Raw genomic sequence first — 271,732 nt, 5'->3', positions numbered from 1 at the left:
AATTTCTTTTGCCAGTGCTAAAGGCAGGAAAGTACATATCAAGTAAGGCTCCTCATCAAACATTCTATTCAATAGTTTACCATTCTAGCACATTCAGTATTATATGTCGCTCGAGGGGCTTCGGTCGCCCCATTCTCTGATTGGGGTTTTCTCGTCTTAACCAGTATCCCATGCCTGTGGTATGTGCTGTCCTGTCTACGGGAAAGTGCATATAAAATATCCCTTGCTGCTAATGAGAAAAGTAGAGGATTTCCTCTTACTCTTTGTCACAATGACCAAATGTCTGACATCCAACATCCAGTAGCCGGCGATTAATAACTAAATACGCATTAGTAGTGTTGTTAAAGTTACATTCTCTGGTTACCATATTATAACATCATGTACAAATAGGAAATACAAGCTCAAATGCACTTTTAAAATACTCGTGTGTGTTCGCTATGAACGGAGATCGTTAAAAGTATACGCTTGATTCGTCGCATGTGCCGCCATAGCTCGGCAAAGCACAAACGACAGTCTGTTGTCAGTTTCAGTTATCAAATTGTAAGGTTCGTCTCAAAAAAATTAAAAGAGAAATCTTGAGCTGTACGAAGAACGTTCGGTTGAGGATACGATACTAGAGTCTTTCGTTAAAACCTGTTTGATCTTGACAATATCGACAATCGTACCTTCCTATTTCAGAATTAATATTTTATTAGTAGAACTTTTAAAGTTTAGTTTGTATAACACATTGATCATGTATATATTTTAAAAATAAAATATACTAAAGTAGACAATGAACGTTTTCACTTTTTAATTTTACGTGTTAAAATCGACAAATTCAAATAAATATTATTTCGTTTGGAAAGGGTAAAGTTAGTGTGTTCGTGGGGGGGGGGGGGGGGGGGGGTGTTTAACGAACTTCAAAGTTAGAGCATATTGATTTAATAATCATCCGACGCCATACAACCGTAAATAAAATGTGTTGAGTGCGTCGTTAAATAAAACATATCCTATCCTTCCTTCCATCTGCTGTTGGATGTCTAACATTTGGTAATTTTGACATATAATCTTAGAGAGGAATCGGGTGCATGTGCAAGGGGAGGGTACTGGAGGTCGAAACCCTTATTTGCCCAAGCTTAAAAAATTTGAAATGTATTTTCTGGGGGACCATGGCCCCATATAAACTTCGCTCAACACAGTCTATAACCCCAACCCCGCTGAAATCCCTGCACACGCGCCTTGGAAACCTGCTACATTTTGTTTTTAGCAAGGGATCGTTTATATGTACCATCCCACAGACAGGATATCACATACCATGGTCTTTTATATACCCGCCGATGGGGATCGATCCTAGACTGACCGCGCATTAAAAAAAAAAAACCTTTTTAGGTCTAAGTAATTAATAAAAATAACATATAGTCTTGAAAAATGTTACGTAAATCGAACACAGTACCCTCTTCCTCTACCCCTAGAGCGTTACGTAATTAGTAACACCCCCTTACATGTAACGCGTATGCCAACAATTGGCCACTGAAAATTTCAAGGCAAATCCCCCACCCACCGACCTCTGGAAAGGCGTTGTACCATACCTCTATGGATATAAATATGTTTTGGAGATATGAGACGACCCCTCAATCAAGACAGTTAAATTTGTTCAAAAATTGCGAAATCTCACGTGATCTCTTGTTGGGGAATTCCACACTTGTGATAAGCCAATGAAAACCGAGATCGGTAGGAGCCCGTCAAAAGGGTCCCACTTTTAAAATACTGGCTTTGTTTTTGACCTGGATAAGCCAGCGTAGTGAAACCAATGCGGAGTGCAGCGTCATATATGCACCAAACGTAATTGGATTTTCTGTTCTATATGCTTAAATAATAAAAATATTCCGGACATTGCCGCTTTAAACAAAACAGTTTCAGTATTTTACACAATGACAACGTCTCAGGGGTTACGGTTAGCGTCAAACACATGACCACGCTGTGTCTTTTCAGTACGTCTCTTTCAGAACGAGCATCTGAGATGAACGGGACTTCGATAACCCGCCGTTGTGTGGATATATCGATACTCCACTTGTGTTTGTAAAAAAAAAAAAGCATGTCTCCTTGTGTCAAATACACCGATACTTTGTTATGTATGAAATGCCGATACTTCATCGTATGTGAAAAATAGCAATACTTCATTGTATGTGAAATATGTCGATACGTCATCGTTTGTGAAATATACCAATACTTCATTGTATGTGAAATATGCCGATACTTCATCGTATGTGAAATCTACCAATACTTCATTGTATGTGAAATATGCCGATACTTTATTGTATGTCAAATATGCCAATACTTCATCGTATGTGAAATATACCAATACTTCATTGCATGTGAAATATGCCGATACGTCATCGTTTGTGAAATATACCAATACTTCATTGTATGTGAAATATGCCGATACTTTATCGTTTGTGAAATATACCAATACTTCATTGTACGTGAAATATGCCGATACGTCATTGTATGTGAAATATGCCGATACGTCATCGTATGTGAAATATACCAATACTTCATTGTATGTGAAATATGCCGATACGTCATCGTTTCTGAAATATACAATACTTCATTGTATGTGAAATATGCCGATACGTCATCGTTTGTGAAAAATATCAATACTTCATTGTATGTGAAATATGCCTATACTTTATCGTTTGTGAAATATACAATACTTCATTGTATGTGAAATATGCCAATACGTCATCGTTTGTGAAAAATACCAATACTTCATTGTATGTGAAATATGCCGATACTTCATTGTATATGTACTGATAGTTCGTCATATCTGAAATACATCGATACTTCATTGTGTGTGAAATACACTGATATTATATCGTACGTGAAATACGCCAAAACTTCATCATATGTGAAACACACGAGTATGTGAAATATAGCGATACGTCAAAGTATGTGAAATACACCGATACTTCATTATACGTGAAATACACCGATACTTCCTCACATGTGAAATACTTCAATACTTCATCGTATGTGAAATACATAAGTATGTGAAATATAGCGATACTTCATCCTATCTGAAACACACTGATACTTCATCGTATCTGAAACACACCGATACTTCATTGTATGTGAAATACGCCGATACTTCACCGTATTTGAAATACATCGATACTTCACCGTATGTGAAACACACCGATACTTTATCATATGTCATATATATATGTATACTTCATTGTATGTAAAATACATCGATACTTCATCATATGTAAAATATACTGATACTTCATCATACATGAAATACACCGATACGTCGTTGTATATGAACCACACCAATACTTCACTTGTTTGTTCAGGGAAACATGTCATAACTTCCCCATATCACTATAACCAATAAATAAAGCGAGTCAGATGCCGGACGATAAACAGTCGGAAAGAGCCGACAGAGTTATTTTTGAAAACAGTTTGTCTCATTACATCTCTTTTGTTATCTCTCGGCAATATTTACGTGTGTGGTGTTTCCTAAAAGCATACTTGAGAAGTGAAATATTCCGTAATTTTAACAATATACTTTGATAACGGTCGTCAGTTGGTGATTTGGCGGAAACTGAAATAGTCTCCGCTCCGGGCCCCCGCTCGTTTGTTAGACCTGACGTGTCATATGGAAACTAAAATTAGCACGGTTATGATGATTCTATCTGTCGTAACTTAGAACACTAAAATACAGAAAGTTTGATGTAAGAAAAAATGCAGGCCAATCCTATTTGAGTTTGTGATAAGACTTATTTTCAATTATTTCCTGTTGGCCAGATGTGTGTGGGAAGGGGGTGGGGGGCCACATGTGTTGGGGTTGGGTTTCTTTTTTTTCTTTTTTCTTTTTCTTTCCTTTTCCCTTTCTTTTATCTTTTTGATCTTTCTTTTTGTGCATGTGTGTGCGTGCATGTGTGTTTTCTTGGGTTTGTTTTTAATGAACTCTGCTGACAACAGATAATCATTTCTTTCTTTCTTTTTTAAAAATATTTTTTGACCGCAAATCTTTGAAATTGCGTATGATCAATGGATAACGTATTAAGGGTGTATATTACCAAATCAAATCCCATAGACGACAATAGTAACATATGTGGCTAAAACTCCTACCTGCAACGTATCAACCGACATAAACGCCACGGATATAAATACTACGACCCCTTACACTTAAAATGATAACGGGTAGCGTCTATGACTACCCTAGTTTCGCACAAAATTCTAGTACTTTTTTTTACAGGTACCCCATACATGTTTCAAGCACAAGGCTACTTGACACATTGGTACTAGATGAAATAAAATTGCAATTTTTTTTTACCCAGATGAAACTATTATTTTTTACAACCAACACACTCACATTTATAACCAATCACAGGACTTGTGGTGTTCACTTCTCTATCAAAAGTTCGGTGCACCTCGCACTTTGACCCAGCCGGAAGTTATTTGGTTTAGTACTACCTTAAACACCATGGAATAAATATTTGAACTGGCCATTCCATCTCCCTAATATAGTAGAATAAAATAACCCAGTTTATTAACTAACCAATAGAACTACCCAGATCCTACGTTAATAAGGGAACATAACCTGAAGGCATGTCTGATCATTCTGGCACGATTATCCCGCTCTTTATCGTGTAAGTGACAATGCCGATAGTGCTTCTGTTCAAGAACTGCTTTCGTTCTACCGACAGTGAACTCTTTCACCGTGCTCTTCGTGTGGCGATAACGTACCACACCGGTAGCGTATTTCATGTTCCTCTGTTCCAAAATGTTTGACATAATTATTAAAAAATATGCTTCATATTTTTAGAGTCAATATGGCCAGGACACGCAGACACCTCTAGCTCCAAATCCCAAATGATTTGTGTGGCTACTAGTAACTGAGAAATCCGAATAACGTTTCACGCACCATTAACTGGGTCATTCTTATCTTAATAGTCAACATTGCTTAAAAAGACTATTGATCAACAGACTTTAACGACTGTAATTACATATTAAATATATTTTTCTGCATAAAATATCAGTGATTATATATTAAACGTACATCTGATCGTCCTAGTATTTGCACTAGGTCAAATTTCATTTTAATTTGCATTTTTTTGCAATGTTTTCGTACGTACAAAATTATTGGGATGCCAAATCGTTTGGGCTACTGAAAAATATTACGATGATCAGAAACACTCTGAATATAAAAACACTGATATTCTAAACTATATTTAATATGCAATACTAGTCGTTACAAAATTTTATTGGTCAAAAACAAATTACAATGCAGTAACTCAGAATAATTCCTTTAACATCAGAAAAAACATCGAATCATTTGCAAATAAGCTTTTCAATACTATCCAAAGAATTAACTTCATCGTTGACATAGCAACTGTATGACAAGAAAACAAGTTATACAGACAACGTACTATATGTTGTTTTTAGGGGAAAGTAAGTTTGATAGCAAATAAGATCATTTTAATAAATATTACAAGAACAAATTGTAAAATGTGCTAAAAATGTTGGTTAGAGGAGTATTGCATAAAATCGAATATACACGTTCGCGAATTTATTAAAAACCATGCTTCTGTTTATTTTACATTGGTAAAAGATATTATATCTTAAGGAGTCGAGATTGCGTCTTTATATAATGTGACACATATTCTTAGATAAATGTGTAATTTTGTTAATGGTTTGTTACATATAGTTTTAAACAAATCATTCGTATGTTTTGCGAGAACTCTTGTAAGCAATGGTTTAGGGATACGCAGCATCAACATCAGGCAGTGGTGGTTTAAAAAAACCCCAACATATTTTAAATAAGTAATTCATTAATTAATACATTAAAATTAATAAATAAGTAAATATCATACTTCACAGTAATGATGTAAGAATATTGCTGCAAACGTGATGTTAATTCTGACAAAGCAAACCTATAGTGAACACCTACGAGACTGACAGCACGTAGAAAGCACGAGAAACAAGACGGAATTATTTAATCTGCTTTCTCCGAGATATGACATGCGTATGTAGTCGTCTGATGTGCGCTTCACCACGAACGCTGCCGCCCAGTCTAGTCACGTGACATACTCTCGCGCACAGCAGCGACAACGTGTGGCACGTCTCATCCACGAGCAACACCCTCGATGGCAGCTCATTAAAAAGTGACCCTTGTTGCTCGCTTTTACAATAAACAAGAAGGAGTAACAAATGAAACTGAGCGGTATCTCGGAGGGTGTCATTTTAGCGATAATAAGGCGCTGATTTAGTATCGGAGGACTTCCGTGCGGTGTGTGCGCCAATATGATTTTGTCACCACCCATGTTATCAGACATTGAACATGTGGTTCTGTAGTGATAGCGTTCACACCGTGCACGACGTATCACACGTGTAGTCAGGGGGAAATTATGATGTAGGAATTTGCACGTGTTCGCGTCTTTAATATTAAAGTAGCACTATTGACGAAATGAACATGAAAGTAACACTATCGACGACATGTACATGGAAGTAACACTATCGACGACATGGACATGAAAGTAACACTATCGACGACATGATAATTAAAGTAACATCATCGACGACATTAACATTAAAGTATTTAATATTACAGTTGCACTATGATGCTATTAACGTAGGCCTAATTATTTAACAGTAAAGTAGAACTATCGACGTAATTATTTAACAGTAAAATGTGACATCCAATAGCCGATGATTAATTAATCAATGTGCTCTTGTGGTGTCGTTAAACAAAACAAACTTTAACAGTAAAATAGCACTGTCTACGTAATTAACAGTAAAGTAGCACTATCGACGTAATTATTTAACAGTAAAGTAGTACTATCAACGTAATTATTTAACAGTAAACTAGCAATATCGACGTAATTATTTAACAGTAAAGTAGCACTAACGACGTAATTATTTCACAGTAAAGTAGCACTGTCGACGTAATTATTTAACAGTAAAATAGCACTATCGACGTAATTATTTAACAGTAAAGTAGCACTATCGACATTATTATTTAACAGTACAATAACACTATCGACATTATTATTTTAAGTGTAAAGTAGCACTATCGACGTTATTATTTTAACAGTAAAGTAGCACTGTCGATGTAATTATTTAACAGTAAAGTAGCATTATCGACATAATTATTTTAACAGTAAAGTAGCACTATCGACGTAATTATTTAACAATAAAGTAGCACTGTCGACGTAATTATTTAACAATAAAGTAGCACTATCGACGTTACTATTTTAACAGTAAAGTAGCACTGTCGACGTAATTATTTAACAGTAAACTAGCACTATCAACGTAATTATTTAACAGTAAAGTAGCACTATCGACATTATTATTTAACAGTACAATAACACTATCGACATTATTATTTTAAGAGTAAAGTAGCACTATCGACGTTATTATTTTAACAGTAAAGTAGCACTGTCGATGTAATTATTTAACAGTAAAGTAGCATTATCGACATAATTATTTTAACAGTAAAGTAGCACTATCGACGTAATTATTTACAGTAAAGTAGCACCATCGACGTAATTTTTTAACAATAAAGTAGCACTATCGACGTTACTATTTTAACAGTAAAGTAGCACTGTCGACGTAATTATTTAACAGTAAACTAGCACTATCAACGTAATTATTTAACAGTAAAGTAGCACTATCGACGTAATTATTTAACAATAAAGTAGCACTGTCGACGTAATTATTTAAAAGTAAAGTAGCATTATCGACGTAATTATTTAACAGTAAAATAGCACTATCGACGTAATTATTTAACAGTAAAATAGTAGTATCAACGTCATTATTTAACAGAAAAGTAGCACTATCGACGTAATTATTTAATACTAAAATAGCACTATCGACGTAATTATTTAATACTAAAGTAGCACTGTCGACGTAATTGAATGAATGAATGAATGAATGTTTAACGACACCCCAGCACGAAAAATACATCGGCTATTGGGTGTCAAACTATGGTAATGCAAATAAATAAAGTGATGATCAACATCAATATAAAAATTCAAGACTTAAACAAAAACAGTGTAAAAACAGTGTAAAGAACTGTACAAAAACACAAATATCACAGAATTTTATGGATACTGAATTTTACTCAAAACTTCAATTTTGTGCTGTATTGGCCATTCTCCAAGAGAATGTTACACCCCTGCACCACGGTGAGGTTACAGCACATGCAGGGGTCGTCGACGTAATTATTTAATACTAAAGTAGCACTGTCGACGTAATTATTTAATACTAAAGTAGCACTGTCGATGTAATTATTTAATACTAAAATAGCACTGTCGATGTAATTATTTAATGTTAAAGTGGCATTATCAACGTAATTATTTATTTTTTAAGCAGCACTATTGACGTCATTATTTAGTCTGGCTCAATATATTTCATTTGTCCTCAGACGGAACTATTTGTCTCATTATTTCTTCTAAAAGTGTTCCAAACGAATAAACCGATATCATAATGAAAGGAAAAAATGAAATGTTTGTAAAACGACGCTATGGAGGTTGTTTGTTTATTTGTTTGTTGGGGGGGGGGGGATTGTTGGAGGGTGGGTGTGTGAGTGTATGTTGTTGTTTTTTTTTTTTTTTATTATTATTATTATTTTTTTTTTTTTTTTTTTGGGGGGGTGGGTTTGTCGCTGTTTTGTTCGTTTGGGTTTGTTTGTTTGTTGTTGTTTTGTTGTTGTTGGGTTTTTTTGGGGGGTTGGGTGGGTATAACGAAGAAGTCTATAAAGTTTACGTAAACCTGGGGTTTTTTGTAACCCCGAATCATCAAATCGAAACCGGCAAAACGTGTTCGAACCATTTTAATATAAGCTTTATCATTATCATCATACCGGCCTCGGTGGCGTCGTGGTTAGGCCATCGGTCTACAGGCTGGTAGGTACTAGGTTCGGATCCCAGTCGAGGCATGGGATTTTTAATCCAGATACCGACTCCAAACCCTGAGTGAGTGCTCCGCAAGGTTCAATGGGTAGGTGTAAACCACTTGCACCGACCAGTGATCCATAACTGGTTCAACAAAGGCCATGGTTTGTGCTATCCTGCCTGTGGGAAGCGCAAATAAAAGATCCCTTGCTGCTAATCGGAAAGAGTAGCCCATGTAGTGGCGACAGCGGGTTTCCTCTCAAAATCTGTGTGGTCCTTAACCATATGTCTGACGCCATATAACCGTAAATAAAATGTGTTGAGTGCGTCGTTAAATAAAACATTTCTTTCATTATCATCATCATCATCATCATTACCACCATCATCATCATCACTATCACCATCGCTATCATCATTAGCATCATCATCGTCATCATCACCACTGCCATAATCAACATCATCATTTGATAGGATATTAAAGGCACTGACCTTAGTTATTAGAGAAGTGTATAATATTTTCGGTTGTTAGTTTTTCTTACCTTTAAATTACATATAACTTCTTGCTTAAATTATCAAGTTTAGCAAATCCAATTTGCTTCCGGTCGCCATGGTGTGTGTAGTGGCCAAAATGCATTTTAGAAAGGTACGTACTTCGAAAATGTGGGTCAATGACAAATACAAGATTACATTTTAAAATATGAGCACAAACACTTGATACTGCTAAAAAAAAAAAAGGTAGCAAAAAGAATTATTGCGAAAAACTAGGACTGCCTCAGAGCGACCAACTGTGGTCGTTGCTCTATAAACAATCAATTTATCAAACGTGTTAAATACCTGTGTCTACAAACGTCCGTGTCAGCATCCTCTTCGGCGATTGGCTGGTTAGGGAAATTGTAATGATGAAGCGCAAAAGTTCGCGTTTTATCATGAATGAAATAGCTCACAATAAAACGGATAGGAGAGAGAGATTTGATATAACGCGTGTGTAACGAAAACCGTGCAAAGTAGTTGGCCTTTGGTCTTTTCTCTACCATATGCCATGCTGGCCAGATTATCACGAGGCAGTTCTGATTCTACAGGAATAAGTCTTGAGGGATGGTCCATGCAAAACTTTCTCTAATCTGCCACAACAGTCCCAGTGTATTATTACCGTTATAAAACGCCGCCTTAAGAAATAATGCGCTTGATTTTTAGCTCGTCATCATCACAAGTTTTCGAAAGCCGACATATCAGTCTGATTTGATTTCGTTGAATGTCATGTACATTCAGGATGTTTTTGTCTGTTCGTCTGCATAAATTAACTCTCGAATGGGCGTCATAACGAAATAATATAGATGGAACTAAACACCTGTACAGTAAACAACAACCCACCCTACTGAACTTCACACTATTGTCAGAAGCCCGACAAAATTGTTTGGCGCCAAAATAAATGATTAAGAAATGCACTGTCGTCTGCAAGTACTCGGAGCAGCAGTTATCCCGCTCCTACTGAACGTCTGCGCCGCACGCCCACAAATTAACTTCACTTTACAAGCAGTGAACTGGACAGACGATGCTGAGACAATTAATGATGGGAGAGTGGAGCCGCTACAGACGTTTGATAAGGAACCCACTACCTCTTTTGACGTGGATTACCAGTACGAATCGTTCTACGACGAGGAGGATGAGGCAGCAGACGAGGACGAGGATGATGATGATGATGATACTGAGTGGGACGAGGTGAACAACGCCGTTAGGCCGCCAGATTTGTTTTCTGAAGGCTCTGTGGTGCTAGGCTCGCGGCCCCTGTCCAACACTCAGCTAGGGAACCCCTCCAGGCAAGCCCCCGAGTACATGCTGGACCTTTATAACCGCTTTTCTCAAGGTCATTTTGTTCCACCTACCTCGAACATCGTGCGCAGTTTTATTAACGTCAACAAAGAAGGTAAGACTAAATACTTAGTAGAGTTATCTTGTATTACCTGTGCTTCCTTCGTTGTTTCCTATTTTGTACTCTAGCCATACGATTGGTTTTTTTAATTACATAATATTGCAAAATAATTTATATTTAAATTTTGATGAACTTCCAGAGGTTATTTGACTGTCAACTGCTTTTAAAGAAATACGTATCCAAAAGACAAAGTATTACATCTTTGTACCAGACATCCAAACGTCTTTGAATATTTATTTTTTTATCGGAATTCAAAGACCATTTTACGATGTAACATACTACTAGCAAACATGACGCTGAATGTAGTGCCTTATTCACTTTCATTATATTGCGAAAACAACGGACTAATCTAAATCTGTCTTCTTTCCTTTTCGCTTTTTCTGTCATAAACTTCCTTTTTCTATAAAACTATGTTTTACCAGATTCCAAATATCTTTGAATCTGTAGAATAGTAAACAATCTTATGCGTAAACTGGAACAAACGATATTAAGAAAAAGGTGCTGCTTTGTTTATCAGTCAAAATGTTAAAATAATTTTGCTAAGTCAAAGAGAAAATTTTGTCCAAGAGCATTACGTTAATGATCTGTTATATTGGTGTTGTTATAGCATTTACAACAGAGCAATGAAACGAAAGACAAGATGGATTTCAAATATTGATATTGGAACAGAGATCCAAATCACCATACTCTACAAAATTCAATTTCTCTTTAAAGTCGAGGAATAGGTCTTCTGCTCTAGAACATTTCACTGTGACTGATGTTACATTTAAAGTAAATTATTTAAATAAAAATACCTATAGTTTGATGAGTACGGATTTGTTATGTTAGATACAAATTAATAAATCATAAACTACTCAAATGCTGGGGAAAAACTCACCAGACTCTTTAAAGTAGTCTTTGGTGACCATTTGAGTAACATCAACTTACGTTACAAAACAAATGGACATGATAATGTTCTGTTTATAAAACGTTGGCTTAAATTTATCTTCTACCCCTAAGCAGAAATAATATAATCTATGCCGTATCAGCTACTAACGAAATAAGGTGCATACATATATAAATGAAATCTGTTAAACACTATTAGAAATAAAGTTAATTGTTAAGAATTGTGCATAGGAACGTAAAACCTTTTCATTAAATAATATATTTAATGAAAATCACGATTTTGTAGATTTAAAATTCATTGAAATTATAGCAGTGCCTGGAAAGAACAGAAATTGTTAGTTCCAACTTATTAATCTTGTGGATTTTTTTTACTTTGAACATATGGAATATTATCTCCTAAAGCATGCAGCACACGCTGCGACAAGTGGAGATTTTTGTCGCCGGAGACAGAAATCTCCGCTTGTCTCAAAACCCCGCACACTAGGAGACCAGTGTGCACACTTGGCGACGACAGGATATTTTTATCGCCGACTATCGCACATTTAACCCTTATATTTAACCCTTCCTTTTCCTTGCTGAGGTCTAATAGTGATCTTTTCCCTACATACATTGTTGTTGAAAGGCCATTTAGACGCAATTCTGATACCAACGCAGTTGCTTGCAAGTGATGGTGCTTTCGTGACGTTTCCAGCTTTCGTGACGTCACTCAACTGCACCTGAAAAAGAAATGGCGGCGGCGTTCAACCAACGCAAAAAAGTTAGGCTTATTTAACAAGGACGGTCGTTCCGCCCACAATTCAACAATGATATCCTCATTATCGTGTGTCCAACTAAATGCTTCCATGGCGGCTGCCATTTTGAAGTCATGTGCCACGACAGCCAGCGTTGATTGGTCAATCGAAGAAACTAGTCTCGCGTCTCCGTCGCAAAACCCCTCACACGCTGCGACAAGTGGAGACGAGTGGAGACAAGTGGAAACAAATATCAAACATGTTTGATTTTTGGAAACAGTCTCATGCGACTGTTTTCACTTGTCACCGTACCCTAGCACACGTCGAGACTTGTTGAGATTTCTGTTTCAAGTCCCTAGCACACGCTGAGATGAGTGGAGATTTCTGTCTCCTGCGATAAAAAAATCTCCACTTGTCGCAGCGTGTGCTGCATGCTTAAGGCAAGCCTTGTCCAAGATTTCTAGTTTTAAGCATCACTTGTTAAAATTAAAATCATCATACCTATTCTATCAAACTGAAACCTGGCTGCGATACCCAATCCTGAGTTTGCAACCATTGTACCATGTTTCCAAAAATAAATCCTTTTTAACTAAAGTTACATTTTGAATACAATTTATTTGTTATAATATCAATATCTGAAAATATCTAATGTGTTTTTGGTAGTCCTAATGTTCGTAATACTAGTAGCTCAAATTTCATTTTACCTCCTAATATATATATATATATATATATATATATAGAGAGAGAGAGAGAGAGAGAGAGAGAGAGAGAGAGAGAGAGAGAGAGAGAGAGAGAGAGAGAGAGAGAGAGAGAGAGAGAGAGAGAGAGAGAGAGAGAGGGGTTATTACCAGTGTTTTTCGGTATCGTCAATATCATATGTTAGGAATAAAAATTGTATTATGCGAGCCTCTGGCGGTGTATTTTTGAATGGAAATGACGTCAAACTCGAATGACGTCATTTTGGATGTCCTTACATCAAAATAAAATTATGCCTAACTTTTTTTGTTTTCTGAACGCTGGACAGCTTTCAGTGTCAAATTGCCATTGAAATGTTTTTATTTGATGACTATGAATGCATACGTCAATCATGGGGTGTCAGCCAAGTACGTTTGCTTAAATGTCAATAAACCTAGTGCCGAGACCTCGACTAATTTACATCTATTGTCCGAACCAAATTGTTAACAACTACGAAAAATTACTCTCCTACCTTTAATTGCCGTTAAATTTCCTCCAAAGTTTGTCCAGACACAAATCTTGAAAAAACCATTACAATGACACAGATTCCACATACCAGATGATAACTATGTCACCTATATCGACTTCGCTGTGAGTGCATAGGGAAAAAAGCATGTAATTTTGTATCAGCTGCCATTTTGACTTTTTATGGAATATTCTTCAAGAGGAGTGAAAGGATAGGACTTAATCTAACAACGTCATAACATGTTATGATATAAAAGCAAACGTGATGACGTCATATTATTATTATTTTTTATTATTATTACTATTATTATTATTATTATTTTAATGATACCACTAGAGATCATCGATTTCATAGTAATTGTGTCACATACTTTGGAGGCTTTCACCCCTCTTGAAGAGTATTCCATAAACAAGCAACATGGCAGACGGCAGAAAACTGCATGTATTTTTCCCTATGCAATATCAGCAAAGACAATATCGGCGACATCGTTGCAGTCTCGTGTGTGGAATCTTTATATTTGTAGTGGGTTTTTTCAAGATTTGTGTCTGGACAAACTTTGGAGGAAATCTAACGGCAATTAAAGGTAGGAGAGTAATTTTTCGTAGTTTGCAAAGTTATCAAATTCTTAAAGTATGTGATCTGAAAAATATCACATACTTTGATTGCACTGAAAATGTAAGATATATGATAAAATGATTTACTATTTCTATTTGTTTTTCAAATAGTGATATCAAATGTGTTACCTTTTTTTAAAATAGTGATATCAAATCATTTACTCTTTCTAATTTTTTTTATTTAAATAGTGATATTAAATTATTTACTCTTTTTATTTGTTATTTAAATATTGATATAACATATTTTACTATTTAAATTTTTTTTAACAGAGATATCAAATAATTTACTCATTTTATTTGTTATTTAAAGATTGATATCAAATGGTTTACACCAAACTTAAATATATCTGATGGACTTGTCTCAGTAAAAAAAGGTGAGTTTAAGGCTGATAGGGGCTGGGTTCGCCCCTCAATACCGGCTTCAGTCCAGAGTGATTTCATAACTCAGATGGGAAGTACAAGGGAACCCATTCTCTGATTGTTATATTTTCTGTCACAACCAGTACCCCACGACTGGTATATCAAAAGTCGTATGTGATGCCCTGTCTGTAAGAAGTACATATAAAAGATCCCTTGCTACTAATGGAAAAATGTAGCGGGTTTCGAGTAAGACTACATATAAAACTTTACCAAATGTCTGACATCCAATAGCCGATTTTTTTTTGTTTATGTGTTCTAGTATCGTTAAACAAAACAAACTTTACACCAACTTCTCTTTCATTCACCACTAACAAATAACCATTAGTCCCTGTCCTGCCGACGCCATATAACCGTAAATAAAAATGTGTTGAGTGCGTCGTTAAATAAAACATTTCCTGTCCTGAAAAGATATAGTTAAGTGGTGTTCAGGACTGTATGCCTGAATCTTAATTTGAATATTAACATGGGAATATAGTTTAAATTGAATGTTTTGAACTGTCAACAAATTCACGCCGTTCGTATTTTTTGTTTAGAACACATCTACCCAGAAACCAGCAACGGTCAACTTCCTGGCGGGAAGACGCGTGTACACACTCTTGTCTTCAACATCACCAGCATCAGCATGGACGAGGTGATCGACCACGCCCAGCTGAGACTGTACACCCTCGTCCAGCGGGACCGCAGCACCTACGTGGGCGTCGACAGGAAGGTGTCGGTCCTCGAGATGCTCTCGCAGCGCCGCGACGTTCCGGAAAACACCAAGTACAGACAACTCTCGTCCAGACACGTGTACGGCCAAAACAGTGGCTGGGAGGCGTTTGACGTCACTTCCGCTGTTAAGCGGTGGGTTTCGAATTTCACGCATGTTCAGATTTTGGAAGTAAGGATCGAGAGTGTCTTTCATGGCGGTAGCCATGGCAACATGGACATTGACACTGACCCGACCCATAAGAACGAGCCGCTGCTGGTCGTGTTCTCTAATGACCTTCAGAAGGAGAGGTTGCACGACACGGAGATTCACGAACTCATTAGACACGAATCGGACATTAAGGAGAGCAAGGAAGTTTTGAATAGGAATATAAAATTACCCATGGTCCAGCACGCAGCATCTGGGTCTTCCCGCGTGAGCGGCGATTCGTCTGCTTCCCACAGTATCGTGAAGCGGAGCAAGAAGAATCGCAGAAACAGCTGCAGACGCAAGCCGATGTACGTGAACTTCCAGGACATCAACTGGCACGAGTGGATCCTCATCCCAACTGGCTATCAGGTAGGCCCATCAAATATCATGTAGGCCCGTCACAATGCAGGTAGCTCCATCATGATGGAAGGCCAAGTAGTGGCAGTGATATTGGTAGGTCAAGTAGTGGCAGGTCAAGTAGTGGTAGTGATACTGGTAGGTCAAGTCCCAGCATTGATATTGGTAGGTCAAGTAGCGGCAGTGATATTTGTAGGTCAAGTCATAGCAGTGATATTGGTAGGTCAAGTCCCAGCATTGATATTGGTAGGTCAAGTAGTGGTAGTGATATTGGTAGGTCAAGTCTCAGCATTGATATTGGTAGGTCAAGTCCTAGCATTGATATTGGTAGGTCAAGTCATAGCAGTGATGAGGGAAATCAAACAGCAGGCAGGTAAACTCCTACACGTTCCTACTCATTCGAACACGTCTATATATTTATGGTGTCAAGTGTCCAGTGGCATCTCGTTTGGTCAAAGTTCGAACTTCGAATGTTGCATTGATTAAGACCATGCCTACTATAAACTTGGTGCTATATATGACAGGACTTGTTATCATAAAGTGTCGTTTCATCTGGCCAGTACATTTTTGTAATTTAATTTTAACTGCTATCGGTTACTGTAGAAATGTGTAGGGTGCTACTAAATTTAAGATGACAATTGTTATGCTGAACTAGGGTAGTCAAAGACGTACCCCGTTATATCAGAAACCAGCAGCTTAAACACCACCACCCATTTTGTCTGATTTACTTTAAAAGTGGTGAATGTTAATTGAATTTCTGCGTGGGGTAGATTTAGGATTTGATTTTCATGGTATTTACAATATCAATAAAAGTTTGTTTTTTGTACAATTCAGAGTAATTACTAATTATGTTGGTAGCTCATATTGAGTCATTCCATTTCACAGTAATCTTGATGTTGACATTTACAGTAGTACACTACTGACAATTGAATTATAATAAAAGTCAGTATTCAGGAAAAGGATATTTTGGCCAATAAAATAGTGTGAATGATCTCTGTATGCATGGTAATTGAAATGTTAAAGACAACATATCTTAAATATATATGATAACACACCTAGGCAACCTCGAAGGAGATATTAATAGCTATTTATTTATATATTAGAACTAACACACGTCAAAATTAGGTTAATGACTTGGATGTTCTATAAAAATGTTTGTACAGCATTTATAAGACTCTAAAGGCATTATATACAAATATTAAATACCTTAATATTTATTATATTTTGACATATTATTAGATTTGTGAATTATGTTTTAAAGAAATCAGAACTTTACACAAAACAAAATATGATTTGAAGAAAAAACCGTTACAAAAGACATATTTGGGTGTTTGTACAACCCGTTTCTAATCCTATATTATTTGTACATAACTATAAGCTTGTTTAATACAGCTTTGAATTTCTAGATCATTGTAAAAAATAAAATAATAATCACCGAGTTATTTTAGTGAAGTGTGTTTTAAGTATATATTAGTATAAGAACCTTTTCTCCAGATTTCATAATCTGTCTATTAGTGAGATGACCATGTTTCTTATTGTTAAAGTTATATTTGTCAATATTACTATGTAAATAATATACTGGATTACAAATTGTTGGACTACATCATATATACATATTTATCGTGTTCAGTTCAAATGCACTACTAGTGATTCATGGAATCATCCACTATTTTGCAAAATTCCCATTCGTTTCTACATTGTACCGAGATACGACCCTGATCATGTATTACGGTTTTGTTGTTCAATTTTTTTTAATCGCATAATTATGTCGCTTTAAAAATAGTTTCTAGCCATCGGTCTACAGGCTGGTAGGTACTGGGTTCGGATCCCAGTCGAGGCATGGGGTTTTTAATCCAGATACCGACTCCAAACCATGAGTGAGTGCTCCGCAAGGCTCAATGGGTAGGTGTAAACCACTTGCACCGACCAGTGATCCATAACTGGTTCAACAAAGGCCATGGTTTGTGCTATCCTGCCTGTGGGAAGCGCAAATAAAAGATCCTTGCTGCCTGTCGTAAAAGAGTAGCCTATGTGGCGACAGCGGGTTTCCTCTCAAAATCTGTGTGGTCCTTGACCATATGTCTGACGACATATAACCGTAAGTAAAATGTGTTGAGTACGTCGTTAAATAAAACATTTCTTTCTTTTTCCAAAATCATTAGTTTTTTTCTGATTGTCATTTTAAGGTATATCCCACTTTTAACAACTAAATTTACATATTAAATTTAGTTTCTTGTATAGAATACCAGTGTCTGTATATTCAGTATCTTTCTTGGCGTCTTAATCTTTGTTAGTATCCCAAATAAAAATAAAACTGGATTTGGTCTCACAATAAAATAAAATGAAGTCTGACCTAGTACAAAGACTGGGACGATCAAATCTGAACGACAAAATCGTTTTCCATTATCAACATCGTAATTGCACAAGACAGAGTCGAAAGGACATTGGGCAAAGTCATGAATGCTTCTATGATTTACGATCAGGTACCCGTCCTTAGGACTTCCACTCCCCTTGGAAATCCGTCTAATGTACAGCCTCGGAATGTATTTAACGTGTAATGTTAGTCATTAAAACGTGTTTATTAGTCGACAACATCGTAAAAATTACAACAGACTCAGGACCGTCCATTTAAGTTGGTTGTAATATTTACATCAGTGATGTATACTAAAATACAATTAGAAGAATCATATTAGTTACATATGTCCTCTTAATGTTTGCCTTAGTATTTAAAGTGTTATTGCGAGTTTTAATGTGCGAACGTTTGTGGGCGTCTGGGCGTGAGTTCGTGCGTACGTGCGTGCGTGTGTAACGACACACCGTCAATGAAATGCCTCGAGTATATCTGCTCCCACTTGTTACCTTTGATATTCTTCAGTGACTTACGTAAACTATCTTCCAGACATAGCGCTGTTGTAATAATCAGGTACCATGTTATGGTCTATCGTCCAGACATAGCGCTGTTGTAATAATCAGGTACCATGTTGTGCTCTGTCTAATTTCACACAAACAATCACAAGGTCGTACCCCGGCCACGTGTATAACGTCGATCGCAGACACAGGTCGGCTAATGATTACCGATTCTTTCCTCGCGTACAGAGGGCAAGATCTATCTCAGTCGGGTTGCGCCAGGGACGTGGGATCAAACACCATCGGTGATTTGATTCCTCTTTTGTCTCAATCAGTACTCCACCACTGCTATAAACTGTTGCATTTGAAACAAAATCATTTTGCATGATGAAGTGACGGACTTGACTGCTGTGGTGGCAGTACTCTTGACGGACTTGACTGCTGTGGTGGCAATACTCGTGACGGACTTGACTGCTGTGGTGTGATGGCAGTATTCGTGACGGTCTTGATTGATGTGGTGGCAGTACTCGTGACGGTCTTGACTGCTATGGTGTGATGGCAGTACTCGTGACGGACTTGACTGCTGTGGTGTGATGGCAGTATTCGTGACGGTCTTGATTGATGTGGTGGCAGTACTCGTGACGGTCTTGACTGCTATGGTGTGATGGCAGTACTCGTGACGGACTTGACTGCTGTGGTGTGATGGCAGTATTCGTGACGGTCTTGATTGATGTGGTGGCAGTAACCGTGACGGTCTTGACTGCTATGGTGTGATGGCAGTACTCGTGACGGACTTGACTGCTGTGGTGTGATGGCAGTATTCGTGACGGTCTTGATTGCTGTGGTGGCAGTACTCGTGACGGTCTTGACTGCTATGGTGTGATGGCAGTATTCGTGACGGACTTGACTGCTGTGGTGGCAGTACTCGTGACGGTCTTGACTGCTCTGGTGGCAGTACTCGTGACGGACTTGACTGCTGTGGTGTGATGGCAGTATTCGTGACGGACTTTACTGCTGTGGTGTCAGTACTCGTGACGGACTTGACTGCTATGGTGGCAGTACTCGTGACGGACTTGACTGCTGTGGTGTGATGGCAGTATTCGTGACGGACTTTACTGCTGTGGTGGCAGTACTCGTGACGGACTTGACTGCTGTGGTGGCAATACTCGTGACGGACTTGACTGCTGTGGTGTGATGGCAGTATTCGTGACGGTCTTGATTGATGTGGTGGCAGTACTCGTGACGGTCTTGACTGCTATGGTGTGATGGCAGTACTCGTGACGGACTTGACTGCTGTGGTGTGATGGCAGTATTCGTGACGGTCTTGATTGATGTGGTGGCAGTACTCGTGACGGTCTTGACTGCTATGGTGTGATGGCAGTACTCGTGACGGACTTGACTGCTGTGGTGTGATGGCAGTATTCGTGACGGTCTTGATTGATGTGGTGGCAGTAACCGTGACGGTCTTGACTGCTATGGTGTGATGGCAATACTCGTGACGGACTTGACTGCTGTGGTGTGATGGCAGTATTCGTGACGGTCTTGATTGCTGTGGTGGCAGTACTCGTGACGGTCTTGACTGCTATGGTGTGATGGCAGTATTCGTGACGGACTTGACTGCTGTGGTGGCAGTACTCGTGACGGTCTTGACTGCTATGGTGGCAGTACTCGTGACGGACTTGACTGCTGTGGTGTGATGGCAGTATTCGTGACGGACTTTACTGCTGTGGTGGCAGTACTCGTGACGGACTTGACTGCTATGGTGGCAGTACTCGTGACGGACTTGACTGCTGTGGTGTGATGGCAGTATTCGTGACGGACTTTACTGCTGTGGTGGCAGTACTCGTGACGGACTTGACTGCTATGGTGGCAGTACTCGTGACGGACTTGACTGCTGTGGTGTGATGGCAGTATTCGTGACGGACTTTACTGCTATGGTGGCAGTACTCGTGACGGTCTTGACTGCTATGGTGTGATAGTAGTATCCGTGACGGTCTTGGCTGCTGTGGTGTGCTGACAGTATTCGTGACGGACTTGACTGCTCTGGTGTGGTGGCAGTACTCGTGACGGTCTTGACTACTGTGGTGTGATAGCAGTATTCGTGACGGTCTTGACTGATGTGGTGTGCTGGCAGTATTCGTGACGGTCTTGACTGCTGTGGTGTGGTGGTAGTATTCGTGACGGTCTTGACTGATGTGGTGGCAGTACTCGTGACGGACTTGACTGCTCTAGTGGCAGTACTCGTGACGGACTTGACTGCTCTAGTGGCAGTATTCGTGATGGACTTGACTGTTGTGGTGGCAGTACTCGTGACAGACTTGACTGCTGTGCTGGTAGTCCTCGTAACAGACTTGACTAGGTATGGTGGCAGTACTTGTAACGGATGCCACCTGCGAGGTAGGATATGATAAAACTTTTGCGAACACCTGATATTTTGATAGTGATTCATGAGTGAATGTCATCGCAACTATATTTATTCCGACTTGCTTTGGCCTGTGTTAGTTTTCATTTAGTGAACTGGTTTCGGAGTGGTAGTCCTCGTTGTGGCAGTTCAAGAATGATATATTGTCCATTAAAAGATCTCCTCAGGAGTGGCTGTCCTCCTGTAGACGAGACACTAGATACACATTCATGGAATCAACCATTATTTTCTCAAAAACCCATTCAATTCTGCATTGTGTAGCGATACGGTCTTTATCGCTGTTAACGGTTTTGTCGTTAAGGTATATCAGAAACTGTGGGAAAGTGCATGTAAAAGATGTTTTACTGCTGACTTCCTCTGAAGACTATTGAATTATCAAATGTTTGACATAAAAAGAAACTCAGGTAAAATTCGTTGTTATTTGGTAATTTTGTAATTTAGTGAAATCGGTTATCTTTTTTATTGTCGGGGTAATGCCACTTCATCTATTTTCATATCACTACAGTAGACTGTAAATATCAAGGTCATGATCCTAATATTATATCATCCTCGTAGAACGCTGTCCTGCCAAAAACATCGTAATTTCCTGATACACTGTACAGTGATTTTCGGAGGATCCGAAACGATAAGCTTGTCCTTGGCTAGGCAACAACACTCCGAGACGTGTCTAAATCATGACAGGAAGTATCTGTCTCCCCAGTTATAGTGAAATAATCATTATTGGTCAAAAAGTAAAACATGATAAAGTATAGAATTGCAGTTTAATTTTGAATCATATGAAGTAAGCAAAAACTTCGTTTCGATTAGCTCCACTTCACCCTATCATTAAGCATGTCGCGAAGTCGATGATGCTTTGTACAAACAGTGACCGCTTGCATTGTACACAGTCGCGAGTGAATGGTGAAGACCAACTAGTCATAGATAATAATTACGTGTTGAGTATCTGACAGTTTGCTACGACACTCTGTCGCCACTTAATCATGCGACAGTCTCAGAGGTTTGGAAGTGGCAGTGCGAGAGAAATGAAATATCTAGTAAATTATCTCCTTGAGAGTGTCTGTCCTCCTGCAGACGAAGAACTAGTTGAGATTCATGGAACCAACCACTCTATTGTCAAATGTCTATTCAACTATGCTTTGTGCAGAGACGGCCTTGGTTAAGTATTATGGTTATGTCGTTCACATCAGACCAGAGCCCGTGCTTATAAACATTTTAGAGTCCAGATTCAATCTCAAATTACGTCACACGTATACAATTTGTATGGCGTTGCCATGATGTTACTGACTCTATTTAGTCTCGAGTCTAGACTTTAAACGTTTTATAAGCACCAGGCCAGGGCTGAGTTCAGCCAGACCGAACAGAAAAACCACGTCGGAAACCAGTCAAATAGTTCGCGAACGTTAGCATGCCTGGATTAACAGTCAAATGATATTATCCTTTGTTTCATAATTAAATTGCAATCCCACATGTTATCATAAGATCCTTATATGAAATGAGCTCAGTATACATAAATATATACAAGTATTGTACAAAACTTTGTTCTATTTGTTTACATGGCGCGTTGTTCACTTGCAGGCGTTTGAGTGCGTGGGTCGGTGCTACATCCCGATGAATCACCACCTGACTCCGACCAAACACGCCATCATTCAGACGCTGATGCACACCACGAAAATAGGCAGGACCGGAAGAGCGTGCTGCGTGCCCACCAAGCTGGACCCCATTTCCGTTCTGTACTTGGACGAGAATGACGTCATCACCTACAAGTATCGCTATGATGAGATGATCGTGGCGGAATGCGGCTGCAGGTGACTTCCCAGTGCGCATGACGAGTTTCCGTATTTCCATTTCTCATATGGGGAGAATTTCTTGTTTAAGAAATAGCTCAGAAAATAATAGCATGGTGCTACTGTTGCTATCTTGTTTAAAAGGAAGAACATTAATAGGGCATTTATGTAGATGTCACTTGTGGAATTTTTGTAAAATAATATTTGTGAAATTAAGACCAAAAACAAATTGTAGGTTACCCACGACTGTGTTTATATCCTTGGACTTCCATTATGTGAAAAGATATTATTTTGTTAAAACGAAGGAATTTTATTTATTTATTTATTTATATTACTAAAAATGTTCAAGCATGTCCGTTGTGGCCTTACTAGATCCATGAAAAGGAGTGTTCGTACTTTTCTGAGAAGTGCTGGGGTAATAAAAGTGAGTTATATTCCCCTATGATCACAGACTGTGTGGGGGTGACTAATGTGATTCATTATATTATCAGTTGTGTGGATAACACTATCGGAACTGTCTCAAAGCAAGAACTGCGGAAATCTATTGGCGGTAGAATATCATCTGAGTGGTTTTAAATAGACAGGCATTTCATGCCTTACGTATGTTAAATCAACCGGAAGTCACGGGTCACGTGCAGCTAGATGGCAACACCCTCTGCAGCAACTACACGTGCCGGGGCAATATCTTCGTGGGGTGTGGGGTCAGTGAAGCCCGCATACCAGCATGGCGGAACTGCCGAGAAAACCTCGCTTGTCTTGACAAGGAGAACTTAAAATAGACGAATATCAAATGAGCATTTTATTTATTTTCGTCATTAGGGTCATGTTGGTGCATCATATGACGAAATTGACTATAAAAAGTAAATCGAAAAAGTGTGTTCAACTATAGCAGTGCGATAGTATTTTACGCCGTACGAATCTGTGCAATGTCATGTATACTTAAAGTTTGTCAGAAAATGTGTTTTGCGGTGTTTATAAACAAAATGTAAATTTTACTTCAAAACATATTTGAATTGTTATACATGTAGTCCTATTATTGTACTGTAAATGCATATATTTTCAAATTTCGTCTTCAGTTGTTATGTACTTATTTGTTTGATAGTTTGATAGTCTACAATATAACATGCTTATTGAAAATGACATTCAAAATGGCTAATCGTTGTATAGTCTGTGTTTTTAAACTAACAGTGTAATAACTAAAACATTTTAAACACGAGTATATTGTACGAACGGGTTTACGAATTATTTTATTTTAAGAACAAGATTCATAAAATGTGCACAGAACACGTCTGCGACCGTATATTTCAAACAGAACAAATGTGTAATTTATTTTCATAAATACGAGCCTTTAATTTAGTAAACTATTCTGGGAGTGGCCGTCCTCTTTGAGCAGTGTGGGAAGGAGTGGCTGTCCTCTTATATACGAGGCACTAGTTAGAGATTCATTACCAATATTTTGCAGTGATACGTTTTTGACTATGAATAATGGTTTTGTCGTTCAAAGGTTTTATATGTATTATTTAGAGTGGTGCGTCTAGTTAAGGCGTCTAATTAATACTGGTTAATTATTTATTATATAGAAAGTAGCGTGAGTGCTGTAATTGGTTATATTTTATTTTAAAAAACTAACGGGTTTTTTCCTTGTCTTTAAAGCCGGTTTAGCATGTTACGGACACACACACACACACACACACACACACACACACACACACACACAGGTATATATATATTTTTTTACAATACTTCATTTTGTTTTCTGTTACATATTGTTTCGTATGTGCGAACCTATTGGGAAGTAAAATCAAATTTGGTCTACAACAAACGACCAGAAATACATTGAATATCCCGACACTGATATTCTAAACGAGAATATAATATACGTAATGGCAGTAGTTTAAAGAGGCTATGTTGATCGGAAAAGTATTACAATGGCAGCGAACTCAGGACAGGTTTTAGTTTTACGAAACAATCTTAGCGCTAAGATCACCTTAAGTCGCATACCCAAGTTTCACCCCGTGAAAATGGAAATTAGATTTGATTAATCTTCAAACCTGTAACACATCGGTATAAAATTAACAATAAAGTGAACCAAGAGAGTGTGGCGTTGAAACGGGGAAATACTCTCTAAAAATAGACTAGAGCTCGTCTATATAACTATTATTTTTCAGAGGTATGTGCGTTTTTAGAATTAAGCAAAAATGCATTTCTCTGTGTTACAAACACTAGGATGACCAAAAACACTCGGATGTACAGAAATAGATAATCTTAACAATAAAATGTAAGTAATGTCTGATTTCAGTTATTAAAAACGGATCGAATAGTGAAAAATACGCGGTGGTATTTAAACACTAGGGTCTGTTACTTCAATCTGTTTCTAGACAACTATTGTATAGTAAAACAGCATTAGGTAGGCTAGTAAATAAACGTTTAGCATTAACTATTCACTGAGGATATAATATTTTATACTATTGTAGTGATAATCTTGTATTATTATATTCATGCTGCTTTATAAAGCGTTTCACATATGCACATCCACAGTAACTATTGTATTTATTTATTCCTGTTGAATTTGTATGTGAGATAGATTGGAAATAACAGCCAACATAAACTAAAGAATTGCGCGTCAGAGTAAGAAGCATAAATTGGAAAATGTATTACAAGTACATGTTGTACTTGAATATTAAAATAAAGTCGACATTGCAGCTTTAAATAGCTTGATGTTTCTACAACAAAATTTCCTTATTATAGCTTCTGACTTATGTTGTGCACTTAAAGGAAGGGACAATCAAGGCATTTGACCTGGTGTGCATATTCAACGATATATAATGCACATTATTGCTTAATATCAACAAGTATAATCGTATAGTTAATTAATAAAACGGTTAAATGTAACGGCTATTATATATAACGGGCGCAGCCATTTTGTACCATCCCAGTGGATGGCGAGCTGTTGGTTACGTAATACCTAACGTGTCACGTCAGGAATTAGTCTTCGAACTGAAGAAACAAAACATATCTAATTTTTGCGGATGCATCGCAATATTCTGTAATAATAGTCATCCCAGTAAGCCAGCAACAATTATATATTACTTTTAATACAAAATAAACCACCATTGTCAAAGTGTTGAAATAACTGTATTATGGTTTGTACAAAAATTAACCCACGTACTGAAATAAGAATCGGAGTGTTTTCTTAGTTAATTGGTCTTTTTCTTTCCGTGGCCTGTACCTGTGGTTCCTGACTGGCAGGTGTATATTTAGACGGTCCCCAGACACTGTGTCTAGACACACTAAAAAGACGTGCCTCTTTTATTAAGATCACAGGGTATTGTGTGTTAACCGCACGGACATCCCTCTAATCGTAATCGATCAGCCGTTTGCTTTATTACTGTAAGTAATTCTGTAAAACCCTTGATTAAGTAGACTTTCCCATCTAAAATCACAAAACTGACCAATTACGTAGTCCCAAAGACAAGAAAATTATCACTTGGGTATCCTGAGTGGTAGTTTTTGCTCGAACGTAGCATACCAATAGGCTTAATAATATACATTTTTTTCTTTGGATTTTTAAAAAAAAGAAAAATACTCCATTTCGTTCTATTGATGCAAATTGAAATATATTTAGTTAAATAGTATATTATACTATCAAGTCATTTATGTTGTTTTACAAGTCAGGTTGATGAAAGCGAAGCACCTTGTCGTAAATTAGAGCGTTTGTTTACACTGTGCATAGAGCAGATGGACGGAGCTGACGTCACTTCGCCCTAAGCTATACCACCGGACGTCACAAAAACGAAACAAAATGGCTGCCCCCAGTTAGCATGAATAATCATGGGTTTTTTATTGACTCTAAAATTACGCGTTCTTCATTTGTTAAAGTGTCAGTATGTGTTGGTGGACCGGGTATGCATCTTTCGAACACATAAATCTCATGTTTGAGTTTACTCTACCTTTAAGTATTTTGATTCAATTAGAAGAGGTATTTACCAACATATTTTAAAGGGACTATCGTAAGTTTTCAACCCTAACAAAATTTCCATTTGTTTTCCCCAACAAACTAAACACACATCCTGCGTTTTTTTGTTTGTTAAATCACTATTTTACTTTACAGGCCGACCAACTTTCCGAAATTTTCCGAAAAATCCGGAATGTTCATCACGTACTCGGAATTCCGAAATTGATGCCAAATATCCAGATTTACATCGTATTACATTCTTAAAATTAAATGTCTTTATCACTCGTTTCAACCTGAGCTCCCTTTTGTCTAGGCTTGTGCCATGACCAAAACCGCGGGCGTAAACAGCCGACCAATCAAAATGTCGAGTAAACTGAAGCCATATACAAAAAAAATCTTTCTTATTTTTTTAATACTCGAATAGTTTATGTATTCATTTTAAGTATCATAGAATTATGTTCCTACGGGGCAGGCATCGGTTCTATGGCGATGTATGCAATTTTGTCACCGAGGATGAAAGTATGAATATATAACAGAAGAACGCTACGATCGTACAAAAACAAACAAACCTGAAACGACAATTATTGGCTTCTTTCCATTGGTTTTCACATGCAACATTTGACTAAATAATATTTAGCCACCACTAATCTATTATATGACGCACTACCGATATTATTTTATTCAAGTAAGATAAATAATAACGCGACTTTTTTTTTGTACGCTCGCTTCCCAAAAGTGTTACTGTAGTAGTAATGTAATTTAAACGTAGTGCAAAACGGCAGCCAGTCTTAAATTTTCGTCCCCGAACCAGTTCGCCATAAATCAGTTCGACCCAACTACATGCATATGATGAAATAGTGCATATGTGGCAATGTACCTACACAAAAATAACACTGGTCACAAGTTTTTCACTTTATCGATAATCTGTAGGTGGGAGTCTTAAACTGTAATACAATATTTGCTAATAAAGTGGGCTTTTGTGTGAAGTTCTCGATGATTTTTGGTGTGCGTGTGGGTGTTTTTATATGAGGAAGTTCCAATTCGCATATAAATAATGATATACTTATTTGTATTGTCATTTTGCAAATATATGCCACACATGACATTTTTCGTACTGTTTAAAATTACTTTTATGAAAATGACATTTTCGCACGCTTTAAATTATTGTTTTGAAAAGGGCGTTTGCGCGCATAAAAATGGAAATATCAGAAAATTCCGGGAAAATATTTCCATTAGGTTGGTCGCCCTGACTTTAACATGATCGTTTTAAATAAAAAGCAATATACGGATAAATACATTTGGAAGTATCTTTGGCCGGATTATTTCAAATTTCGTTTGGCCGTTGAAAAAAATAAATTCGTACGTACGAAATTGTTTTGGACAAAACCATATATTGAGATTTAACAACATTACGATGTCCTGACATCAACTGGTTATAGAGATATTCATACCTAAACAAGAAAATGTAAATAAATTATAATTTTGATAATGTCCAAAATATTTTATTTGTCGAAAACCCTTTAAAATGACTACAAACTTAGGACAGTCCCTTTAAAATATCTTGTTGGTGGGTTCAGTGTAGAGAAAACATGGTTTTTGTTCATTACAATCAATTGTTTTGTCTCTGTATGCATATTTTACTATATGAACAGTGTGTTGTGATTCTATATTAGTGAAGAAGGTAGAATCATTTAAATGAAACTGTCCCTTCTTCAACACTGTACAGCTTTATCTAACTTAAAATAATCTTACATTTCTTGCTTGGTACTTATCCGGTGTTGTTTAATTTTGTTAATATTACCATGCTGATGTTTGGTACTAAGAGAACTTTCCACGTGCACATGTGTCAGCATTATGTCCGCAGAGCACTGTATACCAAACATGTACTAGATGTGAGATTTATCCATAGCGTGTTCAGGAGAGCGAGTGTTTACGAATCTTTCCATTACAATTATTAAACGTTAGACGGAAAACGAAATCTGCAAGTTCTCGACCTCCGGAACATGCTCCACATTTTGAGTTTGTACGTCTTTGAGACTTCTGCAGGGTATTTAGATAAAGAACGTGTACCTTTATTTCAAATAGAACAAATGGCTGCTATTAACCTCATTAGTATATTAGTATGCTGATAGGGTATTCGAGACCAAATTTAATTCACTACTAGAGTGGGTTATGCGTATGTAAAAATTAAAATACCGAGATGTAACGAATGTCAGTAACACAGTTAACTTTCTGATACTGTGGATGAGGCTTTTAGTTGCTAGTACTATTTACGTGTTCCCTTATTTATTTCTACCAGTATATAATTATTAATGTTTACTTTTAATAAAATATTCTGTATAATTTTAAAAAAGGTTTCGTGTTTGTTTGTTTCAAATATATAACATAGTGCTAAAATTAACAAAGTATTCTTATTACTGTACTATTAGTAAAATATTGTGTATGAAAACGGTTATGTGTTTTTCTGTTTCAAATACATGTAAAAATTAACATTAAGCATAATTATTACTGGTTACTTTTAGTAAAAGACTTTGTGTATTGTGTAAAAAAAACGTTTTGTGTTTTCTATTTCAAATAGAACATGTTACTAAAATTAACCTTAAGTGTACTTTTTACTTTTAGTAAATAGTATATATATAGTGTAAAACAATAAATGTTTGCGAAAGATAAATATAAAAACTGATATTATATTTGTTATTGAATTTATCAGTTGCTTTTTGCATGTACATGTATTGAAACAAAAAAGGGCTGGAAAATTGAAGAAGAGACAAATGAATGCAAGAGAAGAAATATTTGTGTTAACGACGAAACCCACTAGCGTCACATAGGTTACTCCTAGCAATAAATGTTTATGTTCATTTCACACAGACAGGATAGTACATATCATTGCCGTTAATATACCAGTGGTGGGCACGGGCGTAGGAAGGTGCCAAAAAGTGAGGGCATACTTTTATATTTACACACTTTTACACTATTATAAAGCAAATATAAAGCCAAATATCTGAAAATTGGGGGGCACATGCCCCCCCTGCTCCCCCCCCCCCCCCATTTCCTACGTCAGTGGTGGGGCAGTTACTTCACGAGAAAAAAGTAACGGGTCCATCAAAAGAAAGCTACTTTAGGATCCATCCCACCTACGGCTAACACTTTATCGCTTTAGCTACTTTTTAGGATCCATCCCACCTACGGCTAACACTTTATCGCTTTAGCTACTTTTTAGGATCCATCCCACCTACGGCTAACACTTTATCGCTTTAGCTACTTTTTAGGATCCATCCCACCTACGACTAACACTTTATCGCTTTAGCTACTTTTTAGGATCCATCCCACCTACGGCTAACACGTTATCGCTTTAGCTACTTTTTCCCAGAACATTTCAGACAAGCGCAGTAATGATGTAAAATGTACCTGATAGAAAATAATTTATATTTCACTTTTTTATTTGAAATAAAATTGAAACAAGGAAGGAAATGTTTTATTTAACGACGCACTCAACACATTTTATTTACGGCTATATGATTAAGGACCACACATATATAGAGAGAGGAAACCCGCCGTCGTCACTTCATGGGCTACTCTTTTCGATTAGCAGCAAGGAATATTTTATATGTACCATCCCACAGACAGGATATCACATACCACGGCCTTTGATATACCAGTCGTGGTGCACTGGCTGGAGTGAAAAATAGCCCACTGACAGGGATCGTTCCCAAACCGACAGAGCATAAAGCGAATGCTTTACCACTGTGCTACGTCCCGCCCTCTAAAATTGAAACAAACAAAAAATAATTTCACTGCAAATACATCGAGCTTCCTCTGATGACTTCATGTCAGAATTACCAAATGTTTGCATTACCAATAGCCGATGATTAATTAATCTATGTGCTCTAGTGGTATCGTTAAACAAAACAAATGTTACTTTTTGCATTTGAAACAATGACAAGGAAGTCCTTGATTTAGGGTGAGGCAACTTTAAAAGTAATATTTGATCATCAAGGGGAGATAATACGTGTTAGCCGTTATACTAGTATTATCTTGTTTATTTCCCCTAGCATCTTCGTCCTTAGTAACGCCTTAAATATGATGGAAAAATTTATGTTTTCTCAAACATGAGTCTACTGACTAATAAAAAAAATGAAATAATTATGGCAATGTTGAATATTTTAACTGCGTTAATAACACAGTTCTGACAGTACTGTATTTGAGACAAAATGGGTGAACAATAAAATTTGATCTGGAAAGTCCGACGATCAGTATTTGACCATTTATGCAGACCCGTGGAAACAATGTCTGAGTGGGGGCACAACCTTTAGTTGAAGACACAAGCCATATTTTTACCTTTATTTATACATAGTAGAACCCCCAAAACAACGTATTGTTTTCATAGCCGCCACCACCACTACGGTTCGTACAAGCCTGTCATTTCAGACAACGTTCAATGCAATCTCATAAAAACAACACCATTGTTAGTAGCGAGTGGAACCGCCACGTGCCAATATGTCAGCCTCTACCTTTTTAATTATTTAGTTTCTGTGTGTATTGAACACAGTACATTACACGTAGGCTACAAAACAAATGCTAACAATACACATTATACGTACTTTAGAAGACGAATGTGAACAAACATGGTGCACGTATTTTGCTAGATAAATGTGAACATACTCTTTACACATATTTTACAACACAAAATATTAACATAGCTTACACGTTACACGTATTTTACAAAAAACAACCAAAACAAACAACATAAGGAACATACACAATACACATATATGTACTTTATAAGATATGAACATACACAGTATACAGACAAGACAAATGTAAACATGCATATAAGCCACAACAGATAAACATCTGTCTGGGTTGCATAGCTAAGAACTGGAATGTGGAGGTAGACAGTAAAACAAGCTGCCGTATATGATCTTCCAGAACACGAAGAAATGAACTCAAAAGGAAACAAAAACGAAACGTGGAATAGAAATAAATTACAGTAGTTATAAATATGATAAAAGAATACCAAGTCCGTACAAAAGAAGTGTGAATGGTTATTAGGAGGCTTTTTTGTATCACGATATATCGCTACCCTGTATCACGATACATCGCTACCCTGTGTCACGATATATCGCCACCCTGTATCACGATATATCGCTACCCTGTATCACAATACATCGCTACCCTGTGTCACGATATATCGCCACCCTGTATTACGATATATCGCTACCCTGTATCACGATACTTACATAATGATATTATTTACAACAATGTCGACAGAGTTTCTTAAAGATTAGTTCTGCGGAAGATGTTTTTTTAATAAGCCTAACTTTAAGAATTCTCTGAACAATAGGGTAGCACAAGGAAAGGACTCTTTTTTTCAGGATAGAAGTGAGGTGGGGGTATTGTTGAAGGTTGGTTAGTAATTGTCACTATACGTATGTGAATGGTGAAGGTTGGTTCAGTAATTGTCACTATACGTATATGAATGTTGAAGGTTGGTTAAGTAATTGTCACTATACGTATGTGAATGTTGAAGGTTGGTTCAGTAATTGTCACTATACGTATGTGAATGTTGAAGGTTGGTTAAGTAATTGTCACTACACGTATGTGCATGTTGAAGGTTGGTTAAGTAATTGTCACTATACGTATGTGAATGTTGAAGGTTGGTTAAGTAATTGTCACTATACGTATGTGAATGTTGAAGGTTGGGTAAGTAATTGTCACTATACGTATGTGAACGTTGAAGGTTGGTTCAGTAATTGTCACTATACGTATGTGAATGTTGAAGGTTGGTTCAGTAATTGTCACTATACGTATGTGAATGTTGAAGGTTGGTTAAGTAATTGTCACTACACGTATGTGCATGTTGAAGGTTGGTTAAGTAATTGTCACTATACGTATGTGAATGTTGAAGGTTGGTTAAGTAATTGTCACTATACGTATGTGAATGGTTCCTCTTGGTTTTTATAGTTTTGCTATGAGAGTGCTTATATGCGGAAATGAGGGCAAATATTTCAGATTTAGATTTGTTCCGCCCCACTCTTCAGCAAAGTGCTACCTATGTTCAGATATAAGGCAGAATGTCCAGCTGTGTGTCTGATCTGAACAGATCAGGCCCTTTTAAGGGCCCCTATGGGCAACCTAGGGAGACACTTCAACACCTATTAGGTCCTCTTAACTAGCTACTCTCGGCATACTAAATTCAAAAACTATTTGTAGCTCCCTTTTATTTTTCACGGACCGTTCAAAATTGAGCCTAACTTCCTTCATAGAAATGCGCACCATTTTCTTTTGGCTATTAATCCTACGGGACCTTCCAAATTTCATAGCACCAAAACCACCCTCCGCCTGTTACCGACCCCGGTCGGACTACTGGTGCCCCCTTGCACCTGTCAGTGCAGGCTGTCCCCCTTCCAACCCACCCCTTTTCTGTCCTGGATGGCGTGCGCTACAGCAGCTTGTTCTCTGTGTGTGTGTGTGTGTGTGTGTGTGTGATAAAACAACTTCCAGCAAAAACAGAGAGAAAATCGGTAACAACCCCCAGCCCCCTCCAACCCCCAGCCCTCCTCAATCTTCACTCAGTGATAATTTCTAGACCAGCCCTTACTAAGTCAAGATCACAGATCAAATAAATAAAACCTTCCCGTGGTATTCACGCTGAGTGCCACGCACAGAAAGCCACCAGCCCAGGTTATCAATATAGCCTGAATGCTTCTTATTTTCTATTTCATTATTGCACTCCGCCTTATCGACTGACTTGGAACGCGTCCAAATCCGTAATCTCGTAGTCTAGTTTTCTATGGCAGTCATTACAAAACGTCTGGCTGCTTGTTTTACCTGTCACGTGAAACACAGTGTTTGTCTCACCTCGTCAGGTAAAAATATCCACAGTGATAAATTGTTTAAAGCACGGGCGCCTTCGATATGTTTGTTAACATGTCAAAAATAATTAATCTGGGTTGCGAGGGGGGGGGGGGGGGTTGTTTGGAGGTTGTTTTTTTAGGGGGCGGTCTCTCTTTCTTTTTAGGGAGGGGGTGTTAGTGGGTTTTTTTGTTTTTTTGTTTTTTTTGTGTGTGTTGTTGTTGGATGTTTTTTGTTAGTAAGTGAATTAATTTGTTTAGATGTCCATGAGTCTATATGTGTGTTATTAAGAACTCACGAAAAGCCAAACACATACATATTGAAATGCCCCTTCTCTGTGGAAAAAGTGTACTATAAATTAAAACAAAACTCTAATGCGTAAAAAAACCCGTCCAACAATGATTTTTAGTTGTGGACAGATCTGTACTAGTTTATTACAAAAAAACTTCAGTTGACGCCCATGGTTCAACAGGTAACTGAACAGTTGTTGGCCTACCTGGAACGGGAATAAATTACGCTAATAAAATTTTGCATATAATAAGTTCAACACTTTAGAAAGTTATCTCGTGTATCTGTACTAAATGCACTAGCGATTCATTTATTTTTCAATGAAACCAGTATTTTTTAAATCCCACTGCCCTCTTTCTTTTCTCTCCTTTGAATTCCATTGCCAATATGATTATATTCAATGTGCTGTAGTGGTATTGTTAAACAAAACAAACTGTAGCTTCCTAGTTGGACTAGAACTTTTCATTCACCCCCACGCATGTCAGTTTGTCTTCTGTACAATGCAATTTACAATACAATCTGATACCTTGGCTTTCATAATGGCTCTCGGTCTAATCTGGTACAATCTAACTGTTGGGACTTCATATATTGGTCCAATATGTAGAGATGATATTCGTCAACGTCGTGACGTTGCTGGACTATAAATATTCAGCTGACTTGTTAGTGCTGTGATACACGTGCAAGTTAACACAAAACAAAGTTTAAAAAGTTAAAGTGTGTTTTGTTTAACGACACGGGGTCACACCACTAGAGCACACTGATGTATTAATCATCGGATATTGGATGTCAAACATTTTGGTAATTTTGACACGTAGTCATAGAGAGGAACAATCTAATTAAAATTAGCTCCACTATTACATGTGGATCTAACACCAGCCAGTTGGAGCTCATGTCCACCAATCAAAACCTTACTTGCAGAATCCTGCCAGTGATTTAAAAATAATTTGAAAAAATTCCGAATTATACTGAGGGTATACGATATGTTTCATGTGAATTACGAATGCCTTATTTAGACCAGTAGAACTAATTTTAATCGGATTGCTAACAACACTGCGTAGTCCCCAATGTCCAGGTAACATTTCGTCTGTAAATAATAATTTAAATATTGACCAATCACACTTCGCCTTTTATAACTTTATTTTGGCGCATACAAATTCTAAAAATATCGGGTGAGTCTATTTTAGTGGCCGCAGTACAGCGAACCATACCAATACATACGGGGTGGGTTATCAGTCTTAAATTTTACATTAAAAATTATTTATTTATTTATAAAAAAACCTAACTAAATCAGTCTTCAGTTTTACATTACAAATTATTTATTTTATAAAATAAAACATGTTTTAAGGCATTCGTAATTCACACGAAACATGTCGTATACCCTCAGGATAATTCGGAATGTTTTTAAATTATTTTTAAATCACTGGCAGGATTCTGCAAGTAAGGTTTTGATTGGTGGACATGAGCTCCAACTGGCTGGTGTTAGATCCACATGTAATAGTGGAGCTAATTTTAATTAGATTGAGAGAGGAAAATCATTACATTTTTTCCATTAGTAGCAAGGAATATGCTATATGCATCATCCCATACACAGGAAAGCACATACCACAGCCTTTGATATACCAGTCGAGATGCACTGGCTAAAATAAGAAAAAGCCCAAATGGGCCCACCGACGGGGATTGATCCTCGGTTATTATTGTACACGGCTGGTAATATTACCACGCATAACATAAAGTTATATAATAATGAGGTGGTCTTCTGGCGATGATTGTTGGGATTCAGTTATTTCATCTCCCCCACGTCATGCTCAATTCTAAATAATAGCACCACCACTTTCACATTCTCTTAAACAGGTATGTCTATATCGTAAATGATCAGTGTGTTAGGCAGGTATCTGAACAACAAAATCATTAACATTTTCAAAATGGTATCTCCGCACAAAAGCAGAGCCAACGGATGTTTTGACAATATCATGACCGCTCCCATGGCGCACCGTCAGGTGTATTGCCATCAGGAGGACTGCCACTTCCATGGCGCACCGTCAGGTGTATTGCCATGAGGAGGAATGCCACTCCCATGGCTCACCGTCAGGTGTATTGCCATCAGGACTGCCACTCCCATGGCTCACCGTCAGGTGAATTGCCATCAGGAGGACTGCTACTCCCATGGCTCACCGTCAGGTGTATTGCCATCAGGAGGACTGCTACTCCCATGGCTCACCGTCAGGTGTATTGCCATCAGGAGGACTGCCACTCCCATGGCTCACCGTCAGGTGTATTGCCATCAGGAGGACAGCCACTCCTATGACTCACCGTCAGGTGTATTGCCATCAGGAGGAATGCCACTCCCATGACTCACCGTCAGGTGTATTGCCATCAGGAGGACTGCCACTCCCATGAATCACCGTCATGTGTATTGCCATCAGGAGGACTGCCATTAATTATGGCTCACCGTCATGTGTACTGCCTTCAGGAGGACTGCCACTCTCATAACGATATCTCTTACTTCGCCTGTAAGAGGACTGCACTATCTCGGGTGAGAGTAGTGCCACTCGCAATGACCTCTCCTGTCTCATTTGTTGGAGGACTGCCAATATAAGACTGGTTAGACAAATGTATTCAGAGCTCGATGCCAATTTAAATATTTGTGTTGACATGTACTCATGAATCATTGTCCCAATAGTTATGATAGCAGGTGTTCGCGAAAGGTGAGTATATTCTGATACATGTCTGCTATTATTTGCTGTTTCTCATCCTACTTGTTCTTTTTTTTCTTCTCTTCGTATTATTATTCTTCCCTTCCCTCTCCTCTTCCCTTGCACGTCTTTTTTCTCGGATCTTAATTTGTTGCTGTCTATATAATTAGCAACAAAACGAATTTTAATAACAAGCCATTCTTTCCTTTCTCAAACAAGCCATTCTTTCCTTTCTCAAACAAGAGTTACCATTCCATTCCAATATTTATTTACATGCTCATATACCACGAAGGTTTCAAGCATGTCTGTCCTGGGCATAATCTCTGGCCTTTGCCAGTGACTAAGTCCAGGACAGAAAAGGGTGGGGGATAAGTTTGAAGTGGGCAGATTTTGGAATAAGAATTTAGTAGTGTCCAGCGACTGCGCGGACCGACTAGTAGACACCGAAAATGGGCCGTGTTCTGACAGGCTAAATTTCGATTCCTTCGGGTCTAACTAGAAAAAGCTAAAGTCTACGGAGAATACCTGCTCCTAACATCATGTCCGGACTAAGAATTTAAACCCAAAATTAAGTTAGACTGCTCGGCCGAAAAGGTTTTAAGGTGATTTGAGCAATTGAACGGGCGCCAAAATAAATTGCGTTGGACTATTTATAAAAAAATAAACATAAGAATTTTGAAGCTCGATCGAAAAAGTTTAAAGTCCAACTAAGCCCAAAAAGGAGGATACCTGTCCTAGGTAAGGTTGTACTACTTCGGGGAGCCTGGAGTGTCTCGGAGCGACGGCAGCTTTTCCCTGATCTGGTGTAGTTGTTGTACCACCTTGGAATAGTCGGGGCCGCAGACCGCTTGTAACATCCTGTGGATCGATCTGTTGTCGAGTTCAGCAAACATGATGCACTGTCTGTAGGTCTGGTCCCTTCGGTGCGTAACGACTATTCCCTTGGTTTCATTGAAGATCTTGGAATGTAGCTCGTAGTTGCTGCCGTCCTCCATGGTCTTCCAGTGGTGTTGGTTCAAAAAACCTCCCCGAAGTAGTTCTGGTTTCTGCGTGTCCCCCTGTATGTATTGATGGAGATGACGGCGAAGTCCACTGATGGCAATGGTCCATTCGTCGTCAACAGGGGGAGCGGATTCCGGCGGCGGCTTGGTCTTGGCTGGCTGGGTGGTCGGTGATGTTGCCTTCCTTTTTGTCGCCGGAACAACAAGTCCAAGTGGCGTCTCGACGGGAGCGGTCGTTGTTGACCGCTTCACCGGAGTCGTCGTCTTTGGGGTGGAGGTTGAAGTAGGTGGTGGCACACTCGTCCGTTTGAATCTTACGATCTCCTGGGTGGTGTACGGCCGTTCCGGGGATGCAGGCTCCACAAGTGGTTGCTTCCTCTCCGGAGGACTCGGTGGGGGCGGTATCACAGGAGGGAGCGCCACTGGCGGTTGAGCCGCCAGCTTTGTCCCCCCCCCCCCTGTGCCTTCCCTGGCACCGGTTTCTTCCTTCTTCTTCCTCTTCCAGTCCCCCCTTTCCGTTTCTGTGGAGGCGGGTCACCATACACCGAAGTCACGGTCGCCCGTGACCCGGTATACGTGACCCGGAACTCCAACATCGGGCCGAAGCTGGCAATCAGTCCCCCCAGGGGGGGGGGGGGGGGGGGGCAACTCGAGAGCGCACGTTGACACGTCCACCTTCATCGAAGGACAGCTGGAGAAAAAAAAGAAGAGTTACCAATCATTACTCAACAACGAAAATTACCTCCCTTTGTTAACGATATTTACTTGCTTTACCAGATTAGTCCATATTATGAAGCCAAATATATCTGTACAAACGCATATATCAGACTTATCTACACTTACCCAGGTAATAAAGATTTGTATATTTACTCAGATACCAGAGTTATATACACTTAATCACATTCCAGACTTATATGCACTCAATCAGATACCAGACTTACTTATACTTACTCAGATACTAGACTTACGTATACTTATCCAGATATCAAAGTTACTTATACTTGCTCAGATACCAGATTTACTTATACTTACTCTGACACCAGACTTATCTTCACTTACTCAGATACCAGACTAAACGTATTTAGATACCATATTGAACTCTTCTTACTTAGATAATACACTTGACTCCGCTTACTGAGCTTATTAGACTTATCTACACTTAGATATCAAGCCTAACTTAACTTACTCAGATACCATACTTATCTACACTTACTTAGATACCAGACCTATCTACACTTGCTCGTATGTCAAACTTGTCTATACTTACATATATATTTATATATCAGTCTTATCAATACACACTCTGAAACCAGATACAGCTGTATATACTCGAATACCATATATGTATCTGCACTTACTCAAAGAGGTTATTTACAAATGTCATAACAGCTAACTGTGGTCAAAATCAGCAGAAGACAAATACCATTCTGACAGGATAGATATTACCTTGAATGAAGTTTTAGAATTTGTTGAAAAATCAATCGTCATTGTGTTGAAATAGAGTATTAAACGTATACATATAATTTCAATTATAGAATTACGTGCGTGCAAGACCGTGTACACTCAACTAGACAACTAAAACATACTGAAAGCGTTCTTTATAGCCAGCAACTATGTTTCTTTTGAACAAATGAAATCTTTTGAAAGAAATCTCTGCACAGACGTATTGAAAATATGGCACGTTAGTCGCACAGGACCTGCTGTACTTGAAAAGTTCCGTGTAGTGAAAGAACCCGTGTATTCCACAACACACACAGCCGTGTCACCAGGTCAGCTGGGGTTCTATCAAAAATCAAATATCGATCTCAACGTGACGGTAAATATTTACTGATTGCGCGTAATCAATATTCCCTGATTGCTCCGTGTTCCCCTGCATTTTTCAGTAGCCAGCCAGCCACGGGCGGAGAGTTTTAAAACTCGCAATTCACAGTCAAAGAAGTACAGCGCTCAGAGGTAAGGGCAATATATCAGTTCAATATTTTTTGTTTGTTTGTTATTTTGTTTGTTAGGGGTTTTTTTATTGTTGTTTTTTGTTAATAATTTCAATAAAGAAATATACTATACATTCAGTACAATATTGCTTCACTAATTTCAGTACAAGTATCTTACTAATGTCATTACAACACTGTTTTACTCATTTCAGTACAATGTTGTTTTACTAATTTTAGTACAATATTGTTTAATTAATTACAGTAAAATATTGTTTTACTAAATCCGTTATAACATTGTTTTACTATATTCAATACAATATTCTACTAATTCCAGTAGAATATTGTTTTACTAATTCAATACAATATTCTACTAATTTCAATAGAATATTGTTTTACTAATTCAATACAATATTCTACTAATTTCAGTACAATATTGCTTCTTTAATGTAATACCATATTGCTTTATTAATTTCAATACAACATTGTTTAAGTAATTTCAGTACAATATTGTTTTGCTATCTTCAGTAGAATATTGTTTTGCTAATTTCAAGACAATATTCTACTAATTTTAGTAAATATTGTTTCACTAATTTAGTTAAATGTTCGTACAGCGCTCAGAGGTAAGGGGAATATATCAGTTCAATATTTGTTGTTTGTTTGTTTGTTATTTTGTTTGTTAAGGGTTTTATGTTGTTGTTTTTGTTACTAATTTCAATACAGAAGTATACTATACATTCAGTACAATATTGCTTCCCTAATTTCAGTACAAGTATCTTACTAATGTCATTACAACAAAGTTTTACTAATTTCAGTACAATATTCTATTAATTTCAGTACAATATTGTTTCTCTAATTTAGTACAATATTATTTTACTGATTTCAATAGAACATTGTTTTTGTAATTCCAGAACAATATTGTTTCCAATATAATATTCTACTAATGTCAGTATTATATTGTTTCTCTAATTCAGTACAATATTGTTTTACTAATTTCAGCACAACATTGTTTTACTAATTTAAATACACGGCTTTTTTACAATAAAGGGACCAAATCATGATTCAGTATGTTATGCTATCCTACAGTGAAATATTGTGGCCCAACACATCACTGTTTGGTTTGTGTTGATGCATATGGGTCACACCGAACTGCATGGAGTATTTCAGGTCTCTCATTTCAATAACAATTGCACACTGAGTTTCTGAATTTTCTCACAAATAATTAGTATTTATGATTTAGAAATAAAAAGTGCATTATGTTTTAATATTTAAAAAATCTAACAAAATTAAGGCAACTTATAGGTTTGTCACAAAAAATCTGTAGTGTCCGTAACCATCTAATAATTTTTTTACTTGATCAAAAGAATTCTACATCCAATTGAGGTTTACAAGTCAGATGTATGGAGAAACTCTGCAAAGTAATAGATATGTCAAGTAGCTGAAGGATTTGAAAATAATACACACTGAATGTGGATTTGTAGTGTCCGTTATTGTAACTTTTCAAAAAGCATCATTATAAATTTAGATACTTTATTAAAAAAAATACCAAAATATGGACTTTGATTTTGTTGTATTTTATTTTGTAAGGCTACAACATGTTAAAATAAGAACAAACATAAATAATATAGCTGAATTGGAAATTGTTATTTCATCCAGCATTCACTCCTAAAAGTAACAAAATTATGATTAGCAGGATATTCCTCATGTTGAAAATATTTTTAGCTAATTTTTAACTTGTATAACCAATTTGTTTTTTAATTTCTTTTTTTACTGTCCCCAGATCACTGGCAATGTCAAGGTAGGGGTGCCTTGAATCATTGTCTTACATTTCATAATATTTACATATAGTTATACATACGTAGTGCATACATACATACATACATACATGCATACACACCTACATACATACATACATACATACATACATACATACATACATATGTACACTCATATTACATATACCAATACTTCATATATACTTTCAAAATATAGTCATACCCTGTTAATGTATATGTACACTCATTTGTATAACCAATTAAGTTCACAATAAGACATAACATTGAAGATAGAATCCTACCAATAACATACTCCTAAGAGTGCTTTACGTTCAGTCAGGATTCTCTGTAGTGTCCGTAACCAAACAAGTAATATAGAAACTTTGTGGTAAAATGTAACTTGCCCACAACTAAGTGATTAAATGTCAACAGTAATACCAATAAGATACAGATTTCATATGAATATGATATATGTTTGCAAATTACCATTTCATTACTCCTGCGCGTGCTGTAACCTCATCGTGGTGCAAGGGTGTAACATTCTCTTCGAGATACATTTGAAATTTTTGAGTAAAAGTCAGTATCTATCTGTGATATTTGTATTTTTGCACAGTTCTTTACACTGTTTTTTATTTAAATCTTGAATTTTTATATTGATGTTGATCATCACTTTATTTGTTTGCATTACCAGTTTGCACCCAATAGCCGATGCATTTTTCGTGCTGGGGTGTCGTTAAACATACATTCAATCATTCAATCATTGGAGAAAATTGCTTTTTTAGTCAAATAATTCCTAAAATTAACTTTTACATAGTCATATGTAGTAAACAAATTAAGTTACACTGAAACATAATACAAGTAGCCAGCTTGATACTCGCATCTGAAATGTTAATATTCTGAAAATAAATTGTTCAGTTGATTGGTTATGGACTACCAACCAATTGTCGCATCCAGCTGTGAACAGTAGATTTGCAGCTGATCAATGGAAACCATAAATAATCATCTCTAACATTTTAAAACAGTTACTGTATTTTTTCAAATATGAGAAATGTTATTTGTTTTGTTTCAAACCTTTTATAGTTATATTCAAAGTTGAATGATTTTGTTCAAATTTATGATTACCATTTGGGTTTTAACAAAGCTACTAGTTATTTGGTATTAACAAAAATTACATTTATTTTCTGACCATTTGATGAACATTTTAAACTAAATAATGCACATTGTTAGTTTTTTGACAGTATATATGTTTACATACTGTGTATGTACATTTTGACTTTATATCTAAAAGCCAGGTTTTGTTTGGTATTATCCATAACCAAATATTTTACCGTCTTTACTATTTTATGTTTTTTGCTGTCTACGTTGAGTGTAAATCAGTATATTGTGCCTTAAAGTAGCCTTATTACAAATAGTTGGAAATGGAATTATAATTTTCAGATATCTCAGCACAACTGGCAGTTTTATTTTATCTCTTACATTCATATTTAGTAGTCATGTGATGCATAAAAGCTGAATTTATGACTACTAAATATGATTTAACTGAATAAATATTATGTTTATAATTGTTAACGAATCAGACATTCTGGAAAATAAATACCACAATATTAGTTTGATGAAGTGCATTTATGTCTTTATGTTCGTAACCTTAATATGAAAACGAAAGAAGCTACTGCCATAAGCATAAACTTGGATTTATAAATCCAATTAGTACATTTCCCAATAGTGAAGTGGGCATACTTTTATTGAAATAAACTTTAGTTAGATCTACCATGAACTGTTAATACAAACAATTTATGGCAAAAATAAAATATTTAAGTATTACAACAATAATTACACCATTAATTTGTTGGAATACATTAAAAGAAGTAAATAGACATTCATTTGGTTTGTGTTTTTGTAGGGGTTTTTTTATATTTTGTCATGAATTTATAGTACCAGTGTAATGTTTGTAACCACCCTTTGTTGGCGGATGAAAAAGCGTCATAACGTTTTTGTCAGTAATATTTGCTGAACAAAAGTTTGGATTTACAAATTTTAAACATTCTACATCAGAAAAATATAAGTTTTGAGTACCACAATTAAACTTTATTTTTGGACCCATGTGGAAGTGAATGGTGCCTTTTATTGTAAACAAAAAGCCAACAATATTGTATTAATAATTTCAGTATAATATGTTTTTACTAATTTCAGTACAATTTTCTACTAAAAAAAAATGTTTTTCATTAATTTAAGTACAATATTGTTTTACTAATTTAGGTACAATCTTGTTTCAGTAATTTCAGTAGGATATTGTTTTATTAATTTCAATTCAATATTCATCTTATTTTAGTAAAATCTTGTTTCACTAATTTCACATTGTGTCACTAATTTCAATATAGTATTGTTTTGCTAATTTTAGTACAAACTTGTTTTATTCATCTCAGTACAATATTATTTGATAATTTCAGTACAATATTCTAATTTCAATACAGTATTCTACTAATTTTAGTAAATTATTGTTTATTGTCACAAAATTTGGTACATTAATTCATGAAATTCCTTTCGCCCAGCCCATGGTCTTTGATTATAGGATGAAATACACTTCTTTATTTCAAAGAGAGTTTCTTAAGAGTGTTATTTTTGCCCCCAAAATGTCGAGATTTCCTTTTGAAGCTCTTGTATAGTTGGGCTCATACTGGAACAAATTTTGGTTTAGCTAATTTTGAGATATTTTGAGTATTGAACAGTAGTTCGAGGATATAAACAGGAAACTTCAAAACGTTGGGGGCAAATTTAACACTCAAAGGAATAAAGAAGTGTGTGTGTGTGTGGGGGGGGGGGTTATGTTAGAAAAAAAGTATGGCTTGTGTGAAAAGAACATGGTTGATAGTATGTACGGTAGATGTTGAGTAGGTTTTCATTGATATATAGCATTTGTTTCAACTTACCTGTTGCATCGCACGCCGTAGTAAGTCTTGTATTGAAGTGGAAATTTTACAAAATATAACAAACGGCTTTTTATGTAAAATTTCACTGTTCTGTTTTTTAAAGCTTTGTCCTCTATTCCACTTTAAAAAGTTAAAAAGTGGGTATTTGTTGTTTGTTTGTGTGTGTGTGTGTGGTGGTGGTGTTTTTCGGCATGTTGTTATTGCTGTTGTTGTTGTTGTTGTTGTTGTTTAGGGTTTTTATAGGGGGGTTGGTGAGGAGTTATAGGGTGTAGGTGTGTGGCGATTTTTTTGTGGGTGAGGGTTAATCACCTGCTATATATATTACACTAATTCCATTTAATTACAATATTGTTCCACTAATTTCGTTAGAATATTATTTGATTAATCTTGGTGAACAATTAAATGAGCAAATTATTTTTGTGTTCTTAGACTTAATACTATGTTGCCAACGTTCGGTGCGCTGTCAGTGTTGTTTTAGTGTACGGCCGAATATTTATTATGTTACAGAGCATTTTTATTTATTAATTATACAATCACAATTTTTAAAATATCATTGAAACTTATTATCTACTTTAAATGGACACAAATGTAATTTTTATTCAAAAAATATTTCGTAAACAGATATGGTATGATACAAGCACGTATGCGGGTGTTTTAGACTGTGGCGACCGAAGTTTATTGGGGTGGGGTTCGATCCATGCTCCTCGGAAGAGATATTGAGAAAAAAAAACTTGCTTGGACGGCGGGGGAGGGGGTTCTATCCCTTGAAACTCTACGCTTTAAACTGAGGTTGGGTGTACGAGAGTAACGCATAACTGTTACGCTTTTAAGCGTTTCCCGCTGTGTTGTATGCGTGAGTAACGTATGGCTGTTTACCCTTAAAAATATTTCTTGGCTACGTCATCTATTGGTGGTGGCGGAGTAAACATGAATAACGTATGGCAGTTTACTTTTAAAAAGGTTTACTCGTTACGTTCTTTACGTGGGTAACGTATGTCTGTTCTCCATTGTTGTGGGGTATACGTGAGTAATGTGTGGCTATTCTCAGTTGTTGTGGGCTATACGTGAGTAATGTGTAGCTGTTCTTTGTTGTTGTGGGCTATACGTGAGTAATGTGTAGCTGTTCTCAGTTGTTGTGGGCTATACGTGAGTAATGTGTGGCTGTTATCTGTTGTGAGGTATACCTGAGTAATATTTGGCTATTATCTGTTGTTGTGGGCTATACGTGAGTAACGTATGGCTGTTATCTGTATTGGTGTATACATGAGTTACGTATGACTGTACTCTGTTGTGAGGTATACATGAATAACGTATGGCTGTTCTCTGTTGTGGGGTATACATGAATAATGTATGGCTGTTCTCTGTTGTGGGGTATACATGAATAACGTATGGCTGTTCTCTGTTGTGGGGTATACATGAATAACGTATCGCTGTTCTCTGTTGTTGTGGTGTACATACGCGAGTAACGCATGGCTGTTGTGTGTTTTTTGCTGTTGGGTATACATGAATAACGTATGGATGCTATCTGCTGTGGGTATACATGAGTAACGTATGGATGTTATCTGCTGTGGGTATACATGAGTAACGTATGGCTGTTCTGTTATTGTGGTGTACATACGTAAGTAACGCATGGCTGTCGTTGGTTTTTTGGCTGTGGATTATATGTGAGTAACGTATGGATGTTCTCTGTTGTTGTGGGGTATACGTGTGTAATGTCAGTACCATGTATGAAATGGTACTTAACTGCACTGAAGATGTCGTGTCGACGTCGTGTTAAAATGTAATTAGTACGAATGGTGTTGTTTTTGTGACGCTGTACTACGTGTAATCACCAACTGACCTATCATTATAGATTTCATATTCGTCAGTTTGTGAAAGACAATCACGTTATGCTCAATACATTGCACGCTGATAATCGAGCACGATACAACATGCCACTGTGGAATGGCTGAGGAAATATATATAAATAAAACAACTTGTATATCTGCGGCGATATCTTAAAGATATTCTTTTGAAAGCTTTGTAATCAACACAACACGAAAACAAGACTGAACGCGACCATTACGTGTCTAAGAATTAATCCAACCTCCCCTGCGTGTGCTGTAACCTGATGTGATGGACACGGTTTTCTGATCAGAACGCCAAGTGATCAAACCTCACAGTCCATAAAGTTCAAACGCTGACCTTGTTACCGATTTCAGACTTAATTAGACTAGTGCTTGCGAACCCTTAAAATCTAAAATAAAAAATCGTAGTAATTATTTGTTATGTTTTTATCACGATGGCCATGTTAGAGTCCTCAAAGTTTTCAGAAGTATTTCCTTGTGTTGGAAAGAACTCCCTGGTTATGACAGAGGTTGTGTCCATGCCAGGCGTGTTTGAACAGTTATCTGATGGAAGCATACCCACACCCACCCATATGATTGTTGCGTTGATAATATTCGTCGTGGATTGTTTTTGTTTTGGGTTTGGTTTTGGTTTGGGGGTTTTGGGGGGGGTTGGGGGGGGGCAGTTTAATGGTTCTAGTGGTGGTGGTAATCGCCAACGACTTTTCATGCTAATTCCGTTGTGTCTTTCTCTCCAAGATGGCATTGGTAGTAGTCGTGGTGTTGGTCGTGGGCTTCCAGTGATCGTTATGTTATTGCTAATAGTCGTTGTGATTTCAAGAGACGTTTTTCTTTATCTATATTTTGGGGGGTTTTTTTATGGTTTTATTTTGTGCATGTGTGCGTGTGTGTGTGTGTGTGTGTGTGTGTGTGTGTGTGTGTGTCTCTCTGTGTCTCTCTCTCTCTCTCTCTCTCTGTGTGTGTGTGTGTGTGTGTGTGTGTGTTTGTGCTTTTGTGTGTGCCTGTGTGTTTGTGTGTGTGCTTTTGTGTTTCTCTCTCTCTCTCTCTCTCTCTCTCTCTCTCTCTCTCTCTCTCTCTCTCTCTCTCTCTCTGTTTGTGCTTTTGTGTGCGTGTGTTTGTGCGTGCGTGCGTGCGTGTCTATGTGTGTGTGCGTTTCTTCTTATTTCTTATTTTAACTAATGACCATTATACACTTTTAAAGGACTCGTCTAGTCCTCATTAATCGCATGCTCTGCCACAAACCGCCACAGAGCAGTCACCAATGGCTGACTAATTTCATTTCGTATCAACGTTACATACAATCGACCGTTTCTTGGCGCATCGCGACCACAAAGGCTGGCCGCTGCCTGGCCATACGAGTATGATATTTATTACACGTAATGAGTCAAGTTTATTACACGCTTTTAGAAATTACTATTTGCTTACCATATTGACATTATACGAGGAATAAAGGTAAACTGAATCATCACGCAAGACATTTAAGTGCCGTTCCGGATTTAATCCGGTGAGCATTCATAGTACTGAGTCTGGTGTTTGCAGTACCACAGCTGTAAGGAGGGGTGCACGGAACCCCGTTCACCCACTCCAGTAAAATGTTCTTGTGGGCATCCTATAGAAGATACAGATCATTTCATTCTCTACTGTCACCTGTATAATGAACAAACAAACAATTTCATGTCAAACTATTTACATCTAAATTATAAAATGACATTGGCAAATCCAGAATTTAGTGGGAGAAAATGAAGAAATGATTGAAACTACTTTAAAATGCATAACTGCTACTAAACGATTTTGCTAAAAGCTAACACACATAATATTTATGTGTACAAGATCTGCAGTTTCCTACTCACCATTCACCCCCCCCCCCCCCTTTTTTTGTTTAACTTCATGTCATGTCATAGGGTTTTACGTGCAAATTCAGAACAAGCTGTTGTAGCGCACGCCTGTCATGGGCACAAGAGCCGGCCTTGGCCGGCTCCTCCGTCCATGACAGGAAAGGTGTGTGTGTGGGGGGGGGGGGGGCGCCTTGAGCACAACAAGGGAGCACCAGCAGCCCGACTCTTTTATATCCTCTTTGTTTAACTTCATGTATGTATGTTCATGTTCTTAAAATGGACCCACTTGTAAAATGTAGGGAGAGCTCACGGTTTTAATATAAGCTAAGTCTGTTGACCAGTTCCATTATGTTTTGCAAAATAAATATTGTTTAAACCAAAATAATACAAAGTTCCCTTTTGGCGGAGAAATGCATATGTCCATTTTGTTTAGCTAGAGCGCCATTGAGGTGTATTTATGGTGTGCTTTGGTGATTGAGGTCCTCTTTGACATTGACATTTATTTATAAGTATCAACGATTTTGAGGCGTTAGATATGAAATCGGACATGGTGTCCAGTGATGACCGCGGTGTCCTCGGTCTGAATATTGTGATCTGTTGGTGTCTTCCGCAGATCATGGGTTGAGTGTCTGAATATTGTGATCTGTTGGCGTCTTCCCAGGTCGTGGATTGAGTGTCTGAATATTGTGATCTGTTGGCGTCTTCCCAGGTCGTGGACTGAGTGTCTGAATATTGTGATCTGTTGGCGTCTTCCCAGGTCGTGGACTGAGTGTCTGAATATTGTGATCTGTTGGTGTCTTCCCAGGTCGTGGACTGAGTGTCTGAATATTGTGATCTGTTGGTGTCTTCCCAGGTCGTGGACTGAGTGTCTGAATATTGTGATCTGTTGGTGTCTTCCCAGGTCGTGGACTGAGTGTCTGAATATTGTGATCTGTTGGTGTCTTCCCAGGTCGTGGGTTGAGTGTTTTAATATTGTGATCTGTTGGTGTCTTCCCAGGTCGTGGACTCAGTGTCTGAATATCGTGATCTGTTGGTGTCTTCCTAGGTCATGGGTTGAGTGTCTGAATATTGTGATCTGTTGGTGTCTTACCAGGTCGTGGACTAAATATTGTGATCTGTTGGTGTCTTCCCAGGTCGTGGACTGAATATTGTGATCTGTTGGTGTCTTCCCAGGTCGTGGGTTGAGTGTCTGAATATTGTGATCTGTTGGTATCTTCCCAGGTCGTGGACTTAGTGTCTGAATATCGTGATCTGTTGGTGTCTTCCCAGGCCGTGCATTGAGTGTCTGAATATTATGATCTGTTGGTGTCTTCCTAGGTCATGGGTTGAGTGTCTGAATATTGTGATCTGTTGGTGTCTTACCAGGTCGTGGACTAAATATTGTGATCTGTTGGTGTCTTCCCAGGTCGTGGACTGAATATTGTGATCTGTTGGTGTCTTCCCAGGTCGTGGGTTGAGTGTCTGAATATTGTGATCTGTTGGTATCTTCCCAGGTCGTGGACTTAGTGTCTGAATATCGTGATCTGTTGGTGTCTTCCCAGGCCGTGCATTGAGTGTCTGAATATTATGATCTGTTGGTGTCTTACCAGGTCGTGGACTAAATATTGTGATCTGTTGGTGTCTTCCCAGGTCGTGGACTGAATATTGTGATCTGTTGGTGTCTTCCCAGGTCGTGGGTTGAGTGTCTGAATATTGTGATCTGTTGGTATCTTCCCAGGTCGTGGACTTAGTGTCTGAATATCGTGATCTGTTGGTGTCTTCCCAGGCCGTGCATTGAGTGTCTGAATATTATGATCTGTTGGTGTCTTCCCCGGCCGTGGGTTGAGTATCTGAATATTGTCATCTGTTGGTGTCTTCCCAGGCCGTGGGTTGAGTGTCTGAATATTGTGATCTGTTGGTGTCTTCCCAGGTCGTGGAATGAGTGTCTGAATATTGTGATCTGTTGGTGTCTCCCCGGGCCGTGGATTGAGTGTCTGAATATTGTGATCTGTTGGTGTCTTCCCAGGTCGTGAGTTGAGTGTCTGAATATTGTGATCTGTTGGTGTCTTCCCAGGTCGTGGACTGAGTGTCTGAATATTGTGATCTGTTGGTGTCTTCCCAGGCCGTGGGTTGAGTATCTGAATGTCTTCAAAGGTCGTGGGTTGAGTGTCTGAATAGTGTGATCTGTTGGTGTCTTCCCAGGTCGTGGATTGAGTTCAGGGCTGTAGTGGTGGTGTAGCGGAACCTTCTCTTCATTATAAAACTATTATAAGTGTAATTATACTAGAAAGAAAAAACTGAAACAGGTAAAACAGATGAACTTTAGTGCTTCTTATCATCGATCCGTGTGCCAGCATAATTAAGTCAGTAGCGAATCTAAGATCCTGGGGGTGCACCCTCTTATGTGCAATAAATCTTATCATAGCCTCACGGACATTCAGCAGCCAACCATTGGTGAAGGAAGGAAATGTCTTATTTAACACACTCAACACATTTTTATTTACGGTTATATGGCGTCGGACATATATGGTTAAGGACCACACAGATATTGAGAGAGGAAACCCGCTGTCGCTACTTCATGGGCTACTCTTTCCGATTAGCAGCAAGGGATTATTTTATATCCACCATCCCACAAACAGGGTAGTACATACCACGGCCTGTGATATGCCAGTCGTGGTGCACTGGCTGGAACTAGAAATAGCCCAATGGCCTCACCGACGGGGATCGATCCCAGACCGACCGAGCGCTTTTCCACTGGGCTACGCTCCGCCCCGCCACTGATGGACCCGCGGCATTCGCACCATAAAGCCGTTTAACATTAACCAGTTATTCTATATACTAGTATATGCAAGCATATAGGCACCAATGGACATAAGACCAGTTAATGCAAACTTGACAGATGAAGATGTTGATAATTACTAACTGCGAATGCCAAACTGGAGGGCATGTGCCCCATCCTACCCCCACCCCGGATGTACACCTTAATTACATTTTTTTTTACATATATTCAACAGTTAGAATATGTTAGCTTTACATATTTTAATATTTAAAATATTGGAATTTAGAAACATTCGCCATGATTAATTTACTTGTAGAACTATGTAGACTACGGTGTACAGTTTATCTGTACTGATAAGCATAATGCACAGTTCTTACAAACACTCATAATCAACACTTGTTACCAGTTCAAACGTAAGGTATATAGATATCTAGGTACGTGCGCAGTAATAAGCAATCTGAATTTTTATTTCAATCTCTACTTGTACAATCGTGCTGACATTCCCAAAAAGGCGTCATTCGTATCCTAGCAACCCCATTGACAAGACCGCTTTTTCCTTCAACTTCCAGCGACAATGACACGTGGTCACGTGACCAAGCCGTAACGAGTAATGAACGAACGGAATGTAGGTTACCGTTAGACAGAAATCATGTCGGGTGTACACACCCTTACCTTCTGGCGTTACAGCACCCACCCGTAATCAGATGTTCTGTGTAAGTATCTAGTTTGTAAATATGAACGATTGATGACAGTTATTATATTTAATGATGGTGATACATAAATACATAAACCAGTCATTTGCGCTATTTGTTGTCAGTAGTAACGTGTAGTTTTCTCATGGTATGTAATACCGTGATATTGATATACTAGTGATGGTATATTAATGATCTCAGTGTTATGAGTAATTTAAAGAATTGATTGTAACAACGAAGTAGATATTGGGGGTCAAACATGTACTCACAGTTTTACTTTTACTACATAGGTGGACGACGAATTTTTGTAGGGGGATCTACACTGGTGAGCGAAGGTTATAATATGGAAAGGGGGGGGGGGGGAGGGGTCGAGTAATGCTACCCCAAACAATATATAGAAAAAAAGAAAAATTGCTGGAGCGAGGGGGGCAGGCGTCGACCCTGAACCCCCCTCCCACCTGCTCACATGTCTAAGTTTGATTTGTTTAAATTATTATTCAAGTACTAGCCTACTTAAAATGTTACTGTTAGCCTTTCAGTTACCCTGCATGCTTATTTTAAACATTAATTGCATATGCATAGCCAGAATTTTATATTGATGGGGGGACCCATTTTTGGGGTGTGGGGACCCACACTGTATGTATGTATGTATGTATGATTTTATAAAATTTAATACATATTTATCTGCATGTAAATGGACACCCCCCCCCCCCCCCCCAAAAGAAAAGCAGTGCTTTTGTTTTTGTATGATTGTGGTGTTGGATTTTTTTCACTTGCCATCTGGATAGCCCAAAGTAATTTATTTGGTAGCCAAAGTGTAAAACCTACTGGCCTGGGCATCGGGCCACCATATTATAGAACCCCTTTGCATATACAACCCTCCCCCTCCCCCTCGTTCTTACAGACTTGTATATTCATTCATGTATGCTATATACATACATACATACACACATAGATATGCATACATAATTATGCAGGTCACAGTTAAAAATATGGCATCAAACTTGTTGCGGGGTGGGGGTGGGGGGGTTGGTCATGTTCCCATATAACATTTTTTTTAAAGAAATTTGAATGGAACAGGGGTTTTGACACCCAACCTACCCCACTGCATACATAAGGGTCCCCCCCCCCCAAAAGCATGGCAAATTTAATGTGTAAAATCACTTAATACTGTCTACTTTACAGGTGCTGAACTGATGAACTGAATACTGAAGTATTGAAGTATGCTGGTGCAGACACCTACAGACGCACTGCGAGACGGAACAGTGTCTGTATGTCTGACCAGTCCCTGCGGAGCATGCTGACACGCCCATCAGACCCACCCACAAAGTGTAATGGCACTTCCTTCCCTTGGTTTATCATCCTAGCTGTGACTGGATTACTGCTGGTGTCACTCCCTGGTTGCCATGGCGCTGACAGTGGTTCGGAGTGCCTCGACCTTGTCAAGATCGGCTGTCGTTGTTCACTTCGTGTCGTGTCATGTGTCGGACTCGGTCTCACCAGTGTGCCACCCGCGTCCACCTTCCCAAGAGAAATCCAAAAACTGTGAGTACTTACCAGTGTTTGTCACGTGCAGCACAGGACTCTGAACATCACGAGAACAATCGTTTCATTCATGTCACTCGTGTAGCACAGGGCTCTGAACATCACGAGAACAATCGTTTCATTTGCATGTCACTTGTGTAGCACAGGGCTCTGAACATTCCGAGAACAATCGTTTCATTCGCGTTTCACTCGTGTAGCACAGGGCTCTGAACATTCCGAGAACAATCGTTTCATTCGCATGTCACTCATGTAGCACAGGGCTCTGAACGTTCCGAGAACAATCGTTTCATTCGCATGTCACTCGTGTAGCACAGGGCTCTGAACGTTACGAGAACAATCGTTTCATTCGCGTTTCACTCGTGTAGCACAGGGCTCTGAACGTTACGAGAACAATCGTTTCATTCGCATGTCACTCGTGTAGCACAGGGCTCTGAACATTATGAGAACAATCGTTTCATTGATGTCACTCGTTTAGCACAGGGCTCTGAACATTATGAGAACAATCATTTCATTCATGTCACTCATGTAGCACAGGACTCTGAACATTATGAGAACAATCGTTTCATTCATGTCACTCGTGTAGCACAGGGCTCTGAACATTCCGAGAACAATTGTTTGATTCGCATGTCACTCGTTTAGCACAGGGCTCTGAACATTGCGAGAACAATCGTTTCATTCGCATGTCACTCATGTAGCACAGGGCTCTGAACATTGCGAGAACAATCGTTTCATTCGCATGTCACTCGTGTAGCACAGGGCTCTGAACATTATGAGAACAATCGTTTCATTGATGTCACTCGTGTAGCACAGGGCTCTGAACATTATGAGAACAATCGTTTCATTCATGTCACTCGTGTAGCACAGGGCTCTGAACATTCCGAGAACAATCGTTTCATTCGCATGTCACTCGTTTAGCACAGGGCTCTGAACATTCCGAGGACAATCGTTTCATTCGCATGTCACTCGTGTAGCACAGGGCTCTGAACATTGCGAGAACAATCGTTTCATTCGCATGTCACTCGTGTAGCACAGGGCTCTGAACATTACGAGAACAATCGTTTCATTTGCATGTCACTCGTGTAGCACAGGGCTCTGAACATTCCAGGAACAATCGTTTCATTTGCATGTCACATGTGTAGCACAGGGCTCTGAACATTATGAGAACAGTCGTTTCATTCATGTCACTCGTGTAGCACAGGGCTCTGAACATTACGAGAACAATCGTTTCATTTGCATGTCACTCGTGTAGCACAGGGCTCTGAACATTGCGAGAACAATCATTTCATTCGCATGTCACTCGTTTAGCACAGGGCTCTGAACATTACGAGAACAATCGTTTCATTCATGTCACTCGTGTAGCACAGGGCTCTGAACATTACGAGAACAATCGTTTCATTCATGTCACTCGTGTAGCACAGGGCTCTGAACGTTACGAGAACAATCGTTTCATTCATGTCACTCGTGTAGCACAGGGCTCTGAACATTGCGAGAACAATCGTTTCATTCATGTCACTCGTGCAAATATAATTTTGCGTAACCTATTTTTCGTGACATCATTTTCATGGACATAATGTGTGAAGAAAAATGGAAATTGGTTGCCTGAATTTGTTTTTGCATAACCAATAAACAATTCTCATATGACTACAGTAAGGTTTAAACTGTTGTTTGGCTATTTGCCAAATCAGGGCACAATATTTCACGAGAACTGTCATTCTGTTCACGTGTCAGTTATGCAACTTTAAAATCACATGAACCACCAATTGGTTAAGTGGTGAACAATTAATTTCTAAAGTTAAAAGTACCCTATTAGAAGTTAAAATGAAAATCAGTTTATTTTTTTTTATACATTTGAACCACCAATGTAGTATAGAACCGTAATTCAAGTGTTTTACAATTAGGTAGGCCTAACTCATCAGTTACTAGAACTATATTTACATAACCAAACAATCGGTTACCTAAGTAAAACTCACATGAACCGACTTTTGGTTACCTAAGATTTTTAAATATTGTCTCCTGCAAATTCAGATTAAAATTGATTTTATATTTCATTACTGATTTACAAAAATTAAAATCAAAATGTCTGCCTTTTGTTGATCTACTGCAGGTCTACTGCAGGTCTGACTGATTCAAACCTTGATGTGGCTACACATTTCTTCACCTAATTCATCAAATTGCTAATCATTTTTAAAGTTCAGTTAATTACCTGAGAATGGTGTCATTAAAATGTAATTATTTTAAAGAAGTTAAACAAAGAGTGGTTTCAGTAAAATGTAATTATTTTAAAGAAGTTAAACAAAGAGTGGTTTCAGTAAAATGTAATTATTTTAAAGAAGTTAAACAAAGAGTGGTTTCAGTAAAATGTAATTATTTTAAAGAAGTTAAACAAAGAGTGGTTTTAGTAAAATGTAATTTAACAAAGAATGGTAAACATTACAATATACAGTGACCAAGACAAGTGTCACGTTTTAACAGGGATTCAGTTTAGAGAGGTTAAGTTTTGTCCTGGTTTTTAAAAAGGGACTCTGTAAACTGTCCGGTTTACATGGACTTCTGTTTTACTGAGGGTCCAGTCTTGAGAGGTTTCACTGTAATTACAGTAAGATAATCTGGAATTGTGTTATTAAAATGTAATTACAGTAAGATAATATGGAATTGTGTTATTAAAATGTAATTACAGTAAGATAATCTGGAATTGTGTTATTAAAATGTAATTACAGTTAAACTAACAAAGTATGGAGTTATTAAAATGTAATTACAGTTAAACTAACAAAGTATGGAGTTATTAAAATGTAATTACAGTTAAACTAACAAAGTATGGAGTTATTAAAATGTAATTACAAAGTACTAACAAAGTATAGAGTTATTAAAATGTAATTACAGTTAAACTAACAAAGTATGGAGTTATTAAAATGTAATTACAGTTAAACTAACAAAGTATGGAGTTATTAAAATGTAATTACAAAGTACTAACAAAGTATTGTGTCATTAAAATATATATATGGTAAAGTGTTTTTATAAAGACTGATTTTTTATTAAAATGAAGTTACAGTAAAACTACAAAGAATGGTGTCATTAGAATGTAATTACAGTACACAAATAATGAAAAGTATCAATAATATGTAATTACATCAAAGTAAAATAATAAAGACTGACATCTTTAAAACATTATTACAGAAAACTAATAAAGAATAGTGTCATTAAAATGTAATCACAGTAAACTAACCAAAAATAGTGTTATTAAATTGTAATCACAGTAAAATAACCAAAAATAGTGTTATTAAAATGTAATCAGAGTAAATTAACCAAAAATAGTGTTATTAAAATGTAATCACAGTAAACTAACCAAAAATAGTGTTATTAAAATGTAACAACAGTACATTAACAAAGAATGGTGCCATGAAAATGTAATCACAGTAAACTAACAACAAATGGTGTCATTAAAATGTAATGACATTAAACTGTTTGATTAAGACTAACACTATCCTTGCATGTTTGTTACTAATTGGAATGCTTCACTTGTGTTAAGAGAATGAATAATATATAATACTGTGTGTAATTTGCTATATATTGATCCATCATGCAGAGATCACTAATTCACTGGGTATCTGTCATTTACACATATTGCGCATTATTGGCATTGTGTACATTCACTTATCCACTTGGCCAAATGTTAAATGTTGCCCAACCCGTCTGTGTGTAAACAGTGTAAAGAAAGTTATGTGATGAATATTGATTTGCAAACTGCTGGCACATTGTACAAAATGACCTGAAATTTTGATGTTTGGATCTGTCAATAGTTATAGCTAGAGTTAGGGATTCAGTTAAGGTTAGAGTATGGGGTCTAGTTTGAACAGGGTTTTATTTAGGGTTAGCGGTGAGTCTAGTGTTTTAATTTGGACTTGGAGTATATATGTGGTAATCATAAGTTTCATCTCCCATTTTCAGATTTTGTAGCTCAAATATTGAAATAACCATATGTCAAAGTTTGTTGTTTGGTTAATGACATCATCAGCTAGATTGAATGTCAAACATTTGATACATCTGACATGTAGTCTTCAGGGTAAACCTGCTACATTTTTCCATTTTCCCATAGACAGGACAGCACATACCATAGCTTTTGAAAAGTACAGAGGTGTCATTACACAAATGTTACCTTCCTTTCTTTTCAGAATTAGGGTCTAGTTGTGACAGTGTTTCATTTTAGTCAATGTTTTACTAATCACATCAGTTTTCATTCTTTTATCTTTTCTCTTTTAGTATCATATAGCTGTCTTATATTAAATTTCATTTCTCTTCTTTTTCAGCGTACTCACAAATAATAAAATTTCCACCATAGACTTTAGAAATGTCAAGTTCACACATCTTAAAGTTTTGTAAGTATTACTGGTCATAGGTCAGCTGTAGTTTTCAGGGCCTGCTGAACAGGGTGGATGTCCTCCTCCCCCATTTCCCTGTTACTCTGCTCTTGGGGGGAGAATGTCACTGAACCCACCTAATAGGTTCGGGCTCTCAAATAAATGTATTTGCATACCCCAAACCATCACATTGATAGTCACACATGTGCGCGCACACACACAGGCACATGCATACGCACTCTCACACAAACACACACTTGTGCACACACATTCACACACACACACACACACACACACAAACACACACGCATACACACAAACACACACACACAAACACACATACAAACACACAAACACACACACACACACACAATAACAGACACACATACAAACACAAACACACACACACAAACACACATACAAACACACACACACACACACAAACACACACACATACACAAACACACACAAACACACACACAAACAAACACACACACACATACATAAACGCACACATACACAAACGCACAAACACACACATAAACACACACACACATAAACACACACACACATACACAAACACACACATAAACACACACATACACAAACACACACACATAAACACACACATAAACAAACACACACATAAACACACACATAAACGCAGACAAACACACACACATTGCAGACCCTGATTTTATAACATCACACTTGTCATGTTCAGTTGGATCGAACCAAGCATTTATATAAATAACAAATGTGTTTACAGATTGAAATTATTTCTCTGACTTGTAAAGAAGCGCTGTCATGTTAAATGTAATACGTGAATCTGTACAAATGCAGGACTGATTTTGTTTTCAGAAACCTTGCCTCTAACAGAATCACTGGTAGATCTGGGCTGGGAAATGCTATTCAAACACTGACGAAGCTGGAGGAATTGTGAGTATTGTAGAACAGACATTATCTTATACATGTGTATTAAACACTGAAAATCAGTTATATACTTGTAAGTTGTCGTTAATATGCAGAGTAACATTTTATTATTATCCAAGGTGATATTACACACAGTAATGTACTACAAGGTGATAATACACATGGATATTTTGTAACGGTGGTATTATCCAAGGTGATATCACACAAAGTAATGTACTACAAGGTGATAATACACATGGATATTTGTAACGGTGGTATTATCCAAGGTGATATCACACACAGTAATGTACTACAAGGTGATAATACACATGGATATTTTGTAACGGTGGTATTATCCAAGGTGATATCACACACAGTAATGTACTACAAGGTGATAATACACATGGATATTTTGTAACGGTGGTATTATCCAAGGTGATATCACACACAGTAATGTACTACAAGGTGATAATACACATGGATATTTTTTTAACGGTGGTATTATCCAAGGTGATATCACACACAGTAATGTACTACAAGGTGATAATACACATGGATATTTTGTAACGGTGGTATTATCCAAGGTGATATCACACACAGTAATGTACTACAAGGTGATAATACACATGGATATTTTGTAATGGTGGTATTATCCAAGGTGATATCACACACAATAATGTACTACAAGGTGATAATACACATGGATATTTGTAACGGTGGTATTATCCACAGTAATGTACACACAGTCATATTATACAAGGTGGTATTATCCAAGGTGATATCACACAAAATATCCATGTGTATTATCACCTTGTAGTACATTTACTACAAGGTGATAATACACATGGATATTTTGTAACGGTGGTATTATCCAAGGTGATATCACACACAGTAATGTACTACAAGGTGATAATACACATGGATATTTTGTAACGGTGGTATTATCCAAGGTGATATCACACACAGTAATGTACTACAAGGTGATAATACACATGGATATTTTGTAACGGTGGTATTATCCAAGGTGATATCACACACAGTAATGTACTGCAAGGTGTCATACACACAGTCATATTATACAAGGTGGTATTATCCAAGGTGATATCACACAAAGTAATGTACTACAAGGTGATAATACACATGGATATTTTGTAACGGTGGTATTATCCAAGGTGATATCACACACAGTAATGTACTACAAGGTGATAATACACATGGATATTTTGTAACGGTGGTATTATCCAAGGTGATATCACACAAAGTAATGTACTACAAGGTGATAATACACATGGATATTTTGTAATGGTGGTATTATCCAAGGTGATATCACACACAATAATGTACTACAAGGTGATAATACACATGGATATTTGTAACGGTGGTATTATCCAAGGTGATATCACACAAAGTAATGTACTACAAGGTGATAATACACATGGATATTTGTAACGGTGGTATTATCCAAGGTGATATCACACACAGTAATGTACTACAAGGTGATAATACACATGGATATTTTGTAACGGTGGTATTATCCAAGGTGATATCACACACAGTAATGTACTACAAGGTGATAATACACATGGATATTTTGTAATGGTGGTATTATCCAAGGTGATATCACACACAATAATGTACTACAAGGTGATAATACACATGGATATTTGTAACGGTGGTATTATCCAAGGTGATATCACACAAAGTAATGTACTACAAGGTGATAATACACATGGATATTTGTAACGGTGGTATTATCCAAGGTGATATCACACACAGTAATGTACTGCAAGGTGTCATACACATGGATATTTTGTAATGGTGGTATTATCCAAGGTGATATCACACAAAGTAATGTACTACAAGGTGATAATACACATGGATATTTTGTAACGGTGGTATTATCCAAGGTGATATTATACAAGGTGTTGTTTACAAGGTGGTGGTAAACAAGGTGGTGTTATACAAAGTAATGTTCTACAAGGTGATAATACACACAGTCATATTATACAAGGTGGTATTATCCAAGGTGATATCACACACAGTAATGTACTACAAGGTGATAATACACATGGATATTTTGTAACGGTGGTATTATCCAAGGTGATATCACACACAGTAATGTACTACAAGGTGATAATACACATGGATATTTTGTAATGGTGGTATTATCCAAGGTGATATCACACACAGTAATGTACTACACGGTGATAATACACATGGATATTTTGTAACGGTGGTATTATCCAAGGTGATATTATACAAGGTGTTGTTTAACAAGGTGGTGGTAAACAAGGTGGTGTTATACAAAGTAATGTTCTACAAGGTGATAATACACACAGTCATATTATACAAGGTGGTATTATCCAAGGTTATATCACACACAGTAATGTACTACAAGGTGATAATACACATGGATATTTTGTAACGGTGGTATTATCCAAGGTGATATTATACAAGGTGGTGGTAAACAAGGTGGTGTTATACAAAGTAATGTTCTACAAGGTGATAATACACACAGTCATATTATACAAGGTGGTATTATCCAAGGTGATATCACACACAGTAATGTACTACAAGGTGATAATACACATGGATATTTTGTAACGGTGGTATTATCCAAGGTGATATCACACACAGTAATGTACTACAAGGTGATAATACACATGGATATTTTGTAATGGTGGTATTATCCAAGGTGATATCACACACAGTAATGTACTACAAGGTGATAATACACATGGATATTTTGTAACGGTGGTATTATCCAAGGTGATATTATACAAGGTGCTGTTTAACAAGGTGGTGGTAAACAAGGTGGTGTTATACAAAGTAATGTTCTACAAGGTGATAATACACACAGTCATATTATACAAGGTGGTATTATCCAAGGTTATATCACACACAGTAATGTACTACAAGGTGATAATACACATGGATATTTTGTAACGGTGGTATTATCCAAGGTGATATTATACAAGGTGGTGTTATACAAAGTAATGTTCTACAAGGTGATAATACACACAGTCATATTATACAAGGTGGTATTATCCAAGGTGATATCACACACAGTAATGTACTACAAGGTGATAATACACATGGATATTTTGTAACGGTGGTATTATCCAAGGTGATATTATACAAGGTGTTGTTTAACAAGGTGGTGGTAAACAAGGTGGTGTTATACAAAGTAATGTTCTACAAGGTGATAATACACACAGTCATATTATACAAGGTGGTATTATCCAAGGTGATATCACACACAGTAATGTACTACAAGGTGATAATACACATGGATATTTTGTAACGGTGGTATTATCCAAGGTGATATTATACAAGGTGTTGTTTAACAAGGTGGTGGTAAACAAGGTGGTGTTATACAAAGTAATGTTCTACAAGGTGATAATACACACAGTCATATTATACAAGGTGGTATTATCCATTGTGATCAGCAACTGGTGTAACAAAGGCTGTGGTATGTACTATCCTGTCTGTGGGATGGTGCATATAAAAGATCCTTTGCCAATCGAAAAGAGTAGCCCATGAAGTGGTGACAGCGGATTTCCTCTCTCTATATCTGTATGGTTCCTAACCATATGTCTGACGCCATATATCCATAAATAAAATGTGTTGAGCGCGTCATTAAATAAAACATTTCCTTCCAATGTGATTATATAAAAATTAATGTTATACACAGTGATATTATACAAGATGGTGTTATATAAGGTGATATTATACAAGATGGTGTTAAACAAGGTGGTGTTATACAAGGTGATATTATACAAGGTGGTGTTATACAAGGTGGTGTTATACAAGGTGATATTATACAAGACGATATTATACAAAGTGGTATTATACAACATGATATTATACAAGGCAATGCTATACAAGGTGGTGTTATACAAGGTGATGTTATGTTTTACTAGGTGGGTGCACTTTTCAACTTTAACAATACATTTTGTGTTTATAGATATCTCCAGCGGAATAGAATATCTGTTGTCAACATGACTTACCTCAGTGGCACCAGGCTGAAGATTCTGTAAGTACCTGCTACTTGTCCCCATTATGTGAAGTGTTGTTTACAGACAAACTCAGTTTTCATGTTGGCTCAATGTTAATTTGGTTAGTTTTCATGTTCTAGGGCAATGGTAAAAGTATTATAAATATGAAAATGTTAAATCATTATTTTAATTGCTGAAACATTAAATTCTTTACGTGACCTAGCATTTGTTTGTATAATTTGATTTTTGTTTTTAAACTAATCATGATTATTGTAACTTTTGTAAAGTTATTTTGATCTTTCTGACATCGTTGACAAGGTGATGCTCTACTTGTAGAGATATTTCCCACAACCCAGTGGCATACTTCTTTGTTGGTCCCAATGATGACATAGTTCTTGAAAAACTGTAAGTGCCTTCTTCAGTTTAGTTTTAGTTTAAGGATTGTCTGTTATGTGTCTTTTGGGTTCACCAGGGTATGAACAAAAAAGCATGTGCAAAATGTGTAAATTGGCGAAGCCGTTCACACAAAAGTTTGCCATGCTTTTTTAGGTTTATATCCTGATGAACCTAACAAAAACATCAGAAAATCCTTCTGATTCAATTTGAAACATTTATTTTAAAACCCCACAAAAATGATCATATTTTATTTTGAATTCTTTTTTGATTCTTGAACAATATTGCTCAATAAGTACCAATATAAAATGACATCATCTTATGTGATGTTCCCTGACAACATCATTTTTACAATAATAGAAAAATAAAGAAATTTGTGTTGCTACGTTTGTGGGCCAATTGGATGGCGTTAAATTGTAGTGAATTTAACAGACATTTTATTATTTAATATGTAAAAGGAACCAATAATGGATCAAGAACTGAGTTAAAAAGGAAATGTGTGTTTTGTGAAATCAGTATTGGATAGAATTGGTGATCAAAGTTGATGTTTAAGGTGTTTGAAATATTTTCTGTTCTCTTTTTGTTATAGCTGACAACTTTTGTGGTTGACCTATGCATGTTATTTCATCACATTGCTATGTAAAGTTATCGTACAGATTTATATAATGTGTGTTAAAGAAAGTTAATGATAGTTTATAATCTAGATATTCCCACATGTTGCTTCTAGTTCAGTTGGTAAAGTGCTGGCCTTAGGTATTTGGATTGAAGGATTGAACCTCCCTAGTGGATTAATTCTCTGATTGGGGGTTTTACCATCCCAGCCAGTGTCCCACAACAGCACATACCACAGCCTTTGGTATATCAGTTGTGAGTTACTGCATGGGACAGGCGGAATTCAATGGGTCTGCCATGGAGGTTAGATCCTACAACTCAAGCACCTCAGGTGAGCACTCTACCCACTGAGCTAGATCCCAGGTCAAAATCTGATATTGCTGGAGATCTGTTGCCATCAACCTTTTTCTAGTTTTATCCTTTTTTTCAGGAACATGAAAGATATTAATTTAAACAAAATGCCTGTCAATGCTTGGAATTCATTCACCCAGTTGAAAATACTGTAAGTCAAACATTGCTTTTAATCTTTTTCATTTCTTTATAAATAAATTTTGTTGTGACTTGTAACTTCTAACAGCATATTGTTATACACATTTTTTTATTTTGTTAGATGAAAAGTATCCGTCGTGTTAGTAAACACTTGATGATGGTGGCTGTATTGATCTGCTTTTTGTTAATGTTATTTTGCATGAGTGTGTCTAGTGAATGGAGCTAATTTCAATATGAGCATCATCAGTAAATCAATAAATCAATGTTTTTGGCTGCATCCAACTTACCTTGACAGATTTCAGTCCAAGACACAGCAGGGAATGACTGGACATACTGTACCATTTTAGATGTAAATACTGAGTAATAAACACAGACTTTGACAGATTTCAGTGCGGGACACAGCAGGGAAGGACTGTGGACATACTGTACTGCTGTAGTTGTAAATACTGACTAATAAACACAGACTTTGACAGATTGCAGTGTGGGACACAGCAGGGAAGGACTGTGGACATATCAGTACTGTTGTAGATGTAAATACTGACTAATAAACACAGACTTTGACAGATTGCAGTGCGGGACACAGCAGGGAAGGACTGTGGACATATCAGTACTGTTGTAGATGTAAATACTGACTAATAAACACAGACTTTGACAGATTGCAGTGCGGGACACAGCAGGGAAGGACTGTGGACATATCAGTACTGTTGTAGATGTAAATACTGACTAATAAACACAGACTTTGACAGATTGCAGTGCGGGACACAGCAGGGAAGGACTGTGGACATATCAGTACTGTTGTAGATGTAAATACTGACTAATAAACACAGACTTTGACAGATTGCAGTGCGGGACACAGCAGGGAAGGACTGTGGACATACTGTACTGTTTTAGATGTAAATACTGACTAATAAATACAGACTGTGACAGATTTAAGTGCGGGACACAGCAGGGAAGGACTGTGGACATACTGTACTGTTGTAGATGTAAATACTGACTAATAAATACAGACTGTGACAGATTTCAGTGCGGGACACAGCAGGGAAGGACTGTGGACATACTGTACTGTTGTAGATGTAAATACTGACTAATAAATACAGACTGTGACAGATTTCAGTGCGGGACACAGCAAGGAAGGACTGTGGACATACTGTACTGTTGTAGATGTAAATACTGACTAATAAATACAGACTGTGACAGATTTCAGTGCGGGACACAGCAGGGAAGGACTGTGGACATACTGTACTGTTGTAGATGTAAATACTGACTAATAAACACAGACTTTGACAGATTGCAGTGCGGGACACAGCAGGGAAGGACTGTGGACATATCAGTACTGTTTTAGATGTAAATACTGACTAATAAACACAGACTTTGACAGATTGCAGTGCGGGACACAGCAGGGAAGGACTGTGGACATATCAGTACTGTTGTAGATGTAAATACTGACTAATAAACACAGACTTTGACAGATTGCAGTGCGGGACACAGCAGGGAAGGACTGTGGACATACTGTACTGTTGTAGATGTAAATACTGACTAATAAACACAGACTTTGACAGATTGCAGTGCGGGACACAGCAGGGAAGGACTGTGGACATATCAGTACTGTTGTAGATGTAAATACTGACTAATAAACACAGACTTTGACAGATTGCAGTGCGGGACACAGCAGGGAAGGACTGTGGACATATCAGTACTGTTGTAGATGTAAATACTGACTAATAAACACAGACTGTGACAGATTGCAGTGCGGGACACAGCAGGGAAGGACTGTGGACATATCAGTACTGTTGTAGATGTAAATACTGACTAATAAACACAGACTGTGACAGATTGCAGTGCGGGACACAGCAGGGAAGGACTGTGGACATATCAGTACTGTTGTAGATGTAAATACTGACTAATAAACACAGACTTTGACAGATTGCAGTGCGGGACACAGCAGGGAAGGACTGTGGACATATCAGTACTGTTGTAGATGTAAATACTGACTAATAAACACAGACTGTGACAGATTGCAGTGCGGGACACAGCAGGGAAGGACTGTGGACATATCAGTACTGTTGTAGATGTAAATACTGACTAATAAACACAGACTGTGACAGATTGCAGTGCGGGACACAGCAGGGAAGGACTGTGGACATATCAGTACTGTTGTAGATGTAAATACTGACTAATAAACACAGACTTTGACAGATTGCAGTGCGGGACACAGCAGGGAAGGACTGTGGACATATCAGTACTGTTGTAGATGTAAATACTGACTAATAAACACAGACTGTGACAGATTGCAGTGCGGGACACAGCAGGGAAGGACTGTGGACATATCAGTACTGTTGTAGATGTAAATACTGACTAATAAACACAGACTGTGACAGATTGCAGTGCGGGACACAGCAGGGAAGGACTGTGGACATATCAGTACTGTTGTAGATGTAAATACTGACTAATAAACACAGACTTTGACAGATTGCAGTGCGGGACACAGCAGGGAAGGACTGTGGACATACTGTACTGTTTTAGATGTAAATACTGACTAATATTGATCACAGATGGCTGTGTGCTCTTTGTATAATTACAAACTTTCCGCTGTTGTGCCATTTACTATCTTCTGCTTGGATGATGTCACTAAAAAGTGAATGTTAGGGTTCGATAAACATAAAAAAAATGATGTCATTATGTAAAGGAAAGGAAAGGATGATAGAAACTGATTTATGTGAATTTTAAACTAAATATGTTGTGTTGTTTGTAATTATAACAATTCTTTGTCATTGTTTGTGAATTTAATGATGTATAAATCACAAATTTAGTATAAAATGACTTTGCTAGGCTACATGATTTTAAACAATTTCTGACTGTTATACATTGATAAATTAATTTTAAAATTGACAAACAATGATTATAAAAACTGCAAATAACATGCTATATATAAACTTATGAGTTTGGACACCCAGGGTGGGGGGGCATTCAGAATCATTTTAAATTAGCATTTTAATCATTTTAAAGCTGGGGGGGGGGGATACATTAGGGAGCTATGGACAAGTGTTATTGTTCAGCACTGATTGTCAAGACAAGGGTTGGTCCCATGAAGAGGACATCACAGGTAAAGTTATGTTTGCATAATGACATTTATAATATATTAGCAGGAATAATGTGAAAACAATTGAAATTATTTTCATCTGTAAACACTGAATATTGGAATTTTCCTTCCATGAGAGTAGATTATTCAACTAATTAGGGTTTGTTTATTTTGTAGAGACTTGAGTGAAAACAAGTTGAAAACACTTCCAGAAGGAATCTTCGATAGTCTTCGGTCTTTACAACAAATGTAAGTATAATAATCTATCACTTGTAGTTACAAATTAATCAATCCAACACTTAATCTTCACGTAGATAACTCAGGAATATCAAAACGGTAATGTGCTTGTATATCTGTTTGATAAACATGTAAATCATCTTTGCTTTGTAGTGATTTGTCTGGTAACCATAGTTTTTATGTTACATTTTCTGGTAACTATGGAAATGATTTTATACTTTCTAGAGATATGTCAGGTAATCCAGAAAATAATGTTGTACTTTCTAGAAATTTGTCTGGTAACCATGGAAATAATGTTATCTTTTCTTGAGATTTGTTTGGTAACCATGGAAATAATGTTGTTATTCAGTGATTTATTTATCTAGTAACCATGGAAATAATGTTATCTTTTCTAAAGCTTTGTCTGGTAACCATAGAAATAATGTTGTTATTCTGTGATTTATTTATCTGGTAACCATGGAAATAATGTTGTTATTCTGTGATTTATTTATCTGGTAACCATGGAAATAATGTTATATTTTTCAGTGATTTATTTGTCTGGTAACCATGGAAATAATGTTATGTTTTCCAGTGATTTGTCTGGCAACCCCTGGAGATGTAACTGTGAGTTGAACTGGCTGCGTAAATGGCTGCTCACTGCTCACAGTAGGGTGCTCACTGTGAGCAATGCAAGGAGAGTGATGTGTTCCAAGTGGCCCCGTAAACCGCTCACTTCCATGCATGTCGATCACTTTATGTGTGAGTCAATTTACATGTATCTATTATTACACAATCTGTCACATACAGTATATATACTTGAATTTACTCTCTGCTTTCACAATCTTCATAAGGGGCTTGTGGCTACATATATTTGGTGCAGGAAAAATATGTGCTTCTTGTAAATAGTATTTCCTACATAATGAAGATGTTAACAGGTTTTGGTGTATGTTATCTCGTCGTTTCAGTGTACATACATGTTGTTGTTGGATGGGATTTTGTGTGTAGCAGTCCACACTGTTGTCAGAATGTTGTCTTTATATTCTTGGCTTCACAATTGTGGTCAGATGATTTTGATCACTCATGCTTATAAAACTTTAACTGACATCTGCATTCCAGTTCAGACTATCACAGGTTTAGACAAAGACTCAAAGGTTAGACACAGATCACAAGTTCAGATACAGATACATGTTTAGACACACAAACATGCAGGGTCACATATTCAGACACAGGTTCTTGGGTTCAGATACATGTGTTCAAACACAACCTGGCTGGTTCACACACAGGGTCACAGATTCAGAAACAGGTTCTTGGGTTCAGATACATGTGTTCAAACACAACCTGGCTGGTTCACACACAGGGTCACAGATTCAGAAACAGGTTCTTGGGTTCAGATACATGTGTTCAAACACAACCTGGCTGGTTCACACACAGGGTCACAGATTCAGAAACAGGTTCTTGGGTTCAGATACATGTGTTCAAACACAACCTGGCTGGTTCACACACAGGGTCACAGATTCAGAAACAGGTTCTTGGGTTCAGATAAATGTGTTCAAACACAACCTGGCTGGTTCACACACAGGGTCACAGATTCAGAAACAGGTTCTTGGGTTCAGATAAATGTGTTCAAACACAACCTGGCTGGTTCACACACAGGGTCACAGATTCAGAAACAGGTTCTTGGGTTCAGATACATGTGTTCAAACACAACCTGGCTGGTTCACACACAGGGTCACAGATTCAGAAACAGGTTCTTGGGTTCAGATACATGTGTTCAAACACAACCTGGCTGGTTCACACACAGGGTCACAGATTCAGAAACAGGTTCTTGGGTTCAGATACATGTGTTCAAACACAACCTGGCTGGTTCACACACAGGGTCACAGATTCAGAAACAGGTTCTTGGGTTCAGATAAATGTGTTCAAACACAACCTGGCTGGTTCACACACAGGGTCACATATTCAGAAACAGGTTCTTGGGTTCAGATACATGTGTTCAAACACAACCTGGCGGTCACAGATTCAGAAACAGGTTCTTGGGTTCAGATACATGTGTTCAAACACAACCTGGCTGGTTCACACACACGGTCACAGATTCAGAAACAGGTTCTTGGGTTCAGATACATGTGTTCAAACACAACCTGGCTGGTTCACACACAGGGTCACAGATTCAGAAACAGGTTCTTGGGTTCAGATACATGTGTTCAAACACAACCTGGCTGGTTCACACACAGGGTCACAGATTCAGAAACAGGTTCTTGGGTTCAGATACATGTGTTCAAACACAACCTGGCTGGTTCACACACAGGGTCACAGATTCAGAAACAGGTTCTTGGGTTCAGATACATGTGTTCAAACACAACCTGGCTGGTTCACACACAGGGTCACAGATTCAGAAACAGGTTCTTGGGTTCAGATAAATGTGTTCAAACACAACCTGGCTGGTTCACACACAGGGTCACATATTCAGAAACAGGTTCTTGGGTTCAGATACATGTGTTCAAACACAACCTGGCTGGTTCACACACAGGGTCACAGATTCAGAAACAGGTTCTTGGGTTCAGATACATGTGTTCAAACACAACCTGGCTGGTTCACACACACGGTCACAGATTCAGAAACAGGTTCTTGGGTTCAGATACATGTGTTCAAACACAACCTGGCTGGTTCACACACAGGGTCACAGATTCAGAAACAGGTTCTTGGGTTCAGATACCTGTGTTCAAACACAACCTGGCTGGTTCACACACAGGGTCACAGATTCAGAAACAGGTTCTTGGGTTCAGATACATGTGTTCAAACACAACCTGGCTGGTTCACACACAGGGTCACAGATTCAGAAACAGGTTCTTGGGTTCAGATACATGTGTTCAAACACAACCTGGCTGGTTCACACACAGGGTCACAGATTCAGAAACAGGTTCTTGGGTTCAGATACATGTGTTCAAACACAACCTGGCTGGTTCACACACAGGGTCACAGATTCAGACACAGGTTCCTGGGTTCAGATACATGTGTTCAAACACAACCTGGCTGGTTCACACACAGGGTCACAGATTCAGACACAGGTTCTTGGGTTCAGATAAATGTGTCCAAACACAACCTGGCTGGTTCACACACAGGGTCACAGATTCAGAAACAGGTTCTTGGGTTCAGATACATGTGTTCAAACACAACCTGGCTGGTTCACACACAGGGTCACAGATTCAGAAACAGGTTCTTGGGTTCAGATACATGTGTTCAAACACAACCTGGCTGGTTCACACACAGGGTCACAGATTCAGAAACAGGTTCTTGGGTTCAGATACATGTGTTCAAACACAACCTGGCTGGTTCACACACAGGGTCACAGATTCAGAAACAGGTTCTTGGGTTCAGATACATGTGTTCAAACACAACCTGGCTGGTTCACACACAGGGTCACAGATTCAGAAACAGGTTCTTGAGTTCAGATACATGTGTTCAAACACAACCTGGCTGGTTCACACACAGGGTCACAGATTCAGACACAGGTTCTTGGGTTCAGATACATGTGTTCAAACACAACCTGGCTGGTTCACACACAGGGTCACAGATTCAGAAACAGGTTCTTGGGTTCAGATAAATGTGTTCAAACACAACCTGGCTGGTTCACACACAGGGTCACAGATTCAGAAACAGGTTCTTGGGTTCAGATACATGTGTTCAAACACAACCTGGCTGGTTCACACACAGGGTCACAGATTCAGAAACAGGTTCTTGGGTTCAGATAAATGTGTTCAAACACAACCTGGCTGGTTCACACACAGGGTCACAGATTCAGAAACAGGTTCTTGGGTTCAGATACATGTGTTCAAACACAACCTGGCTGGTTCACACACAGGGTCACAGATTCAGAAACAGGTTCTTGAGTTCAGATACATGTGTTCAAACACAACCTGGCTGGTTCACACACAGGGTCACAGATTCAGAAACAAATACAGATTCAAACACAGATTCACATTCTGCTATAAACACTGTTTAAAACATTCATTGCAAACAGAGACCACCTGTCCTATCTTGTAAATAAGTGTATAAATAACTTGTTTGATATTGCATGTTATCAATTTTTTCCCTGTTGTCAACAGTCTGCCAGTTTATTCATATTTTAATATTTATCAATGGTTTGTATATCGATATTTTATTAGCAAAATAAGTTTATTTTAGCAATTTATGAAGCATTTATTTAACATGTTGGTATGCTGGTAATGAATATATTATATAAATGTCTACCGTGACATGTTTAATCATATGCAGGCTGTGATATCATCTAACAGCTTAAACCACCACCACTGTGAAACAGATTTTCTCAAAGAAAACCATTTTAATATTGCATGAAATCATCTCCCATGTTAGAAGACCACCATGATAATATTTCCTTGTCCCAACCAGTGTACCATGGTATGTGCTGTCCTGTGTGTGGGAAAGTGCTTAAAAAGGTTCCCTTGCAACTAATGGAAACATGAAGTAGGTTTTCTCTAAGACTATATGTCAGAATTACCAAATGTTTGACATCCAATAGCCGATGATGAATAAATCAATGTGCTCTAGTGGTGTCATTAAAACAAACTTTAAGCTTTTAAGTTAGTGTGTAATTTGTATCTAATACTGTATCTGTTCTCTCAGTTTTCTGTTTAAGCCGTCCAGAGTAAATCTTTTGAGATGATTGCTTATTTTTTAAGTTATCTCCCTTTACTAGTGTTGTTTATCTCCCTTCAGTTTTAATATTTACGGCCTCAGTGGCATCGTGGTTAAGCCATCAGACTACAGGCTGGTAGGTACAGGGTTCGTAGCCCAGTACTGGCTCCCACCCAGAGTGAGTTTTAACGACTTATTGGGTAGGTGCAACCCTCTTCTCTCTCACTAGCCACTAACAACTAACCCACTGTCCTGGACAGACAGCCCAGATAGCTGAGATGTGTGGCCAGGACAGCGTGCTTGAATCTTAATTGGATATAAGTCCAAAAATAAGTTGAAATGAAATTTAATGTTTATGTTTTCTGTCAATATATCTTTAAGTTGTTTGTCTCCTCATTTTTATTTTATTTGAATGAATGAATGTTTAACGACACCCCAGCACGAAAAATACATCGGCTATTGGGTGTCAAACTATGGTAATGCAAATAAATAAAGTGATGATCAACATCAATATAAAAATTCAAGGTTTAAACAAAAACAGTGTAAAGAACTGTGCAAAAATACAAATACAAATATCACAGAATTTTACGGACACCGAATTTTACTCTAAACTTCAATTTGTGCTGTATTGGCCATTCTCAAAGAGAATGTTACACCCCTGCACCACGGTGAGGTTACAGCACGCGCAGGGGTTATTTTATTTAGTCTCCCCATTCACATGTTGTATCCTCTTTTTTATTTTATTTAGTCTCCCCATTCACATGTTGTATCCTCTTTTTTATTTTGTTTGTCTCTTTCCACAATATTTTGTTTGTCTCCCCTTCAATATTTGTTGTCTCTGCTTTTGTTATTTGTCTCCCTTGATGTTGTTTGTTTAATATTGTGTTGTTCGTAACATTTCTCAGCATCCTGTCATAAGATTGAAAAGCGAGCTGCAGATTCCTGGGTTTGGCTTCAGACCTGTTTGATGACAGAAACCTTTTTATCCATGTGTGTGGGTGAGTCAGTGTGTGACATTAATATGGCAGCCATGTTTACCATAGCAACCAGGCTGCATGAATGATTAAATAGGATACTCTAAAGTTTTGTAGTGGCTTGCTAATATAGTACACAGAGTATAATATATAGCCTTAACATAGTTTTAATGTAATACTAGGTAGTTGTAACTTTTTAATATACAGAAATAGTTTTAACTATGTAGTACACATGGGTTTTAGCATATGGTAATAAGTTATAATTGTAAATAAATTAATTTTAAGTATTAAGTAACTAATGTTTTATTTCAGGCTGTTTGCTTACAAAGTATACATTACAGATGTATAAAGAAGTATCCCAAGTAATTAATATTTCTTGTGGCAGGCTATTCCTATATTTAATAGATTTCATTGTTTCAGTGTCCATATTGTTTCCACTGCTACACATACTACACAGTTTTAACATACTACATTTACATTGTTTAATATACTACCTAACATAGATTTAACATACCAGTACTACACATTTTTAAATACTACACAGTTTTAAATACTACACAGTTTTAACATACTACATTTACATTGTTTAACATACTAGTAACATAGATTTAACATACCAGTACTACACAGTTTTAAATACTGCACAGTTTTAAATACTACACAGTTTTAACATACTACATTTACATTGTTTAATATACTAGTAACATAGATTTAACATACCAGTACTACACAGTTTTAAATACTACACAGTTTTAAATACTACATAGTTTTATCATACTATATGTACATTGTTTAACATACTAGTAACATAGATTTAACATACCAGTACTACACAGTTTTAAATACTACACAGTTTTAACATACTACATAGTTATAAGATACTATATGTACATTGTTTAACATACTACATAGATTTAAAATACTACATAGTTTTAACATACTACAGTTTTAAATACTACACAATTTTAACATACTACATAGTTTTAACATACTATATGTACATTGTTTAACATACTACATGGATTTAAAATACTACATAGTTTTAATATACTACAGTTTTAAATACTACACAGTTTTAACATACTACATAGGTTTAACATACTACATAGATTTAACATACTACACAGTTTTAACATACTACTTAGTTTTAACATTCTATATAGTTTTGACATGCTGCACAGTTTTAACATACTACATAGTTTTAATATAGTACATAGTTTTAACATGTACTTTTAATATGCTATATAGTTTTACAATGTTTAGTTGAATCAGCCCTTTCCAGAACTGCCCTGTGCGGTTGAATGGTGCCCCAGGGTATATGAGAATGTATCGTAACTGCATGCAATTCAGATCTCTGTTTTGTAGAGTGCTTTACATGTAGACTTCGTACCATAACTATCTGCTTATTTTCTTCTGTCCTAATACTTATTGCTTGTTTGTTTTGTTTTTGTTTTTATTAATTCAACCTGTTTATTTCATGTGTATATTTCAATAAACATCCATTCTTCCATCCATTTATCTATACATCCATCCGTCCGTCCATCCTTCCATCCATCCATCCATCCATCCATCCACCCATCCACCTATATCTAAATCCCAATCCCAAAACCCACCTATCCATCCATCCATCCATCCTTCCATCCATCCATTAACCTACCCACCCATCCATCTATTCTCCATCCATCCTCCAACCATCTATCCATCTATCCATTAACTGACCCACCCACCCATCCATCCATCCATCCATCCATCCATCTATCCTCCACCTATCCACTCACTAACTCATCCATCCATCCATCCAATCACCCACCCATCCACCTATTCATCCATCCATCCATCCATTCATCCATCCATGATATGGTGTTCACATTACCATATATAATAGAATGTGTGTTTGTATTTTAGTAGAATAATAATACTAATATTGTATATAATTTATATATACACGTTTGTATGCTAGTAGAATGATAATATGGATATTGTGTTTATAATATTTTTATGCTTATGTTAGTAATAAAGAATAATACATGAGTGGCCATTAGATACCATTTATTTCACAACGAGTTGTTTTAAAATGTATCTAACGAGCGAAAGCGAATTTGATATGTTTTTAAATGAGTTGTGAGATAAATGGTATCTAACGCACACAAATGTATTATTTTATTTCTTACATATAAAAAAACCCAGGTTTTAAGCAAATTTTAACATCTTTTTCAACTAAAAGTTATTTACAGCCATTGTACTTGTAGCTGCCTTACACATCACAGACACATGATTGTCAGGTTAACTATACATCACAGTCTAATTGATTTCCACCATGCTGTTTTTATTGGACGTATGGCATTGGTGGCCTGTTCATCACCTAGGAGCAGCCAGTCATGTGTCTTGAAATTGTTAACACATGTACGTGTGTAAACAACTATGTGCTATCAAAAATAACACATGGTGTTCTCACCAACGGGTGTGTAAGAAATTATAATAATGAGGTCTAACAATTATAACTTGTATATAATTTATGTATGTAAAAATAATTTCTTTTTTAAGTTTTCTTAAATTTTTTAAACATTATAATTGTGTGGGGTTTTTTAAATCCTAACTTTGTTTGTCAACCCTCCATCTTACTTCATTCAAATTATTTATTTATTTATTTGTCTCTGCCTGCAGGTCTGTCTGACATTGGGTCGTGCGTGTACAGCATAGCACACAAATCCACGGTTCTTGTCCGCTACAACACCACATCATCCGAGCAGACAGCAGCCTTGTGTCAAAAGTCGTGTTTCAACAAACAGTCAACATATTTCCTTCACATTCCATCAATCCTTGGTTGTATCTGCGGTGACGCCGACCCCTCCTGTACCTGCGACTCCTGCGAACAGAATCTTAGCCTGAGACTAGGGTTCGGACACACACTGTCTGGATTCACTGTCACAGTTACCTCCCCTGCGGTGCTAGGAGTTCCCGTGAATGTGGTGTTGGTGCCGCCTTTTGATGTGGTCCGGTTTGAGTGGACGTTTGGGGATGGTTCCGAGATGAGTACGACAACTACAGGGTCTGTGTCTCACACCTATGTGATCACCGGGACGTTTACGATAGATGTTAAACTGTGCACGAATGTCTCGTGCCAGGCTACCAGTCTTCCAGTCAGAGTGGTCTCCCTTGAAGATAGTGGCGACCTTGTTTGTGATGATAAGTTTGTGAAACAGGGTGAAAGAGTCAACATCAAGGCTCAGTTCTCACTCGCAAGTGGGGTTGAAGTCGTTTGGCACAAAACGTCCCAAGACACACGAAAAACAGGTAAACCTAGGTGGATAACAACTAGTCTATAAACCCATCCCAGCCTCCTTTAAAAGTGTCTTCAACACTCGAAATTTAGATATTTTTGACAGCAATTTTTTACCAGTAATGCCAAAAGTAAATACCCGATAATGTTTAAAATGCTGTTGCAGATCAATATTTTAACAACTTTTTATAGCTGCATTGCTGAATGCAATCATAAATTTTGTGGGCTATGTCTTTTGTTTTTGTTTTTGTTTTAATTTCAGTTTTAAAAAAGAAAGAAAGGATTTTCCTCGACATGATGGTATCAATGTATTTATTTTCCTTTGCTTGTAGAAACAATGCAATGTAACCAAGGTGATTACATTCATGCAGACACTGGTCACTGCTTCCGTCTGCTACCCCTCAGTTCGTGGTTTGATGCACAGACAGTTTGTCACAGAACTATGAATGGTCACCTGGCTGCAGTTACATCAGACAGTGTCAGCACATTCATCATGAACACATTCCTGTGAGTTTGTACAGTTATATCATCATTCCTTACTGTCAACACTTTCATCAGCATATTCCTGTGAGTTTGCACAGTTATATCATCATTCCTTACTGTCAGCACTTTCATCGTCAGCACATTCCTGTGAGTTTGTACAGTTATATCATTATTCCTTACTGTCAGCACTTTCATCAACACATTCTTGTGAGTTTGTACAGTTATATCATTATTCGTTACTGTCAGCACTTTCATCATCAACACATTCCTGTGAGTTTGTACAGTTATATCATCATTCCTTACTGTCAGCACTTTCATCAACATATTCCTGTGAGTTTGTAGTTATATCATTCCTTACTGTCATCACTTTCATCGTCAACACATTCCTGTGAGTTTGTACAGTTATATCATCATTCCTTACTGTCAGCACTTTCATCATCAACACATTCCTGTGAGTTTGTACAGTTATATCATTATTCCTTTAAAAACTGTGTCAGTGATTTCATCATTAACACATTCCTGTGAATTTGTACAGTTATATCATTATTTCTTTAAAATATCTGTCAGTGATTTCATCATCAGCAAATTACTATAAATTTGTGCAGTTATGTCATTATACTTTGAAAACTGTGCCAGTGATTTCATTATCATTCTTATAATTTTGTACAGTTAATGTCTGTCATCGTACTTATAACTGTCAATGCTTTCATCATTAAAGACTGATTTTTTCCTGAAACAATTTCAAAGAAAATTAGTTCTGACCCCTCACCCCCAACCCCTAATAAAGTATAATCCCATATGTTTTGACATTCATCTATGTGCAGAGTGTAGCACTGTCACTTGTCACATTGTGGTACTAAAGATTCTAGTCTACATTGTTATTTTGTGGGAAAGGTAATAGGGGATACACTCCTCAAATTTCAAACTGGTTCTTAATCTATTAATGTAATGAACTTTTGTGGGGCATTTAATTTCTTAGTCTGCTGGATGTTTCTGGAGGAACATTACTTTCACATAATTCATGTTAGTATACTTTGGAATGCTGCAGATGCCCTTTTATAATGTTACATCCCTCCATAGAACAGTTCTGGATCTGCCCCTGTGTATTTACTACAAATCTCCTGTTTTCAGAGGCACTGTGGCCGAGGTTTGGATGGGTCTGAATGCCCCCGCTCTGCCGGGTCACTACGTGTGGGCGACGGGTCATGCAGTCGGATCATACAACAAACTACAGGACCCGACAGAGGCCTGTGTGTCAGTGAACAGCTCTGGGGCATGGCCAACGAGGTCATGTGACAACCAGCTCCAGGCAGTCTGCGAGTACACGCCAAACGGTAATAAAGATAGTGAAATAACGTAATAAAGATAGTTAAATAAAGTTAGGTTTATTTTATATGTATAATGTATATATAGTCGCATACAGTGAACCGTCTCTAAACCGGACACCCCTGGGACCAAGTAAATAGTCCGCTTTTAAGGAGCATTTAGTTTTGAAAGGTTCTGCAGGGGTGCACAAATCTGCAACCATTCTTTGTCAAACAGTTGCCCCGACGGGCAACCAAGAAAATCATAAAACAAGTAAAATAAAAAACAAAACTTCTCGACACTCGAAGAAGTCACAGGCAATTCAAAAGTATCGAAACTGATAACTTGATTGACAGGCAATATAAATATCCACCCTAACGCTGCCATCCACTCAGCGTCCACCATGCATGATTTTGACGAGTTCAATGCAGACAGATACGTTTCAGAATGGTGGCTATTAGCAAAGGGCACAAGACATGTGAAAGGCCACAAACTACACCAACAAGCATCCAGTTCTGAGCAAAAAATTGTAACAATCGGTTACATAATCTATCCGACACCTAACATATAATAATAATAATAACAAATATTAATGGGATCTCGCAACTGGTAACGAGAAGCAGTGTCATCAAGCATTCAGCATAACAATGTTTGCTTATTTTAAGAATCACAGTTATTAATTTTAACGGCAACATGTATGCAAGAAAAGACTGAAAAATCTGTAGCGTGTTATTTTAACTCTGTAAAGTCTTTGAGCCAAAGTAATAAAAACGGACCGAAATTGCATGTCAGTTTCAATACACATGCTAGTTCAGGGCCAAAGACAAGTAGGCTAGGGCCAAGTAGACCGAGCAAAACAAAAACGTCTGCTAAACTGGTTTATGCACTTCACGTTAAACCCAATGTACACGTCGGGAACCAATCGCATAGTTCGCGAACGTTTGGAAAACGTTTATTGGCTGTTCTCAGTGTGCATATAAGTCATGCTTGACAGTCAGCCGAGACTGTTGCATGTGTCAAAAGACACTGTTGCGGACATTAAACAATACGATTACACGCAAGTAAATCTTGATGTAAATTTGGGGGGGGGGTGGGTGGGGGTGGGGATAAACCACGAAATAGTTGTTCGCATTAATGAATACTTAATTGCTGTTTCTTTTGTTTATTTCCGTTGTCTTTGTTAATTTCGCACTCATACATTTCACGATAATGGGAAAGGAACATGCAGTATTTATACAAATTGCGGTACACTGAATACAATTAGTTTACAATAATCATGATATTTGTTAGATAAAATATTATATAAATTTGTTGACTGTGAGATGACATCTCAAAAGTTAGCTAGATTTTATAAAGACCATAAAATTTGAATTCATTATCTTTTTAATCAAAACCTTTTGACATAAATGGATAGTTGTCATAACGTGAAGTCAGCATTCTTAGGCTACGTATTTTACAAGCTGAAATCAACAACAAGTATTTAACACAACGCGGAAATCAACAAAATGACGCAAATTACGAAATTGTTGGGGTGTGGAATAGATGGGTTATTTTAAAATACAATTAAAAGCAGTTCAAACCAAAATAAAGATTGCTGTTTTACAGAAATAATGAGCACTGTTTAAAAAAAGAAGAAGAGTATTGGCTCTCAGATTTTTATTAATGCCATAGGCCTTAGAATTTTGGGTGTGTTTACAGAGGGCATTGGCTTCCAACTCTGCATATCTCCCCTAACCTACTGAAAAATCAAAGTAATATATTAACTGCCCCTACCCCCATTGCAGGGCCGTAGCTAGCGGGGGAGGGGGGGGGGGGCAGAAAAAAATTCGGAAAGCATTATAGAAACTTAAAGAAAATTCTCTTCTTAACTGTTTAAGGAGTTTTAGACTATTAACTACTCAGTTGCCCCCCCCCCCCCCAACAAAATATCCTAGCTACGGCCCTGCATTGCTGTCTTTGATTTTGATCGGTGATAATTTTGTTATTCAGATGTATTCTAGTTTGTACATAATTAGCTGAAAAAGATACAAGTTTCATATTCATATATAAATACTCTATACAGTACTACACAAAACAATTTTGGCTAAAACATTTTCATTATGGCAAATAAAAATCCCATTTGGCAATTTTTTTGGCAACAGGTATTTTTAATCTTGGATGAGCCCTGAGTTCATCAAGTATTATGACTGTGACAGCCCAAGTGAGATCGAACCACATATAAAGTGCATATAAAAGATCCCTTGCTGCATTAGGAAAAATGTAACGGGTTTCCTCTGAGTCAGAATTACTAAATGTTTGACATCCAATAGCCAGTGATTAATTAATCAGTGTGCTCCAGTGGTGTCGTTAAACAAAACAAACTTTTTTTCAGCCTAAGCAAAGATGAGCTGTAGATAAATAATGTTAAAAAAGAAATAAAACTAAATTGATAAGTAATGATACTAATAAAAACATTTTAAATTTCATTTTCATTTTAAAGACAGTTCAAAATTATATTCATAAAACGTTTTATGAAATATGTGGGCAACCAAGAGATGATGTGGGGCAACCAAACTTCAGCTACTGATTGCTCATTGGGCAACTATCACAATTTCACATTTGTGCACCCCTGTTCTGTTTTGTATTGATGTTTTGCAGGAATTCCGGTTTACAGAGTGTCTGTTCTAGAGGGTTTTCACTGTGTGTGTGTGTGTGTGTCTCTCTCTCTGTCTCTGTCTTTCTCTATCTCTCTCTCTGTCTCTCTCTCTCTTCCTCTCTCGTTCTCTCTCTCTCTCTCTCTCTCTCTCTCTCTCTCTCTCTCTCTCTCTCTCTCTCTCTCTCTCTCTCTCTCTCTCTCTCTCTCTCTCTCTCTCTCTCTCTCTCTCTCTCTCTCTCTCTCTCTCTCTCTATATATGTATATATACTAGTATGTATATATAACATGCAGACAAATGACATAATGGCACAACTGTGACTAAAAAAGATATTCAAATTCGGGTTGGAGGGAACTGGAACAAAATGCATTTCAAGCATAGCTCTATCATGTACAGTTTCAGATAAATTTTGACTTTCATTGCAAAAACACAGCATTACATATGCAGTTGTCTCCCTATAAAAGCAACCTTTTTTTCTGTGTATCTTCAACATGCCACGGTAAGTAGTGCTGAAAAAATCCTGTGTTGTTGCATTAAACACCAAGTTGTGTCTAAACACATTGAAATTTGAAGGGTCTGATAATATTGAAAATAAGATATTGTTCTATTCTCTTATTACAGATATCGTCCATGTTCCTCTACACGTAGCAGGCTCCGTGGAACTGAAGGACACCGGGCAGCCATTTGTTAAAAGTCCTCTTATCCAGACTGGATCCAAATTTGGCTTCAGGCTTTCCCTGTTTCCAGGTAACATTTACACATTCTAATGAGCCTTCTTTTAGACTTTCTCTCTTTCCCTGGGATTGATCCCCGTCGGTGGGCCCATTGGGTTATTTCTCGCTCCAGCCAGTGCACCACGACTGGTATATCAAAGACTGAGGTATAAAAGGGACATAACCCAGTGGTAAAGCGCTCGCTTGATGCATGGTCAAATTGGGATCGATCCCCATCAGTGGGCCCATTAGGCTATTTCCTATTCCAGCCAGTGCACCATGACTGGTATATCAAAGGCCGTGGTATGTGCTATCCTGTCTGTGGGATGGTGCATATAAAAGATCCCTTGCTGCTAATCGAAAAGAGTAGCCCATGGAGTGGCGATAGCAGGTTTCCTCTCTCTATATCTGTATGGTCCTTAACTATATGTCTGATGCTATATAACTGTAAATAAAATGTGTTGAGTGTGTCGTTAAATATTTTTTTTTATTCATTCCTTCACTCTTTCCAGGCAACATTTACGTATTCTGACCTTGTTTGCACCCCTTCACAACTCTAATACCTCTAATTTCTGTTTGGACAGTTGTGGACAAATTTGTGAAAATATTCTGCCTATTCCATATCACACAAATGTTTGGATCCAAATTTGTCATCATTGTTCACATGGATCACAATAAACGGTTACATAATTATCATTTTACTTCACACTGTCTTTATGACATAATCCACTAAACTGTTATGGTACCAGTTTGTCTCCATGTTTCTTCTCTTTCAGGTTTATGGTTTGCACAGAATGGAAAAGTGAAATTCTGGAACTTCCGCTCAGAACCAGTTGCTCGTTCAACTCTCGTGATCCTCATGGTTTACAGGCCAGCGTGTCCCAGTGGCACTACCCTGTTTTTACCTGGTATATACTCATATATATATATATATATATATATATATATATATATATATATATATATATATATATATATATATATATATATATATATATATATATATATATATATATATATATATATATATATATACAGTCGACCTTCGATAACTCAAACTTCGATCTTTCGTAAACGTCGATCTCTCGAAGTGAAACGGCAGTCCCGGCCGAACTGCTATACAAACTAGTAATAACAGACTTCGAACACTCAAACTTCGAACATTCGAAAAACTCTATCTCTCAAAGTAATTTTGTGGTCTCACCATAAAAAACATAAGGGATATTGCACTTCCAAAACTCGAAGTTTGTGTAGTGACTCAGCCTTTTAACTGTACCGGTAATACTTTAAAGAAAAATGAATTGTCACCCAAGCCAAGCGTGAATGTCCCGACTGGTCTCGGCTATCGATGATACACGCGGTATTTACAGAATAATAGATCGCCGACTATGCGGAACGAAATGATCCTACATGCCTGCATTGGGTTGTCGGTGTTTGTACACGGCAGCGGGCCTCATTACACAAAGTAAGGATAGTCTTGTAATCTTCAAAGAACTGTTGTAATAACAATTAACGCTGTTTGTTTTTTCTCTTAAATGAGTGCAAAAGAGTACATAACCTAGTGTTATTTGGCATACAGCATTTTGATTTGTTATGTTATGTCTCGCTATGTTAGTGAGGGTTTTTAAAATGATTTTTGTGATTTACAATAATTTTGCTATTTATATTGTGTATTTTTTATTTGGTAAACAAACGTACTTAGTGCTAATCGACATTCAGTATTTTAATTTATTACAACTTTACGTTCCGCCTTGTTTTGACATTTGAAAAATATATCAACTTTAATTTATCGCTTACTTCCGGTTATATGTAAGTACGTGCTTTCAGTTTTCGGTTCTTTTTTTTTACTTTACTGTCAATTAATACAATAAAAATACATAGAGATGTACGTCAAATTGATCGGATTTATCTCGTTTCTGTTAATATTTACTTAGTTTTATCATATACACAGAAGAAATGTGCTAACATCCGATATCAACGAAATGATAATACTGCAATGCAGTTTCACTATGAGATCTGCTGTATGAATTTCGAACACTCGAACTCCCTGAAACTCGAACTATTTCGTTGTCCCCTTGAACTTCGAGTTAACGAAGTTTGACTGTATATATCTGATACAATCACACCAGCCTGTCCTAGTGGCACTACCCTGTTTTTACCTGGTGTGTACTCATATATATATATATATATATATATATATATATATATATATATATGATACAATCACCCCAGCCTGTCCTAGTGGCACTACCCTGTTTTTACCTGGTGTGTACTCATATATATATATATATATATATATATATATATATATGATACAATCACCCCAGCCTGTCCTAGTGGCACTACCCTGTTTTTACCTGGTATATACTCATATATATATATATATATATATATATATATATATGATACAATCACCCCAGCCTGTCCTAGTGGCACTACCCTGTTTTTACCTGGTATATACTCATATATATATATATATATATATATATATATATATATATATGATACAATCACCCCAGCCTGTCCAGTGGCACTACCCTGTTTTTACCTGGTGTGTACTTTTTTATATATTCTACAATAACATCACTACTGTTTGTACATGGTATATACTCATATATATCTGATACAATCAAACCAGCCTTTTCAGTGGCACTACCCTGTTTTTACCTGATGTGTACTCATATATCTGATACAATCACCCCAGCCTATCCAGTGACACTACCCTCTTTTTACCTGGTGTGTACTCTTTTATATATTATACAATCACATCACTGCTGTTTGTACCTGGTATATACTCATGTATATCTGTTACAATCACACCAGCCTATCCAGAGGCACTACTTTCTTTAAAACTGGTGTGTATTTTTGTATATCTGATTCTTTTATATACTAGTTAGCAGGTAGTTTTACAACAAGTTGACTTTTATTCCACATTTTAATATATGTATCTGTGATATTCATATACTCGAAATTTTAATATACTTGTGATATTTATACAGCTCTTTACACTGTGTTCTTAATTTTATATTGATATTGATATTCAAATTCATGCAATTGTTTACCATTGTTTCACACCCAACAGCTGATGTATTTTAGTGCTGGGGTGTCGTTGAACATTCATTAATTCATTCATTATCTTAAATGGCTGTCCATAATCTAAGTCCAGGGACTAATTAATCACTCCCATTAATTACTCAGTCTGTGCCAGGTCTGCTATCTGTACTGATGTTTTATATTTATTTCAGGCTGTGGAAACAGTTTCTACACTGGCTGTTCAACCAAGTCATTGACCTGTCAACCACCGGTCAGTTGCTATGGTGACAAACACATCTGTCCTTTGAGTGCTTCCTGTGTGTCGTCAGGTATCGCATGTAGCTGTGCGGGGAAGCACGGCTCAGACCCATGTGGAGACAACCCTTACCCCAGTGGCTCAGCCTTCCCTGATTACTTCCCTGTCAGAGGCACACGCTTGTACGTGGCATCATCAGATATCTACACCGTAGCAGCCGACATCGCCGTGGAGACCGGGGATGTGATTGGGATCCTGACAGAGGGCAACACCGATGTCCTGTCATGTGACTCCAGTCAGACGTCACAGTGGACTCAGAACAAATACATCTTCACCAACGTGGCCAGCGATAGGTCGTCAGTCATCAAAAAGAATTTCCTGATCTCACCCAACCAGGTGTGTCATGTGAGCACTGTGTACGCAAGTCTCGAGAATGTGTCACTGCCGGCCGCACTGTCTGTGATGGACAAGACTGGGGTGTACATGGTAGGGTACGCAGTGGCAGGACGGTCTACAGAGTGTGAGGTCACTGTTCAGGAGGATGTAGCAGATATTCTGTGGGTGTTTCCGACCCTCGCCCGTGACTCCAGCATCACGGTGGAAATCAACACACCCATAACCATGGTTGCGAGGATCAACCAAGGTTCTGATTTGAGATACATCTGGGAGGTGGATGGTGTGAATGTGACAACGATCAGTGTTGAATCCTCTTGCCCATCGCAGGTTGTTGCTGCCAGATGCAGCACAAACAGTTCTTCCATTGCTAAACCTTTTACATACATCACGCAGTCCTTCCAAACAGCAGGCCAAGTGAGATTAACCATTTACAATGATGTCAGTTCTAAAGAAGTGGTTGTAGTTATCAGCATAGACCACTGCATGCCTATCAAAGGGCTGCAACTCTTCCACAGCTGTAGTGGTGCAAAGTGCTCTACCTTAGTGGAAGTTGGTGTGGAGCTTCTTTTTGAAGTGGAAATCACAGCTGGTGTGGTAGACACATACAGTTACAAAATAGCTGGTGCTTTTCTTTCTGAGGGAGGAAAATATTTGAACCACACATTCAACACACCTGGCCAGTATGAGCTGGTTGTGAACGGATCGTGTGGGCGGCATTCAATGGTGGCTACTCTCACCATCACTGCCAAAATAGCTGCTCACATTGAAAACTTTCAGTTTTCTACCCAAGGTCTAAAAGTTGTTCCTGTTAATGAGGAATTTTCATTGTTTTGTAATGCTGTCGTACAAATAGATGCTGAGGTTGAAGTGACATTTTATCTGTATGCCAGTGATACCAATGTAAAGACGATTTCAAAGACACTTAACACATCATCGACACGTTTGGTGGAGTCTGTGAATGACACATACACGACGGCCGGCCAATATCTTGTGAATGTTACAATCACGGATGTGTTTGAGGTTGTGTCAATCTCCAGAACGGTTTACGCTGTACACAAACTGACGGGCATCAGTGTGGATTCTCTAGTGCATTTTATTCTCCTGGACAGAGAGATCGAGTTTAGAGCTGTGGTCAACTCCACGTCTGGGCCGGTCACTGTTGGGGCAGCCATGCTGGCCTACAATTGGACATTTCCCGGTGTTCTCATCCAATCAAAGACCAGCAAGATGCTGATCATTCAGAGACAGAAGATGGATGTGCTGGGAGAGCACCGGATCACGGTATCCGTTGACAACAGAGTGAGTTCTGTGTCTGGTTTCAAGACCGTCACGGTCGAACAGTGTGTGTCGGATCTGAGGCTGTCGTACAACGGTCCTCAACACATCTCCAACAACATCACCATCATCGCCTCCCACGATGAGGGAACAAACGTCACATTTACATTCGACTTCGGGGATGGACGCCCGCCTACACAGCAGAACGATTCCAGCTTGACCACTCAATACGGGTCCGTTGGAGTCTTCAGTGTCTCCGTGAATGCATCAAACGACCTTCACCTTGCTGACTGCAGGCCGGCGTCTGCTCAACTGACCGTGTATGTGATGGACAATGACACCCTCATCCTCCTTGGCATCCTCCCCACGCCCTGCATCGCCATTAACTACAGAGTCACCCTGTCGGCACACGTCATCAATGTCGACCCCCAGAGGCTGATGTATGAGTGGAGTCTTGGTAACAGTCAGGGTTATGTAAGGGGAGAAGGTAAGCAGAACGTCACTTCTTGGTACTCTGCCCAGGGCATGTACAACGTGTCTGTCATGGTGAATGGTGTGGAGAGGGCAGAGACAACCATGTGCGTGCAGGAGACCATTGCAGGTCTAAAGATATCCACACCGAACCCGGCAGTTGTCCGCACAGTCATCCAGGTGTCTGTCTCAGTTGCCGCAGGGTCAGACCTCTCATACAAGTGGAAGGTTGACATCACCAACTTGAAGTGTGAGACATTGCAGTGTTCTGTCACCAAAGACCAGCCTGGGAACTACCTGGTGAACATTGTGGCCTACAACAATATCAGTCGAGAAGAGGTTGAGGTCAGACTGATTTTCCAGAACCTCATCACATCACTGGCCGTGCTGTGCTCCACTTGTAAAGAGAGTGTTTATGCCAACACGGCACTCCACATGAATTTGAGAGCGATGATTGCCGAGGGAACCAATGTGTCCTATGTTTGGGATTTCGGGGATGGGACCAAGGGAAATACAAGTCAGGTGAATCATGTGTTTACACCAGAAGGTCAGTACAATGTCTGTGCGACAGCGTCGAATCTCGTAGATAAAGATGTTGAGTGTGTTGTGGTGACTGCCGAGGATCCTATAACTGATCTGACGTTGGTGTCCGATACAAGAGACGTGGAAAGCGGGTCAGTGGTACAGCTGGAAGCCAAACGCACATCGGGCAGCAGCATCAAATACGTGTGGCAGTGCACAGGTCAGGCAGATGTGACCTCGGTGAACCAGATATTTACCACACGTCTGACAACCTCCCAGACATACAACTGTACTGTTACCGCTAGCAACCACGTCACAGAGCAGGTAGTGGCAAGCATTACTATCTCAGTGTTTGTGAAAATCACCAGTTTACAAATCGTGCATCAACTTGTTGATCGTAAATATGGAGCAGCCTTGGAGGTTTTGAGCTTTGAAGGGAAAGCAAACACAGATTTCCTTGTGAGTTATGACTGGAATGTGTTCAAAGAAGGATCTTCAGTGTGTCGGAGTGCAGGAAAAAATCTGAGTCAGAAATGTAGTTCACTTCCTGTGGGCAAGTACTCTGTAGATCTCACAGCCAAAAACTACATTAGCACAAAAACTGTCAGTTTAACTTTTGAGATCATACAACGAATAGTTAATCCCAGAATGAGTCTTTCGGCTGAATTTGTGTCTCTCAGCACAGATATAGATCTGTCGGTTGTCATGGACAAAGGATCTAACGTGACGTATGGCTGGTCGGTTGAACCTTCAGACTCTTCCACCTGTACAGGAAACAACGATGCACACACGTGTCGGTTCAGAGCCATCGGAAGGTACATGGTTAGAGTGGAGGTGCGTAACGTTCTCAATCCATCAGCCGAGATACTAGACAGACAGATCACTGTACAGCAACTGGTCAAAGATGTCTCCATCACCTCCAGCATTGGTGATGATTTTCAGTTTCTTGCTTTCGGGACGAAACTGACTTTTACACCAGTAACATCACAAGGTTCAGATCTGCTTTACTCCTGGGTGCTGTCATTCGGGAGTCTCTCTGTGGCCAGTTCCGACTCTGTGACACTGTTGTACACATTTACCCAGACAGGAACCTACACCATCGTGTTGAACATCTCCAACGAGGTTAGCCACGAGGTAAAAACAACCTCCATCAAGGTGCAGCAGGAAATACTGGTCGTCGTTCTTAAATCAGACAAGAATGTGATTACAACTGGAGGCACCGTTTCGCTGATGGCTGTAGCCAGGTCAGGTTCAGACACCAAGTTTGAGTGGATCATTGATGGACAGGTTCAGTCCACCTCCCTAGCTTCATTACAGAAAACATTTCTGTCTGCTAACGTGCACACCGTCACCGTCATGGCTTACAACAAAGTGAGCAACGCGTCTGATCAGAAGAACATCACTGTGGAAGATCCTCTCTCAGGACTGGAAGTCGCGAACTGCTCGGTTGTCCGGCCAGCACTGGTTGACACAACTCTGGTTGCATCTGTCTCACAGGGAACTGGTGTGTCATTCACATGGGCGGTGGAGACCGTGCGTGGTGTAAAGAAAGCTTATTTTGGAAAGACTGTGATTCACATGTTCGACTCTGCAGGAAGTTTTCTAGTCGAACTGTCTGCCGCAAATCAGGTCAGCAATACCTCAATAAGATGCTCCATGAATGTACAAGGAATTGTCAAAATTTCCACCATTAAAATAAATTCAGATATAAAATATTTTGTTGTCAATGAGACAATTTACTTTGTGGCTATTGGTGAAAATCTCGGTGACACCACCTTTACATGGGACTTTGGTAATTCAGAAGTGGCAAGTACGAAAAACAGTAAATATCAGAGATTGTTTATGAAAGCTGCTACCTACCATCTGACAGTGACTGCCTCGAACAACGTAAGTCAAGCCGTATTCCAAACAGTCTTCACTGTTCATCACCTGCAGTGTGAAATCCCTGATGTGTCAGTTGTGGGGGAGTCCTCTCGAACCGTTTTAAAATCACGGGCTCTTCAACTGGAGGTTCTGGTTGATTCAAAAGGTTGCATTATGTACAACTCTAAACATATATGGAAAGTATACACAGATAAAGCCTGCATGGATGACATGGTTTCTTTAGGTGACACACACATCACCAGCCCAGCTCTCAAGGTGAAGCCACGGGTCCTCGACTATGGGAAGTACTGCGTAATGTTTACTACAATGTATGAAGATACCCCGGTGCACGAGTCTGCTAACTACACCCTAACTGTGGTTGCCTCCCCTTTGAAGGCCATGATTGCAGGTGGCTCTGAGCGCAGACTTCCGGAGGCTAAAGACTTGTTGCTGGATGGTAGTCTGTCGTTTGATCCAGATACCCTCGACGACACAAGTGGTTTGACCTACCAGTGGATGTGCAAATCTCTTTCTACAGTAAGTAAAAGTGTTTAAAAAAGAATGAGCTAAATATACAAATGGTACAAATATTTAAACTTTAACATTTGTTCACTAGAGCACATTCATTTATTAATCATTGGCTATTGGATGTCATATATTTGATAATTCATACATAGGCTACAGTCTTCAAGAAAACCTAGTACATTTTTCCATTAGCAGCAAAAGATCTTTTATATGCACTTTCACACAGACAGGACAAAATATACAACAGCAGTTGAATATGCCGGTTGTGGGACAGTGTTTGGGATGAGAAACCATTGGGAGAATGGGTCCATCTAGAGGGTTTGATCCTTTGACCAAAGCATTTAGACTGAGCTACAAATGTAGTAGAAAGCTATGTCGGACATTAAAGTCTAAATAGCCAAACTATGGAGTCTTCTAAACTGTTATTAAATAAATAGTCTGTTGAATTTGTCACTAAATATACAATCTGTAATAGCCAAACTATGGAGTGTTCTAAGCTGTTATTAAGTAAATAGTCTGTTGGATTTGTCACTAAATATACAATCTGTAATAGCCAAACTATGGAGTGTTCTAAGCTGTTATTAAGTAAATAGTCTGTTGGATTTGTCACTAAATATACAATCTGTAATAGCCAAACTATGGAGTGTTCTAAACTGTTATTAAATAAATAATCTGTTGGATTTGTCACTAAATATACAATCTGTAATAGCCAAACTATGGAGTGTTCTAAACTGTTATTAAATAAATAGTCTGTTGGATTTGTCACTAAATATACAATCTGTAATAGCCAAACTATGGAGTGTTCTAATCTGTTATTAAATAAATAGTCTGTTGGATTTGTCACTAAATATACAATCTGTAATAGCCAAACTATGGAGTGTTCTAAACTGTTATTAAATAAATAGTCTGTTGGATTTGTCACTAAATATACAATCTGTAATAGCCAAACTATGGAGTGTTCTAAGCTGTTATTAAATAAATAGTCTGTTGGATTTGTCACTAAATATACAATCTGTAATAGCCAAACTATGGATTGTTCTAAGCTGTTATTAAATAAATAGTCTGTTCGATTTGTCACTAAATATACATCCAGTCTGTTTTTGTTTGGAGTGACTGGGGAATATCTTTCTTGAACTTAAATCATCACATAAGTATTTAATATTCAGTTTGTATAGACACCAATTACAGATATTTTACTGGTGTCATAAACAACAATTAGGTGGTGTTAACACCTCTCTGACCTCCAGTTTGAATATCTTTTGTGGGATGACCCGTGTTTATGTATTTATTTCAGTCGGTTTTTTCACCTGCCTGTCCTGATCTCGACAGCTTGCCGAAGGTCAAGGCTGAGTTTTCAGAAGGATCTTACCTGATAGAACTGACTGTTGCCGCTGGAAACCGATACAATTCTACACAGCAAACTGTAAGAAGAGTTCAATAATATACTTTATTTTGCTGTTTTTAAAGTTGAGATTTGCTATTTTTAAAGATGAGATTTGCTGTTTTTAAAGATGAGATTTGCTGTTTTTAAAGTTGAGATTTGCTGTTTTTAAAGATGAGATTGGCTTTTGTAAAGTTGAGATTGGCTGTTTTTAAAGATGAGATTGGCTTTTTTAAGTTGAGATTTGCTGTTTTTAAAGATGAGATTGGCTTTTTTAAATTTGAGATTTGCTGTTTTTAAAGATGAGATTGGCTGTTTTCAAAGATGAGATTGGCTGTTTTCAAAGATGAGATTTGCTGTTTTTAAAGTTGAGATTTACTGTTTTTAAAGGATGAGATTGGCTGTTTTTTAAGTTGAGATTGGCTGTTTTTAAAGATGAGATTTACTGTTTTTAAAGGATGAGATTGGCTGTTTTTAAAGATGAGATTTGCTGTTTTTAAAGTTGAGATTTGCTGTTTTTAAAGATGAGATTTGCTGTTTTTAAAGATGAGATTTGCTGTTTTTAAAGATGAGATTGGCTGTTTTCAAAGATGAGATTGGCTGTTTTTAAAGGATGAGATTGGCTGTTTTTAAAGTTGAGATTGGCTGTTTTTAAAGATGAGATTGACTGTTTTTAAAGATGAGATTTGCTGTTTTTAAAGATGAGATTGGTTGTTTTTAAAAATGAGATTGGCTGTTTTTAAAGATGAGATTGGCTGTTTTTAAAGATGAGATTTAAAGATGAGATTTGCTGTTTTTAAAGATAAGATTGGCTGTTTTTAAAGTTGAGATTAGCTGTTTTTAAAGATGAGATTGGCTGTTTTTAAAGTTGAGATTTGCTGTTTTTAAAGATGAGATTGGCTGTTTTTAAAGATAAGATTGGCTGTTTTTAAAGTTGATATTGGCTGTTTTGGGCATCATGTAGTGTAACTGCCTGGTTTTTCTGTTCAAAACAGAGGTTGCAGGATTTGACAGTTTCTTCAAAAATCCACTAATCACATAAAATTATCCAGTGTAAAGCGTTAGTGTGAAGAAGAAAACCTGCTGCCTGATTAGTTAGCAGCACTATTTGTTTAATTATTCAGTAAAACCTGTCTAAGCCCAGGGCTTCTAGAATTTTTATAAAATCCACTAGCCATGGGATCAATGATTTAAAAATTTTACTAGCCACGATTAAAAATTTACTAGCTCTACTTTACTTTAAGTTAATACAATTTTACTAAATAATAGTCAAAATTGGATATGTCACCTAAACTGAGGGGGGTGGGAGTTGGGGGCAGGATATTCAAATTTACAAAATAGACTTACTTGCAACATTTGACAAAAAAGAAATTCACTAGCCGTCGGGTATGGCAATAGTAGTTATTTACTAGCCCAGCATTGAATATCACTAGCCATGGGAGTGGGGCTGCTATAATCTAGAAGCCCTGCTAAACCTGAACAAACGAAAATCCTGTCAAAACCTGCAAAGTTTCAAGGTCCAGAATTTTCAAAATTTTCCAATTCTATAATGTGACCCTCTGTACACCAGATTCTGTCTAAACTGGATAATTATTAGGTCTCCAGCATGATCTGGTTTAGACAAGTTTCACTGTATATGCAGACATTGATGTACCAACAGTGAGGAAGTGGTAATGTCTTGAGCAATTGGAATTCATAGGTGATCACCTACTGATGTTATAGCACTAACCGAACCCATTCATCTTCCTGGACTTCAGAATCCAGGAGATCTAGTGTTTCTCTGTGGTGCAGTTCTAATTTTGTCTTGTATTTTTTTATTGGAAAAAATACTTTTTAGGGGTTCGATGTGTGGTATTTCCAATGTTCTAAAAATAAAATAATAAAAAATAAAATTTCACATTTATTTTATTATGGCCTTATTTTCACATATTTTAAATATGAATTATATCCTAAATTAGTAGGACCATAACCTTCATTTATTGTTGTTTTCAGATCCATGTACTGAGAGGCAGTGTTCCCATGGTAACCATTGAGTGTGTTTCCTGTAAGTCATCAAATACTTTCCAGATCAGCCCCAACCAACAGGTGGTGCTCTCAGGCAGGTGTACCAACTGTCTCTCCAACATCAGATACAGATGGCAGGTGGAGGCAGATGGAATCCAAGTGCCTCTTGATGAGACAACAACTACAACAGGAGGCTCCAATATTAACCTGGTTGTTCGTCCAAACGTTCTTGGTGTTGCTGACACCTACACATTCAGTCTTAATGTTACATCTTCCGGGTTTTCCGGTGAAGGAAACGCCATTCTCAGCTTAGAGTCAAACAAACCTCCTTCAGGAGGGTCTTGTGTCATTGGTGGAGCTGCACCAGTTGTCTCCCTGGAGTCTCCGGTTGATGTGTCGTGTTCCGGTTGGACGGACGACTCGGGAGGCCACCTGTATTACCAGATCCTGGTGGACGGTACGGTGTACAGCACACATGTGTTGTACCACGGAACGCGAGACACTCAGTCCGTGTATGTCGCACCACTCTCGGCTACCACAGACAGGGTCAAACTCCAGGTCAAGGTCATCGATGAGCTGGGAGCTGCCAGTGATGGGGGAGAGAAGTAAGCTCATACATTTAGTGTTTTGTCTTGATAGACTTTGCTGCACATATGTTTGTAAAACATTTTTAAAATTTCCTAGGTCAGTATTTTTTCCTAATAAGAAACAATAGGACTGTTGATAAGGCTATACCCATGTTTGTATGATGTGGTATTCACAGAACTGTAACATAATTTGTTATATGTGCATAATTGTTATTAATCTACCTTGAAGCACAGGATAAAATGTTCATTGTAGTTACTAGTTTTGACAGTACACATTCTTAACAACGGTTAATTGGGCTTCCATTTAAATTGTGGAAGTCTCAGTATCCGAGCGATTACGTCCATGGACAGATACCATGCTACTTGATGCAGTAGGTTCAAATCCTGCTAATTGACACTTTGTCTTTTTAAATATTACATAATTGTATTGACAGAACTATTCAGTTTGAGATGCCGACTCTGAATTCATCTAAGACGGACTACTTAGTGAGGATGGCCGACACGGAGTTGAGACGACTCGTCAGACAGAACAAGCCGATGAGTCTCCTGCAGTATGCCATTGCGCTCAGTGAGCAGCTCAACCACGAGTCAGACAGCGGCGGGGGGCAGGAGGGGGAGGTGTCGCGGGAGAAGCGGGCTGTGGTGCGCGACGCCATCACACTCAGTCTGATCATGATACCAGTCAACTCACTCTCCGACGTCCAACAGATGGCCTACTTACTCAGACTGCTCACGGTAAATACCGACAGTTATTTTATACTGCTCACAGTAAATACCAACAGTTATTTTATACTGCTCACAGTAAATACCAAGTTATTTCATACCACTAATGGTAAATACTGACAGTTATTCCATACTGCTCATGGTAAATACCCGCAGTTATTTTATACTGCTCACAGTAAATACTGATTGTTATTTCATACCACTAATGATAAATACTGACTGTTATTTCATACTGCTCATTTTAAATATCAGCAGTTATTTTATTCTGCTCACAGTAAATACCAACATTTATTTCATACTGCTCATTGTAAATACTGACAGTTATTTCATATTGCTGATGGTAAATACTGACATTTATTTCATACTGCTAATGGTAAATACTGACAGTTATTTCATATTGCTGATGGTAAATATTGACATTTATTTCATACTGTTAATGGTAAATACTGACTGTTATTTCATACTGTTAATGGTAATTGCTGACAGTTATTTCATACTGCTAATTGTAAATACTGACAGTTATTTCATACAACTAATAGTAAATACTGATTGTTATTTCATACTGTTAATGGTAAATACTGACAGTTATTTCATACTGCTAATGGTAAATACTGACAGTTATTTCAGACTGCTAATGGTAAATACTGACTGTTATTTCAGACTGCTCATGTTAAATACAAATGTACTGACAGTTATTTTATACTGCTAATGGTAAATACTGAGTTATTTCATACAACTAATTTTAAATACTTACAGTTATAACATACCGCTAATGGTAAATACTGACAGTTATTTCATACTGTTAATGGTAAATACTGACAGTTATTTCATATTGCTAATGGTAAATACTGACAATTATTTCAGACTGCTAATGGTAAATACTGACAGTTATTTCATACTGCTTACGGTAAATACTGACAGTTAATTCATATTACTAATGGTAAATACTGACAGTTATTTCAGACTGCTTATGGAAAATACTGACAGTTATGCCATACTGCTAATGGTAAATACTGACAGTTATTTCATGCTGCTTATCGTAAATACTGACAGTTATTTCAGACTACTTGCGGTAAATACTGATAGTTATTTCAGACTACTCAAAGTAAATACTGATAGTTATTTCAGACTACTCACGGTAAATACTGACAGTTATTTCAGACTTCTCACAGTAAATACTGATAGTTATTTCAAACTACTTACACTAAATAGTGACAGTTATTAGTCCCCTACTGGTCCATCTGTCTGTCCATTTGTCTGTCCATCTGTCTGTCCATCTGTCTGTCCATTTGTCTGTCTGTCTCACATATAGTTTTATAGACTTTTTTCACAATACCTCACGATATTACCAGTAAGCTGAAATTTTGTGTATAGCTTTATCATGTACAGCTTAACTTTCACGGCAGTTTACCAATTTTTGACAGAGTTATGGCCCTTAAACTTAGGAGATATGACATTTTGTGTGTGCGGTAAGGGACATGTATTGCTTTACCAGTACTTTCAAAATACTTCGTTTCATACTGTTAATGGTAAATACTAACATGTATTTCATACTGCTGATGGTTAATACCAACAGTTATTATATAACATTGAATTAAATATCTGAAAATATTAATGAAATAAAAGTGCTGTCAGTCAAGTAACGGCTACAAGTTATTATCTTCTCAGTAAAAACTGTTATTTCACTTTATCCTGCAACCACCAGTTCTATTGACAGAATAGGATGACGGATAAAGCAAAGTCATATCCTGCTACTAGCAGGATATGACTTTTGAATTCACTCGTGTGACGTCACACGCATAGCTACATTACAAAATCGCTCATTTGACCTCTAGGTCATTGTACTTTGTGCCTGAAATAACAGAAATAATAGCTTTTTCCCTTAATGTTTATGGTCTGCAGGATAAAGATAATAACTAGTTAATGACATCAGATATCTGCTTTATCCTGTTCAGGCCGAATGAGAAATTCCCATTCTTACCTTCACAGGATAAAGCAGATATCTGATGTCATTATCTAGTTATTCTCTATGTACATTACATCAAAATGATGATATTGGTCAGATCTACAATCTATGATTATTGCTCAGTGTATTTTTATCATAATTATGATAGTAAATTACATGGGTTTACAATGGATTTGTGGTATGTTCTTTTTGGCAGGCGATAAGAATAAAATTAGAATAAATAGAACATTTCATGGGGTTGTTAGGATTTTTGTCAAATATAATTAAATCACAGAAATAATCACTGACTGATTTTGTAATTATAATGTATTTGTTTCACAGAACTAATTGCTCATTTGATATTTACAATGTATTTATCTTTCACAGAAATACTCTGATGAATACCAGACGGCATCAAGCCACATGTTGATTGTCAAGGTCCTCGAGAACATCGTACAAGTCCTGCAGTCCTATGCTCACCAAGGACTTGACTGGAAGCAGTTCGTGTCTCACCGACTCATGTCAACGATATCCAACCTCATCACGGCGGTCAATCTGGCCGTGTATTCCCCACAGGACGTCTCGTCCACCAGCCAGTCCGGCCAGCTGACCGGGGTTGCTGCGGACTTCGTCTCGTTGAGGAGCGAGATCCACAGCTTCATGTCGGGTATGCCGGTCGGTGGCGGGTCGCGGAGCGCGGAGGACGAGCTTCACCGCAGACAGGTGGTCCCGCGAGTGTTCCGCATCGCCGAGCAGGTCATGTCGACCAGTCTGATGACCACAGTGCTGACCGAGCAGTCCCTGGTGTTCAGTCTGGGTGGGATCGACGTGTACGGACAGCGGACGAAGACGGACAGTGTGTGGAGGAGGAGGGAGCTGCTGGGATGTATGTTCTCTCTGTCGGACACTCTGTTTGACGGAGTCATCAAGGCAGATCAAGAAATATTCCAGGTAATGAGGGGTGCAATTTAGTTCATTTGGTGAATAGCAGGCATCAGGTGCAGTTTGTCATAGTATCGATGGCTTTAGTGTTTTCTTATCTCAACCATGCCCACAATTAATACATCAAAGGCTGTGGTAGGTATTGTCCTGTTTATGGAAAAGTGCAGATAAAAGATCCTTTACTTTTTTTTCAGTAGGTGTAGTCTATATGGCAGTTGCTGGTTCTCTCTCTCCCTTCCTCCCCTCTCTGTCTCTGTCTCTCTCTCTCTCTCTCTCTCTCTCTCTCTCTCTCTCTCTCTCTCTCTCTCTCTCTCTCTCTCTCTCTCTCTCCTTTCTTCCCTGGCTCCCTTGCTCTCTCTCTCCTTTCTTCCCTGGCTCCCTTGCTCTCTCTCTCTCTCTCTCTCTCTCTCTCTCTCTCTCTCTCTCTCTCTCTCTCTCTCTCTCTCACTCCCTCTCTCTCTCTCTCTCTCATTCTTTCTCTCTCTCTCATTCTTTCTCTCTCTCTCTCTCTCTCTCTCTCTCTCTCTCTCTCTCTCTCTCTCTCTCTCTCTCTCTCTCTCTCTCTCTCCTCTTCCTCCCTCCCTCCCTTCCCATCCAAAGTGTCAAAATAACTATATATCACAACCAAATACACAAATAGCCATGAATTAAAATATTATAACGTGTCATTAAAAAATGTCCCTTTCATTTATTTGTTTCCAGGTGATGTTTGTGTTATCTAAAAACCCGTACACCTGGGGCAGCTTCAAGGATTTCACCATCACGTCCAACGTACCTGCCCTCAGTTTCAAATACTCGGACGGGTCAAGCATTAAACTGGCTGACCTTCCCACCAAGGATAAGATCAAGATCCTGATGTTTCGGAACGATTCCAACTACACGCTGGCCACTGACAATCTGATAGCGAGTCCACACTACCAACCTTTGGACACTCTCACATACAGCGGTTTCACACTGAAGTCTAAACGGTCTAAAAAGGTTGTCGTGGATGTGTCAAGAGGACAGAGTCAGGTTTCTTCTCTTCATATTCAGATTCGGGTCAGTGTTCTACAGAATGAAACTGAGGCGGAGAATGGTGTTACGCCAACAGGGTCAGTGTCAGCCTATCTAGGGGTGAATTATGAAGCGACTGAAACCAAATACGAAGTGTTTAAAGAAATCGGAACACTGCAGATGGCTGATGGTGTTGATCATCGGACTTATACCTTCTTTATTCCATCTCTGTAAGTTAACATGTCTGTTTAATACCCTTTTCATAACATCTCTATAGATAAAATATCAGTTATACCTTCTTTATTCCATTGCTGTGAGTTAACATGTCTGTTTAATACCCTTTTCATAACATCTCTATAGCTAAAATATCAGTTATACCTTCTTTATTCCATTGCTGTGAGTTAACATGTCTGTTTAATACCCTTTTCATAACATCTCTATAGCTAAAATATCAGTTCTACCTTCTTTATTCCATTGCTGTGAGTTAACATGTCTGTTTAATACCCTTTTCATAACATCTCTATAGCTAAAATATCAGTTATACCTTTTTTATTCCATTGCCGTGAGTTAACATGTCTGTTTAATACCCTTTTCATAACATCTCTATAGCTAAAATATGAGTTCTACCTTCTTTATTCCATTGCTGTGAGTTAACATGTCTGTTTAATACCCTTTTCATAACATCTCTATAGCTAAAATATGAGTTCTACCTTCTTTATTCCATTGCTGTGAGTTAACATGTCTGTTTAATACCCTTTTCATAACATCTCTATAGATAAAATATGAGTTCTACCTTCTTTATTCCATTGCTGTGAGTTAACATGTCTGTTTAATACCCTTTTCATAACATCTCTGTAGCTAAAATATCAGTTCTACCTTCTTTATTCCATTGCTGTGAGTTAACATGTCTGACTGTAATACCTTTTTCATCTAATCTCTATCATTAACATACAGTAAAATCTGATTTAGTGACCTCCCGTATTAAGCAAAACACCTGTGTAAAGAAGCCATGTTTTTATTTTCTAAAATCACCCAATATATGTATAAACTGAGCTGTATTGAGCAGCCATCTGTCTCTTAAAAGTCACTTTTTTATACTCTCTTTGGTGGCTGCTTATCACAGGTTTGACTCTATATGGGTTGATATTTTGTAATAAGACACCACTCTTGTTTGCCATCTTTCTATCCATTCTTTTGTCATCTTCATTGCACAGAAAACAATTTCTGATTTTATAACATCATCCATCCTCATTAATTCATCCTTTTTTCTTCTTTCTGATTTCCATCCTTGTTAGTCCCCTACCAGTCCAATCAGAGGGGACTATAGGTTTTATCTTCATCCTTCTGTCGGTCCGTCCATCCATCTGTCCCATTTTTCACAGAGTTATGGCCCTTGAACTTGATAGAGAAATTTGTTAGGTCCAGTAAGGGAAGTTTAGAAGTACTCTCAGAATGCTTGTTAATTTATCCTGTTTTTTCTGATTTCTATCCTCTTCTCTTTTTCTTTTTTTGTCTTGTTTCAACACATTTGACATGGCCTCTTCTTACTCTGTGAGTGTGTTCAACAACGACGGCTACCATGACATGAATCTCTCAGCCGCTATGTACTTCTCTCAGACTGATTTATCTTGATGTTTGTCTTGTTTCAGCACATTTGACACGGCCTCTTCTTACTCTGTGAGTGTGTTCAACAACGACGGCTACCATGACGCGAATCTCTCGGCCACTATTTACTTCTCTCAGACTGATTTATCTTGATGTTTGTCTTGTTTCAGCACGTTTGACACGGCCTCTTCTTACTCTGTGAGTGTGTTCAACAACGATGGCTACCATGACGCGAATCTCTTGGCCGCTATTTACTTCTCTCAGACTGATTTATCTTGATGTTTGTCTTGTTTCAGCACGTTTGTCACGGCCTCTTCTTACTCTGTGAGTGTGTTCAACAACGATGGCTACCATGACGCGAATCTCTCGGCCGCTATTTACTTCTCTCAGACTGATTTATCTTGATGTTTGTCTTGTTTCAGCACGTTTGACACGGCCTCTTCTTACTCTGTGAGTGTGTTCAACAACAACGGCTACCATGACGTGAATCTCTCGGCCGCTGTGTACTTCTCAAGCTGTCAGTACTTTGCTGCAACACCCAGCGACTGGTCAGTGAGTGGGTGTGAGGTGCTGGACGAGTCCATCCCAATATGCTCTGTGTGTCTCTGTGACCATCTCACCTCATTTGGGGGCAGTGTCCTTGTACCACTGGATGCCATCGACTTCGCAGATCTCGCGGTGAGTTTGGTGTTGATTGTGTGTCTTAAGATTCGCTTTGTTACTAGTCATGTGCAGTATACTGATATGATATGGCATCAAACTTTAAGAATTTGTTACTTACGGCGATGTTGAAATGGTTTTGCCATCAACTTCGCAGATCTCGCGGTGTGTTTATTGTTGTTTGTGTGATACACTGTGGTACTACTGATGTAAACTAATACTGATATGTCACGGCATCAAACTTTAAGAATTTGTTACTTAAGTTAATGTTAAAATGTTTCTGCCATAAGCAAAATGCTCACCAATGGCAATTTTAAGCCTGCCTGTGGCAATTATAAACCAGTAACTAAGTCTTTTGCAGGAAATAACCACAAAATTAAGAACTAAAATTGTCCTTTCAACCAATGATAGTAATTTTTATTCAGCATAAAAAAACCTGCCATTGGTAAAATCCCTGGCCTATGACAATTCATATTGTAGCTACGACAATTGCTGTCGGTGCTGTGATTATGTTCATGCTCAGTAATGGTTTAAAAGGTATTTCATACTTGTGTAGTCTATCAAGGATGTAACTGTTCATGTGGTAAGCATTTGAGATTAACAGTTAACTTCAGAACATTTCACCATGTAACAATGTCAAATATTTTCTTTTTTATAGGTTTAAAAAAAAAAAAAAATTTAACTAAATCTTCTACACATCATTCACCAACACAAAATAATATTTACACTTTTAATAAACTTGTGTTATTGTTATTGAAACTGACTGCACTAGAAATATTTTTGAGACTTCTCCTTTTATAGATGGTGTTTCCAATGCTGATTTCAAGAAAATCAATTCATAAAGCACACTAAAAATAATTTTTAAAATGGAATTTCTTGAGTTTTGTGTTATAAAAACATCTACAAAAGAGCTCATCCAACAACAGTGTTAAAATCTGCAAAATAATCTCGAGTATTGGTACTGACATGTATAACATACACTTTGTATAATTATATATGATACTTTCAGCGACTTGACCTGGCAGTGAACCCTGTTGTCATAACAGCAGTCGGCATCATTTTGGCTGTTTACATCATCATCGTTATCTTCTCCTACTACTGGGACCGTGCCGACCTCAGCAGAATCTCAGTTATCCCCCTTTGTGGCAAGAATGGCTCACACAAATACGAAGTTACCATTATTACTGGTCGACTTCCTGGAGCAGGTAGGGAAAGAAAGGAATATTGCTTTAATGACAACACTTCATATCAAAAAGCAGCAAGGGATCTTTTATCTGCACTTTTCCATAGGCAGGACAGTACACACCAAAGCCTTAAGTAAATAAATAATGGTGCATCAATATTTATTTTTAAAATGCCAGTTTTTTAATGATATTTTAGGTGAGAATTACAATAAAAGCAATTCATTAGCAATCAGCTTACCTGGTATGTGAACTGTGTTCATTATGGTCACGTTACCAATTGTCTTTAATATAGGCTGTCTGATAATAGTTTTCCAACAAGCTAATTATTGCTAGTTGCAGGCTATCCAGTATAGCAGGCAATACACAGGAAATTACAGAAGATAATTGTATTCTAAAAAGTAAATTTCACAAGACTATATATATAGACATACAGAGAGGCAGTGTTGTAAGAGGAAATGTTTTTAGTACAGTCAAACCTTTGTGAAGCAGCCACCAAAGGGAAGGAAGGAAGGAAATGTTTTATTTAACGATGCACTCGACACATTTTATTTACGGTTATATGGTGTCGGACATATGGTTGTCGCCACTTCATGAGCTACTCTTTTTCTGTTAGCAGCAAGGGATCTTTTATATGCACCATCCTATAGACAGGATAGCACATACCACGGCCTTTGATGTACCAGTCGTGGTGTACTGGCTGGAACGAGAAATAGCCCAATTGGCCCACTGACGGGGATCGATCCCAGACTGACTGCGCATCAAACGAACGCTTTGCCACTGTGCTACATCTGGCCCCCACCAAAGGGAGTATAAAATATTGGCCTTTTATGGGTGGTAGTTTACACCATATCTACATGTATATTAGATGATTTGGCAGAATAAAAATGTACCCTCATGACACAGGTGACTACTTAATACAGATCAAGTTTGACTGTACCTATAACTTGCCACATGTTTTGAAGAACGTCATGTATTATTTCATTCTGACAGGCACGACCGCTCACGTGGGTATTAAACTGTACGGTCAGCTTGGCAAGAGTGAGCCACGACACCTTTCAAAGACAGACATCCCTGCCTTCCAGAGGAACTGCAGCGACAAGTTTTTCATTGCCACAGATACCAACTTGGGAGACTTGTGGAAGATTCTCGTCTGGCACGACAACACAGGACTGTCGCCGTCGTGGTACCTCCATCGGATCGAGGTCATTGATCTCCTGACAGACATGAAGTACTACTTCCTCGTTGACACGTGGTTGTCCGTGGAACAAGAGAACGGAATTCTGCAGAAGGAAATAAGTGTGGCAGGTGAATATAACCACGTATAAACTGAATCGGTACAACAGCAGGAAATTATGCAGGGAGTCTACATAGTTATGAGCAAAGTTTCTAGTGGGATCAGCTCATATTCTTTTTAGAAAATGTATTTTAAAAAAACCCAATTGGAGATGGGGGACTTTTGACCCCCACTGCAAATATGATTCTTCAGCTTATTAATCCCCTACCGGTCGAACCAGAGGGAACTATAGGTTTCATGTCCATCCCTCTGTCTGTCCGTCTGTCCCATATAGGCTATAGTTTTGACGATATTAAGATAATATTTTGGGTATAGCTTTATCATGTACTGTTACATTTTTCATACAATTATGGCCCTTGAACTTTATTTTGTGGACTTATTTTCACAATTCCTCGAAATATTGAGATGAAATTTTGCATATAGCTTTATCATGTACTATTACAGATCAAGTTTTGACTTTCATGGCAATTTACCCATATTTCACAGAGTTATGTCCCTTGAACGTGGCAGATAGAAAATGTTTTGGGCCCTCTTGGGGACATACATGGCTTCAGCAGTACTCTCAGAATGCTTGTTGCTAAGTGAAGTAGAAAAACCTGCTTGTTCTGGTTTCAGGGGCGGATGAACTGAAGCGGTTCTCCAGCACGTTGAAGACTGCGACGTATGAAGGACTTGCCGACAGACACATCTGGCTGTCCGTATTCAATCGTCATGACAACAGCCGGTTCACACGGGTGCAGCGCGCCACATGCTGTGTGACGATCGTGTTTGTGTTCATGCTGGTGGATGCCATGTGGTATGGACTGCTCAAGGACCGGACGGACGCACAGGCTGATGTCTCATGGTCGTCGTTCTCGTGGGAGGAGGTCGTGATCGGCCTCGTCTCCAACACCATCGTATTCCCCGTCGCCCTCGTCCTCATCCTCATCTTCAAGAAGAGCAGGTCTCAGGTGATTGGAGATAATTTTTATCTATGGTCATCACCTGAGGTGTTTGGGTCATAGGATTGGCCCTTGAACTTAGGAAATAAGAAAAGTTGGTCGGCCTGTATTGCTTTAGCAGTACTCTCAGAATGCTTGTTTAATGATGCACTCGCCACATTTTATATAGTTATATGATGTTATATGATTATATACAGTTATATATGATGTTATATGATTATATACAGTTATATATGATGTTATATGATTATATACAGTTATATATGATGTTATATGATTATATACAGTTATATATGATGTTATATGATTATATACAGTTATATGGGTAGCAGATGAGACTATACATAAATTATTTTCATAACTCTAGTTTTTTGTTTGACCTTGCAGAAGAACATGTTCCGGAAGCCGCAGACAGCTCAGACGATTGAGATTCCGTGTGACATCTCTCAGTACAGCGGGTCTCTGAGGTGTTCCTCCCCACATGCGGACTGGGAGTCATACTACGATGGAGAGAGCACTGTCGGCTCAGTCAGGGTGAGCTAAAGTACTGTCAGGATGAGATAGATAGAGTACAGTTAGGGTGAGGTAGAGTGCAGTCAGGGTGAGGTAGAGTAGTCAGGGTAAGGTAGAGTACAGTCAGGGTGAGGTAGAGTAGTCAGGGTGAGGTAGAGTAGTCATTGTGAGGTAGAGTAGTCAGGGTGAGGTAGAGTACAGTCAGGGTTAGGTAGAGTACAGTCAGGGTGAGATAGAGTACAGTCAGGGTGAGATAGATAGAGCACAGTCAGGGTGAGATAGAGTACAGCCAGGGTGAGGTAGAGTAGTCAGGGTGAGGTAGAGTACAGTCAGGGTGAGGTAGAGTAGTCAGGGTGAGGTAGAGTAGTCAGGGTGAGGTAGAGTACAGTCAGGGTGAGATAGAGTACAGTCAGGGTGAGATAGAGTACAGTCAGGGTGAGGTAGAGTAGTCAGGGTGAGGTAGAGTACAGTCAGGGTGAGGTAGAGTAGTCAGGGTGAGGTAGAGTACAGTCAGGGTGAGGTAGAGTACAGTCAGGATGAGATAGAGTACAGTCAGGGTGAGAAAGAGTATTGTGAGGGTGAGATAGAGCACTGTCGGGGTAAGATAGAGTGGTGTAGAGTACTCTCAGTTCAGTCAGGGTGAGATAGAGCATTGTCAGGGTGAGATAGAGTGGTGTAGAGTATTGTCAGGGTGAGATAGAGTAGAGTCAGGGTGAGATAGAGTACAGTCAGAGTGAGATAGCGCACTGTCAGGGTGAGATAGAGTGGTATAGAGTATTGTCAGGGTGAGATAGAGTACTGTGAAGGTGAGATAGAGTACTGTAAAGGTGAGATAGAGTACAGTCAGGGTGAGATAGAACACTGACAGGGTGAGATAGAGTACTGTGAAGGTGAGATAGAGTACTGTGAAGATAAGATAGGGCACTGTCAGGGTGAGATAGAGCACTGTCAGGGTGAGGTAGAGTATTGTTAGGGTGAGATAGAGCACTGTCAGGGTGAGGTAGAGTATTGATAGGGTGAGATAGAGCACTATCAGGGTGAGGTAGAGTATTGTTAGGGTGAGATAGAGCACTGTCAGGGTGAGGTAGAGTATTGTTAGGGTGAGATAGAGCACTGTCAGGGTGAGGTAGAGTATTGTAAAGGTGAGATAGAGCACCATCGGCTCAGTCAGGGTGAGATACTAAAGTACCATGGTTGTTAGGTGATGTGTGACAGGATTGTATTTGAGGGTTGTTCATTAAGAGTGCAGTGTAGTTACTGGAGAATTACAGGGTTGTGTTTGAGGGTGAGATGTACTTATAGTGAAGTATGACGGTTGTTCGTTGAGAGTGAGATGTACTTATAGTGAAGTATGACGGTTGTGTTTGAGGGTGAGATGTACTTATAGTGAAGTATGACGGATGTTCGTTGAGGGTGAGATGTACTTATAGTGAAGTATGACGGTTGTTCGTTGAGGGTGAGATGTACTTATAGTGAAGTATGACGGTTGTTCGTTGAGGGTGAGATGTACTTATAGTGAAGTATGACTGTTGTTCATTGAGGGTGAGATGTACTTATAGTGAAGTATGACTGTTGTTCATTGAGGGTGAGATGTACTTATAGTGAAGTATGACGGTTGTTCGTTGAGGGTGAGATGTACTTATAGTGAAGTATGACGGTTGTGTTTGAGGGTGAGATGTACTTATAGTGAAGTATGACGGTTGTTCGTTGAGGGTGAGATGTACTTATAGTGAAGTATGACGGTTGTTCGTTGAGGGTGAGATGTACTTATAGTGAAGTATGACGGTTGTTCGTTGAGGGTGAGATGTACTTATAGTGAAGTATGACGGTTGTGTTTGAGGGTGAGATGTACTTATAGTGAAGTATAATGGTTGTTCATTGAGGGTGAGATGTACTTATAGTGAAGTATGACGGTTGTTTGTTGAGGGTGAGATGTACTTATAGTGAAGTATGACGGTTGTTCGTTGAGGGTGAGATGTACTTATAGTGAAGTATGACTGTTGTTCGTTGAAGGTGAGATGTACTTATAGTGAAGTATGACGGTTGTGTTTGAGGGTGAGATGTACTTATAGTGAAGTATGACAGTTGTTCGTTGAGGGTGAGATGTACTTATAGTGAAGTGTGACGGTTGTTCGTTGAGGGTGAGATGTACTTATAGTGAAGTATGACGGTTGTGTTTGAGGGTGAGATGTACTTATAGTGAAGTATGACGGTTGTTCATTGAGGGTGAGATGTACTTATAGTGAAGTATGACAGTTGTTCGCTGAGGGTGAGATGTACTTATAGTGAAGTATGATGGTTGTGTTTGAGGGTGAGATGTACTTATAGTGAAGTATGACGGTTGTGTTTGAGGGTGAGATGTACTTATAGTGAAGTATGACTGTTGTTCATTGAGGGTGAGATGTACTTATAGTGAAGTATGACGGTTGTTTGCTGAGGGTGAGATGTACTTATAGTGAAGTATGACGGTTGTGTTTGAGGGTGAGATGTACTTATAGTGAAGTATGACGGTTGTTCATTGAGGGTGAGATGTACTTATAGTGAAGTATGACGGTTGTGTTTGAGGGTGAGATGTACTTATAGTGAAGTATGACTGTTGTTCATTGAGGGTGAGATGTACTTATAGTGAAGTATGACGGTTGTTCGCTGAGGGTGAGATGTACTTATAGTGAAGTATGACGGTTGTGTTTGAGGGTGAGATGTACTTATAGTGAAGTATGACGGTTGTTCATTGAGGGTGAGATGTACTTATAGTGAAGTATGACGGTTGTGTTTGAGGGTGAGATGTACTTATAGTGAAGTATGACGGTTGTGTTTGAGGGTGAGATGTACTTATAGTGAAGTATGACGGTTGTTCATTGAGGGTGAGATGTACTTATAGTGAAGTATGACGGTTGTTCGCTGAGGGTGAGATGTACTTATAGTGAAGTATGACGGTTGTGTTTGAGGGTGAGATGTACTTATAGTGAAGTATGACGGTTGTTCATTGAGGGTGAGATGTACTTATAGTGAAGTATGACGGTTGAGTTTGAGGGTGAGATGTACTTATAGTGAAGTATGACGGTTGTTCATTGAGGGTGAGATGTACTTATAGTGAAGTGTGACAGTTGTTTGTTGAGGGTGAGATATAGTGACTAATATATGACAGCAATTCATGCATCTGAAATCTGAACCACAAAACCATTAGCACTTTCAAAACCATATCTGCACAAAACAGGATTAAATGGATGTTTTTAACAATATCATGACACCTATTAACTACATTATCTGTGTACCATAAGTTTTATAATGGGGTTTTTCTTGTAGGCGTTCGAGCTGGGAAGTTTGCACAGATCAAACACCGTGAGGCGAGTGAGTGAGGACAGCGAGGCCCACAGTGAGCCAACAAACACCACAAAGAAGGTAACTCATCTTCCAGATTGTACAGTTAGAAACTCTGAAACTTGTAACTTGGTTGTTGGTCTTTCTCCAGACAATATTCCAATGTTTGTGGAGTTTTGTATTGCAGTTTATATATGATTTGTTTTGATTGTAAATGGGGGGAAATGTGCGCATTTAAATTTTGCATTGTTCGCACCCAACCCCAAGTTACAAAATGTATATACATGCATTAGTTTCGTTTGGTGTGTTTATTGTGATGTCGGTCAATCATGAAATTTACACATTGTGAACATGCGCTACGGTCCATGTTGACTGACAAAAAAACTAATTACAATATTAATCAAGTCTACAGTATTTATGATTTGTTCATTGCATTCTATATATATATATATATGTTTTTGTTTGTATTTTGGGGGGCGGTGGATGGGGGACGGTTTACATGTATATATGGTTTGTTTTATTGCATTCTTCACTTCAGTCTATTTATTGTTATTATACTTATATATAATTATCTGGTTTGTTTCATTACAGTCTTCACTTGAGTCTATTTATGGTTTATTTTACCCCAGTTTATACATGGTTTATTTTATTCCAGTCTATACATGGTTTATTTTACCCCAGTCTATACATGGTTTATTTTACCCCAGTCTATACATGGTTTATTTTATTCCAGTCTATACATGGTTTATTTTATTCCAGTTTATACATGGTTTATTTTATTCCAGTCTATACATGGTTTATTTTACCCCAGTCTATACATGGTTTATTTTATTCAGATCTATACATGGTTTATTTTATCCCATTCTATACATGGTTTATTTTACCCCAGTCTATACATGGTTTATTTTACCCCAGTCTATACATGGTTTATTTTACCCCAGTCTATACATGGTTTATTTTATTCCAGTCTATACATGGTTTATTTTACCCCAGTCTATACATGGTTTATTTTATTCAGGTCTATACATGGTTTATTTTATTCCAGTCTATACATGGTTTATTTTACCCCAGTCTATACATGGTTTATTTTATTCAGATCTATACATGGTTTATTTTATCCCATTCTATACATGGTTTATTTTACCCCAGTCTATACATGTTTTATTTTACCCCAGTCTATACATGGTCTATTTCACCCCAGTCTATACATGATTTATTTTATTCAGGTCTATACATGGTTTATTTTACCCCAGTCTATACATGGTTTATTTTATTCAGATCTATACATGGTTTATTTTATTCAGGTCTATACATGGTTTATTTTACCCCAGTCTATACATGGTTTATTTTATTCCAGTCTATACATGGTTTATTTTACCCCAGTCTATACATGGTTTATTTTACCCCAGTCTATACATGGTTTATTTTACCCCAGTCTATACATGGTTTATTTTATCCCAGTCTATACATGGTTTATTTTATTCCAGTCTATACATGGTTTATTTTACTCCAGTCTATACATCGTTTATTTTATTCCAATCTATATATGGTTTATTTTACCCCAGTCTATACATGGTTTATTTTATTCCAGTCTATACATGGTTTATTTTATTCCAATCTATATATGGTTTATTTTACCCCAGTCTATACATGGTTTATTTTACCTCAGTCTATACATGGTTTATTGTATTCCAGTCTATACATGGTTTATTTTACCCCAGTCTATACATGGTTTATTTTACCCCAATCTATACATGTTTTATTTTATTCCAGTCAATATATTGTTTATTTTATTGCAGTCATCCCTTCAGTCTATCCGTCGCACACATGAACTGATGTGGTCACATGACAACATTCTGAGAAGCTGGCCAGAAAAGGTTCCGGCCTGGTCTGACAATCTGAGTAGTGCCGATCCTCCGAGTACATCCAAATCAGACTCCAAGAAGAAATCAAAGAAAAAGGTTTTATTAAAACAGTTTACTTCTATTCAACATTATCAATATTTTCATGAGTGTACAATGTTATGCTAATGTCTGTACAGTGAAACCTGTCTAAACCGGACCTTGAACATACCGGAATCCTGTCAAAACCGGCCAAGTTCCATAGTCCCGAATTTTTTTGCTATTTAAACCATGTATAAAAACCTGATAAAACTGGAACCTCTCAATTCCGAAAACCGGATTGATTTTTCGCTCAGAAATGTTAAATCCTTAATAAATTAACCTGAACAAACCGGCGTAGTGTAAATGAATGAAGAGTCAACTTCGCGTGAAAACACAACTTCCAGCTAACAAAGCCGACCGGAATTTCCACTGACCAACATCCGGTGTTATGTCACGGGTCACCGCTTTCTGCGGTCTCAGCCCAGAATAGCAGACAGAGTAATTAATGCTTGATTGTTTCCAATTGTACTGTCTGAAACTGTCGACTTCTTCTCACCTTCAAACACATGCTCGCTACTCATGCCTTACGGTTTCCACCTTTGATTTGGTCAATGCAATTTACATTACATTTGACGACCATTTGCCAATCGAGGATACAAGTGATGAATGAATTCAGAAAATCAGAGGAATGTGATAAGAGTCCAAGTGATGACGAGAGTGAAAGTTGTTCCGATGAAAGTTTGCAACCCAACGGTTGTGAAATGTCGCACAATGATGCACTGGTTATGATTAAAAACTTAGAAATTTTGCTCTTGCAAAGGATGAACGCTATTTAGAACACATTCTGAAACTTGAATCAATGTCTATGAAGATTGTCCTCAAAAGCAAATCGGAAGCAAAACAACAAACTGTGGACTCGTTTTTTAAACGTTGATCGGGTCCATGTTTTTGGTAAAAATTATGCAAGGTTTCGATAAAAACTAAATTATACTGAAACTTGTTTTGTTTTTTGTTTTGTTTTAAAGTTAGTTCACAAATATATATATAACAAAATAGGGATACGGCGAGATGATTAGCCCTTGTTGCCTTTACCACATTCAGATTCATTCGGCAATTCTCGGACATGTTCGTTTTTAGCTACGAACATATCAGAGAATTTACAAAAGAAAGTTCTAGATCCATGGCAAAAGAAACTTGTGGAAACAAACAATGCATTAATAATTAGTAAATATTGCAGCACAATGTTATCATTAACTAAATAAATGATTATATAACTGTACGTTACAAAACAGGTTTATTGGATCAATCAAATCATTCTCTGGTAATTCGTTGCAAATTGCACGTCATGGGCAATAACTCTGTTTTATAAAAACGCGACCCTCTAAACACCGGATCCTGTCTAAACCGGATAAATATTAGGTCACCGACATCATCCGGTTTAGACAGGTTTCACTGTATATGCTTTTAAACAAACAAAACATTTTGACAAAAATATCCCTTACAAAATCAACATTTGTGATGTGTGTATGCTTTTAGGAGTAGGGAGGATGGTCCTATAAAGGAATATGATTTGCATGATCGCAATTTTTTTTTATAATATTTAATATTTAATTTAATTCTTGTTTATGTCAATATTTAATCTGTTGACACAAATTTATAACAAATTCTGCTTATGCCCATTTGTGTACAAATATTAACTGCATTTTCCTCTTCATAACACATTTGCTTGATTACGTTTTTATAATTTTATATTTTAAAACAGATTAAATACAAGTAGTTGTTGAGATAATGTTATATTTTATTATTTACAGGATGGATGTGACAGTGATGATGAATTTCAGCAGAGGTTGGACAAGATTGATCAGGAATTAGAACAGAAAGAGAAAAAACAACAAGCCAAGGACAAAACAACCAGTCTTGGGTCAGTTCATCTTCTTCATAACCTAACCTTACTTTTATAATAAACAGAGTGTCGTTAGTATATATCAGTTGTGAATCAGACTTACTTCGTGAATATTTTGTAATGTCAGTTTTCTTTTTTTTTACAGTATGTTTGTATTGCCACAGAATGTTGTGTAATTGCACAGGATGTTTTGTTTTGTTACAAGATATTTGTTTGGTCTCAGAATGTTTTCTTATGTCTCACCATATGTTTTCATGAGCCACAAAATATTTTTATATGTCATAAAATGTATTGCTTGGTCAGAAAATGTTTTTGCTGTGGATCAATATATTTTGTTGTTTCGCAGAATGTTTTGTTGTATTACAACATGTCTAGTTATGTCACAAGATATTTTACTGTATCACAAATATGGGTTTTTTAAGTGTCACTACATATTTTGTTGGACTGACTCTGACCCACAGTGAATGGTGAAAGTTATGTTTCAGTTTAAAGTCTGTTCTAGATTTGGGTGTATAGTTGTCATAATGTTGTCTGTTACAGTAAACCGAGCACCAAGTTGGCTGGTAAGAATGATATTGATCTGTTTTCCTCTGACGATGAATGGGCCAAGAGTAATCCCGTTCCTGTGAAGAAGTCAAAGAAAATGAAGACTCCCCCATACCCTGCCGGCGCCACCGCCAGTCGCGTGCAGCCACGACAACCACCGACCATCAATGACAGGTTTTATATAGTTAATAATACTGTCTGTAAACCTAGAATGAACAGTAGGTTTGAGTTAATTGTAACTAAACACAAAACATCAGTTATAAGTTTGATCCACTGTATTGTTATAATGCTGTGCATAGCCATATGGGCTCCAATTTTTGGAGTGGGCAGGCTGATTTTTGCCTGAATTAAACAAAAATGTCCCAATCTGGATAACACTTGAGGAGTTTCATCACAAAACAGGATAAATGCCACTATACACACCCAATCCTAAAAACATTTTATTCCAAACCACCATAAACACTACGCCAGTTTCTCTGCAATCTGCGATATATCCTCAGACATTTTGCTGAAAACTGAATTTGAACTTGTCTACGTGTGAACAGTGGTTGAGTGGTGTTCACACAATGGTTTTTAATATGGCGTTTATCACGTTTTGCGATGAAACTCTTCATTTATTCATAATAGCATTACTACCAAATAGCTATATCGAGTTTGAAATAAATCACCACACATTTTTATTTGGTTACAACTAATATTGTGAGTAAAATGATGGAAATACATGAAAAGTTTTCATGTCAGTTCATTATACCTGAACATCTCCGTCATTTTTGCCAGAATGTGAATATTGGCTTTAGCCAGTGGACCCCTCTGCACCCCCATCTCATAAGCTTATGATATTGTCACGCAGATAACTAAATCCATCAAGTGTAGGTTTTACTTAATTGTAAACATTTATTTAAACCATTATTATATATACTCTTCAAAAAAAGATGGGGAACTTGAAATATTAATGTTAATATTAACTATTAGACTGAACATACGTTTTGACCACAGACATCCGAGTAAAGAACATTCAGGTCTGTTTATCAACACACCGAAACACATTACATAGTTTGCACGTGCATCACGCAGTTGCCCTGTACATGTGCATGGGGTGTCATTCTCGATTTTGACAATTTCCAGGAAGGTAGGTTAATCACTGTGGAATATTATTTCTGTCAATCTTTTTCATTCTGTTGATCATACAGTTGTTATTGTTTTGTTTTTAATCATTTTTATTGTTTGAATTTGCAATTTAGTGATAAAAAAACATCAACTTTCAAATTTCACTTCTGACTCCAATCATCCTTCAAGATCTTTGGTGGACATAAAACCTACTGTAATACTGAACTACCGGTTGTAATGTTTGCACAATTAATTCACTATTATCATATAACCATTCCCCACAGCTAATATACCTTACAATTTTGGCAATTGTAAATTCCTATTTGTTTTTGAAGAGTATATATTAACAACGGTAAGTTTGACCAGACTACCACAGGTCAACAGTAGGATAATTCAAATAATTTAATTTACATTCGTTGTTTCCAATATGTTTAGTCCCTTCAGTTCTCAATCTTATTTTGACATTGTAGCATTTCTAGTGCTAAGACCACAGCAGTCTAACATTGGTTGTTGTTTTAGAGTGGATGATCTGGGTAATGTGGATGACATCCTCTATTCGGATGATGAACTCTCCACTGATAAGAAAACAAAGAGCAAGGAATCAACACAGACTCACAGATATAACTCTAGAACCCAGAGAGAAAGGTTTGTACAATTATTTTGTCACTGTCCGTATTAAAGGGACATTCCTGAGTTTACTGCAATTTTTAAGATGTTATCGACTAACAGAGATTTTTTAACGATTGTAATTACATATCAGATATATTTATCTGCATAAAATATTAGTGGTTTTATATTAAACATGTTTCTAATCGTTTTAATATTTATACTAAGTTAAATTTATTTAATTTCCTAAAATATAATTTTTTCATATGTACGAAATTATTTGAAGACAAAATCCAGTTTGCACTTCTTACAAATATTAACACGACCAGAAACACACTAATATTCTAAACAAGAATATATATTTAATATGTAAGTTTAATCGTAGAAATATTTTATTAGTCGGAAACATCTTACAATGGCAATGCAGCAAACTCAGGAATGTCCCTTTAAACAGATATTTTCATTTTATCTGTTTAGATTCAGTAAGTTTGTTGCCGAGGCTGAAACAATTTTGTACAGTGCAATATTAGGATAATCATATAGGTGTCCCGGGAGAATGTACACAAAAGTGTCTGCTAGGTTTATATATCATATTTAGTTGGGTGTAACCAACAACTGTTGTTGTTATAGAAAATTCAGTTTGGTTAAATTACCAGTCACTGTGTTCTTACAGAAAATTTTATTTGGTTTAATCAATCATTTTTATTCTTTTAGTACATTCATTGTTGTTTATTTCATTTCAACTTATTTTCATGCTTATATTCAGTTACAGTTCAAGCACGCTGTCCTGGGTACACACCTCAGCTATCTGGGCTGTCTGTCCAGGACAGTGGGTTAGTTGTTAATTGTTTGTGGTTAGTGAGAAAGAAGAGGGTGTAGTGGTCTTACACCTACCCACTGAGTCATTAAAACTCACTCTGGGTGGGAGCCAGTTTTTATTTCGGGACTTTAAAATGTCTTATAATGCAAATATGGAAACCTGACGATACAACCATAAAAATGAGCCCCCCACTTTGAAAATCCATCCTACGGGCCTGCCCTGTACCTACCAGCCTTATGTCCGATGGCTTAACCACAACACCACCAAGGCCGGTATGGAATGGAATGGAAACTCGTTTAACGTGCCCATATCCATGAAGTTTCAGGCACGCCCACAACGGATCTGACCTCTGACTTCGCCAGTGGAGGGTTCCATGGCACGGTATGGGTTGGGATGGGAACTCTATTTACGTGCCCATATCCACAAGGGTTCAGGCACACCCACCTCGGATTTGGCCTCTGACTTCGCCAGTGACCAACTCCAGGGCGGGAGGGGGGTAGGGGAATGGGAGGTGTGGGAGTATGAAGGGGACATTTTAAAACCGTGGTAAGACCACTTAGAAAAGAAAAATAAATAGGGCATTAAACTTATATTATTATTACTTTAAAATAATAATTTAAAGCACCAATTAAATTTAAACTGACCATGTTTTTAAATTAAAGTTATTAATTAGTAGGTGCAAAGAGTATTTTCAATCAGGCTGATCTAAAGACCCAATATAATAAATATAATTACCGGGTAATAATAAAATATTAATTTATATTAATATTTTTATAATTATTTTTAACCTTAAGCCCTGGAGGATAAATGATTCGCAAAGTGGGGAGCATCGCGCCCAATCTGGTTTACGTTCCAACATCCAGGTAGCCCACTTTGGCTAATCCGGATTTCCATGGGGTGGAGGTTCCGGGGGAGGGAGGCCTCCTAACAGGCATTCCTATCGGCCCAAACTGCTTACGCCCTAGCGCACCCAAATAGCTCCCTACCACGCCCCCCCCCCCATCCCGCCCACCCCCAGGTTATCTATATAGCACATTTGGACCGTAATTAAGATGATAGTGATGTAAAGGAAGGAAGGAGAGGAATGATGGGAGAGGAATGATGATGATGTGAAAGCCCGCCAGGCGCCGTCTGGAGTGGTGGTGAAACGTATTGTTGTTGGTGTTGAGTGGAGATCCGAGGTTATTATGAGAGTGTCCTCGCTGAGTTCCTCAAGCATTCGTGAGCTCTACACCTGTAGGGGTGCGCCACCTAAACGGATGACAAAAGTCATTGCTATATAAGCCTCGGTGTCACCCAGGTGACCACTTAATCGTTAAGTGGGTGACATCGAGTATCGGCCAAGTTTCTTTTTTTCAATATAGTAGATGACCGATCAAGTTAATAACCTGTTTAAAACCTATTTAAATTAAAAGAAAACATACATGTATATTAAAATAGTAATATCTAAAATGACAAGAGGAATTAACTTGCAACAACATTTATTACCATCTAAAAAGGGTTAAAATAGTATATAATTATTAAAACCTAAAACAAACATTCAAACATCAGCCAAAATTCACCAATGGCGGGCAGCGCAAATACTGCCAAGTATATGAGCCGCCAAACCATGGTGAAATAACAAACACTCACACAGACACTCTCACACTAGGCTTACCTGATCGATTTATGGTCTGCTAGTGGTGCGCGGACCGACTAGCAGACACTATATTTTCTCGCAATACCATTGGATGGTATTGGATTCTAATTGGGTAAGAAATAATAATAATTCATTTCAACCAAAATCATAGAGGAAGAAGGACATAAAAACAGAAAAAAGAAAAGTAGAAGGGGTGGAGGCAACAAACAAAATAGAAGTTGTTTGCAGCCATTTATTACAACAGAGAAAAGGAAGAAAGAGTCGAAACTCGGCCGGAGCGTCATCCCAAGGTGGCATACCTGAGCGAACACGCCTGTAGTGGCACGGTATTGTGGTTTAAACAATGGCTCTTATTCTTATAACAAATTCAGTTTGGTTTAACCAATCACTGTTCTTGTTACAATATGTTCAGTTTGGTTTAACCAATCACTGGAATGTTGTTCTCACAAGAAGATCAGTTTGGTTTAACCAGTCACTGTTGTTCTTGTAATGAGTTAACCAATCATTGATGTTTTACAGGAAGTTCAGTTCATCGAGTGGAGCTGCCAGGAAGGCATCTCGTCGGATGTCTCACGGTACAAGCAGCCTGAAGGAGACAGCATCCATCAGATCAGACCGACACCCAGGATCTAACTCGGAGCCAGACAGTAGGCGTGAGAGCAGTGTGGCAGCATACTGGAGGCGTAAGTCTTGTAACAAGTAGTAGCTGGAAAAAATATAGACAACAATCACTTGAACAAGGAATATTTAAAAGTCATCATAACTAAGTCCACCACCCACCTTGTCCACTACCCAAAACAGTGCTTATTTTGTTTACAACTTACAGTTAAATGTTTAGTTAAAAAATTTTTATGTTACTATGCCCTTTTTTAAAACTGCATTCCACCCTCACCTCCCTCCCCCAAGTTATATTATGCTAGATCAACCATTCCACACACTCCAATTACCTTATGCTAAGCTACAATTATATAATTCAAATTAACAAGTTAATTGACTGTGTACTTTGTGTCAATCAGTAAGGAGTTATTTATTTATGCACATTATATAAATTAAGATATAATCAAGAGTTAATTATTGTTGTGTATATTATATCAATTACATTATAACAATAAGCAGTGAATTATTTATGCACTTTATGTAAATCAAGATGTAACAAAGAGTAAATTGTGTACATTCTGTCAATCACATTACAACAAATTAATTATTTGTGTACATTATGTTAATCAGGTCACAGCAGTATTTCCCAGTCTATGAGACCGAGGACAGCGTGCTCGCTGCCCCCGTGGTGTGTGTACATCGGCTACATGGTGTGCACGCTGCTGTCCACCATCTCCATCATCGTCATCCTGCTGTATGGCTACAACTTCGGCCGTCACGTCGCCATCAAGTGGCTCCTGTCTATTATTATCTCGTTCCTCTTCTCAGTGTTCATCATTGAACCAGTCAAGGTGAACTGTGTAAACCTCAGTATATCTGTGTTTATCTTATAGAAAATACATGTAGGTCAGTGTAACCATAAAAAAATTAAGTAGGTCACTGTAAACATATTTTTAAAGTAGATTGTATAACCATCATTTGTTTAAACTAGGTCAGTAATACCATTATTTGAACAAAAGTAGGTCAATGTGTCACCACCTTGTAAAACTAGGTCAGTGTAACCATTATCTGGTAAAAAGTAGGCCAGTGTATTGCCATCTTATTGTTTTATTTTATTGTAATACAGGTATTAGTATTCAATACTGTGACTATTGTAGATGTTCAGTGCATGTTGATTATGATTATAGTCCGTCCCATCTTCCTATAAAGATGTTTTTGTAAATAACTTCAGTTTGGTTTGACATAAGAAAAACAGTAAAAGTGTTTTGGAAATAACAAAACAAAATCCTATTTTTGTGTGCAATTTTGAAAACAATCGGCTCAGAAATAAATAACTGGTAGTAAATTCCATAGTATGAAAAAAGGTGGGTTTTTGGGATTTTTTTTTTTTTTAAATAGTTTATTGCCCCAATAATATGTTATGATAGTGTCAGGGTTTTTACCAGGGGATGGACTATAGTTGTATTATTACTGTTGCTACATATTGACTGACTGTTGTAGGTGTTGGTGTTGGCGGTGTATCTGGCTGTGGTCTCTAAAAACGTACACGAGGACCACGATGGAGATTCTATCGACGTTCTGCCCACAGTGCAGGCCAACGAACAGATCAAGGTGAGACATTTCACGAAGTCAGCATAATGGTTTCAGGCCATTCCCCAAGGGTTTTTAAAGAACAGAACTTTACAACCAACAGTCAGTTGTCACACATGACTAATTAAAGCATAGTAACAATTGATTTAAAGCACTTGCACTTCACCAAAACGCTTACTTACAAACAGACATTATATGCCTCTGGGAAAACCCTTGTTTGGTATTTAGTGAATACTTGTTATTGGTAGCACATCTTTGTTTTTGTTGGCAGCTGTTCAACAATAGGAATGCTCTAGGGGTAAGGGGTATTATGTGAAGCATCACTGATCATTATGTATGTCAAGAATTAAATAACATTTTTAAAACCAGTGACAATGTTATATGTAGGCCTATGTTAAATACAGGTAGTTATGGGCAATTTTCCTATATCATCAAAATTATTTTTAACCTAGAAATGGTGTGGTGACAACTTTTAGTAATTCTAGAGGTTGGTGGTTTTATTTATATATAATGTTCTACGGAAGATGATGACAATATGGCATGTAAATCATGTGTTTGTTATTTCTCTACACACAATGTGATGTTTCACCCACTGGGTGGGTTTGAGGTTTAATTCACGTGTTTGTTATTTCTCTGCACAATATGATGTTTTGGCCACTGGGTGGGTTTGAGGTTTAATTCACTTGTTTGTTATTTCTCTATACAGGATGTCAGGTTTCACCCACTGGGTGTTGTTTGAAGTGTAACTCACATGTTTGTTATTTCTCTATACAGGATGTGAGGTTTCACTCACTGGGCGGGTTTGAAGTGTAATTCACGTGTTTGTTATTTCTCTATACAGGATGTCAGGTTTCACTCACTGGGCGGGTTTGAAGTGTAATTCACGTGTTTGTTATTTCTCTATACAGGATGTCAGGTTTCACCTGCTGGGTGTTGTTTGAAGTGTAATTCATGTGTTTGTTATTTCTCTATACAGGATGTCAGGTTTCCCGCACTGGGTGGGTTGGAGGTTTAATTCATGTGTTTGTTATGTCTCTACACAGGATGTGAGGTTTCGCCCGCTGGGTGGGTTTGCGTTGCTGCAGGCGAGGGAGAAGGGGATGAAGATTTGCCGCATGCACGTGATGCTGCGCCAAGTCGTTCTCTTCAGCTTCCTGCTCACGTTGCTCCTGGCGATCTGCTACATCAACTTCCCACACAGCGCCTTCGTCAGCACCCAGTACGTGAAACACCGGCTCACAGACAGTCCAGCGAACCTCAGACTCGGAAATTTAAAAAAGTATGTACATTAATGCAAATATTTTAAAAATTTAAACCAGAAATTTTAAAAAGGTTCATACACTACAACAAATATTATAAAAAAAAACCTCAAAACTTTAAAAAGGTTTGTATATACTAATGCAAATATTTTTAAAACATAGACTTGAAACTTTAAAAAGGTTTGTACATACATGCAAATATTTTGTTAATTTCAGAATCAAAACTTTAAAAAAAAAAAAATTGTTTAATTCAGCCTTGAATTTTAAAAATGTTCCTACACTAAAATAAATATTAAAAAGGCTATTGTTATTGTACAAACTTTCATACATCAAAAGAGATACAGTATTTTTATTTTACAATCTCCTGTATACTAACATAGGTATTAAAATTTGAATCATTATTGTACAAAGTTCAATTTTTGTTCTTTTGTTTTTATTCTAGTATTCCAGATGTACAGGGCTGGATGCAATCTGTCCTAGCAGAAACAATCCACCATCAAGAACTACACACAGAAGAATTCCCCCTGCTACTGGGTGTCACCAGACTCAGACAGATACGCAGTATTACAGGTAAATGTTGTGTTAGGCTTAAAGGTAAACATCACTTTAGTCTTACCAGTAAATGTTGTGTTAGGCTTAAAGGTAAACATCACTTTAGTCTTACCAGTAAATGTTGGGTTAGGCTTAAAGGTAAACATCACTTTAGTCTTACCAGTAAATGTTGGGTTAGGCTTAAAGGTAAACATCACTTTAGTCTTACCAGTAAATGTTGGGTTAGGCTTAAAGGTAAACATCACTTTAGTCTTACCAGTAAATGTTGTGTTAGGCTTAAAGGTAAACATCACTTTAGTCTTACCAGAAAATGTTGTGTTAGGCTTAAAGGTAAACATCACTTTAGTCTTACCAGAAAATGTTGGGTTACTTTTATAAGTACTGTAAATCAGAAAATATTAAAGACCTTACAATTTAGCGAAATCCATATCAGTGACATTTTAGCAACATAAAACTTTAGCGAGGTTGGCATATCAAACGTAGTCGTGGGTTTTTTTTTTACGACTGACTGGTCACAAGAACACTCGATACTTTTTGATGTTCTGCAATGTGCACTATTTCCGGATTGAAATATAGCCTCAAACACCTAAGTAACGCTGCTGGTCTCCAAATTAATTTTAATAAAAACATTACAGTGTAATACATCTAAACTAATTAGTATTGTTTGCTGTATTTATTGTCTAATCTATAGCCTGTTGTTTGTCCAGTTAGTCGGTGATGAAACAACCACACATAATCAGTCCAATGAAAACATGTTTTCGGAGTAGTCTATTGTGCGTACAGGGGTAGTAAGCTGTCATAATCTGTTTTTCCACTGAGACGTGGCACAAACGGTAGTGTACATAGGATATGTGACAACTTTTTATTTGGCTTGGTTCTGAAATCCAATTGAATTGTTCACAGTTTTAAGACTTGTTTGATTTTTCTTTTAATCTGACTTTAGTTTATATTTAGCGTAATGAAATGTTAGTGTTTTGTATGGCTTCGCTAAATTCATGAATATTTTATGTTCACCAACATTTTCTGATTTACAGTATACATTGTATTAGTCTTACAAGTAAACATTGCGTTAAGTGTTACAAATAACATTGTGTTAGTGTTACAGGTAAATATTGTGTTAGTCTTACAAGTAAACTTTAACATTACAATCTTACAAGTAAACATTGTGTTAATCTTACAAGTAAACTTTGTGTTAATCTTACAAGTATACATTGTGTTAATCTTACAAATAAACATTGTGTAGTATTACAAGTATACATTGTGTTAATCTTACAAGTATACATTGTGTTAATCTTACAAGTATACATTGTGTTAATCTTACAAGTATACATTGTGTTAATCTTACAAATAAACATTGTGTAGTATTACAAGTATACATTGTGTTAATCTTACAAGTATACATTGTGTTAATCTTACAAATAAACATTGTGTAGTATTACAAGTATACATTGTGTTAATCTTACAAGTATACATTGTGTTAATCTTACAAGTAAACATTGTGTTAATCTTACAAGTAAACATTGTGTTAATCTTACAAATAAACATGGTGTAGTATTACAAGTAAACATTGTGTTTAGTGTTACAAATAAACAGTGTGTTAGTGTTACAAGTAAACATTGTGTTTAGTGTTACAAATAAACATGGTGTAGTATTACAAGTAAACATTGTGTTTAGTGTTACAAATAAACAGTGTGTTAGTGTTACAAGTAAACATTGTGTTTAGTGTTACAAATACACATGGTGTAGTATTACAAGTAAACATTGTGTTTAGTGTTACAAATAAACAGTGTATTAGTGTTACAAGTAAACATTGTGTTGGTCTTACAAGTAAACATTGTGTTGGTCTTACAAATAAACATTGTGTTTAGTGTTACAAGTAAACATTGTGTTGGTCTTACAAGTAAACATTGTGTTGGTCTTACAAATAAACGTGTTAGTGTTACAGGTAAACATTGTGTTAATCTTACAAGTATACATTGTGTTAATCTTACAAGTATACATTGTGTTAATCTTACAAGTATACATTGTGTTAATCTTACAAGTAAACATTTTCTTACAAGTAAACATTGTGTTACAGTCTCACCCGTAAACATTGTGATACAGTCTCACCAGTAAACATTGTGTTGCAGTCTCACCAGTAAACATTGTGTTACAGTCTCACCAATAAACATTGTATCTTAAGGGTAACGTTTGTATTCCATGTTGTATTCTAGACCTCTGTCCTGCTGCTTCTGATCTGAACAAGCTGAAGGTTCCATTTTTGACCTCTGACCCATGTGAAGGATCTATGACCTTCAAGGAGGACACGGCTAGATACGGATTAAAATGGCAGACAAGCAATAATCTAAACGCTCCATGGCCGTACAGCTCTGCTGAAGAGACCAACACGTAGGTAGCACTGTGTGCATTGAACTGAGCCATGCCCACCTCATTCACACATCCCTTTTTCATTGTCTTGAAAACATAACTAACTCCTGACCAAGACTCCCTTTCCATTATATAATTGTTGACAGCCCCTTACGTCTGATATGCATTTTTAATAATGACCTCAGTTAATAAATGAAATGTTTAATGTTTGCTTGTGTTGTGTTGTGTAGGCAATCCCCCTTACGTCTGATGTGCATTTTTAATAATGACATCAGTTAACAAACGAATAGTCTAATGTTTGATTGTGTTGTGCAGGCAATCCAAGTTTGGCCATGCTCAGCTGTATTCTGGAGGCGGTTACGTTGTGATGTTGGGGACATCATACAATGAGACACGACAACTTCTACAGGACATCTTCAGTGAGGACTGGATGAACCTATACACACGTGCCGTGTTTGTGGAGTTCACTCTCTACAGCATGGCAGAAGACCTCGCTAGTTCAGTGTCTGTCCTTCTCGAGTTTCCATTGTCAGGTATTGTTTACAATCAGAAAAATGATCCATTCTCATAGTTCTCATTCTGAGGTAGGTTACAGCTCTATAGTCCAAAGGTTCAATGGTCCAAAGGTTCAATAGTCCGAACATTCAATAGTCCGAAGGTTCAATAGTTTGAACCCTAACCCTAGGTTCAGTAGTAACAAGGTTTATAGACCTAACCCCAGGCTATTGAACTTTCGGACCATTAAACCTTTGGACCGTTGAACCTTCGGACCATTGAACCATCGGACTATTGAACCCCTGAGATATCCACTTCATGATGAGAGAAAATCTCTGTTATTTAGACTTTTATTGTAATGTTGAACTCGGTTTATGGTGATATTTTATTTAATGTTTGTGATGATGTTTATTAATGTTTATGATAATGTTATAACTTTGTGATGATCGTAAAAACTATCAGCTGATGTTTACACTTTATAATGCAGGGAACATTTTGTTTTCAAAATCTTGATTAGCGACATTTCTAGTCAGTTGATAATTGATTAGCAACTACTGTTTAATGTTTTAAAATTGCGTAGCTATCTCTGAAACTTGCGAAGCGAATTGTGATGTGATACTGAACAAAACATTCCTTGTAATGATGTTTTAATGTTTGTTTATGATAATTATTAACACTCTCTCCAGGCGGTGTTCTCACCAGTGTTGATGTTCTGACCCAGAGACTGATGTGGTACGATGGAGTCCGCATTGACCCAGTGATGGTGTGTGAGGTAAGGTGAACAACAGGCATGTTGCATCTCACTTGTCTGTAGTGTTGTCCCTGGAGGGTTTCTGTATGGCGTGGCACCATGCCTTAGTAGTTTTGTCCCTGGAGGGTTTCTGTATGGCGTGGCACCATGCCTCAGTAGCGTTGTCCCTGGAGGGTTTCTGTATGGCGTGGCACCATGCTGCAGTAGCGTTGTCCCTGGAGGGTTTCTGTATGGTGTGGCACCATGCCGCAGTAGCATTGTCCCTGGAGGGTTTCTCTATGGCGTAGCACCATGCCGCAGTAGTGTTGTCCATGGAGGGTTTCTCTATGGTGTGGCACCATGCCTCAGTAGCGTTGTCCCTGGAGGGTTTTTGTATGGCGCGGCACCATGCCTCAGTAGCGTTGTCCCTGGAGGGTTTCTCTATGTCGTGGCACCATGCCTCAGTAGCGTTGTCCCTGGAGGGTTTCTCTATGGTGTGGCACCATGCCTCAGTAGCATTGTCCCTGGAAGGTTTTTGTATGTCGTGGCACCATGCCTCAGTAGCGTTGTCCCTAGAGGGTTTCTCTATGGTGTGGCACCATGCCTCAGTAGCGTTGTCCCTGGTGAAAATGCCACAAAAGTGCCCTGTCAAATCTTTAGTGAAAACACTAACATGTCATGTCTGCACTTGAAGTATGACTAAAGAAAGTTTTTTCCTCACTACATATATTGTTTATGTTTTTGACTAATGAAACTGTTTTCCAAGCACCCAGCCTGGCTAGTAAAACTGTTTTCTACTCAGCCTGACTAATAAAAGTGTTTACCAAACACCCAGCCTGACTAATAAAACTGTTTACAAAACACCCAGCCTGGCTAGTAAAATTGTTTTCTACTCAGCCTGACTAATAAAACTGTTTACCAAACACCCAGGCTGACTAATAAAAGTGTTTACCAAACACCCAGGCTGACTAATAAAACTGTTTACCAAACACCCAGGCTGACTAATAAAACCGTTTACCAAACACCCAGGCTGACTAATAAAACTGTTTACCAAACACCCAGGCTGACTAATAAAACTGTTTACCAAACACCCAGGCTGACTAAAGATACTATTTTCCTCACTGCAGGTGTTGTTCATGGCATGTGTTGTTTACCTGATTGTTCACCTAATACTAACAATGGTCGAGGAGAAATCTCACTTCATCACCAGCGTGTGGAACTGGCTTGATGTCGTCATCGTCACACTCAGTGTTAGCTGTGTCGGGCTGTACGTGGCATGCATCGTTGTGACAACCAACACCTTCCACGACTACTTTGCCAACAGGCAGATGTTCACCAGCTTTGACCGGCCATCTCACCTGCATGAGGTTCTGTGTGACCTGCACGCCTGGTTACTGTTCCTCATCTTTATCAAGGTAAACGCTGAGAGATACTCACAACATGTGTCATCACAGAAACAGATTTTGGAAAACAATTCTGAGTTTTGAATATGTTTGTTCATCGTCAGAACAGCAGATTGTTTTGTCATTCAAACAGCACATTGTTTTATCATTCAAAACAGCACATTGTTTTATCATTTAAACAGCACATTGTTTTTATTATTCAAAACAACACATTGTTTTATCATTTAAACAGCACATTGTTTTATCACTCAAAATAGCACATTGTTTTATCATTCAAAACAGCACATTATTTTGTCATTCAAACAGCACATTGTTTTGTCATTCAAACAGCACTTTGTTTTATCATTTAAACAGGACAATGTTTTATCATTCAAAACGGCACATTGCTTTATCATTCAAAACATGCTGTTTTGTAGATTGTCAGACTTTGATATTGTTTTCTAGATTGTGAGACAACTGCGGTTCATCAAGTGTTTTCATGTGTATGACAAGACTCTAGCGAACGCAGTCGGGAAACTTCTTGGCTGCACACTTATCTTTGTTATCATGATATGTAGCTATGCACAGCTGGGATACCTGGTAAGTTGCATTCTAATGACAGTTCAACCTTTGTCTTTCTCTCTCTCTCTCTCTCTCTCTCTCTCTCTCTCTCTCTCTCTCTCTTTCATTCTCATTTACTATTTAACATTAGACTTTAAAAAAATGTATTACCTTCTTTTTATGGCAGCACCTTATCAGAAACTGAGGTGACTGTCCTATCTGGGCTTTTACACCAATAATCTATCATTTTATATAATACTGCAACCAAAAGACAATTTCTATAGCTGTTAGATCATAGTCGTAATACATGTTTTAAGTACAGACAAACCTGTGGCCATCTCTAGATTCATTTTGACCATATCAAGCTGACCTATATTAAGTAGCCACCTGTCTTAATAAGCAATATTTTGATGCTCACTTTAATGGTTGCTTAACACAGATTTAAGTATTTAGCTCCTTTCCCCCACCCCCCACCCCGATTTACATTGTAAGTTTGTGCATATTGACAAATATTATTTTTCTATTTCAGACCATGTTTTCAACTGATTGACACATTATAATTCTATTAAATGTCATCTCGTTCAGATTTATAGTTCAACAAGTCAAGATTTTGTGAGTTTCATCTGAAAGTGACACATTGTAATTCTATTAAATATCATGTTTCAGATCTATGGTTCCACAATACGAGACTTTGCGAGTTTCCACACTGCCATAACGACCTTGCTGAGAACGATATGTGGAGCCATGAACCTGGCCACCCTGCTAGAGTTCCACCCGGTGTTAACCCCGCCCTACTTCTACTCCTTCTACGCCCTCACGTACGGGGTCTTCATCGGCCTGGTGATGGCGGTGCTGAACGACACGTACCGCATGACACGACAACAGATGTACTACAAGGCGACACTTGAAGCCCAGGACTATGAGATGATCGACTTCATGATGAACAGGTTCAAACTGTGGGCAGGGATCAAGAAGCAGAGACCAGTATGTAATATTAGTTTCTCTTTCACATTATGGATCTTTTATATTAACTTTTCTACAGACTGGACAGCACATACCTCAGCTTTTAATATACCAGTCATGGGGCACTGGTTGGAAAGAGAAAAACTCAGTTGGTAGAGCACTCACCTGAGGTGCTTTTAGTTGTAGGATCGAAACCCCTCACTGGACCCACTGGGTTTTTTCTGTCCAATGTGTAGAAAAGTTCATATAAAAGATCTCTTCAAAGAAATTTAGTGGTTTTTATCTGAAGACTGTGTTAGAATTACAAAATGGTTGACAACCAATAGATTACCATTAATTAATCAGTGTGCTCTATAGTGCTGTCATTCAGTAAATCAATCTTTAACTTTCACATTTATATCACCAGCCATGGTAGCCAAGTGGATAAACCATTGGCCGGTATGTGCTGGGTTCCATCTCTGTACTGACAATACCGGCATCTCTGTCACTCACAACTAAACATTAACACTTGTCCTCCACAGATGGCCCAGATAACAAAACAAAACAAAATTTGTAGAAATAAAATATAAGTGTAAGTAAATCATTTGTCAAAATAAAATATTAGTGTAAGTAAACGATTTGTTTAAATAAAGGATTAGTATAAGTAAAATATTTGTCTAAAAAAAGGATTAGTATAAGTAAAAGATTTGTCTAAATAAAGGATTAGTATAAGTAAAATATTTATTTAAATAAAGGATTAGTATAAGTAAAAGATTTGTCTAAATAAAGGATTAGTATAAGTAAAAGATTTGTCTAAAAAAGGATTAGTATAAGTAAAAGATTTGTTTAAATAAAGGATTAGTATAAGTAAAAGATTTGTTTAAATAAAGGATTAGTATAAGTAGAAGATTTGTTTAAATAAAGGATTAGTATAAGTAGAATATTTGTTTAAATAAAGGATTAGTATAAGTAGAAGATTTGTTTAAATAAAGGATTAGTATAAGTAAAATATTTATTTAAATAAAGGATTAGTGTAGGTAAAACATTTGTCTCAATAACGCAGTACATGACTTTTACTGCAGGCGTTTCAAAGGGTCAAGTTCAAAGGTCAGCCATCTTTACCGAGTCGGTCAAGCAGCTCAGCACGTTCCAGTCAGTCAACGTCGACGAGCAGCTCCGACCAGCTCGGGCTGGAAAGTGCTGCCCTGTACAAAGAATACCTGATGGACAAGATGCAGCCGCAGTGGGAGAACGTTCTCAGTCGCTTCCAGAGTGTAAGATCGCTTTTATATTATATAATGTATATGCTGTCTGGCTTCTGTCTGGGTGGGATCTGGTAAAGTGTTCACCTGATGCCCGGTCAGTCTAGAATTGATCTCTGTTGATGGGAGAACGTTCTCAGTCACTTCCAGAGTGTAAGATCGCTTTTATATTATATAATATATATGCTGTCTGGCTTCTGTCTGGGTGGGATGTGGTAAAGTGCTCACCTGATGCCCAGTCAGTCTAGAATTGATCTCTGTTGATGGGCCCATTGGGTTATTTCTCGTTCCAGCCTGCTATATCAAAGGCTGTGGTATGTACTATCCTGTCTGTGGGATGTGGTAAAGTGCTCACCTGATGCCCGGTCAGTCTAGAATTGATCTCTGTTGATGGGCCCATTGGGTTATTTCTCGTTCCAGCCTGCTATATCAAAGGCTGTGGTATGTACTATCCTGTCTGTGGGATGTGGTAAAGTGCTCACCTGATGCCCGGTCAGTCTAGAATTAATCTCTGTTGATGGGCCCATTGGGTTATTTCTCGTTCCAACCTGCTATATCAAAGGCTGTGGTATGTACTATCCTGTCTGTGGGATGTGGTAAAGTGCTCACCTGATGCCCGGTCAGTCTAGAATTGATCTCTGTTGATGGGCCCATAGGGTTATTTCTCGTTCCAGCCTGCTATATCAAAGGCTGTGGTATGTACTATCCTGTCTGTGGGATAGTGTATATAAAAGATCCCTTGCTTTCTAATTGAAAAATGTAGTTGGTTTCCTATCTAAGACTATATGTGAGATTTACCAAATGTTTGACATCCATTATCCGATGATTTATAAATCAATGTGCTCTAGTGATGTCATTAAACAAAACAAACTTTTAACTGTCTCTTCATCGTGCTGGGGTGTCATTAAACATATAGTCATTCATTCAGTCAGTCAGTCTCTTAAACTGGTCCAAGTTTTGTGCATTAGGTTTCAATTCCACACTTCATGTATGTTTTACACATTTGGTGCGAGACTTATATGTAGTCGTAGTGTGAGTTTTGCTCACAAAGTGTGAGTCGTAAACATTGAGTGAGAGTTTTATATATTTAGTGTGAAATTAGTCTTATATTTGGTGTGAATCTTACAAATTTAGTATGAGTTTTACACATTTAATTTGAGTTGTACACATCTAGTGAGTTTTACACAGTGTAAAATTGAAGTCTTACATTTAGTGTGAATCTTTGCACATTTTGTGTAAGTTAATGGGCTGACTTTACGAAGCCTGTTTTGGTTAAACACAGGTGTTTAGGTGTTTAAGCATTGTAAACATATGTCATTACATGCATGTATGACATAAACAGGTGTTTAAGCATTGTAAACATATGTATTACATGCATGTATGACATAAACAGGTGTTCAAGCATTGTAAACATATGTCATTACATGCATGTATGACATAAACAGGTGTTTAAGCATTGTAAACATATGTCATTACATGCATGTATGACATAAACAGGTGTTTAAGCATTGTAAACATGTCATTACATGCATGTATGACATAAACAGGTGTTTAAGCATTGTAAACATGTCATTACATGCATGTATGACATAAACAGGCTTTGTAAATTTGGCCCATTAAGTGCTAGTTTTATACACCGAGTGTGAGTTTTACACATTCATTGTGAATCCTACACATTTTATTAGTCTTACACATTTCAAATCTTACTTAAATCTGTTTGATTATTGCAGTATGTTTGGTTATTTCAGATTGTTAAACTTGACAAAGATGAAGAACAGCAAATGAAGAAACTTGAGAAGGAAATTAAAGACTGGACAACTAAAAAGAAGTCAGACGAGAAAATCAAACAGTCACGAGGAAAGACCTCCCAGTTCCGGACTCGCTTCCAGAGTAACCTGGGAACTACAGCAGTGAAAAACCCAAAAGAGTTACTCGGTCGGAAGTCGGTCACTCCACCGAACGTGTCTCCACGGGAACCGACCTCGGAGACGGGTGGGAGACCCCACAGTGACCAGTGTGACCGAGTGGATACAAAATCACATCAACAATCCAGCAGTGACACACAACAGATGGGGAATCCATCTCACAGTAAGAATGTGCATTTCTCTAAACAAGCCTGGTGAATGTACCATCAAAAATCGAATAATATCACCATCATACTTTTCCCTCCATACAGACAATACTGTGTGAGATTGTTGTATCATACAGTGATCTGCTACTTATGTGGAATATCAATTTAAAGATGTCTGATTGGCTGCTCCAAGATGATGACCCAGATGCCAAAGCCACATATTCCAATGAAATTAGCACAACCAAAACTGACTGCTCTGTGATGTATGGTGAGAAGACCAAACAAGCTCAAGCTTTTGCTTCTTATATATGTTAACAAAAAGCTTGTAAGTTTAGTGGTATCTAATGGCCACTTACAAACTGTGAAGTACATGATAGGTGAGGACAAGACAAAATGCGGTGCTACCGAAACATTTATAGACTAGCACAAGTTAACCATATGTTCACTGTTCAGATGAGATTGAGATATATTTTGCTGCTTAATATTTGAACTGATTGTGCAAGATGTGACTTAAAGTTACCAATAACTACCAACTGAGTCACTGGTCGAATTACCAATTACCACAAACTGAGTTATTGGTTAAATTACCAATAACTACAAACTGAGCCAGTTGCTGAGTTACTAATAACTACGAACTGAGTCAGTGGTGGAATTACTAATGACTACAAATTGTGTCAGGGATTGAATGACTTATAACTACAAACTTAAGTGGTTGAGTTATCAATAACTGCGAACTGGATGGTTGATTGTAAACATGAAATAAGTGAATGGTTGATTCACCAATGATAACAAACTGAATGGTTGATTGTAAATATAAATTGAGTGAATGGTTGATTTTTAAGTCACTACAAACTCAACGGTTGATTTACTTGTCAACACAAACTGAGTACATGGTTGATTTTTTACTTTTGTAATACAGTATAATTTGTGTGTAGAATACTGCAAGATAATTTCTTGCCCCCAAATGATTATCAAACAGTGCCTATGATCTAAGACATACAAACTCTAATATGTGTAGTCAAGCCTGTTTATACTGTCCACACACCTACATAATATGCAGGTGGCCTTTATACAGAGGCCAGATTGTTTGTTGTATGTAGAAGGAATTGCGAAGTGCCTGTTAGAGACAAATGGGATTAAAAGACTCGACTGTGTTATGTACAACCTCTGTGATACTAAGCTGTGTGTTATTTCTTATATCATGGGACCATATATTTTAATAATACTACATCTACTATTTGATCTGTGTAATAACATTATATTCAGTTATAAAATACAACTACTGCTGTGTTTGATATTTGATATATCCAATGTGTGACATACAACTGATAATGATATGTTGTATTGTTTTTGTCTATGCTAGTTTTTATATTGTTATTTTTTTTATCTTCTCAAGTGGTATTTTCTCTTAAAGAATCACTGACTTATATACTGGCTATCTCATACCATGGAAATAGTCACTCTAATAGAAATAGTTCCTCCAATGCAACCTGCTTCTCATATTTTGGGACTAGTCACTCCTAATAAGAGATTTCCTATCTCATATTTTTCTGACTGGTTACTCCTATGGGACTTCCTGGCATATTTTGGGATATGTAACGTCTATGGGACATGTTATATTTTGGGACTAGTTACTTCTAATGGACTTGCTCTCTCATACAGTTTTACTAAGTGCTACTTATGTTGTGATAATTTTACATTTTCTGTGATATTTACATTTGCATAAGATTTCCGTCCAAACATTACACAAGTCAAGCATTACATGGCACGGTTTAGCCTGTTATTGATGGGATATCACTTTTTTTTCATATCAAGACAACATGTGATTTATTATTGGAGAAGATACTGAATTAATGTATTTGTTAATTAAATTCTGTGATTATTTTAATCATATTGGTGCATTTTGACTGAATTACAGTTTGTAGTTTTACAAGATTGAATTGTTTGTGCTATTTTTTTAATGTTTTATTATTTCCAACTTACTTTTACATTTTGTCATTTCTTATGCAAGTATAGATTTAACTTTGTATTTTTTATGTTGTTTTTTCATCTTTACACTCTTGATTCTTACCTTGCTTTGAGTACTTCTTTCTATAGAAACTTTAGGAAAATGTATTCACTTGTTTTTAAGGTCATGTGTTACGAACCAATCTTAGTGCTTAGAAGGTCAGGTGGGATGTAACACCTCATATGACTGGCGCAATAGAAGGTCAGGTGGGATGTAACACCTCATATGACTGGGGCACTAGGTCAGGTGGGATGTAACACCTCATATGACTGGGGCACTAGGTCAGGTGGGATGTAACACCTCATATGACTGGCGCAGTAGAAGGTCAGGTGGGATGTAACACCTCATATGACTGGGGCACTAGGTCAGGTGGGATGTAACACCTCATATGACTGGGGCACTAGGTCAGGTGGGATGTAACACCTCATATGACTGGCCCACTAGGTCAGGTGGGATGTAACACCTCATATGACTGGCCCACTAGGTCAGGTGGGATGTAGCACCTCATATGACTGGCGCACTAGGTCAGGTGGGATGTAACACCTCATATGACTGGCCCACTAGGTCAGGTGGGATGTAGCACCTCATATGACTGGCGCACTAGGTCAGGTGGGATGTAACACCTCATATGACTGGCGCAATAGAAGGTCAGGTGGGATGTAACACCTCATATGACTGGCACACTAGGTCAGGTGGGATGTAACACCTCATATGACTGGCGCAATAGAAGGTCAGGTGGGATGTAACACCTCATATGACTGGCACACTACAACTTTACCAGAAAGTAATCAAATGCTTTTAGTGATATAAATTGAAATCAGTGAATGGGTAATAAATAGGTTATTAAACAAGCTTTTATTTCATATCATGTTTATATCTCTTGTGAAATAATTTTCACTAAAGCTTGTGACAACTGAAAATTATTTCACTCAGGACATAAACATGATACGAAATGGAAGTTTGTTTAATATCCTATAAACACATCGCATGTTTAATAGTAATTGTAAAACACAGGACAGTCTCTTTAACATGGAAGTTCTTGGTCAAATGTGTATATCTTCTTTATATATCCACTGTAAAACACACGTCGAATACTAACAGAGAAATGAAATAATTCATGTGCCAAACATTGATGATTGCATTCAGATTATTAGTGTCTATGTATGTGTGCATGCATGTGTGTATAGGTTATGTTTCCTTCAGTAAATACAAAAAATAGAGTTGTATTATTAATTGCTTGTTTGGAGTTTTTTTTAAAAACAAGATAGTTTTTTCCTACTTTGATGATAATAATTTTTATATTTTTATATTGAGTAAAGAAATTGCGATTCCTATAGATAATTAAATTATTAAATATGTATACCTTTCAAAAATCTAATTGTGACTGATTTTTGAATACGTATCTTCCTCTTTGATTTGAGAGTTATGTTAATGAATCTGTGTGCTCATTTTACTTGCTAGAACACACTGTGTAGAGTTATTACTCTAGCAGTAGTTTAGTTCTTTACATTTACAATATTACTAGTTGTTAAAAATTGTTGTTTTTCTTTTTATCTAATAATGATGCAAATTGGTTTGTTGGTGGTTTCTAGATTATATATTATATTTTCATATTTTTCTTATATTTATGTTTGACAATATTTTCAGTGAAATAGCAATTTATGTTTTTTGCTGTTTTGTGTAGGAAAGATTTGACATGTATTTATATTTACATTGAGTATATTTACGTGTAGTTATTTGTGGCAAATCGAGTACAAGCTAGTCCCTTGTGTAACAGTTGTCTTAATGGGAATATTTGAACAAGACATTGCTCTTTATGTTAAGCCTAAAGCTACGTTTCCATCTATATGTTTTACATGAAGCCATAAATTTGTGAATTGCCGAAATAATGTGTCTGCCATGTCGGTGTTTCCATGTACAGTAAAACCTCTCAAAACCAGACCCTCTGTAAACTGGAATTCCCTAAAAACCGGATGTTTTTCATGGCCCCTTTTTAAATATATATATATATATATATATATCTACAGAAGAAATCCTCTCAAAACCAGATACCTCTTAAAACCGGACTTTTTAGTTGGTCCCAAGGGTGTTTGGTTTAGAGGAGTGTCACTGTACATGAGTTTGGAATTGCTTATCGAGCAATTTGTCGCCAATTTTCACGTATCACGGAAGTGCAGAATCCCACAAGAAATGACATCACACGAAAGCATTGTTAATATGGGCAAGAAGTTTAAACTGACCAATGTTTTTACTGTGTCCTTTCGAATTTAATTTTTGTTAATTCTAACTTCACGGATGGGTATACCTGCAGAGGTATGGAAATTATCAATACAAACTTAGATTACATATGGAAATGTAGCATAATGATAGACAATGTTTTAGTTTGCTTGTGATATAAAAATCAATGGTTTAAGTTATTTGTAGTACAAAAAACTATATTTTAGTTTATTGTAATGCAAAAAACTATGTTTTAAGTTATTTATAGTTTTCAAAAAACACAAAAAAACCCACAACATTTTAGTTTACTTGTAGTACTTTTGGTTTCATTTTATTACATGCTCAGAGTTTTATTTTGTAGTACAAACAATATTACAGTTAAATTTAGTATAAAAACCAATATTTTAATACCAAAATATGTTTAGCTGAAATTGTTCTAATTTTTAGCAATGCCGTATTGTAGATTTTGGTAAAATTATTATTTCAGATTTTAGCAACTCGTTATTGACCATTAGTTTGATTTTTAACAATTTTGAAACGTAAACTTCTATGATTAACATCATAGCATTATTGGATGATCTGGGTGCTCGTAGTAATCAATGTGTTTCTGTATTGTTGTTTTAATTACTTGTACAATGAATGTGGTGTTATCTCTGTTTTGTCTTCATACAGATTTTGTACCGGTGAAACTAAAACCATAAATATTTTACATAAACAAGTGATATAGTAAACCTAGGATTAATTCTTTCTCTGATCAAACTTATTATCTTTTTGACTGAACTCTTCTCACTCATTCATACAGCATAATCATCTTTTCCTTAAAGTATTATTTATTTGTTGGTTTATTTCATTGACAGAGTATAGTCTGTAAATTACCAAAGTGAAATATCTGGGGGTCACATACACAGTTTAAATTATGTGGGGGACACACAGTGTATATTATGTGGGTGACATACAGTGTATATTATGTGGGTGACATACACAGTTTAAATTATGTGGGGGACACAGTGTATATTATGTGGGTGACATACAGTTTAAATTATGTGGGGGACACAGTGTATATCATGTGGGTGACATACACAGTTTAAATTATGTGGGGACATACAGTGTATATTATGTGGAGGACACAGTGTATATTATGTGGGTGACATACACAGTGTAAATTATGATGATTACATATGCAGTGGGGTAACATATGCAACATAAAACTGATCAGGGTGACATATATAATGTAAATTATCTGGGTGATATAGTCAGTATAAATGATGACGGTGATGCACACAAATTATTATTAAAACTATGTTGCACACTTTATTTCATCTTCACATACCTGCATGTTAACATTTTTAAAAAGATTTGTACAGAAAGAATTATATAAAATATATTTTTTATTCTTTTACTACAATGTAAAGTTTTCTTATTTCTCTTTATACATGACGACCGTCAGAAGATGATTTCTCCATGACTGAGGGACTGTTAATAAAAATAAACAATTACGTCTTGAGTTTTTCTTCTTTGTAAGAGAATTTCATCCTGTATTTGGACCTGTATGGTACACACAAAGTAGGAGAATTTCATCCTGTATTTGGACCTGTATGGTCCATAACACACAAAATAGGAGAATTTTATCCTGTATTTGGACCTGTATGGTAAATAACACACAAAGTAGGAGAATTTCATCCTGTATTTGGACCTGTATGGTCCATAACACACAAAGAGCAGGGACCTATATCACCAAACATCATAAGCCTAACTTTGCACGTAAATGTAAATCTACGACTAAACCACAATTTTAATTACTGTCATAGTACACATATAATTTGAAGTGTACATATTTAATTTTCTTTTGTCCTTTATCTTCCTTATTGATGTAATTTTCTGCATGAAATAGATACCAAACATATGACTGGTATAACTGTAAGTGGCAGATGTAAACTTATGGAGCTGAATTTACGAAGTCCATTTTTCTTAAAAGCAGGTGTTTCAGCATTATAAATGTATTTAGTTACACATGTGTAAGACATAAACAGGTGTTTCAGCATTATAAATGTATTTAGTTACACATGTGTAAGACAAACAGGATTTGTAAATTCGGCCCATGATGGTTTTTGTAAATAGTGACCTGGTTCTTGCAAGTACTACTGGTTCCAGTTGAAAAAGAATTGCATTGAACTAAATATGACAAAATACACCACATCTGTGCTGGCGTGAACTACAAATCTGGCAACAAGATGACGTAGAACTTGCACTATAATTTAACAGCATCAAAGCCAGATTCAGTGTATTATGGGCTTAACATTAGTTCCAGTTGAAAAGAATTGCATTTAACTAAATATGACAAAACACATCTGTGCTGGTGTGAACTACAAATCTGGCAACAAGACGATGTAGAACTTGCACTATAGTTTAACAGCATCAGAGCCAGATTCGGTGTATTATGGGCTTAACAAAATTGTTTGGGTATACGCCACAATGCTGTAATCCTGTTAAGAGGTGGTTGAGGTTCCCTGAAGATAATTTTTATTTCAGCCTTCTGAGCACAATGACAGGGAAAAGTGGCCCCCTCCCTGTTCCATGGCCCCCGTTGTTAAATAAGCTGCAATGCAGTTTAAATATAATACTAGTATACTGACTTCCACACATCTTGACTTTCATTCATTCAATACGAATCTAAGATGAATTTAACAAGATTTTATAACCAGAAGACATATTTTATTAGCACATTAACTAGACAAGAGGAACAATTAAAACTGTACCTATATTACTGACCAACAACAAAAACATAAAAATTTAATTACAAACAAGAATTTCCTGGAAATAAATATCTCACCTACCACATTATATTTCAGTGGACTGTGATGAACATCCACAGGGGCAACTATAAACTAGGTTTTATTGACCTAAAACTTGTAGTTTGTGAGAAACTAAATGTAAATCTAAATTTGAAAGTTTAACACAAAAGTTGACACTGTCACGGCTGTCGGAAAGTTATAGCTATATTTCTCATTTTTACTTCGTAACGACAAAACAAAAACAACAATCAGAATTAACAATGAAACAGTACTGGCTGTAAAAAAAGTGGAATGTAAATGTTTACAAAATTAACTATCTATTTTTAGCATGATCTGTCAAAGAAGAAACTAAATCTCAATCTTCTATCGAGCAGTGAAAACCATAACCTCATGACTTTAGTGAGGTACTGTAACTAGTTACAATTTCATAGCATAATTAAACATAGCTGTGTACTTCACTAAAAAGAAAAACATTAAATCAAAAAGTATTTGAATGTAAATGAACAAAAGCAAAGAAATTAAAACTGACATATTCACAAAATCATACCACATGGTATTGTTCAACCAACAACAGATTCAAGTTCTCGGTTTAACACAAAATATTAGATGTTCTGAACATACATGTAAGCATACAGAGTCAACTGTCCCCTCCCCCCCCCCCCCCCCCCCCAATGTTGGAGCAAATCTTAGCACTGGGGCAAAAATGGAGATGTCTGGCTGAAATGAGCTAGCCTGACAGCTTTAACAATGTATTTCCATTATTCTACTCGTAACATTAGTTGTAATCAATGTGAACATGAACAGTGATTTTCATGTGGAATGCTATATAGCTGCATGGTAGTAATGCAAAAATGAATAAACATTGTTTTTCAGATTCTGTCATTTTTACGAGGTGTGATCAAAAACTTCCGAGACTGTTCCTGTTGCGAACGAATGAAGCGCGACATGGCCACGCATTTGCAGCAGGAGCGAGCAGTGAGTTATGTTATTCAGTATGTCACGTGACGTCGCACGTTCAACATCGAGATCTGTGTTACACACATTTTTGTGACCACGTGTACTTGCTTATTTGTGATTTCACTATGGACCTGAAACTTGAGCAGAGAGCAAACATCAAATTCTGTGTCAAACTCAGGAAATCAGCAACGGAGACCCTCGAAATGCCTAAGCAAGCCTATGGTAATGAAGCAATGAGCCGGGCAAGGTGTTTTGAGTGGCATTCTCGCTTTAAGAGGGGCAGAACGTCACTGGAGGATGAAGAGATGTCAGGGCGACCCTCCACGAGCACAACCCTCGAAAATGTTGAAGAAATTGAACAAATTGTGCGTCAGGAGTTCTACTGTAATGTTCTGAGGGGACTGAGGGAGGACATTCGGCGCAAACGACCTCAACTGTGGCACGATGACAATTGGGTGCTCCATCATGACAACAGGCCACCTCACAAGAGCGTTGAAAACATGCGAGTTTTCACCTGGACCAACATGATCGTCGCTTCTCACCCCCCCCCCCCATACACCAGATTTGGCTCCCTGCGACTTCTTTCTCTTCCCCAAGATGAAGTTCAATCTGAAGGGTGGCCGTTTTGACACCGTGGTTCTTGACTCACTTAAAGAATGTGACTTCCAGGGGGCATTCCAAGCATGGTAGACACGCCGGAGTGGTGTATCGCTGCACAAGGTGGCTACTTCGAAGGAGACGGCGGCCAAAATTAGATCTGGCACGTTTTTTGCTGTTTTAGAGGTGTAGTATCGGAACTTTTTGATAACACCTCATATTTAATTTTGGCAAAATCAGCCTGTCTCCTTATAAAAATGAGAGCCTGTAAGCCTGTGTTTGAAGTCCTGATAAACAGCATTTAATATGACATCTAAACTATAATCTATTTGAAATAATAAATGTTTCTCCTTAAAAATGGTTAATGGCGCCTAAATATTTAAAATGAAAGACCTTGGACAATTTAACAAAAAATATATATCTGAAAAAAAACCTTAACTCAGAACAAATCTTAATTCCAATATATAATAATAACAGAAAACTCTTGCTACAGCCACCTTAGGTTAAACTAATCTCGAGAAATGTGGATCAAAGGAAACTGATTGGTTAAAGTGACAGACCCAGGTTTTTAAACACATAGCAAATTGTTCAATATGAAGAGCCGTTTATGTTAACTGAAATCAGACATTACTTAGATTTTATTGTGTAGAGTATTTAGTTCCATACATCTGCAGTGTTTCCATACATCTGCAGTGTTTCTTGTCATCCGGGTGTTTTTTAATACCACAAAATGTATTTTTCATACTGTTAAAAACACACGTACCTCTGAAAAGTAATGGTTACGGAGTCGAGTTCTAGTCTATTTATTAAGGATATTTCTCTGTTTCAATATCACACACTCTTGTTTCACTCCATTGTAAGTTTATCCAAATGTGTTTGTAGATTAACCAAATTTGGTGTCCATTTTCACGGATTAAAACTAGGGTCTGCAACTTTCTGTTTTAATTCTAACTGAACACACCTGGAACTGTTGGCATATCATATATCATATGCCCACAGTTCCAGTTGTGTTTACAGTTATAATGTCATATGTAACACATTAGTAAACAACTGTCGAAGATACCTGTCAGCTCAGAGTACTAATTCTATTTTTGGCACTATTAATGAAATACAAATTTTAAAAATGTATAAAACAAATGTACACAGTATAATAAAAACAAGAAATACAAAAATCAAATCTTTGAAAACATTGCACAAGTCGATGAAGCGTAATATATACAATATAATTATAAATAAACTTGTTTTTTAAATCTACAAGCTGTAAGTCTTTACACTGATTGGTATCAGTGATTGGTTATATATTACATATTGGATCAAGTTACTCACTCAACCACATATCAATGAGTAACTCAACCACATATCAATGAGTACATCAACCACTTGTCATATCAGTTAATCAAACATATTTCAATCAATAACTCAATTACTTGTTCATCAATGTGTAACTCAATCACTTACTCAACAACTTACCAAACTAAAATTAATTCAATCATTTGTCGATCACTTGTCAGTAGACAAACTCAAACATATCAATCAATGAGTAACTCAACCACATGTCAATTAGTAACTCAACTTGTCATCAAAGTTACTCAATCATGTATCAATCAATGATTTACTCGACCACATATCAACAAATAATATACTCAACCATTTGTCAGTTAATTAGTAACTCAACCACTCAACCACATGTTAATCTATGAGTAACTCAACCACATGTCAACAAATGACTGACTCAACCATGTCAATATATGGGTAACTCAACCACCTGTCAATCAATGAGTAACTCAAACACATATCAATCAAAGTTATTAAGCTGATTGTCAATCAACAAAAGAATCATTCAATGAACAAGATAAGAATCAGACTGTAAGAAACTGGAAGACATCAATCCAACTGTTTTGCAAGCTAACGGTGACAGAAAATCATAAATCAAATAAAATGACAACCGGGATGTTTGATGGCAACACAGTCAAGGCAGACAATTCAGTGGATAAATGTAATTAAAATCTCATACACTAACTAATTGTGACCTGCTACTAGATTTACTAAACAGTTCTGCAGTAGAGAACGAAATAAACTTTACGTTCAAGTTGTGTCTGACCCTTTTCATGTGATTACCAGGGCATATATACAAAGGAACAATTATTATGGTGCAAATTTAAAACCAATAAGACCTCAACAAAGAGTTAATAAACAGTTCTGTAGTCGAAAATGAAATAAATATTACATTCAAGTTGTGTCTAACCATCTCGTGTGTTTACCAGGACACATATATACAAAGGAACAGTTGTCATGGTGCAAATTTAAACCTACCAGCAGAGCTCAACAAAGGTGAAAAGTAAAGCGGTACAAAAATGTATATGTTTACCACTGTGTAGAGTATTATATAAAAAAAGCCAACAAAACTGTGTGTGAACAAGTAGTATATTGCACACTTGTATGTAACAAATACTAACATACTGAGTTTGACACACAAAAAACTAACATGAGTAAAATTATATTTTTTAATTCTTGAGAAAAATTTGCTTTGGAGATAATACTCGGGATTTTGGAATTTAAATTTAGTTCTTTTTGAGCGGACTATTAATTTGCCACACAAATATCAATTCAAACCTTTACATTAAGGAAAAAAGAATTTTGTTTTAATTTAAGCTCATCTATTCATGTGTGGATTTATATATCAAATTGAACTTAAATGTTTGTGTGTCATTACAGGTCAAATTGAGCTTACCTATTCATGTGTGTAAATCATCAGTCAAACAGAGTTTAACAGTTGGTCAAATTGAGCCTTCGAGTTCTTGTGAATAAATTACAGGTAAAAGTCAATGTACAAAATAAAAATAAAACTATATACAAATCTATGCATGGAAGTGCAAAGCATAATAAAGAAAATCTCAGAAACAAATACTGTAACATATTAAATTTAATATTAAACAAATCTACATGATACATTAGTATCAGTATCTGGTTTAATGAAAAATGAAAACCAAATCATCAAACAATTTTAAATACAGAAGGCTTTTCTTGAAAAATACACCATTAAGAAACAGCTTTCATGTACAACAATATGGATCCATTTGATTTCTTTGACAAACATAATTATTCGGTGTATCTTGCTTTTACTAAATGGTAAATGCAACAGTAACAATGTCTAAAAACAGATACATGACAAACACATGGTTAACAAAACTAAATATCATCTTTTCAACAGTCTCAATACAACTGTAATAATCACTTAAGCAGGAAAACATCTAATTGGTATCTAATTATTATTATCACCATGAAAAGTTCCTTCTTTAATCACTCGGGAGTTACAGGATGGAAGACCAACCAGTGATCACCAATAGTAATACCATCATATAACCGACTAGTGTTCAAAATAACACGTTTATTTTCCAAAATGTACATAAAAATTCCAAAATTCAGGTCAATATATAAAAAATATGCAACTATGCATGTAGTTCTTTTTTCAAACCCCATCTTGGTGAATGCAGAAAATGTTAAAGTTTTTTCCTGAGGTAAACAAAACAAGCAAAACAACAACTAGTGGAAAACTATCCATAACAGCTTCTCTGTTACATCCATTCATCTTTCTCATCTATCACCCTCTGCCTATCATTCTCATTATCTTAATATAAAAAACTTTCCAATTTCTCCCACAATTTAAATCTATTTCCACCCTTTCTGTCAGTTTCCACCGACCGTCTTCTGAGCTGTCCACGCCAACGCCTACCTGTCTCAATTTCCTCCACGGATGCAGTTTCTGTGTACTTCCCTGCACCCACCTGTCATTCTCGTCCTCTGCCACTAATAAAGCTGGTCTGACCCACGGCATTAACGACCACCGGTGGTAGGGGTGTATAGTAGGTGGTTACAAGTGCCTCTTAATAATGCCAGAAGTAACTACTGAACACTCCCCGAAGTGGTCAGACTAAGCCCACAGCTAAAAGCTGATGGGGAATGGCAGGTGTGTGGCACAGATAGCCACAAGAGACAAGCACCTGTCATGGTTGGAGAGACCAGGACTGGGATGTGGAGGTGGACAGCAAAAGAAGTCGAAAGATAGGAGGAGTTGCCACATCGGGAACAAATTAGATGGAATTCAAAGGAGAAAAAGGAAAGGATGCAGTAGGATTTAAAAAAAAAATAATAATAAATAAAATATTGTTGCAGAAATCAGTCCCATGTTCTTAATATTTTACTGAATATTTTATGAAATTATATACTTCCATATTTAGAAAGGTTATTCTTTCCATCACAATTGCTTTATGTGATGGTAATGCCATTTACCTTAAGCAAATTCTATGTTTGGTTTCAATATTAAGGCTGCATGTAAAACGTTGTTTTGCAAGGCAGTCAAATACTGTCAAATAAGTAGAACCGTGACTGCTATGTCATTCAGCAACGACCCACCAAATAACACAAACAAGATTACTCTGCCAACATATACTATATCTGTTCAACATTAATCACAGATTAATCAAACACACAATCATAAAATTGTCAACAGCCATAAACATTCAAAGGTACTATTGGTTTTTTTTCACTTATTGTAATTGATATCAAACACATAATTATTATTACCCATATGGTTACAAATATTGTGGTTCATATCAAAGTGTTACATATAAAATGTAAAGTGGACCTAACAACTTGCCGTCATACGACTGGTACACTATCGGAACATCAATTAAATGAGTTCTATCCAAATTATGTTTATGTCCTTCATGAAATCATGTTACTTGACAATTAAAAATGATTTCAATCAGGACATAAATACGAGACAAAATGGTGGCTCATTGTTTTAATTTCTTTAACAAATAATTGTGAAGAGTTCGTAACATATTACTCTACAGCTAAGGTGAGTTTATAGAATTCGTGATTCTGAAGATTGTTGAAGTTTGGTTTATGGAATTCAAGTTCTTGTAATCAATGGAAATTGCTAGGTTTATAGACGTTATGGTTCTGATGATCAGTGTAAAGTCTGCTGAGTTATAGAATTCTTGTTTCCAAAGATCAGTGAAGGTGGGTTTCTAAAATTCAAGTTTCTGAAGATTAATTAAGGTGGGTTTTAGAATTCATGTTACTGAAGATCTGTGAAGATGGGTTTATAGAAATCATGTTTCTGAAGATCTGTGAAGTTTAGTTTATAGAATTCATGTTACTGAAGATCTGTGAAGTTTGGTTTATAGAATTCATGTTTCTGAAGATCTGTGAAGTTTGGTTTATAGAATTCATGTTTCTGAAGATCGGTGAAGACTGCTGGGTCTTGGGGCGAGGTTGTTGTATTCCTGCATGCTGGTGAACTGGCCTGGTCGATACTGAAAACAAAGACAGAGAACATATATAAAATATAAATACTACTGAATTAATTGCGACAAACGACAATTTATAAAAACAACAATATTTTCAGTTACATCCATGAATTCATAAAACATCAATATTTTCTGTTACATAGTACTTGAATCCATAAAACATCAATATTAATATTTCCAGTTACATTAAACCTCAATTCATAAAACATTAATATTCCAGTTACATTAAACCTCAATTCATAACACATTAATATTTCCAGTTACATTAAACCTCAATTCATAAAACATTAATATTTTCAGTTACATTAAACCTCAATTCATAAAACATCAATATTTCCAGTTATATTAAACCTCAATATCAATATTTTCAGTTACATATTACCTCAATTCATAAAACATTAATATTCCAGTTACATTAAACCTCAATTCATAACACATTAATATTTCCAGTTACATTAAACCTCAATTCATAAACATTAATATTTTCAGTTACATTAAACCTCAATTCATAAAACATCAATATTTCCAGTTATATTAAACCTCAATATCAATATTTTCAGTTACATATTACCTTAATTCATAAAACATCAATATTTCCAGTTACATTAAACCTCAATTCATAAAACATTAATATTTTCAGTTACATTAAACCTCAATTCATAAAATATCAATATTTTCAGTTACATTAAACATCAATTCATAAAACATCAATATCAATATTTTCAGTTACATATTACCTTAATTCATAAAACATCAATATTTCCAGATACATTCCTGAATTCATAAAATGAAAAATTTAAAAACTGGTTTATTAAAAGAATGTCACAAGTTTTAAAATTAACATCACATTAAAAAGACTGACCGCGGGTGGTGGGGATTCATCCACAGGAAGCGGTAGCTGAGAGATGCTTTGTTCCGATCCACTAAAAACAGAGTACATCATTAAATCCTTAATAAGTTGTTTACTTTCTTTTCAAAGAAAAAAAGCCATTGTTTTAACTGTGTTCGCATAGGAATAAATAATAAATCAAATATTACATGACTGTTTGTTAAGTAATCAAACTAAAATTAACACCTGATTGCTCGTTAAGTGATAAAATTGAAATAATATATGATTAATTGTCAGATATCAAACTGAAATTAATGTCCAATTTATTGTCATATATAAAACTAAAATTAACATTCGATTGTCAGATAGCAAACTGAAATTAATACCAAATTGCTTTGTCAATTAATTAAACTGAAATTAATATCCAATTGATTGTCAATTATCAAACTGAAATTAATATCTGATTGATTGTCAGTTACAAAACTGAAATCAACAAATGACTATTTGCCAATCTATTACTGTATGATTGGATTGCTTATCAATTATCAAACTAAAATTAACACTTGATTGCTTGTCAATTATCAAGCTGAAATTAGTATTTGACTTCTTGTCAATTATTAAAATGAAATTAATACTTGACTTCTTGTCAATTATCAAACTAAAATTAACACTTGATTTCTTGTCAATTACCAAATTAAAATTAACATTCGACTTCTTGTCAATTATCAAACTAAAATGAACACTTGATTGCTTGTCAATTACCAAACTGAAATTAACATTTGACTTCTTGTCAGTGTATTACCTTGTGATTGGCCGCTCAGCTTGTGGTTCTGGTTGTGGCTGACTCATTGATCCGTAACCATTGTATGGTGGCGGCCTTGGAAGAAATGGATCTGTGTCATCAACAGGATAGTAGCCTCGTCTGTAAGTATACCACCAATAAAATGAGTCACAATATGTTTTAAACATAATAATGCAGTAGAAAGAACAAAACTAGATGACTAATGGGTGAACTCCTGAACACACATCTAACAATGATGTCATTGTCAAGCAAAATGAGCTATTTATTCACATTCAATCATTAACAAGCATTCTGAGAGTCCTGCTAAAGCAATATATGTCCTCTACTGGTCTCAACTAATTTTTATACCTCCTAAATTTAAGGGCCATAACTTTGTGAAAAAAGTTAAAACTTGATCTGTAACAGTACAAGATAAAGCTATACACAAACTTCCATACCTTATCTTCAGGCATTGCAAAAAACTAAAAAGTCTGGAAAACTAATTTTCCTATCTCCTAAGTTTAAGGGCCATGTAACAGAACATGATAAAACCAAATACAAAATTTCAGCTCAATACCTTGAAGTAATGCAAAAAAGTCTGAAAAACAAATGTTCATATTTCCTTTTCATGGGCCATAACTCTGTGAAAAATGGGTAAATCGTTATGAAAGTCAAATTTGATCTATAGCAGTATATAAAAAAGCTATACACAGATTTTCAGCTCAATATCTCAAGGTATTGTGAAAAAACCAGCAGGAAAACTATAGGTGGGACACACAGACGGATAGACAGAAGGATGGAGAGGAAACTTATGGTCTCCTCTGGTTGGACCAGTAGGGGGACTAATGATATGTAATTAAAATATAAATTTAATACAAAACTACTAAAATGAAATGCAATACAACTAGGCTTTTTCAATGAAATATTAACTAGATGGCTAATAAAGTGAGTAAAATAATTAACTGATTACACTGTACCACAAAAAATTAGTGGCTGGTTTACCTTTTTGATAGATATGGCCATGTTCTTGAAGCAAAGGCAATCATGAAGGTGACTGTGAGACCAATAACTCCTGACATCACGACCATGAAGGCCAGACCAATACTGAAACATACCAAACACCAGTACTATCAAATACTGAAATGTATCAAACATCTGTACTGTCAAATACTGAAATATATCAAACATCAGTACTGTCAAATACTGAAATGTATCAAACATCAGTACTGTCAAATACTGAAATGTATCAAACATCAATACTGTCAAATACTGAAATTTATCAAACATTAGTGCTTTTCCACTGTCAAGTGGTATAAAGTATTAATTCTTTTGCATCCAATTTATAATCAGAAAACATCCAAACAGGACCACGTTTCCGAAATTAAATTTGTCAATGTTTTGAACCTCAACCTCAAACTAAGATAATATCTGACTTAATACTTTTTTACTGTGTGTAATATTTTTATGGGACATCCAAGTAGGCCTAATTACCCTAATAAAAAAAATTACATTAAGCTTAGAACTTAATTGTATTCTTTGTGTAGGACTAATTACCCTAATAAAAATTGACATTAAGCTTAGAACTTAATTGTATTTTTAGCGTCACTGTTTACGATACTTTCACCGAGTTTATTTTCACTTTCACTCAATGACGGGTAATGGATATGGATGGTAGTACACTGTGCATCTAGATTAACCGAGAATGGATGGAAAAGTCTCAAGAGTTAAAAGCATGTTGACACACTGGTATGTTGTGTTATGACAGTAACGAGAACTGCACAAGGTTGTAACAATTAAATCATGTTATAGTAAGGTAACAGATTGCAGCTTTTAACAAGCACCACACTCACAATGATGTATGACAGATGCCGTTAACAGCATCAATGTAGTTGTCATGGAGATATTTACAGCTGCTGATGTCGTTGAGTGCAGTTAGGTTGCTCCCAACATACGTCAGTTCATTATCTATGAAGTGTACTGGCCCGGCAGCCTGCAGGTGAAATAAAAACACATTAACACATTTAACAGAGAATTAAAACATATTACACATTTAATAGTGGATTAAAACACATTAAACAGTGAAATAAAAACACAGTAACACATTTAGCAGTACAAGAACACACATTAACACATTTAGAAGTTAATTAAAAACATATTAACACATTTAGCAGTGATATAAAACACATTTAAACAGTGAAATAAAAACATATTAACACATTTAGTAGTAAAATAAAACACATTAACACATTTAGTAGTAAAATAAAACATTAACACATTTAGCAGTGATATAAAACACATTAACACATTTAGCAGTGATATAAAACACATTAACACATTTAGCAGTGAAATAAAACACATTAACACATTTAGCAGTGAAATAAAACAAATTAACACATTTAGCAGTAAAATAAAACACATTAACACATTTAGTAGTAAAATAAAACACATTAACACATTTAGTAGTAAAATAAAACACATTAGGAGTGATATAAAACATTAACACATTCAGAGGTGAAATAAAAACACAACACTTTCAGAAATAAAAACACAATAACACATTCAGTAGTAAATTAAAAACACAATAACACATTCAGTAGTAAACTAAAAACACAATAACACATTCAGTAGTGATAATTTAAACACAGTAACACATTGAGTAGTGATATAATTTATACACAATAATTCATTCAGTAGTAAACTACTGTATGGTCGACCCAGTTTTGTCACACTGTAGGACAGAACGAGATGACTGCTTACCTTGTTAGCCACATTGTATTGCAGGCACAGGGTGACTGTTTTATTCAGCGCCTGCGTCACTCGAGTAACCGCTAGATGGGCATCCTGGATGTTCTGAAGAATCAAAATGTTAAACGTAAATTATTCCTCTAAAAACATGTGACATTTTGGTACCCATACTGCATATTCAAACCCTGCAATTACCCACTGCAATCGGCATAGCCGTGGAGATTGCCATGGAGTTTTTCATTCTCCGCAGAACTTTTTTTGCTGTGGACTATATTCAAAAACATTTTCCACTGCTTGTTTTTTGCTGTGGACGTTTTCTTAATTGCAGGGGTAACTAATTTAAATGTTAGGATAGGTAACAAAGTTGTAAAATGCCAACGTACCGAAGAAAATGGTTTCCTGAAGTCTGTACATTTTAAATAATCATCCAGGATATCTATAAAATAAAACAAGAGACTTATATACTGTCAAACTTGGATGAACAGCCACATGTATCAATCAGCTATCTGTGTTAAGAGGCCACATTTTAGTCTCCCAAATCATTTAATATTGTAAACTGACCTGTTTTAAGCAGTCACCTGTCTTAAAAGGTCAATTTTTTATACTCCATTTGGTGGCTGTTTAACACAGGTCTGACTGTACATATATTACCAAGTCTGAAATGTGTGTTTACAGTGAGATACCTAGTGAACAAACAACATTAATACATTTCACATGCTGAAATGTGTGTTTACAGCGAGGTACCTATTGAACAAACAACATTAATACATTTCACAGGCTGAAATGTGTGTTTACAGCGAGATACCTAGTGAAGAAACAACATTAACAAGTTTCAAAGGCTGAAATGTTGGAGCGTTTAAAGCTGTCTCTAACTTACATTGTAAATAAATCATCATTCTTCTAAACTAAGAGACAAAAGAGAGAATCTGAACTATTTGAAGAAGAGTTTAAAGATCAGAGGTTGTAAACACTGTTTTTGGTATATAGTAGTATTAGTGTACAAAATGCTTAGGGAAAATTAAATTTGCTACTACATGCCAAACATTAATTTTTGGAGATGTAGTTTTTAAAAAGATTAAAACTATTAACTTAAATAACAAATAATAATAAAATAAAATAAAATATTAAACAGGAATTGTTTTTGAAAAAATTCAATTGTAGAACAAAATAATAATTAAAAACAATTTAGATTTAACCACCTGCTTTTCTCAAATATCTTCAACTATCAAAGATAAAAACAACCTGAATAAACTGGCAATTAAAATCCAAGTTACAGAAATATTTATTGAACAAGCCAAACAGAAGGTGAAGGTTGTAAAATATACTTACCTTTCTTCAGTTCAGAATTCTCCGTGACAACCTTTTCCACGTAAGCATCTGGATCTACGCAGAGATCACCAAGTGCCTGCACAGATCAAGCAAAATATGGACCTGTTACTATGGTTACTAACCCTTTGGCATATACAAAATACAGACCCATTACTAGGGTTGCTAATGCTAAATATATACAAAACACAAAACCGTTACTAGGATTACTAACTCTAAATATATATAAAACACAGACACGTTACATGGGTTACTAACTCTAAACATATATAAAACACAGACACATTACATGGGTTACTAACTCTAAATATATATAAAACACAGACACATTACATGGGTTACTAACTCTAAATATATATAAAACACAGACACGTTACATGGGTTACTAACTCTAAATATATATAAAACACAGACACGTTACATGGGTTACTAACTTTAAACATAAACAAAACACAGACACGTTACATGGGTTACTAACTCTAAATATATATAAAACACAGACACGTTACATGGGTTACTAACTTTAAACATAAACAAAACACAGACTTGTTACTAAGGTTACTAACTCTAAACATATACAAAACACAAACCCGTTACTAGGGTTACTAATTACACATATACAAAACACAAACCAGTTTCTACGGTTACTAACTAAACATATACAAAACACAAACCTGTTACTAGGGTTACTAACCCTAAACATATACAAAACACAGACAATTACTAACTCTAAACAGATACAAAGCACAGACAATTACTAACTCTAAACATATACAAAACACAAACCTGTTACTAGGGTTACTAACCCTAAACAGATACAAAACACAGACAATTACTAACTCTAAACAGATACAAAGCACAGACAATTACAAACTCTAAAAATATACAAAACACAGACAATTACTAACTAAACATATACAAAACACAAACCTGTTACTAGGGTTACTAACCCTAAACAGACACAAAGCACAGACAATTACTAACTCTAAACAGATACAAAACACAAACCTGTTACTAGGGTTACTAACCCTAAACATATACAAAACACAGACAATTACTAACTAAACATATACAAAACACAAACCTGTTACTAGGGTTACTAACTCTAAACATATACAAAACACAAACCTGTTACTAGGGTTACCAACCCTAAACATATACAAAACACAGACAATTACTAACTCTAAACAGATACAAAGCACAGACAATTACTAACTCTAAACAGATACAAAACACAAACCTGTTACTAGGGTTACTAACCCTAAATATACAAAATACAGACAATTACTAACTCTAAACAGATACAAAACACAGACAATTACTAACTCTAAACAGATACAAAACACAAACCTGTTACTAGGGTTACTAACCCTAAACATATACAAAACACAGACAATTACTAACTCTAAACAGATACAAAGCACAGACCCATTACTAAGGTTGCTAATTCTAAACTTTCACTAAATATCTTAAAATACAAACATACAATGTATCAGACAATGTAACATCTGAGAATCTGAGAAAACAGTCTGAATATGAACTACTGACTAAACCTCTTAATATTAACATACCACTGAGAATCTGAGAAAACAGTCTGTTGACTAAACCTCTCAATATTAACATACCACTGAGAATCTGAGAAAACAGTCTGAATATGAACTATTGACTAAACCTCTCAATATTAACATACCACTGAGAATCCGAGAAAACAGTCTGAATATGAACTATTGACTAAGCCTCTCAGTATAAAAATACCACTGAGAATCCGAGAAAACAGCCTGAATATGAACTATTGACTAAACCTCTCAATATAAACATACCACTGAGAATCCGAGAAAACAGCCTGAATATGAACTATTGACTAAACCTCTCAATATAAACATACCACTGAGAATCCGAGAAAACAGCCTGTTGCTGTCCAGACTAGAAGAAGACACACCATGCTGCAAATCGTTGGACTAAAACAGAAAAAATTACAAAGTTTTACCAAAGTTAATCAAGTTATTCACAGCTTTAGTTACTCTAAATTTCATGAATGACTTATGATTGGATTTAAAACCATTTATCAAATTTAAAGAAAAATTTATTTGTAAAAATCAATGTCACTGAAACATTTGTTATGGAGTATTCCATCAATATACTCAAGGCTTTATAACTTGTATACTGCATATAATCAAGCTATGCAAGTCTTTGGTACACTACTCAACAGAAATCAAAACTATGCAACAAGCTTGGCATAGTCAGCTGGAAGGGTCACTTATATATCAAGTCTTCTAGATTATGGTAGCCCCACTACTAGTGATATTCAATGTTGGGTTTGTAACTAACTACTATTGCCATGCCCGACAGCTAGTGAATATGTTTTGGTCAAATGTTGCAGTTAAGTCTATTTTGTAAATATGAATATCCTGCCACCACCCCACCCCACCCCAATGTTAGTGTTTTTAAGCTCTATCTCCATCTCTAGATGACATATCCGTTTATTACTATTATTTAGTAAAATTGTATTAACTTAAAGTAAAGTAGGGCTAGTGAATTTTTAATAGTGGATAGTAATTTTGTTAAATCACTGATCTCATGGCTAGTGGATTTAAAAACCATTCTAGAAGCCGTGTATACTAATTGACCCTTCAACCAGACTGCCAGTGCATGATCTACAGAATTAGCAATAAAGGTTATCAGAAATGAGGATACTCACAAAATGAAGATAACATGAAATGAGGATACTCACAAAATGAAGATAACATGAAATGAGGATACTCACAAAATGAGATAACATAAAATGAGGATACTCACAAAATGAAGATAACATGAAATGAGGATACTCACAAAATGAAGATAACATGAAATGAGGATACTCACAAAATGAGATAACATAAAATGAGGATACTCACAAAATGAAGATAACATGAAATGAGGATACTCACAAAATGAGATAACATGAAATGAGGATACTCACAAAATGAAGATAACATGAAATGAGGATACTCATAAAATGAGATAACATAAAACGAGGATACTCACAAAATGAAGATAACATGAAATGAGGATACTCACAAAATGAGATAACATGAAATGAGGATACTCACAAAATGAAAACATGAAATGAGGATACTCAAAATGAAGATAACATGAAATAAGGATACTCACAAAATGAAGATAACATGAAATAAGGATACTCACAAAATGAAGATTACTTGAAATGAGGAGACTCACAAAATTAAGATAACATGAAATGAGGATACTCACAAAATGAAGATAACTTGAAATGAGGACTCACAAAATTAAGATAACATGAAATGAGGATACTCACAAAATTAAGATAAACTGAAATAAGGATCCTCACAAAATGACATAACATGAAAAGAGGATACTCACAAAATGAAGATAACTTGAAATGAGGATACTTACAAAATGAGGCAACATTTGGAAGATTTGATGACTCCTATGAAGTACAGCACGAAGATAAACACAAAGATGACGTACAGCAGAAGAGTGGCCAGCCACCTGAAATAATCATCGTAATTATATCACATGGCCAAAAACCAACAAACAGTACCCCTCTTTACTGAATGATAACTAAGAAAGTATTTAGACAAAGACAATAACATTTTGCACCTGATATTATATGGGTATTACCTATTTGTGGTAAATATTTCAAGTATACAGGTTGAATGCTTTGAGTTTGATCGCAGCATTGAACCTCCTGGGTAAACCCATTCTCTAATTGGTTTTCCCCCCATTCTGACCAGTGCTCCATAACTGGTGTATGCTGTTTTGTGTGGGGAAAACACATATAAAAGTATATTTAAGGGGAGCTACCAACCCCCTGAGACTAAAGTATCAGTAATTTTTAACTCCCCTTAGCATGTGAATTTATATGGCATAAATATGGTAATATCTTAAAGGGTTCCCCATATTGTAAGTTAGGGGAGCAATGAATCACTCCAAGACTGGCCATCGTGTATTGTGTCCTGTCTGTGGGAAAGTGGAAACAAAAGATCGATTGCTGCCAACAGAAAAACATAACAAGTTTCCTCTGAAGAATGTCACAATTGCTATGTCTGACACCCAACAGCCACCGATTAGAAAATCATTGCATGTTTTTTGTAAAATATGATAACACCATATCTCACTAAGTCTACTATTTAATATCACCGTTCTTGTGCAAGTGTAACAAGTGTGATATGATTGCAGACTTCACTCCACGACATATATATCATACTTGTTAAGAACAAATAAAATGAATGAGCTCTGTAGTCTAGTGGATAAGCTGCTGGACAATCAAGCTGATGACAGTGATTCAAGTCCTGTCAAAGCTTGCTCACACATTCATTCATCTTTCTCATCTATCACCCACTGCCTATCATTCTCATTATTTTAATATAAAAAAACCTTTCCAATTTCTCCCACAATTTAAATCTGTTTCCACTATTTCTGTCAGTTTCCTCCGATTCTGTCTTCTGAGCTATCCACACCATTGCCTATCTGTCTCAAATTCCTCCAAGGGTGCAGTTTCTGTGTATTTCCTGCACCCACCTAGCATCCTCGTCCTCTGCCGCTAATAAATCTGGTCTGACCCACAGCACTAACTAACGACCGCTGGTAGTAGGGGTGTATTGTAGGTGGTTACAAGTGCCTCTTAACAATACCAGAAGTAACTACTGAACACTCCCCAAAGAGATCAGACTAAGCCCACAGCTAAAAGCTGATGGAGAATGGCAGGAATGTGGCACATATAACCACAAGAGACAAGCACCTGTCGCAGTTGGAGAGACAAGGACTGGGATGTGGAGGTGGACAGTGAAAGAAGTTGAAAGATAAGATAAGTTGCCAGATCGGGAAGAAATGAGACGGAATTCAAAGGAAAGGAAAGGGGGCAGTGGGATGAAAAAAAGAAAAGACAAAAAAAAACCCATGAAATATCCTCCATATATTATACATTGTCATAATAAATGTCCTACCTGTATAACTCAAATATCTTTATATTGTTCTTAACGTTGTCTAGACTGAAATTTTCAGTATCTATTCTGATTGTGGACACGTCGACTGTAAACTGTTTGGAATCCACCTTGATGTTTTCGATTTGTTCTCGGAGTGCGTTTTGAAAGGTAACATTCGGAACAAAGTCGAGCACTTTCTGCAACATCTGGGATCCATTCTTTGAAATGTCATCGGCTAACTGATCAAGCATATCAATCTGAAATTACAAATATTGTTAGAAATAACACTTGCTAAATTCATCATACATGTTTGGTTTTTGGTGGCTTTATTTTTAACAAAATTACTATCCACTATTAAAACTTCATTAGCCCAACTTTACTTTAAGTTAATACAATTTTGTTAAATATAAGTAATAATCTGATATGTCACCTAAAGAGGGAGATAGAGCTTAAAAACACTAACATTGGGGGTAGGGGTGGATGCAGGATATTTATATTTACAAAACAGACTAAACTGCAACATTTGACTAATTGTTTTCACTAGGCGTTGGGCATGGCAATAGTAGTTATTTACAAGCCCAACACTGAATATCACTGGCCATGGGAGTGGGGATATCATAATCTAGAAGCACTGAACATAAAACTATGATGTTATATACTTATAAAACATGCGAAAGTGGCATAATGGAAATAAAGCACAGGTGAATATAGTTTAAAGACTAAAAGAATGTATCACTTCCAACCCAAACTATAGCTCACAATGTCCATGTAACTACCAAAAAAAATTAAAAAATTGTAAATTAAGATTTGTTTATTCTTGACCCATTCATGAAGACCTACTAACTCATTTAATCATTCACCACAAAATGTAGTCCCCATTCTGCAATGATATCACACTGTAACATTTAAAAAAAAAAGATTCAAACAAGGCAATAAATAAGTAGTTAAACAAAATTCTTAAATACTTTAGTAATAAACATCAGTCATTAAATATAACTTGTGATGTCAGTCACCCTTACTAAAATATATTTCAAAACCATCTAGCCAGGACTTTCTAGCCCAAGCAAAACCTAGCTAATTCAGTCCTGTGGGCAAGAATATATATTACAAAATAAAATTAGTATAAAGAATATAACAATTTATTACACACCAGTGTAAGATATTACTCTTGCCATAACAATTACTCAATATCTAACTAGTGTAATATTGGCACACACAGACTGGCAGAGTAATGGTTTTTTGCATGACATCAATATTCGAATGACATCACTTTGCATCTGCCTGTAATAAAATAAACTGAGTGCATGACACATCCTTTTTCCAAATGCTAAATAACATTGAGTGCAAATTACTGTTGAAAATGTTTTGTTCAGAGATTATTAACATATCTAACCATGCTTGTATAAAATAGTGTAATTTAAAAGTGCACCATTGCGAAATATGGCCATGAAATGAAAATGCGATCAGATAGCCAAAACGATGTTGTCCACCTGCTACTCTTTTTTATGGCCCTATATATAAAATGTCACTGTCACATCTAGTCAATCCCATTCACTCAGCTCAATCTTTGCTGGTCAGATTAACAATTCAGTAATTATTGTGAACTTCAAAACCTCATTAATGCAAGCTTCGCACCAAAATCTAAACTGTATATTGATGACATTTCATTGTGATGTCGTTTAAGTTTACGTGTGACGTAGATCACTTGCTGACCCAATTCGTAGAAAAATAATGTATAGTAGGTCTCCACATCTGCTTATTTCTGCCTTGTGGCTTATTTGCAGTTGGTTTGTAATAAATAAAATATTAAACTAGCTTGCTTGTCATACCATTTTTATGAAATTCGTGAACAATGTTGGTATCTGACGAGGAAAGCTCGTCAGATATCAAAACTGTTCACTTGTTTCATAAAAATGGTATGACAGGCAAGCTTGTTTAATATTCTATACACACACACACACACACACACACACACACACAAAGTGACAGGCAAAAATACCCACACATTATTTAAACTGAAAATGAAATCTGTTTTTAATTCCCTATAGTATGTGAAGAACGGACTCTGCTGTACGTACAGTTCGCAGGGAGTCAGCGATGGTGTGGTCAGTTTTCTTAAACGATGAGATCATCTTGTTAACTCCATCATCCATTTTCTCATTTCCATAGAATCCCGCACCAATGGCACCGCTATAAAAAAACAAAACATAAAGAGCTATAACAAGAGTACCAGTGAGGTACATGATACGCCCATCAGGAGTTTGATGGAAAACTATATCTATATTAATGAAATAGTTACAGGTATCATTCAATTATAATCATGTAAACATTTTGCAATGGGATGGATGAACAGTTTGTTTTGGACCAACCATCATCCCAAGTGTTGTTTGATGGTCCTGTATGCATCTGTATGCAAAATATGATCTGGACAAGGATTTACTGTTATCTGCAGTAGACCGTGAAAAGTAGGTCACACTGACCTAGTAATAGAATGCAACACAGCCATCCCAAGTTGTTCCTACATGTGAGATTTGATGGTCCTGTATGCATCTGTATGCAGGATATGATCTGGACAAAGATTTACTGTTATGTGCAGTAGACCGTTAAAAGTAGGTCACAGTGACCTACTAACAGAATGCAACACACAGCCATCCCAAGTTGTTCCTACATGTGAGGTTTGATGGTCCTGTATGCATCTGTATGCAGGATATGGTCTGGACAAGGATTTACGGTTATGTGCAGTAGACTGTGAAAAGTAGGTCACAGTGACCTAGTAATAGTAGGCAACACACCGCCATCCCAAGTTGTTCCTACATGTGAGGTTTGATGGTCCTATATGCATCTGTATGCAAGATATGGTCTGGACAAGGATTTACGGTTATGTGCAGTAGACTGAAAAGTAGGTCACAGTGACCTAGTAATAGTACGCGACATACCGCCGTCCCATGTTGTTCCTACATGCGACGTTTGATGGTCCTGTATGCAAGATATGGTCCGCACAACAGTTGTTCAAAAATCTCACTAAAGCATTGTAAACAAATATTCCTATTCTTTTTTATTAAACAAACAATTTTAATCTTGGGCTCATATATAATTATTGAATAGGATTAAATGTGTGAAACGGAAAGTAACCAGCAAAAGGGAGGAAATGAGATACAGAGAAATAAATACTGGTAGGGAAATAAAACAAATTTAGAAAAGTAAGGAATGTTTGTTTACAACACTGTAGTACATTTTACCCTATTTGGGGGGGGGGGGGGGGGCTAGAATGAAACAGATAGATAGTATACTATACAATAAAAACCACCTCAGCACTTAAACGTGTTATTATACCTGTACTTACACCCCTAGCTAGCAGATATTGTGGTCATTTTTTTTGTTGGTGTTATGTTGAGAGCAACAAAAATAAAATAAAACCAAAAACAAATGTATTTTGTATCATATATCAAGAAAAATGCTGACAATATCTACTAATTTTGTTGAGTATACTTTCACCCCATGTGTTATTAAACATACTTCCACCTCGAGTGTTATCATCATACTTCCACCTCGAGTGTTATCATCATACTTCCACCTCGAGTGTTATCATCATACTTCCACTGTGAGTGTTATCATCACACTTCCACCGTGAGTGTTATCATTAAAATCATATTCTTTTGTATATAATATACTTCCTTCCTCTGGTTATCCGTGTCTGTTTAAATGGAGTTTAAATGTACAGTTATGTAATATAGTTGCCATGTATATTGTGTGTGTATAGAAGAGGGCCTCGTAAGTTGTTAAATTTGTGCCCAATTCTTTTGTTCTTTGTACAATAAAAATGTTTTCAATCAATCATATTTTCATACTATGTGTTATAAAATATATAAAATATCACTTTTTCATCCTAAGTGTTATCATCATACTTCCTCCTCAAGTGTTATCATAATAGCTTCATATTGTGTGTTATTAAATGCCATATTTACACACCAAATGTCACCAAACATCCAGTTTACACCCCAAGTTTTATTAAACAGTATATTTACACCCCAAGTGTTATAAAACATCATACTTACACTCAAGTGTTATGAAACATCATATTTACATCCCAAGTGTTATCAAACATCATACTTATACCCAAGTGTTATGAAACATCATACTTACACCCAAGTGTTATCAAACATCATACTTACACCCCAAGTGTCAAACATCATATTTACATCCCAAGTGTTATCAAACATCATACTTATACCCAAGTGTTATGAAACATCATACTTACACCCAAGTGTTATCAAACATCATACTTACACACCAAGTGTTATCAAACATGATACTTATACCAAAGTGTTATCAAACAGCATACTTACACCCCAAGTGTTATGAAACATCATATTTACACTCCAAGTATTATCAAACATACTTACACCCAAGTGTTATGAAACATTATATTTACACCCCAAGTGTTATCAAACATGATACTTATACCAAAGTGTTATGAAACATCATACTTACACCCAAGTGTTATCAAACATCATACTTATACCCAAGTGTTATCAAACATCATACTTATACCCAAGTGTTATGAAACATCATACTTACACCCAAGTGTTATCAAACATCATACTTACACCTCAAGTGTCAAACATCATATTTACATCCCAAGTGTTATCAAACATCATACTTATACCCAAGTATTATGAAACATCATACTTACACCCAAGTGTTATCAAACATCATACTTACACACCAAGTGTTATCAAACATGATACTTATACCAAAGTGTTATCAAACAGCATACTTACACCCCAAGTGTTATAAAACATCATACTTACACTCAAGTGTTATGAAACATCATATTTACATCCCAAGTGTTATCAAACATCATACTTATACCCAAGTGTTATGAAACATCATACTTACACCCAAGTGTTATCCAACATCATACTTATACCCAAGTGTTATGAAACATCATACTTACACCCAAGTGTTATCAAACATCATACTTACACCCCAAGTGTCAAACATCATATTTACATCCCAAGTGTTATCAAACATCATACTTATACCCAAGTGTTATGAAACATCATACTTACACCCAAGTGTTATCAAACATCATACTTACACACCAAGTGTTATCAAACATGATACTTATACCAAAGTGTTATCAAACAGCATACTTACACCCCAAGTGTTATGAAACATCATATTTACACCCCAAGTGTTATCAAACATACTTACACCCAAGTGTTATGAAACATTATATTTACACCCCAAGTGTTATCAAACATGATACTTATACCAAAGTGTTATGAAACATCATACTTACACCCCAAGTGTTATGAAACATCATATTTACACCCCAAGTGTTATCAAACATCATACTTATACCCAAGTGTTATCAAACATCATACTTACACCCAAGTGTTATGAAACATCATATTTACACCCCAAGTGTTATCAAACATCATACTTACACCCAAGTGTTATGAAACATCATATTTACACCCCAAGTGTTATGAAACATCATTCTTATACCCAAGTGTTATCAAACATCATACTTATACCCAAGTGTTATCAAACATCATACTTATACCCAAGTGTTATCAAACATCATATTTACACCCCAAGTGTTATCAAACACCATACTTACACCCAAGTGTTATGAAACATCATATTTACACCCCAAGTGTTATCAAACATCATATTTACACCCAAGTGTTATCAAACATCATATTTACACCCAAGTGTTATCAAACATCATACTTACACCCCAAGTGTTATCAAACATCATACTTATACCCAAGTGTTATAAAACATCATATTTACTACCCAAGTGTTATCAAACATCATACTTATACCGAAGTGTTATGAAACATCATATTTATACCAAAGTGTTATCAAACATCATACTTACACACCAAGTGTTATCAAACATGATACTTATACCAAAGTGTTATCAAACAGCATACTTACACCCCAAGTGTTATGAAACATCATATTTACACCCCAAGTATTATCAAACATACTTACACCCAAGTGTTATGAAACATTATATTTACACCCCAAGTGTTATCAAACATGATACTTATACCAAAGTGTTATGAAACATCATACTTACACCCAAGTGTTATCAAACATCATACTTATACCCAAGTGTTATCAAACATCATACTTATACCCAAGTGTTATGAAACATCATACTTACACCCAAGTGTTATCAAACATGATACTTCTACCAAAGTGTTATCAAACAGCATACTTACACCCCAAGTGTTATGAACATCATATTTACACCCCAAGTGTTATCAAACATCATACTTATACCCAAGTATTATGAAACATCATACTTACACCCAAGTGTTATCAAACATCATACTTACACACCAAGTGTTATCAAACATGATACTTATACCAAAGTGTTATCAAACAGCATACTTACACCCCAAGTGTTATGAACATCATATTTACACCCCAAGTGTTATAAAACATCATACTTACACTCAAGTGTTATGAAACATCATATTTACATCCCAAGTGTTATCAAACATCATACTTATACCCAAGTGTTATGAAACATCATACTTACACCCAAGTGTTATCCAACATCATACTTATACCCAAGTGTTATGAAACATCATACTTACACCCAAGTGTTATCAAACATCATACTTACACCCCAAGTGTCAAACATCATATTTACATCCCAAGTGTTATCAAACATCATACTTATACCCAAGTGTTATGAAACATCATACTTACACCCAAGTGTTATCAAACATCATACTTACACACCAAGTGTTATCAAACATGATACTTATACCAAAGTGTTATGAAACATCATACTTACACCCCAAGTGTTATGAAACATCATATTTACACCCCAAGTGTTATCAAACATCATACTTATACCCAAGTGTTATCAAACATCATACTTACACCCAAGTGTTATCAAACATCATACTTACACCCAAGAGTTATCAAACATCATACTTACACTCCAAGTGTTATCAAACAGCATACTTACACCCCAAGTGTTATGAAACATCATATTTACACCCCAAGTATTATCAAACATACTTACACCCAAGTGTTATGAAACATTATATTTACACCCCAAGTGTTATCAAACATGATACTTATACCAAAGTGTTATGAAACATCATACTTACACCCAAGTGTTATCAAACATGATACTTATACCCAAGTGTTATCAAACATCATACTTATACCCAAGTGTTATGAAACATCATACTTACACCCAAGTGTTATCAAACATCATACTTACACCTCAAGTGTCAAACATCATATTTACATCCCAAGTGTTATCAAACATCATACTTATACCCAAGTATTATGAAACATCATACTTACACCCAAGTGTTATCAAACATCATACTTACACACCAAGTGTTATCAAACAAGATACTTATACCAGTGTTATCAAACAGCATACTTACACCCCAAGTGTTATGAACATCATACTTACACCCAAGTGTTATCAAACATCATACTTACACTCCAAGTGTTATCAAATATCATACTTACACCCAAGTGTTATAAAGCATCATACTTATACCCAAGTGTTATAAAACATCATATTTACACCCCTAGTGTTATAAAACATCATATTTACACCCCTAGTGTTATGAAACATCATACTTATACCCAAGTGTTATCAAACATCATATTTACACCCCAAGTGTTATCAAACATCATACTTATACCGAAGTGTTATGAAACATCATATTTATACCAAAGTGTTATGAAACATCATATTTATACCAAAGTGTTATGAAAGATATTTACACTCCAAGTGTTATCAAACATCATACTTATACCGAAGTGCTATGAAACATCATACTTACACCCAAGTGTTATCAAACATCATACTTATACCGAAGTGCTATGAAACATCATACTTACACCCAAGTGTTATCAAACATCATATTTACTACCCAAGTGTTATCAAACATCATACTTATACCGAAGTGTTATGAAACATCATATTTATACCAAAATGTTATGAAACATCATATTTATACCAAGTGTTATGAAAGATATTTACACTCCAAGTGTTATCAAACATCATACTTATACCGAAGTGTTATGAAACATCATATTTATACCAAAGTGTTATGAAACATCATACTTATACCGAAGTGCTATGAAACATCATACTTACACCCAAGTGTTATCAAACATCATACTTATACCGAAGTGCTATGAAACATCATACTTACACCCAAGTGTTATCAAACATCATACTTACACCCAAGAGTTATCAAACGTCATACTTACACTCCAAGTGTTATCAAACATCATACTTACACCCAAGTGTTATGAAACATCATATTTACATCCCAAGTGTTATCAAACATCATTCTTATACCCAAGTGTTATCAAACATCATATTTATACAAAAGATTTATGAAACATCATATTTATACCAAAGTGTTATGAAAGATATTTACACCCCAAGTGTTATCAAACATCATACTTATACCGAAGTGTTATCAAACATCATACTTACACCCAAGTGTTATCAAACATCATACTTACACCCAAGTGTGTTATCAAACATCATATTTACACCCAAGTGTTATCAAACATCATATTTACACCCCAAGTGTTATCAAACATCATACTTATACCGAAGTGTTATGAAACATCATATTTATACTAAAGATTTATGAAACATCATATTTATACCAAAGTGTTATGAAAGATATTTACACCCCAAGTGTTATCAAACATCATACTTACACCCAAGTGTTATCAAACATCATACTTACACCCAAGTGTTATCAAACATCATACTTACACTCCAAGTGTTATCAAACATCATACTTACACCCAAGTGTTATCAAACATCATACTTACACTCCAAGTGTTATCAAACATCATACTTACACCCAAGTGTTGTAAAGCATCATACTTATACCCAAGTGTTATAAAACATCATATTTACACCCCTAGTGTTATAAAACATCATATTTACACCCCTAGTGTTATGAAACATCATACTTATACCCAAGTGTTATCAAACATCATATTTACACCCCAAGTGTTATCAAACATCATACTTACACCCAAACATCATATTTACACCCCAAATGTTATCAAACATCATTTTTATACCCCAAGTGTTATCAAACATCATATTTACACCCCAAGTGTTATCAAACATCATACGTACACCCAAGTGTTATCAAACATCATACTTACACCCCAAGTGTTATGAAACATCATATTTACACCCCAAGTGTTATCAAACATCATACTTACACCCCAAGTGTTAATTAACATCATACTTATACCCAAGTGTTATCAAACATCATATTTACACACCAAGTGTTATAAAACATCATACTTACACCCAAGTGTTATAAAACATCATATTTATACCCCAAGTGTTATCAAACATCATACTTACACCCAAGTGTTATCAAACATCATATTTACACCCCAAGTGTTATCAAACATCATACTTATACCGAAGTGTTATCAAACATCATACTTACACCCAAGTGTTATCAAACATCATACTTACACCAAAGTGTTATCAAATATCATACCTACTTCCCAAGTGTTAACAAACATCACACTTACATCCCAAGTATTATCAGAAAACAAATAAACACTTTCTGACATGCTGTATTCTTTCGTTTCCGTGGTTTTCTGCGACAACACATGATGATAAAATACACCAGAAAGAGCAGCAGAGACAGAATGCACCACAAGATGGGGACAGCGATCCAGAATCCCAGAGACTGCAACAAATGTTTAAATTACATCTGTTATTATTATAATATAGTAAATAACATCTTTCTTATTATAACAATATAGTAAATAACATTTAGCTGAAGTATAAGAATGCACTAGTTAATAATACATAAAATTGTAGAATATTAGAAACAAATCACACACACCAATAGTGGATAAAAACCAAGTAATAAACTTACTATATGTTGTAGCATATACAATTCTACATATAGACTGTAACACAGTCAGAGCAAAATGGTGACTGTGGTATTAAAAACATTTTTCATTGAAAATAGTTTGTAACTTGCAATCTAACAACAGCCCATTGGAGCTCATGTCCAGCTGACCTTTCATTCGACCAATCAAAACCTTACTTGCAAAATCATGCCAGTGATTTGAAAAGAATTTGAAAACATTTGGGATTATGCCGAGGGTATACGAAATGATTCGGGTGAATTACGAAGTATGCCGGAAACTAATTTCAATATAAAATTTTATATAAAATTTGTTTCAAGATGAAAAAAAAACCCTGTTATGGTATAGCCATAAAATCTGTTTACACTGGTATACAATCCAGAGTTTATTACTGCACTTTTCACCCTGTTTTTCATTGTTGAAAAAGACCAACAAGTTCGCCTATTGTATAAATAGTCTCACCCAATATTTTTAGAATTTGTATGTTCCCGAATAACGCTATAAAAGGCGAAGTGTAATTGGTCGATATTTAAATTGTTATTTATAAATGAAATGTTACCTGGACATGGGAGTCCACACAATGCTGGTAGACCAGTAGAGCTAATTTTAATCAGATTGGTAACTTGTTGATTAAAATATCTGATACAAAAGTAAATATTTATAAATAATATTAATAGAGATGTTGTTAGCACTTATATGTAAATGTCAAAACTTTTTGATAGATAAATTTAGATAAATTAATACAATAATATATAAGCACAACAGTCAGAATCAGGGGGTAATGCATTGCTTCCTCTCTCACCTAACAATAAACAATATACTTTTAAACAAGAATTGTATGGCATTAAATGTTTAATCTACCATAAACTGGTTTGGTGCATCGTGATGAACATCACGAGGTGCAGCTATAAACCAAGTTTTACTGTGATGAACATCCAAAGGTGCAGCTATAAACCAAGTTTCACTGCCCTAGGACTACAGTTTGTGAACAACTGGTCTAAACATGAAAGTCGACGTCGTCAACAGCACCTCTATCAGACAAGTAATACATATATCTTGCCTTTTTACTTCAGAAAGGTGAGACCAAACAAATATCCAAGAGTTCCCACCTCCAACTATGGACAATATGTTTTAACACATCCATATGTGGGATGGGATATAGTTCAAAGTAGAGCACTTTCCTCAAGTGTGATGGGTTCTAGGATCAACTGCCATCAATGGACTCTTGTTTTCATGATTCAACAGGTACCTGTAACTGGTGCATGTGCAGGAATTTTAGTAGGGGAGTCTAGACTGAAGAAGCTAAGTGTATAAGGCAGTCAAATAATGCTCCCTTGTAAAAATATATTCTAATAAATGAAAATTTCCTTGAGCAAGGGGATTTCAACCTCTGACACCACCCCCCACCTCCTACTTGCAGGGTTGAAAACTAGCAGTCGCCTGTGGCGACCTTTATTGGCTAAGGGCGACTAAGAATTTTACAAAGGTAGTCCGTGGGCGACCATTGATTTTAGGGTCTGGCGAGATTTTAAGCCCCCTGTTGTTAGAATTTGTTTTCAATTTGTTTTCAATTATTATATTCGATCTGCAAAATGTATGCTACATTTTTGTGCCTCTACTGTAGTGAATAGTATTCAAAATCCATTCATAACAATTGTAAATAATTTTGAGTGTATAAATTGTGTTAATTAAGAATCAATTCATTAAAAATATATATATTTTACAAACTATTCACTGGTATGAACGTAATGCTCATCAGTATTGACATCAAGTGTTGGTAAAACATGGACCTGACCAGAACGCTCAACTGAATATTTCCTTAAAAAAAAAAAATAATAAACGTGTTCGTCAACTGTGCATATTTAAGAAACATATATTTTTCATGTAGTCTAGTTACACTCTTTCCTTTTTACTGGGGGATGCTTCACTTTTGTTTACTAGAATGGATTTGTTTTACGTCCACATTGTTGATTTTTCACGTTAACTGATTGCAATTTATTTTGTTTCACATGTTGTAGCTGAAAAATTTAAAATAGTATTTCCGTAAATATCATATTCATGTTCTTGTCGTTAGGTGAACGCAGTTTGGGACGTTGATGGTAAGTTTAATGTCATGACTGGACCCTTGAGAATAATCAAACTAAAGCTCTGTGGCATCAGATTTTGAATTTTTTATTTTATTTTAGACACAGTATCTGGCTACTACTTGGTTGGCGACGATAGCCGAATTATTACACACAGCCCTCTCTAGCCCTCCCCCACAATATATTAATAAGGGGAGGACTAGAGGTAACTCAAGCTATCTCTAGCCTAGACTAAATGTCAAAGTAGCCAGCCACTTCCTTCCCATCCATCTGTGTGTGTTTCAACCTGCCAACACTCAAGTCAAACAGTCAAATCATCATAACTGTTTTATAATTGGCAATTTCCGTTATGTTGGATTTAAGTGACAAATGGAGGGGTCGGGCAAACTACACGGAGGGGTCTGACAAATGGAGGGGTCTGACAAACGGAGGGGTCTGACAAATGGAGGGGTCTGACAAATGGACGGAGATATTTTCCCGATAATCTTACCTCTTTGTATTCAAGACTGAGAGGATCAAAGGTGACATTTGTGCGTTCGCTGAACGCTAAGTCTATGTGCGGAAAAGAATGAAAAAAATCTGCTAGCCAGATCCTCGAATACTGATACGTAGACATCCTAAGTCACTTTATCGTCCAAATAATAAAACCAATAAAGAACCACTCTAAAATAACACTAAAAAATCCTCCTGTCAATCAATAAGTCTTTCGAATCATTAAAACATAGTTTAAACTATCAAAGTTCAGTTTAACTTCCCAGAATTGTCGCCATATTTTCTATCACGTGATAGCTCAAGGTTCGGCAGTTTCCGCACCGTCGGCAGAAATAAGACCTCGATTGCCGAGAAGTAGTTAGCAGGGGTTATTCAAAAGTCAGAAAATAGAACGAAGAAGCATCAAATGTCCCTCAGCTGCTGCAGGCACGGCGGAAGCATGTAAACATTTGGGGGGGGGGGGGGGGGGGGTGTTCTCGGTGGTGTTGGGGCTGACTGAGATCGAGGGCGCAAAGAAAATGTTCTGTTTCGGGGGTATGCTCCCCCATAAAATTTTGAAAAATAGATGTCCTAAAATGCAATTTCCTGCTTTTTACAAGTAAAATTCATCTCTGCCTTAAAATTTACTACCTGTGCTGTAGATTTTTGCAGTCTTCTCAGAGTTATTAAGCTTGCTGTTTACAAGAGCCTGGAGGGTAGAAAGGGCATCTGTCATGAAGACAACCTGCTGGCAGTTTTCCTCTCTAGTGCTGATCATGATGTTGGCAGCACGAATGAGAGCTTCAACCTCTGCAGCATAGTTTGTTCAGTGTTTCCCTGTAAGAAAATTTGCCTCCTCCCGATGTCCAGTAGGGTCCATGATGTATATTCCAGCCTCTCCACTTTACACAGCATCTGTTGCAGATCCATCTGTGTATACCTGTGTCCATGATGTCTCTGGGTACTGTTCATTAATCATGACTAGTGTCAGGGTCTGCTTGTATGGTTCGCTGTGTTCTTCTCCAGGGCTGAGTTGTTTGACTACTGTGCAGATCTTTATATTGTTCACTTGTGATTCCCAGGCTGGAGTGCTAACTGGGAGTTGACTTTGGAGTGACTTGCTCTGCTTGAGGAAGCTAGTTCTTTTGAGTCTGTTGCTGGAGTATTCATCCATTCTCTTGTTCATTGGATGTTGTTGGAAAGACTTGAACTCAGTGGCATGCATCATGAGTTGGGATTCCCGTCGTTTACTGAGGGGTAGGATACAAGCGAGTTGTTCCATTTTGTCAATGGGGGTTGACCGTATTGCTCCAGTTATTATTCTGAGTGCTTGGTTCTGAACCATGTCGAATGTTTGTTGATGTGACTTTGCTGCTGTTGGCCATAAACTGGATACATACTCAAGATGTGGTCTGATGGCTCCTTGTAGACACTTTTCTGCGCAACGCAGCTCTGAGTTTCACCCTGACAAAACTCAGTCCAGCACTTTTAACCCTATATCTCAATGACTAGCTATACCATATAAGATATATACAATACTGTGGTTGTGACAATTATATTTAAAAGGATTTTGTTGATTATGGGGCTTGGGGACATTCTATTCTGAAGTACAGATGGTCTGAAACGCAATTTCTTTGCATCGGAATATCAAAATTGTTATATTTGAATGATGATTTTGGATGGAAGGTGATTTGTTTTTAATCTATAAAATTTCATATTCAAATATTCTGTTATTTTTGGGGCTTTTTAAAAAAAATAATATACATTGAAATAAAAACAAATTTTAATTTGTACTTGAAATAAACGTTCAACGTGATGGTTAGAGCTCAGTTATGACATTGTGTAACTTTGGCTGCAAACTTAAAGATTGTATTTGTTTGTGTGATTATATATAATGGCCTACATACTCCTAAATATTTTCCACAAACGGAGAGGAGGTGTCTTACACCCGTTCACGGCCTGGGTGTCGGTTAGCGAAAGTTTGGGGCTACATTTCCAATGTAAAAGTTGCTGGCGGTATGCTACGATTCAGCAATGTTTCTGCTGTTCCTAAGCTTGTCGTAGTCGTCCCCAAAGAAATCGTTCAGCATGGCGATAAAGAACAAAACAATCTCCAGGAATGGTCTGTCTCTGGAATGAACTCTGACATGTCTCTACACCATCAAGTTGGCCAACACCTGAGGCATCACCTCCGTTCCACAGATGGGAGCCCTCTAAGGAGGTATGTCTCTACACCATGATATCAGGTGACCGCGAATGGTGACACCCGTCATGAGTACTGCCACCACGGCTGTCATGTAGTCACTTCATCTAAAACATGAGTACTGCCACCACGGCTGTCATGTAGTCACTTCATCTAAAACATGAGTACTGCCTCCACGGCTGTCATGTAGTCACTTCATCTAAAACATGAGTACTGCCACCACGGCTGTCATGTAGTCACTTCATCTAAAACATGAGTACTGCCTCCACGGCTGTCATGTAGTCACTTCATCTAAAACATGAGTACTGCCACCACGGCTGTCATGTAGTCACTTCATCTAAAACATGAGTACTGCCACCACGGCTGTCATGTAGTCACTTCATCTAAAACGATTGGGAAATAATAAATGTACAAGAGTTTCACCAAAGAGAAGGGCCAAGTCAGTAACAAGGGAATATAATTATCTACATTCTAAGAAAGTGATCTCACGCTGGTCTCCGGCAATTACTATCAGTCTTGAACAGTGTTGTCATTACATTATGATTATCACAGAATGCTCCTGGATACTTGACGTCATCCTGGACCAGATCTGGGCTCTGCAGTTCCTGGGTCCCAGCTTTAGGGTGAATATCCTGGGCCGTACCCTGATTAAAATCCGGGGGGGGGGGGGGGGGGGGGCACTACTTTTTATAAACAGATGAAACACTATACAAATTAACCCTGAAATGTGTATGCTATTTTCTGGAATAAAATAAAATTAAATTTTCAGGGGAGAGGGGCAACAGCCCCCTCCTCCCCCCCCCCACCCCCACCCCCCACCCCCGGAGGGTACGGCCCTGATCTCACTCCTTGAATCATTTAGGGGTTGACAGCTCTGGCTGATGTCCATGACAGTGTGCACAAGGCTGGGGCATTCCGTTTAACACTAAACTGGCGTTACAACGGAATGTTCAAAATGGTACTTACAAACGCTTTATAGATGACTACTGGGTTGTTTTGAGCGGTTCAGTGCAGTAAACTGGCCCTTTTGACGTAGTGGTCAATATAAGCCATCAACCTTATCTTTCTGACATAACTTACTGATTTATAAATCTCCAGCTTTTCAACACAATCTATATAATGTATAAAATCACGCAGAGAGTGAATGAATGAATGTTCGGTTATTGGATGTCATAAAATAGGTGTACCAAAACCCTAATATAGCTCAATTTAAATCCTATATCATAACTACAAATTTATAAATCTGAAGTTTCCATTTTCTGGATTTATATATCTAGATCTTGTGAAACATCAGATTTAATAAATATGAAACTAGTTTTCGGGGATTTACAAATAGTAAAATTGTACACTATGTAGGATGTTCGATCCCGGTATCAACTAGCCTACATCCATGAGTCAATTTCAACGGCTCGGCGGGGAGGTATAAAACAACTAAACACCAACTTTCATTTCACAGATCACTAAATTCTCTCCTGCATGGACAAATAACTCAGATAGCTAAGTATGTGCCCAGAACAGCGTGCTTAAACCACGGAAATAAGAAGAAAATGTTCATTGTATTTTTTTAAAGAAATGCACACCTTGATATAGACCCCAGAACATCACCTATTACACGCCTTGAATACGACGATGTTGGGTTTTTTTTAGAATTTTTATTATTATTATTGCGGTTCCACTAAGCAGTGTACGCTCAAACTAAAATGCACCCTTTGATATAACCCTTAGAATAATCAGCAATACACATCCATTAGTAGATGTTTAATCGAGACTATTCTGGGCGTCACAAATTTGATGACAGTAGCATGTGTGACGTCACGCGGGCTTCCCTTGCCGATTTGTGAATGATTTCCCGTTGCACAGATCCTGACACTTGTTGATTTCTGTTTGTGCACGATTTTTGCACGCTGCATCCGTTTCAAAAAACTCGAAACACTTTTCAATACGGTGCATTAAATGCACTAAACTGTGGAAGCTTATTTTGACCTGGGACCGTGCACGGCAGGTGCCCTAAAACTCGCAAAACTGTCTGGGCCAAGGAAAATGCCAGGTATGTCAAGAAAGATTATGTTTGCAATATGTCATTGACCTTTAGCATCAGGTTTTGTTAATTTTGCAGTTGCAGTTTGTGTTCAGGTAACTGACTCGAGAGTTTAGCAGGTCGATTTCTTTTTATTTTTGTAACTATTCTGCATGGAAGGCTGTCTGTATAAATGTGCAAGGTTACAGAAGAGTTACTTGCCCTTTGCGCTTACCTATTTTCAATTTGTCATGATATCATTTGCATGTGATTAACAATAAGTAGTTAAGTCATTACTAAATTAGAAAACTAGAACATGTGCTACAATGCATGTTTTGTGTTATAAATATTTTATAATTAAATATTTTATTAAATGGTTAATTTTATTTCTAAAAAATATATAACAATTTATTTGAAATTTCATTTTAGTTTTAAATGCATATATGATATATGTAAAAATTGTTATACAATGTTTTGTTTGATCTTTTACCAATGGCAATTTTGTATCTTATTTTAGGCTAACACTTAGTTTATTGCTTGATCTATTTATTTTCTGATATCAGATGTCTTTTTTTCTTTTTTTTTAAACTAAAAATTATCTAAAATTAAAAAAAAAATTATTTGGAAAGAAGAAAATCCTTTAATGTGATTAGTTGAAGTTCGGAAAGGTACAAAAATCTTGATGATTCAGTGGGATGTACAGGGTCAAAACTATTAAACCAGTGTCCAAATAGTGAGGCGTGTGCCCAGGACAGCATGCTTAAACTTTAATTGGATATAGGTTACCGGGTAATGAAACTTAAAAGAGGGAAATAAAAATGCATCTGGAAAATCCCCATGTAATTCCACTTGTCCAGATTACAAATGTTTGATCCAAAGTTCACATTCCTTTCTATTGACAATGAGCAATTTACATCTGTGTTTGACAAGTATATATTTTATTACACATGCTTTTGATCAGCTGATCTTTCAGCATATTGTTATATTCTTAATGACAATAAGAACTATTACAAAAGAAAAGAATTCCAAGAGTTGAAAATCAGTTTGCAATATATATTATTTTTATCAATATGTTTTTTGGGGGGATTTTGTGTGTTTTATTATAAAAATAATGTCATTAGTTTTATTTACAGCTGAAACATCCTGATCAAACTGAACGTAAATAGTGCTTAGATCATCTGTGACAAACATAAAAAATACATACATATGTATGTTAAGTCCTTGGCAAAATGCCTAAATTTAACTGTGCACCAGTAATGCATGAGTGCCTACGTTGGAGTCTTCTTAAGTTGAAACTCCTGCGTCTGACGTGCGATGGGTCAGAGAACTGTAGGTCCTCTGCATTAGTTTAAAGGTTAGGTTTTTTTTAATGACATGACTAAGAGTACATTGGATGTCAAACATTTCGTAATTCTGACACAGTCATCAGAGGAAACCCACTGCATTTTTCCATTAGCAGCAAGTAGGGCTAGTTCTGGGTGATCAGAATAATTTTGCCAAAATATCTCCAGAATGCAAAACCTATAGCTATTTCCCAACACAATTTTTTTTCGCCAAATAAAAAATAAATTTTGATCTTTTATATGCATTTTCCCCACAAACAGGAAAGCACATACCATGGCCTTTGACCAGTTGTGGTGCACTGGTTGGAACAAGGAAAAACTCAATCAGTTTAGTGGATCCACCAATGTGGTTTGATCTTGTGATGCAAGCACCTCAGGCGAGCACTCAACCAACTGAACTAAATCCCACCCCATCCTCCTTATTAGATTCACGTCCCCACAAATTCAAGATTTTATTAACCTGAAATGAGCTTATGATAAAAAATATTGATATCACCTACTTTGTTATATACTGAAACAAACACAACACATAACAGCCTTTGTTCCATTCCACACTCACCTGAAACATGTTAGGAGTCCTGCAAACTGATCATTGCCTTACAGTAAAATGTTTTTGATAAATTTCATTTGAAACTTCCAGTGATTGCTCACCTGGCATCATTTAAGGAAAGTGATCTTCAACTCGCCTTACTTTTACTCATAGAAAAAACTGCATTTCCCTGTTACTGATAATTCAGTAAATTGTTCGGTTATGAACAATAAACAGGCTGTGCCCAATAAAAAATTGCATAGACTGATGCACATATTAACAATTTTGGTGGCCATAATAGCATGCTTGAACTGTAATTTGATATAATTAGCTGGAGAAACTGACCCTCAACGATACGGATATACTTCCTATTTCGCAGATTAAATACACTGCTGAAGGATTTGCTGTTTCCCCTTCAGAGTGGGCAAAGTTTTATAGTCTGCCATTTAAGATTTTGAAAGATCCAACACTGTTATGGTTCCAATATCAGATCCTACATAGAATTACAGCAACGAATACTCTCTTATATAAAATAAAATATGTTGATTCAAATCTCTGTAATTTTTGTCATTGCCAGCCAGAAACATCGGATCACTTGTTTTATGCTTTCCCCAAAGTTGTTGAACTCTGGAATCTTATAGAACAATGGTTGCAACAAACAGGTGAATTGGTTAATTATAAATGTAAAATATTATATATACAAAACAAAATTATAGAACACTACACTCAATAAAACTGGATTCAAACATTATATATTGAAGATAAGCTATTATTAGAAAAATATATGTATTACAAGAATTGTTTACAAAACGAATTCAACGAAAAATGGGAATGTTGGTTAAGATCTTTGGAAAATATTTAAATGACCACCCTGATTTTTTATATAAAAAAGACCATGGTTGTTTGTTTTACAATGTTGCTGGTTTGGAGGAAATACTTATTTCAGCTTTCTTCCTTCCCTTTCTCTCATTCTGTGGCATATTCTGTGTATAATTGTTATGTACGGTAATGATTCTGGGCCCCAACCCTGGCATTATCTATTGTTTTTCTGGGTCAATAAAAATTTAAGAAACAAAAAAATAAATAAAAAATAAAAATTGCATAGACTAATGCACACATTAACTATATTGGTGGCCATGACAGCATGTTTGAACCGTAATTTGATATATTTAGTTGGAGAAGCTGACCCTCTAGCAAGGCTTGAAATTAAGTTCACACTGGGTGTACTTAACCATACTTGGACATAAGCAGTGAATTTGTCATGTGACAACCTAATCCATACCATTAATGGTCAAAACTGTGATAACCATATCACCCGGTATAATGACCCTCTAAAAGGTTGTCCATACGGTATGTTTGCCCAGAGGGGTATGATGTGTACCTGTTATTCAGCCATCACAGCCTTGACTTTTAGTAGATATACTTTATGGATGGCCCTAGTAATATTAAGAATACATTTTTATAATCATACAGAATATAAGCATGTTATTTATGTTTATTATTGTCATGTAAAAATGTCTACCAGTATGTTAAAGGAATGGTCCTGAATTTGCTACAAGATGTTTCTGACTAACAGAGCCTGTAAACAACTAAAATTACACACTTAAGTGCATGTATGTTCTTGTTTAGAATACCAGTCTGCATATTCAGTGTGTAGTCGCTCTAATATTTGCAGTAGCTAAAACTTCATTTTACTTCCTACTATACATACTCTTCAAAAAAAGTAGGGGAACTTGAAATATTAATGTTAATATCAACTATTAGACCGAACATCAGATATTCTAGTAAAGAACGTTCAGGTCTGTTTATCAACACACAGAAAGACACATAGTTTGCACGTGCATCACACAGTTGCCCCATACACATGCGTGGGGTGTCATTCTTGATTTTGACAATTTCCAGGAAGGTCAATTTTATTGTTTGAATTTGCGATTTACTAATAAAAAAACGTCATCTTTCAAATTTCACTTCTGACCCCAGTCGTCCTTCAAGATCTTTGGTGGTCATAAAACCTACTGTAATACTGAACTACCAGTTGTAATGTTTGTCCGATTAATTCACTATTACCATATAACCATTTCCAACAGCTAATATACCATACAGATTTGGCAGTTGTAGATTCTTATTAGAGTTCCCCCTTTTTTTTTTTTTAAGAGTATACATACATATGAAGTTATTGGGGAAATAAAATCTAGTCTCGGTTTCAGAACCACTTTGTTCGTACAGACACTGATATTCTAAACAAGAAAATGCATTCCATATGTAAATTTATTCATTAAAAATGCTCTGTCAGTCAAAACCGTTACCAAGCCCTTCAACCTACATTGGTTGGTATAATGCATGGACATTTGTACTGAATATTAACTTATTTTGTTATTATTCAACAAATTAATGAATTAACAGCATGGTTAGATTATGCTTGTTAAAATATTATTAAATGTCTCGTTATTTCTTAACACTTCAGTTTATTTCTGCTGGGTTTTTTGTTGTTGTTTTTTTCTGCTGTTGTCTATATGAGCTCTAGGCCTACACTACAACCTTACAACTTTTCCAAACTATTTGATTGAAGTGTTTAAAAATACTAAGGCGTTCCTTCAAACAAGTTTCACATGTACATAAAGGTATTGATGTTGTGTATTTGACACGCTAATAATTTTCTTAAATGTTATCGACTAACAGACTTTTTAACGATTGTAATTACATATCAAATATATTTTTCTGTATAAAATATTAGTGGCTGTATATTAAACGTGTTTGTGATCGTTCTAATATTTGTACTAGGTTAAATTTACCGATATTTCCTAAAAAAATTGAAGACTGTAAGTTTAATTGTAGAAATATTTTATTAGTTGGAAACATCTTACAATGCAGCAAACTCAGGAATGTCCCTTTAATTAACTAATGAACCAAAGCTACAAACTCAGGACAGTCTCTTTAACAGTTAATATGAAGTATTTAAATGTTAAACATTGTTTCAAAGTATTCCATTGTTAAACAGTTAACAATACCATATTTTAAATGTTAAACATTGTTTCAAAATACTCCATTGTTAAACAGTTAACAATACAGTATTCAAATGTTAAACATTGTTAACTTAAGTATTCAAATGTTTTACTTTAACTGTGTGAAGTATTTAACATAATTAAAGCTGAAACTGTTCACTGATAAAACTCATGACTTGCATATATATGCTGAACATTATCATAAAGAACATGTATTCATAGATTGATCATTGTTTACAAGCAATGTTAATGTTCATGAATAATTTGATTGATTCCCAATAAGGTAATTTGGTTTTAAGTAAAATACAATACTGATCCACCAACTATGTTAACACTTTGTAGGTTATTATGAGATATGTATTTTGAAAGCCCATTTATTCATGCATACTCTACTTATTGTGAGATGGGTATTTTGAAAACCCATTTATTCATGCATACTCTACTTATTGTGAGATGGGTATTTTGAAAGCCCATTTATTCATGCATACTCTACTTATTGTGAGATGGGTATTTTGAAAACCCATTTATTCATGCATACTGTAACTTATTGTGAGATGGGTATTTTGAAAACCCATTTATTCATGCATACTGTACTTATTGTGAGATGGGTATTTTGTAAGCCCATTTATTCATGCATACTGTACTTATTGTGAGATGGGTATTTTGAAAACCCACTTGTTAATGCATTGTGTTTTTTGTGAGATGGGTATTTTGTAAGCCCATTTATTCATGCATACTCTACTTATTATGAGATGGGTATTTTGAAAGCCCATTTATTCATGCATACTCTACTTATTGTGAGATGGGTATTTTGTAAGCCCATTTATTCATGCATACCCTACTTATTGTGAGATGGGTATTTTGAAAGCTCATTTATTCATGCATACTCTACTTATTGTGAGATGGGTATTTTGAAAGCCCATTTATTCATGCATACTGTACTTACTGTGAGATGGGTATTTTGAAAGACCACTTGTTACTGCACTCTGTACTTATTGTGTGATGGGCATTTGAAAGCATGTTATACTTATTATGAGATGGATATTTTGAAAGACCTCTTGTTTATGTATGCAGTAATTATTGTGAGATGGGTATTTTGAAATCACACTTGTTCATGTACTCTTTACTTATTGTGAGCTGGGTATTTTGAAATCCCATTTGTTGAAGCACTCTGTACTTATTGTGAGATGGGTATTTTGAAATCCCACTTGATGCACTGTACTTATTGTGAGATAGGTATTTTGAAATCCCACTTGTTGAAGCACTCTGTACTTATTGTGAGATAGGTATTTTGAAAACCCACTTGATGTACTGTACTTATTGTGAGATGGGTATTTTGAAATCCCACTTGTTGAAGCACTCTGTACTTATTGTGAGATGGGTATTTTGAAATCAAATCCCACTTGATGCACTGTACTTATTGTGAGATGGGTATTTTGAAATCAAATCCCACTTGATGCACTGTACTTATTGTGAGATGGGTATTTTGAAATCCCACTTGTTGAAGCACTCTGTACTTATTGTGAGATGGGTATTTTGAAATCCCACTTGTTGAAGCACTCTGTACTTATTGTGAGATGGGTATTTTGAAATCCCACTTGTTGAAGCACTCTGTACTTATTGTGAGATAGGTATTTTGAAATCCCACTTGATGCACTACTTATTGTGAGATAGGTATTTTGAAATCCCACTTGTTGAAGCACTAGCTCTGTACTTATTGTGAGATGGGTATTTTGAAATCCCACTTGATGCACTGTACTTATTGTGAGATGGGTATTTTGAAATCCCACTTGATGCACTGTACTTATTGTGAGATGGGTATTTTGAAATCCCACTTGATGCACTACTTATTGTGAGATGGGTATTTTGAAATCCCACTTGTTGAAGCACTCTGTACTTATTGTGAGATGGGTATTTTGAAATCCCACTTGATGCACTGTACTTATTGTGAGATAGGTATTTTGAAATCCCACTTGTTGAAGCACTCTGTACTTATTGTGAGATGGGTATTTTGAAATCCCACTTGTTGAAGCACTAGCTCTGTACTTATTGTGAGATGGGTATTTTGAAATCCCACTTGATGCACTGTACTTATTGTGAGATAGGTATTTTGAAATCCCACTTGATGCACTGTACTTATTGTGAGATGGGTATTTTGAAATCCCACTTGTTGAAGCACTCTGTACTTATTGTGAGATGGGTATTTTGAAATCCCACTTGTTGAAGCACTCTGTACTTATTGTGAGATGGGTATTTTGAAATCCCACTTGTTGAAGCACTCTGTACTTATTGTGAGATAGGTATTTTGAAATCCCACTTGATGCACTGTACTTATTGTGAGATAGGTATTTTGAAATCCCACTTGTTGAAGCACTAGCTCTGTACTTATTGTGAGATGGGTATTTTGAAATCCCACTTGATGCACTGTACTTATTATGAGATGGGTATTTTGAAATCCCACTTGATGCACTGTACTTATTGTGAGATGGGTATTTTGAAATCCCACTTGTTGAAGCACTCTGTACTTATTGTGAGATGGGTATTTTGAAATCCCACTTGTTGAAGCTCTCTGTACTTACTCTGTAATCTGGATATTTTGAGAGAGAAAAACATGCAGGATCTCTTCTTTTTATTTTTTTAATATAATACTTGTTTTGGTTAATGTTTTTATCATTTTTAACAAATATTTAATGTAATTTGTACCATTTTGATTTACATATTAAATTTAAAGAAACACTATAAGTATTTTCAACAACCGTTTTAACAAATAGGTCCGTATGTGACAGATGGAATGTGTGCGAGTGATTGGCATTATGTTGGCAGGTGAGACCACATGTGTTTGAACGGTTGTGAAGGACAACAGGTACACATTAACTGCGCTAATCTCAGCTCATATCTACCGCTATTCAGCCAGTATTGTAATACTAGCACTAACCAGTCACACACATTTAACACCAGAGAAACCCCCTCCTACACCCAGTGTGTTACATGTAGACATGACAACATTTTTCTCGGTGCTGACACTGGGATATATAAAGCCATGCATCTTTCTTATATATCAGCCTTTAATAGAGTGTGGAGTAACAGTTGGGTGAGTCACCAGGGATTCCCCCATTCCTGTAGTCATTCTTCTCAGCCACTAGAAAGAATGAGCTGGAACAGCTTCAGCCAATGAAGTCCTTGCTTTTCCTCAAGTCTGCTTAGTCATCGTGGGGCATGAATGAGCAGCTGGCAGACGGCAACCGGAACTGACCAATCAGACGCTCCGGCTGTCAGGAGGATACAGCCTTGTCATGTGTTGTGGAGATTTTTGTAGTAAACAAGTCCCACTTCTTGGAAAGTGCATTTTGTGAACTGTTTGTGCAGGACCTGCACTGTGTCTATTGTTGTTCACCCTTTGTCCGGTTACATGACTGTTCATTTCTCTCTGATAAAGCTCTTGTTTTTAAGACAATAAATGCAACGGATTAACTGCGGTGCACCTGTGGATTTTAGTATTGACCCCAAGTCAGGACACATGAAGAATCGAGGTGAGTGCTGCATGTGGACGTGGACGGCTTGTTTTTAAAGGGTGTGGTGCAGTGCACCCCGTTATACAATGGACACCATTGTGGTAGCTTGTTTACATGATGTGTGTGCTCCCAGGCTAGTATAGGACAGCACAGAGCTGAATGATCTAGTGGTTAAACCAACAGACAAGGCCGGTAGATACTTGGTTTCACATATATCTGTTGTTAAACACAAGTTAATTTAAAGGTCTGTTTAATGACACCACAGGAGCACATTGATTTATTAATCAGTGGCTATTGGATGTGAATCATTTCCACATTGTAACATGTAGTGAAAAGAAACTCACCACATTTTCCATTAGCAGTAAGGGACCTTTTATATGTGCTTTCCCCCTTCACGTGGTGAGGGGGCTTTGTATGTTTCTGTGACCCAGAGAGCTATGCCAGCAGGAGCTTTGGCTTCTGTTAGGGACACCCATGCTGGACTGGTCAATGGGTAGAGGCTAGACTGATATGGACTAAGGGTGAGGTAACCCTAACAGAAACCTCGAGTGCTGATGTCAGAGGTATTGGGCCGCATGGCGCACTCTAATAGACTACAATACCATGCATCAACAGCTATTATGACTACCATGGCTTTTGATATACCAGTGATTAAGCATTGGGTGAGATAGGGGAAAACCCAGTCAAAGAATATGGACACCAAGGGGGTTCAATCTCTTAGGCGAGCACTCCACTAAATGACCTAGTTCCTCTTTCTCAAACTAAATTTGTCAAGTTCATTTGGCCGGCAAATATATCGGACATGGGGTGGGATATAACCCAATGGTAAAACACTCACCTGATGCATGGTCAAGTCCATGATTGAGTCCCATCAGTGGGCAAGTACAGATAAATTGAGTCTTTGTTAAACGGGTGTTAAGGATGGATATGCCCAAATGATAAGTGAATAGGGACATGTATAAAAAGAGAAAACGTAGATCATCAGTTTTGTACATTGTTTTATTCATACATGTACAATTGTACGTTCAATCCATAGAATTAAGCTTTGTTCTCGTATTTACAGACCCATATATCTTGAGATATATGGGATTGCATGTATATCTTAAGATACATGTGATAGAACATTGTTGTGGTGTCTGTTGGTAAGCCAAAATGTTGCACAGAAGGGACTAAGTCAAAGTCGTGTACAGATTCTATATTGTTAGGGGACTAAGTCAAAGTCGTGTACAGATTCTAAATTGTTAGGGGACTAAGTCAGTCATGCACAGATTCTATATTCTTAGGGGACTAAGTCAAAGTCGTGTACAGATTCTAAATTGTTAGGGGACTAAGTCAGTCATGCACAGATTCTATATTCTTAGGGGACTAAGTCAAAGTCATGCACAGATTCTATATTGTTAGTCCCCTAAGTCGAAGTCATGCACAGTTCTATATTTTAGGGGACGAAGTCGAAGTCATGCACAGATTCTGTATTCTTAGGGGACTAAGTAGAAGTCATGCACAGATTCTATATTCTTAGGGGACTAAGTCAAAGTCATGCACAGATTCTATATTGTTAGTCCCCTAAGTCGAAGTCATGCACAGTTCTATATTTTAGGGGACGAAGTCGAAGTCATGCACAGATTCTATATTGTTAGGAGACCAAGTCGAAGACATGTACAGATTCTGTATTGTTAGGGGACTAAGTAGAAGTCATGCACAGATTCTATATTGTATGGAGACTAAGTCAAAGTCATGCACAGATTCTATATTGTTAGGAGACTTAAGTCAAAGTCATGCACAGATTCTGTATTCTTAGGGGACTAAGTCAAAGTCATGTACAGATTATATATTCTTAAGGGACTAAGTCGAAGTCATGTACAGATTCTATATTGTTAGGGGACTAAGTCGAAGTCATGCACAGATTCTGTATTGTTAGGAGACTAAGTCAAAGTCATGCACAGATTCTGTATTGTTAGGAGACTAAGTCAAAGACATGCACAGATTCTATATTGTTAGGGGACTAAGTCAAAGTCATGTACAGATTCTATATTCTTAAGGGACTAAGTCGAAGTCATGTACAGATTCTATATTGTTAGGGGACTAAGTCGAAGTCATGTACAGATTCTATATTGTATGGGGACTAAGTCGAAGTCATGTACAGATTCTATATTGTTAGGAGACTAAGTCAAAGTCATGCACAGATTCTGTATTGTTAGGAGACTAAGTCAAAGTCATACACAGATTCTATATTGTTAGTCCCCTAAGTCGAAGTCATGGACAGTTCTATATTTTAGGGGACGAAGTCGAAGTCATGCACAGATTCTATATTGTTAGGAGACTAAGTCGAAGACATGTACAGATTCTGTATTGTTAGGGGACTAAGTAGAAGTCATGCACAGATTCTATATTGTATGGAGACTAAGTCAAAGTCATGCACAGATTCTATATTCTTAGGGGACTAAGTCAAAGTCATGTACAGATTATATATTCTTAAGGGACTAAGTCGAAGTCATGTACAGATTCTATATTGTTAGGGGACTAAGTCGAAGTCATGCACAGATTCTGTATTGTTAGGAGACTAAGTCAAAGTCATGCACAGATTCTGTATTGTTAGGAGACTAAGTCAAAGACATGCACAGATTCTATATTGTTAGGGGACTAAGTCAAAGTCATGTACAGATTCTATATTCTTAAGGGACTAAGTCGAAGTCATGTACAGATTCTATATTGTTAGGGGACTAAGTCGAAGTCATGTACAGATTCTATATTGTATGGGGACTAAGTCGAAGTCATGTACAGATTCTATATTGTTAGGAGACTAAGTCAAAGTCATACACAGATTCTGTATTGTTAGGAGACTAAGTCAAAGTCATGCACAGATTCTATATTGTTAGGGGACTAAGTCAAAGTCATGTACAGATTCTATATTCTTAAGGGACTAAGTCAAAGTCATGTACAGATTCTATATTGTTAGGGGACTAAGTCAAAGTCATGTACAGATTCTATATTGTTAGGAGACTAAGTCAAAGTCATGTACAGATTCTATATTGTTAGGAGACTAAGTCAAAGTCATGTACAGATTATATATTCTTAAGGGACTAAGTCGAAGTCATGTACAGATTCTATATTGTTAGGGGACTAAGTCGAAGTCATGCACAGATTCTGTATTGTTAGGAGACTAAGTCAAAGTCATGCACAGATTCTGTATTGTTAGGAGACTAAGTCAAAGTCATGCACAGATTCTATATTGTTAGGGGACTAAGTCAAAGTCATGTACAGATTCTATATTCTTAAGGGACTAAGTCGAAGTCATGTACAGATTCTATATTGTTAGGGGACTAAGTCGAAGTCATGTACAGATTCTATATTGTATGGGGACTAAGTCGAAGTCATGTACAGATTCTATATTGTTAGGAGACTAAGTCAAAGTCATGCACAGATTCTGTATTGTTAGGAGACTAAGTCAAAGTCATGCACAGATTCTATATTGTTAGGGGACTAAGTCAAAGTCATGTACAGATTCTATATTCTTAAGGGACTAAGTCGAAGTCATGTACAGATTCTATATTGTTAGGGGACTAAGTCGAAGTCATGTACAGATTCTATATTGTATGGGGACTAAGTCGAAGTCATGTACAGATTCTATATTCTTAAGGGACTAAGTCAAAGTCATGTACAGATTCTATATTGTTAGGGGACTAAGTCGAAGTCATGTACAGATTCTATATTGTTTGGGGACTAAGTCAAAGTCATGCACAGATTCTATATTGTTAGGGGACTAAGTCAAAGTCATGTACAGATTCTATATTGTTAGGAGACTAAGTCAAAGTCATGCACAGATTCTATATTGTATGGGGACTAAGTCAAAGTCATGTACAGATTCTATATTGTTAGGAGACTAAGTCAAAGTCATGCACAGATTCTATATTGTTAGGGGACTAAGTCAAAGTCATGTACAGATTCTATATTGTTAGGAGACTAAGTCAAAGTCATGCACAGATTCTATATTGTTAGGAGACTAAGTCAAAGTCATGCACAGATTCTATATTGTTAGGGGACTAAGTCAAAGTCATGTACAGATTCTGTATTGTTAGGAGACTAAGTCAAAGTCATGCACAGATTCTATATTGTTAGGGGACTAAGTCAAAGTCATGTACAGATTCTGTATTGTTAGGAGACTAAGTCAAAGTCATGTACAGATTCTATATTGTTAGGAGACTAAGTCAAAGTCATGCACAGATTCTATATTGTTAGGGGACTAAGTCAAAGTCATGCACAGATTCTATATTGTTAGGAGACTAAGTCAAAGTCATGCACAGATTCTATATTGTTAGGGGACTAAGTCAAAGTCATGTACAGATTCTATATTGTTAGGAGACTAAGTCAAAGTCATGCACAGATTCTATATTGTTAGGGGACTAAGTCAAAGTCATGCACAGATTCTGTATTCTTAGGGGACTAAGTCAAAGTCATGCACAGATTCTGTATTCTTAGGGGACTAAGTCAAAGTCATGTACAGATTCTGTATTCTTAAGGGACTAAGTCGAAGTCATATACAGATTCTATATTGTTAGGGGACTAAGTCGAAGTCATGTACAGATTCTATATTGTATGGGAACTAAGTCAAAGTCATGCACAGATTCTATATTGTATTTTAAGGCACAGTTTCTCTTCAAAGGTTAAACATGTTTACCAATTCATCTAAAAATCAACCACATGCAGGGAATATTTTGTTTTTAAAATTTCAATTAGCTACATTTCAAATCAACTGGAAATTGTGAAGTGATCTCTGAACCTTGCATAGTGAATTGTAGTGCCGTATGTAAGAAAATGTTTCCTGTACTTGGGTTTTTTAGTTTCAGCAAGTATGAATCAAACTAACATTGTGCAAACTTTCTTATGACTCAGATACTCACATGCTCAATGACAATGTTTATCAGTTCATAGTTTCACCAGCTGAAAATATCTTGATGGTAAATTTTCAGTTAAATCATGAATTATGGTTAAAATGTCAGCAAGAAATTGGAGCTATAACTGTATGGTCAAAGCATTGCACAGCTTCTCCAAATTGTAACTGTATAAGTTATAGTATTGCACAGATTCTATCATTATTATAAGTGTACCATGTCAAAGTATTGCACAGATTCTGTCAGTATTATAAGTGTACCAAGTCAGAGTATTGCACAGAAAGAATTTATTTAACAACGCACTCAACAAATTGTATTTACGGTTATATGCACAGATTTTGTCAATATTATAAGTACCAAGTATTGCATAGATTTGGTCAGTATTATAAGTGTACCCAGTCAAAGTATTGCACAGATTCTGTTAGTATTATAAGTGCACCAAGTCAAAGTATTGCACAGATTCTGTCAGTATTATAAGTGTACCAAGTCATCAAAGTATAGCAGTTAATTATATATGTCCAGTAAGTGTACTAACTGGCATGTTAATGTTCAGCTACTTCTGTATGTCCAGTGAGTACTAACTGGTGTGCTAATGTTCAGCTAATTACAATAAGTGTACTAAGTGGTCACTGTGGTGTGCTAATGTTCAGTGACTAGCACAGGGCTGCCAGCAGGTGATAAGGATTCCTGGTGTGCATGTCACCTGGTATCTGGGTCAGCCTGCCTGGTGCCAGGCTGGGATGTGACACAGTTTCACTGATAGCCAGCATAGAGCTTCACTTGAATGAGGTCAGCCTTCTGTAGTCTGCCAAGTGTGCACTTGAATCGGGTCAAAAATAGACTGGTGTCTCACAGTGGGTTAATCAGGACAGTATTGACCAGTCTGTCAAGTGTATGTGATTCATTTTGAAGCAGAATAAGATTAATTTGTAATAATATATTTAATGATTGTAGTAATAGAACTAACACTGCAAGTTGCTGTTGGACATACTCAGAGTTCACAGTTCAGCCATTACCCCCTTTGGTGTATTGAATTTGTGTGGTATTCTTGAATGAAACCTGGCCTTAATCCTGACCTAACCCTAATATTCATGATATAAATATTAAAATATAATAATGTTTTCAGTAAACATTTTGTATGGGGGAATGGCAGGAACTCTTGCCCCAAACGGAGCGGTTATAGAATCTGTCCGCCACTAATCCTTCTGTAAAAAGAGGGATTTTTTGGTGGGGATTCTTAAAAAAAAGTGGGGCATGGTTTTTTGCGGAGGAAAAAGAAAGAAAATAAAATAATTTATTTAGAAAGAAAAAAAAAAAAAAAAAAATATATATATATATATATACATGTATATATATATGTATATATATGGACATTAAGACTTATTGGGGGGCGGGGGCAGCCCCCCTTGCTAACCCTAATCACTCTTTAGCCGTGTAGGCTATCAACACTCCTCTGTAACAATCGACCGACAAAGTTCCTAAATTAAAATAAAGTAAAACAGAAAATCACTCGACCCCATGTTCCTAAAACAAACTAAACCCTAACCGTTCCTGAAATAAAACACAAAATAACGCAAAGTTCCTAAAATAAAATAAAATAAAATGGAAATTAGCTCGAGTTATTGGCTTTATTTTAGTAATCGTCAGAGTAGTTAAAATTACCGAAAATTACATATTCGTTATTTAGTGTATAGTAGGCCTAAATGGTTGTATTTAGGTGGTGGACATATTCTATAACCGTACCTCCCAAACTATCAGTGGCCTATAGAGTGAGAGGGTTCTTTCAAATTTCATAACACACACACACACACACACACACACACACACACACACACACACACACCCCACCTACACCCCTGTTATATGTAGTTTTAAAATGACCGTAAACATTCCTGAGTTCGTTTCCATTGTGTGATGTGTTCCATTATCGGGAGCTGGGATGGGTTAACTGATGACCGCATGCTGGTTGTTACTTTCCGATACAGTGATCCACAGTGATCCTTGGACAGTGATCGGTTGAGCTGAGTGCTACACCCACGCGTGGCCTTGTCACACAGGTTACAACCTGTTCAACAAAATAGCTTCGGCTGTACATATACCTTTAATTCAAATCTTTTGTTACAGCTCATTTGTTGGGTTTATGCTTTTTCAGTGTGAAGAAACAAAAACATAATATAATAATAAGAAAATTACTTTTATTTCAAACATACAATGTTATTTGAATTATACACAATTTTCTCTCTAATTATAAATGTGGTGAGGTGGAGAAACGTATTCAGTGTATTGTTAAAAAAAAGAAGTTTGTTTTGAATAACGACACAGCTAGAGCACATTGATTTATTAATCATCGGCTATTGGATGTCAAACACTTGGTGATTTTGACATATAGTGTTAGAGAGGAAACCCGCAACATTTTTCCATAAGTAGCAGGAGATCTTTTATATACACTATCCCACAGACAGGATAGCACATACCACAGGTTTTGATATACCAGTTGTGGTGCACTGGCTGGGACGAGAAATAGCCCAATGGGTCCACTGTTGGGGATTGATCCTAGACCGACAATGCATCAAGCGAGCGCTTTACCACTGGACTACGTCCCACCCTCCAGTGTATTATTAATATACATTTTAAAAGTAATACATTTGAAACTATTCAGGTGTTATATATAAATAAAAAATGTTTGTTTTGATTAACACCTCACTAGAGAATTGATTTATTAATCATTGGCTACTGAATGTTAAACATTTGATAATTTTGTCACATGGTCTGGGAAACCTATTAGCGGCAAGATGTCTTTAATATGCACTTTCTCCATTGACACGACAGCACATATCGGTGATTTTTAAATCTTGAGAATGGTTCCACTGAAGGCATTTGATCCTACATCTAAACAGCTCAGGCTAGTACTCTACCACCAGCGTGGATGAATCCCACCCACCCACACTCACATTCAGGTGTTATAATGCCAGTGCAAACATAAATAGTGATACCGGGTACACTGTTCAATAGTTTGACATGTCAACTTGATATAATTCTTATGAGGAAAGGAATATTTTAACAAAGAAAGAAAGAAAGAAATGTTTTATTTAACGACGTACTCAACACATTTTATTTACGGTTATATGGTGTCAGACATATGGTTAAGGACCACACAGAGTTTGAGAGGAAACCCGCTGTTGCCACTACGTGGGCTACTTTTTCTGATTAGCATCAAGGGATCTTTTATTTGCGCTTCCCACAGGCAGGATAGCACAAACCATGGGCTTTGTTGAACCAGTTATGGATCACTGGTCAGTGCAAGTGGTTTACACCTACCCATTGAGCTTTGCAGAGCACTCACTCAGGGTTTGGAGTCGGTATCTGGATTAAAAATCCCATGCCTCGACTGGGATCCGAACCCAGTACCTACCAGCCTGTAGACCGATGGCCTAACCACGACGCCACTGAGACCGGTATATTTTAACAACACCTGAGCACATTTTAAACTACGGCTGTTTGGTGTCTAACATGGTTATTTTTACATTGGGTTGATAGAAAGAAAATGAAACCCACTGCCGCCACATAGGCTACAACAATAAAGCAGCAAATGATCTTTCATATCCACTTTACCATAGACAGATGAAACCCACTGCCGCCACATAGGCTACAACAATAAAGCAGCAAATTATCTTTTATATGCACTTTACCATAGACCGATGAAATTCACTGCCGCCTCGTAGGCTACAACAATAAAGCAGCAAATGATCTTTTATATGCACTTTACCATAGACAGGGCAGTCTGGGCTTGCTCTGGCACTCACCAAATTTGCCAATTGCAAATTTTAAAAGCAAATGGCAAATTTTATTTTAATTTGGCAAAATAATTTTACATAATTGATATGTTGTTGGAAAATAATTGATATGTTGTTGGAAAATAACTGTGTTTCTGCAGTTTAATAGAAAGTTTGACGAAATATTTTTCTGACCCAGAGCTAAACCTGGCAGTACACACCACAGCCATTGGTGTGCCAGTCGTGGAGCATTGGTTGTCACCAGTAAGTTTCAAGTCCATTAAGGCACTGTTTGGGGGGGGGGGGGGGGGGGGGGACGAATCTGAGTCATCCACTGAGGGTGTTTGATCCTGCGAGCCACCACACCTCAGGCGAACATTTTATCACTGAGTTACATCCCACCCTTGTGATGTTCAGCAAGAATAAGGAAATGTTTGATTTAATGACACACTCAACACATTAGCAAGAATAAGGAAATGTTTGATTTAATGACACACTCAACACATTAGCAAGAATAAGGAAATGTTTGATTTAATGACACACTCAACACATTAGCAAGAATAAGGAAATGTTTGATTTAATGACACACTCAACACATTAGCAAGAATAAGGAAATGTTTGATTTAATGACACACTCAACACATTAGCAAGAATAAGGAAATGTTTGATTTAATGACACACTCAACACATTAGCAAGAATAAGGAAATGTTTGATTTAATGACACACTCAACACATTAGCAAGAATAAGGAAATGTTTGATTTAATGACACACTCAACACATTAGCAAGAATAAAGTTTGTTTGATTTAATGACACACTCAACACATTAGCAAGAATAAAGTTTGTTTGATTTAATGACACACTCAACACATTAGCAAGAATAAAAAGTTTGTTTGATTTAATGACACACTCAACACATTAGCAAGAATAAAGTTTGTTTGATTTAATGACACACTCAACACATTAGCAAGAATAAAGTTTGTTTGATTTAATGACACACTCAACACATTAGCAAGAATAAAGTTTGTTTGATTTAATGACACACTCAACACATTAGCAAGAATAAAGTTTGTTTGATTTAATGACACACTCAACACATTAGCAAGAATAAAGTTTGTTTGATTTAATGACACACTCAACACATTAGCAAGAATAAAGTTTGTTTGATTTAATGACACACTCAACACATTAGCAAGAATAAAGTTTGTTTGATTTAATGACACACTCAACACATTAGCAAGAATAAAGTTTGTTTGATTTAATGACACACTCAACACATTAGCAAGAATAAAGTTTGTTTGATTTAATGACACACTCAACACATTAGCAAGAATAAAGTTTGTTTGATTTAATGACACACTCAACACATTAGCAAGAATAAAGTTTGTTTGATTTAATGACACACTCAACACATTAGCAAGAATAAAGTTTGTTTGATTTAATGACACACTCAACACATTAGCAAGAATAAAGTTTGTTTGATTTAATGACACACTCAACACATTAGCAAGAATAAAGTTTGTTTGATTTAATGACACACTCAACACATTAGCAAGAATAAAGTTTGTTTGATTTAATGACACACTCAACACATTAGCTAGAATAAAGTTTGTTTGATTTAATGACACACTCAACACATTAGCAAGAATAAAGTTTGTTTGATTTAATGACACACTCAACACATTAGCAAGAATAAAGTTTGTTTGATTTAATGACACACTCAACACATTAGCAAGAATAAAGTTTGTTTGATTTAATGACACACTCAACACATTAGCAAGAATAAAGTTTGTTTGATTTAATGACACACTCAACACATTAGCAAGAATAAAGTTTGTTTGATTTAATGACACACTCAACACATTAGCAAGAATAAAGTTTGTTTGATTTAATGACACACTCAACACATTAGCAAGAATAAAGTTTGTTTGATTTAATGACACACTCAACACATTAGCAAGAATAAAGTTTGTTTGATTTAATGACACACTCAACACATTAGCAAGAATCAACACATTAGCAAGAATAAAGTTTGTTTGATTTAATGACACACTCAACACATTAGCAAGAATAAAGTTTGTTTGATTTAATGACACACTCAACACATTAGCAAGAATAAAGTTTGTTTGATTTAATGACACACTCAACACATTAGCAAGAATAAAGTTTGTTTGATTTAATGACACACTCAACACATTAGCAAGAATAAAGTTTGTTTGATTTAATGACACACTCAACACATTAGCAAGAATAAAGTTTGTTTGATTTAATGACACACTCAACACATTAGCAAGAATAAAGTTTGTTTGATTTAATGACACACTCAACACATTAGCAAGAATAAAGTTTGTTTGATTTAATGACACACTCAACACATTAGCAAGAATAAAGTTTGTTTGATTTAATGACACACTCAACACATTAGCAAGAATAAAGTTTGTTTGATTTAATGACACACTCAACACATTAGCAAGAATAAAGTTTGTTTGATTTAATGACACACTCAACACATTAGCAAGAATAAAGTTTGTTTGATTTAATGACACACTCAACACATTAGCAAGAATAAAGTTTGTTTGATTTAATGACACACTCAACACATTAGCAAGAATAAAGTTTGTTTGATTTAATGACACACTCAACACATTAGCAAGAATAAAGTTTGTTTGATTTAATGACACACTCAACACATTAGCAAGAATAAAGTTTGTTTGATTTAATGACACACTCAACACATTAGCAAGAATAAAGTTTGTTTGATTTAATGACACACTCAACACATTAGCAAGAATAAAGTTTGTTTGATTTAATGACACACTCAACACATTAGCAAGAATAAAGTTTGTTTGATTTAATGACACACTCAACACATTAGCAAGAATAAAGTTTGTTTGATTTAATGACACACTCAACACATTAGCAAGAATAAAGTTTGTTTGATTTAATGACACACTCAACACATTAGCAAGAATAAAGTTTGTTTGATTTAATGACACACTCAACACATTAGCAAGAATAAAGTTTGTTTGATTTAATGACACACTCAACACATTAGCAAGAATAAAGTTTGTTTGATTTAATGACACACTCAACACATTAGCAAGAATAAAGTTTGTTTGATTTAATGACACACTCAACACATTAGCAAGAATAAAGTTTGTTTGATTTAATGACACACTCAACACATTAGCAAGAATAAAGTTTGTTTGATTTAATGACACACTCAACACATTAGCAAGAATAAAGTTTGTTTGATTTAATGACACACTCAACACATTAGCAAGAATCAACACAAGCAAGAATAAAGTTTGTTTGATTTAATGACACACTCAACACATTAGCAAGAATAAGGAAATGTTTGATTTAATGACACACTCAACACATTAGCAAGAATAAGGAAATGTTTGATTTAATGACACACTCAACACATTAGCAAGAATAAGGAAATGTTTGATTTAATGACACACTCAACACATTAGCAAGAATAAAGTTTGTTTGATTTAATGACACACTCAACACATTAGCAAGAATAAGGAAATGTTTGATTTAATGACACACTCAACACATTAGCAAGAATAAGGAAAGTTTGTTTGATTTAATGACACACTCAACACATTAGCAAGAATAAGGAAATGTTTGATTTAATGACACACTCAACACATTAGCAAGAATAAGGAAATGTTTGATTTAATGACACACTCAACACATTAGCAAGAATAAGGAAATGTTTGATTTAATGACACACTCAACACATTAGCAAGAATAAGGAAATGTTTGATTTAATGACACACTCAACACATTAGCAAGAATAAGGAAATGTTTGATTTAATGACACACTCAACACATTAGCAAGAATAAGGAAATGTTTGATTTAATGACACACTCAACACATTAGCAAGAATAAGGAAATGTTTGATTTAATGACACACTCAACACATTAGCAAGAATAAGGAAATGTTTGATTTAATGACACACTCAACACATTAGCAAGAATAAGGAAATGTTTGATTTAATGACACACTCAACACATTAGCAAGAATAAGGAAATGTTTGATTTAATGACACACTCAACACATTAGCAAGAATAAGGAAATGTTTGATTTAATGACACACTCAACACATTAGCAAGAATAAAGTTTGTTTGATTTAATGACACACTCAACACATTAGCAAGAATAAGGAAATGTTTGATTTAATGACACACTCAACACATTAGCAAGAATAAGGAAATGTTTGATTTAATGACACACTCAACACATTAGCAAGAATAAGGAAATGTTTGATTTAATGACACACTCAACACATTAGCAAGAATAAAGTTTGTTTGATTTAATGACACACTCAACACATTAGCAAGAATAAAGTTTGTTTGATTTAATGACACACTCAACACATTAGCAAGAATAAAGTTTGTTTGATTTAATGACACACTCAACACATTAGCAAGAATAAAGTTTGTTTGATTTAATGACACACTCAACACATTAGCAAGAATAAAGTTTGTTTTCTTTAATGACACACTCAACACATTAGCAAGAATAAAGTTTGTTTGATTTAATGACACACTCAACACATTAGCAAGAATAAAGTTTGTTTGATTTAATGACACACTCAACACATTAGCAAGAATAAAGTTTGTTTGATTTAATGACACACTCAACACATTAGCAAGAATAAAGTTTGTTTGATTTAATGACACACTCAACACATTAGCAAGAATAAAGTTTGTTTGATTTAATGACACACTCAACACATTAGCAAGAATAAAGTTTGTTTTATTTAATGACACACTCAACACATTAGCAAGAATAAAGTCTGTTTGATTTAATGACACACTCAACACATTAGCAAGAATAAAGTCTGTTTGATTTAATGACACACTCAACACATTAGCAAGAATAAAGTCTGTTTGATTTAATGACACACTCAACACATTAGCAAGAATAAAGTTTGTTTGATTTAATGACACACTCAACACATTAGCAAGAATAAAGTTTGTTTTATTTAATGACACACTCAACACATTAGCAAGAATAAAGTTTGTTTGATTTAATGACACACTCAACACATTAGCAAGAATAAGGAAATGTTTGATTTAATGACACACTCAACACATTAGCAAGAATAAAGTTTGTTTGATTTAATGACACACTCAACACATTAGCAAGAATAAGGAAATGTTTGATTTAATGACACACTCAACACATTAGCAAGAATAAGGAAATGTTTGATTTAATGACACACTCAACACATTAGCAAGAATAAGGAAATGTTTGATTTAATGACACACTCAACACATTAGCAAGAATAAAGTTTGTTTTATTTAATGACACACTCAACACATTAGCAAGAATAAAGTTTGTTTTCTTTAATGACACACTCAACACATTAGCAAGAATAAAGTTTGTTTGATTTAATGACACACTCAACACATTAGCAAGAATAAAGTTTGTTTGATTTAATGACACACTCAACACATTAGCAAGAATAAAGTTTGTTTTATTTAATGACACACTCAACACATTAGCAAGAATAAAGTTTGTTTGATTTAATGACACACTCAACACTAATGCAAGAATAAAGTTTGTTTTATTTAATGACACCACTAGAGAACATTGATTTATTAATATCAGCTTTGGATGTCAAACATTTGGTAATTCTGACATATAGTCTTTGAGAAGAAACCGGCTACATTTTTCCATTAGTAGCAAGATATCTTTTATATGCACGATCCCACAGACAGGATGGCATACACCATGGCCTTTGGCTGGATGGAGAAATAGCCCAATCGTGATCAATTCTAGACTAACTGCATATCAGGCAAGCACTTTACCACTGGCTGCGTATCATTCCATATTGGCTGCGTATCATTCCATATTGGCTGCGTATCATTCCATATTGGCTACGTATCATTCCATATTGGCTACGTATCATTCCATATTAGCAAGTTTAAACATCTATAATCTGTCACATCCTCCTACAAAAATGTTTTTTGTAAATAATTTCAGTTTAGTTTGAGGTAAGAAGAAAAGTTAAAAGTGTTTTGGAAATAACAAAAAAATAAAAAATAATTGTGCAATTAAGAAAACAATCTGCATAGAAATAAATAACTTGTAAATTCCATAGTATGAAAATAGCTATTCTCTGTGAGGTTGGGCAAGGGGTTGAGTACTTGTCCAATCAGTGCCCCACAACTGGTATATTGAAGGCCATGGTATGTACTGTCCTGTATTGGAAAGTGCATATGAAAGAGCCTTGTTGCTTTTCTGGTAGGAGAAGCCAGTTTGGTAGCAGCCTATTTTCTTTCTGTTTCTCGGCCATATGGTCACATAGCCATATGTTAGACACCACAATTAATAGCCACAGTGTATGTACCTGCTGTGTCATTAAACAAACATTCCTTTACCTTCCTAGAGACTGAGCAATGATTACCATATTCCTTTACATTTGTCATACCCAGACATCACGTTCAGCATGTCACATCCAAACATGTTCACTGTATCACATCCAGACATCACGTTCACATTATGACATCCAGACATCATGTTCACTGTATCACATCCAGACATCACGTTCACATTATGACATCCAGACATGTTCACATTATCACATCCAGAAATCATGTTCACTGTATCACATCCAGACATGTTCACATTATCACATCCAGACATCACGTTCACATTATCACATCCAGACATCACGTTCACATTATCACATCTAGACATCACATTCACATTATCACATCCAAATGTCATGTTTATCGTATCGCATCAAAACATCACATTCACTGTATCTCATCCAAACATCACGTTCACTGTATCACATCCAGACATCATGTTCACCATATCGCACCCAGACATCACATTCACCATATCACATCCAGACATGTTCACCATATCGCATCCAGACATGTTCACCATATCGCACCCAGATATCACATTCACCATATCACATCCAGACATGTTCACCATATCACGTTCACCTTATCACATCCAAAGATCATGTTCACCCTATCATATCCAAAGATCATGTTCACCTTATACCAAGGCATGACATCTAGGTCATAATTTTCATCCCACCCTATCTACTCCATCACATAGTCAGTTTTTCTTTCCATCACAGTCTTTACCAATCATGTATAAGTATAATTTATCCTCTAGTCCAGTCTGTCATATATTTTTGTTTTTTGTTTAACGACACCACTAGAACACATTAATGTATTAATCATCGATGTAAAACATTTTGGTAATTTCGAAATAGTCTTAGAAAGGAAACCCACTACATTTTTCCATTGGTAGCAAGGGCTCTTTTATTTGCACCATCCCACTGGTAGGATAGCACATACCACAGCCTTTGATATACCAGTCCATGGACCAACTGTGCATCAGGTGAGTGCCTTACCACAGGACTATGCGTTCCTCCTCCCTCCCCCCCCCCCCCCCCCCCCCCCCCCCCATCATTATATAGAGTCCATCATTTTCTCCTCTCACATCAGATCAACTCCACCACATCCAACCTTTTACAATCATTTTGACTCTCATGTCCACTCCATCACATCCAGCCTGTTGCAGCTATGATTTTGGCTTAAACTATACATTTCCATTTAAAAAAAATATATATAACAGTCTGGAGATTGGCTAATAGGCATATTAGCCTTATTCAGACTATAATCCCCCCCCCCCCCCCCAATGTCCACTCTGTTAATCCAGCCTGTTAAATTAATATACAGCCTATCATTTTAACCCCTCACATTCACTCTAGCACATACACCTTATTGTTATCATTTTTATTCTTATATGTCCACCCTGTCACTCGCGGCCTCTTCTTGTCACAGCAAATAATGTTCTGCCCTTCATGTCCACACCATCACGACCATTATGTAATGGTAACAGGCTTTGTGTTATTCATGATGTGAAGACATTTCCACTCCATTCCATTACATGAATCTGATTCTCTTGAGTGTTGCTCCTAGATGTATGGCGCCCACTGGCTGTCAGTTCTGTACTGCTCTGGAGTGCTTTTAAACATGGGCTAATTTCATAAGAAAGGTGAAAGCCCCAGATCGCTGTGGCTGGACTGCCCCAGGGGAGGGGGATCCGTGTGGAAATGTCAGACTACAAGGTAGCAGTTCTACATCCATCAAGTGACACTGTGCATTAACGAACTCACTGAAGACAGAAATAGACTCACACTTCTCAGTTTAGCTTGGCTATTTTCATTCATCGCATGTCATATAAATGTTTATGAGAGGGAAGTGGAACTTTTAATACACTTTGTGGTTTTTTGACAGGGCAGTTATAAATTTATAATATCATTTTGTCTACGTTAAGTGGCATATTCCACTGGTGTAGTCTAGACATAGATTACAAGGAAGTACCAAATACCTATAAATTAAGACTTTTTTTAAAAAAAATTGTATAGAGCAATAATTTGTCCCATAGAAATGGTATATGTGTATGTCAGGGCACAACCTCCCTGTCCCATCCCACCCCCACCCCCCATTCCTATGGTCCTGTAACTAAGAGATGACACAGACCTCACCTTTTATAGGGCTCTCTCGCTCTCTCTCTCTCTCTCTCTCTCTCTCTCTCTCTCTCTCTCTCTCTCTCTCTCTCTCTCTCTCTCTCTCTCTCTCTCTCTCTCTCTCTCTCTCTCTCTCTGTGTGTGTGTCTGTCTCTGTCTGTCTCCATCATCCCTTGAGACTAGTTCAAGAAGAGTACTTTAAAGCATATGGTATCAAAATAGTGATACATGTATCGTAAATGGCGACTGATAATCTGTTATGGGAGCAGTTAATATAATTCCCCACAATTTGTTTCAAGGCAAGCTCTGGTGCCACTGGTGAAGCCTAGAGTTTAGTGGGGGGGGGGGTGGGGGTGGGGGGGGGGGTTTAAAATACACACCTGACCTCAATTCTGTTTACAAAATCCTATGAAGTTATATGTGTATTTATCACAAGTGGTGTTTAATATGACAAATATCAGCCAAGTCTGTGTTAATCGGTATTTGTCATTATACCATTTACACAGTTATTATTGGTTAACACTAAAATAGCAAGTAACTTAAAACCAGTGGGTTCTTAAATACTACAGAGGTCAACCTACTTGTATTATTTTTGTTCCTAAACCAGACTATATATTAAGCTGCTTCAACCCTGAGTAATGACAGACAATTTGTGGCGTGGTGCCTTAAGGGGTAACTAGTCCATTGTTACAGTAACTGACATAGATTAGTTCTGAAGGCAATGTTACAGTAACTGTTAGGCTAAAAGTTCTGACATTTTATAGAAGTAATTGACATAGAGGAAATCTGATGATGTTGTTAAAGCCACTCTGACAACCTGTGATATATCATTGATATATCATATCGTAGTTATGTGTTCACTGTTTGGGTTTTTATTGTCTCGATAAACATAATACTTTTCTGGTGCTGATGGCAGAGATGGCATCAACGTTTGCATTAAGCTAAGCAATAAAGGTTCACATTTATTTCCATGTCTCACAAATTATAAGTCGTAGCTCAGTGAAACTTGGTTTTTAGTTGCCCCTTTCAGGGTTCGAACGTAAGAATTTGGCACCCAAGGCATTATTGTTGATTGCTGTGTGTGAAACTGCACACCAACAGCAATTTTGAGCCTGCCTATGGTTATATTTCTTTTAAGTTACTTTTACAGCAAATAGATATGACTAAAAGGTTATTTTGTTGCAAGTAGACATATTTTAATTGTACAAATGTCAAATACTGGCAGATAATGTACACCAGATATATTCATTTTGCTGTCATTGAGGAGTTTTACAGACTAGTAATTTTTATCCAATGGAACAAAAGTGCCATCAGAGATGCTACTCGCCCTCAGCAGTTTACATCTCAACAACAGTAATTGTCGCCGGTGTCTTCGTTAAGTTCAAGCCCTGAACTTTAGAAGTCCTTCACATTGCATGTGGGAAAAAATATTAAATTAATATTTTAATTGAATTTGCACGGCTAGCTCTGGCACTCGCCAAATAATTGCGAATTTTAAAAACAAATGGCGAATTTTATTTTAATTTGGCGAATAAAGTTTATGTAATAATTGTTATTTTGTAATTGTTATGTTAGTTTAAATGGATGATTTGGCTAAGTTTTCTGCTCACTCAGAGCTTGCCCTGATTTGTTTTGTTGAATTTTGTTTTAAGTTTAATTTTTAAAACAATAAATGTTTAATATATATTGAGATGGACATGAATGTAACTGTCAACAACATCAAATAAGTTTGTGGTAGACCAGACATTTGATTCTGTGGGATTTGTGTACAGGCTGAGGCCTGTATTAGTAACACAGTGTTTCATATAATTTTTAACTACTATATTTGTTTCTTTACAGGCAGGGGCCTGAAGAATGCTGGCATCAAAATAAAGATCCCTAATGAGGCCCCTCCTAGCCCCCAGTAAGTGATTTTATATATATATATATATATATGTATTACATGTAGTTACAATGTTTCCATGAAAACATGTTGGTAACATCGCAACAAGCTTTTAATTAATAAATGATGCAGCTAACAAATATTAAAACATTTAAAGTTTAAGTATTAATTATAACATGGTTTTCATGATTTATTAAGACATTAAAAAGTGTTTCAAACATTACATGAATAATGGGGAATTCTTAAATGATAAAACGGGTTTTTGTGGGGGTTTTGTCAAATACATTTTGTACAGTAGGAGGCACTTTTTTCTTTCTTTTTTGTAATTGTGTTCTTATTTTACCATTATGCAACTTATTCAAAAAAGGAACTGTCCTGAGTTTGTTGCCACATTACAATGTTGCCAACTTAAAGAGATGTTTTTTTTATAATTAAAATTACATTTTAAATACATTTTTGTGAATAAAATATCAGTGGCTGTATGTGTGTTAAATGTGTTTCTGATTGTCTTAGTGTTTGTACTAGATCAGAATTTATTTCATTTCCTAGTACAGTGAAACTCCTCTAGACCGGACACACTAGGAATCAAGAAAAAAGTCTGGTATTAAGAGGTATCCGGTTTAGAGAGGTTCTCTTCCATACATATATTCAGAAAGGGGCCGTGGAATTCCTGTTTACAGAGGGTCTGGTCCCTTTCAGTCAATTTCCTCCAACTCTGTCTTCTGAGCTGTCCACACCAATGCCTTCCTGTCTTAATTTCCTCCAGTCTCTGTGTATTTCTCTGCACCCACCTGGCATCCAAGCTGGTCTGACCCACGACACTAAGGACTGCTGGTAGTAGGGGTGTATAGTAGGTGGTTTCAAGTGCCTCTTAACAATGCCAGAAGTAACTGCTGAACACTCCCCAAAGTGGTCAGACTAAGCCCACAGCTAAAAGCTGATGGGGAATGGCAGGTGTATGGCATAGATAGCCACAAGAGACAAGCACCTGCCATGGTTGGAGAGATAAGGACTGGGATGTGGAGTGGACGGTGACAGAAGTTGAACGATAGAAGGAGTAGTCAGATCGGGATGAATGAGATGGAATTCAAAGGAGAGAAAGAAAAACGAGCAGTGGGATAAAAAACAACTAAAAAAACAACAACAACAACATCCGGAATATAAAAAACACATTGTATATACACAAACACTGATATTCTAAAAAAAAGATATTATATTTAGTATGTAATTTTTGTTGTTAAAAGATTTTATTACTCGAAGTATCTTACAACAGCTGCAAACTCAGGACAGTGTCTTTAAGAAAAGTGTAGATGACTTACATTGTGATTGTGTTGCAATATCAGACCTCCTCGACCTGACCTTGACTCGAATAACAAAAGTGTAATTGACTTACATTGTGATTGTTTTGCAATATCAGACCTCCTCGACTGACCTTGACTCGAATAACAAAAGTGTAATTGACTTACATTGTGATTGTGTTGCAATATCAGACCTCCTCGACCTGACCTTGACTCGAATAACAAAAGTGTAATTGACTTACATTGTGATTGTCTTGCAATATCAGACCTCCTCGGCCTGACCTTGACTCGAATAACAAAAGTGTAATTGACTTACATTGTGATTGTGTTGCAATATCAGACCTCCTCGACCTGACCTTGACTCGAATAACAAAAGTGTAGTTGACTTACATTGTGATTGTGTTGCAATATCAGACCTCCGCATCCTGACCTTGACTCGAAGACGACGTTGAAAATCGGAGACAGGACAGTCGAATGTGATGCCACCGACTTGCAACCAATGCATGTTCTCGGCAGAGGAGCATATGGCGTCGTCGAGAAAATGTTACACCGCAAGAGTGGCACGATTCTCGCTGTTAAGGTGGGTAATTTCCCATATTCCGTGAAATTTCTTTTCTTTAATGATATACTAGAACATATTGATTATAATTAATTATCAATGGCTATTGGATGTCAAATGTTTAATAAATGTGGCCACAGATTTTCGAAACGATCTTAGCGCTATGAAATTGTAAAAGCATCCTAGGTTGTGACGTCACCACAGCTCACTCCATACTGACGCCATAGCTTACAATGGTTTTACGATTTCATAGCGCTAATATCACTTCAGAAGTATGGGCCCTGGCACATAGTCTTTAGTTGAAGTTTATTTTGTTTAACGACACCACTAGAGCACATTGATTATAATTAATCATCAACAGCTGTTGGATGTCAAATGTGTGATAATTCTGGTACATTGGCTCATAGTCTTTAGTTAAAGTTTATTTTGTTTAACGACACCACTAGAGCACATTGATTGTAATTAATCATCAACATCTATTGGATGTCAAACGTTTGATCATTCTGGCCTACAAAAATAAACGATTTCACAGTAAATATAGTTTCCCTACTATATGCAACCAACTAAGAAAGTTCTAAAATGTTATCATTTAATGCAATTTAATGTGTTAATTTTAAATATTTAGTACAACACAAATGTGTCCTATTAACACAGATGTCTTCAAATATTTTTGTTTTCAGAGAATAATGGCAACAGTGAACAATATTGAAGAAAAGCGGTTGTTGATGGATTTGGATGTGAACATGAGAAGTGGTTCATGTCCGTATACCGTGCATTTCTATGGTGCTCTCTTTAGAGAGGTATGTTACTTGTCATGGCTACACATCTATGGACCTTTTGTTTCAAGTATAGAGTAATAAACTAAAACAAAATATTACAGTAATGAACTATATATAATACTGCAGTAACATGTAAAATATAATACTGTAGTAATATGTAATACAAATATTGCAGTAAGGCCAGTATTTTTTTATTATTCGGTTTACGAACCCGCCAACGTAAATTTAGCTCAAATAAAATAAAATAAAGTCGTATTTTTCACTGTTATTTATTTTATTTTTTTGCCGCCGACTTTCACAAATAGCTCTAAAGAAAAAAAAAGTTACCATTCTAGTCTATTGTGGCGCATTTCATAAGGTAACAGTGAGAGAAAAAAAATCACCCCTACTGATACACCCTAAATGGGGGGGGGTTTCCCTCCTACCTTTGTGCACAAAAGTTCTTGTTCGTAAACCTAAAAATTAAAAAATACTGGCCTAATATATATTGCAGTAATGTGTAATATATAATACTGTAGTAATATGTGATATATAATACTGCTGTAATATATAATAAACAATATGGTAGTAATATATAATAAATAATACAGTAGTAATATGTAATATATAAACTGACGATCAAAAGAAAGTATACCAATTATTTTTTCAAAGTATTAAAAACAACACAAAACACAAGTTGATGTTATATTTTGAAAGTATAATAATTTGGCGATAAATAAACACGAGTATACTCAATAAAACCCATAAAATGATATCACAGTTCACAACAGCACTAGGGGTGAAATGTGCGATTTCATAAAGGACCACTCATAACGAAGGTGAATACATTTGACCACGAAGAACATGTTTCAATAGCGTGTATGTCCACCACGTGCAAGTATGCAAGCATGGACCCGACGTCGGACAGATTTCCGTCAGTGACAATAAGGTCTGTCCGCTGTTGGCCACAGATACCGCCCCAAACCATCACAGATCCACCACCAAACGGTTCAGTCTCCTGAACACAGCACGGAGCTGTTCTCTATCCTGCACGTCGGTATATCCGAGTCCTGCCATCAGCTCTGAATACCTGGAACCTGCTCTCAGAAAAGAGTACACGTTGCTAGTTCCGATGTTGCCAATGTTGAAACTGACGTGCCCAACGTAAACGTCGAAGTCGATGTTGCCTCGTCAATGTCATCCCTCTGAATGGTCGATAGGCCCTGATACCATGCTGTCGTCGTCGATGACGTACAGTGTGATGACTGATGACATGTCCAAGGCCAGTCGCTGCAGATGATGTCATAGTGAGGAATCTGTTATGTAAGTGTAAGATGCGGAGATGGCGGTCATTGTTGGCTGTTGTAACACGGGGTCTTCCACTTCATGGTCTGTTGGCAGTCCTGCCAGTCACCCTGTAATGCTGTATCAACCTGGTGATCATCAATTTTGTGCAATTCAGGATTGTTGCCACATGGGCATAACTCGCACCCAACTGCACCATACCAATAGCTCTCTCTCTTTCTTCAGCAGTTAGCCGTGCCATGTTCTCTAGTGTTTTACTGTTGACTGAGGCATTTTCTAAGCAATGGCACCCTTTTTTACACCCTTATGTGCAAGAGTATCATGTTTCTCATGCAGTATAAATTTGATGAATAAACTCATTTTGCACGTGCGGCATCGCCTAAACGCAGCAATGTGCGACTATTCGTCATTGATTGCATTATAACGAACAATACTGGAACCTATCTAACCTTCCATGAACGTGTATTGTGTTTATTTATAATAAAAATAATTGGTATACTTTCTTTTGATCGTCAGTTTAGTACTGCTGTAATATATAATAAATAATATGGTAGTAGTATATAATAAATGATATGGTAGTAATATGTAATACATAATATTGCAGTAATATGTAATACATAATACTTCAGTATTGTAGTAATATATAATGCTGCAATAATATGTAATGTCTATAATGCATTTTTGTATATTGTTGCAGGGTGATGTTTGGATCTGCATGGAGGTGATGGAAACATCACTAGATAAATTCTATAAAAAGATTTATGCAAATGGCGAAACGATACCTGAGGAAGTTCTAGCCAAAATAGCATTTTCTGTAAGTTTAATGATATCTTTTTGCTTTATAATGATACTAATTAAAGATGTGTGAAACAAGTATTATTAACTAACTTTATAGTGATATTATTAACTAACTTAATAGTGATACTAATTGAAGATGTGTGAAAGAAGTATTATTAACTAACTTTATAGTGATACTAATTGAAGATGTGTGAAACAAGTATTATTAACTAACTTTATAGTGATATTATTAACTAACTTTATAGTGATACTAATTGAAGATGTGTGAAAGAAGTATTATTAACTAACTTAATAGTGATACTAATTGAAGATGTGTGAAACAAGTATTATTAACTAACTTTATAGTGATACTAATTGAAGATGTGTGAAAGAAGTATTATTAACTAACTTTATAGTGATACTAATTGAAGATGTGTGAAACAAGTATTATTAACTAACTTTATAGTGATACTAATTGAAGATGTGTGAAAGAAGTATTATTAACTAACTTTATAGTGATACTAATTGAAGATGTGTGAAAGAAGTATTATTAACTAACTTTATAGTGATACTAATTGAAGATGTGTGAAAGAAGTATTATTAACTAACTTGATATGAAGAGTGATATTATTAACTAACTTTATAGTGATATTATTAACTAACTTTATAGTGATACTAATTGAAGATGTGTGAAACAAGTATTATTAACTAACTTTATAGTGATACTAATTGAAGATGTGTGAAACAAGTATTATTAACTAACTTTATAGTGATACTAATTGAAGATATGTGAAACAAGTATTATTAACTAACTTTATAGTGATATTATTAACTAACTTTATAGTGATACTAATTGAAGATGTGTGAAACAAGTATTATTAACTAACTTTATAGTGATACTAATTGAAGATGTGTGAAAGAAGTATTATTAACTAACTTTATAGTGATACTAATTGAAGATGTGTGAAAGAAGTATTATTAACTAACTTTATAGTGATACTAATTGAAGATGTGTGAAACAAGTATTATTAACTAACTTTATAGTGATACTAATTGAAGATGTGTGAAAGAAGTATTATTAACTAACTTTATAGTGATATTATTAACTAACTTTATAGTGATATTATTAACTAACTTTATAGTGATACTAATTGAAGATGTGTGAAACAAGTATTATTAACTAACTTTATAGTGATACTAATTGAAGATGTGTGAAACAAGTATTATTAACTAACTTTATAGTGATACTAATTGAAGATGTGTGAAAGAAGTATTATTAACTAACTTTATAGTGATACTAATTGAAGATGTGTGAAACAAGTATTATTAACTAACTTTATAGTGATATTATTAACTAACTTTATAGTGATACTAATTGAAGATGTGTGAAACAAGTATTATTAACTAACTTTATAGTGATATTATTAACTAACTTTATAGTGATACTAATTGAAGATGTGTGAAAGAAGTATTATTAACTAACTTTATAGTGATACTAATTAAAGATGTGTGAAACAAGTATTATTAACTAACTTTATAGTGATACTAATTGAAGATGTGTGAAACAAGTATTATTAACTAACTTTAAAGGAATAGAAGGAAGTTGCAAATAGGTGTTTGGTTTTATACTAAGACTTTGGGAAAGAATTCTCTTCTTTGTTGAGGGAAAACAAAATAACAGAAATGCTATATTTTTATGCACAATTTGTAGAAGCATTGGTCAAGATATAATAAAGAGCAAATACCAGATCTGACCATTTATGGGGAACTATCACTCTTGTACCCCAGCAGTCCAAGGAGAGTCATTTCCAGGTCCCCTTATGGTATCAGTATGGCAATACATGTACCTTAAATAGCTCGGCATACTCTTAAAGGTTTGTTCACAAGGTCTGCAATACATGTACCTTAAATAGCTCGGCATACTCTTAAAGTTTTGTTCACAAGGTCTGCAATACATACTCATTTTTGAGAACGCCTTCTGCTACATGGAGAATGAAAAAATATTTTTTTGACAATGTGTTGTACGTTTGTACTGTTGTAAGATTTGTGTTATAGACTTGAGTCTTTTGTCACTATTTACACTCCCGAGTTCAAGGTCATACTTATAGACTTAACTCTTTCTGTCTGCAGGTGGTTCAGATGTTACACTATCTACACTCCTGAGTTGAAGGTCATACTTATAGACTTGACCCTTTTTGTCTGCAGGTGGTTCAGATGTTACACTATCTACACTCCTGAGTTGAAGGTCATACTTATAGACTTGACCCTTTTTGTCTGCAGGTGGTTCAGATGTTTGCAGGTGGTTCAGATGTTACACTATCTACACTCTGAGTTCAAGGTCATACTTATAGACTTGACTCTTTTTGTCTGCAGGTGGTTCAGACGTTGCACTATCTACACTCCTGAGTTGAAGGTCATACTTATAGACTTGACCCTTTTTGTCTGCAGGTGGTTCAGATGTTACACTATCTACACTCCTGAGTTGAAGGTCATACTTATAGACTTGACCCTTTTTGTCTGCAGGTGGTTCAGATGTTTGCAGGTGGTTCAGATGTTACACTATCTACACTCTGAGTTCAAGGTCATACTTATAGACTTGACTCTTTTTGTCTGCAGGTGGTTCAGACGTTACACTATCTACACTCCGAGTTCAAGGTCATACTTATAGACTTGACTCTTTTTATCTGCAGGTGGTTCAGACGTTGCACTATCTACACTCCTGAGTTCAAGGTCATACTTATAGACTTGACTCTTTTTGTCTGCAGGTGGTTCAAATGTTACACTATCTACACTCCGAGTTCAAGGTCATACTTATAGACTTGACTCTTTTTATCTGCAGGTGGTTCAGACGTTGCACTATTTACACTCCAAGATTTGTTTTCTAGATGACTGTTTTGTCTGCAGGTGGTTCAGGCATTACACTATCTACACTCTGAGTTAAAAGTTATAGTTATAGACTTGACTGTTTTGTCTGCAAGTGGTTCAGGCGTTAAACTATCTACACTCTGAGTTAAAAGTCATACTTATAGTTATAGACTTGACTGTTTTATCTGCAGGTGGTTCAGGCGTTACACTATCTACACTGAGTTAAAAGTCATACTTATAGTTATAGACTTGACTGTTTTATCTGCAGGCGGTTCAGGCATTACACTATCTACACTGAGTTAAAAGTCATACTTATAGTTATAGACTTGACTGTTTTATCTGCAGGTGGTTCAGGCGTTACACTATTTACACTCAGAGTTGAAGGTGATACACAGAGACGTGAAGCCATCAAACATCCTCATCAATCGGCAGGGAGAAGTGAAAATCTGTGACTTCGGCATCAGCGGCCACCTGGTCGATTCCATAGCTCGAACAAAGGAGGCTGGGTGCAAGCCGTACATGGGAGTAAGTCTTTTTTCTCAACAGGTCTCATTTCTTGTCCACTTAACCTAACCTCAGACTAATGACATTTTGGCAGCTGGGTTGTTTCAGGGGGAAATGCCATTTCTTTGAGGTCAGGTTAAGTATGCATGAACAAAAAAAATGATCCAAGTCTTCTACATTGTTTTCACTTGTCAGAAATAAGTAATGGGGGTGGTAGAGTGACCACCTCAGGTGTAATGGGTCATAGGATCGATCACCCTCAGTGGACTGGGGTTTTCCCCAATCCTTTTCAGTGCCCCCAAGGTTATTACATTATAGACCATAAGAAAGTGCATGTATATGTAGCTTATATGGAAGCAGCAGGTTTCACCCTTTCTCTTAGCCAAGTGTCAAAATAACCACAAGTGAGACACAAAATAGCTGTAGTTTAATATTTAATAATGAGGTGTCATGAAACAAATATTCCTTTCACTCTCTCTCATTATCCAGAAAATGTCGAAATAACCTTAGCATAGACACCAACTAGCTGTAATTTAATATGTCCTGAGGTGTCATGAAACAAATATTCCTCCCTTCCCCAAATCCCTCCCTCCCTCCCTCTCTATTCACTCTCTCTCTCTCTCTCTCTCTCTCTCTCTCTCTCTCTCTCTCTCTCTCGCACTCTCTCTCGCACTCTCTCTCGCACTCTCTCGCACTCCCTCTCTCTCTCTCTCTCTCTCTCTCTCTCTCTCTCTCTGTCTCTGTCTCTGTGTGTGTGTTTGTGCTTTTGTGTGTGTCTCTGTCTCTGTCTCTCTCTCTCTCTCTCTCTCTCTCTCTCTCTCTCTCTCTCTCTCTCTCTCTCTCTCTCTCTCTCTGTCTCTCACTCTCTCTCTCACTCACTCACTATCTAGACCATATGTGCTTTTCCAGACCATACACTAAAATTTCAAATTCCACAATTAAATGCCTTCTTAATTCATTGTAATAATATTTTACACCGATATGTAAATCAATAATTACAAAAATGCCCCATAAAAGTATTAAAACATCACTCCCGTAAAACACTGCAGAAAACGACCGAGTAAAATTCTCAGTAAAAACATTTGCCTGTAAATAGCTATGACGTCATGAAGGGAACTCACTTCACAGAAACCTACCACAAGATGACTTCCAGCGCAAGCGAAAGTGGGACCGATAGCGACTGTCAAGCTCAATTATCATGCGATTCTTCTTTCGATGATGAATAGTGTAGTGATGACGACTGGACTAATATTTCTGCAACACAACAAATAATGCCGTATCAGTTTGAACCTGGAACATCTTCCGAAGAACCACCGGCCTGACAGATGACGATAAAAATGGTCGTGGGGACAGCTTACCACTAATTTACAACTTTTATTCTTGTTTTGTTCTTTAGCTTTTCATGCGAATTATTTTGCTACACTGTATGTTCTAATACTTGTGATGTAGAAAAGACGATGAATTCTACGAGTCAAGTGGACCCGATATCGGTAATTTTAAGAAATAACCAAAAACAACTTTTATTCCGTCCCATCCCTCTATAAAGATGGGTTTTTTGTGAATAATTTCAGTTTGATTTGACGTAAAAAAGAAAGGAAAAAAAAGTAAAAGTGTTTTGGAAATAACAAATAAAATACTATTTTTTGTGTGCAGTTGTGAAAACAGTCGGCTCAGAAATAAATAACTTATAGTACATTTCATAGTATGAAAAAAGGTGTTCTCTGTGGGAAGGTATAGTAAAATGAATTTAATGTATTTATAGTCTGTCTCATACTATGGAATTTACAAGTTATTTATTTCTGAGCCGATTGTTTTCTAAGTTGCATACAAAAATAGCATTTTTAAAAATGTATTTATTTATTTTTTATTTACAAAACCCCCCCCAAAACAAACATTAACTTAGATACTACTTGTCTGAACTTTATTGTTAATGAAAATGTTCTCGAACTGTAAAGAAAAACCTCACAAATGAACCAGATGCAAACGACAACAAATCTGATCTGGTTGATTGCACGAACCGTGCATGAGAAAACAAACTGGCCGGAGTTGGAAGCATAACGCAGTTTGGGACATTGACGATATGCACCCCAAGGTCGTTTCGAAGTGGATGGCGTCGGCTTGTTGTCATTTGTTTTGTGCCGCAGAAAAATTGTTGGTACGGCATCTTTTTTTAAAAGCCATAACACATGGTATTCCCATATCTCGCTTAAGCCGACAAGCCAGTTCGGACGAATCGAAACTAAAGCGTGTGCTGTCGCAATGGTCTCCGGCATTTTGTTCCTGTCTAGTCTTTCCACGTTGGTTTAATCAAATTCACACACAGCTTTCTCACAGCAACATTACTAGGAAATGCGTGAAGGCTAAATTTATCGGCTTTCGTATTGCTACAGCCACCAACAACACACCGTTTAACCATAATAAACACACAAGAAGCGATGAACAATGGCGCCGACTATCAAAAGGAGTTCCCTTCGTGACATCACGGATCAAATCTTACGGAAATTCCCGAAACGAATTCAGCTGGTTCTGTTTTTCAGGGGAATATTTTTAAATGGAAAATATACCGGTATATAATTTTGTTATAATTTTTGTTATAATTTTCTAATCATATTAAATAATATGTTGATTGATATGGAGCAGCATTTTAAAATGTGCTGAGGTGTTATTAAACAAATATTCATTTCTTTTCCTCTGTCTCACTATCTAAACTAAGTGTTGAAAAAACCATATGTTAGACATCAAATAGCCGTAGCTTAACATGTGCTAAGGTTTTGTTAAATAAATTCCTCTTTTTCTATCCTGTATGTATAAAAATGATAGCCTGTATCTTCCAGACTACAAACTTTCTATACCGAGTTAATCAATGGTTTCAGTAAATGTGACATTTTTGTCCGTTTATAAGATTCTTAATTATTTTATACAACAATGTATTGCAGTCTAATGTAATCTTTATTTCATCCCTCATATATGTTTAATACAATATTCTAGGTATGTTTTGGAGGTAGAATAAGTTTATTTAGTTATGTGTATGTATTTCGATGAAATACATTGTGCTCATTTTAATTAAAAAAACATATATGTTTAAATTTATGGTATGTCATGTTCACAAACCAGTTTGTTAATGTTCATGTTTGTTTTCAGCCTGAGAGAATCAACCCTGATCCTTCTGTTCAAGGTCAAGGCTACGACATTAGATCTGATGTGTGGAGTTTAGGAATTACTATGGTAAGTAATAGAGGTCTCTGTTTAAGGTCAAGGTTACGACAATAGATCTGATGTGTGGAGTTTAGGAATTACTATGGTAAGTAATAGAGGTCTCTGTTTAAGGTCAAGGTTACGACAATAGATCTGATGTGTGGAGTTTAGGAATTACTATGGTAAGTAATAGAGGTCTCTGTTTAAGGTCAAGGTTACGACAATAGATCTGATGTGTGGAGTTTAGGAATTACTATGGTAAGTAATAGAGGTCTCTGTTTAAGGTCAAGGTTACGACAATAGATCTGATGTGTGGAGTTTAGGAATTACTATGGTAAGTAATAGAGGTCTCTGTTTAAGGTCAAGGTTACGACAATAGATCTGATGTGTGGAGTTTAGGAATTATTATGGTAAGTAATAGAGTTTATGACATTAGATTTGATGTGTTGAGCTTATTAATTACCGTAGTAAGATCAGGAGCCTTTGCACTCGCCAAAATCAGATCGGAATCACTAACTGAAATAGTAATCTTGCATTCAAAACCAACACTATCCTAAAATTAATTTTGACTGATGGTAATATGTGGGTTTTTGGGGGGAAAAGACATTTCTGTAGTGTTTGAAATGACAATGAAAATAGAAAAACACTGAAAATTGTAGTTTTTCCTTGTTATACCATTTTGAAGTTTTATTCATATCACAAAATCCAGAATCGATCCAAACATTCTCTGTGAACATTGGGCATAAACTATTGTTATAGATCTGTCAAAATTAGCTCTTGTACAAGAAAACCTTGTGCAATATTTGTAATAAAATTATTTAAACCAGTGACGGTAATTCAAAGAGTTTGCAACATGAAATATTCTTGTTATTCTATCAGTGGCATGAAGTAGGCTTGCTCTGTTGAGTTGGGCTCACTCTGTAAATAGTGTATCCTTGTAGCACTTACATTTTTCAGCCCAAATACAGGTCACAGGATTTCATGGGAAACACGTTTTTGGTTCCGTGCCTTGTGATCATTGGAACCCATCGGAAACTGTTTTTTTTCAAAAATAATTATATATATATTATTTTCAATGAATAGTCATACTCGATATAATAATCATGGTGAAAATAATTTTGCTTCTGTGATTTTACCGACACGGTACTGGAAGGAATTGTTTTCGTAAAATCGGAGGCCCTGCAAATATGTGCACTGCTCGAGTTAATTTAAATATGGTTTGAGTGTGCTGATCCTCCATTGATTCAGTTAGCTTGTTATCATATGGTGTAGTTATGCTGATCCTTCTCTACATTGATTCCAATTTGCTTGTTTTCAGATTGAGTTGGCAACAGGAGTGTTCCCGTTCTCCAGCTGGAAAACACCGTTTGACCAGATAAAACAGGTCGTAATGGAACCCCCTCCACAGCTACCCCCCAACAGGTTTAGCCAGGAGTTTGAGTACTTCATTGTCAACTGGTAAGCAGACGGAATCCTCTTGTAAAGAAACAAACAATAAAACAGTTTACTCTTCAACAAGTAGACGATATACTGATAATGATGTAGATTAGAACTCTTTTTCCTTTGAAGGTAGAAATGGTGTATTCTTTGTCGTCTGAAGGTCAAGATGATGAACTCTTTTATGTGAACTCCAAATGGTCATTATGTGTAACTCTTTTATTGAATGAAGGTCAGAATGTTTCAACTCTTTATCACATGAAGGTAAGAATGTGTAACTTTTTTTTCTCTAAAGTTAACCATGGTGAAATTTATCATGTGAAATTCAGAATGGTGAACTCCCTTTGTCTCATGAAGGTAAGAATGGTGAACTCCCTTTATCTCATGAAGGTCAGAATGGTGAACTCCCTTTGTCTCATGAAGGTAAGAATGGTGAACTCCCTTTATCTCATGAAGGTCAGAATGGTGAACTCCCTTTATCTCATGAAGGTCAGAATGATGAACTCCCTTTATCTCATGAAGGTAAGAATGGTGAACTCCCTTTATCTCATGAAGGTCAGAATGATGAACTCCCTTTATCTCATGAAGGTAAGAATGATGAACTCCCTTTATCTCATGAAGGTCAGAATGGTGAACTCCCTTTATCTCATGAAGGTCAGAATGATGAACTCCCTTTATCTCATGAAGGTAAGAATGGTGAACTCCCTTTATCTCATGAAGGTCAGAATGGTGAACTCCCTTTATCTCATGAAGGTCAGAATGGTGAACTCCCTTTATCTCATGAAGGTCAGAATGGTGAACTCCCTTTATCTCATGAAGGTCAGAATGGTGAACTCCCTTTATCTCATGAAGGTCAGAATGGTGAACTCCCTTTATCTCATGAAGGTAAGAATGATGAACTCCCTTTATCTCATGAAGGTCAGAATGGTGAACTCCCTTTATCTCATGAAGGTCAGAATGGTGAACTCCCTTTATCTCATGAAGGTAAGAATGGTGAACTCCCTTTATCTCATGAAGGTCAGAATGGTGAACTCCCTTTATCTCATGAAGGTCAGAATGGTGAACTCCCTTTATCTCATGAAGGTAAGAATGATGAATGGAGAGGAATGTTTTCTAAATCGGTTTGTTTTGATTTTGGCATTTTTTTTTGCTGCCACTAGCTGATGATTGGCATCTGTCAATGTTTGTGGTTAGTTCTTCTTCCCTGATGACTTGCAGTATTTCATAAATCAAATATTGATTTTATTCAGCAACTAACAAAATAGGCATCCGGAAAATGTATACAAAATGTTCTGAATATCCTCCCTTCTTGGTAGCAGGAATACAAAATCAGTCAACACTTTCATTTTGATTAAAGACTCTAGTTTTTAGATTTCATCAATTGTGTGGAGAGAATTTAGTTCCCAGGTGTCATGAAATACTGTTTACTGTAGTACTGTACATTTTATGTTTCGTACCACTGTTACTTAGCTATGTTTGTTTGTTTTTTTCCATCAGCCTGAAGAAAGAGTACAAGGAACGTCCCAACTACATGGAGTTGATGCAATACGCATTTGTGAAGCGTGGCGAGGAGCAGGTTATTGACATGGCCAGCTACGTGTGTGGCGTGCTCGACAAATACGGTGACCTCAACGAGACCGGGAAGTGATGACGACCTCATGACCTTACGCCTCGAATACAATCATCTCAACACATCGCAGTTAATACGGAGTCATTCCATACAGGCTGGTGTGATAAACGTGATAACACACTACATATCCGTGTGTGCCTGGGTTCAGACACGCACATGTCTTCAACAGGAATAGAAACTTGTACAGAGATTCAGTCGCAGATGAATGCTAATTGTACAGAGTAACTACAGATGAATATATTAATTGTTGTACAAAGACTCGAGTTACAAATATTAATTGTCTAAGAGTAATGGACAGATGAGAATATATTAATTGTACAAAGACTCTCAAGTTACAGATATCAGTTATAAAGAGTAACGGACAGATGTATATTAATTGTACAAAGACTTGGTTACAAATGGATATATTAGTTGTACAAAGACTCATTTGCAAGTGACTGAAACTGTGTGATGGCCGAATGTGAGACAAGTTAGAAAATTAGAGCAAGGCTGGAGTCTTACTTCACCACCGTTAAATCATGTGCCTCTTGAGACGCGACTTTTACTGGTGTATATAGATGAGCTTTCAACGGAACAAGTTTCCAAACATTTATTATGAAATTTTATATAACACAAAGTCTATTTTTAATGCTGCTTTTATATCCTGTACATACATAAAATATATATAAAAAGACATATTTAACTCGAAGTTAGTCTTTTGACTTTATTGATATCTTAGCAGGTTATAGCCGTTTATATTTGCTGCTAGCACGGCACATCTAAAAACTGACAAAAAGAACATTCTTGAGTAATTCGATGTCTTGGCTAATAATAACCATGTATATAGAGTAAATACACCAATAAAATCTTTCTAACTCTCAGTGAAACACATATGATGTTTGAAAAGTTTCAGATTAAAATTAAATTTAGATAAAGCTGAAAGGACACACTAATGAAATTTATCTACTTTTCAGTTGGTACACCTGTAAATTCCTGCAACTGTTTGAATAGGTTACGTAAGGCTGTTTATACTGCATAATTTATCAAATTATCACATTTAAATGTTTTGTGTACATTGTAATTATGTGTTAGATGAAGATCAAAGCATTAAGTTGTTGACATGTAAATATTGTTATGGTTTTGTTTGGTTCGGTGTGCAAACACAGTAAGGCGCAACAAGACTGGATGATTTAACATGCCAAAACTGAAATTTTTACCAATAATCATGCATCAAGTGGTTTGAGTGTATGTGTGTAGTTATTTATCAAATGTAAATACTTTGTACATATTAAATGAATTAATTGATTTTTAGTTAATAAAACTTTTAAATGTGTAAATAATATTTAATAATTTTGAAAGTATTGGCTATTGTGTTTAACAGTTACGGCAGACCCGTGTGAAGTTGTCAGTAATAAACTCTCATTAACTGTGGGACCATTGAACAATTACATAATGCAAAATGAAATTCAAATCTCTTTGCTGTAGAAATTTTATACATACAATAACAAAATACTTTCCCGAGGAAATTTGGTACAGTAACAACTAAATAAATACCCAATAATTATTTTTTTAATATAAATTTATAATTAAAATTTTCAACTGCTTTTGTGAATTTTGGTCTGAAAACTCAGGCATTTTTTAAAAACCTCCACCCATCTAACTTTCTTTTAACACTTGTCAACACTAACACTACCACTAATGTAATTTGACAAACATTATTTTATTGTTTGTATTTCCATTTGGATTTCTTTGGAAATAAATACTAGATTAAAAAAATCATGTTAATGAACAAAATAACCATGACCATTTGCATATGATATTATTATTAACTCTTGCCAAACATCAATCTCCCTCCCCAATAATGTTTTATAAGGGCACAATACTCAACGAGCTTTATGTAATTGTTGAATGGTCCCTAACATTTCAAAGAATACTTTATTAGTGTAGAAAAACTATGTGGCAAAGGAAGCCCCAATTTTTCAAGCTATTTGCTCGAATTGTTTAATCAATTCATACTTTTAATCAGACTGTGTTATATCATTAGTAGCTAAGACATTTATCTGTAAATATTTAAAAAAACAAAACCCAGAAAAACATATTTATATATTTTAAAATATTTTATTTTGTTTTGCTTTTGGTTGCATTTGCTGTTGTATTTATTTTCCTGTTGTTAAGTTAGTACATTTGATTACTCTGTATGTTGTGGAGAAGATGCTGGTGAAATGTTTTTGTTTTGTTAATCACATTTAGAGGTCCGTGTCACCTTGCATCTCACCACAGCACCTGAAGTGATTGGTGTACATCTACGCCCTGTCTTAGATCAGACTACATTATGCGATTAGTTGCACGTCATCAAATCGTACTTTAGAGGTCCGTGTCACCTTGCATCTCACCACAGCACCTGAAGTGATTGGTGTACACCTACGCCCTGTCTTAGATCAGACTACATTATGCGATTAGTTGCACGTCATCAAATCGTACTTTAGAGGTCCGTGTCACCTTGCATCTCACCACAGCACCTGAAGTGATTGGTGTACACCTACGCCCTGTCTTAGATCAGACTACATTATGCGATTAGTTGCACATCATCAAATCGTACTTTAGAGGTCCGTGTCACCTTGCATCTCACCACAGCACCTGAAGTGATTGGTGTACACCTACGCCCTGTCTTAGATCAGACTACATTATGCGATTAGTTGCACGTCATCAAATCGTACTTTGAGAACACCTTAATCTTTAGTCTAATACTTTCCGAATTTTGTAATCACATAATGAGAACGCTGCTTAAGGGGTACAAATTTTGAAATACTAGTATTTGGACTGGCCTTGAAGCTAGAAGCCTATAGAATTTGACTCTTGTTATTATTGTAACTAATGTATATGCAATATTTGTAAATCATCACGAAAAAACAATAGGATTGGGGGGGGGGGGGGTCACTTGGTTTATGGGTCTGTCATCCCTAAATATAAAATTTTAAGAGAAAAATTAAATTAACATTAGAAAATAGGAACTCATTTAAATTATACTGGTCCCCAGCAAGTTCTATTCATCAGGGGCAAGTGTTAATTTTTACACTTAGTATAAACGGTGCAGACATTCTCAGTGATGGTTTAACGTTAACTATTTACTACGTAAGATTTCAGATGAGGCGAGGTAGATTTACATTATCTCTGGGAAAGGGCGAGTATCAGTGATATCGCCTATTAAGGGATTTTCAGTCGGGGGGGGGGGGGGGGGGGGGAGTTGTTAAGAGATGCCTTTCCCATGGCCATCTGCTGTGGATGGCTTCAGTTGGGGCTGTAACAGTATCATATCACCTATATGGGTGGGAGTGGTCAAGAGATGCCTTTCCCATGGCCATCTGCTGTGGATGGCTTCAGTTGGTGCTGTAACAGTATCATATCACCTATATGGGTGGGAGTGGTCAAGAGATGCCTTCCACGTGGCCATCTGCTGTGGATGGTTTTACGTGGGGCTGTAACAGTATCACATCACCTGTATGAAGGGGGGGTGGAGTTATTAAGAGATGCCTTTCCCGTGGCCATCTGCTGTGGATGGCTTCAGATGGGGTTTAACAGAATCACATCACCTGTATTATGTAGTTGTAGAATTGTTTGTGCTCCAGTCAGGTGTAAAAATACTTATCAACTTGTTTGAATAAATGAGCACTAATTCTTCTAAGCATTGCAGTTTCTTTTATTTTTTGTGTTGTATATTCCATTTTTTAAAGATCACCTGATATTGTTCTTGTGATAGGACAATTCAACACATAGTCTTGTCATAATATTGATTATTACATATGTGGGAAAATTAATTTGGGGACCGGCGACGTCTCTTCGATGGACAGCAGACTTCCTGGTGAGAACAGCACTGGATGGAAGGAAATGGTTCATTTAACAATACACTCATTTTATTTATGGTTATATGGCGTCGGGAACAGGACTGGAAGTCTGAGAATAGCTTTGGGATCGCAGAAGAAGAATGGTTTATCATGAAATAAATGTGCAATAGGTCCATTTTTTGTGTATGGTTTTTGATGCAGAATAAGTGCAGTTGGGCAACTTAGAACTGCACTGAGCATCTGGATAACCAAAAACTGCATACGTGGAAAATGGCCCTTATAGGACAATAAAACATTGAGTTATTTGGTATCCAAAATATAGCTATTTCAACATTTGGTGAAAAAAAGAGTAAACTTGCCAATCTTTATTTTCCACTTCAGGGACAAACACAGAATAATTCATCCTTTTGAGCATTATATCACTAAGCTATAGCCCATCTGGGGAAAGGGTAACAAAAACAATGGATTTGTTTTGGTAAATTGAGCATTTTTCCATTTTATTCAAAATATGAACGTGTCAGCAAGACAACTTTTCAGTATTGGTGTTCCGTCCCAATACATTTGGCATAAGCAAAAGATAGAACTCCAGTTTTCTCCACCAGCATTTGAACTGCCAAGATTGCAAGAATCACTTGAGAGAATTCTCGTCGGTCAAAGAATACATTGCTTTGTTTACCACTAGAACACTAGATTTATTAAGACCATTTGTGTCAAATATTTTATAAATGGACACCCCTGCGTGTGCTGTAACCTCACCGTGGTGCAGGGGTGTAACATTCTCTTTGAGAATGGCCAATACAGCACAAAATTGAAGTTTTGAGTAAGATTCAGTATCCGTAAAATTCTGTGATATTTGTGTTTTTGTACAGTTCTTTACACTGTTTTTGTTTAAGTCTTGAATTTTTATATTGATGTTGATCATCACTTTATTTATTTGCATTACCATAGTTTGACACCCAATAGCCGATGTATTTTTCGTGCTGGGGTGTCGTTGAACATTCATTCATTCAAATTGGACACACGGTCTTTGGAGGACAAAATCTTCATATATTTAGACAAAAAAATGTTTTACACCACCACTAGAGCAATTTATTACAGGCATATTATCACCGATTTAAAGACCATTTCTCTCAAAATGAATAAATTAAATTAAATGGAAATTACATTTACTTGTGATAAAAGACCTTGATATTTTATTATCCAAACTGAACTATGATTGATGGATATCCATGTCAACCCTCTCGGCAATTTTAGTTTTATAAATTATAGTTTCCACAATGCACTAAAAAAAAAATTCCAAAATATTAATAAGTGGAATATGGTGGTTATGTGGTTATGGTTGAATAAAGTATTTTTAGGAACAAATCATTAATAGATTCTCAGGTGACACTGTTGGAATATTAAATAGGTCAACCATCTGTGACAATATGCCTTTAATTATCAGCTATTGGATGTCGATCTAGCACAGGATAGTACATACCACAGCCTTTGATATAGGCCTACCAGTCACAGTGCACTGGCTGGAACAAGAAATAGCCCAATGGGTCCTAACGATGCAGATCAATCCCAAACCTCATCAAATGAGCGCTTTAGCACTGGGCTACATCCCGCCATTTTAGAGTTTAAAAAAAAATAACACTCAAAAAAGTACAAGTATGATAGTAGGTTTATTTTTTTCAAATTGGCATGTGGTAAAAGATGAGACAAATGAACAATAACAAGCAGCGACTGGGAATTTTAAAATAAACGGGACAGATAAAATTGAAGTGAAACGGCACAATTATTTATGAAGCTCAGGACACTACACATCTCACTGGGAAATGAAAATATCCAAGCCTGTCACAATAAGTGCATATTTATGTTACTCCAGTACAAAACACATCAAATCTCCCCAATAAAATAAAATATCGTACACAACACTTTTTATGAATGTAATATGAAGAATGAAATAAGTATGAAATTTTACCCAAATAATTTTGGAGAAGAATGTATATAAAATGAAAACGAAGTATATATAGATTACCCCATGTCAAAAGGAGTATGCCAAGAACCACCAAAAATATGAATTTTTTTACAGTGTCTTGAAATGTAGTGGCTACTGTGAACAAAGAACAAAGACTGGAGCAGTTTTGAAGGAACACTAAAATTAAGAAACTTAAAAAAAAAAAAAAAAAGAACACTAAAATTAAGAAACTTTAAAAAAAAAAAAAAAAAAAAAAAAAGGTTTATCTCGAACAAATAACTATGAAAACAGCTGTTTCTAGCACACCGAGTTTGATGAAATACTGTTGTTTTCAGCCAAAGTAATATACATATTTTTTATTGATCAAAGATGTCAGAAATATTAGCATTTTTCAAATTAGGAATATGTGAACGAAGTTTTTTACATATTTTCATACAACAGAGGACAACATTGTCCTCGTGTGATTTCCCCCTACTCCACCACACCATGGGGTAAATGATGGACACATTGTTCTTAAACAGAAGAAGCCCCACCCTACAACCCCCCCCCACCCCCAAAAAAAAACATAAGAAAGAAATAATAATTGCTATCAGAAACTACCTATAGACATGTCTTCTTTAAAAAACCAAAACCAATATCTGCTTCATTGTAAATATTTCCCCACTATTTTCTGTCTCCAATTTAATGACATTCTTTTTTTCAGCATAAATTTTCACCATAATCTGCTGCATATATGGATGTAAATTTCATTAATCCGAATATAACCAGCTACAGAACGCACCAAAATTCCTGACGATGGCCCGCGTGAATCCACTTTCTTTTAACAAATCATTTCAATATCTTTATCTACACATTTCGCTTCAAATGGGTGAAGCACGTGTAAAAGTGTCAACAATATCATGCAGTAATAACACATTTATTAAAATGCTGTGCCACATCCACGTCCTGTTAACAAGAACCCATCAGTTTGATTGTACAGCAAAACCACACCGGTTTCAAAACAACCAATCAGAATTCTCGTCGATGATATCTGTCGGGGTCGTAATATGAAGTGACAACAACACGATTTGAGAACTTTCTTCCTGTTAGAGCTTGTTGTGCCTTCTGGCAGTCGATTACTGAATTGAACTCGACAAATATCTGGAAAAACAACCACAAAATAGTTACAGAAAATTAAATTAAATTAAATTTTCCAAAGTATATGACATGCAGTGTCCAATTTCAAACCAATAACCAACTAGTAGGGCACATATGATTTTATTTGTAAAGAAAGAAAGAAAGAAAGGTTTTATTTAACGACACTCAACACATTTTATTTACGATTATATGGCGTCAGACATATGGTTAAGGACCACACAGATTTTGAGAGGAAACCTGCTGTCACCACTACATGGGCTACTCTTCCGATTAGCAGCAAGGGATCTTTTATTTGCGCTTACCACAGGCAGGATAGCACAAACCATGGCCTTTGTGGAACCAGTTATGGATCACTGGTCGGTGCAAGTGGTTTACACGTACCCATTGAGCCTTGCGGAGCACGATTTTATTTGTACACTCAGATTATTTTCTGACAGAAAGCCTGCATTTATGAAAAATTACTTTCATGGCCTCTCAACTAAATACATAGGTTTTTGTAAACTCAAATTGATATCTTTTTTAGTGAAAACTGTAATGTTTTGTTTAATCAGATGAATATTTTACAAGATGAAGAGGTTAGATTGCAGCTTTAACTGTACAGCTGTTTTCACTCATTTAACAATAATAATTTAAAAATATAGCTATTGTACTCATTTAACCATACAGCTATTGTACTCACTTAACCATACAGCTATTGTACTCATTTAACCATACAGCTATTGTACTCACTTAACCATACAGCTATTGTACTCACTTAACCATACAGCTATTGTACTCACTTAACCATACAGCTATTGTACTCACTTAACCATACAGCTATTGTACTCATTTAACCATACAGCTATTTTTAATTATTTAACAACAATGTTTTTGTTTTTAAAGGGACAGACCCTAGTTTCAGCCCATGAAAAGTTTAGTTAATCTACCTACAAACCTATAACACATTTGAATAAAGTTACAACTGAGTGAAACAAGAGTCTGTGACTTTGAAATGGTTAAATACCCTCTAAAAATAGACTAAAACTCGACTCCATAACTGTTACCTGTCAGACATAGGTGCATTTTCAAAAATATGAGAAATGCATTTTGTGATATTAACAACACCAGGATGACCAAAAACACTTCGAATGTACGGAAATGAATAATCTAAACAATAAAATCTAAGTAAAGTATGATTTCAGTTGTGAAAAACGGCTCCAATAGTAAAAAATATGCCTTAGTGTTTAAAAACTAGGGTATGTCCCTTTAATCATACATCTTTTTTTTAAATCAATATTTATTTTGCCATATAGCTTTAGGGGGGTGGGGTTTAGGTAACTAGATAAGGTTTTTTTTATTGAACTACATAGTGGTTTTAATTTAATCACATAGTTAATTCTAACCATACAATAGAACGTTATTTCTTCTTTTTTTAACCATAAATGTTATCATTACCTTGCCCAAACCCGGAACCTCCACACCTTTGATGGGGCGTGGGATTTCAAGGCTGCGGACTACACCATACTTCCCACATTCCTCTTTGACATCTTCAACTATATCTGAAAACATAAGTACCAAGATCAGTCAAATACATAAAACACTAACAGTCAAATATCTAGTTTAAACCGTGGTTTAATGCTTTCACTCTGTATCCCAGCTAACAGCTGACTAAAATTTCCAGGCCTAGTTTGAAGTGAGGTTTCATGTTTTACTTTATATCTAAAACAATAGCTAACTCAGCTAAAACTTCCAGGCCAAGTTTGAAACGAGATTTCATTTTTTAGCTCAATATTCCAACTGACAGCCAACTACTCAACTCCCAGGCCTAGTTTGAACTAACTAACAACCGACTACTCAACTTAATCAGTCAGTCCTAGTTTGAACTAACTTACAGCTGACTACTCAACTAAACCAGCCAGGCCTAGTTTGAACTAACTTACAGCCGACTACTCAACTAAACCAGCCAGGCCTAGTTTGAACTAACTTACAGCCGACTACTCACTAAACCAGCCAGGCCTAGTGTGAACTAACTTACAGCTGACTACTCAACTAAACCAGCCAGGCCTAGTGTGAACTAACTTACAGCCGACTACTCAACTAAACCAGCAAGGCCTAGTTTGAACTAACTTACAGCCGACTACTCACTAAACCAGCCAGGCCTAGTGTGAACTAACTTACAGCTGACTACTCAACTAAACCAGCCAGGCCTAGTTTGAACTAACTTACAGCCGACTACTCAACTAAACCAGCCAGGCCTAGTTTGAACTAACTTACAGCCGACTACTCACTAAACCAGCCAGGCCTAGTGTGAACTAACTTACAGCTAACTACTCAACTAAACCAGCCAGGTCTAGTATAAATTGAGGTTTCATGTTTTTACCTTCGTATTCTTCTTCATCCTCCAGCTCCTCGGGCAGGATCATGTTCATCAGACAGAGCACCTCGGTGGCCGGACCCGAGCCCTGCGTCAGATTCAAGCCCGGGACCTGCAGCTGAACCGGAGCCTGCGAATACATGTAACACAGGTCTTTTAAATACATGTAACACAAGCCTTTTAATACATGTAACACAGGTCTTTTAAATACATGTAACATAAGCCTATTAATACATGTAACATGAGTCTTAACATATGTGACACAAGCCTTTTAATACATGTAACACGGGCCTTTTAACACATGTAACACGGGCCTTTTAATACATGTAACACAAGCCGTTTAATACATGTAACATGAGTTTTAATACATGTAACACAAGCCTTTTAATACATGTAACACGAGTCTTAATACAAGCCTTTCGATACAGGTAACAAGCCTTTTAATACATGTAACACAGCCTATTAATATACGTAACTCAAGCCTATTAATACATGTAACATGAGTCCATTAATACATGTAACACGACCCTATTAATATAAGTAACATGAGCCTATTAAAAAATTTAACATGAGCCAGTTAATATATGTAACATGAGTCTATTAATAGGTATCGTGGACTTCAATGTAACACTTTTTGATATAATGATGACAACATTTTTGCAAGGGCCAAGGTTTACCGATGCGCTTACAAAAACATTTTGTCCAGAGGGTTGGAATTGTCTTATCTACATCTCACAATGGTGTTTGATTCTTTTTCTTGCCCATTTAATTTCAATAACAAAATATTAATTTTGTAAGCTACTGTTTGTTTATTGTAGAACAATTTGTAAACATTTCACCTATAAACTCATTTAATCATACGTAGAAAAATATAGTCCACATTACGAGGGGAATCCCCATTCTTCAGGTCCGCTTTTTTTTGTTAGATGAACGACGGAATTCTCTCATTCTTTCATACATTAATATGAATGATATCTTTAAAAAAATGTCTGCACATTAAGTCAATAAACAATTAGTAAAATTTACTGATTAAACATTAATAAATAACATAACAGTTATTTTATTGATTTTCAACAATAAAGTAAACAGCTAAAAGTAGTGCAATATTGAAGTTGTTGTACATTTTTTTTTTTTAATGATACATTTGGATGAATCCAAGCATTTACAATGATTGGAATTATGTAGTAATAGTGTCCAAAAACAGTAAATAGAACAAAAGTCCCCGATACTACTTACATTTCCAGCATTCTTGGCCCCAACACTGGCTCTTTGCACAATAAGTTTCTTATCTCCTAGCTGCATACCATTCAAACCAGCGCATGACTAAAACAAAAGTGATCAAAACGTATGAGCAATTTCCAAAACAAAGTACTCAAATCGGTGAAATATACTCCTGCTTTTACCCCTCCGTAAAGGCTTGTTTGCAAAAGCTGAACCTGTAATGACATAATCTATTGTAGTTACATATAAATTACCTGGTCTGTCAGTTTTACCTATAATTTTCTGGCGTATCAAGTTTCATATATAAAATTTACCTGGTCTGTCATTTCCACCTATAATTACCTGGTGTGTCAGTTTCACAAATAATTTACCTGGTCTGTCAGTTTCACCTATAATTACTGGGTCTGTCAGTTTTACCTCTATTTACTTGCTTTCTCAGTTTCACCTATATTTACCTGGTCTGTAACAGACACTTCTACATATTCACAGAATGCGTATCCTTTAGAGAGTCCAGTAGCGCTGTCTTTTACCAAGTTGAAAGCCTTCAGTGGACCAAACGATGTCAACAGTTCTTTGACCTGCAATTCCAAACAAGAGATGCCATATCAGAAAATCACATGGTAGGGAGAAGTCATAAAGTAGAGACATGTTTTTCCTTTTTCAAACATTGGAAAGATAAAATGTGCATGTAATAATTTATTACGGTTCATTAATATTGTCCCATCATATGGTCAAGATATCAAAATAATTAAGATTAAAATGAATTAAAATCATCAACAAAATATAATTTTCTGAGATTTTCAAATATTTTATAAAAATCCAGAAATTATTTATAACATCCTTACGAGTTTGGCTTGAGATAAAAAGACAATGATAGCATCATCCAAATGACTTATGTTTTAATCTTTGTGTCCAAGGTCGACAACAGTCACTCTTAGCACTCTTGTTTTGGCTTCGTACGCATTACATATACATGGCTGTTAACAAAAGTAAAATGTTGTGAGTGAAATTTCAAGGTACAGGGCATTCAAAATGGTAATGTTTTATACGACAATTGTAGTCCATTTTAAACATGTATTTCTCCCATCCCACACCATGTTATTTATTTTATTGGACAAAAACATTAATTTGATGGTTCCTGCAGTGAACCTATATTAATGGAAATAGCAGTGGTGTAGGCAGGATTTTGTATTTTTGGGGGGGGGGGGGGGGGGGCACTTGTGTAGTGGGATATGACACAGGAAACTTTTTAAAGTTATTAATAAGCGAAAAGGTAAAAAAATTCCTGGGATTGGGGGGGGGGGGGGGGGGAGAGGAGAGGCATGGCAAAATAAGATCGTCTGCTTAAAATAGCACAGCAAATGATAGTGCAGGGTGCACATTAAGTCAATACTAAATAAATTAAGTAAATAGCGGATTGGACGCGTTGCGATAGATCCCAAATATGTGTTAATGCAAATGGATGAATTAAAACAAAAAGTTGTATTCTTCTACCAAAACTGTATTATATCAGACAATGTAGGCAGTATTACTAAAAACTACGACAAAACAGGATAAAACTAATTTGCATATCCAGGTCAGACTTTTTCGTCACGTGTTCGTAATCGTTCGGAAAACCAAAACGAAACTTGTTCGATGTAATTTTTTTTTTTTTAAATATACAATTAGCTAAATTTTAAAACATTTTTATGAGTTCAATTATCCGCGATAAGAGCAACTTTGGGAATTTTTATTGGGAAACTGTTGGGTCGTAATTGGGAAAAGGTTTGATATTGGATTGGGAATTTACGTATGGGGAATGGGGCCGTTCATCGGCCCCAAAATGTTTGGTAGATTAAACCCTTCTGATAGGTACCTAAGGGGGGGGGGGGGGGGGGGGGGGGGGTCAGTGGGGGCAAAGAAAACGGCTGAAGTGATCACGCTGACATTACGGAAACCGAAAACGGCCAAAGTGATTGAAAAAATAATTTCCACAATTTCTCCGATGACGGAAATCCGTCTCATGACGGACAGTTAACGGCCATGCATATAACATATCCGACAGTAATTTTTGGATATGGTAATTTGATGAAAGGCACTTTTTATTTCTTTCATCTTTTAAAAATAAAAACATACCATCCTATAACCAGCGTTGTCAGCTTGTTATAGAATTTTCACAGGGGTCAAGGTTAGTAGACAAGTTTTTATTTTAATTTGGCAAAGCATTGTAATACAGCTAATTTTTAATAACAATAAAATTCCAATACATAATTGCTATTAAATATATTTTTTAAATACCAATGCTCCTGAATGTGTTTGAAGAAAATCTTGTAATAAATTTATTTTTTACTATTTAAGAAATATGAATTTAAAGTGAAATTACGGTGAGATATGCTATATTTATCATGTATGAAACCAAAAACAAGGGCGCAAAAAGGACCAGAGAGATAATTCGGGAGAAAACCCACTGCCACCACTGGGCCACCCACAGACAGGATAATACAGACTACAGCGTTGGTTACACCAGTTTTTGAGCACTGGCCGGAATGACAAATAGCCCAATACTAGACCGACCGTACATCAGGTGAGCACTTTACCACTGGGCTATGTTCATAAATCCACACACATACTTACCAGAAATAGGAGATATAAGAATGAATACGGATGTATCAACGATGACCACAAACAGAGCAGTACTTCTTCAGTTGAGGAAAATGAAGGCACTGCTGTAGTACACCTGAATGTTTTACTCCTACATAGTAAACTATGCACAAAACAAAACCATGTCTAGCCCTATGTTGATTTCAAGCACAATGAACCAGCAAATTATACATCTCTATGGGTCTTTTCAAAACATATTTAGTTGATAATGAAAATTTTAAAGATATTAATTAAGTAATCTTCTAGTCTACACTTTTATAAAATTTCTGTACTGCATTTACTATGCTCTATTTTCTACCAACCATGGTTACAAACTGGCAAAAAGTTTAACCGAGACTCGTACAAAAATATTTTTTATCAGGTCGAAAATTCCCACATGAAACAGTGATTGAGAGATAATTTGCTTGTTCACCGTCTGGAAGTTGAACAGTCAGCAAACTATTTCCACTTCTGACAAAACATCAACTATCAGATTTCTAATTATTGTAATAATTATAAAATAGGTTACCTATGAAACATTCAACACACACACATACTGATTATTGCCATATATATTGGCTTAATTCTGCAACTGTTAGGCTGGCTAATGCTGCTTGGCATTCTGGCATTCACCATTTGAACAGAGCAGGATAAAGCCAATATATTTAGGTAGTAACCAGTTATTTTATTTATCCTGCAATCAAACAAAAATAGTCAAAACAATGTTTGTTTCAGTCTTACTACACATATTTTGTACCATTAACTTCGCAGTACGTGGGACTCGACTTTAACGGTAGCCTGGGCTGTTTTGGCTGCCGATTTGTTGCTTGGGCTACCATATGTCTAAACCCAGTAGTCGAATGGCCTACTAGATTGGTTTTGCACATCCGGTACTCCGTAATTAACAAGACACTTAAACAGCTAAGACCCCCACCTAAAACATCATCTTTAAATAGAAAATAAATGGTTTTGCTTTTTTCTCTTTTTTTTTACTGAGGGCTACCCAATTTCATAACTTGGTAGCTCGGTGGGCTACCACTGACAAAAGTTAAGGTAAAAACTGAGTAAGGCATTATAAAAGTCATTCTCACACGAGTCATTCTTTGTATTCATTGCAAGTAACTGAAATCTGAATCTGAAGTAAACAAGTTGAGTCATGCTCATGTGACATGACCTATATTTTTAGTATAGAATTTTATTTAGTTATCCTCTCTTAATTAATGTATATAATGACTGCAGGATAAATACATACATGTATACCACCAAGTCATCAATAACTTGGGTTCTGCAATGAAAATCATTGCAATATAACACTCAGCCACTTTTGCAACAGGGTACAAAAATACGCAAAATAGCTGAAAAGGTATAGGAACTTGCCTGTGTCTTGGTTGGACATATAAACACATTGCTCAGTTAAGAATGGAGAAATGGTATTGGACTTTCAACCTCTTCCCCTGGGCTAGGGAATGAAAGGGGGAAGAAACAAAGAAAATATGAGTAATTTTCAATTAAACGACACAATCACGTATGAAAAATATTACCCATGAGTGACAACAAAATCTGTATGAGGCACTTATTTATTGCTGCATGACAAAGTTAACATTATATTTTAACATTATTTCCTGGTAAATTGCATTATTTAATCAACGTTTTGTTTGACAGATAATAAATTGAAAATTGCAAAAAAAAAAGTAAAAAAAAAAAAGTAAAAAAAAAAAAGAATAACATTGATCAATCATACATGAATTAAAACATGGCTGAAAGAGAGTCCTGAAAAAGAGTGTTGGAGAGAAAAAAAAAATCCTGAAATAAAAACTGAAAAGAAATCCTGAAAACAAGATTTTGATTTTGTTTATCATTTATTTAGCCACTTGTTGAAAGTAATGTAATTTTACTTTATAATTTTGTCTTCAAAATGTTTTTTTATTAATGTTCAAAGTTTTGTGTTTTGTTTCGAAGTACAATTCTACTCAAATTAGCATTTTTACAACTTTAGTTTTGATTTAATTTTTTGGGTTTAATTTTTTTCTTTTCTTTTAAAGCCTAATTTATTTCTCATTTTAATGCAATCAGCATTTAGAAGTCTTTTTATCTTTAATGTTACCTTAAAAAGACATGTAACAACATATGCGAAAATAGGATTTAATTTTTAAATCTTTTTTTTATATGTCTGCAGTGTTGAAACCGACAAAGCTGAAAGGAAAATTCCTAGACACACCTGTCCTGAAAATAAGATGCCCATTTTGTTGATTGCAGCATTTGGAGAAGAATAACTCGGGTGAAAGAAAGGGGAAAAAACTAGCCCGTTGTTCTCGATCTTCTGAAGAACATTACGAAGAGCAGCGCAAGCCCGTCGTGGAACTCAGCCCAAGTCCACCAAGACACCTGGTACCTGAGATACTTACCGACAAGCACAACAGACAACAGTTCTGCACAATTGTACTTGACCGTCATGACAACGGTAAATAAATAACAGCCGTGTCCTTCCCTTATCTGCAAACATACCTGGTCTTCATTCAGATAGTTCGGAAGTCCACCGATAAACACTTTGTGAGGCGAGTCCTGCACCACAGTTGAAACAACACCTGCAAACATATACATAATAATAATAGCATTAAGTAATGCAGGGCTTTAGATTTATTTTTTTTGGTTCTGAGCAAACCAGGTTTTTGTTTTTAGTACAGCAATGTCAATAATAGCTGGTAAAAAATGGTACATATTCAGAAATGTATTTCAAGTATTTAATCTAATTACAGCTTATAGGGACAGTTCTGAGTGTGCTGCAATTTTTAAGATGTTATCGATTAACAGACTTTTTAATGACTGTAATTACACATCAAATATATTTTTCTGCATAAAATATTAGTGGCTGTATATTAAACGTGTTTGTGATCGTTCTAGTATTTGCACTAGGTTAAATTTCATTTTATTTCCTAAAAAAAAAAAAATTGTACATACAAAATTATTTGAACACAAAATCCAATTTGGGATTATTAAAACAACCAGAAACACATGGAATATACAGACACTTATATTCTAAACATGATAATATATTTAATGCATACTTTTAGACGTTAAAATATTTTATTAGTCGGAAACATCTTACAATACTGGAAACTCAGGACAGTTCCTTTAACACTGCATTGATTTCGAAGTGAAATGTTTGCAGGTTGGCATGTTTGTACTCAATTTGGGCTTGCTCATTTTGGGCAGAATTATTTATGAGAACACCCTTTATTACTTCAGCTTTGGTGCAATCTAAAGCCCTGTAACGTCAATTTGAACTCTGCATTAAATTTCATTTCAATTTATATTTGTACTTGGGTCCAAAGAGGTTTCAAGCACAGAGTCCCAACTCATACATCTCAGTCAGCTGTGCTATCAATGCAGGACAGTGTTAATTGTTTGTGTGAGGAAATACACAATTTAAAAGTTTTAATGTCCGTGGATAACTGGGCCACTTTACCAGTTGTCACATTTTTAAAGGTCAAAGCTACCTCATTTCTATAGCAATGTCTACAACTTGTATACAACAGATAACACTAATGAACAAACAATTATTACAATGTACATTTTCTTTTTTTTAACAAATTAAAACCTATACATAAACATTTACATTTATGACATTTATCATTTTTAATATGCTGCTGATAATTAAGGTCTAATCATTTCAACCCTTTGCCAACTATAAACCATCAGTTTACATACTGACTAACATTTTCTGACCCTATCTAAATATTTGTTAAATCGTACCTGGCACAGCCACTGAGGGCGTTTCGGCCATGCCTGGGAGAGGTTGATAATCACGTGGCCGTCGAATCTTCAACGACTGTCCCTGAAAATTAATCCCATCAAACGCCATGGCTTGTGTTGTTTCATCCACTGACCGGAACTGAAAGTTAAACAACATGTTACACAACACGTTTCAGGGAGAATATACACAAGAAACAAGGAAGGAAGGAAATGTTTTATTTAACGACACACTCAAAACATTTTATTTACGGTTATACAATGTTGGACATAAGGACCACACACATATTGAGAGAGGAAACCCACTGTCGCCACTTCATGGACTACTCTTTCTGATTAGCAGCAAGAGATCTTTTATATGCACCATCCCACAGACAGGATAGTACATACCAGAGCCTTTGTTACACAAGCTGGAATGAGAAATAGCTCAATGGGCCCCCATGTCAAACAAAGTTATTGATGTACGGAAAAACGATGTGCATACCACTGGTTTATATCAACAATATAATGTAACTTATCAGTTTTGACGAGAGACAAAAAATTTATTTGTCTCACCCTGTGTACAGAATTCAACAACAACAATAATAATAGCACAATACACAAAAAGTACACATGCCACTCCTACTGAGTTACGAGAGACTTGAAAACTATTAGAAGATTATCACAAATATACAAAAAGTACACATGCCACTCCTATTGAGTTACGAGAGACTTGAAAACTATTACAAGATTATCAGAAATACACAAAAAGTACACATGCCACTCCTATTGAGTTACGAGAGACTTGAAAACTATTACAAGATTATCAGAAATACACAAAAAGTACACATGCCACTCCTATTGAGTTACGAGAGACTTGAAAACTATTACAAGATTATCAGAAATACACAAAAAGTACACATGCCACTCCTATTGAGTTACGAGAGACTTGAAAACTATTAGAAGATTATCACAAATATTTAAGAAGTACACATGCCACTCCTATTGAGTTACGAGAGACTTGAAAACTATTACAAGATTATCACAAATATTTAAGAAGTACACATGCCACTCCTATTGAGTTACGAGAGACTTGAAAACTATTACAAGATTATCACAAATATTGAAGAAGTACACATGCCACTCCTATTGAGTTACGAGAGACTTGAAAACTATTAGAAGATTATCACAAATATTTAAGAAGTACACATGCCACTCCTATTGAGTTACGAGAGACTTCAAAACTATTAGAAGATTATCACAAATATTGAAGAAGTACACATGCCACTCCTATTGAGTTACGAGAGACTTGAAAACTATTAGAAGATTATCACAAATATTTAAGAAGTACTATATTTATAAATCTTTGGCAATACAATAAAACTGCATTTTTTAATAACCATGTACAGTATATCAAACCTACAATTTTTGTGATTATCTTTTTCTAAAAAACATCACAGATGTTTTAAAATATAAAAACACACTTCACTTGTCAGATACTTTCATCCAGGATGCACTACTGTAATAAAAGTTAAATAGTTGTGAGCAACTCACCTCGAGGAAAGCAAAGTTTTTGTCTAAGTTTATCTGCACTGCTATGACAGGGTTTCCATCAGCCTGGGCAAGTCCTGTCAACTTCATCTGTTGGTTGAAGAAATCCATCATCGCTTCCTGCAATAAGATAAGCAATAACATACATTTTCTTAACTCTTCTATCACATTAAAAGAAAATCTTGGACCTGGGTTGTACATAACTCAAAAGTTTGGAATTTAGTCTGTGGCTTGTCAAATTTTAAACCACAAGCAAACAGTAGAAAGTGAGACACTGAAATGAAATGAGTTGCCTCAAACAATCAGATGACTGTCATCTAAACTTCCTGAGTTTGCAGTGGTTGAAATAATTCGCTCTCTGGGCCCCAAGCAAGTAGCAATACCAAAATATTAAACTGATCTTCTTGATTTCCTTCTACATTCAATGATTTCAAGTGCTTAGACACTGAATGACAAAAAAAACCAATACTAGAGAAAACACTCAAAAGACAATCATCTACATGTCTATTCTATCTCTACGACACCGAATGTGAATGGATTTCCTTTAATGTGCAGTAATGTGTGAAAAGTAGGTTACCATGACCTAGTTATAGTACACGACACACCAACATTCCAAGTTGTTATTGCATGCAAGGTTTGATGATCCTATATGAATTGATAAGAAAGATATGCCCCGGAAACAAAATGTTTACGGTCGGACTACGCCATACCATAATACGACCCATCAAAGATTATCAGTGGAAGAAATGATTAATGACCTAATGTTTTCCCTAGAAATTTGACATGGCATGGTAGACTAAACACTTTTGGGGCATTTTCAGGGCACTTTTTCATTAAAGACAAAAAATATCAATTGAAATAAAAATAAATGTAATTAATGTGCTTGCTTTAATAAATGAATGGCAAAATATATAACAGGGATATTTTATTAATTAATAACACATTTTTTAAGTGTTTTATAAAGGCAATTTTAGAATTAATGATTGAAAAGGGCTTGTTTAATCTTAGGGCAGCATAGCACTGATTAAGGCAAGATGGTGTTGGACTATTAGAGGCATAGTACCGCACCATGCTAAAACAAGCTAGGGAAAACACCATGACCTATGTAACATCTAGGACTCACCTCTGTAACACCGAATGGAATGTTGCCGACATACAAGCGACGAGCCTGCCGACTGATGGCACTGCCAGCAAAGGGAACTGTGGTGTTGGTCACGTTGGGAGCCATGGCAGGAGGGGGGACGACAGCATTAGGGGGGATCACCGCAGGAATCACCGCAGGAATCACTGGGGGCACCATTGAGGGCATTGATGTAGATCCTACAGACAAATAACACATAGAGAGAGAAACAATTGTCATTAACATGTCATTATTTTATTATGATGCATACAAACTAACGGGAGTGGGGTTTGATGCCCTGTCAGCATAGTATTGATCCCGTTGGATTAGTAATAATTAGATGTCACCTAAAGGGGGGATAGAGCTTAAAAACACTAACAGTGGGGGGTTGGGGTGGGGGCAGGATATTCATATTTACAAAATCAACTTAGCTGCAACATTTTACTTTCTTCTTTTTTTTCACTAGCAGTTAGGCATGGCAATTATAATAGTAGTTATTTACTAGCCCAACATTGAATATTATTAGCCATGTGAGTGGGGCTACGATTATCTAGAAGCCCTGTGGTATATCAAAGGTCATGGTATGTGCTATACTGTATGTGGGATGTTTGACATCCAATAGCCAGTGATTAATAAATCAATGTGCTCTAGTAATGTCTTTAAACAAAACAAATTTTAACAATCTCATGTATGACTGTCATTAATGAATATAATTCATAAAATAATATCTAAACACATCATATACGTTGCTGGCTGACAATTACATATAACGTGAAACAATTAGTTTTCAGATTTAATATGTAATTACCGTATATTGCCGTGTATTAGTTGACTTTTGAAGTCTAGAAATACTTTCCAAAAGAAGAGAGTCGGCTTATACACGGAGGCAACAAATTGGTTCATAAAATTCCGATCGAAAACACTCCCGACCCCGACTTACAAATTTTGATCAGACCCTTAGAGCCTTTCACAGCTTATGTAACAATAATTTGTGCACAATATAAATAATACACCCCGTCATGCAATATTATGTAGTTTTTTGTTCTTGAATGCATTAATAGTTTGATGAATAACAATAAAAATTACTTGTTTTATTGTCATTTCAATGGTAAAAACGTGTTCCACCATCTTTGTTTGACACCTCTGTCTATATCATTTTGTAAGCTCTTATTTGATTGGATTACACAATTTTGTGTAAACAGCAGCCATGGACCACAGAATCGTTTTTCTGTGTGGAGGGGAAAACATGGATTAAACATGCCTTAATGAGTTTATTATTTGCTGTCCAGTGAATAATTTAATTACTTATGTGCAATGATATGTTGTTACAGCTTGAATTGTTTATTTTCCTGTTATGATTTATCAGTGCTAAATTATTTTTGCACGGCATGGAAGACGTTAGCATTGCGATGACGATTACTGTGTCTGTAATAATTAAAGGGGAAAAAAATACAGTGAAAAAGAAAAGCACAAGTCTATTTCTGGACAGTATTATTGAAACCAATACAATATACAACTGGACAAAAGATGACTTCAGCTTATACACGAGGCCGATGATTTTGTACTTGAAATTTAGGGTCAAACTAAGAGGTTGGCTTATACAAGGAGTCGGCTAATACACGGCAATATACGGTAGGCAAAAACTTTTTAACTTACCTGGTGCATTAAATGCATCCATTGACATTCCAAATGGTGGTGGCTCTGGTTTGGGGAGTGATGCAACTGCAAAAAATACAATTTATCATAGCTACTATTTTCAAGATATATGTCATTTATATACATCTTCAAAGTTACTATTCACCTCTGATACCAAATAAAATAGTTTTAAAATGAGCATATATATATATATATATATATATAATATATATATATATATATATATATATATGTGACTACTATGTTTAACTAATGTTTCAGCTTGTGTGTACCATTTTAAACAATTGCTTCAACTTGTTTCCTATGAATGCCTAGACGTCTCCTGGGTTTACAGGGGACAATATTTCGAAATCTGAGGTAACCGGAAGTTGGTTCATGTGGTTTTTACCTAGGTAACCAATTGTTCGGTTACGTGAATTATATTTGCGTAACCCATGGGTTATCTGATCGGTTACCTCAAAATTACGTTGAAATTATATTTTAAATACATAGTTTTTAGCTGAAACAAAGTTAAAACAAATACAAAAGAAAACATTTTTAAAAAAGAAAAGAAAAGAAAATGTCTTTAATGCTCGCTAAAGTTAACAATATTATACTAGAACTAGAAGCCCCAGTACTGAAACAAAATACTGGGGCGTAGCCAGAAATTTTCTTAGAATTACGCACGCCAAAGGTGTGCCCGAGCTGGGGGATTCAGCCCCCCCCCCCCCCCGTGAAAAGTTTGAAACTCAGGACGCCTGTAGATGCATCTTTAAAAATCTTTTTTCGAATCAATTTTAAGAGGATATTTTATAGAACAATTACAGACAGCCTTGACCTATTCCCGGATTTTGTTTTTGCATTATGTACTGTGCGTAATGAGTGCTACGCCTTTGAAATAGATAAATACTCATTTGTAGGGATTCCTTTTTGCGATTTGCGGTGGCTATGCTACTTTCACTTCATCGATGTTACTTATATACTACAGTGACGTTCCAAATGTGGGTTTTTTAAAGCTCATTATGCGATGTTAGTATTGTTCAATTTTTGTGTCACTTTTGGATTCCTGTTTATGTTAAAACTGTTTTTAACATATGTAAAATTAGAGCCAATCCAATAGTATGTCTAAAAGCGGTCCGAGCACATTTCTTTAAAAATGTTTTAAAACTGTAGACTGGTCGCAAGTTACAACTGTTGCAATATAACATTGTTTACTGGTTTGCTGTGCATCAAGTATCTAAATATCAGTCGAAAACATTTGTCGGAATACCAGTAGTATGTCTGCATGAATAAACTTCCTGTAATCGTGAAGTTTGCAAGTTTTAATTTCTGAACGTTTACAGATCATGACGTAACCGATTTGCGTAAATTTAATTTTGCGTAACCGACACGCGAACAGAACGGCGGTTCGCGTGAAATATTGTGCCCTGGTTTAACAACTTGTTTCTAATGTCTCAGTGTCTACTATTTTTAAATATTAAAATATTCTCACCTGGAACTCCTGGCATAGTACCTAAAATGAGAAAACAATAGTTTAGTATCTTAAATAATGAAGATGTATCATAGAAAAGGTGAACCATTAAATATCATCTTAAACCCACCAATTCGTTTCACACTTCAGCTTTCGATAAAATTTTACCGTAACAACTTGCTGATGAATACAGAATTATCTCAAAAATTTAAAACTTATATGTATTTGCAAACAAAATATCAATCATGACATCAATTTTCTTCGCCAAATTAAAATACAATTTCGCCAATCATTCTTAAATAACTAGACATGAATATTTATATACAAGTTCATACCCTGCATGGCCTTGTACTGCATGGGAGTGATGTGCTCAAAGCCTGGGGGAGGGATATCCCAGTATTTGTATGGCTTCTTCTTCCTCCGAGTTCCTGCACCTCCTGCGACTCCTCCCCCTGCGCCTCCTCCCCCTGCGCCTCCTCCCCCCCTCTCCTTTGATCGACTGTAATAAAAACACAACACTTTCAGTTACACAAAACAAAGACTACATTCAACAATTACTGTCTAGACAGAAAAACAAAGTTCATGTTGTTTTGTTTTATTTAAAAAAACAAAACACTATTGGATGTCAAACATTTGACAATTCTGACTTCAAAGGAAACCTGCCAAATTTGTCCATTAGCACCAACGTGTATGCACTTTTCCCTAAAGAAACGACAGTACATTATGCTGCCTTCAATATAACAGTCAGTATGCACTGGTTGGGATAGGGAAAAAACAACAATGGGTCTGCCACAGAGGTTCAATCCTATGACTCAAGCACTCCATGTAAGTCATAATAATAAGACTATTGATCCCCAATCACAGATACGATGACGAAGTCTAGATCTTACAATTACCTTCTAGATCGCCTGGGACGTCGTTCTCGTTCTCGTGATCGGGATCGTTTTCTCTCTTTGCTTCCTGCTCGTTTCCTTGGTGATCGAGATCGCTTCCTTTCTCGGTCACGAGACCTCTCCTTTTCACCATCTACAATTAGGAAGTACAATCACTTTGAATTACCTCATCTATTCATACTAAGGAGAATTACAAACACGATGGAAAGTTTTGTTTAACTAGCTCAAAACATTTCACCAAATTATTTTTAAAATGCAAGACCTATAGCTATTTTCGGAAAGAGTTCCGTATTTCCCCCCACATTTGGGGTATTAAATTAGCATAGTCAACTGATTATTGCATTAAGCTACTACAAACAACATAATGCCAAGGCCTGGTTTCGAACTCCAAACCATCGGCACTGTAGTAGAGAGCTCCAACCAATCGGCCATAAAATGGATCATCAAGTAACACTGCATTTGAATAAAGCTAATAGGCTGTAATGGACCTAACATCTACGGAATAAAACAAATGTTTAGTCCCATAATTCCACATTCTGTCCTGAATGTCTCTCCACGATTTGGACGGATCATGAGTCAGTCTGGGCACCGATGATACAATCACCAGTTTAATTACTATATATATATATATATATATTAATTAAACTGGTGATTTGATTGTATATATACAGGGCTCGCGCTGTCGGTAGCCAAATTAGCCAATGGCTAATTTTTACAAAAAATGGCTAATAAAATTTGCAAGTGGCTAAAATTTTGGCTAAGCCATTTTCTGTCTTCTGATGTGAACAAACGGTTACATAATCTATCCGACACCTTAAACATAATAATACTACCAAATATTCAATTAGCGTAATAGCGATCTCGCGACCAGTAACGAGAAACAGTGTCATGCAGAATACAGCGTAGGCCTTATGATGTTTGCGTATTTTAATAATCACGGTTATTAATTTTAACGGCATGCATTCAGCATGTATGACAGCAATGTCTGGAAGATCTGTAGCTTGTTATTTTTACTTTGTAAAATCTTTGAACCAAAGTAATAAAAACAGACAGTCAATGCGTGTCAATTTGAATACACATGCCAGTGCAGGGCCGAAAGACATGTAGGCCATCTCAAGGGCCGAGTTCAGCCAGACCGAGCGAAAACAAAACGTTCGCTAGACTGGTTTGTGCGCTTCACGTTAAACCAAATGGATACGACGAACACCAATCAAATAGTTCGCGAACGTTAGGAAGAACGTTCGTTGGCTGAACTGAGGACAGCTCTCGGTGGAACATACGTCACGCGTCAGAGTCAGCCGACACCCGCGTGTCAAGAGACATCGTTGCGGACATTAAACAATACGATTACGCAAAAGTAAATCTTGATGTAAATTTGTAGAAAAACAATAGTTATTCGCATCAATGAATACCTAACTGCAGTTTTTGTTTATTCCTTTGTCTTTGTTAATTTCGTACCCATGCAGATCGTGATCGCCGGAAATGAACATGCAGTATTTAAATTTTGTAAGCAGAAATCACAACAAGCATTTAACACAACGCTGAAATCAACCGCAACAACATGGCACAAATTATGAAATTGTTTGGGGTGGGGAATTGACGGGTCACTTAAAAAAAAAAGCAAAGAAATTTTTTTTTGAAACTAACAAAGATTGCTATTTAAAGAAATAATAAGCTCTATATATATATAAAAAAAAAAAATCTCTAATTTTTATTTGGGAAGAAAGAAAAAAACCCCACCATCCATAAACATCCAACCCACCCCCATATTTCTGTATGTTTGTTAATTTAATGTCATAGGCCTTAGAAGTAGGGGTGGGTGTATGGGGTACTGGCTTCAAACTCTGAAGATATTGCATAACCCCATCCCAACCCCACCCCCCGCTGAAAAATCAAAGTAATATATTAACTGCCCCTACCCCCATTGTGGTTTTGTTATTCCTATTTATTCCAGTTTGTACACAATTAGCTGACAAAAAGATACATTTTCATATTCATATATAAATACTCAATACAGTACTGCGTAAAACAAATTTGGCTAAAGCATTTTCAATATGGCTAATAAAAATTCCATTTGGCTAATATTTTGGCTACAGGTATTTTTGATCCAGGGTGAGCCCTGTATATATGTGTTTTATAAAATTAAAAAGAGCACTTTTACACATATAAAGAACATCAACATTTATTGTTTTATTTAAGAATAAAGAAATAATTTGAGTAAAAAGAATTGTGAGTATCTACAAACTATCACAAATAAAACAAAATAAACCTCCACCATATTTGATTTTAAAATGTGTTCAATGGTTAATCAGCTACATAACCGTGAACGCTGATTATGCATCTTTGGCTAACCCCTTTGTGGGGGAGAACTGACATCCTATTTGGGGGCGAACTGGCTTGTGGGGGGGATCGAAACATCTGGTACCTGGGGTGAACTGACAAATACTGAAATATTTGGTGACCAACAGGCAAATCGAGTTGGGGAAGAATCGACTTGGGGCGAACTGGTACATGAGTAGCATGAACCAACAGGAACGATAACTCGTGACGGCATGAATTGCGTCTCCGCAAAAACTGGCTCCAGATTTGTCTCATTTAATGGGTACAAACTCCGTCTTAAAGCTCTTTTCTGATAGGTTCTGATAGGTTCTGATACGGGAAACATAGCCAATGAGAAAAGTTAATAGATTAATATGCTAGAACATTCTATTTTCACTTAATTATGCACGCATTTGCCTAAAAATAATTCAGTGTGAAAAGTTTGCTTCAGGTAAAAAATGTAGTTAGGAGAGGTGTTCTACATCGTGGTTTGGTAATATGAAAAACCATCCATACCTTATTAGTGTAAATCAGAAAAAAAACAGAAAATGGGCGTAATGTGACTATTTCCGAGCGCTCACGGAAATCAACGGAAATTTCCGATCGAAATCCAAGATGGCGGCGCCCATTCCCGATCAGTATTTACAAACTTTTAAACGTATTCCTTGACAATGCAATCAATTCTACATGGATTATTACAAGTAATTTGGGGACATATAGCATATAATCAATACTTCGTATATATAGACCTCTATTATTGAGTAGAAATTGTTGCAAATGTTGAAACATTTATTTTGTAACTTCCTCCTCATACCACTTCGCACCCTTTTCATACTATTTAAAAACCCATTCAGAATATTGTAATGTATGTTTTCCATGTCCATGTTGACAATGATACATCCACTCCGGCTCTACTCCATCGGCACCCGGACACGTCCAACAAACTTTACAAAGATTATTCCAAATCATAGTCCTACCAAGTCAGTTCAGTATTTTGTTTGGTGATTCCTGATGGTGTATTTTGTGAGATCTCTGACGGGATGCGGTGAACTCGTATGGAAACAAACTCGTATGAACGAAAAACTCGTATGGAAAACGAACTCGTATGGAAAAAATAACGGTGAACTTGTATGGGGATGTATGCAGATATACTAACTTTGATATTTCTCTTAAATGTGTATTTTGACACTTGTTTTGTATACATGCTTCTTATTTATGTCCCCATCAGTCAACTATTGGCGTGTCAACCGCAGTTTGTGCGTCAAAGGCAGTCACCTATAATTAAAACACGCATGTCATTAGACTTATTTCCTGCAACTGAAACCGTAAACAATGCATGCATGTTTTGCGTTTCTCACCAGCCCGAACTTAAAAACCACTAACCAATGCCATGAACGTTGGGCTAGCGGATTTGTCGAACTCTGCATAAAAACTACAAACAAGTTGCTATACAGTTATGGATATATCCGTTTGTTCACTGCATTTTCCCCCATACGAGTAAGTTTTCCATACGAGTTCACCGCAAGCCTATCTGACTGACGCCCTCTCTGTCTCTGGAGGAAATATTTGATAGATTTTGATTGGTCTATCTATTTATTACTGGCTTCAGAGGTCCCACAAAAGACACCACATCACCAGCAAAAGTATTTCATGAAAACAAAAAACAAAAAATAATTTTCTGACATTGGTGGGTGAATATGAACATGACTATTCCATTACTGACCCTGGTATAATATCCGCCCGGTCCCCTCCATTATTATTTTTAGTTAGAGTTGAGGGTTAGGGTTATGGCTGGGGTTAGGACTAGGGTTGGAGTTAGGGTTAGGGTTAGGGTTAGGGGAAGGGGGGACCGGGCGGATATTTTTCCCTGACCCTAGTTGTGGACACGTTACTGTGCCAAAACTCGCGTAATATCCATAGCAGACACAGTACAGGAGTTTTTGCGGAGTTACGTGCCCACAACTACATGTATACATACTAGCCCGAGTACTCTGACTGTAAGAGAGCTAGACGGACATTTGGACATAAACACGCTCTCATTACAGTCAGAGACCAACCTATGTCTTTTTTTGGCAATTCCTGACTACCAAACGGTAGGCAACGAGTCCCGCTCTAATACCACAACAATCCTATGTTTGACGTCAAATACCTTTACATCAATCATTTTCGAGTTAAGTGATACAAAAAAATCCACATATTAATCACTAATACACTTACTACAGAAAGAAACCCGACAGCACCCACATTCAGCTACGCTTCGTGACACTCCGTCGCAACAATTGCAAAGCTCGGCGTTCTATTTCGAGACGTAGACCACGTGATCGCGCACTGGGCGATTCCGCCTTGTGCAGCAGTTACAGGGGCCGTCTCATATCAAGCGGTTATTATTTTCATAAACAAATCGTCAGTCAAAAAAGAACTTGTAAATCAGCGACAAATATCATTGTCGTACTGTTAACTGCCAATGCGTACCGATGGGTAATCTCATTAATTGTGGCTACATTCTACGCTGAAAAAAGTTCTAAACCTTTTTTTAAAACTCCCACACACCCTCTCGTTCTGAGTACAGTTTGTGGCCCTGATCAGAAATCGTGGTAGCGTACTTGAACATCAAACTGATATAAGCAGGTTAATTCCCGACATCGGACCTGGCAGTCATTTGTGGCCATACATGCATACGGCGAAACTCATCGCCATCGGTCCCTAGGCGTCAGCTTGTCTACTATGACGGAACTCTTGTCTACAACTGATCATTGAGTATTGTGTTACAGAATCGGTCTTTGTTCAGTTGTTGAAAACAATTGGGCTGTGTTCTACGTAGGTTAATTCATTGTCGATAATTATTAACTACCATACATATATGTGATTTACATTTGCTTGGATAAAACGATCGTTCATATGAAATTATTTATTAAGCAAACAGAATACTTACAACCAACCCAAAACAAAATTTGAACTATTTTTATTACTTAATTTACTAGTATCCTACCGCCTTTTTCTTCTTTATTTTTCTTTTTGCTTTTTAATGAGATATTACACCACAGTTTCACATTTGAGTCATTTCCGCATATTTCTTAGGGAGTGGGTTTCAGCTCAGTCGTTTGAGTGTTCGCGTCGCAGGATCGAACAACCTCGATGGATCCATTCAACCAATTGATTTCTTGGTCGTTCCAACTAATGCACCAGAACTGGTCAGTGGCCTGTGGGAAAGTACATATAAAAGATCCATTGCTAATGTAGCGGGTTTCTTCTCCAATACTCATATCAGAGTTACCAAATGTTTGACATCCAATAGCTAGTGATTAATTAATCAATGTGCTCTAGTGGTGTCGTTGAACAAAACAAATTTCAATATTTTTTAGTTTGATCTGAATAGCAAAACAACTATAAGATAAGTTTTAAAGATCGAATGAGCTATGCACCGATTCAATTTTGATTTTGCAGTAACAAGCATTGCCATCCTTCCCCTTAACGCCTCGGAATACATCTTATGATACCCCATCCCCTCAAGAGCGTTACGTAATTGTTGAGAGAAAAAAAAACCCACACACACACTCTACTACTGTACTAATGACTAATTCATAAAACATAAAATAATCAAATTAAATTACTACTTACTTTATCTTTCATAAGAGGAGGCAGTACGTAGCACATACTTTTGCCGTATCCTGTCGATAACACCCAAATGTATCCTTCAAATTCAAAATGGAATCAATAATGTGTAATTGTTTTGGTTTAATGACGTAATGAAATCCAAATTCATCCAAAACGGCATTAGCCAACTCTTCCATGTTGTAACTTCGCTTGATATGAGACGGCCCCTGTAACTGCTGCACAAGGCGGAATCGCCCAGTGCGCGATCACGTGGTCTATGTCTCGAAATAGATCGCCGAGCTTTGCAATTGTTGCGACGGAGTGTCACGAAGCGTAGCTGAATGTGGGTGCTGTCGGGTTTCTTTCTGTAGTAAGTGTATTAGTGATTAATATGTGGATTTTTTTGTATCACTTAACTCGAAAATGATTGATGTAAAGGTATTTGACGTCAAACATAGGATTGTTGTGGTATTAGAGCGGGACTCGTTGCCTACCGTTTGGTAGTCAGGAATTGCCAAAAAAATACATAGGTTGGTCTCTGACTGTAATGAGAGCGTGTTTATGTCCAAATGTCCGTCTAGCTCTCTTACAGTCAGAGTACTCGGACTAGTATACATACCAGTTCATTTTTCACATGCATTCTATAATCATAATGCACTAACATGAACATGGAGGAACCAAAGATATAGACGTAGTCTGTTTCGCTGAAAATGGTGACTTTTTGCTTGCATATATCATTGTAAAACGATACTTAAAACCATTTTAATTCTGCTTTATATTATTTGTTTCCATTTTCAATCAGATTAGAGGTCATATTACATGTAAAAAAACAAAATAATCACCAGTTATTTGGATGATTGCCATGTTACCTTCATTATATTCATTATACAGGTTTTTGGACAGAAAATGAAAAAAAATATTTAAAGGTCCGTCAACCGGCCGTATACAAAAATTTGTTAAAAATTAATTTTTAACAAATTTTTCATTAAAACAAAAAGCATTCATGTTCTAAAACCCATACTATTATGTATGCAAACAATGAGTTTCCTATTTGAATTTTTAAAAAATCATTGGTTCATGCTAACATGAGCATGCCATGAGGCGAACAGGTCAAACTGGGGTTGAACTGACTGGGGATTAAGTGCCTTGGGGGTGAAACGTCATGGATTCTTTATCTGAGCATGCCCTTTGATTTTTTCTTGTTAACAGGACGGTTTTCGTTATGTTGAAAGTAATTTTTGGCATTAAAATAAACGTGATTAATGTCAATTTGTGATAGAATTTAAATACTTTGTAGATATTATAACACAATTAGTAATAAAAATGGCTACCAAGTCTCGAGTCTGGAAACTGTTGCTCTTGCATGTATTGCGTATCTGCCATTCTTGAACAAATTACTTTTCTCTCTTGCCACTCTTTGTAACAAAATGGCGTATTTCTATCTTTGAAGACTGGTACCCACCGGTTTTAATAAACTCGTTTATTCAAAACAGAATATAATCTTACGCTGCAAAGAGACAATCCAATACCAGTCAACTGTTGAGTCTAAAGTGTTAACCTATCGGGCGAATAAATCCATCTGTTACTGTAACGCTGTGTACCGGCTTCGGTGGTGTTGTGGTTAAGTCATCGGATGGGTATTGGGTTCATATCCTGGTACCGGCTCCAACGAAGAGCGGATTAAACGACTCAATGGCCACTACACCTACTTCTTTCTCATTAACCATTAACCCACAAGATTCCTTTCCCTGTTGTAATTTTTTTCGGGTGATTTTTGTCAACCTGTTTGGCGACTCGTATAACGACCATGATTCTGCAGCAGAATCCCAACTAGGACCCTATTCTTTGATTTATATTCGTACCATCTCTTACCACCACCACCCCCCCCCCCCACCCCCACCCGAGCCCGGCTGTCCACACCACTATAGCAATAAGATCCAACGGAACTTTTCAAATCCTCTACTTCAGTACAAGCAGCATAGTTTTATTATCATTAAACCATCTAAATTAGGCCTATATAGACCTTAACCTAGATCATTGTGTGCCATTATTCACTTAAATTGTATACACGACTGTATATGTTCTTATTTAAATATTCTTACTTATGTTTTAAAATCTGCCATGTTCTTTGTATTATTCATATATAAAGAAATAAAGATTGATTGATAAACACTCATGACAACTGGATTAGTTTGATTATCTCTTGTTCGGACGGATCAGGATTTCTCAGATTAATTTTTGTATTTTCACATAGCTCAACACCTTCCTCATAGATCTACGTCAACTTTCACTCTATAGGTTTTCTTGACGGAATAATGGCGGCAACCTATCTCGTCTCTTAACGGCATTAAACAGGCCACACTCGTGGACATGTGGATCGGACTTGAAACCTTTACTAAGTTTAGACTGTGGTTCAATATTTTAGGTCAAAATTATTTTTTCTATATTTTTTCGTTAAATAATCTGATCCGCTCTTCTTTCTCTCATTTATTTTGGATTGTCCTAAAATGCTCCAAATTATATTATAAATATAAAATTCGGCAGAGCTGTCCATTTGTTTTAAAAATAATAATTTAGGTTTGTTAACTTTTTAATTACAAAAACTTTTTCGCTGATTGTTATTCCAAACTCTTCTCTTTTCCAACTTACCCCCTTTTGTCACAGACTATCAGTCAGAGAGTGTGCCCGGGTGAGACGTGTCTTAACCTTAATTTGCTATAGGCACGTTAACATGGTATTCTGTCTTAGTTTGTTGCCATAATGCCACCCGTACTAATAACTTGATGTCGTGTAGTTTATTATGTATAGAACTGTACATACATGTACGTTTTTATAATTATGCAAAATTAATTTCGCGGAAACACCAGAATGACCCAAACCACTCTGAATGTTTAGAAATGAATAATCTAGACAATAAAATGATCAAAAACAGATAAATTTAACAGTGAAAAATACACGGTAGTGTTTAAAAACTATGGTCTCTCATTTTAAAGCAACATTCGGTAATTCCCGTGATTTTCAAATATAGCTTTTAGACCCAAGTTTTGCTTCAAATAATCGGTTTCCACATATGTTACGGTTAGACTAGATTACTCCAAATATACGGACAGCAATGTGGTCCGGTCCTACTAATTACCGACAATTACCGACAACAACCGATAAATACCGACAATAGCCTCAAAATTACCGTCAACAACAAAAAAAGGCACTTCCAAGCTAACCACCCGATCTAATTTAGCGACCAAATTTAATGAGTAGAAGTTTCTTTATTAATTATATTAATTAGAGATGCGCATCAAAATTTTAAAGGCCTACTATTTAATTTTTGGATGTAAATTTCAAAATTGTCCGCTTAATTTATTTTTCTGACCCGGGACAAGCACCTGGCTATCCAGAAACAGGCCCCGGGACGGACATGCTCGAAACTCTAGTGGTATATGAGCATGTAAAAATTATTCTTTAAAGATACTTTAAAAACAGTATATCTGTAACTATATCCAAACAAACATTCTGCAGAATTAGATGTCTCTTTTCTACAATAAACCTTTTTGGTGCACTGTAATAAACTTCCCTAGGTGCAACTATAGACCAAGTTTCAAGTCCTAGGACTTATAATTTGTGAGAAACTGATCCAAATCCGAAACTTTTAACGTTAAATGTCGTCACTCCACAATGGAGAGACAAAAACCAAGAACTTTTTCAGTCTGGTTACAACATAATTTTGCCTGCCTGTCTGCCCTAATGTTAGATAAGTATTAATTTTTTATTTTTTATTTTTATAGTTTTATGAATCAGACTACACCAAAAAAATTAAGAATAGAATAGACACGCTGTTTTTAAAGTATCTTTAAAGAATAATTTTTACATGCTCATATACCACTAGAGTTTCGAGCATGTCCGTCCCGGGGCTTGTCTCTGGATAGCCAGGGGCTTGTCCCGGGACAGAAAAAAATAATTAAGCGGACAATTTTGAAATTTAAATCCAAAAATTAAATAATAGGGCTTTAAAATTTTTATGCGCATCTCTAATTAATAAAAAAAATTCTACTCATTAAATTTGGTCGCTAAATTAGATCGGGTGGTTAGCTTGGAAGTGCTTTTTTGTTGTTGACGGTAATTTTGAGGCTATTGTCGGTATTTATCGGTTGTTGTCGGTAATTGTCGGTTGTTGTCGGTAATTAGTAGAACCCATGTGGTCTAGTGGTGAAAAATGTGTTTCAGTTGCTGACGTGTTTTAGTATTAATTTTGTCAATTTTTTTCCATCAGTTTTTTTTTAAATCAATTTTTTTACTTTTAAATTTCAATCATTATGGACGCAATACAAGACTTAGAAGAAGAACTACGCGAGGCATCATGTGTCGGCGACACGGAATCTCTAAAAACTTTGGTTGAAGTGAAGCATGTTAATGTCAATTCACAAAACAAAATAAACGGATGGTTAGAAGTATTATTAAAATATTATTTTACTTTATAAACTGCCATACAGAACACAAAAAAACATAACCAAACCAATATGGTTTGCAATAGAATATAAGCAGTTTGGTGGGAGGTGCAGTGGAAATATAACTTTTCGTGACATTGATAAAATAACACTAAGTACAGACAATGCTTAATAACAGAAATTAAAAGTTACCACAATGTATATTTTTTCACTGATTCTTATAGTAAACAATTCACATAACCTAGCCTAAAATAACTTGCATGGGGAGGGGCTGCACCACTAATTAGTACCACAATGTGCATCACAAACTAGTACAACTGTCTGCATCACAAACTAGTACAACTGTCTCCATCACAAACTAGTACCACCGTCTGCATCACAGACTAGTATAACTGTGCATCACAGACTAGTACCACTGTCTGCATCACAAACTAGTACCACTGTCTGCATCACATACTAGTGCAACTGCATCACATAGTAGTACCACTGTCTGCATCACATACTAGTACAACTGTCTGCATCACAAACTAGTACCACTGTCTGCATCACAGACTAATACCACTGTCTGCATCACAAACTAGTACAACTGTCTAAATCACAGACTAGTATCACTCTGCATCACAGACTAGTACAACTGTCTACATCACAGACTGGTACAACTGTCTGCATCACAGACTAGTACAACTGTCTACATCACAGACTAGTACAACTGTCTGCATCACAGACTAGTACAACTGTCTGCATCACAGACTAGTACCACTGTCTGCATCACAGAGTAGTACAATTGTCTGCATCACAAACTAGTACAACTGTCTACATCACAGACTAGTATCACTGTCTGCATCACAGACTAGTACAGCTGTCTGCATCACATACTAGTACCACTGTCTGCATCAGACTAGTACAACTCTGCATCACATACTAGTGCAACTGCATCACATAGTAGTACCACTGTCTGCATCAGACTAGTGCCACTGTCTGCATCACAGACTAGTACCCCTGTCTGCATCACAGACTAGTACCACTGTCTGCATCAGACTAGTACAACTGTCTGCATCACAAACTAGTACCACTGTCTGCATCACAGACTAGTGTCACTGTCTGCATCACATACTAGTACCACTGTCTGCATCAGACTAGTATATCTGTCTGCATCACAGGCTAGTACCACTGTCTGCACCACAAACTAGTACAACTGTCTACATCACAGACTGGTACAACTGTCTGCATCACAGACTCGTACAACTGTCTACAGCACAGACTAGTACCACTGTCTGCATCACAGACTAGTACATCTGTCTGCATCACAGACTAGTACAACTGTCTACATCACAGACTAGTATTACTGTCTGCATCACAGAATAGTACAACTGTCTACATCACAGACTGATACAACTGTCTGCATCACAGACTAGCACAACTGTCTGCATCACAGACTGATACAACTGTCTGCATCACATACTAGTACAACTGACTGCATCACAGACTAGTACAACTGTCTGCATCACATACTAGTACACCTGTCTGCATCACAGACTAGTACAACTGTCTGCATCACAGACTAGTACAACTGTCTGCATCACAGACTAGTACCACTGTCTACATCATAGACTAGTACCACTATCTGCATCACAGACTTGTACCACTGTCTGCATCACAGACTAGTACCACTGTCTGCATCACAGACTAGTACCACTGTCTGCATCACAAAAACGTGCAACTGTCTGCATCACAAAACCACCACAGTCAAGTCCAACTCTGCATCACAATGTCACAGACTAGTATAAAATTGTCTGCATCACATACTAGTACAATGGTATGCATGACATACTAGTACAACTGTCTGCATCACATAATAGTACCAATGTTTGCATTGCATACAATTGTCTACATCACATACTAGTACAACTGTCTGCATCACAAACTAGTACAAAACTGTCTGCATCACAAACTAGTACAAAACTGTCTGCATCACATACTAGTACAAAAATGTCTGCATCACATACTAATACAACTGTCTGCATCGCTGACTAGTACAACTGTCTGCATCGCATACTAGTGCAACTGTATGCATCACAGATTAGTACAATTGTCTACATCACATACTAGTACAACTGTCTGCATCACAAACTAGTACAAAACTGTCTGCATCACAAACTAGTACAAAACTGTCTGCATCACATACTAGTACAAAAATGTCTGCATCACATACTAATACAACTGTCTGCATCGCTGACTAGTACAACTGTCTGCATCGCATACTAGTGCAACTGTATGCATCACAGATTAGTACAACTGTCTGCATCACAAACTAGTACAATTGTCTGCATCACAGACTAGTGCAACTGCATCATATATTAGTACCACTGTCTGCATCACATACAACTCTACATCACATACTAGTACAACTGTCTGCATCACAGACAAGTACAACTGTCTGCATCACAGACTAGTACCAGTCTACATCACATACTAGTAGAACTGCATCACATAGTAGTACACCTGTCTGCATCACATACTAGTACAACAGACTAGTGCAACTGCATCACAAACTAGTACAACTGTGCATCTCAGATTAGTACTATCTGCATCACAGACTAGTGCAGCTGCATCACAGACTAGTACAGCTGTCTGCATCACAAACTAGTACAACTGTGCATCACAGATTAGTACTACTGTTTGCATCACATACTAGTACAACTGTCTGCATCACATACTAGTACAACTGTGCATCACAGACTGGTACAACTGCATCACAGACTAGTGCAACTGCATCACAGACTAGTACAACTGTGCATCACAGATTAGTACTAGTCTGCATCACTGACTAGTGCAACTGTCTGCATTACATACTAGTACAACTGTCTGCATCACAGACTAGTACAACTGTGCATCACAGACTAGTACGCCTGTGCATCACAGATTAGTACTACAGTCTGCATCATATACTAGTACAACTGTGCAACACAGACTAGTACAACTGTGCATCACAGATTAGTACAACTGACTGCATCACAGACTAGTACAACTGTGCATCACAGACTAGTACAACTGTGCATCACAGACTAGTACAACTAGCTGCATCACATATTAGTGCAACTGTCTGCATCACAGATGGGTACTACTGTCTGCATCACACATTAGTATAACTGATTGCATAATAAACTAAAGTAGTGTCGGAAATAGAATAAAAATGATTTTCGGCAATTATTTAAACTGACAAGTAAATATTTAGTAAATACCATACCTATTTAATGATACTCTTCCTAATTTAGCATTTACTTGTTTGGGCTCTCTTTGTGGTGTTGTTTACTCTTGAAATTAAAATAAAGGTGTCAGATAAAATTATTTCCTATAATCATTTATGGGCATATAGTTAAAGGTGTTGTCTTTAAATGTTAAAGCAAAATTTAATAAGACATGATTTGCAATAGCTGCCATTATGTAACTTTGAGATAGAACAATTAATACCGGTATAATAGATCACAAACTCAGAATGGCTCTTGACAGTTTTCCTCAAAAGTTAATTATAAATGTGTACAAATATTTTGTTTTGGAGAGGGATAGGGGTAAACTGTCATCAGCAGTCCCTCACATATTGTAACAGCAATGAAATTGACACATGTTGACCCAAATTTGTTAAGTCTGTTCCAATAAAGTGCACAAATCACCTGTTTACTGACATCCTTCTTTTAATTTCAAGAGTAAACACCACCTTGTACATCACAGGGTTGAAAATTAACATAAAAACCATAGTCGCAGTAGCCCTTCTCAAATTCAACTAGCCTCCAATTATCACATTGGAATTTAACTGCACCGGCAAAATCAAAACTAGAGTGGGTTTTTTGTTGAATAGTAACCATGTGCTCACCGTATATAGTCTGTTTGCGTTAAATAAAACCGATGATTGGCATTTAACTTTATAATGAATAAAGTTAAAATTCATATACAAAAATTAAAAAACAAACTGAAAAAAATTCCAGTATTAATAAATACTTTTCTTTACAAAGTACCATTAAATTATACATATTAAATCTCATTTTTAATATAGGGTAAAAGATAATACAGTACAAAATGACTAAAGTTAGAACTGCGCGTGCTTTAGTAAACTAGACTGTGAGTGGCAGTCATCTTTGTGGCGATTCAGGAGTGATGGAATAAACTTTGTGGCGATGCAAGAGGAGTGAAATCCCCAGCAAATGATTTCCCCGGGAGTGGCTGTTATATAGACGAGGCGCTAGATAGAGATCCATGGAATCATCCACTCTTTTACTAAATGCCCATTCGCCTCTGCTTTGTGCAGCGATATGTCCCTGATCATGTATTACAGTTGTGCCATTTAGATTACCTTGGATGTTTCATCAATTTCCGTAACACAATGTATCAGAGAGAATTTTTTTTTAATCTATACAGTTTGATGGTAATTTGTAACAAATTTTTGTTTTAATTTACACTGCACTTTTACCCCAAATAAAATGTTATTTGAGATGGTATGCGTTTAAAACTTAATAAATTAATGTTTTATATGAATTTTATCTTTATTCATTATGTTGGCGCTGTCAAAATATAGAACATGTTCTATGTCTCCTGCTGCCAGATTCGATTCATTATCAGTGTGTTTCTGATACTATACTCGCCAGACCCTAAAATCGATGGTCGCCCAATGGACTACCTTTGTAAAATTCTTAGTCACCCTTAGTCAATAAAGGTCGCCACAGGCGACTGGGCAACTGCTAATTTTCAACCCTGACATCAATGAGAGCCAAAACAAGTAAATGCTAAATTAGGTAGACTATCATTAAATAGATATTTACAAAATATTTACTTGTCTGTTTAATATGTAAGAAATAATTGACCATTTTTTTTAAATTCTATTTCCGACTACTTTAGTACTACTGTCTGCATCACATACTAGTACAACTGACTGCATCACAGATTAGTACAACTGACTGCATCACATACTAGTACAACTGACTGCATCACAGATTAGTACAACTGACTGCATCACAGACTAGTACAACTGACTGCATCACAGATTAGTACAACTGTATGCATCACAGACTGGTACAACTGACTGCATCACAGATTAGTACAACTGACTGCATCACATACTAGTACAACTGACTGCATCACAGATTAGTACAACTGACTGCATCACATACTAGTACAACTGACTGCATCACAGATTAGTACAACTGACTGCATCACAGACTGGTACAACTGACTGCATCACAGATTAGTACAACTGTATGCATCACAGACTGGTACAACTGACTGCATCACAGATTAGTACAACTGTATGCATCACAGACTGGTACAACTGACTGCATCACAGATTAGTACAACTGTATGCATCACAGACTGGTACAACTGACTGCATCACAGACTAGTACAACTGACTGCATCACAGACTAGTACCACTGTCTGCATCATAGACAATTTTATTAGATGTTTCTAAAGAAAACAACTAATCGGAATGTAGAATTAATAGATAAAACCATTTTATTGTACTATGGGTAATATATAATATGGGTACAAAAATTTATTTTTGATATTGCAGGACAGCTTTGCACTGGGGAGCAAAACGAAACCATGCTGCTGTTGTGTCTTATCTCACTGAGCATGGGGCAGACAAAACTGTTCTCAACAAAGATGGTTGTCAAGCAAGTCAGCTGACTAGTAACAAAGACATTCTGAAGATTTTAGGAATAGGTATTTAAAGTAATTTAACACTGTTTTCATGACTAACAAGATATACATCACAGACTAGTGTCACAAACGTGTATCACTGTTTGCCTGACAAACTAGTATCGCTGTCTGCATCATACACTAATACCACAGCCTGTATTACATACTATAGTCTTTCCCAGCCTCCATTAACATTGTTTTTCGTAAATAATTTCAATTTGATTTGACATAAACAAGTAACAGTGTTTTGGAAATTAAAAATGTTTTTTAAATTGTGTGCCATTATTGAAAACGATCGGTTTAGAAATAAATTACTGAGTAAATACCATAGTAAGGAAACGGTATTCCCTGTGTGAAGGACTACATTATCACCTATCACAAACCACTGCCACTGTCTGAATAGCAAAATAGTACCATTGTCTGAATAAAAAATTAGTACCACTGTCTGCATCACTTACTGTACTCACCACTGTCTGAATCACAAACTAGTTTCATTGTCTGTCTGAATCACAAACTAGTATCACTGTCTGCCACTATCTAAATCACAAAATAGTTCCATTGTGTCTGTATCACAAACTGGTACAACTGTTCATCACACACTAGTACCACTGTCTATATCACAAACTACTGCCACTATCTAAATCACAAAATAGTTCCATTGTGTCTGTATCACAAACTGGTACAACTGTTCATCACACACTAGTACCACTGTCTATATCACAAACTACTGCCACTATCTAAATCACAAAATAGTTCCATTGTGTCTGTATCACAAACTGGTACAAATGTTCATCACACACTAGTACCACTGTCTATATCACAAACTACTGCCACTATCTAAATCACAAAATAGTTCCATTGTGTCTGTATCATAAACTGGTACAACTGTTCATCACACACTAGTACCACTGTCTATATCACAAACTACGGCCACTATCTAAATCACAAAATAGTTCCATTGTGTCTGTATCACAAACTGGTACAACTGTTCATCACACACTAGTACCACTGTCTATATCACAAACTACTGCCTCTATCTAAATCACAAAATAGTTCCATTGTGTCTGTATCACAAACTGGTACAACTGTTCATCACACACTAGTACCACTGTCTATATCACAAACTACTGCCACTATCTAAATCACTTGAGGTGCTTACATCGCAGGATCGAACCACCTCAGTGGATCCATTCAGCTGATTGGATTTGTTCTCATTTCAACTAGTGCACCACAACTGGACAAAGGACATGGTATGTGTTTTCCTGTGTGTGGGAAAGTGGATATTAAACATTCCTTGCTGCTTAGAAAACATGTAGCGTGTTTCCTCTGATGACTACGCGTCAGAATGACCAAATGTTTGACATCCAATAGCCGATGATTAATTAATCGATGTGCTCCAGTGGTGTTGTTAAACAAAACAAACTTCTATCTAAATCACAAAATAGTTCCATTGTGTCTGTCACAAACTAGTACCACTGTGTGCATCACACACTAGTACCTCTTGTCTGCATCACACACTAGTACTTGTATCACAAATTAATGACAGCTTGCATTGCAAACAAATACTGTAGGATCCATTTTTTTGTCTTGATATTGAGTATTGTGAAATCTAAAAACTCATTTCATTGATTCCTAGATAATGGATATAAAGTTTGACAATGAATTACTTTTTGTAGTAAGTATGGTTTATTGGTATGCTGATGTGTGGCACAGGTGGTCACAAGAGAAAAGTACATGTTTTGATTGGAGACACTGACTGGTATGTGGAGGTGGACAGCAAAAGAAGTTGATAAATGGGAATTGTCAGTTTAGGTAGAAATAAAATGGAATTCAAGGAGAAAGGAAAGGGGTCAGTAAGATGATTTAAAAAAAAAAAAAAATGCACAGCTAGTACTTTTTTTTTTTTTAATTTATGGTACTCTGTTGAAATAAGGTAGTTAAATGCAGATGTTATCTGCAATAGAAAAAACCCTGACTGTAGTCTGTTGATTTCCATTTCAGATCCAGAAACGGTGGAGACAAAACACAGCTCCCTGCCAATAACTGCCAGCTACTTGTCACACCCCGAGTTTCCGCATAGCCGAAAGAACGATGTCGCTTTTCAACAGAGAGAACCGACGCACAGTTTCACTCATCCAGCAACAAGCAGAGTGCCAGACAATGGTTAGTGCATTTATTTAATTTATCAACTCACCCAGTAAAAAGCAGAGTGCCAGACAATGGTTAGTGCATTTATTTAATTTATCAACTCGCCCAGTAACAAGCAGAGTGCCAGACAATGGTTAGTGCATTTATTTAATTTATCAACTCACCCAGCAACAAGCTGTGTGCCACACAGTGGTTAGTGCATTTCTTTAATTTATCAAATCATCCAGTAAATAGCAGAGTGCCAGACAATGGTTAGTGCATTTATTTAATTTATCAACTCACCCAGTAAAAAGCAGAGTGCCAGACAATGGTTAGTGCATTTATTTAATTTATCAACTCGCCCAGTAACAAGCTGTGTGCCACAGTGGTTAGTGCATTTCTTTAATTTATCAACTCGCCCAGTAAATAGCAGAGTGCCAGACAATGGTTAGTGAATTTCTGTAATTTATCAACTCACCCAGTAAATAGCAGAGTGCCAGACAATGGTTAGTGCATTTATTTAATTTATCAACTCGCCCAGTAACAAGCAGAGTGCCAGACAATGGTTAGTGCATTTATTTAATTTATCAACTCACCCAGCAACAAGCTGTGTGCCACACAGTGGTTAGTGCATTTCTTTAATTTATCAAATCATCCAGTAAATAGCAGAGTGCCAGACAATGGTTAGTGCATTTATTTAATTTATCAACTCACCCAGTAACAAGCAGAGTGCCAGACAATGGTTAGTGCATTTCTTTAATTTATCAACTCACCCAGTAAAAAGCAGAGTGCCAGACAATGGTTAGTGAATTTCTGTAATTTATCAACTCACCCAGTAAATAGCAGAGTGCCAGACAATGGTTAGAGCATTTCTTTAATTTATCAACTTGCCCAGTAAAAAGCAGAGTGCCAGACAATGGTTAGTGCATTTATTTAATTTATCAACTCACCCAGTAACAAGCTGTGTGCCACACAGTGGTTAGTGCATTTCTTTAATTTATCAAATCATCCAGTAAATAGCAGTGCCAGACAATGGTTAGTGCATTTATTTAATTCATCAACTCACCCAGTAAAAAGCAGAGTGCCAGACAATGGTTAGTGCATTTCTTTAATTTATCAACTCACCCAGTAAAAAGCAGAGTGCCAGACAATGGTTAGTGCATTTATTTAATTTATCAACTCGCCCAGTAACAAGCTGTGTGCCAGACAATGGTTAGTGAATTTCTGTAATTTATCAATTCACCCAGTAAAAAGCAGAGTGCCAGACAATGGTTAGTGCATTTATTTAATTTATCAACTCGTCCAGTAACAAGCTGTATGCCACACAGTGGTTAGTGCATTTCTTTAATTTATCAACTCGCCCAGTAACAAGCAGAGTGCCAGACAATGGTTAGTGCATTTATTTAATTTATCAACTCGCCCAGTAACAAGCAGAGTGCCAGACAATGGTTAGTGCATTTATTTAATTTATCAATTCACCCAGTAACAAGCAGAGTGCTAGACAATGGTTAGTGCATTTATTTAATTTATCAACTCGCCCAGTAACAAGCAGAGTGCCCGACATTCATTGGCAATACCATGTGATATGAGACTTGCATAGCAACTGATACAATTGTAGCGTTGGGCTTGTCACACTTGGCTGCTCTCGAACAGGCACTCGTGTCGTGTGGCGTGACCTTTAGTCAATATATATTTTAACTCGCTTATTAACAAGCTGACAATGGTTACTGTATGTTTTGATCAAATTTATTTTTTACAAAGAGTTATGGCTCTTGAACTTCGGAGATAAGAAAATTTGTCGAGCTCAGTAGAGGACATGTATTACTTTGGCAGTACTCTCAGATTGTTTTTTGAAATCCAACAGCTGATGATGTGCTCCACTGGTGTCGTTAAAACAAAACAAACTTTTCTTTTCTCAGAATGTTTGTTATAAAAGCCACCAAGTCTTAGTCACAAAACATGATATGAGTATGTGGATAAGCATCTATGTTTACACTGTTTTTTTAGGAAAGTTAATATGACTACAGGATAAATAACTTACATCAATTTGTTTCTTTATTTCTACAGAAGTAGTCTTCAAAGCAAGAATAGCGAACTCTGACGAGAAGGATTTCATCGAGGTGGAACTAAACCGAGACATGCTGACGTTTGACGCACTCTTCAAGCTGCTGTGCTCGGAGCTGCGTGTGGACGGGAAGCTTGTGTGTAAGGTGCGCAAACTGCCTGACACGATCGTGCGGAAGGACAAGGACGTGCGGCGACTCACCGACATGCAGGAGCTGGAGCTCGTACTGTCCAACAAGGCCATCAGCGCTTCGTCGAGAAACTACAACTTCTGCCCAAACATCAAGAGTGAACAGATCCTCTACTGACGCAAAACAAACCCCACATGTACAGTTGTTGAAGTCATAAAGTTCCGAGATTAATGTGCGTTTGTGAGCATGCGATCCATCCCCCCAAGTTCAAATGAGTGAATGGATAAGGTGGAGTATGAAGCTTCGAGATTAAGATGGGTTTGTGAGTGTGCGATCCATCCCCCCCCCCCAAGTTCAAATAAGTGAATGGATAAGGTGGAGTATGAAGTTCCGAGATTAATGTGCGTTTGTGAGTGTGCGATCCATCCCCCCCCCCCCCCCCCCCCCAATCGAAAAGAGTAGTCCATGAAGTGGCGACAGCGGGTTTCCTATCTCAATATCTGTGTGGTCCTTAATTGTATGTCTGATGCCATATAACCGTAAATAAAATATGTTGAGTGCATCGTTAAATAAAACATTCTTTCGTTCTCATGGGCTACTCCTACTGAAAAAGCAGCAAATGATCTTTCTTTAAATGCAGTATCCAATAGACAGTACAGTAAATACCATTACCTTTGATGTACGACGACTACCAGTCATAGGGCATCGATAGGGACTGGAAAAAACCCTGAATATATAAATGGTGATCTATCTTGCAGTCTTACGCAAGTGTAGTACCACAGAGCTACTCTCCGACTCTGGTTTAATAGTTGTTGAATCAAGAGGGAAATGAATCAGTGTGAGAGTTAGAAAATAAAATCTTAAGCGGTGGAAATGTGTGTGTATGTGAGTAGTGTGCTGGTGTTTTCGATTTAAAAATTAATACAATTATGGGGGGGGGGGGGGAGCACATGATTGTCATCAAGTTGGTATGGTTGGGTGGGAGGAATGTCACAGATTACTGACATGTTTTTGTGTCTTGTATTTTTTAATTAGTTTACTTGTAAAAAAAAAAAAAAAATTATCTTGATATTTTATTAGTGTATTTGTAAAAATGTGTTTTTTAATATATTGAAATACATATGTATCTGCTACTTTTCTACAAGCTTATTGTAAATCAGTGACAGCATAATAAAGTATTAATAATCTTTCGTATTCCCTTGTATAATTTGTTTGGTTTAAAATGGCATAATAAAGAGGAATGAAATGTTGTTTAACAAGCATGCTCAGAGTACTGCCAAATCAATGCATGTCCCCTAATGGGCCCAACTATTTTTCTCGTCTCCTAAATTGAACGGCCATAACATTGTGAAAAATGGGTAAATCGCCATGCAAGTTCATTTTGATCTGTAACTGTACATGATAAAGCTGTATACACAATTTTATCTCAATATCTTTAACATTGCAAAAAAAAAAAGTCTGGAAAATGTTCATATATAAGGGCTGTAACTGTGAAAATGGATAAATTGCCATGAAAGTCGAACTTGTTCTGAAACAACATGATAAATTGCCATGAAAGTCGAACTTGTTCTGAAACAGATGATAAATTGCCATGAAAGTCGAACTTGTTCTGAAACAGAATATGATAAATTGCCATGAAAGTCGAACTTGTTCTGAAACACAACATGATAAATTGCCATGAAAGTCGAACTTGTTCTGAAACAAATGATAAATTGCCATGAAAGTCGAACTTGTTCTGAAACACATGATAAATTGCCATGAAAGTCGAACTTGTTCTGAATCAGAACATGATAAATTGCCATGAAAATCGAACTTGTTGTGAAACAGAACATGATAAATTGCCATGAAAGTCGAACTTGTTCTGAAACAACATGATAAAATTGCCATGAAAGTCAAACTTGTTCTGAAACACAACATGATAAAATTGCCATGAAAGTCGAAATTGTTCTGAAACAGAATATGATAAATTGCCATGAAAGTCGAACTTGTTCAGAAACAGAATATGATAAAGATATACGCAAAATTTCAGCTTAATATCTTGAAGCATTACAAAAACAAAGTTCTGGATTGTTTTCTTTTGTATCTTCTAATTTCAGTGGTCATAACTCTGTCAAAAATAAACGAAACATCATGAAAGCAAACTTTCAGTAACGGTACTTGATAAAGTTATACACAAAATATCTCGTGGCATTCTGAAAAAAAAAGAAAACTATATATGGGACAGATGGACAGAGATGAAACCTATAGTGCCCTCCAATTGGACCGGCAGGTGACCAACTAGCATTCTGAGAGTATTCCAGTATCAGACTGAACAAATTGTACTTAACAGTACATAAAGAGCTATACACAAAATTTGAACTCGATATCTTGAGACAGATGACAGATGGATGGTAACAAAACCTGTAATCCCCTCCGAGTGGACTAATAACATCCCAGTACATTTTAAGCTATGGCAACATACTGTAAAGCCACTGCAAGTTCTCATCCTCATCTGGTGCAGGGGTGGCACCCGAGACTGGCATAGTTTTCGGTCATGCTTAACATTTTTAAAACCAGTTCTATGATAATGAACATCTGTGATGTTTTCAAGGGTGAGAAGTAGCCCAGTGGTAAGTGCTAACCTGATGTGTGGTCAGTCTGTTTCTCGTTCTAGCCAGTGCACAATGACTGGTATGTCAGTGGTGTAGGAAGGTGCCAAAAAGGGGGGTGGGTGCACACGTGTGTGTGTATATATATATGTATGTATGTATGTATATATGTGTATATATATATATATATATATAAACCATCATTGCAGCTACTAGATCGAGCTTCCTACGCCAGTGTATATCAAATGCTATGGTATGTACTATCCTGTCTGTGGGATGATGGATATAAAAGATCCCTTGCTACTAGTGGAATAAAGTAGCGGGTTTCCTCTTTAAAGACCGTGTTAAAATTACCAAATGTTTAACATCCAACTGCCAATGATTAATAAATCAATGTCCTCTAGTGACGTCATTAAACAAAACAAACTTTTAATTGTGATGTTTTTAAATATGTTTTGTGTTCATAGTTTGATTGCTTTTATGTACTTTCTCAGACGAAAAAGGAAAGAAAGAAAGGTTTTATTTATCAACGCATTTTATTTACGGTTATATGTGGTTAAGAACCATACAGATTTTGAGAGGAAACCCGCTGTCGCCACTACATGGGCTACTCTTTCCGATTAGCAGCAAGGGATCCTTTATTTGCGCTTCCCACAGGCAGGATAGCACAAACCATGGCCTTTGCTGAACCAGTTATGGATCACTGGTCGGTGCAAGTGGTTTACACCTACCCATTGAGCCTTGCAGAGCACTCACTCAGGGTTTGGAGTCTGTATCTGGATTAAAAATCCCATGCCTCGACTGTGATCCGAACCCAGTACCTACCAGCCTAACCATGACACCACCGAGGCCGGTCAGACGACAAAGGAAAAGAATATTTAAGAAACTCATTTTACACTATAGCTCTTACACATTAACCCAAACATATTTAAATCAATTATAGCATCTAAATTGGGGGTATAATTACAGATAACATTTCCCCACACAATCGATTATGGATTTTTATAATCGATCATCACATTGATCAATTTTTGATTATAATCGATCATCGGAACATCACCAATTATTATAATAAAGAAATGCATTTAAACTAATTTCTTCAGATCTTAGACCCAAGGAAAAACTGCCCTTGACCCAAAGAGAAAAAAACCTGAATTTGGTTTCACGAGTGGGACCCAAAAGGGGAAAGAACAGACAGCTGTGAAGTTTACATCCTGCATTTATCTGTCATGGAGCATGGGTTAGAACAGAACAAAACTGGATAAAACATTGTTTTATTGACAAACTAGAAACGAGCAACTACCATTAATTATCAATTTTTTTTTTTTTTATTGACCGACAGATTTTTATAAACTAGAAGGATAAAATATATTTTATTAATGGAAAGACTTGTATGAACCACAGCAACTGTTGTTCAGCAGTTTTAATGATGTACTTGTCTGAATTTGAAATCGAGCAACTATTGTCCAGGAAGAAAACTTGTTTGTGCTGAAACAGATCTGTAAGAACTGGAAATACAGAAGTGTTAATGCTGTTAAGATTTTAAGACTTCTACAATTTCTCCAGGCGACGTTTCTTTGTTGCAGGTTTCGTGGAGCTAGTTTTTACTACAGTAACTTTACTGGATGCTGAAGACATTTTGGGGGTTTTTACTGTAGATTTTGCCAATTTTGTTTTGGTTTCTTTTTTTCCTTTTTTGAACAATTGTTTTTGTGTTTTTTTCTCTTTTCCTGAATTCATCAGAGGTCTGTGGAATTTGTTATGTTCTGTTTTCTTTTTATTTCCGCTTCCCGATTTTATCATGGCTCTTTGAAATGTTTTCTCTCTGAAATGGCTTCTTTCACCCTTAGTTTGTACTGAAGATCCGTCCTTGATTATAAAAACTTTCCCATGTGATGTCACTTTGACCTTCGCACCAAACAAAGTTGTAATTTCTTGTGGTTCACTAGAGTGTTTGACTTTGGAAGGCCTCACTTTAGACACCTGAATATCAGCTGGAGACCCTAAAAAATAAAAGCAATTCAAACATTTAAGAGGTACAAAAATAATATTCACAGATAAGGCATTAGATAGGTTAGGTGGTGTGAACAAAGCCCCTTTAGAATTTGTTTTAAAACGTTCTTGGCCTTAAAAAACAACAACTAATATTAATAAAATATAGTTCATTATTGAGGCTGGACAACCAGAACAGGCTGCATCTATTTTTTTAAAATTGTTGCACTACAATTATTTTTTTTTTTTTGACGGAGACATACATGTGACAGGAGTAATGAAAAGCTACATAAATACAATTTATTCCAACTTTAAAATGTGTTTTCTGAAAACAATGATTTTGCTTATAGCTAGAATCATCCATTATTTGATGTTAACAGGTCAGTACAAGCACATGCACAGGGATTTTTGAGGGGAGATAGATTTTTGTGTCTAAAGTGTCACGAGTTGAGTTGTGCTACCCCGGAAAATATATTTTTAAAAAAACCTATAAAATTAGCAGGACTGGGTGTGTGTTCTCCAACAGAAGCATACACTGGCCGATGTACCGTTCTTGATAACAAAAAAATAAAATGTCAGGACACTACTCACCAACAGAAGCATACAGCGGTACACTGGCTGATGCAATGGTTTTGATAACAAACAACTTAATGTTGTCAGGACCTCCTGGAATTCCGACAGACAGCTGGTTGACTGAAGCGAGGATGTTTTCAACTATTTCATCAGTTGTCATGCCTGTGTGCGCAATTGTAACCATACTGAAATACAGGACAAAACAAAACATATAACCTCAGTAATCATAAAATAAATATTTACACAATCTTCTCATATGATTTGAGGTAAAGAGAATTTGTTATTCAATAATCAACATTAGAATTTATTATCAACTTCCAAAAATGACCAGCAACATGAAAAATTGGACAACAAATTTGTTGCCAAATTAAAAGTTTATATTAGCCAATTTTTTTTTATTCAAATAGAGACTATTTAACGAATTAATTTTAAAGATTTAAAATTAGCTTTTTGGTGCTACAAGGAAATATATTTGCCTAATTCAAACTTGCATTTGATGAACCTCAGCTTAAGCTTTGCTTTATAGATTATGGTAAATACTGTTAAAGAGGTGGAAGTTTTCTAATGCAGTTAGTAGCCATGCTCAACTACCAGTAGACCTCATAGACAATTTTTTTTTTTTTAATTTGGGGGGTGATTAATTGCTCCCCTAACTTACACTGAGGGCAGCTTTTTAAGATATTAAAGCCACACACCCTAGTTCCATCCAGCGAAAATAAATTATAATTTGGTTAATCTACAAACCTGTAACACTTAGATCACGTTTTTATCAAATGGAGTGAAAAAGCAGGTTTTATATCGATAAATACCATGGGAATCCCCATGTCCCAATTGCTTGAAATAATTTTGAAAGTTAGTATTCTGATGTCACCGGTAGATGTCGCTCGAAGCACAACAATGCCTACGTCACGACAAATTTCACAGAGTGCGCACGGACTTGGGGTGCGTTCTTTTCACCTCTCCTGGACATGTTCCAACTGTTCTGTCCTGGTTGTATCCCCTCTCCAGATATCGTAAGACTTAGCAAAATTATTGGTTTTAAGGGTTTGTAACGTTTTGTATTGAGACACTTACTTGTCTGAACTTTATTGTTACTGAAAATGATTACGAACTGTGAAGAAAAATCTCACAAATGAACAACAACAAATGGGATGTTAATTGCGCGAACCGTGCACGAGAAAACAAACCGAACCAAAATGATAACGGTCACGTGGTATACCAACGTCTGCGACATTGAAATGGAAATATCCCGTCTAAAAATAGATTAGACCTTGTCTGCTCAATGGTTTTTTCTCAAACATGCGTCCGTTTTTAAGAAATACGAAAAATGCATTTTGTGGTATTACAAAAACAAGGATTACCAGGATTACCAAAAAACACTTCAGGTGAATGGAAATGTATATTCTAAATAATAAACGATAAGTAAAGTGCAATTTTATTTGTGAAAAAATGGGTTTAATAGCGAAAAACAACGCTGTAATGGTTAACAACTAGCCGTAACTAGGGTGTGTCCCTTTAACATACCGTATATCTTCGCCTATAAGTCGAATTTTTTTCACCCAAAATTTATTTTATAACTTGGGGGGTCGACTTATAAGAGGGTAAAAAATTTCACCCAAAAATATTACCGTTTTAGGGATTATTTTACAAGTTTTATTATTGAAGTATGCCCTGTATTTATACTCAAATATGTTAATTATTTTTTATAACCTATTTTTTTTGCCATTAGAACGGTTTTGGTTATGCAAGAAGGCGTGCGATCTCACTCACATGCCAAGAGAACAGTCCACTTAGTTAAAATAACAGTCATCACTAATAGCAAAAATGTAAACAATACTAACTACCTGTTGCCGAGTTGATTTTGAAATCTGTTCACTGGCATTAATGGTTGTTCAAACAATGTTTTGTCGGTGATCAACTTCATGAATATTACTGAGCTTTCCCTTAAAATAACTTAGACTGATCTCTGCAGTTCACTAGAGCAATAGGGACACACATCATTTGGTACAAAACCAGTGTACTTTCCAGAGTTATCCCCCTTACATGTATTAATATGGCGGCAAAACGTGATAAACCGATGATGATACATGTACTTTCAGTTTTATCGTAGTGATCTGTTGTCAGTGTTTATAAATAAAGTTGTTGTCTGTGCACAAAACCATGCTGTACAGTGCCACCCGGTAAGAGTCAAACAGCTTTCACTATCTATTAAGGGAATATTTTGTTTTGATGCCATGTCGTTTGATTGCGATGTACAAAACGTGAAAACCGAAGTTTGTAAAATAATTTTCTTTTGTTCAAATATTGTACATTATTGTTCTCATGTGCTGAAAATAAGAAATACTTCAATATTTATAAGTTGTTTTTCATGGGTCGACCTATAAACGGGTCAATAAAAAAATGTTTTCAGGGCTTGAAATTAGGGACTCGACTTATAGCCGAGATCGACTTACAGGCGAAGATATACGGTACTGATACCATATAAATTCACATGCTAAGGGGAGGTAAAAATTGCTCTCTTTGAACTAATTTCAGCAGTGTTAGGAAGCAAGAGTGATAGTGTCCCTTTAACAGTGAGATCTGCATTATGTACTGTCTAGTTGTTGGTGTGTTATTAAAGCTTGATTACCATGACGACCCCTTGCCAGTGATGTAACATCTTGAGTTATCCACTGCCTCACTGATTTCCTTCTTGAGATCTTTTGCCTGCAGGTTCACTGGTATAGGGTTTCTGTTGAAAACAAAAATATCAGATGACATCAATTAAAGTTCAGTGTGTTTTGTTTAACGACACCTCTAGAGCAGTGGTAAACAGACATGATTGTGCATTCTACCCCAAGAAACTGATTTTACACAACCATAGCAATGTTAATGCGGATTGAGAGATGGCTTTTCAATGGGGGGGGGGGGGGGGGGGGGGGGGCTGGGGCTGTAAGCCCCCAATAGGAAAGGTTTGAATATGGACTATGCACAGAGTACGTCTGAGCCAATTGGTTATACAAATTATGAAAGTAAAAGGAATCCAATATAATGTAAGTTTTTATTACTGATATGTAGTCGCATCCATCTTATTTATTTATCTATAGTTTTTGTTGATGCAATCACTTATTGGTTGTCCTTCAACACTTTTTTCTAGCCAATTCAATTTCCATCAGGTTTTTATTCTTTTTTTCTAACTTTACCACATCGAATTCACGTTCAACAACACAGGATGCCATTTTTTCAAAAGGCAAACTGTTTGCCAACTTGTTATGCATCAAATCATTGGTCTATTGGAAACCGTAGGCCAATCACAATACGGGACAGTCAAGAAGTTCAGATTGTAATATTCGGCTATTTTCGGTATATTCCGGCAAATTTTGTTTTCTCTGGCACCACAAATTAGGGAAAAGTACTCCAAATGACCACTCGTTAAAAAAATATAACATTAACAAGCGGAAAATAAAAACCGGTAACGGAATATTTAAAAAGCGGAAATCTGTTTTATAACGAGAAACAATCATGTCTGGGTAAAGCGCATTGGGTTACTTTTCGTTCCAGCCAGTGCATCACGACCAGTATATCAAAGGCTACTTTAACTAGAGAGCACTGATTTAATAATCATTGGCTATTGGATGTCAAACATTAGGTAATTTTGACAGTCTTAGAGATGAAACCGGCTATATTTTCCCATTAGTAGCAAGGTATTTGTTATATGCACAGACAGGATAACACATATCACAGCCTTTGATATACCAATCATGGTGCACTGGCTGGAACGGTCAATTGCTCAATGGGCATGACATCAATTAGTTTTTTGGTCCATCATGATATATTGTATAGAAATCTTATTGAAATCAGAACATTGTAAATTATAATTAAAAAAAGAAGTCACCTTTTTCTGCCATAAAAGTTTTTTCCGAGAAAGGATGGTAGCAGTCTAACAATTCTCTCATCTGCTAAATACAGATCATACATGTTGGAAAGATTCCGTTTAGCTTCAAACGGTTTGTACTCCAACTTGAGTGACTTTAGCGGAATGACCTGGAAAAGTATACAACAGATAGAAATGACTTTCCTACCAACTCATGTATATAAATATATAGACCAGGGATGTGATACCCAATTCAAAAAATCAAAACTAAAAAGTAGATTTTTCAAAAATTTCAGATTAAATCCAGTTTTAAACAGATGAAATCGATTAAAAAGTGTGAAAATTACATCTTTGATATAATACAGCAAAACTCCTCTAAACTGGACACCCTCGGACCAACTAAAATGTCCAGTTTTAAGAGGTACCCGGTTTAGAGAGGTTCTCTTCTGTACAAATATTTAAAAGGTTTTGAGGGAATTCCAGATTACAGCGGGTCCAGTTTTGAGAGGTTTCACGGTGTACACGTTTTCTACCAACCAATTTATATGCATAATACATCTCACCATATCCATAAAACATTGCATGAACACATAATATACAGAGTATAATGTACAGCAGGCATGTGTGTAGGGGAGTGGGGATCAAAACCCTTCACTGCTTGTCAAAACCCTTCCTTGCTTGTCAAATCCTTCCCTGCTCCACAAAAATTAAATTGTTCTGCATTTTCTGGGGAAGCATGATCCGATCCTCCCACAAAATCTTTGCTCGCCAGACCACCCTCCCTGCACCCACGCATGTACACATATTACAAGTATTGTTTTAAACTGATTATATAAACACACAGTATAATGTACATGTAATATGTTTGATAGCAAACTGATCTCTCAGAGCCAACTGACCTCTGTAACACATTTGACGCCATGTTTATTGAGTAACTCTTTGAAGTGTCTGACAGTGGGCTCATAATCACGGCTTGCTTTGTTGAGGTCCTTGGCAAACAGGCAGACATCGGTAGTCGCTTGAGTCAGGGGATTGGGCAGTTTTCTGCAGAGAGACAAAATAAGGGTGATTATGCCAGTATTCAGCAATCCTATGATCAAGGCTCATCCTGTCCTTGCAAAATTAGCCAATTCCTAATTTTTATACAAAGTGGCTACAGAAATGAGTGGTTGGCTAATAAAATTTTCTTTAAATTAACCACATTTTATTAAGTTTCAAGGAAATACTCTGCACATCTAAAAATTGGCTAAACCAAATTTCGTTCCAATGTGAGCCCTGTATGATGTAAATAACAGTGATAATATTCTTTAGAGAATGCGAGAAAAAACCTGCTGTTGTATATCAAAACCACTTCACTGGAAAAAACATCACACTAATTTAGTGACAGCTGTAAGTCAATATCAACATTATAATACAGATTCTGGATTACGATTCCCTGGTTAGAATGTTTTGCTTACATTGCAATATTAACACAACTGCCCCTATCCCCACCCCACAGTGCTAGAGCCAATCTTGAAATTCAGGCAAAAGCAATGGAGATATTCAGGTAAAATGAGAAGGCCTGAAAACCTTTTACCATGCATTTCCATCACTCTACCCACATTAGTTGTAATCTATGTAAAAATATGTAGGGATTCGTTTAGAACCATATAGAATAATATGAATAAACATTGTTATATACCACATTTAGGCTCTTTTTTTTTTTTTTAATTCAGTCAAAAATCAGCCTGCCTCACCCCTCCAATTGCCTAATTTTTGCCAGTTTAATTTAATTTCCGAATTAAGAACACATCACAATCCCAGAGTGAGTCTTTTTGTGACATCAAGCTACTAACAACATATTGTAATTTGGTGCAGTTTACCATGCTTTGTAAGAGTTGTGTTTCAACAGCAATATTTCTCGACAGTCCTTACATTTTTATTGTAGCATTCTTGGTATTGGGTATTTTCTTGAAACAAAACTGTAGGTTTACTTTTTCACTCTCATCAAGCAGGTTTTTCACATTCTCTTTTTGTTTGATTAGAGCACGTAACGCCTCAACTGCTTTACAAACCTGAAAATAACATTTCAGACAGAAAAAATCTGTTTTAAATATAACAATATTTTATATTAGAGTCAATGTAAAAATAAACTTTATGTAATAAGAGGAATGTTTGGTTAATGACATAAATGCATTCACAAAAGATTCATAAAGTGTCAGCAACATGAGTGACAAAAGAACTAAATACATAAATGAAAACATAAGAACATTTTAACGACACCACAACTTGAACAAGCATTTTGCGAGTACTGCTTAAGCAATACACATCCCCCTACCTGATTCAACAATTTTTCATATCTCCTAAATTCAAGGGCCAAACCTCTGTGAAAAGTGGGTAAATCACCATGAAAGTGAAACTTGATCTGTAACGGTACATGATAAAGCTATACACAAAACTTCAGGTTAATATCTCAAGGCCTTCTGGAAAACATTAATGAATGAATGAATGTTTAACGACACCCCAGCATGACAAAATACATCAGCTATTTCTGGAAAAGAAGTCGGGAAAACAAATTTTCATATCTCCTAAGTTTAAGGGTCATAACTCCGTCAAAAATTGATAAATCACCATGAAATTTGATATGTAACAGTACATGATAAAGTCATACACAAAATACACAGTCAATCAGGTTTCTTCATGTAGTGTGTGGATCATCCAGATGTCTCTTGACTGAAGAGCAATTAAAATTGTCTGTGCAGCGGGGCGGGATATAGCTTGGTCGGTTGAGTGCTCACCTGAGGTGCTTTCATCGCAGGGTTCTTTCTCGTTCCAACCAGTGCACCACAACTGGTCAAAGGCTGTGGTATGTGCTTTTCTGCCTGTGGAAAAGTGCATATAAAAGATCCCTTGCTGCTAATGAAAAAATGTAGTTGGTTTCCTCTGATGACTACAAGTCAGAACATTTTACCAAATGTTTGATATCCAACAGCCGATAATTAATTAATCAATGTACTCTAGTGGTGTCATAAACAAACTTTAGTCTATGCAGCTTTCTAATAAAGTATTCAGGCTATCCTGTAACAAAATAGCAGCAAGGGCTTGTTTGTTTCACAACACCACTAGAGCACACAGATTTATTAATCATTGGCATTTGGTAATTTTTATATAAAGTAAAGTTTGTTTTATTTAACGACGCCACTAGAGCACATTGATTTTTTATCTTATTATCGGCTATTGGACGTCAAACATATGCTCATTTTGACACTGTTTTAAAGAGGAAACCCGCTCTGTCGCCACATAGGCTACTCTTTTTTCGACAGGCAGCAAGGGATCTTTTATTTGCGCTTCCCACAGGCAGGATAGCACAAACCATGGCCTTTGTTGAACCAGTTATGGATCACTGGTCGGTGCAAGTGGTTTACACCTACCCATTGAGCCTTGCGGAGCACTCACTCAGGGTTTGGAGTCGGTATCTGGATTAAAAATCCCATGCCTCGACTGGGATCCGAACCCAGTACCTACCAGCCTGTAGACCGATGGCCTGCCACGACGCCACCGAGGCCGGTAATTTTTATATAGTCTTAGAGAGGAAACCTACATTTTTCCATTAGTATCAAAGAATCTTTTATATACACCATTCCACAGACAGGAAAGCCAAACCCTGCTCACAGCAATCGAGAATGTTTTTAATTGTCCATGGCATTTTTTTGGCAAGTTTTTTTTCAATTGCATGTTTTTTTGCTGTGGACATTTTCTTAATTGCAAGGGTTGATAGCACATACCAAGGCCGTTGATATATACCAGTCATTGTGCACTGGCTGGAACAAAAAAATAGCCCATGTCCACCAATGGGGACTGATCCCAGACTAACCACACATCAGGCAAGTGCTTTACCACTGGGCTATGTCCCATCCACAGCAGCAAGGATTGATGGGATCTTAGTCCGAAGGGACGTAGAAAGTGTGGTTCTTTCTACATCCAGATATTGTTACATATATGATACCCTATATATATATATAGCTGATATTCAAAACTTGTGGCACCATGTTTCAACCATTTCTCAAATGAAATAGTGCAACAAATGGACACACAAACCAAAAATAAATAACCTATAATACATACTCACTAAATCCCTATTTAAGAACTTGCATCATTATTAACAAAATATATCTTCCAACAACAATTTCCCCACCATTTTAAATTTGTTAAATTGAGGGAAGCAACTCTCCCTGCACATAAGTAAAGTATTGACTCAATGGTTAGGTGTAAGGCCACTACACCCTCTTCTCTCTCACTAACCACTTATCAACCCACTGTCCTGGACAGAGCCCGATAGCTGAGGTGTTTGCCCAGGACAGTGTGCTTGAACCTTAAATGGATATATAAGCACGAATTAGCCTATAAGTTGAAATGAAATGAAAATGTTCACTCTGCACTAAAGGATTCTTTATAGTTTATAATCAGGACAGCTTATACCACAGACTTTAATATCACCTCTCAGATATGGTAAAAACCCAATGGGTCCACCAACGGGTATCGATCTTACGATCCACTGCACCTTAGATCAGCGTCATGTGCCTTAATCCCCCCCACACACACACACACACACACACATACAGAGTTACACACACACCATACACTTCCTGTCCCTGCATTACACATGATGATGATTCCCTATTCCAACTCTGCAGCGTCACGTAATATTTGTTGAACGGTCCTAACAACTCTTGCACTAACACTAAAATAAAAACTATCTGTAAATACAATATAACCTGTTCTTTAGAGAGTTCGATACCCGGATTTTCGTCCGACATGATTCCAACATGAAATCTAAACACAGTCCACACGTGGTCACTGAACGGAAGTGACTATATAAACATTAACCGTGTATTCTTCTTCGGTGCCAGCTATAACTGGCTATATACACGGCCGTACAATGCAGTTTAATCAGGTCGCTAATTCTACACATAGGCCTACGACAATATGTTAACAGTGAATTAGTATTTAATTTATTCAGTGTCTAAGGCAAGAGGAATAAATAAATATATACAAACATATATAGCAGGTATGAATGCTGGGAATTTTTAGACCTGTACGGGGTGCAACGACAAAACAATTACGCTTTCAGTACGATTCCGTACCCATATATGGTTTTCCAAATTGTAAAGTAGTATTGCCTTGAAATTGAAAGAGGTCGATACAATAATATACCGAGAAACAATAGGTTATGCTAACTATGCAGCATTACAATTGAGACGAAACTTGAAATAATAAGACAACTCATAGATGAATTTCCCGCATCTCAATAAATGAACAGCTAGGGAAAATGCTACTATGTTATCAACTGCCCTGCTACCCATCTTGTAAACAATAGCACAGTTCTGTTGGAATATGGATACAGCAAAAAAAAGTTTGTTAGCTAAAACAGTTATTAAATCGCTTAAAACTATAAATTATTTTATTGTGTTTAATGTATTCTTTATTCTTATCATTGGCTTTATTGTATTAATTTTTCTTATCATTGGCTTTATTATTACTGGGTCACAAGACTGTGTTTATATACATATATAATTTTATGTACATCATATATGTAAGCACGGTAATAAAGCATTGTATCGCATCGCATCGCATCGTATTGTATTGTACTCCTACTGAGTTGACATTTAGCTAGGTCACAACTTTCTATTTTCTTAAATTTTGCGGGTAGGTAGGCCCAAATCCTCATATTTGTCTGAAGCTACCCTTGTCTCCAGGCATAGGCGTACGAGATGGGGTTAGCGGTATCCCCCTCTACTGGAACAAATCTTCGAATTCGGAAAAAAACAACGATGAAGACAATCGAGCAAAATAAGCTGGCCACAAACCTTTTCATCATTTGTTTGGAAATTAATGCTAATATGCACAAATGTTGTCATTCAAATTCGGGAATTTTCTTTTAATTGGGGCAAAAATC

The 271,732-nt window shown here is 36.5% G+C and overlaps 7 protein-coding genes across 8 annotated transcripts; 4 read left to right on the top strand and 3 right to left on the bottom strand.

Moving 5' to 3' along the window:
- The first annotated feature begins 15,116 nt into the window (after window positions 1-15,116).
- LOC121379400 (bone morphogenetic protein 10-like) lies at window positions 15,117-25,154 on the top strand. Its single transcript, XM_041508000.1, has 2 exons — window positions 15,117-15,930; window positions 22,763-25,154. The coding sequence occupies exons 1-2, from the start codon at window positions 15,286-15,288 to the stop codon at window positions 22,994-22,996; spliced, it is 879 nt and encodes a 292-aa protein (XP_041363934.1). The 5' UTR covers window positions 15,117-15,285; the 3' UTR covers window positions 22,997-25,154.
- Window positions 25,155-83,161: 58,007 nt separating this feature from the next.
- LOC121379826 (polycystin-1-like) lies at window positions 83,162-135,632 on the top strand. The gene is made up of 30 exons (XM_041508478.1): window positions 83,162-83,186; window positions 84,411-89,518; window positions 90,801-90,929; window positions 92,880-93,496; window positions 93,913-94,213; window positions 96,534-97,097; window positions 97,791-98,311; window positions 100,109-100,364; window positions 101,356-101,551; window positions 102,521-102,835; window positions 103,440-103,774; window positions 104,153-104,299; window positions 107,585-107,680; window positions 109,399-109,560; window positions 111,294-111,403; window positions 111,926-112,105; window positions 113,558-113,683; window positions 116,623-116,786; window positions 117,331-117,551; window positions 118,201-118,311; window positions 119,334-119,569; window positions 119,992-120,119; window positions 122,315-122,489; window positions 122,784-123,001; window positions 123,650-123,735; window positions 124,821-125,108; window positions 125,541-125,675; window positions 126,303-126,620; window positions 127,661-127,852; window positions 129,589-135,632. Exons 1-30 carry the CDS (start codon window positions 83,162-83,164, stop codon window positions 129,961-129,963), a joined length of 11,835 nt encoding a protein of 3,944 aa, XP_041364412.1. The 3' UTR covers window positions 129,964-135,632.
- A 6,896-nt stretch (window positions 135,633-142,528) lies between these two features.
- Window positions 142,529-167,211, bottom strand: LOC121380209 (protein tweety homolog 1-B-like). The gene is made up of 14 exons (XM_041509023.1): window positions 166,932-167,211; window positions 164,010-164,170; window positions 156,500-156,611; window positions 154,443-154,678; window positions 152,890-152,985; window positions 151,364-151,436; window positions 149,482-149,557; window positions 148,536-148,588; window positions 148,165-148,257; window positions 147,258-147,397; window positions 146,410-146,511; window positions 145,429-145,548; window positions 144,660-144,720; window positions 142,529-143,803 (listed from the first exon to the last, which is right to left on the bottom strand). Exons 1-14 carry the CDS (start codon window positions 167,055-167,057, stop codon window positions 143,717-143,719), a joined length of 1,536 nt encoding a protein of 511 aa, XP_041364957.1. The 5' UTR covers window positions 167,058-167,211; the 3' UTR covers window positions 142,529-143,716.
- Window positions 167,212-170,927: 3,716 nt separating this feature from the next.
- LOC121378396 (dual specificity mitogen-activated protein kinase kinase 6-like) lies at window positions 170,928-216,574 on the top strand. 2 transcript variants are annotated; one of them, XM_041506546.1, is made up of 9 exons: window positions 170,928-171,162; window positions 198,543-198,606; window positions 200,298-200,463; window positions 201,123-201,242; window positions 203,203-203,319; window positions 206,493-206,672; window positions 209,793-209,876; window positions 211,165-211,304; window positions 212,781-216,574. In XM_041506546.1, exons 1-9 carry the CDS (start codon window positions 171,156-171,158, stop codon window positions 212,929-212,931), a joined length of 1,029 nt encoding a protein of 342 aa, XP_041362480.1. In that variant the 5' UTR covers window positions 170,928-171,155; the 3' UTR covers window positions 212,932-216,574. The 2 variants fall into 2 exon arrangements, with proteins under 2 accessions (XP_041362480.1, XP_041362479.1); XM_041506545.1 differs by lacking the exon at window positions 170,928-171,162 and adding an exon at window positions 179,267-179,536.
- A 1,811-nt stretch (window positions 216,575-218,385) lies between these two features.
- On the bottom strand, window positions 218,386-243,805 carry LOC121378374 (splicing factor U2AF 50 kDa subunit-like). Its single transcript, XM_041506515.1, has 14 exons — window positions 243,671-243,805; window positions 236,430-236,559; window positions 235,869-236,032; window positions 235,555-235,575; window positions 234,084-234,149; window positions 232,431-232,627; window positions 231,311-231,427; window positions 229,781-229,919; window positions 228,533-228,612; window positions 223,864-223,986; window positions 223,424-223,510; window positions 222,194-222,317; window positions 221,269-221,372; window positions 218,386-219,837 (listed from the first exon to the last, which is right to left on the bottom strand). Exons 1-14 carry the CDS (start codon window positions 243,720-243,722, stop codon window positions 219,706-219,708), a joined length of 1,536 nt encoding a protein of 511 aa, XP_041362449.1. The 5' UTR covers window positions 243,723-243,805; the 3' UTR covers window positions 218,386-219,705.
- A 2,722-nt stretch (window positions 243,806-246,527) lies between these two features.
- On the top strand, window positions 246,528-257,978 carry LOC121379008 (ankyrin repeat domain-containing protein 40-like). The gene is made up of 4 exons (XM_041507438.1): window positions 246,528-246,777; window positions 252,342-252,493; window positions 254,471-254,632; window positions 256,664-257,978. The coding sequence occupies exons 1-4, from the start codon at window positions 246,650-246,652 to the stop codon at window positions 256,966-256,968; spliced, it is 747 nt and encodes a 248-aa protein (XP_041363372.1). The 5' UTR covers window positions 246,528-246,649; the 3' UTR covers window positions 256,969-257,978.
- Window positions 257,979-260,637: 2,659 nt separating this feature from the next.
- Window positions 260,638-270,652, bottom strand: LOC121379415 (ribosomal L1 domain-containing protein 1-like). Its single transcript, XM_041508025.1, has 7 exons — window positions 270,552-270,652; window positions 267,712-267,851; window positions 266,697-266,841; window positions 265,819-265,967; window positions 264,574-264,675; window positions 261,963-262,129; window positions 260,638-261,382 (listed from the first exon to the last, which is right to left on the bottom strand). Exons 1-7 carry the CDS (start codon window positions 270,591-270,593, stop codon window positions 260,931-260,933), a joined length of 1,197 nt encoding a protein of 398 aa, XP_041363959.1. The 5' UTR covers window positions 270,594-270,652; the 3' UTR covers window positions 260,638-260,930.
- Window positions 270,653-271,732: the final 1,080 nt, after the last annotated feature.

This window comes from Gigantopelta aegis, chromosome 8 (genome assembly GCF_016097555.1).
Source record: "Gigantopelta aegis isolate Gae_Host chromosome 8, Gae_host_genome, whole genome shotgun sequence".
NCBI classification, from domain to species: domain Eukaryota; kingdom Metazoa; phylum Mollusca; class Gastropoda; order Neomphalida; family Peltospiridae; genus Gigantopelta; species Gigantopelta aegis.
This window is presented reverse-complemented; position numbering and strand designations above follow the sequence as displayed.

What these genes read in the sequence shown, in the direction of transcription:
- LOC121380209 (XM_041509023.1), bottom strand. Translation starts at nt 167,057, where the DNA reads ATGTCTACGTATCAGTATTCGAGGATCTGGCTAGCAGATTTTTTTCAT. An exon ending in AATACAATGTGGCTAACAAG is followed by an intron (nt 147,398 to 148,164) that starts GTAAGCAGTCAT and finishes TTTCACCTGCAG; the next exon opens with GCTGCCGGGCCAGTACACTT. An exon ending in GCTGAGCGGCCAATCACAAG is followed by an intron (nt 144,721 to 145,428) that starts GTAATACACTGA and finishes CTCTGTTTTTAG; the next exon opens with TGGATCGGAACAAAGCATCT.
- LOC121379826 (XM_041508478.1), top strand. Translation starts at nt 83,162, where the DNA reads ATGCAGTTTCACTATGAGATCTGCT. An exon ending in GTTTCACTATGAGATCTGCT is followed by an intron (nt 83,187 to 84,410) that starts GTATGAATTTCG and finishes TATTTATTTCAG; the next exon opens with GCTGTGGAAACAGTTTCTAC. An exon ending in AGACTCGGAAATTTAAAAAA is followed by an intron (nt 119,570 to 119,991) that starts GTATGTACATTA and finishes TTTTTATTCTAG; the next exon opens with TATTCCAGATGTACAGGGCT.
- LOC121379415 (XM_041508025.1), bottom strand. Translation starts at nt 270,593, where the DNA reads ATGTCGGACGAAAATCCGGGTATCGAACTCTCTAAAGAACAG. An exon ending in TCGAACTCTCTAAAGAACAG is followed by an intron (nt 267,852 to 270,551) that starts GTTATATTGTAT and finishes TGTTATTTTCAG; the next exon opens with GTTTGTAAAGCAGTTGAGGC. An exon ending in AACTTTTATGGCAGAAAAAG is followed by an intron (nt 264,676 to 265,818) that starts GTGACTTCTTTT and finishes TGTTTTCAACAG; the next exon opens with AAACCCTATACCAGTGAACC.
- LOC121379400 (XM_041508000.1), top strand. Translation starts at nt 15,286, where the DNA reads ATGGACGAGGTGATCGACCACGCCCAGCTGAGACTGTACACCCTCGTC. An exon ending in TCATCCCAACTGGCTATCAG is followed by an intron (nt 15,931 to 22,762) that starts GTAGGCCCATCA and finishes GTTCACTTGCAG; the next exon opens with GCGTTTGAGTGCGTGGGTCG.
- LOC121378396 (XM_041506545.1), top strand. Translation starts at nt 179,464, where the DNA reads ATGCAACGGATTAACTGCGGTGCACCTGTGGATTTTAGTATTGACCCC. An exon ending in AGGACACATGAAGAATCGAG is followed by an intron (nt 179,537 to 198,542) that starts GTGAGTGCTGCA and finishes GTTTCTTTACAG; the next exon opens with GCAGGGGCCTGAAGAATGCT. An exon ending in ATGGTGCTCTCTTTAGAGAG is followed by an intron (nt 201,243 to 203,202) that starts GTATGTTACTTG and finishes ATATTGTTGCAG; the next exon opens with GGTGATGTTTGGATCTGCAT.
- LOC121378374 (XM_041506515.1), bottom strand. Translation starts at nt 243,722, where the DNA reads ATGGCAGATACGCAATACATGCAAGAGCAACAGTTTCCAGACTCGAGA. An exon ending in GTTTCCAGACTCGAGACTTG is followed by an intron (nt 236,560 to 243,670) that starts GTAGCCATTTTT and finishes TCCTAATTGTAG; the next exon opens with ATGGTGAAAAGGAGAGGTCT. An exon ending in TACTATGCCAGGAGTTCCAG is followed by an intron (nt 234,150 to 235,554) that starts GTGAGAATATTT and finishes TATTTTTTGCAG; the next exon opens with TTGCATCACTCCCCAAACCA.
- LOC121379008 (XM_041507438.1), top strand. Translation starts at nt 246,650, where the DNA reads ATGGACGCAATACAAGACTTAGAAGAAGAACTACGCGAGGCATCATGT. An exon ending in TCTGAAGATTTTAGGAATAG is followed by an intron (nt 252,494 to 254,470) that starts GTATTTAAAGTA and finishes TTTCCATTTCAG; the next exon opens with ATCCAGAAACGGTGGAGACA. An exon ending in AAGCAGAGTGCCAGACAATG is followed by an intron (nt 254,633 to 256,663) that starts GTTAGTGCATTT and finishes TTATTTCTACAG; the next exon opens with AAGTAGTCTTCAAAGCAAGA.